The following is a 229,351-nucleotide window of genomic DNA, read 5'->3' as shown; positions in this document are numbered from 1 at the left end:
ATGGCTTCCATTTTTCTCCTACCTTACTTTGTACCCAGATAGCTGATCTGGGCTACCCAGATCTGGAGCATCTGGATTGGGAGGCCTCCCAGTGGACCAGATGATACAAGTTGCTTGGGTTAATTCTCTCCTACCCAAGAAGCTTGTGCCATGAGAATTGGCTCTACTTCTACTTATAAATGTAATAACAACAACAACAACCTTCAGCCATTGTGGCTGGGGATGATGGGCACCATAGTTCAAAAAAACATCTGGAGGCCTAAAGTTGGGAACCTCCTGGACTAGAGATTTCATTCATCAGGCTACAGTTCTCACGCTTCTTTGGAGTAAAGCATAACAGCTAAACTGGTATAAGCCCCAAATAAGATCTTTTTGATACTAATGATCAATTAATTATAAATATTTATAATTTCTATTTACTGAAATGCCCAAGGTGGCTAACAACATGTAAACAACAAGAAAGTGGGGGGGGGGATGATTAAATGCATTTTATGCAGAAATAAAGAAGGCACAAAAGGGCAGCTAAAACAGAAAGATCATAGCTGTAATCTACAGACAAATCAAAAGACTGATGAAACAAGGAAGCCTTTGCGTGGCAACATGTATATCCCAATAGTTGTGTGGAAAAGTAATTTCAGCAGATGCCATGCAGCAGTTGAAAAGCCAGACTCACTGAAATGCCCTCATCAGCACAACTGTAATAGGAAAAGAAATCCTGTCACCCACTGCATCTGATAATCTTGTTTGTTTATTGGGGTGGCCCTTTCATGGGGCAAGGTGAGACAGTCACCTCAGGTGGCAGATTATTGGGGCACCAGCGGGGAGGCAAAGTGCCCCTCCCCCCACTACTGGAGCAGCTCTTCAAGACTTACAAGAAGTCGAAGAGGAGGCTGTTGGCAAACTTCCCTCCTCTCCTGTACCACTTTAAAAGTCTGCAAGGGCCTGTTTTGCAAGGGGGCTGGTTCCCACAAGGGCCATGGTGCAATGCAGCATTTGGTGCCTCATCTCAGGCACCACAGTAACTTGGGCCTCTCCTGTTACAGGATGTATCTCGCCCTTTGTTCAAGGAGCAGGCCTGGCATCAGTAGTCAGCCAATGCGGGCAGTGGATGGCCTCCCATGGAGGCCCACAACCAAGCACTAAGACCCTGCCCAGTGAAGCACTCTGAGCCACTGCTGCTGCCATCACAAAAATAGACCTCCCAAACCCTTCTGGGGGTTTACCTTGGCAGAGAGGATGGCAGTGTGTACACACACACACACACCCCTAGCCCACCATCTGAGTGTCTGTGTACTTGCATTATTGGGGTGGAGAGCAGTCTTGTGGTAGCGAGCAAGAATTCCTCCTTTATTAAGCAGGGTCTACCTTGGTTTGCATTTGGATGGGAGACTATGTTACTAGCTGAGCTGATTCTGCCTGGCTCTCAGAAGCCTCCCTGTTTACAGCTGCATCTTCAGGCTTGGAGATTGCACTTTTGCTATGCTCAGGAGCTACACCGCAATGTGAAATCCCTGTTTATGTTATTCATGGGGACAAGTCACTTAGTTGGCAGTGGACTGCTCAGCCCTAGATTTGAACAAAGGAACAGCCCTGCTGGATCAGGCACAAGGCCCATCTAGTCCAGCATCCTGTTTCACACAGTGGCCCACTAGATGCCTCTGGGGGAGCCCAGAGGCAAGAGTTATGTGCATGCCCTCTCTCCTGCTGTTGCTCCCCTTCAACTCGTATAGAGAGGCATTGTACCTCTGAGGTTGGAGATGGCCCACAGCCACCAGACAAGTAGCCATTGATAGACCTATCCACCATTAATCTGTCTAAACCTCTTTTAAAGCCATCCAAGATGGTGGCCATCACCACATCCCATGGCAAAGAATTCCACAGATTAATTATGAGCTGTGTGAAAAAGTACTTCCGCTTGTTGGTCCTAAGTTTCCCAACCTTCAGTTTCATGGGGTGACCCCTGGTTCTAGTGTTGTGAGAGAGGGAGAAAAATTTCTCTCTGTCCACCCTCTCCACTCCATGCATCATTTTATACACTTCAATCATGTCTCCTCTTAGTCTCCTCTTTTCCAAGGTAAAGCCCCAGATGCTTTAGCCTTGCCTCATAAGGAAGGTGCTCCAGGCCCCTGATCATTTTGATTGCCCTCTTCTGCACCTTTCCCAGTTCTACAATATCCTTAAGATACGTTGGCCAAAGCTGCACTCAGTACTCCAGATGTGGACACACCATAGATTTGTATAAGGGCATTATAATATTAGCATTTTTATTTTCAATCCCCTTCCTAATTATTCTTAGCATGGAATTAACCTTTTTCACAGCTGCCGTGCATTGATATGACACTTTCAAGGAGCCGTCCACCATGACCCCAAGATCTTTCCCCTGGTCAGTTACCGACAGCTCATATCTCTTCAGCATATATGTGAAGTTAGTGCTTTTTGCCCCAATGTGAATCATTTTATGCTTGCTTACATTAAACTATATTTTCCATTTTGTCACCCACTCCCCCAGTTTGGAGAGATCTTTTTGGAGTTCCTCACAATCTGTTGTGGATTTCACTACCCTAAATAGTTTGGTGTCATCTGCAACTTTGGCCACTTTGCTGGTCACCCCAACTTCTAGATAATTTATAAAGACCACTGGTCCCACTACTGATCTCTGGGGGACCCCACTTCCTACCTACCTCCATTGTGAAAACTGTCCATTTATTCCTACTCTCCGTTTCCTGCCCTTCAACCAGTTACCGATCCACACATGAACCTGTCCCCTTATCCCATGGCTGCTAAGTTTATGCAAGGGTTTTGGTGGGGAATTTCATCAAAAGCTTGTTGGAAGTCCAAGTATACTATGTCAACTGGATCACCTTTATCCACATGCCTGTTGGCACTCTCAAAAAACTACAAAAGGTTAACGAGGCAAGACTTTCATTTGCAGAAGCCATGCTGGTTCTCCTTCAACAAGGCCTATATGCCTAACAATTTTGTCCTTAATTAGGCTTTCCATCAATTTACCCAGAACTGAAGTTAAGCTGACCGGCCTGTAATTTCCCGGATCCCCCCTGGATCCCTTCTTGAAAACTGGAGTTACATTTGCTATTTTCCCATCCTTTGGTACATCCTGATTGTAGGGACAAGATATATATTTTTGCTAGGAGATTGGCAATTTCACATTTGAGTCCTTTCAGAACTCTTGGGTGGATACCATCTGGCCCTGGCAATTTGTTAATTTTTAGTTTTTCAAGACAGTTTAGAACATCTTCCCTTGTCACCTCAAATTGGCCAAGTTCCTCAGCCACTAAACCTGAAAAGCTTAATTCTGGTGAGGGTATATGGTCAGTATCCTCTGCTGTGAAGACAGAAGCAAAGAACTCATTCAGCTTTCATGCAATCTCCTTATCCTCCTTAATAATCACTTTCATACCCTCATCATCTAAGGGGCCAACTGCCTCCCTGGCAGGTTTTCTACTTCTGATATATTTAAAGAAGTTTTTATTATTCCCCATGGCACTTCTAGCTATATGCTCCTCAAACTCTCTCTTTGCATCCCTTATTGTCTCTCTGCATTTCCTTTGCCAGAGTTTATGTTCCTTCTTGTTCTCTTCATTTGGGCAGGACTTCCATTTCCTGAAGGAAGTCTTCTTCCCTTTTAAGGGGAAGAAGTTATCTGGGCAGCAAGTAACCTGAACTGCAAAGGGGATTAGCTTCACACCTTATGTGGGGGCCCAGCTAAACAGACTCCAGACTAGCTGTTGCGAGTTATCTGGCATCCAGGTCATTTGGGAGTTAAGATGAACTCTAAAACTCCCCTCATACCCCCCCCCCCCCGAGAGATAACACCTGGCTAATGAAGCAATTCAGACAGGAATGGAAGACAGATAAGACAAGTGCAGCAGTCAGATTCCCTCACAATAGGGATGAGTCAGTGGCGTAACTTTGAAAAGGCCTCCATTGACACTTTTGATAGAATTACTGGGAGTGTCAGTCCCAGCACAGGATACTCTTTTGACGCATCTGCATAGTCTAGTTTTCATTACACTCAGCCTTCCACACAATAGGTGATTCACACACCTTCCTACTCAGGAAGGACGACCATCAGACCCACTACATTCACTGTTCTCTCTAGGGCGCCGGCGCGCACACCCTCACCCAGGTCCCCCTGCAGCAGTTTTGTCCTGCCGCCCAACCCCTCTCCCAGTCCGCGGCCAGGAAGCATTGCCTCATTTCCCCCCCTCTCCCTGGCCGGGTTGCGCAGGGCCTTCTCCGTCTCCTGTTCTGGCTGGGGGAGAGGGAGCCAGGGAGGCGGCACCTTGCAGTCTCTCAGAGGAGGACGGGCGGCGGCGGCGGCGGCGGCAGGAGGAGGAGAAGTCAGGCCGGCGTCCCTCCAGGAAGGATGGAAAGCCGTGGCTGGGGAGGAACTTCGGCGGGGAGTTCTCTGCCCTCCTCAGCCAATCCCTGCCCTCCTCCCCAGCCGCCTGGCTGCTGACCATTTCAGTGCTTTTTAACTGATCAAGTTTTTGTAAGTAAACCTGCTTGTTACATTTTCTTAGAGAGCAAGAAACGCTTTTATTCTGACCCTTGCAGATCGTTTACAGCTTTCCATCCCGGAAGCAAGCCGGGCCGCAGCTATTTGTATGCTAATGCCTGATAAGCGTTGTGCGAGGCGATCCTCCACTCCAGCAGGCAGCTCGTTACTTCCTGGTTGTGTCCAGCCCTTAGTTCTGTGTGGGGGACAAAGTTTCTCGTCGCTCCTTATGGAGGGAGGTGGGATATGTGTGTGGGACTGTCTGCAAGTAAAGTAAGCTTTGCTCTCCCAAAGGGCAAGAATGGGCATATTAAACAGTGGAATTTCCAGAACTGCTGTGTTCATTTTTCATATTTTGCTTTGGTAAATTCAAACCTAAATTCAGTGGGGAATAGATGATTGAGTGTGTGCAAATTGTTTCTGCCTTGTGTTTAAAACCTGAAAGGAGACAGACTGACAGAAGTGGAGGTCATGGGAGTACTGAGGAAGGGGGGAAAGACACTCTGTGTGTGCCCCCCCCCGCAATGTTGCCCCTGCTAACTTGGCAAAGAGGCACCTTTTAACGTGGTGATTCTCTTCATTTAGCAGGGGGAGAGTAACTGGCCCTCTCCACCCCCAGCACAGTACCTCCAGTGACTGTTGCTGGTGTCTATCTTATGTTATGTTGCTTCTTCAAGGTGGCAGGCAGGAATCTCTGCGAGATCTTCCCGGGAGGGAGGAGGAGGGAGAGTGATGGGATAGCTGAACCACCTGTCCACTCAGAACCACATTCTGAGTTTAGGGTAAAATTTGTAGCTCATACCGATGATGTTACATTACTGTTATCGAATGAAAATGAAATCTCTGTAATACTAGACCTCTTCTGGAAATATGGCAAGATCTCGGGCTCAGAATTAAATGCTGACAAAAGTGTATTTGTTAAAATGGACCCCGGACGCCAGCAACTCTCGTGCCTACCCATCTCTGAATGTAAAAGCGAAGGGGCCCCAGAGTCCAAACTGAGGTGGGTAGATACAGTAAACATTTGGGGGACTGAATATGGGATTAAGGAAAAAGTCTGGGGGGAAAATTGGACAGATTGGGAAGAAAAAGTAATGCTTCAAATCACCATGTGGAAAAAATGGAGCCTTGCCATGTACCAGAAAGCGGTTTACATCCGGACGTACCTGATACCCCCCCCCGCCCCGGTGCATAACCTGGCGGTAGTCTATCCTCCCCCGCTCGATCTCCTTTGGAGAGTTGAAAGCCAGATCTTCTGTCTAGTATGGCACACAGTGTCCTTCCCTTTGGCCCGTGCGGTAGCATTTAAGGGGGTTGAGCGGGGAGGCCTAGCCTTACCTGCCCTGCAACCCTATTTTGTAACTGAATTCATTTCCTACAATTTTGGAAACTGGATTTTCGTGAATGTCCATGATATGTCCAACCTCCTGCAAAAAAACTGAGTCTCACTTTTCGCTCTGCGTTGGTGTAAGTCAGCATGGGGCATAGCATGGTGGGGGAAAGGATCTTTCAATGGTAACATCACACAAGTATTAAAAAGAGAACACCCGGACTACTTGAGAGATTTGTTATTCACACTTTAAAAATGGAAGGTTGAACCCGATCTATTTAAAGGATCCTCCTCAGTTAAGCAGCTAAGGAAAACAATTTATGGAGAGATTCTTGAAGTGGGTTTTTAAAAACCTGATTTAGAACGTAAACGCTACAAACACCGCACTTCACAGTACTTGTTTCAACCCGATCACCCTATCGCTCTCTTTAAGGAGAAAAAAGTCCCTTTCCATTTATGGGAAACAAGGTGGCGCTTATACCACCAAGTACTACCACTTAATGCGGCTAAGCCATGGCTCCCAGAGGACCAGCAAGAGTGTCCTAAAATCACCTGCAAACAGAAAGTTAGTGAGCTAGGCAAAACATTCAGGGAAACCCATTCACATTTCTTAAAAGAGTGTGTGGTAGCCAAAAGAGTGTGGCAGGGAGTAAGCAAGCTGTAAGAGTGGCCTGATTTGGAAAAACAGACTTGGGAAGAACTAACCTCAGGTTTGAGTGATAGAACCTCTTTTCGAGGTCCCAGAAAGAAACCTTCAAGGAAACGGGACGGAATGGGTGCCCTCATACTAGGGAATTGGAACGTTCCCCTTCTCGTAATCAGATTAGTAAACCTGTATGTCATTTATGCAATGCTCCTGCATAGGAATAGGGAGGGAAGACGCGACCAAGAGGTTCACGCAGATGAGACAGTAAATCTCTTCTGGAAAAGTTTGTATGGTTATGTGCAAAAAGACAAGAGTATCTCTTCTAAACAGCAATGGGACAAATTATGGAAATGGAAGTTGGACGTAAACCCCCCCCCCCGCCCTCCGATTACCTGATGTGCCTTGTAATCCCCCATCCCCGAGTTACAGTACTACCTGCATATACTTCATAACCTTGTGGGTTTCCAAATCCTTGTGTGTAAATCTTTGTAGATATATGATGTACAAACAACCACTTTGTATATAATTGTGCTTTGGCAACGTACTGTATGCTTTGGTAGTTTGTTGGTTCAATAAAAAAATCTTGTCCTATTAAAAAATAAATAAAAATATTGTCCTGTCTTGGAGAAGCCAGGGAGGGAACTTGAAACCTTCTGCTCTTCCCAGAGCGGCTCCATCCCCTGAGGGGAATATCTTACAGTGCTCATACTTCTAGTCTCCCATTCATAGGCAACCAGGGCAGACGCTGCTTAGCTAAGGGGACAAGTCATGCTTGCTTCCACAAGACCAGCTCTCCTCTCCTCCTACATGCAGAAGGTTCCAAGTTCTCTCCCTGGCAGCATCTTTAAGATAGGGCTGAGAAAGACTCCTGCCTGCAACCTTGGAGAAACCGCTGCCAGTCAGTGTAGACCAGGGCTACACAACTCAAATGCCCTGGTGGGCTGGAACCATCCACAACTTGGTGTGCAGAGGCAGAGTCCATTTTAGCACATTATTTCATTATAATTAAAATTAGTATTAGTTACCTATGGATCTATTCCCCCTGTCAATGGACCCGTAGTTTCAACCAAGGATAGTGGCCAGAGAACAGGTCCTGTCCCTGCTCAATCAGTGGGGCCCCTAGAGTGCATGCCAGCCCCAAACAAATGTCAAGTCCTCTTGTCTCCCTAAATTGTTGTTGCTTTCAGGCTGCAATGCTAGGCATGCTTACATGGGAGTAAGCCTCACTGGGCACACCATGGAGCATATTTAAGCACTGGAAGATATTCCCCTTAGGGGATGGGGCTACTCTGGGAAGAGCAACTGCCTACTTGCATGCAGAAGGTTCCAGGTTCCCTCCCTGGCAGCATCTCCAAGATAGGGCTGAAAGAGTTTCCTGCCTACAACCTTGGAGAAGCCGCTGCCAGTCTGTGTAGACAATACTGAGCTAGATGGACCAGTGGTCTGGCTCTGTCTAAGGCTTGTTCCTATGTTCCTAAGGTAGGTTGGGCTGAAAGATATTGGCTGGTCCCAAGTGAGTGGGGATTTGAATCAGAGTCTTCCTATTCCTAATCTGACACTCTACCCACTACATCACACTGTCTCTTGTAAATTCTATTCTACAATACCTTTTGTTAAGGTGCCATTTACTTCACTAAAAATCATAGTGTTCTGTCTTTTCCCAGATGACCCAATTATTCTGTTAAATATAGCCACCTTATATGTTATTTATACTAGTAATTATGATGGTGTTTTAATATATCCAGGGAATCTCATTACTACATCCCATTGCATCTGGCGATGTTTTGAATCCATTTCCATGGTAGCATCTTTTATGTTAGTTGCAAGGAGGCACGCAATTCAGCCAAGCAATTACCACAGTGCTCGGTATTATGTTAAAAGGGAGGCTTAAGTTCCCTTTACTGTAAATACTGTAAAACCTTAGGTGAGGGGAATAAGCTGAGTCATGCTTACCCTAATAAGCAAGATAAAAGCGCACATTCAGGAGATGCAAATGCGAGGATGGATGAAATAAGATACTCCAGACTGCTGACCACTTAATTCAGAACTGCAGATGGTGCATTAGCACTGTATCTATAACCGTGTGGAATTCATATCCAAAAGTATGTGAATATGAACATGCCTAAATTGAAAGGAGCCAGTTATTTACACATTGTAGGCATGTATGTACGTTCCTATCTATTACATTTATATCCTGCTTTTCCTCCAAGGGACCCAGAGCAATGTACATGGTTATGTTTATCCTCACAACAATCCTGTGAGGTAGGTTACACTGAGAGATAAGTGATTGGCCCAGAGTCACCCATTGAGTTTCATGGCTGAATGGGGATTTAAACTCAGGTCTCCCGATCCTAGTCCAACATTCTAACCACTATACCACACTGGCTGTTTTTCCTGTTCTGCAGGAAGGATTCAACTGATTTGCTTTAGCTGTGAAGTGTGCCCGGAGGAGGCAGGGCTTGTAAAAAGAAACCCAGCAGAATATGAGCCCTGTTGAATCATACTAAGGTTGGCATCTTGTTTCCAACTGTGGTCAGCCACATTCCTCCCAGAAGTCCATGAGCAAGGTTCAAAGGCAACGATCTGCCCCTACTGCTTGTTGTTAGCATTTGATATCCAACATGGAGGTTTTATTTGGCTATCATGATTTTCAAAGGTCATTTGTTCCCTCCAGAGAAAAATACATCTCCCTAATCTGGTCTCCAGTGCATCCCACATACAGTTTAATGCAATTAAAACATTGCCGTAGCCTAGAAATATTTTATTTCTCCCAGTCCTAAGCTGTGTCCTATGGGATGGTGTAAAAGCTGGAATGGAACAGGTTGGAACAGACCCTTTCTGATTATAAATGAGGCAAAAAACATCGTGATGTGTAAGAGACACCTGAGAACAACATTTTAGACTCAAAACCTTTCAAATATTATAATTTCATTAGCATCTTCCCAACCTGAACCCATCTGGAACAGAATGGTACAGGCCAAAATGGACATTATACATTATCATGATTGTGCAACACAGTGGGGTATGTTAGATACACATGGGAACAATATTTTGCAAATTAAACCCATGCATTATTAAAATTTTATTAAGCCCTTCCCAGACAAAACCAATTTTTAATATTTAAAAAAAGAAAGAGACTAAACAACTGGTACTAAGCATCAAACACAGTCAGGTTCACATGTCACACAGGGCTAGGTAGGATGCAGAATTTAGTCACAAAACTTCTACAAAAACCACATTTTGATACCTGTTCTGGGTGATAAACAGTGTTCTGGAAAAAGAACTAGGAATGCCAGCTTCCAAACTAGATGGACCATCCAAAACTACAAGTCCCATAGGTCTAGATGGGAGAGATGCAGTAACAGAGTCAGCATGGTGTAGTGATTAGTGTTGGACTATGACCCAAGTTAAAATCCCCATTCAGCCATGAAGTTCACTGGGTGACTCTGGGCCAGTCACTTATCTCTCCTCCTAACTTACCTTGCAGGGTTGTTGTGAGGATAAACATGTACACCACTCTGGGCTTCTTGGAGGAAGAGTGGGATATAAATGTAGTAAAATGCACAAGCCAGAAATCTCGCACAAAATCTAGTTCTTCACACTTGTTTCAGGCAATAAACCTTATTCCAGAAAAAAAAGTGCAGAACTCCAGCTTCTTTTATCCAGACCCATCATGTTTCATTGGACTAGGTGGGATGCTGTTTCTGGGATGCTGTTTATTGCCTGGAATGAGTGGCAGAACATGGATTAAAAATCCTGTTGCCTCCTGAGGCGGTGCCAAGATGCCACTGACTATGCTAGCCCCCCAGCATTGGCTGAGGCCCCTGACACTGACACCCTAGGGGAAGAATGGCAGTTCAGTCCCCAAATAGCAAAGCAAAACCAGCTTGGTGAGAAAGCAGCAAAGCATGAGGTCTTGAGACAGTTAGAATGTAAGAACATCCCTGCTGGATCAGGCCCAAGGCCTATCCAGTCTAGCATCCTGTTTCACACAGTGGCCCACCTGATGCTGCTGGAAGCCTACAGGCAGGAGTTGAGGGCATGCCCTTTCTTCTGCTTTTACTCCCCTGCAACTGGTACTCAGAGGCATCCTGCCTCAGAGGCTGGAGGTGGCCCATAGTTCTTTAGTATTGAAGAACTACAAAGATTTGTTTAAAGAAAAGGTTACAAACAAATGTGAAAAAACCTGCAGCTTCATTTCAGCTATAGTTCGTGGCTGAGGAGAGAGACCAACACAAACAGCCATCTCTGGAGACAAAACTAATACTGGAAGACCAACGAGGGGAGGAGTCCAGCACTTTTATCCACACCCCTAACCCCCCTCCCCCAGTGGTCACTATGAGACATTGCAGCTGAGAGTTGATGCTGCCAGGGTCCTAGCTCCAACAGACACCAGCACTAGGAGGCTGTGCCAGCTCCACCTCCCTTCTGTCCATCTTTCAAATGCATTACTTTCTGGGCACATGGGGTTTTTAAAGTGCAGATTAGTGGTGAGGTAGTGAGGTGTTGGCTGGTAAAGCAAGTGCTTTTATTTATGAACATAGGAAGCTGCCTTCTACCAGGTTAGACCATCGGTCCATCTAGCTCAGCCCTGGAGTGGCCCCATCCCCTGAGGGGAATATCTTACAATGCTTACACATCCCCCATTCAAATGCAAGCCAGGGTGGACCCTGTTTAGCCAAGGGGACAATTCATGATTGCTACCACAAGCATTTTTATCCCACTCTTCCTCCAAGGAGCCCAGATCAGTATACATAATTAGGTTTATCCTCTCCATCACCCTGTGAGATTGATCAGGCTGAGAGATACGTGATTGGTCCAGAGTCACCCAGTGAGTTTTATGGCTGAACTATTTTATTGGTCCGAGTGCAGAGCATCTACAGCCCTAGTTTGGCCACCTCCTCCTCCAGCCTCCTCCCACTGGCCTGTTTCCTCCCACTCGCCCGCCTCCTCCTCCAGTCAGCTGGTGAGGCTCTGCTGCCGCCTCTGCCCATTGGCACGGCTCCACCCACTGCCTCCGCCCGCTGGCCACCTCCACCAGCCGCCACTGCTATTTTCTGTCCTGCTAGCCCCACCCAAATTACTTGCTGCTGGCAGGAACTCCCGTGAGTGGTGCCACCACTCTTGCGAGATTTCCACCACACATCCCCAGCAGCACATCTTGGAGAATTAAAGATATAGAAGACAGATGAGAATTTGAACTTGGGTCTCCCTAGTCCCAGTCCAACACTCTAACCACAGCACCCTCTAGAATGGCAGCTTCAGTTACTGCTGACTCACTAGCAGGACGGCTTTCTTTCTCAGTCTCTTTCCCCTCCTCCCACTGAGCAAGCCTGTTGGTGGAAGGCCAGTAGGAGAGGGGGATAGAAAGGGAGGGTGTGGAGGACCAGCTACCCCACCAGGCTACCATGTGAAGAGGAATAGCCCTCTATTCCTCCTACCCTTTTAACTGCTGCCACCAAGTGGCCTTTTGGTATGGCTGAGTCCACTGCAACAGCCCTTCCAAAACTGCAAAAACCCCAGACTGATCCTCAGTAGAGTGGAAAGGCCTATAGGCATGGGATGGAGACAATCAACAAGCTTCTACTATGTTTAGCAAGAAAGTTTTCGTTTTAGGGGGGGGGAACAAAATTTCTCAATTAAAACATTTCTTTCACAGAAAAATCCAACACAAAGCAGTACTTACAGAGCAGGGCAGGATAACGAAAAATCTGTAGCAACGTAATCACTGCCTGGTTCTATACAAGTCCTTATTCAGAGCCCTTTCTTTTCAGCTTCTGGCTGGCTGGGCAGACTTCTTTGTTCAGATAGCACAGGTCTGGGGCTCAGTCCAGCCTGGCTCCCTTTCTCTTCCAGTGATTCTGGCTCGCAGTCTTTTCTACTTCTTGCTGGCTGGGCAAACTCTAGCAGACTTCAGCTCTCTGGGCTGCCTTTCTTCAACTCTCCTTTCTACTTCCACTGCAGCCACTGCTCTCAAGGCTCTTGCTGCTCTCACCTGCAGGACTCTCCTCCAAGACTCAGTTGACTTCCCAAGACACTCCCAATATATGCAGTTTCTCTGCCCATTAGCTCTTCAGCCCAGCCAATAGGAACCAAAAAACCCCATTCCCTCTCTTTTAAAAAATCTCCTTTCCCTCCAAAAACCTACTGTCGCAATGCTAAACCAAATGTGAAACTATAGAAAAACAAGATTGAACTTTTGACCCAGTACAGAGACCAGCTAACATACAGGGGCGTAACTATAATAGGGCAAGGGGAGACAGTTGTCTGGGGGCTCACTGCCTTGGGGGCCCCCCAGAGGCAAGTCACATGACTGACTCCCCCAGCCGCGCACCCGCCCGGGCTTCCTTCAGTTGTATTCGTCCTCTGAAATGGATGTGAGCCTTAAGACCTGGAGCATGTCTTTCTCTAGTACCATTAACTGACTTGCATCGTCCACAATTTACAAAATCTTTTAAAAAACAATTTAGGATGATGTTATATTTACAACGGAGAAGGGGTTTGTGTCTCATTCCTTCACAGAGGGCAACAGGGCAGCATGGAGAGTAGCAGCAGCAGGCAGGTGAGGTGACACCTGTGGGCAGTGGGGGCGGGGCGGGACACCTGTACTGGGCACCCCATGGCACAGGTGCCTCTTTAGGCCATCACCTCACCTCACAGCCACCTGTGGGAGTTTTGTGGCTGACTGCATTGCTTCTAGAGCAACTTGTGACTTTGGTTATTTATTTATTATTTTTATTTTTGCATTTTTATACCGCCTTTCGTTAAAAGATAGCCCCAAGGCGGTTTACAAAAGTTAAAAACATACAATAAAAACACAATAAAAACATCATGCTACAAGTATAAAAACATATAAAAACAGGCATAAAACAATACAACAGATAAAAACACCCAGAAGCAGCAGTAAAAACGATTATGTAAAAGCCTGGGTAAAAAGCCAAGTCTTTACAAGCTTTCTAAAAGCCGTGATGGAGTCCGAGGAACGAATGGCCACTGGGAGAGCATTCCAGAGTCTGGGGGCAGCAACAGAGAAGGCCCTGTCCCGAGTGCACGACAGCCGGGCCTCTCTCATTGTTGGCACCCGGAGCAGGGCCCCCTCAGATGTCCTCGTCAAGTGGGCAGCAACCCTTGGGAGCAGGCGGTCCCTCAAATACCCCTGCATAGCTTGAGTGGTTGGTCTGCATAGCTCGAATGTTTTCCAGAATAAGGTTTCCAAACCTTATTCTGTGCTCCAGAATGTGTATTTTGTAGATGTTTTGCCATTTACCCACCTAGTACTGTGTGGTATGTGAATCTTTTTTGCTGCCTTAGAATCGGTTGTTCCAAACTCTCTTTTGTTAAGAATGGGGTTTGGCTGGGAAAGGACTCATAAGATTTAATAATGCATGGACTACTGTATTTCCTAATATTTATTTATCTATCATATTTTTATACCGTCTGATATATACATCCTTAGGCGGTGTACAAAATTTAAAACAATATTTAAAAATCAGCACAGATTAAACTACACGAAACAAAACAGTAGCATAAAACAGAAATAAAAACAGTAGCATGAAACAATTATTAAAACAAATTATTAAAATTAATTCTAATTAAAAGCCTGTGAGAAGTGAGAAGTGAGGGTCTTCCTGAAAACAAACAGAGAAGGAGATGCTCTTATTTCAGCAGGGAGCATATTCCAAAGTCCTGGGGCAGCCACGGAGAAAGCCTGGTCCTGGGTTGCCACCAAATGAGCCTGTGGCAACTGTAACCACACCTCTCCAGAAGATTGTAAGGCAGCAGGGTTCATGACAAAGGAGGCACTCTCTTAAATACCCTGGACCCAAGCTGTTAAGGGCTTTATAGGTAATATAAACTTTGTATTTCAGCACTTTGCATTTCACCCAGAAACATATCAGCAGCCAGTGCAGTTCCCTTAAAACCAGTGTTATGTGGTCCCTTCGTGTTGTCCCAGAGACCAATTTGGTTGCCACATTCTGTATCAATTGTAGTCTCTGGACTACGTACAAAGGCGGCCCCATATAGAGTGCATTATAGTAGTCAGGCCTGGAAGTTACCAGCATATGTTGTACCACTGTTTTAAGGTCATTTACCTCCAGAAATGGATGTAGCTGTTGTATCAGCCAAACCTGATAAAAAGTGCTCCTGGTCACTGCCTCAACCTGACAAACCAGGGAGAGCTTTGGGTCCAGGAGCATTCCCAAGCTACGTACCTGATCTTTCAGGGGGAGTGTAACCCTGCCCAGAACAGGCAGATCTAAACCATCTCTTGGGTCCCACTCCACACAGTCAGTACCTCTGTCTTATTTGGATTCAACTTCAGTTTGTTATCCCTCATCCAGCCCATTACCACCTCCAAGCAGGCATTTAGAGAAGATATGCCATTTCCTGATGAGGTTGACATGGAGAAATAGATTTGGGTGTCATCGGCATATTGATAACACCCAGCACCAAACCTCCTGATAATCTCTCCCAGCGGTTTCATGTATAAGTTAAAAAGCATTGCAGACAGTATGGAGCCTTGTGGAACTCCACACTTTAGTTCTCGCTTTGCAGCACAGCAGTCTAGAAATGACATCATCTGGAATCTACTAGAGAGGTAAGAACGGAACCACTGTATAACAGTGCTACCCAACTGCACTTCCTTCAGGAGGTCCAGAAGGATACCATGGTCAATGGTATCAAATGCTGCTGAGAGATCCAAAAGGATCAGCAGAGTCACACTCCCTCTGTCGATAGCCAGTTGGAGATCATCGATCAGGCCGACCATGGCAGTTTCAACCCCATAGCCCACACGGAAGCCAGTTTAAAATGGGTCTAGATAATCTGCATCATCCAAAACTGCCTGGAGCTGAGAGGCCACCACCCACTCAGTCTCCTTGCCCCACCATGGAAGACTGGAAACAGGTCTGTAATTTGTTAACTATGAGGGATCCAATGTGGGTTTCCTCAAAAGTGGTCTAAGTGGTCTACTTGGAGAAGTTGGACCTGACCTCAGTCACTCATGCATTGGTAAGATCCAGATTGAACTACTGCAATGCACTCTATGTGGGGCTGCCCTTGAAGATTGTTCAGAAGCTTCAGCTGGTTCAGAATGCTGCCGCAAGGATGCTCGTGGGTGCGAGTTGCTTCACGAGTTAATACTGCGTCAGCTTCACGCATCCTGCGTCAGCTTCATTGGCTACCGGTCCGCTTCCTGGCTAGATTCAAGGTGCTGGTATTGACCTTTAAAGCCCTACACGGCTTGGGGATGGGGTACCTGTTGGACTGCATTTGCCCATATGAATCTGCCAGGGCCCTCCGCTCATCATCTCAGGCCCTGCTCATGGCCCGCCACTAACTGAGATCTGGTTGGCGGGGACTAGAGACAGGGCCTTTTTGGTTGTGGCCCCTCAGCTTTGGAACACCCTCCCTGAAGAGCTTCGCCATGCTCCCTCCGTGTTAAAAAAAAATCTATAAAAATACACCTTTTTAAGGGGGCTTTTTAACACTCAATTTTTGTGTGTTATCTGATAGGTAGCTTTTCATAATTTTCAGTTTTTAGCTTATAAAATAACCTTTAATTTGAACCTAATAATGATTGTGGTTTTTAATCTGACAACTTTTTTGTTTAATTTAATTACTTTTATTGTATCTTGTATCTATCTTATTGTTGTGAGCTGCCCCAAGCAGTAGTGCACTGGAGGGCCAGGGTATAAATATTTTCAATCAATCAATCAATCAATCAAAATAGCTTAAGACAAAGAGGCATCCTGTCCTCTCTCAGAGAAGCATTTATATTTACCAGACCCTCTCTGATAATATAATTACCAGATGTGGTAAGCCAAGTTGGACAGGGGTCTACAAGGGTAGACTAATCTAAGGAGTAGTGCTGGTCTTGTGGTGGGAAGCATGAATGTCCCCTTTGCTAAGCAGGGTCCACCCTGGTTTGAATTTGGATGGGATACTACATGTAAATGCTCCCCTTAGATGGAGCCGCTCTGGGAAGAACAGGAGGTTCCAAGTTCCCTCCCTGGCATCTTCAAGTTAGGTCTGGGAGGGACTCTTGCCTGCAACCTTGGGGAAGATGCTGCCAGTCTGTGTAGACAATACTGAGCTAGATGGTCCAATGGTCTGACTCGGTAGAAGGCAGCTTCCTATGTACTACTTTTTATTGCAGAAACATTATTTATAAACGTCCGTTCCGTTCCGGATGAGTTCTGGTTGGGAAAGAGGTTAATAAAAGTATACTATTGGAAGAGTTTCTTTGCGCTCTAGCTCTGTTCTGAAGCATCTCTATCACATTCCGCGGTGTTTTTTTTCTTTTCTTATTGCCTCCGTTATATTTAGAAAGACCCGATCTGGCCTGTTCCGTCCCAGCCGTTACACCGCCCCCTCCTCTCTCCCACCTCAGGGATGCCCACCCTGATGAAGCGCCAAGCCCCGTCCTCCTTTCCCATAGAGCCCCGTGTTAGTCGACCCTCCAGGGCCTGAAGTTTTGGCACATTCGCTGTGACTCACGAGCGTTTCTCACACCTTCCTGGCTCAGCGGTAGGAGCGTGAGAGTGGGGTGAGGTGGGGCGAGATTGTGACGCATATCCCGGGTAGGGGGAGAGCGGAGAGATACTGGCGAGAGCAGAGTGGCGTGAGCTCCCCCAAAACAGTGCCCAGAAGAGGCGCCCCCCGGCTGGTGCCACGGCTTGTATGAGAGGGCGATGGAGAGAACCTAGCACCGAAATCATTCCGCTGCGGGCAGAAAACCATGTCCAGCCTCTAAGTGTTTTTCTTTTTCTTTTTCCATATCTCCCATGCATAGAAAACTGCTGTGGAGGGGGCCAAATTGCCCCTCCTCCCTGGAGGCTTTCTGGTCCTACTGATGGTGCATTTTTAGTCTGGGATGGTCAGGGTGAATTTTGCAGCATTGGCGTCTCCAGGACAACGCCTAGGTGGGTCACGCTCTTGCTTGTGGGGAGGAGAAACTGCGCCGGAAGCAGAGGCGGGAGGGGGAAATCCGGGGTTTTTCAGGCCCTCCCCCGCCTCCGCCTCCTCCTCCTTCGCGAGCCGCGGCGTGTGTCACTGGCTCTGACGACAGCATCCTCCCCCGCATCTCGTCGCCATGGCAACTCTTTGTTACCTCCAACGCTCGAGTGGTCCAGCAAGGGAGGGGGCTGGCAGGGGTGGTATATAGGCAACTCTGGGGGGGAGCCAGGGAAGGAAACTCCAGATCCCCACCCAGCAGGAAGGAGCAAAGAGAGAGAAGCTGGGAGTGAAGGAAAGAAGCAGAGCCAGGAGGGCAGAATAATATATTTATATATTATTATTTATATATAATAAATTATATATGCACTTAGAAAGAGCTCTGTTCCGAAGGAGAGAAGGAAGGAAGGGAATAACATCATCGAATCAGAAATAGGCAATTCAGACTCTTTCCCACTCTCAGCCTTCTTCCCCAAAGGCATTTTAGGTGGGCCAAAGGGGAGAGTTGTGAGAGCCAAAGCCTCCCCTGAAAGACAGCAAGAAACTCACTGGTAATTTATTTATTTGCTTATTAAATGTGGAGTTGTCTGGAATAGAAGGAGGGGTTGATTTTGGCATTGCTATTTATATGTGCACAGGGGATCTTGATTTCTGAGGTGGGGCAGAGATGAGGCCTTGGAATGGGAGGAAATGGGGGCGGGGGGAATCTGGGAAGGGTGAGGATTTGGGTAATTGGGAGTGGTTTGGAGTTCCAGGTTCAGGAACATCTGATATGTTAATTGCAAGTGGCAATTGTGTTTTTGGGGCATTTGAGTGGAATAAATTGGGGTGATGAGGAGAGGGGGGAATGTAAAATATGTTGGATCAGATTTTGTTAACTATATGGTAGACAGATTTGAGGTATACATATACAAGATCAACAGCACACCTTTCCCCCCAAAGTAGTTAGCACACAATAACTACCACACCCTTCTTCTCTGTCCATAGAAACTAACGTGGCTCAGAGTCATGAATACATACACACACACACACACACACACACACACACACACACACAAACAGGGAGACAAATCCACCCAACTGCCATTCTTTTACTACCATAACTGTACAGCAGAATTGTTACATCTTGAGAACGTGAGATTTCAGGGGGAACGGATTTGAGGTTTAACAGTTTTTCGGGTTGGTTAAGAGACAGAGGGCTCAGAAATGACATGGGAAATGAAAATGTGGGAGAAGGGGGAGAAAGGTGACTCTGTTTCTGGACAGATTTGGGGTTTTATGGGGAAGGAATGGTTGCTTGACGTTTGGGTTAAAGGGAAGAGTTTGGGGGGCCTTGTTTGTCAGGTGAGGCTGAGTTTTCAAGGCTCAAATCTGGAACATGGGGCTGAATTAAGGACTAACATTTGGAATGTCCAAGTAAACAGAAAGTGTTAAACATTGGACTAAGGTTTAGATAAGTGCATGAAAATTATGCATCTTTCTGGGGTGCTGCTGAGCTTAGGGACCAGAGAGGTGTGTATCTTTAGGCAACAGACAATTAGGAGATGCGTGCTTGGATATTTGTGTATTTTGAAGTTTGTAAAGAATATTATTCAAAACATCATAGGCATATCTGAAGTCAAAGGTGTTTGAGGGTGAGATATTTTGAAGGGAACATACAGGATGAAGAGATTGTAGGCAGAAGCTAGAAGAAAGGGTTCAGAATTTCTAGAAAGTCAACCTCCTGGACCTGACAGACTCCTTGAGTCAGGAGATGTTATGTCAAAACTGGTGAAAGGTGGGGTGGGGTGTAGGGGGATATCCATTTTCAGTTAGGGGTTTTTGAATAGCAGTTATAAGACATGTATCCAGTATCATCCTTCAAAAATTATATATTCTGGGTTCATTCATCTGGAATACCTAACTCTTTCTTCCTTACTCATGTTAGAATGATTATACCAGATATAAGCATACATGGAAAAAGCAGAGAAATGCTTTGTCAGAAGTCAGAAATTACCTTGACTGTGGCCGTAGAAAAGTGGCAAAGGCATGTTAAGGAGTAACTAATTTGTTCTTTTAGATTCTGCCTGTCTTCCATCATAGAGCTCAGGACAGCTTGCATGGGAGTTCCCAGGCACTGATCAAATCCAAACCTCCTTATCTTCAGTGGGGTTGCTGCATTCTCTGCCTTCAGACCACAGCACTGGTCCAGGGTGCTCAGTGCCTTTTAAGTATTAGCTCCATGTTGTCCTCACCCAATTTTCAAGCATGGTTGCTTTTTGACAGCACTACATTTTAGAAAGGTGTCAAGAACGGTTATTTGAAGTGTCAAAGTAAAGAAAGTAAGGAAATGAGGTAGAACGAGTTGTGGAGTGTGTGTGTAGTTTAAGGTAAGGTTTAAAGTAAGTTTAAGGCTTAAGGACCAGTTATTGTTGCACAGGATGGCATAACTGAGGGAGTCTCTTGCAACCAGTGTGGTATGTCAGGATGTGGTATATCCCAGTGAGCAGCGGCACATCCCAGCAGGAATGATCCCTGATTCCTACAGGATGCATTAATAAATCCTAGTATACCCATGTTCTAAAACATCCTTGTTAGATATCAATTATATATTGACAGCACACCTCAGATTCCAAGACAACCCAGTATGTCCCATTTAGAACCAGAACAGACTGGTATTTATTAATGGAAGGGTCTTTATTTGCATTTCAGTGATGTTCTTGTGGGTGTTTATTGTGGAGGGGTTAGGGAGTTGGATAGTCGAATGTGGGGATGCAGTGTTGGAGGGAACGGGAGAGCAAAAGCTGTGGGGAGCAATGTATAGAAATGTGCTTCCCCTCCTTGTATAGGGGAGGGGGAAACCTCTGATGCAAAACCACCTCCCTCCCAAAGCATTAATAATCACAAAATATGAGTCATGAATTAACCTTGAAAGCTTCCCCACCCCATTTTGAGTTCATGACTGTATGAGCGGGTGAAGGCTGCAAACAGAAAAGGGGCATTGACAAGAGGAGGTGGAGAGCACTCAGGGGTTAGTAAAGAGTCCACTGTCCCTTTAAGAGGCTGTCCACTCTCTCCTATGCCTCCATTTTCCCGTCTTTTCCATCATCCCTCTTCTGCGCATCATTCCTGCAGCATCATAGTTTCTAGCTCTTTCCCTCCCCCACCCCAGCGTCTAGCCCTTGAAAGCAGGGGTCCTCACGGGATGGTGGGGGCAGCCGAGAGCAGCTGCTAGGGGGCTCCGAGGGAATGACTGAGGTAGGATTATTGGGAGATGTTTGACTTGGAACAGAAGTAGAACTTGTGGCGTATCTCCTTCCCTCCATCTTTCATGCCTTCTTTTACTTACTTTGCTCTGTCTGCCTATCTATCCATCTGCCATTTCCCCATATTTCAGTTCACTCAGCCTATCCATCCCTTCTGTCTACTCTAAAAAAATAATTTCCAGCTCCTGCCCCAAATTCACCTCATCACCTTTAAGAGGATTTTACTTTGATTCTACATTTGTTAAGATAGGGAGATATCAGGAAAGGGGTCAGAATGAGGGCATGGGGGAGCTTTTGATCAGTGGAGCCTGGCTAGCCTAATCAAGTGCTCACAGCATAAGTGAAAGAATTAAAACAATGGGATTGGGCCCCTTTTACTAGAGAATATAAATGCTTAAGATGTTTGCCTCTCTCCTTTCCCCACAGCTGTTATGTACGCTGAACCATCCACTATGAATTTCCGGAACCACGGCTTCTTCCGCCGTTCTCCACCCCCTTCTGTGGCCAAACCACCCCCAACTGCTGGGAATGCTTTATCTGTCTTAGGAGGCATTGCTCAAATCTCCCCCTGCCTCTACCTCTGCTCTGGCAACGCAGCATCCAACAGACATATGGTCTACTCTAGGGCAGTGACTTGTGTAGTGAATGCCACCATGGAAATCCCCAATGCCAACTGGCCAGATATTGACTACGTCAAGGTGCCTGTGCCCGACCTTCCTCATGCTCCGCTGTCCTTGTACTTTGACTCTGTGGCAGATAGGATACACCAGACAGGGAAGAAGAATGGAAGAACCCTTGTCCATTGTGTGGCAGGTGTAAGCAGGTCAGCCTCCCTCTGTATTGCCTATTTAATGAAATACCACCGATTGAGTCTCTTGGATGCCCATGAGTGGGTGAAGAGCAGGCGGCCCGTTGTAAGGCCTAACGTGGGCTTCTGGAGGCAACTGATTGAATATGAACGCAAACTATTTGGCAAGAACACCGTCAAGATGGTGCCCTCACCCATCGGCTTGGTTCCAGATGTCTATGAAAAGGAGACCCGTGGGCTTGTCCCCTTGTGGAACTTAAGATAGACACTGAGTGACTTTGGGAAGGTGATTGGGTGGTGGGCTGGTTGGATATATGATGAAAGTGTTTCACCATAGTAGGACCTTAGTATGACCTTCCAACATGATGGACCTTGGTAAGAAATTGTTATTGTAGTCTTTTGTAAGACCTTGCAATATGATTAGATCATGAAAATACCTGAGTTGCTTGGACTGTCCAGTATGGTAGATTCTGATCTTTGGTCAGAATCGGTGACAAACATCACTAAGAACTTATATCTTATAGGAAGTAAGATTTCTATTTAGAGCAGGGGCTCCAAGATCTGAATATATTTCTCTTCTCTTAGCAAGGAGGGGAGAAAAATTTAATCTGTTGGAGACAGAGCATCATAACCGCTTCCCAGCAATAGGGCCTGGGCTTGCTTAATTTTTAATAAACACAATACACTTCCCCCCTCAGGGACAAACATTAATGTTGACATAGCTCCAAAGGCACAATATTCAAACATTGCTCCACCAATAAGAGGGCAAAATAATAATAATTAAAAAACCCTGAAGAGAACAGAACTTCCAACAGCAGATGAAACACTTCAACTCCAGAAAGAAGAGGGAGACTTTAATGCAGTGGTGTTCATTGTGCAGGCTACAACTTTGCCTGCGGGTGTTGTGAATACTATTGTTTTAGAATACTGTTCCAACCTAGGGAGAGAAGGAAATTCAAACTCACCCGGGCGAGGGAAAAATATTTAATATTACCTCTGTACAGGGTCCAGTCGAAACCGGAGAGTAAATGCCAGCAAGGAGGATGGGTTTTAACTGGAATGGGGTAGAAGCTGAAATCTCTCTAGTGATTGTGCAGATTACAGTTCAATATCAAAAGTCTCCCTCCCTCAGGAACTAAGTGACTTCTGAAGGGGATTTGGTGGTACGTATAGAAAAGGGAATGAGCAGTTTTCTAATATCTTAACACGGGAGCAAATGTTCCAAAGACAAGCTTCTGTAATTGAAACTATAGAAATAAAAAAGGTATAAAACACCAAAAGCTTTAATGCTACAAAGAAAAGTTAATCCCAGTGGATGGTAGTGTGGCACGATTCTTGGGGACGAATGTAATGTCTGAGGAAATAGGCTTTTGGTCTGAATATTTGTGCGAGGGACAAATTTCAAGCAAAAAGTTTCAGTCCAAGCTGGTGGTGGCTTCCATTTGAAGAAGAGTTCTGAAAACACTGTGGTGTGGAACATGGAGACGTTTCCAAAGTTGAGCAAATCTGTTAAAATGTACCCAGTTTGCTCAGTGCAAACAGTTTACTATCTACAAAACCTGGACTTATACTGCACTAAAAAATTCACGTACTCTGTGCAGACCAGGTTTTGGAAACTAGAAATGCTATTTTTCCACATAAATTGCTCTCTAAATGCAGATTACAGAGTGCTTTGAAGAGGCTGTTGAAGGGCTCAGATTTTGCATTTTAAATCCTCATTCCTTAAAGAATCTATGGACTCATAGTCTTTGCTGTGAAGAAATGCGTTGTGAAGTAATTGCATGTTCCCTCCACATCGGATATACTCTGCTATCAGCATTCACCAGCCCCGTGTATTAAAAACAGAAAAGCCATCTTTCTAGAACTCTAAACATTAATTCAGGATTCTGTCATTGTAAAAACAGCCATTTAGTAGTGGTTTCACAACAATTGTTACTTTCAAGAACAAGACGTACATCTCATCCTCACATTTTGAGAAGTTTCAGTTTTCACTTACTGTTCAGAGCAATTTCCTGCCAAAACTCTGCTAGGAAGGCCAAGTTAGAAAATTCTAGAAGCACAGTTAAAGAAGCTGTTAGTTCAGATGTTGTAGCTGCAAAAAGGGTTGTTGTTTCTTGGCAGAATATTTCAAAAGTATTCCACCTTGTGTATGTATGTGTGGGAGATTTTGAATGCTTCCCCTTGCACAAAACCTCCACTCTATAAACACAGAGAAGTATTAAAAAAATATTTCCAGAAGAATAGTTAGCTAAGCTAGATATATACACCAGACAAAGTTTGTCTCTGTATAACCAAGCAATTTGGGAAGGCATCATGTACTGGAAGGTAGGTTGTTAATTCCCTCAGCGAGGGGCAACATTAGGGATTGGGCATGGGCCCAGACTTATCGAAAGGCCCACTTGGCCAACTCCTGAAGTCCTAGTCCTTAGGAGGACACCTGCTGCTGCCCACCATGCGCACGCCCCTCACCCTCCATGGTATGTGGCTGGAAAAGCCCACTGGGCAGCCAACGGATACAGGCCACGAAGAAGCTGCAATATGGAGAACCACCCAACAGCCAGTCAGGGGTGCGAGGTCCAGCACACAACGGGGTATCCCGGTGCAGGGCCTTTGCCTCAGGGTCCTCCTGCAACCTGGCACTGACCATGCCTCCACATTTATCATGAAGAAACTAAAGTGCCTATATGTCAGCTAGGGGTGAAATTGGCATGTGAATATAGACAATATTGGATCTTTGGAAACGTGGATCATGCAACATTCAGACAGACAATATTCTTTCTCTTCTTCCCAATGGCTGACATGAGGAGCATTACTCAAAGTAGTCCTGTTGGAATTGAAAGGACAAGTTAGGCGATGCCTTTTAATTAAAAGTGTCCTTTTAATTTCAACGGGCCTACTCAGAGAGTGATTTTCCTCATGTCATAGTATATATTTGTAGCTTTGCATTATTTCAGAGGGTTCAACTTGCATTGTTATGTAAATATAGGTGTCATTTTTCTGACAGGAAAAAGCCCCTCTTAACATCTGAGACAATTTTTGGTTTTTCTTCTGCAAACTTTGTCCAGAGCTTCCCTTGGTCAAACTTACTAGCAGTTGAAAGCTTGCTTAAGAAAGGTACCACCAGCTGGAAAAATTATGTAGATTTTGAACCCACACCACAAATGTCCCTCTTGATATCTATTCTTGAAAATATACAACACCAGAAGTATATTAGTGGTGAGCAAAGAAAGGTTAGTTAACTCTTCTGCAATATGGTGATGTGGGAACTTTCCAAAAAACCAAACTTTTTAAAAAACTTATTTTTTGCTTTCCACATTCCCAGGATTCTCCCTATCTTCCAAATCTGTTTTTCAGCTATTCAAACAGTATTGTTAGAGAAAGTATTTGAAGCTGAAAGTGGAAGTGTGTGTGTGTGTGTGCTCTTCCTTGTATCCCCAAGACAATTCTGAAGAGTAGGCACAGAGCCCTGGGAAGTATAGAAGGGTCCTTAAGTCTTACAAAATTGCTGGCATTTTAATGGATAGCTATACACAACAGAGACAAATCAATGTAGCCTTGGCCACCAGACACCTCTCTCTGTATTGGGCCCACAAACAGAATTTCAGCTATCTAGGGAAGGAGCTTGTTACAGGGCTGGAGCATATGTTGGTCTTCCTTTTGAGTGGTAAATCTATATACATGTATCTAAAGTCTCTGCAGTTCTGTATACTTTGTACATACTAGAGGACTAAAAGAAAAATTTCTAAAGTAATGTTAGGGTTTCTTATAGTTTCAGCTCAATGAAAAAAATCTTAATAAAAATTTAAACAAGCTGTTTCATGCAGTGTAAAGGTCTGTGGATTGTTAAGGTTTCATGAATTTTTGGATCTCTGAGTGGCAAGAGAAAAGTGAAGCAACTATGAGGGAGGGAACAAGTATGGAGTCTGTACTGGGTTAAATGGCTCTGTGTGAGGCAACTCTTTATACAGCACACTGAAAAAAAGCCAGCCGCTGCACCAAGAAATCCTTAAAATTGCCCTCTACAAATGTGGATTTTTTTACATCGTCAGAGACCTACATGCTTTATTTGGACCCCAGGATTTGAGTTTTTGCAGCAAAAACCAAAAGGGCTTTTGATTGTTGTGGGAAAGATAGTGACAGGATGACATGTGAAAGCAAATTAAGGGATCTGGGCTGGAGAGCACAAGGAATGAAGGAGGAACACATACACAGGGAGGGTCTTCTTCATATGACCATGACTACAGGAGTGCAGTGCTAAGTGGATGGAGGGGACCCACGTAGTCATTCTCACACACTGCCCTCACACACTTCTCTCTCAGCCTAACCTACTTCACAGGGTTGTCGTGAGGAGAAACTTAAGTATGTAGTACACCGCTCGGGGCTCCTTGGAGGAAGAGCAGGATATAAATGTAAAAATAAATAAATATGCAGGGAAGTACCTGTAGCCATGCAGGCCACAGAATCCCCACTACATATTTACTGGAGCCTTTTTTTCATGAGATCTAGAAACTTGCCTTTTAAAGATAAAACTACAAGTAGCTTGAGGTTTCCAGGAATCTGGATTCCGTACCAGTTACCAGATTGTGGCAGGTTACTTTATGAACGGTAAGGGAGGTTAAGTGCTCAGGAGGAATAGGGTAGGTGGGCACTATAAAATTATTTTACACAGAAGTCCAAAAGATATTTTATTTAACAAAATAGAACGTTTGGTTCTCAGCCATAAAATCTCCAACACACACATTTACAACAATGGTTAAATGTGCTCCATATTACAAAAGCATATCCAAACCTTTCCATTTCATTAGGGTCTAATCCAGAACTAGATTCATTCTCCTTGAAGTTACAACAAAGGGAAAAAAGAAAAAAGATCAAAGGGAAAACAGGAAGAAAGTCATCCCAGAACACAGGTGGAATGAAAATGAATACACACCTTCTCCTCCTCCTCTCCCTCACACACACTCACACTCAGGAATGTTCACTCTTGGGAAGAGTAATTATGGGAATCTTTATATACCCCGCCCCCCCCCAACCAGCAGTTTCCCTATGTGAGGGTGGCTTCTTTTGTTCTACTGAAGTTTTAATCAGGCAATAGGTGTAGGAGCTTTGTGGTTTGGACATCTGAAGGAACGGATCATCTGTGCCTTTGTCCAGGAGGCGACAGATCTTTATCCTCAGAGGCATTTGTAACCTTTGCCCTCTTCAACAACAGAAGTTGGCAGTAAAAAGTGTTATAGCTTTTTAAAAGACTTTTTCTCTTATAAGCGGAGGGAAAGAAGAGGTGGGCTGGAAACAACCAGAAGTCCCTTCCTGGTCACTGGATTTGTAAGTTGTTAGCCCAGCTTATGCTTCCCTTTATAATAAGGATAACGGACCCATAAATTCTTTCCCTCCTTCCCTCCCTCCCAAAGTCAACTGCTTTCCCCATCTGAACTGATGACTCCTCGAAGGCGGGACCAGTCGGTGGAAGGACGGCGGATGGGCGACTCTTCTGGGGAAGTGGGCGGCTCCTGGGGCTTGCTGTAGAGACTCCAGACATTGTTACGTCTTGGACGACGGCCTGTGGGGAGTTGAAGGAAGGGAGGTGGCAGAAAGAGGAGGGCTGTGTAAACAAGGTGCTGCAAGAAGATGGATTTACCTCCAGGACATCTGCAGGCCTCTCTGGGCTAGGCCTGCTTGTTTGGTCCCCACCCACAAGCTCACATGCCTTCAAAGCAAACCTCTCTTAGCTCCCTTAGCTACTTGAGGTCACACCTACTCTATTGCTCCCAGTTTACTAACATTCCGTGCCCTCCCATAGGAAGCGGTCTTATATCAAGTCAAACCATTGATCCATCTAGCTTGGCATGGTTTACACTGATTGGCAGCATCTTCTCCCAGGTTCCAGGCAGGGGTCTTCCCAGCCCTACCTGGAGATGCTGCCAGGGAGTGAACCTGGGACCTTCTGAATGCAAAGCAAGTGTGCGACAGCCCTGTCGTTCCTCCCTTGCCCATTTTTTTGTCCATTTCTGTGTGTATGTATAAAATGGGAAACTGAGGACTGAGATGGCATAGAGTTGAAGGGGGTCTTGCAGGCCCTATACTCAAGATGCTGGGACTACAACTCCCATCACCTCCAGCCACATGGCTGGAGATGATGGGAGTTGTAGTCCAAAATAATCTAGGGACTCAAGGTTGGGAACCTCTGCTCTAGTCCAGGTTCCTGCTCAATGCAGGAAATCCAGAGCTGCAGGGGAGAACATCTGTAGTATTTACTTAATCTTCAGTGGCCCAGTTTGGGCAATACTTTGTCTGCCAATCCTAAAACACAGAATGATGTGTATGTGTTAAGAATTCACACACCTCTCTCCTCCTGGCACACACCTTTCTCCTCTCCTGATGCACTGAACTTTCCCCCAGTCACTTGTGGGGAAAGACATGCACGCTCACAGGACCACATAAAGTACAGGACGACCTCGATATCCATGTACCTATGGCCGGGCAACAGACAACTGACCTCAGCATACGTAGTGGGGGGGCGGGGGGGGGAGAAAAAACTCAGGTCAATCTCATGTATCTGCGGGTCAGGGGTGACCGGAAATGATCATGGAGGTCATTTTTGACCACCATTTTGTGTTTTGGAGCCTCAAAATTGCTCTGTTTAAAAAGAAAGAAATGGCAATTTCTGGTCAATTTGGGGGCATTCTGGGGCACAGCACAACTCAGGGAGCAGTTAGGTACTGTAGGCAGCTTCCCGATGCATCCCTCCCTCCCCACCAAAAATCGATGTTTTGGCAATATTTCCACCTGACCAGAAACCTAACCCCCAATTCCCCATTGCCGCAATGCTTCGATATTCATGGTTTCCATATCTGCATTTGTACCATGGAATGGAACCTCTGCAAATATCGAGATCCTCCTGTATTGTCCAAACTGGGTCAACATGAATGGCTTATTATATCCTTTAGGCCTTGGAAGATAAGACAGACCTGCCTTCATATCAGGATGCAAATAAAGAACACATTCTTGAAAGTTGTCAGAACATTAGTGTGTTGTGCTCTTGTGTTTATGTTCTTAATTTCCCAGGTTTTCATACTAGATAATGGGAAAGACCATCCCCAATAATCACAAAACAGACAATTGCTTCTGAATGTTTAGAGGTTTCCCTGCTATACGGAGCCATACAGCACTAGCCCCACCCTTCTCTTTGGCCCCTCCCACCACACCTCGTCTACCTTCTGTGGTGATGATGTTGCTGAGATCAAGTGAAGCCACTTCAGCTGCTTCTTCCCGCTTGTGCTTCAGAGCTTTGCACTTGGCTAGAGTTGGTGTCCCTGAGAAAAGGGGAGAGAAAATATAAGCCAGGAGTGAGTTGCATGAACAAGTCAGAAGTGGCACCAGGGAAGGGGGGCAGGCGGAATTACACACACACACACACCCCAGAAGGCACAAAATGCAATGGCGGGGGAGTGGGGGAGTTTTTTGCACATGTTAGATTTCTGAAATATGGATTATCTTGGCACAGAAGTTTGGATTCTGGGGAGAGGAGTACTAAATAGCTCTAGGAAGGGCTGCCTTTGGAGGAGAGCTGGTCTTGTGGTAGCAAGCATGACTTACTCCCTTAGCTAAGCAGGGTCTGCACTGGTTGCATATGAAAGGGAGACTAGAAGTGTGAGCACTGCAAGATATTCCCCTCAGGTGATGGAACCGCTCTGGGAAGAGCAGAAGGTTCCAAGTTCCCTCCCTGGTTTCTCCAAGATAGGGCTGAGAGAGATTCCTGCCTGAAACCTTGGAGAAGCCGCTGCCAGTCTGTGAAGACAATACTGAGCTAGACAGACCAATGGTCTGACTCAGTATATGGCAGCTTCCTATGTTCCTTTGTACATACTCCAGAAACTGCAATTCGTACAAAATGCAGCAGCTAGGTTGGTTTGTGGAATAACCCAGAGACTATATTACTCCTATTGTAAAAGCATTACCCTGGCTGCCCATATGTATGTTTCTGGGCAAAATATAAAGGGCTAGTGATTACCTATAAAGCCCTAATCAGCTTGGGCCCAGGGTATTTAAGAGAGCACCTTCTCCTTCAGGACCCCCACCTTTTCTGGAAAGGTCTGCCTGCAGCTGTTTCTAGCCCATTGGGTGGCGACTCAGGGCTGGGCCTTTTCTATAGCCACCATGAAGCTCCAGGACTCCCTGTTGTTGCAAGAGCTTCCCCATCTCTAGGTTTTAAAAAAGCACTCAAGACATATTTATTTCACCAAGCTTTTGAATAAGCTGTAAATTATTTTTTATTGTTGTTTTGTTGTTTTAAATTGGTTTTTTAAAAAATAAATGTTTTAATTTTGTTCTAATGCTGTCTTTATTGTTTGTTTTGTAAACCATCACAAGACGTTGGTAAGTGGCAGTATAGAAATGTAATAAATAAATAAGACAAGATACATGCAATGCTGCCAACTGTTAGCCTTCTCGACTTCAACCCCTCTTCCATGTCTCTCTGCCACGCTACCCCCCCATTTTAATTTCTTCACAATTTCTCAGGAATAAAGTTACCCTTCAGGCCAAGGTTTTCCAGCTCCTTTTTGAGTGCCTCCACTTTGGCTTTACGGGAACGGCAACCTGCAAGCAGCTTCTTGTAATTCCTGCGCACCCCACACTCCCAGATGTAGCGCTTTAGCCGCCGGATTGCGGGGTGCTCCTCACTCTTGCCAGAATGTTCTCTGTCCTGCAGCAGTTGGGGTGGAGAGAGGAGGATTCATTTTATTTATATATTTATAGCCTGCTTTTCTCCTAACAAGGAACTCAAGGCAGCATATGTGGGGATTCCCCAGTGGTTGCTCAACCAGCCATGGATCAGACCCAGACCTGGTTAACTTCAGCAAGTTCCGCACTTCATGTTCTTTCAGACCATAGTCTGACACCTCCTGATCCTGGATTAGGGAATTTACCTCCACAATATGCAGCACAGAGGTGCTAACGTGCCCTGCTCTTTATTGTCACACATCTTCACTCGCTGTGACAAACTGTCAACATCTCCAACTTATCTACTATATATTTTGAAGTGTTTGTGCAAAATAAAGTTATGCTTCACAATTATTCACAGATACAAAATTTTGCAAAAACATCATGCCCAAGAGAAGCAGATCTTTCTCAGATTCTAAATTTTACAAGTTTAAAACTGTTTTTAGTTTCCTTTTACAAGCACATTAATAAAAAACTAGCATAACCCACGCAGAGCTAGTACTTGATTGCTCCCCTCACCCCCCCAGCCCCCTCACTTCAGACCTCTCTCCACCCACACCTGAGCAGTGCTCCTGCTCCTCCATTCCGTCGCTCCATCCCCCTCACCCTTCTTGATTGCTGCTGACGCCTTACCGGCACCAACTGGCCAAGCTGCAGCCCCCTAACCCAAGAGACCTCCTCACCCTGTCCTTAGCTCCACTTCTGCTCCTCCCTGCGAGAGAGGCAGCAGTGGTTGACCGGACCCTTCCTCTCTGCCGTGGCTGCTCATTCCCCTCAGGACACTGAGAGGCCTGGGTCTGTCCCCTACTTGCCTGCCTCCCACAATGGCCTTGGTAGCCCCCGAGCAGCAGCAGTGGCTGACTGGGCCCTTCCTTGCTGCCGCCGCCATGGCCGCTCATTCCCTTCAGGTAACTGCAGGCTTGGCACTGGCCCTCACACTTCCTTCCTTTTCTCTTCCCCTCCCCTCCCCTCTCTCTCTCAGTTAACAGATCTTGTTCATCTTGTTTCCTCACTGCTGCACAGTGTCAGCCTCCTTCTCCTGAAGGGGCTCTTTCCTCCCTCACAACCCCTCTCTTCGCAGACCCCTGCCCACTCACTCTATCTATCCATCTTTCTCTCTTCTACAGTCAAGCACATCTTCCGACCAGTTAACAGTTGCATTCCAACTGACCTTAACTATCACAGGCTCCTCCCCCCTATCTGCATATGGCATCCCCACTGCCCAATCACCATGGTGCTTCTGCTCTGTTACCTCCGACTGGTAAAGCACTGTGTGGGTGGGGCTTGCCACATGTGTCCTTAGCCTTTTATATACAGTCATCCCTCACCAACTGCTAGGGTTCCCTTCTGGCAAAACCTCACCGTTGGCAAATGTGCGGTTGGTGAGGCATTAAAGTCTATGGGAAACAGGGGGTTGGGGGAACCATGACTGCAAAAAGGCCTAAAAAATAAGTAAAGGGCGCAGTTGGCAAACCAGCCAAAGCTGATAGAAAGCACTCCTCACCACCACCTTCACCTGAGGTATCAGAGAGGGTTAGGTACAGAAGAACTCCCAAACTGCAAACCTCTTCCTTCTGAGGGAGTGTAACCCCATCCAGAACAGGCAGATCTATCCCATTTCCTGAACTGCGGCTTCCTACAGTGAGCACTCCCGTCTTGTTCGGATCATTCTCAGTTTGTTATCCCTCATCCAGCCCATTACCGCCTCAAGGCAGGCATATAGGGAAGTTATGCCATTGCCTGATGAAGCTGACATGGAGAAGTAGGTTTCTACTTCTGCACCATATCCTTGTGGTTTCATGCAGATGTTAAAAAGCACTGGAGACAAAAATGGAGCCCTGAGGGACACCATACAAAAGTTCTCGCTTTGTAAAGCAGCAGTCTCCAAGTAACATCTTCTGAAATCTGCCCAAGAGGTCTGTGCGGAACCACTGCAAAGCAGTGCCCCCTATAACCCGTCCCCGCAGGCGATCCAGAAGGATGCCATGGTTGATGGTATCAAAAGCTGCCGAGAGATCAAAAAGTACCGAGTCACACTCCCTCCATCAATTCCCCTTTGGAGATCATCCATCAGGCCGACCAAAGCAGTCTCTACTCCATAACCTGCCCGGATGCCAGTCTGAAATGGGTCTAGATAATCTGTTTTATCCAAGACTGCGTGGAGTTGTTGACGGAGAACCAGCATGGCTTCTGCAAGGGAAGGTCTTCCCTCACTAACCTTTTGGAGTTCTTTGAGAGTGTCAAAAAGCATGTGGATAAAGGTGGTCCGGTTGACATAGTATACTTGGACTTCCAAAAAGCTTTGGATAAAGTTCCCTACCAAAGGCTCTTGATTAAACATAGCAGTCATGGAATAAGGGGACAGGTTCATGTGTGGATCGGTAACTAGTTGAAGGAAAAAGAGAGCAGGAGTAAATGGACAGTTTTCACAATGGAGATAGATAGGTAGGAAGTGGAGTCTCTCAGGGATCGGTACTGGGACCAGTGCTCTTTAACTTGTTTATAAATGATCTAGAAGTTGGGGTGAGCAGCGAAGTGGCCAAGTTTGCAGATGACACTAAACTATTTAGGGTAGTGAAAACCACAACGGATTGTGAGAAACTCCAAAAAGATCTCCGCAAACTGGGGGACTGGGTGACAAAGTGGCAAATTTGGTTCAATGTAAGCAAGTGTAAAGTGATTCACATTGGGGCAAAACACACCAACTTCACATATACGCTGATAGGGTATGAGCTGTCAGTGACTGACCAGGAGAGAGAGCTTGGAGTCGTGGTGGACAGCTCATTGAAAGTGTGATCTCCGTGCGTGGCAGCTGTGAAAAAGGCTAATTCCATGCTAGGAATCATTAGGAAGAGGATTGAAAATAAAAATGCCCTTGTACAAATCTATGGTGCAGCCACATATAGAGTACTGTGTACAGTTTTGGTTAATGTATCTTAAGGAGGATATTGTATAACTAAAAAAGGTGCAGAAGAGGGCAACCAAGATGATCAGGGGCCTGGAGCACCTTCCTTATGAGGCTAGGCTACAGTATCTGGGGCTATTTACCTTGGAAAAGAGGCACCTAAGGGGAGATATGTTCGAAGTGTATAAAATTATGCATGGAGTGGAGAGGGTAGACAGAGATAAATTTTTCTCCCTCTCTCACAACACTAGAACTAGGGGTCACTCCATGAAACTGAAGGTTGGGAAATTTAGGACCGACAAGCGGAAGTACTTTTTCACACAGCACATCATCTATAGAATTCCTTGCCATGGGATGTGACTTGGATGGCTTTAAAAGGGGTTTAGACAGATTCACGGAGGACAGGTCTATCAATGGCTAAATAGCAAACTATAGCCAGTGGCTATGTTGAAATTATGCCACGATATTGCTGTTCAGAAATTACTGCCTTAAATGTGAAGGCTTGAGTAAGCTTGCCAAGAATCTTTATGCATGGTGAGGAGGACCAAACAACAAACAGATTAAGCTATCAGCAAGCTCACACCGCCTTACCTTTCCTTGATGCTGCCCCTTGAAAGAACTGGGGTTATCTTCTGAGCTGGAGCTCTTTTCTTCTTCCGATTCATTCCTAGATTCTTCTTTGCTATTACTTCTTTTTGGCTTTTGCGTTCCTTTCTTCTGATGGCCTTCATTTTTTTTCTTTCCCAATTCACTCCCAGAGTCCCCAGAATCATTCTCCAATTCAATTTCACTGACACTCTTTCTCTGGGATTTCTCTGTTCCTTTCTTCTTCAGCTTCCCTTCCTCCTGGCTAGATTCACTCCCAGACACATCTCCGCTCCTCTTTTTTAGCATTCTTCTCTTTTTCCAGCTCCCAGCTTCAGCTTCCTTTGATTCGCTCTCAGATTCACCACTGCTCACAGTCACTGGCTGGGACTTGCTTCCCCCTTTCCTCCCATTCTCTGCTTCACTCTGAGATCCATCACTACCACCAATTCCCTTCTTTTTTTGTCTTGAGCCCTTATGCTGATCCTCCTCACTGTTCGATTCACTGCTGCTCACACTTTTCTTGGGCGTGCATTTTCTTTGCTTCTTTTCTGGATTATTGCTTTTCTCATTCTCTTTTCGCTCTTTCCCCGGACCCCTTCTTTCCCCCACATTCCTCATTTGTGCCTTCTTCATTCTGCCTTTTTTAATTTGCCTCTTAGGTTCTTCGCTTTCTTCTGAATCACTCTCTGACATACGGTTCCATTTCTCTCCACTCACCCGCCTTGTTTTCGTCCTGGGCATTTCTTTCTTTATCTGGCGTTTGCCTTCAGTCTCATCCGAATCGCTCTCTGATTCCTTGGCACATACATTTTTCCTTCCAAGTTTATTACTTGCCATGGTTTTCGGGATCCTGTCCTCCTCCTCCGAATCGCTTCCCGATTCATCCTCACTTTCACTCTCATCTTGAGCCTTCCGAGTTCTTTGCCCTGCACTGACCTCAGCCTTTCGTCTGGTGCCACCCACCTTCTCCTCTCCCTCTTCCTCGTTTTCACTCCAATCAACAACTTTCTTTTCAAGCATTTTCCCCACTGGAAGAGGCTCACTTTCTTCTTCAGACTCACTCTTCATCCTTCTGTTCTTTCCTTTGCCCTTCCCATCTGTCCATTTCTGTTCTTTGTCAAATCCCATTTTTCTCTGGAACTTCCTGCCTTTCAGCTCCTGATTTGATTCATTCTCATACCTTGTTCTTTGGACCTTTGTTGCATTCTTACATCTGCTGATCTCTTCCTCAAGATCACTTGAAGAAGAGATCCCCGATCTGTTTCTCTGTTTCCTACCCCACAGCTTCTTTGTTGATGTTTGGCCTGATGTCTCTCTGTTTGCCTTCTGGGATGGTGTCATCCTTTCATTCTTTGCATTTTGCTCATTACTCTCAGATCCATCAGGATGACCTTCTTTTCCAGAGTCCCCTTGATCAGAGGACTCTGCGAATTCCCCAGCAGGCTTATGTATCTTCTTAGAATCAATTCCAGAATCCTCTTCATCTAAGCTGACCTCTGCAAAATAAAATAAAAAATTTAAAACATGGCAGATACTGGGATGGGGCAGCTCCTCCTCTTCTACAGTAGCTCTGCAACAGAGCTACTGTATATTATGTTTTATTGTTAGTTTTGGTATTGTGTGAACTGCTTTGTATCTGTGTTTTTTTTTAAAGTAGAGAAATACTTTACATTAAAACATCTTTATTTATGCAAAGTGTTCCCCCCATTTCGATTTTTTAAAAATATCCTAACACAGTAAAATCAACATTAACAACTTAGGAAAAAAAAATCTGTAAGTGCAAAAAAAAAAATGCAATCAGTGTGAGAGAGCCAGTGTGGTGTAGTGGTTAGAGTGCTGGACTAGGACCGGGGAGACCCGAGTTCAAATCCCCATTCAGCCATGATACTAGCTGGGTGACTCTGGGCCAGTCACTTCTCTCTCAGCCTAACCTACTTCACAGGGTTGTTGTGAGAAGAAACTCAAGTATGTAGTACACCGCTCTGGGCTCCTTGGAGAAAGAGCAGGATAGAAATGTAATAATAATAATAATAATAATAATAATAATAATAATAATAATAATAATATGCACTTAAAATGGTCAATAACGCGAAACTATTCAACACCAATGAAACAAAGCAGGCCTACAAGAAAGAACAAGTCAAGAACCGAGCAGAAAAATGGAAAAATAAGCCCTTGCATGGTCAATATTTGCACAACATAAGTGGAAAATCAGACATCACCAAGACCTGGCAATGGCTTAAGAATGGTTACTTGAAGAAAGAAACAGAGGATTTAATACTGACTGCGCAAGAACAGGCACTAAGAACAAATGCAATAAGAGCCAAAGTTGAAAAATCCACAACAGCAAGTGCCGCCTTTGTAAAGAAGCAGATGAAACAATGGACCACCTAATCAGCTGTTGTAAAAAGATCGCACAGACTGACTACAAACAAAGGCATGACAAGGTAGCAGGGATGATACACTGGAACATTCTACAAAAAATACAAGCTACCTGTAGCCAAAAATTGGTGGGACCATCAATTTCCCACCAATTTCCCAAAAAGTGGTGGGAAAAAGTGGTAGAAAATGAAGATGTAAAAATATTATGGGACTTCCGACTACAAACAGACAAACATCTGCCACACAATACACCAGATATAACTGTAGTCGAGAAGAAAGAAAAACAAGTTAAAATAATAGACATAGCAATACCAGGGGATAGCAGAATAGAAGAAAAAGAAATAGAAAAAAATCACCAAATACAAAGATCTACAAATTGAAATTGAAAGGCTGTGGCAGAAAAAGACCAAAATAATCCCAGTGGTAATTGGTGCCCTGGGTGCAGTTCCAAAAGACCTTGAAGAGCACCTCAACACCATAGGGGCCACAAAAATCACCATCAGCCAATTACAAAAAGCAGCTTTACTGGGAACAGCCTATATTCTGCGACGATATCTATAACAATTGACAATAAAATTCAGCCATCCCAGGTCCTTGGGAAGGACTCGATGTCTGGATAAAACAAACCAGTCAATAACACCTGTCTGACTGTGTAAACAAGATAAAAATCATAAAATATTATCAATAAAAGAAGAGAGATGCTTGCTCATGAAAAGCTTGGGTCCATAAGATGGGCTGACAAGATGAAAAAAAGTATTCAAAGTAGTCCCATCCAGTTTCAATGGGACTACTTTGAGTAACTTATATCAGTCTTCGTTTTTAAGGTGATGGCTAGAATTCAGTAATGTGGGATGGTCTCTCTAGGGAGGGGATTTCACAATCAGCAGTCACCATCCCAACTTCTAGTGGAAATTTTTCCTCCTGGTGTCCATCTCCACTGCTGGACTCAAGCCAGGTTAGGCATCTACTTGTGGAAGATGGAAGCTGGCAGTGCTGGCAGAAGTGCGTGGTGGTGGCGGCGGCGGCTCTGCAGAATGCAGGTGGAAGATTGGAGTGTTTGAATGGTTCCCCTGCATCAAATACTGCCCACTTGTAGAAAACCGGCATCTCAAGGAGAAGGCAAGCCAGTACTTTTCTCCCTCATATACTAGCTTTCCAAGACCAGGGAGGCGTTCATGTTGAAGAGTATTTAAACATTACTACTGTTATTATTTATATGCTACCTTTCTGGCAACCCACTCAAAGCAATATACAAAACTAACCACACATTGTTAAGTGTACCAGTCCCTGCAAGGGCTGTATGGCTGCATTTTTTTTGGCGAAAGTATAGATAAGCGTTTATCCAAATGTTTACTTAAGACTAGGTCTTCAGTGGATTTTTAAAAGTGTATTGAATTTTCCGACTTTTAACTGATTCTCAATGAACGCATGGTTTAGGCATCCATCTAACAAGGTTTCTTAAGGGGACCCTGAAGGAAGGGATTTTTCTCAGGCCCCAATTAACTGAGCAAAGATACACCTATTAAAGTGTTTTTTTTAATATTTAGCAGGGGGAGAGCAACTGGTCCTATCCAACCCCAACACAGCATCCCTCCAATGGCTGTTGCTGGTATCTGCCTTATGTTTCTTTTTCAGATTGTGAGCGCTTTGGGGACAGGGGACCACTGTTCCCTCTAACAGGGATTCCCAGATGTTGTTCACTACAACTCGCAACATTCCTAGCTGCAATGACCTTGGTTGGGGATTATGAGAGTTGTAGTCAACATCTGGGAATCCCTGATAGAGGGATTTATTTTTCTATGTATACCGTTTTGAGAACTTTGGTTGAAGAGCAGTATATAAATATTCGTAGTAGTAGATTAAGAGGGAGATAACTTTCAAAAGTTTCCTGATTATTGTCCAAAGAAAGAATATCATTTATCTCCACTTTTAAGTTGGCAATACATCAGATTATAAACCTCAAAACAAATTGATCCACAATCCTTCACATGGGTCATCTACCATTTCCTTATCCAATATCTCAGGGGAGCTGGAATGATATAGTGGTTAGAGAATGTTGGACTAGGACCAGGGAGATCAGAGTTCAAATCCCCATTCATCCATGAAGCTCACTGAGTGACTCTGGGCCAGTCACGTATCTCTCAGCCTAACCTACCTCACAGGGTTGTCGTGAAGAAAAACAAAATCATATACACTGCTCTAGGCTTATTGGAGGAAGAGTGGGATATAAATATAAATAAAAAATACACACACACCCTTTCAAAAAGGTCTTCTTCAAAATAGATAAGGAAGAGAAGGGTGATATTTTAAAAGACTTTTAAAATTTAAAAGTCATATTTTAACTGTTTCCCCCCACCAAATGTTGGAATTTAATCATGTCAGGGATAAACTGGCTTTCTTTTAAAAACAGTGCTGTGTTCTTCTAGTCTCAGCAAGCATAACCTGAGTTATTTATTCTTGGTTATGGTGGGAAAGGAAATCTTTTCCCCTATTTGCAAATAATGTTGAAAACCCAACTTATGAAAGCTCTCTCTCTCTCTCGGCCCAGCTACAAAACACCTTAGAGATTATTTGCACACCAGATAGCCTGTGCTAATTTACAGCCCCATTCCTTACCTGACTCTATTCCTGCTCGTTGCTTTTTCTGCTCCTGTCTGCTTTTGGCCTCATCATTAGAGATATCAGAAGAACGTTGTCTCTTTTGGCCTCCAGATTTGATAGAAGAATGCAATTTGGAAAACAATTCTACATTGCTGGAGGAATCATCAACCTGTGAAACAAACAAACAACCAACAAAAGGTGTTCAACTGTAACAATTTCAATCCCCAGAGGCCCTTCCCCTCCTCCTAGAGGCCTCCTGAGGGAAAGCAGCACCCCACTGAGTACTGCTCACACCTGCATTTTAACCAACTCCTCCTCCACCAGCTGTTTGAATTTTTCCTTCTCCTCTTTAGTTAGACTCTCTTGTTGAATATGGGCGAGATATTTCTTCCGGACAATGGCATGGGTGAGGACGCTGCAAGAGAGAGTGAGGGTGAAGCAGGTGACTCTTAATAGATTACACCAGGGTTTCTTAACCTTGGGCCCCCAGATGTCGCTGGACTACAACTCCCATCATCCCCAGACATGGCCTTTGTGGCTGAGAATGATGGGAGTTGTAGTCCAAAAACATCTTGGGGCCCAAGGTTAAGAAACCCTGCATTATGCCATCAAACTGCATGTGCCAAAATGCGCCTGGAAGCCAAGACAGGTTCTGTAGGAGAATCACCAGTGTGGGTTAAAACAAGCCCAGGATTCTTCTACACCCCTCTGTAAAATCGCTCAGGCCCCCTCTTCTAGAGGCTGTCCTTAATTTCTAAAAAGCAAGGTGCAGGAATTAAAGCTTGCCTTGGAAGTCACACCCTCTGATCTAAAGCTCGTAATAATAATAATAATTCTGTGACGATATCTAAAACAATTGACAATAAAATTCTGGCATCCCAGGTCCTTGGGAAGGACTCGATGTCTGGATAAAACAAACCAGTCAATAACACCTATCTGACTGTGTAAACAAGAGATAATAGTAACAACCCAGCATAATCACTGAATTGTGTCTTTCAGTGGAGAGGCAGAAGCACTCTGCACATACCCAGGGGTGTTTCAACGTTATTTACCACCCACATCCCAGGGCCAAGCCTGACATTGCAAATAGGTGGTGAGGGGAGACACACACCACCATGACCCCCCATCCCGTTCAAATTAAGCCCTGCAGACTAGGACCCTGGCTCACAGCACTCCTCAGCCCCACCAAGCCCACGGGGAGGAGCCAGGCGTCCGGACTCCTGCCCCGCACCTAAGATCAGGGCTCCCCTGAAAGACACTCCTGACGAAGGCTTGCATATCTTCCTCCCTTCCTCCAGAAGCCACTGCCATCTTTTCCCGCCAACTGACTCCTCTGAGCCAACGTAGCCCAGCTCTCTGCTCTAGGCCTCCTAGGAAATGTAGTCCAGAGCAGCCGTTGCTTAGCACAGTGCATGATGGGAACTGTAGTTCCGCTCTAAGACGGCGGGCGTGTTATCGAACAGCCTCCTGGGACATGTAGTCCTTCAAGGCTCGGAAGAGAGGCGTTCCACGGCCGAACTGCCTCATGGGAAATGTAGTCCCTATTTTGGCGGATCTGCCGAGGAACTAATTGCTTTGCCAAAAGGAGAAGAGCAGGGATTGATCTGGGGAATTGGACGGCCTTTCACCTGCTTTAAAACTGAAACCGATCTGCAGGTAAAGGTAAACTGGAGTGAACAGCATGATCTGCATTTCGTTTTTTTACATATAGAGCACGTAGCCTGAGAAAGTGTACTGTGTAACTTCACATACAACTGCACTTTGAACGCTGAGTCAGGTCCAAATTAAAGTTATTGTTTCACTACATTATTTTTTTTTAATTATGCAATTAACAAGACAGAATCACGGATTTATTTATTTTTTAAGAGTTATTTTGCTAGATCAGGCCTTCAGAATATGAGGGCTCATCTAGGCACATATTGTCTATTTGCGTGTATTCTGACTTGCCAGGAGGTACTTGGCTGCCAGGTACTTATCAGCTTCCTTGGCTCCCCGCGCAAATGCCCAGGAAATCAGGAGAAACAGATTTATTGATTGCCCTCCATGACTGATGGGCTAAATTCAGCTTAGTGGGTCAAATATTGTGCTAAGCAAGGCAACTGCTACGAACCGATAACGTTGATGGTAATTTTATTTATACAGGAGGACACGTGGTACGTTACATAATTCAATAGACGAGTCCTGCCCCGAACACCTTACAATCTAGAATAGACAATGAGGGGGCGGGGGATAGAGGAAGAAACAAAAAAACAGAAAGCATATGGGCCAGTGAGGTTGTACGTACTTAAAACTCGGCTTCAATTTCGGAAATGAAGATTAAGAAAACAAACTAAAAGCCACCTGGAAAAGGATTTTGGAAAGTGATCTTGAGGAAGGGAGAGAGGGAGCGCCACCTATAGGAAACTGGGAACTGCAGTTCTGCCTGACACCCGATGAAGTGGGCTGTAACCTATGGAAGTTTATGCTACAATAATTTTTCAATAAGCCTTTATTGCTTTTGCTGTAAAACTGCTCTTGCTTTGTTGCTTTTGCTGCAAGAGACTCACCTGCCAAGTTCCATCACCCTCAGCGCTCTCCCGTGGCATGCTGGGAATCGTAGTTTCCGTCATTCCATCCCCCTTCTTTCCGGGGTATGCTGGGATATGTAGTTCACCCGCACTCGCTTGCCTCCTCCTTGTGTCTTAGTTCCTCTCCCACTCCCAAGTTACTCCCCCAGCTGGGCATGAACGGGGCAGGAGAACCTGACCCCGGTGGTGGAGGCTATAAGAGGCGCTACAGGGCCCTGAAGAGGAGGCTCAAATTCCTGATCTATGTAAGGGACGGGAAAGTGCGGTGGGGGTGGTCGGCGGTCAGTAGAGCTGGGAGTCGAGATTTGGGTAGACGGGGTGGGAGAGAGAGAACAGCTGGAGACCAAGAGCTGCTTTAAAAGGAGATGAAATTGCGGGGGGAGTTAAATTTGTGGGGGAGGGGAATAAGGGGGACACTGAAGTAAATGGGGGACGGGGAGACGGAGTAGGGCAGAGTAAAGGAGAAGGGGATCCATGCGGGGTTAACATGTTTTCAGTTCCATATGTCCGAAAAATACTCTGATATGGTGGGAGATCTGCTTTATAGGATGCTATGGAGCACGTGGGCTGTCTGGAATGGGGCACATTTGTCAACCCACGTTGTACGTGTCTGTTGTGGGGCGAGGAAGGGATTTAGAGACGCTGAGTCCTCCAGAGAGAGTTTTCAAAAACGTTATGAATTTGGCTATGTGGATTCCTCCAGCAGTACAACCCTATGCTGCTTTACTTGAAAAGAACTCCCAGTGTGCTCAGTGGGGCTGAGTCCCGAGTGAGTGGGCACAGCATTTAGCTTAAGGGTGTTCGTACAATCAGATTTGGCTGCAGATTAGTACTGGTTTTAAAATCCTGATTGGGATGGTTTTGAAACTAGACCGTCAGGTGACCCGAGATTTTCAGAAGCTGGCTTCAACATAACTTGCTCCTTAAAGAGTATACAGGTGAAACTCGGGAAATTAGAATATCGTGCAAAAGTCCATTAATTTTAGTAATGCAAATTAAAAGGTGAAACTGATATATGAGACAGACGCCTTACATGCAAAGCGAGATAAGTCAAGCCTTAATTTGTTATAATTGTGATGATCATGGCGTACAGCTCATGAAAACCCCAAATCCACAATCTCAGAAAATTAGAATCTTACATGGAACCAAGAAGACAAGGATTGTAGAATAGAACAATATCGGACCTCTGAAAAGTATACAGTGTACTGTGCTTGATTGGCCAGCAAACTCGCCTGACCTGACCCCATAGAGAATCTATGGGGCATTGCCAAGAGAAGGATGAGAGACATGAGACCAAACAATGCAGAAGAGCTGAAGGCCGCTAATGAAGCATCCTGATCTTCCATAACACCTCATCAGTGCCAGAGGCTGATAGCATCCATGCCACGCCGCATTGAGGCAGTAATTGCTGCAAAAGGGGCCCAAACCAAGTACTGAATACATATGCATGCTTATACTTTTCAGAGGTCCGATATTGTTCTATTCTACAATCCTTGTCTTCTTGGTTCCATGTAATATTCTAATTTTCTGAGATTGTGGATTTGGGGTTTTCATGAGCTGTACGCCATGATCATCACAATTATAACAAATTAAGGCTTGACTTATCTCGCTTTGCATGTAATGCGTCTGTCTCATATATCAGTTTCACCTTTTAATTTGCATTACTGAAATTAATGGACTTTTGCATGATATTCTAATTTTCCGAGTTTCACCTGTATGTAGGATGGGCAACCTGCTTCTTCTGAAGCAAGTCCCTGCTGAGTAAAGAGGTGCTCTTGAAAGTGTTAATTCTTTTATTTAGCCGCTGTTTCTGTCCAACTCCAGGGCAGCATGTCTCCAGTGGATGTTGCTGGTGTTTTTATTTTTATTTTTTAAAGACTGGGGGCTCTCTAGGGATGGGGAACCATCTTTACATATGTATTTATTTTTCCATGTAAACTGCTTTGAGAGCTTGCTGGGAAATGGTGTATAAGTATCAGTACTACTATTAGTAGTTAGTCCTATTGAGCTTAGTGGGAGTAGTAAGCACACTTAGGATTGCAACTTTAGTAGCTAGGACAAGAAGCCTGGATTACAACTTTAGTAGCCAGACCGATACATATTAGGTTTTGGAGAATCTGATGAGGAAATGGGGAACAGGTATCTGGGTGTCCTGGTTAGAGGCTGACAGCTATGACTCGGGAAGTCACCAGGTCCAAACTTACCTCTGCAAGTTGCTACGTACCTTAGGCAAGCTACTTTCTCTCCCTCTTAGACTTCCTTCTGCAGTGTGGGAGTAATTATATCGATCTATTTTACAAGGTAGTTGTAAGGATTAAAAAATTGTTTTTTTTAATTAAAGGCTTTCTATACCACCTTTCTGCTTTCAAAAAGGCAACCAAAGCTCTGCACAATGTAACATAACACAAATGATATCTGTTAAAAGCAGCAATAACAACACATGAGAAATACATTTCTCATGTATTTGTATTTCTCTTATAATGTATTCTCATATAATATTTTTTCTCATATACATTTGTATTTCTCATATACAAATGTATGTGATAAAGTCTGGATGGTATAAATTACTATTACTGACTGACATGCAGAGGAAAATTACTCAGAGTAGTCCCATTAATATTAAAGGCACAAGTTAGGCAATTTCAATGGAACTACTTTGAGTAATTTTGCTCATGTCAGCCACTGACATGAGGAGAGGAGATCTGGTCTTGTGTTAACAAGCATGACTTGTCTCCTTAGCTAAGCAGGGTCCACCCTGATTGCATATGAAAGGGAGACTAGAAGTATGAGCACTGTAAGATATTACCCTCAGGGGACGGAGCCTCTCTGGGAAGAGCAGAAGGTTCCAAGTTCCCTCCCTGGCTTCTCCAAGATAGGGCTGAGAGAGATTCCTGCCTGCAACCTTGGAGAAGCCGCTGCCAGTCTGTGAAGACAGTACTGTGCTAGATAGACCAATGGTCTGACTCAGTAAGTATATGGCAGCTTCCTATGTTCCTGTGTTCACTATTTATTATTATGGGAAGAGGGGAGCAGGGCTGAACCAAGGTGTTTGCCAACTTAGGTAGGAATCCAAGTGGCTTCTTCCTTCCCACCCTGGTAAAGAAATAATAATCAAAACACAAAGTGATGATTCAGTGTTTTTAAATGTCACTCAAAATCTGCTCCCTGAGGCAGCCACTTCATTGAGCCTGCTGTGTGATGGTCTTGCTGTGTGGTGGGGAGTCCTATTTCAGCGGCCTCTTTTCACTTTTCAGGAACAAGAATGTTTCCAAGAAGAGCTGAGAAAAGCGCAAAGAAAACTCTTGAAAGTTTCACGGGATAAAAGGTGAATTGGTGGGATGAGGAAGGCTGTGGGTGGAAACAGTTGTGGGGTCTGAAGGTGGGAGAGCTGAGATATTAGGGGAGAAGTGTCACTTTTTTCTGTCTGGGTTTCACTGTCCTTAACAGCTGCCTGGTAGGGAGATATTCATTGGGGTGGCTTTCTCCTTATTATTGCATATCATGCTGGGGAACACTGTATCAGTTCATTTCCTGCCTGAAATGCTGCTATTGACATCACAGGAGCCCTGCCAGAAAGAATATGTGTGTGTGTTTGTGTGTGGGGGGATGTAGTGGAGAACTGAGATTATTATTATTTTATTCGATTTCTATACCACCCTTCCAAAAATGGCTCAGGGCAGTTTACACAGAGAAATAATAAATAAATAAGATGGATCCCTGTCCCCAGAGGGCTCACAATCTAAAAAGAAACATAAGATATACACCAGCAACAGTCATTGCAGGTACTGTGGGGGTGGATAGGGCCAGTTACTCTCCCCCTGCTAAATAAAGAGAATCACCACGTTAAAAGGTGCCTCTTTGCCAAGTTAGTAGGGGTTAGTTAGTATGAAAGTGCCTCAGCAGTTAGTTGCTGCCTCAGGGTAGCAGTTAGTATGAAAGTGCCTCAGATAATCCACAGAGTGCCTCTCCCTGGCCACTGAATAACCTCAGCTTGATGCTCACGTTTAGGATTAAGAAGTGAATGACATCACTTGTAGGCAGACTGGAGCCCTTGAACATTCTTTTTAAAGACTAGTTTGGTGTTGTATTTTCCCTTGACTTGTGCCCATTTCCTCTCCCCAGCTTTCTACTTGATCGCCTGCTCCAATATGAGAATGTGGATGAAGAATCATCAGGTAATTGGGGGTCTGCAAATTTATTCAGATGGTGTTTAGAGATGGGGCAGCAGGATGTCCCCACAGTTGTGTATACACGAGAAGTAATAGACACCCAACCTCAGCATACACGAGGGGGAAATGGTTTAAAAAGGGTTATATGTGCAGGTTGGGGGTGGCTGGAAATGACCTCCGCGATCCCATTGCCCCAATAACCCAGTATTTGCAGTTTCCGTATCTACAGTAGTAGCGGAGAACAGAACCCCCGTGAATACTGAGGTTCTCTTGTACAGAGATGAAGTGTAAGGTAGCTGTTTTAGATACTGGCCAAAACAACAATTTATATAAGACAGTAAGAACATCATAAGATGTATGTTTAGTCAAAACAGTACAGATTAATAATCTTAGCATCTGCATTCAAAGCTCTTCACATTGCTGAATATTTGAACCTTTTCAGCAATGTGAATATGTTAACATTGTTGCTGTGAACATATTCACTTATGTTTATAACTGTGAACACATGTTCACATATAATACTGTCTTGTGATTTTTGCAACAGCCCTGTAAGGTAAGTCAGGAGTTCTCAGCCTTGGGTCCTCTGATGTTGTTGTTAGACTACAGCTCAGTGACTGAAAGCCATTGTGGCTGGGGATGGTGGCAGTTGTCATCCAACCAGTATTCCCTTTAAGGCATGCACACGAGTTTTTTGATGTCCGCTCAGTTAAATTTAGATCCCGCTCGGAATGAATCGGGAAGGCCCCACTCTGAATGCATGTGCGCACACACTGCCTTGATACTGCCACCCAGAACAAAACTCATTCTGTGCACAGATGAGAGAAGTTGGCGAGATCACCGAATCCAACATCATCTGGGGACCCAAGGTTGATATTCCCTGTAGTAGTTTTAAAGGGACATGATGACCTCATCCTAAGGTTACTTGTACAAGGTTCAAGGGCTCTTGCACTAATACAAAGATATAGATTCCAATTCCTGCTCAGCCTTGATAGTCTCGTGATAACCTTGGCCAAGTCACTGTTTCTCAACCTAACCTCACTCACAGGCATATGAGAATAAAAGAACAGCCATATATATGCCATCCTGAAGCTTTTGGCAGTAGAGTTGGATGCAAATCTGATGAATAACAACTTCCTTTTTCAGACTCTGAGGCAACAGCCTCCTCGGACAATAGTGATGGGGAGATACCCAAAGGGGCAGAGCCACAGTCCCTAAAGAGGTGAGTGTAAGCGCCCTGGGCTCCAAGATGGTGGGGTATGTGCCATTCTACAAAATGGCCACCACTGGTGTCGCGTTTAAATGTCTGTTCCATTTGGTTGACTTTGCTTACAGGACAGAATCCTTCTGACTGATCTGTTTGAGCCTGCTTTCAAAATGAGCTTCCTGTCAGTTAGGAGGCAAAAAAGACCTTGTGCTATTTTTCTATGAGGCCTAGTATAATCATTTCAGATGTGGGCCATGGAGTGATCTGTTCCTAAAGCAAGCATGGCTGCTTTGCTTGTCCTGCATTATAAATTATATCCAACATGACTTTGGTGGCTAAATCTGTATAAGTGGTTCCAGAGCATGTTCTGAGGGCACACAATATAGCCACTTTGCTAAAGCTAAGCAGGTTTTGTTATGTTCAGTGCCTGGATTGGAGACCCATATGTGCCACCTTTTTGGGGTGGGCCGTAGCTTAGTGGTAGCACAGGGGTTCCCAACCTGTAGTATTCCGGATGTTGCCGAACTAAAGTGTGCTCGAGTCAGTGTCGACTTCTGGCGACCACAGAGCTCTGTGGTTGTCTTTGGTAGAATACAGGAGGGGTTTACCATTGCCTCCTCCTGCAGAGTATGGGATGATGCCTTTCAGCATCTTCTTGTATTGCTGCTGCCCGATATAGGAGTTTCTCATAGTCTGGGAAACATACCAGTGGGGATTCGAAACGGCAACCTCTGGCTTGCTAATCAAGTTACTTCCCTGCTGCACCAACTACAACTCTCATAATCCCCAGCCACAATAAATTGTACTTGAGGGGTGATGGGAGTTGTAGTTCAGCAAATCTGGAGTATTACCAGTTGAGAACCCCTGTGGTAAAGCATCTGCTTTGTAAGCAGAAGATCCCAGGTTCAGTGCCTGGCAGCATCTCCAGATAGGGCTGGGATGGATTCCTGCCTGAAACCTTACATAGGAACATAGGAAACTGCCATATACTGAGTCAGACCATTGGTCTATCTAGCTCAGTATTGTCTTCACAGACTGGCAGCGGCTTCTCCAAGGTTGCAGGCAGGAATCTCTCTCAGCCCTATCTTGGAGAAGCCAGGGAGGGAACTTGAAACCTTCTGCTCTTCCCAGAGCGGCTTCACCCCCTGAGGGGAATATCTCGCAGTGCTCACACATCAAGTCTCCCATTCAGATGCCACCAGGGCAGACCCTGCTTAGCTATGGGGACAAGTCATGCCTGCTACCACAAGACCAGCTCTCCTCTCCATGAAGAGCCACTGCCAGGCAGTGTAGACCAGGCCTGTTCAACTTTGGTCCCCCAGCTGTTTTTGGACTACAGTTCCCATAATCCCAAGACACAGTGGTCAATAGCCAGGGATTATGGGAATTGTAGGCCTACATCTGCAGGAGGGCCGAAGTTGAGCAGCCTTGGTGTAGACAATACCAAGCTAGATGGACCAATGGAGTGGTCCATCTCTACAAGGCAGCTTCCTACGTTGTGCCTGTGGTTGCGCTGGCTTTGTGGTGTGTGCTCATGTCCAGTTTTCATCCACAAATCTCTCTTTGCTCACAGAAAAAGAAGTCCCCAGCTTGGTAGTGCCTCGTCACCTTCATCTTCAGGCCTTTCCCTCCAGCCAACTTCTGGCTTTGGGCTGCCAGCTTCAGGGACACCATCGCCTTACCTAACATCTGTGAGTAACTCCATTTTTGTAAAAGTAAGAAAACTGGGTAGAATAGGTTGCCCCATTCAAACTTTGGGACCAATGGCAGTGCAGATACCTTTGCCATAAGCTCAGTCTGTAGCTAACTGTGGCTAAGGTTCTCTGCCAGCATTCAAAATGGTCGTACCAGTGTGTAGCGCTTTCATGCTTGATAGGAGAAAAACAAAGCTACACCGCTTGGCCAATAGGAGTATTCAGGTCCTGCTGGCGTGTCTGTGGGCACATGTCTATGCCTTTATCCAAAATGGTTGACCTGATTTCAGACAGGCTACCCTGGCCTGCCCTCCATCCTCTCCCCTCGAGCCCCTACCAGATCACCTCCATTTCGCCTCATTACTTTCTATTCCAGCACTTAGTTGCGGTTTGTAATACACTGTGCAGACATGAAACAGAGTGTCTGACTTGATTGTTACGTTTGTATATTAGGGCTTATTTTTAGATGATGCCTAAACGAATGCTTGTGTGTTGGCTGTGTGTGCTGGGGGTCTGATGTGTGGGTTTGTGAAATCATTCTGGTTTTTGTAGGCATGTAGATGCATGCACACCACTGGCTTCTCAAAGAGAGGACAAATCTGGGACCCATTTCAGCAAAGGCCTGTCCTTTGGGGATGGGGCTAAAGCTCAGTGGTAGAGCATCTTGGATTCAATTCCCGGCATTTCCTATTTCTGGACACTCCTGCCTGAAACCCTGGAGACTGACCAGTTGTCTGTTTCAGTGGAAGGCAGTTCTGTATGTTCATCTATGTTCAACATTATCAAGGTGTTGGAGCACCTTCCCTGCAACAAAAGGTTAAACAACTTGGAATATTTTAGTTTAGAAAATGAGGAAGCATGAAAGAGTCATATGAAGTTATGCATGGTGTGGAGAAAGTAGCTAGAAGGACATCTATTTCGCCCTGTACCTTAATAGTAGAATGTGGAATCACCCTATAATATTGATTGACAGTGCGTTCAGGAGAGAGACAGGGCAGCACGTCTTCACTCAGCGCGTAAAGAATTCACTGCCGTAGGATGTGGTGGTTGCCAGTAGTTTAGATTCTTGGTCCAGTGTCCAGTCCATGACCAATTCAGCCAATGGCTGTTATTCATTATGACTATAAGGGCCCTCCAGATTCAGAAGTGGTGTGTAAGCAAATGGGAGAAAAGCTTCTGCCTTCATGTTCTGCTTGGGGACGTCCCGATGGCATCTGGTTGGCTGATGTGGAGAAACAGGATGCTGGGCTAGGTGGATTTCTGGTATGATCCAGCAGGGCTCTTCGTATTTTCTAAAGATGGTAGGTGATAGTCTTCTGTGTTGGAATGCTCAGTTCCAGCAAATATGTTCATCCCACCCCACAATGTCGCACGGAGGTGGCCGCTCCCAGCAGGCCAGGGTGCACACAAGACTTGGTAGGTCATCTGCCATGGGAGCCTCTTCCATGGAACTGGAGCCAATGGGGATGCTGTGCAGGGACAACTGGGATGTGTAGTTCCTCCCAACATTTTCCTCCTAGGAAAGCGCTATGAGGAACTATACTTCCCAGATGTCCCTGCCAGTGTTCCTTCTAATTGTTTTCATCTGTGGGTGGAATGAATTTTGTTCTGGGTGGCAGTATCAAGGCAGTGTATGCACGTGCATGCATTCAGAGAGGGTTCCTGATTCAACCTGAGTGGGATCTAAAATTAACTGAGTGGAAATAAAATTGCTCACACCTTGAAGGGAACACTGGTCCCTGCATGCCCTCCTGGCATCTCCATGGGCTCTGGTTCCATAGAAGAGACTCCCCCAGCACCAGACAAGGCAGGTACTGCACAGAACTGGCCGTGTCGGGGGCTCCTGTCTCTGCACAGCACTAGAGGGGTGGGACACATTTGTCGGAATAAGACCTTCTGACTCCTGGGCCTCGTAGGCGATGTCTGAGCACAGATAGCTTGTGCTTGAGATTACAGGGACAGATCTCAGATATATGTGGGTTGATACCTGTGTGGCTTTTTGATTTTAATTCAGACCTCTTGTGCTCATCACTCATAGTTTGATTTCTTATTCCATCTTTTCCCTCCCACCTCTCCCATCCCACCCAGCTGGCCTCGCCCTCTTATGCTCCCTTCCCCTCTGACTACCTGGCACTGGGGCCTGAGCCTGGGGCCCCCCAACCTGACACCAACGCTACCCGCTCTGCCCGGCGGCCCCCAAGGCCCCGCAAGCTCAAGGTACCATCAGGATGGGGAGGGGAAGGAGGAGGGGTATCTGCACTGGTTGATGAATACTTGCCTTTCAGAAAAGTGGGTAGCGAGTAAAGGTTTGTGGAGGTGTTGAAATCTGAATCTATGGGGCTGAATTACATTTGGGAGCATGTTTAAATAGTCAAATATAGCACTATGTTACAATGGTGGTGGTGAAAGACACATAATTTGGGATGTGTTGAACCCTATAGATTTAATTTGTATGCATGGTGATGCTTGTGCCCTGTAAATTACTTAATCTAGTTGAATTCAAGGGAGATATGGTACCACAGAAGAATGAGGATGCAACAGCTATGCACTGTAAACTGGAGTCTGGACCTCTGTGATCTAATGGCTTCTCCCCAAGGATCTCTGGGAGGTGTAGTTTTATGAGTCTGTGCTAGATAATCCTCCCTCATACAATGAAACCACTCTCTTATTATTCTAAGGGATTATTTGACCCCATGAACAAGATGCCATTTCATCAAGAAGAGATAAAGAAGAGAAGGTGACACAGTTTTCAGAGAAAAATTATTATGGAGTGAGGGAGAAGGACGGGGAACTCCTTAGGGGGGCCGAGTGCTCTGTATGACTTTCAGATCCAGCCCATAAATTACTGGAAAGGCTCCTCGTCCTGACTTGGATATATCCTCGGCTTTCCACTGCAACCATTGGAAACTGTAGAAGAGAATTTAATTGAATAGTTACAGTAGGATATTATAGACTTTAGTCGTGGGCCTAGAGAAGCCATCTCAGAGGTGGGTACCTAGAAATTGTGGTGTTTCGTGTGGGGAAGCTATTAATGACACACAGTACATCTTTACATGTGGGAAGAGAGAATGTAGGCAGGGGGAGGAGGAGGAGGTGGAGGTGGCTTCGTGCAGCCTGGTTCTCTGCCCCACCCACAATGTGTTTCTTTTTTTCTTCCTCTTCCCACCTGCAGCTCCCACTGCCCCCCACCTCCCACTCTGACTGTTCCTCTGTCGTAGTGGGGCTGCCCTTTCCTTCGCCCCGTGGAGCCCCCAAGCTGCCGCCGCCCACCATCCTCAGCACAGTCCCCCATCAGATGTTCAGCGATACTGGGGAGGGGAGTGGTGAAGACCCCCTGGATGGTGACGATGAGTTGGTAATCGACATTCCTGAGTGACGGTGGTGCATCCCGCTCAAAGGACAGAGGCCGCTCGGTGGTGTGCGTGGGGGTCACGCCCAACATTTTATTTTTTGTTTACAGACTCCAAAAATACATGCAAATCCATCAGTAAATGGGATATTTTTTTTTTGTATAAAAAATTCCACGTTGCCATTTCTGTACCCCTCCCCAGATCTTCCACCCCTCAGGCTTCTCTCTTTTCCTAAACCCCATGAGCCCTTAGAAGAATTGCCCCATAATGAGGCCAGAGGTTTTTTTAAACTCTTATCTGTCAGATACCCTCCTTTATAAGTTGTGTTTTAAGAAATCAAAATCTATGTGAAAAAACGATGCCCCTTTACAAGGCAGGCTGACCCCTTTTAAACTGCGGAGGAAAACATCCATTAAAAGGCAGGAAAGTCTGAAAAAGTGCTTGCAAACTCCTCAAGGATGAACTTCTTTAAGACAAAATGTTCAAGGAGTTTTGCACTGCATATGTAAACATTTGAAGGGAATCAGCTTACAAGAAATTGTGCAGAGAACCACATGGGGATTCTTTTATACAAAATTGAAACATTCCCAGCATCTTGGATATTGATTGTACTAGATGGCTTCTAGTAGGCACCCAAATGTTGCTACTTGCTGCATTTTATTTTTTTGCTACAGGTATTTTTAAGTGGTGGTGGGATGCCTACAAGAAACCATCCTGTAACTACAGATGTAAGGAGGAGTAACCAACCCTCTAAAAACTGGGAGGGGAAAGAACGTTGTATTAATATCTGGGCGATTTGAAACCCAGTTGTTTTAAGAGAAACCAAATGCCATTTGTTGGCCTGGCTAGAAATAATTGATCATAAACATAAATGGAAGACTGCACCCCTTTTTAAGAGCTGGTTCATATTTTGCACAGCAGGCGAATTTTGTCTTTTGGTGAGCAAACATAATGTATGGAGAGGAAATGGGTGTGTCTGACACTGAATCCCTATGAGATTGGCAGACGGGACAATGTTCTCCTGACTAATGTTGTGCATGCACAGGGCTGTTGTGCTAGCTAGTTGCTCCACGTCTTGGGCTTGTGTTCCAGATTAGTCACATAAAGATGTTTGCACTTGTGCCACCTGCGGTATGCCTCACTATGTTTTGTAGGGCACTTTGTGCAGTGGTGCAAGAATGCAGTTTCAAGCATTCCCAATCTTAGCTCAACGTGGTTCGTTGTGCAAGCATCGCATTAGTCAAGATGTTGGCCAGGATGGAATAAATGTATAAAGCTTATTGTGGCAGAGAGATCGACGTGAATATGTTGCGAAAGAATAGCTTGTGCTGCTTGTGTTAAGATTTACAGCCTACCTTAATAGATTGTGTTTTAATATTATTAAAACCATACAAACAAGATGGCCCAAGATGTTCTGGGTCCTGGGTAAGGCGATTGTAATGGTGTCTCCCAGAGTGGTGAAATAATAACAAATGAACACTGCAGCTCTATGATTGCTTACTCAGAAGTAAGCCCCATTATGTTCACACCCTAGAATGTGTGTTTAGGGTTTTAGCCTAAATATCTGACAACTTGCTGTCCTTTTTAATGCAACAATTGTGGCTGAGGGTCAGGGGAGTTGTAGGACAGCAACATCTGGGGACCAGTGTTTGAGAACCCTTGCTTTAATTGTGTTGCGTTGGGCCTGATGGTATAGCCAGCCCTAGTTTGTAAAAATGTGGTGGATGTGCTTTGGCAACCATAGCATATCACAGGACCACAACCCAAGCCCACTGCCTTTTATCGTGTGCTTAGACATGTTTGCCCTTCAGACACCATTTCCCCCCCAGCAGAATGAAAGCCAATTTCAAATCCTTCTGCTGTGAAGAGTGTGAATTGACCCTCAGACTTCTAATAACTGGAAGCGTCTGTTTCTGACTCAAAGGCTAGATAGTGTGTTTTGATAGGCAAAACATGGGCAGCTTGGTAATAGCAGGGTATTTTCTGGTGGCCCCACTTTTTAAAAAGTGCCTTACTTGCCTGCCAGAAACTAGCAGGGTGGGAGACTTGCAGAGGGCTTCTTTTCCTTTAAAGCTTAAAGGGATAAACATGCTTCTTAACACCAGGTTAATAGGAAGTGTGCCAAATGGAAGCCTCTTGAACCCATGCAAGAAGTGGAGAGATCAGACAATTTTTAAATGGTCCATGAGAATGAATTGCATATGCCACTGTAAAATAACATGAGAAGGGACAGGAGCTGGTGTGGAAAGGAGAAAAAAATAGTCATTTTAAACAGCAGAAAGAAATTCCATAAGGGAGGTGGGTTTTTAAGGGCTTTTGAAATGATTTTTGTTTTAAAAGAAACTTATGTTAGAAATTTCTGACTATGGACTAGCAAATAGCTTCTGGTCCTCTTAAAATCCAAGCCAGACCTTGGTAGAAAAGAAACAAATAGTGACATTTAAGATCCGTGGTCAGCTTGGAAAGGCAGAAATGCTGGTAATTTAGGGAGAGGATTAATTGAAGAATAGTATATTTTTTGTGACTTTACATAAATAGTCTTTTTCTTGTACAAGTGGCAATCACAGTCTGCTTATTGGGCTCCTCCTGCTCTTTCTTAGCTCTGCCATACCCCCCGCCAACATTGCCTCATCACATCAAGCCAGAAGAAGGGACAGCCTCCACTTAAAGCCCTTCCCCAGAGCGTAATATAAATGGACACCAACAACAAGTAACGTTGAAAACGTGCAAACGTCCTCGTGCAAAGGAGGGGGGGTCTCTGGTGCTGTGCCCCTCCCTTTTTTTTGGCAGGCAGGGTGGGAGGATGCAGTTCTGTGGACATTCAAGATGGCACCTCAGGGGCCGAAAGTGGAGGATTCTGGGAGCTCATTGGTGAGCGTGTGCCAGTGCTCAAGGCGGCGGTCAGTGGTCTGAAGGCAGGAGAGCCAGTGTTGTCGGCATTCTCCAGGGGCCCCCGGACCAAGGGTCACCCCACCTGGAAGAAAAGAAGAAGTTCTTGTGGTATCCATACCATGCCCTCTGTTGAGTTACCTGCTCCTTCCCTGAAGCAAGAGATGGCTTTCCTGTGAAACAGCCGGCACATGCACCTCACATCGGTTTTATACTGGCTCAAGTGCCGTGGCTTCCTCCAAAGAATCATGGGAACTGAAATTTGGTGAGGCTGCTGTGGAGTCTAAGAGGCTCCACCCTGCCCTCACAGAATTACAGTTCATTTTAATTCTTTATGTATAAATGCATGCCCCACTCTTCCTTCCAAACATGGAGATACCAAAGGCAGCTAACAACCAGATTAAAAAACATAAAAACAGCAAAAATAATAAAACCAGTGGTGGTCCAAGACATTTTGCTGCCTGATGCGAAGTACGATAGGATGCCTCTCCCTCCCCACCGATCGGCAGACATGCTCAGCTGCCTGCACAGTGGCAATGACACATGAGCATGCTGAGACGATGCCACTAAGCCTGGCAGGGGCATTCTTAGGTCAAGAACAAAGAAAGCTGCCTTATACCAAGTCAGACCATTGGTCTGCCCAGCTCGGTATTGTCTGCACTGACACGTAGCGGCTCTCCAAGGTTTCTTGGAGAGTCTTTCCCCCCAAGATTTCTGGGAGTCTTTCCCAGCCTCCCCTGCAGATGCTGCCAGGGATTGAACCTGAGATCTGTGCGTAGAGCAGAAGCCCTGCCACTCAGCTATGGCTCCAACCCAGTTCACCCCAATGTGGAGGGGAAGTGAAAATGAGCAGCATGGCCCAGTGGGGCAAGGAAGGGTGGCAGTAAGGTGTGGTCTGTGGTGGCAGGGGGGCTAGGCACTTGGCATCTCTCCCCACACCCATGCCTGAGGTGTCCGCCTCACCCTGCCTCATGGAAGGGCTGCCCCCAAGTAAAGCCAACAAAACAAAAAGGAACAGCAGTAAACAGCACCGGGGCAGCCCTTGAGTGCGGTGAGGCAGCTGCCTCGGGCCGCAGTTTATTGGGGAGCCAGCAAAATGCCCCTCTTCCACCCTCAGAGCAGTTCTTCAGGACGGATCGGACCCTTTCAAGCTTTGCAAGAAGCGCTTCTCTTCGCACGACTTGAGAAGCATGTAGGAAGCACAAGGAGAGAAGAGGAGACTGGGTGCTTTCCACACAGGGCTTTTGAAGCCCTTTAGCTCACATCCAGTGTTCTCTCTGATTTTTTCCATCTGTGTGCGGAATGAATTTTGTTCTGAGCAGCAGTATCAAGACAGTGTGTGCACGTGCGTTCAGCATGGGGCCTTCCTGATTCAACCTGAGTGGGATCTAAAATGAACTGAGCGGACATCAAAAAACGTGTGAGCGTGCACTCACCTTATAGGGAACACTGCTCACATCTCCGGAATGGAGGGGGTGTGTTCACAATGTCAGGCAGATTTACCCTAAAGTCCCTGCGAGCTATTGGGGAGCACTTCACACACGATTCGGGTTTTTCACTGCGTGTTAGAGTGTAGCCCGATTTCTATCTGGGGTAAAAATCCACTATTTGCATCCGGTTTTGAGGACAAATTTGAACTTGCAGTAAAGCCTGGCACTAAACCTGTGGTAAAGCCTGCTGTCTGGGAAAACTCCTGGCAACCTCCCCTCCTCCCTGTGCCACTTTCACAGCTCACAAGGGTCCATTTTGAAAGGGGATTGGTTCCCACAAGGGCTGTGGGGCACTTGGTGTCTCACCACAATACCTTGGGCCATCCCTCTAAAGCATAAAGTGATGATAAACCTTTAAAATAAAACACAGTTCCCTGGAGCAGAGAAAGTGACTATTAAATCGGTTTACATCTGTGGTAAAAATCTATATGCTCAGTGTTCTAGGTCCCTCAGCTATGCCCTGGTTAGCCCAGTTGCTTCTCACCAATAAAGTCGTTAGATTTCCCAATGTCGTAATCCCAAACTGTTATCTCCAGAGATTTCTGAGCAAGTTCTGACTGTTCAATCTCGTAGAAAAAGTCCTGTGGTGGGGCATGGAAGAGGAAAGGTTAGAACCCAGGAATCCTGGTCCCTCCCCTGCCCTGCCACTCAAGAATAATGCACTTTATTATTTGTTAGCCACCCTGTAACAAATTGTTCTTTGGGTGGCTCACAGCAGAGGATGACAACATAAAATAACACATAACACTAAATCATAACAGATAAAAAAGAAGAAAACATACAAAATGCAATACAAGACAGCTTAAAATCTCATTTTAAAATTAGTTAAAAATCGGATCAAATCTGATCAAACCCTGGCCTTGCCTCCCAGAAAGTCCAGTTATGTTTCTTGTTCTCCTGCACCCACCTCATTATATTCTGGGTTCAGTGTCTTCTTCTTCACAGTGGTTTTGTGCTTTGACTTCTTCTCTACGTCTGGCTTCAGATACCTGGCAAGAAACGGAGCAAGTCTGTCTAGACCATCTGTTGTCTTCCTGTCTCCTTCCCAAAACGATATTCAAGGCAGTTAATGACCCTTAGAGTTCTACATATGCATACTTAAGTGCCACCATAAAACTCAACAGTATATCACAAATACCTAAAAATACGCAGTATAAAACATCCTTGACTAATTTGTAAAAGAGTCACACAATTTAAATAGATCTTAGCTGAATAACTGAATTTTAGCTGATTATTGGAGACATCTATGTACTATTTCTGAAAGTGTAGATATTTGAGATCCTTATGGATGGATAACTGGAGTACTTGTGGGCAAATGGGAGGTACCGGCAGACTTGGGGTGACCCACAGATATGTTGGTCTTAAAAAAAAAAAATCTGGGGAAACAAAAATCCCTAAGGAAGTCAACCCCCGCCCCCAACTGTTCCCATGTTAGTGGGGTGGAATGTTCATGGGCTCAGAGCACAGCAGGCAGGTGGAGGTAATGGAACTCCGCAGCAAGCAGGGGAGGGAGGAGGCCTTGAACAAAAAAGAGTGAGACATATATCGGCTTGAAGAACACTCCCTCAAGACAGTCACAAGCCCTCTGATGTGGGAAGATGTGTTTTCATTTTTGCTTAGAAAATTATGATGATGATTTCGATTCCTATACCGCCCTTCCAAAAATGGCTCAGGGCGGTTTACACAGAGAAATAACAAATAAATAAGATGGCTCCCTGTCCCCAAAGGGCTCACATTCTAAAACGAAACATAAGATAGACACCAGCAACAGTCACTGGAAGTACTGTGCTGGGGGTGGATAGGGCCAGTTACTCTCCCCCTGCTAAATAAAGAGAATCACCATGTTAAAAGGTGCCTCTTTGCCCAGTTAGCAGGGGTTAGATTCCTGCTAACTGAGTAAAGAGACACCTTTTTAAAGTGACGATTCCTTTATATTTGGCAGGGGGAGAGCAACTGGCCCTATCTAACCCCAGCACAGCATCCCTCCAGTGGCTGTTGCTTGTATCTACCTCATGTTTCTTTTTAGATGGTGAGCCCTTTGGGGACAGGGGACCATCTTATTTATGTATTTTTCTGTGTGAACCACTTTGAGAACTTTGGTTGAAGAGCAGTAGTAGTAGTTTTCTCATGAGCCATTTCACAGCTTTATGTTTTTCAGGGGCATTGGACAGGAGCTGAGACTGAGCACCAGCCCTTCCTCCTGCAAAGCGCCTGTAAAACAGGAAAAAATAGAAGTTGCATATAAAGCAAAGCCCAAGTTAGAGCAGACACTCGGGTCTGTTTTTCCAACATGCTCCGCTTCAGGTTCAGGTAACACTCGCATGCCAGGAATAAACGACAACATTTTGTTGCAGGTCCATTATTGCTTATTTAAAACTACATATGTCCAAATGTAATCCACTCTTATGCATTTCAAAAGTACAGTATTCATCTTACAAGAGGCATTCCTTTTTGTAAGAGAATTGGGAACTAGGAGGGAATTCCTTTTCCTAAGATGATTCTTGGCACCTGTCTAACCCTAACTTGTCATATTTGAAGTACTTGCATTTAACATGTTTTTAAAGATCTGCTGCCAGATCATTCAGGTACATTTCCTTTTATTCAATCAAGATGCTTCCTAATTAATTGTTTAACGAAATGTTTGTCCTACTAACTGGATATCTTCAGAAAATTAATTCCAGGGTTACATACTAAGAGCATTCTTAAATAGGGATGTTTTATGCTGTCTTTTGAATGCCCACAGTCTTAGAGGCAAAGATGGGCATCTTTACGCCTAAAGCAATCCCTAACAGGTGGGGCTGAGGTTATAACCCCTCTCTTCTCCAGCCCCAGTTCTCTCTGTTAAGAATGCCTCCGGCCCCTTCCCACACTGGTCATAACCATGGTTAATGTCAGCCAAGGTTGGCTGGGACTCAACAGCAGGAGTCTCCCAGCATTCCTTGTCTACCCTCTGTGGGTGCATTCCTCACGTTTTTACATAGGGATCCGAGTAGCCACACACATCCATGGCAGCTAAATGGGCACAGCGAAGAATAGACACCAGCAGTCCACGGCGCTCAGAGATGTACATGAGGGCAATCAGGATGCGACCCCTTTCCTCCAGGGCCCAGCCAGCCGGGTGTTCTAGCTATGTGACAAGCGAAAGAAAGAACATCAGAGGCGTCAATGGAAATTCCCTCCGTCTAGTCTTCCAAAACAACCACTGAGCTGGCCTTGGCCATTTTTGGCATCCCAGGTGAAATGTTAAGAAGGCCTCTTACTTTGCTTCAGTTCCTCTAGCAAGTTCTCCTCATCTCTCAGGTTGGGCCTTGTAGGTTGACAAGCTCCAGAGGGGCCCCCTTTACCCACTCATGTTCCCACTACCCTGCCAGACAGCCAACTTGGGCAGCTATCTCCTGGCTTCTCTGGCTGTTCCTTGTCCCTGTGTACAGTTGGGCCCTCTATCAACTTCACTCCCTGAAGATTCAGCCCTGGAACCGCCCCCTGATGCTAGAATTTAACTCTAGGTGAAGTTAAACATATTAATTGCATTTCTATCCTGCCTTTTCCTCAGGAGAGGATATAAGGCAGGGGCATAGCAAAGTTGGAATGGGCCCTGGGGCAAGAAGTGAAGATGGGCCCCTGTTGTCTTCTCCTTGCCCTGTGTCTTTGCTGCAGAAGCACTGTGAAAAACCTCGTGAAAAACAAAACGTTCTCATCAGCATGCCTTTTTCTCGTTCCTATGCAAATCATATCACACAGTCCCCGAGCACATAAACACTTTCACACATGCACACTTATGGACATGCACTGGCTCAGAAACGTTTTTAAAAGCAACATACTGTACCTACTACAATCACCTCATACATTCATACATCGACAGTGAAAAGTTGGCAGGCCCCTCTCCATCAGGGGCTCAGGGAGATCCGCCGCCCCCCCCCCCAACCACCTTGTTCAATTATAGCTCTGCCCCTGATATAAGGGCCTCCCCTTCCCCTTTGTTCTCACTCTGCGAAGGAGGCTGAGAGACAGCAAAGTTCCCTCAGTGAGCTGCTTCATGGCAATAGAGAAGCGATATGGGACTCAGATCTGGGGCTCTCTGTTTCTAGTCTGGTACTCCCACGACAATACTGCACTGGCACTCTGATCATAGACTTGGTTCAAGGGTTTCCAACCTTAGGCCTCCAGCTGTTGCTGGGCTACAACCACCAAGGCTGTTGTGGCAGGGGATGATGGGAGTTGTAGTCCAACCACACTTGGGGCCAACCCCTAACTCAATTCATGGCCTTCCCTACTGAGTAGTGTCTGGGATACGCTCCAACACCTGAAGCCAGTCTCAAGTCTCCAACAAGACCAGCCTCGAGCCTAGTCTGAAACCTGGTAATATGAACTTTTCCTGGAAAACTTCAGTTCCATTCCCTCCTCTAACCCAAATCTCTCTACCTCTCCCCACCGCTTTCCTTTCCCTTTTTCTTATAAGGTTAAGATATTCTTAGTAGTTTCTATGCATTAGTTATTGCTACTCATTAAAGCAACACATATACACACCACCTGCCAGTTGTTCTTTCTCTGTAAAAGCTTCTATTAGTTAAGTAAACATTTAAAAGACTGTTTGGTGTCAGTGTCTGTCTCATGTCTCTGCCAAGAAATTGCTATATATCGCTAGAGGACCAGAGAGTTCCCAGGTGGTAGTATTCAGTTCCTTTGGCTCTGAGGTGCTCTAGAGCATATGCAGAGCATAAAGTGACTGAGAACACAGCATCGGAGAGGTACTTTGTCTCAGAACAATGTATGGATTCAAAGTTGAAGACCTTGGATTACATTCACTGGAATTGAACAGATCTTTGGAATAAGGATTTAAATTGTGACACTGGAAATTGGGCCGGTCTGTCTTTGCTCTGACAGAGAGAGCTCTCAAATCGGTCTTTGGAATCTTGATCAAGTATCTGGCTTTTTGGGTTAGATATTCCAAATTCACCTTGATATATATATATAAGAGATCAATTGGACAAGACTTTCAATGAAGGTTTTTAAAATGATAGGCACATTATTAACACTCAGAAACAAGGTCTTCTGAGTCCAAACTACCCCTGTGGGCCACAACATTAGTTTAAGCCTTGGACATCTTTTCATATTTGCACCTAATTGATACTGCTCAGAGAGAGAATTAATTTATCTGGGGTCTAACTTGTTCTTAGTGTGCATTCCCATGATGTAATGGGCCTTTCTTGTTCTAACTGGTCTGTATCAGTTCATATTGGTAGGTCATAATGTGAACTGGATATAATTTATCTCTTTTCCTATGGACATTTAGGTTAACTCAAGTCCTTCCCTTGGGAATGGGGAAAAGCGAATGGTTCAATAAATATATATATATTTTAGTGAGGAATAAGAATGGGGGAAAATGCTATTACCTCTCTCAGGTAGCAGGAAATTCCACGCAGAGCTGCTGTCATGGATGAGGGGGAAGCCAGCTGTTGGGGGAAACAAGAATTTAGCAAAATCTGGTTCCTGGTTCCTCTGAACACAAACACTAGCAGATTTGGAGGAGTTAAGGGACAAGGTGTGTGTGATGGAGATGGAGATGGAGATGGAGATGGAAGGAGGAGCTACATTTGGAAGAGACTTTTCCCTTGAGATCTGCAAGTACAAAATGTGCCTAAAGTAAAGGTAAAGTGTGCCATCAAGTTAATTTTAACTCCTGGTGCCCATAGAGCCCTGTAGTTTTCTTGGGTAGAATATAGGAAAGGTGTACCATTGCCATCTCCCGCACAGTATGAGATGATGCCTTTCATCATCTTCCTATATCGCTGCTGCCCAATATAGGTGTTTCCCATAGTCTGGGAAACATACCAGCGGGGATTCAAGCCAGCAACCTTCTGCTTGTTGTGCTAAAATGGATCTGCACCAAGAAAAGCTGAATTCTGAGACTACTAGTATAAATTATTGTTATTACAAATATTAATATGCCAAAAAAAATTCTCAAAGCAGTGTACATAGCAAAAGAATAAGAAGCTGGGCTCCCTGTCCCAAAGTCTACAAAGAAACACAGGACAGCCACCAGCAACAGCCACTGGAGAGATGCTGCACTGGGGTTGGATAGGGAATTGTGTAAACTCATTACACATTTGCTCATATGTTTGCTTAATTTGCATAGTTGTATTATGGTTCTATTTCCTGTATGTGTATATGTGTTTATATAGGGATTTTAACCTTGCCGTTTGGTCATCAAAAGGGCCCCCAAGGCAGCTCACAAAAAGTCAATATCAGCCTAATACCATCAAATCACAAATTAAAACACTTAAAACAGAGGTTCTCAAACCTGGGTCCCCAGATGTCAGAGTAGAATTCCCTTCATCCCCAGCCATAATAACCACCCTTTTTCATTACTGTAAAGTAAATAATGTGTGCCATTGAGTCAGTGTTGACTCCTGGCGCCCACAGAGCCCTGTGGTTGTCTTTGGTAGAATACAGGCGGGGTTGACCATTGCCTCCTCCCGCGCAGTATGAGATGAGGCCTTTCAGCATCTTCTCATATCGCTGCTGCCCGATAGAGGAGTTTCCCATAGTCTGAGAAACATACCAGCGGGGATTCAAACCTGCAACCTTCTGCTTGTTGGTCAAGCATTTCCCTGCTGCGCCACTTAAAGTGGTACTTTTCATTACTACAGTAGTGCAATTGGAGAAAAGGGTGGGTTCTTCTTGGAGGTGGCCAGCGGTTAGCGCTGTTAGCATGCAGAGTCCCTGCTCGGTGTGTGTACAGAGGATGAGATTGCACTAGGAAGTAGTGCAGAAGCTTGCAGCAGCATGTGTGTGGAGAATAAGATTGTACTTAGAACATGTGTGAAAGCTCTGAACATCTTGCAGTTTAATGCTGTCTGGAAATGCCCTAGGAAAGCAATCGGAGGTCGGTGAAGGTTGCACACCTCACACCATATATATGTGTGTGTGTGTGAGTGAGAGAGAGATTGTATGTGTATGTTACGGGTATTCACATGCGTAGCCTAACCCAGGCTAGGGCAGCCCAGCCTGGGTTAGCCTGTGTGTGTGAAGAGCCGGGATCTGCGTGGATCTCGGTGCTGTCCACCTGCCTGCCTGACTCAGCTTTTTACCTCAGTCTTTAGCTGAGGTTAAACACCCTTAACTCCAGCGCCAGGATCATGTGTATGCTTGGGCGGCTTGCAGCCCGAGCGCGCACAGAGACAGGCACCTAGAGTACCCGTCGCATGAGGGTATCCCCCAATGCACCATGCTCATCATGCGCTGTACTGTGAGATACATGGAGGCTGGGAGAATGAGTCCCGGCCCTCACTGAGCAGCGCTGCACGAAGCATCTGGGTGTGCGGCAGTGAGATCGTCTGGGTGGAAGGTAGGTGGAACCCTGCTTCCCCCCAGCCCCAGCACCATGCTCAGTGTGTGAGAAAGAAAGACTGTCTGTCTACTCGGGGGTGGGGGGGGGGGTAGACACAGAAAGAGAGTTTGGAACACCAGAGAAAAAGAGTCCAGAGAGAGAGAGATGAAAGAATAACTTTGGGGTGCAGGAGTATCTCTCCTTCTGGCGATCTAATGTGGAATAGTGAATCTGCTTTAGGGATGGCCATGCTTCTTGCTTCCACATATACTTGGCTTGTATATTTGTAAGTAAAACAAACATTACAAAAACACCGTTAAGTCTCCTGTGTGCTGCCCTCCAAAGGAAACCACAGTTTAGGTCATGCTCCGTCTGGCACGCCTCACTGCTCAGGGAAGTGCAGAGGCGTGATGACTGTTACAGCATCACTTCTTTACTCATGAAATTTCAGTCCTAGAGACTCTGGGAAGGGAGCTGAACCCTGGGGAATGACAGTTCCAGTAGTTCACACAAACAAATGTTTGACAAGGCATCTCCCAAAAGGCAAAAAATGGGCAGAGCAGTAGCAGGGCCTAATAAATAGGGTCCGTCCCTGGTAAGCAGGGACAGCTGACGCATATGGGGAAACCTTAAACCTTACACAGGGCCTATGGTGAGGAGGGGCCATATATTGTTATCATGAAGAGCCAAGCAGCTAGAGGGGCTATTGAGGTAGGGCCTGAATTTGGCTGCAGCTACACAGAAAGGCAGTTCACACGACTGGTAGGAGAAGCATCCTCTCCAGCTATGGGAGTGGTGCACGGCACACTCCGATTTTCGATCATCTGTTAGCAAACAAGTAGATAGGAGGTGGGAGGAATGATTGTTTGTGAGTCAGGAGCTGTGTTGGACGGTGCCATCCGACCCAGCACTTGTAATAGTGCTGAGCCAGTTTTGGGAGGGTGGTATATAAATCAAATAAATAAATAAAAACAGCCCTACCCAGCTCCTACTTCACAGATGGCCACTCACTCCGCTCTTCTCCTATCTAGTTGTTTGCTAGCGGATTATAGGAAATGGGGAGCATGCACAGCTCCCAAAGCTGACTAGGACATTTGTAATAAATAAAATGGACTAATAGCTCCTGGCTGATGTTGGGCTTTGAAGTACACAGCCCTTTTAGGCTTGACTCTCACCGGTTGTTGTCGTTCCAAGCACAGATTGAAGTGTCTTTTCTGCCCGGGCCGGAGGCGTCTCAGGGGCACCCGGGTCTCTCCGATGAACTCGTTGTGCGTCAGTTTATCCTCGTCACAGACAGAGATTCTGGAGGTGAGAAAGAGGGAGCAGGGATGGAGGAGGTGTATTGTGATGAAGAGAGAATGGGAATCAAGAGGGTGTGCTGTAGGTTGGGATTTTAGGCGGGTGGGTCACATCTTACCGCAGGGTTTTCCGTGCCATATCCTCAGCCGTTATCCCGTTGTATGTGAGGGCCTCGTTCCACACTGGGTTGAGGGTGTTGTGTTGGGTTCGTGTTTTCAGTTTGTTTGCCTGGAGGGGAAAAAGGGGGTGGAGGGGAAGTGGAATGGAACACAGTCTATTATATTATATTATATTATATTATATTATATTATATTATATTATATTATATTATATTATATTATATTATATTATATTATATATTAGATTTCTATACCGCCCTTCCAAAAATGGCGCAGGGTGGTTTACACAGAGAAATAAATAAATAAGAATGATCCCTGTCCCCAAAGGGCTCACAATCTAAAAAGAAACTTAAGACAGAAACCAGCAACAGTCACGGGAGGTACTGTGCTGGGGGTGGATAGGGCCAGTTACTCTCCCCCTGCTAAATAAAAGAGAATCACCACGTTAGAAGATGACTCTTTGCCAAGTTAGCAGGGCTGATTATATCCCAGGGAGACCATGGATTTGAGCTAGGGCCCAGCCTGTATCTGGTTCTCATGACCAGAGATGGGAACTGGGAAGCAGTATCAAGGCAGTATGTGCGCACACACATTCAAAATGGGGCCTTCCTGATTCAACCTGAGTGGGATCTAAAATGAACTGAGCAGACATCCAAAAACATGTGAGCGCGTGCACGCCTTAGAGGGAACAGTGCCTCAGATGATGAATTGAGGTTGTACTAGTCTGGCTGGTACACTTTTTCGGCTAGTTTGTGCAGCCACAACCCATCCATCTCCATGGCCAATTTCTCCTTCTCCTTCTCCTCCTTCTATTTCAAAACATCTTTAAACTAAGCAGCCACAAGGGGCTCTAGTTCTTATCCAGTGGTGTAGCCACTGTGGAGTGGGGCAGGGGGACAGATTTCCCTGGGTCGCTGGGGTCCACCTCCCACCATCGCACCCACCCAGCCAGCCAGCCAGCCAGCCAGCCAGCCAGTGAATGAACCACTTGCTGGCTGGAAGAGGGGCGGGCAACAGATGGAAGCCTGGAAACACTGCCCGCCACCTTCCCCAACAGGTAGGCGGTGGGAAGATGGTGCAAAGGCAGTGATGCCAGGAGCTGCTTCCAACACTGGCAGAGGTCACAAGGCCGTGGCAGGGGAGGGACCACTCCAAATCTTCTAAGGCCTTGTTTTTATGAGAACAGTGCCATAATCTGGAGGAGGAGGCAACCTGAGACCCTCCAGCTGTTGTTGGACTACAACTCCCATCATTCCCAGCCACAATGTGTTGTGGCTGCGAGTGATGCCAGTTGTAGCCCACCAACAGCTGGAGAACCTAAGGGGGCCATTCCTGCTATAGAGATATGGACTAAAATAGACTGATTCCTCCTTGTGCCTAGCTTTCCTGAGAGTGCCCTGTTGGGGCGTATATTGTCTGCGTATATTGGATTCTGCTAGGCCCAATAACCGAGGCCCAATGACGGGGAGCAAATCGGAAACTGTGTTTACCTTGCAAGCTCCTGGCAGAAGGTGCAGTTTGACATAGGGGTCAGCCAAGCCATTAAAATCCATTGGTTTCAACCCCTGAGAACAGAAAGACAGAGAGATCAATTTGCCTTCCCTTCAGACTTAATATCTCCTCCAAATGCTATTCTTTAAAATCTTGATCATGTTCCTTATTTGGACATTTTGTTGGAAGGCCACACATTAACAAAATCCCTGCAAGTAAGAATCGGCTTGAAAAACCTACACAAATAGTTACATTTTTATTACCTTGCAAGTTTTTCACTGTGTGTATGAGAGATAATTTACATTTGAGTTTCATGCTAATGTTCACACCTTCTGTGTGGGAATGATGTAATGCACAAGCCATCCTGAATATTTCCCCCACGATTCTTCACAGAATCAAGGATCAGCAGTTATTCTGGGTGGATTAATCCAAAGTTAGAGGTTGTGACCTTATTTACGTATTCATTACATTTATATTCTGCCCAACCCAAATGGTTCTAGGTGGTTTCCATCAATATAAAAACAATTAATTTTTTTAAAAAAACACCATTTAAAAACCACTAATGCCAGAATGAAGAAATTGTTTTGGGGACTCTTTTGAAGGTCACTGAAGATGTTAGGCCTTGGGTTTCTGTATGGAGCATCATGGATGTGGGTACAGAGAAACACTCTGGACATATTGTTCATTATAGAGTTTCTCTATATAGCAACATTTCCTACATCCCCCTCATAGAGAACATGCAGGGTGAAAATCCAGCATGATGCAGTGGTAGAGTGTTGGACTACAGTGGAGAAAGCCCAGGTTCAAATCCCTTCTTGGCCACAGAGGTTACTGAGTCACATTGAGCCAACCACTGGCTTTCCTGCCTATCCTGTTCCAGGACAAGCCAGGGCCTCTGCTGAGGTGGAGATCTGGGAGGGACACAGACTTCAGACAGCTCCAAGGAAAACACTTCAGGAAATTTGGTCAGTACCTTGAAGAGCTCTGAGTAAGAGAGCTGGATACAACAGCGTGCAATGAATGTTGCTCCAGTGGGTGCTTGGAGCTGACGGTGCTGGTTTTTATAGCGGCTACCCAGGTAGCACAGACTCGACTCACAGCTTCCCTGGGAAGACTCTGTTGTTTAAAGTGGGGGGTGTCTGATTTTTCTAAGCACTGACTCTCTGGTGGTAAAGGAGGCCCTCTATTTGGGCTGACAGGTCTTTGAGGGACTCTTCCAAGTCAGAGAATTAAGGCAGAAATATTGTCTCTGTGTGTGCTGGTAGTGTGTGCATGTGGGTTCTGGATCTGGCTCCCTAGTTCTCTTGGTGTGGGGGGTTCCAGTGCATGGAGTCACAGGGGCTCTGGGTCATAGAGTCTTCCCATCCTATCTCATCCCCTAAACCATCAGTCTCATCTCCCAATTGGGAAGGAGGCTTCCTTCAGGAAATGGAAGTCCTGCCCAAATGAAGAGAACAGGAAGGAACATAAACTCTGGCAAAGGAAATGCAAGGAGACAATAAGGGAAGCAAAAAAAAAAAGAGAGAGCTTGAGGAGCATATAGCTAGAAGTGTCAAGGGGAATAACAAAAACTTCTTTAAATATATCAGAAGCAGAAAACCTGCCAGGGAGGCAGTTGGCCCCTTAGATGATGAGGGTGTGAAAGGGGTTATTAAGGAGGATAAGGATATTGCAGATAAGCTGAATGAGTTCTTTGCATCTGTCTTCATGGCGGAGGATACTGACCGTATACCCTCTCTGAAACTGAGCTTTTCAGGTTTAGCTACTGAAGAACTGGGCCAATCTGAGGTGACAAGGGAAGATGTTCTAAACTGTCTTGAAAAATTAAAAATTAACAAATTGCGAGGGCCAGATAGCATCCACCCAAAAGTTCTGAAGGAACTCAAATGTGAAATTGCCAATCTCCTAGCAAAAATATGTAACTTGTTCCTACAATCAGGCTCTGTACCAGATGACTGGAAAGTAGCCAATGTGACACCGATTTTCAAAAAAGGGATCCAGGAAATTATAGGCCAGTCAGCTTAACTAAATTAATGGAAAACATACATAAGGACAAAATTGTTAAACATATCAAAGAGAAGGCCTTGCTGAAGGAGAAACAGCAAGGCTTCTGCAAGGGCAAGTCGTGCCACACTAACCTTTTGGAGTTCTTTGAAAGAGTCATGTGGATAAAGGTGATATGGTTGACATAATATACTTGGACTTCCAAAAAGCTTTTGACTAAACTTGTTCCAGTACTAATCCCCACCAAAGGCTCTTGAGTAAACTTAGCAGTCATGGGATAAGGGGACAGGTTCATGTGTGGATTGGTAACTGGTTGAAGGACAGAAACAGAGGGAAGGAATAAATGGACAGTTTTCACAATGGAGGGAAGTAGGAAGTGGGGTCCCCCAGGGATCGGTACTGGGACCAGTGCTCCTTAACTTGTTCATAAATGATCTAGAAGTTGGGGTAAGCAGTAAAGTGGCCAAATTTGCAGATGACACTAAACTATTTCGGGTAGTGAAATCCAAAACAGATTTAGAGGAGCTGAAAAAAGATCTCTCCAAATTGGGGGAGTGGGCAACCAAATGGCAAATGCGGTTCAGTGTAAAACAAGTGTAAAATGATGCACATTGGGACGAAAAACTCCAACTTCAAGTATACACTGATACAATCTGAGCTGTCGGTGACTGACCAGGAGAGGGATCTTGGGGTCGTGGTGGACAGCTCATTGAAAGCGTCGACTCAGTGTGCGGTAGCTGTGAAAAAGGCTAATTCCATGCTAGGAGTCATTAGGAAGGGGATTGAAAATAAAAATGCTAATATTATAATGCCCTTATACAAATCTATGGTGTGGCTACATCTGGAGTACTGCATACAACTTAGGTCACTGTATCTTAAGAAGGATATTGTGGAACTGGAAAAGGTGCAGAAGAGGGCAACCAAGATGATCAGGGCTTGGAGCACCTTCCTTCTGAGGCTATACTACAGCATCTGAGGCTCTTTACCTTGGAAAAGAGGCAATTAAGGGGAGACATGATCAAAGTGTATAAAATTATGCATGGAGTGGAGAGGGTGGACAGAGAGAAATTTCTCTTTCACACACACACAGCACTAGAACCAGGGGTCATCCCATAAAACAAAAGGTTGGTAAATTTAGGACTGACAAGAGGAAGTACTTTTTCACCCAGTGCATAATTCATCTATGAAATTCTTTGTCATAGGATGTGGTGATGACCATAGGATTATAGGAGGCTGCCTTATATTAGGTTAGACAGTTATTATTATTATTTTTTATTATTTACATTTTATATCCCGCTCTTCCTCCAAGGAGCCCAGAGTGGTGTACTACATACTTAAGTTTCTCCTCACAACAACCCTGTGAAGTAGGTTAGGCTGAGAGGGAAGTGACTGGCCCAGAGTCACTCAGCTAGCCTCATGGCTGAATGGGGATTTGAACTCGGGTCTCCCTGGTCCTAGTCTAGCACTTTAACCACTAGACCACGCTGGCTCTCTGGTCCATCTAGCTCAGTATTGTCTGTACTGACTGGCAGTGGCTCTCTAGTGTTTCAGGCAGGAGTCTTTCCCGGCCCTACCTGGAGATGTCGCCAGGGATTGGACCTTGGACCACCTGCATGCAAAGCAGATGCTCTATCACTGAGCTATGGCTTCATTCCCTATGGGGAATATCTTCAGCAGACCACGCTCACATGTTTGTTTGTTTGTTTGTTTGTTTATTAATTAAATATACCACCCATCCTAGAACAACTTAGGGCAGTTTACATCACAAATTTCAACCTGTTTAAAATTCAGCATAAAACACAAAATAAAAACAGTTTAAATATTTAGACATCTTAAAAACCGTTTAAAACCAATTATTATTAAAAGCCAGGCTGAAAAATGGGTCTTTATGGCTCTCTTGAAGGCCTCCAAAGAAGATAAACCTCTTATAACCACGGGCAGCACGTTCCATTCAGTGTTCCCTCTAACAGGGATTCCCAGATGTTGACTACAGTGCCCAGAATCCCCAGCTGCAATGGCTTTTGCTTGAGGATTCTGGGAGTTGTAGTCAACATCTGGGAATCCTTGTTAAAGGGAACACTGTTTCCATAACCTAGGGGTGACAACTGACAAGGCCCGATTCCAGATTGGCACAAGTCACAGATGAACTGGTGCCACTCGAACCGGTGGCACTCCTGATTATCTTAATGCACGGTGGGGATCTTGCAGGGAAAGGCGTTCTCTCAGGTAACCCAGGCCTAAGCTGTTTACGGTTTTAAAGGTGATAACCAGCACTTTATATTTCGCCTAGAAACATCTGGCAGCCAGTGCAACTGTTTAAGAACAGGATGATATGGTCTCTCTGAGTTACCCCAGAGACCAATCTGGCTGCTGCTTTTGGACTAACTGAAGTTTCCAAAATATGTACAAAGGTTACCAGCTGATGTGCCACTGTTTTGAGGTTGCTTTCTTCGTGTAGTCACCTATCCAAATGCAAAGGTGAACGCTGCTTAGCAAAGGGGACAATTCATGCTCGCTACCGCAAGACCAATTCTCTACCAGTCATGACACTAGATTGGGGATCATGACATCTCCTGACCTACCTCACAAGATTGTTGTGAAGAAGTGCCATATACATCCCCTTGAGCTCTTTGGAAAGAGAGCCTAATAAAAATGCGTAGTAATTAATGGAGTTTGGAGAGATGCCCTCTTGAGCAACCTTTTTGGAATTGCCTGTTTGCCTTTGTTAATGGGAACATGTTCTGATGTCAGCTTGTGTGCCCCCCCCCCCAAGAAATTCTGTATCCTGGCACCGTGCGTGCCATGCTTTTTAATGCTGCTTCTCTTGGGATGTTCCAAACCGCTGGCAAAACATCCAGCTAAATTGGCTTCATTGAAGAATTGCCGTAGGGGAAATGGCACTTCCAGCCAGAGAACAGAAAAGAAAAGCGAATGTAAACACACACGAAACAGTTTGTGTAGAAGCCCCAGGATGGGAGAGTGAGGAGGAAGCAGGGAGGTCTATGAGCTGGCCTTAATGGCCACCTGCAGGGCTGGGGAAGGGAGTATGAAGTGTAGATAACCGATGGAGGGCTAGCGGGCTGGTGTTACTTTGACTGTGGTTCCGAACTGCACTGCCGCATTGTTTCTTGTGCTCCCTTCTCCCTCCTCTGTTGCCACGGCAACCCCAGATGCCTGCGGATACCCGGTTGCCTGGCGCGTCACCGTGCTTGAAGATGCTGCAGGCCCACCAGCTGGGAAGGAGGAGGGCAGTCTGTGTTTGTTGGTGTGTGTGCCAGGGTAGGGGTTGCGCAAACATTGCCAGCTGAAGGCCTTTGGGGTTTGGGTGAGGGAGGGCCTTTGAGCAAGCATGTCTGTCTTCCAGGGGCTCGAAAGGGGGAAAAAAAGAAAGGATGGGGAAACAATGGGCTGAATGCAGACGAGAGAGAAAGAAGAAGCAGACTGAAATGAGCAGTGCTAGTTCCGTAATGAGATTTCCCGTCCCTGTGTGGCCTCTTTTATTAAATCATGTCCCTTTGTTGTGGAAGCCACACATGCAATGCAGAAGGTCTGCGGGTCTGGATCAAAAGGCATCAAACATGCTTGGATAGCATGAGGGTGCTCATGTTCAGGGCACTCTTCAGGAATAATTACCTTGGCCCGTAGGACGGTGCAGTCAAGGGTGCAGCTCTCCGGATCATAAAGAACATCAAATTCAAGAGTCCCAAGTGAGGCTAGAAAAAGGGCAGGTGTCAAGCAGAATGGAAAAAAAGGCATCAATCATTCAATTACATCCATATGTTTCTCTTTCTAGTCATACCTGCTTGCATTTCTCTCTCCATCCATCTGCCTGCATACCTGTCTGTACCACACCTCATCCCTCTATATATCTTTCCTCTGCTCCTCTGCATAGACATTATCTGTCCACTAACTGGCATCTACTCAGGGCTGTATACTCTTGAGCTTAGAAACAAACACCAAAACTGCCCCTCACAAGGATCAACCCAGTGTTGGCACCAATAAAACTGGATTCTGTGACAGACATAAATCTTGCAAATTAGGCAGATTTGCTTATAAATACTTCTCAGAGCATAATTTATTGTGCTTCTGCACATTATGGGGTGGGGCAAAGAGCTGAACACAGTGGCTGGCACAATGAGGGACATTACTCAGAGTAGCCTCACTGAAATTAAAAGGACAGCTTAGGCAATGCCTAACTTATCTGTTTAATTTCAATGGGACTACTTTGTGTAATTTTCTTCATCGTGTCAGCCAGTGCCCCAAATGCTGGCTGCTGGCGATCTTACTGATTTCTAGTTTCCAGGAGTAAATAGCAGCAGCAGCAGCAGCAGCAGCAGCAGCAGCGGGGTGGGGAGGGGGGACCGAAATCAGTACCATGGTAAAGACAAAGGATTAAAACTCCCTCCCCACATGTCTCAGTCCAAATGCAGGTAAGGTTTTCCCCTTCAGCTGTATTTACTGAGTTAAAAATGAAGCCCATTTGTCCTACTAATGGGCTTAACATAACGTGTAGTTTGACTCTTCATCAAGCATCACCTATACACTTCTGTGATCCTTATGGCCATGAGGACAAGAATCTTGTTGGTTTTTGTTGGAGCTCAGGTTCCCAACCAAATATTGAATTTTGTATCTAGACTATTGTGTGTGTGTGTAGGTGTGTTGGTGTGGGTGGTCCGACACCTGCACAGAATTGCAGAACGCATATAGCTCTGCATCTCTCTATTGCTGGAGGACCAGATAGTTTCAGAAAGTCTTTCATTCCCAAAGAGTGAATCCTCCAGTGATCAATCCCCCCCGCATCCATATTAAGTCTATTAACCTTTACCCTCAATCAAGATTAGCTGTCTGTCTCAGGGTACAATTGGTTTAAAACAAAGAGCCCCCAGAGTTGAAGCCGGGTTGGAAGTGGCATCCTTTAGCCTGTTGCCAGCCCAGCCCTCTAATCTCAGATGTGTAGGTGCTCCGAGGAACTCACAGTACTGAGGAGAAGGGATTCTGTGCTCTGCACATGCTCAAAGGCACTGTTCCTTATCATTACTTTACATTTTCCAGGGCAGAGCCCTGCATCTTGTCTGCATTCAGTGGCATACATAACTCTTTTCATGGGGTTTTCTGACTGTGTCAGCTGAATACATGGAGGGGCCATATAGCTTGTGTCTGTACATACTGTGCACACCTCTGCTTTCTCCACACAATCAGGAAAAGCAGGATCTCTCCCCAATCTCGTGGACCAAGCCTGCACATTCTGCTCGTCTACAAGCGTATAAAGTGTATACATGTGCTTTGTGAACACAGACACAGCAATGCAAGGAGGCCAGGGGCAAAGGAAATAGGGCAGCCCCATCCTCCCTCCGCGTGTTCAGCCTGCATGGTTAAAAAGCCGTGTGAAAGGGGTTTTATATTGTCTATTTCTATTTGTCTATGCCTCTTTCCATCTGGACACACTTATTGCTTTCTAAATTGCTTTCTCTCCATCTGCATTCAGCTGTCCACCTGAGCGATATCGCCTATCTGTCCGTCTGCCTCTATCCATCCATCCATCCATCCTCTCCTCTGCCTCTATCCTTCTCTATCTCCCTCCCCCTCCCTCCCTTTCTCCACCCATCCATTCATCCATCTCTCCGTCTTTCTGCCCTCCTTTCCTCTTGTGGGGCTAGGCATCTATGAATTGGTGTGCGAACAAAAGTGTGTAGGAGAGAGGATGAATCTGTGGTTTTTGTGACAGGCTGTTGTGTCAGTGAGGTGTGAGTTTGTGTGGGTTTGTTTTTGTTAGAGAAGGTGGCTGAATGAGCACTTGTATGTGTATACTTGTCCCCAGAAGTGTGTGTTCTGTTATGCATGTGTGCGTATGTGTGTTTCATTCTCTGTTTCTCTATGAATTGGCTTCATATGTGAGTGAAAGCTTGTGTTAACTTTTCAGCACCAAGGTTTTTCAGTGTTGACGTGCATGTAACTTGCTGCCTCTGTTTGCATTGAGCGGTGTGTGTGTGTGTGTGTGTGTGTGTGTGTGTGTGTTTTGTCATTGTATTCTTGTGTGGGGAAATCCAGGAGAAATGGGTTGACTTCCCTAGATTTGCTGTCATTCCATCTACAGAATGTTGCTTCGGCTTTGCTTTGTTGTGCATCCATCAGACAGATTGTCAATTGTATGTAATGGGTTTGCTGTGAGTAAGGGTTGTTACAGGGCTTGTGGAACTGCAGTTGTGTTTTGCCTGTGCCTGTGTGGGTGGTTTGTTATGTGTCTTTGCTTTGGTGTCTTCGCTTCTGTGAAGAGAGCTACTCTTGTGGTAGCAAGCATGACTTGTCTCCTTAACTTACACGATCTGAAGAGAAACCAGAGTATGCCCCCTTAACTAAGCAGGTTCCACCCCGGTTGCATATGAATGGGAGACTAGAAGTGTGAGCACTGCAAGATATTCCCCTCAGGGGAAGGAGCCGCTCTGGGAAGAGTGGAAGGTTCCAAGTGGAAGGTTCCAAGTCCCTTCCCTGGCAGCATCTCCAAGATAGGGCTGAGAGAGATTCCTGCCTGCCACCTTGGAGAAGCCGCTGCCAGTCTGTGAAGACAATCCTGAGCTAGATAGACCAATGGTCTGACTCAGTATATGGCAGCTTCCTATGTCTGTGTGTGTCCCTTCTGGGTTGTCAGGGCTATGGGTAGATGGCAATGGTGGGGAAGTCTGCTGTGACAGGAGTTGTGGCCGAGGGGCTGCTTCCCAATCACATAGCAAGGTTTCTCTCTTCAAAGTCTTTGAACCAAAGAAGAATGGTTTGTAAGAAACAGCTGGGATGTTTATTTAGGGGACAGGGTCCAGGCTCTGTGGTAGAGCATCTGCTTTGCATGCAGAAGGTCCCTGGCAGCATCTCCAGGTAGGGCTGGGAGAGCCTCCTGCCTGAAACCTTGAAGAGCTGCTGCCAGTCAGTGAAGACAATACTGAGCTAGATGGGCCAAGGGTCTGACTCGGTATAAGGCCGCTTCCCATGCTCCCTTGTGCATGCATATAAGAGAGCGGAAGACTGTGTGTGAGAAGGGTGAGCAGGTGGCCAAAAAAAGGCCATCTTCATACTAATACCCTATATATACCCTCAGAAGTATCAGAATGTCTTACATTGTGAAACTAGACAAGTCCTCCTGGTTAACTTGGGACTTACTTTCAGGGAAGTATATTTAAGACTAAAGCCTTCGTGAGCAGCTGAGAGAGTTGGTATGTGTGTAGAGGAAGGGGAGGGAGGGAAATAGAAGGTCTGTTCCTGCGTAAGGAGTATGTGTGATTGTGTGTGTGTGTGTGTGTGTGTGTGTGTGTGTGGGAGAGAGAGAGGGAGAGAGAGAGAGAGAGAGACAGACAGACAGACAGAGACAGAGTTTTCATGTAGGACAATCCAGTTATGTGGACTGCATAGCCATATTAAGGACATAAGAACAGACCTGCTGGATCAAGCCCAAGGCCCATCTACTGCTGCTACTACTACAACAAATATTTATATACCACTTTTCAACGTTTCCAAAGTGGTTCACATAGAGAAATAATAAACAAACAGATAAGATGGCTCTCTGTCCCCAAAGGGCTCACAGTCAAAAATGAAACATTAGACACCAGCAACAGTCACTGAAGGGATGCTGTGCTGGGGATGGATAGGGCCAGTTACTCTCCCCCTGCCCAATAAAGAGAATCACCACTTTTCAAAGGTGCCTCTTTGCCCAGTTAGCAGGGATTAAGTCCAGGGGATTAAGAGGGATTAAGTCCAGCCGCTGTGTTCACAACCATTACTAGGGTAGAAGAAGCCTCCTATCCGAGTTCAAGAGCTAGGCACCCTCCCAAGATTTGATTTTTATGTATGTATTCAATTTCTATACTGCCCTTCCAAAAATGGCTCAGGGCAGTTTACACAGAGAAATAATAAATAAATAAGATGGCTCCCTGTCCCCAAAGGGCTCACATTCTAAAAAACAAACAAACAAACACAAGATAGACACCAGCAACAGTCACTGGAGGTATTGTGCTGGGGGTGGATAGGGCCAGTTACTCTCCCCCTGCGCAAGAAAGAGAATCACCATGTTCAAAAGGTGCCTCTTTGCCAAGTTAGCAGGGAAAACCAAGGCCAGAGGCTAGTTCTATGCCTGTGTGCCAAGTAGCAGCTGGGCTGGAGGACTTTTCTTCTTACCCCATTCAGCAGGTGGGTACAGTTGCTGGGAAGGAGGGAGCCCTCCAAACCAGCTGCTACTCAGTCCATGAGCAGGGAAGGAGCCTCCAACCTTGGTTTTAATTGACAGACTATGAAAAAGAGCATATGTGGCTCCCAATCTAGAGTAGGAGGTGTCTTAGGAACATAGGAAGCTGCCATATACTGAGTCAGACCATTGGTCCATCTAGCTCAGTATTGTCTTCACAGACTGGCAGCAGCTTCTCCAAGGTTTCAGGCAGGAAGCTCTCTCAGCCCTGTCTTGGAGATGCTGCCAGGGAGGGAACTTGGAACTTCTACCCTATATCTGTCTGTCTGTCTGTCATATTTTTATACCACCTGATATGTAAATCTCTAGACGGTGTACAAATCCCAATGTCCATCATCCTGATGTATATCATGTGAATGGCCCTATCAAGATTCTCTTTATTTAGCAGAGGGAGAGTAACTGGCCCTATCCACCCCTAGCACAGTACCTCCAGTGACTGTTACTGGTGTCTATCTTGTGTTTCTTTTTAGCTTGTGAGCCCTTTGGGGACAGGGATCCATCTTATTTATTTATTACTTATCTATGCAAACCACTGTGGAAACGTTTTTTGAAAAGTGATATATAAATATTTGTTGTTGCTTGTTGTACCTTCATTCAGATGTTCAGACCCTCGTACACGTGTTTGTGTAAATGACTGTACATAGAAACATAGGAAGCTGCTTTCTACTAAGTCAGACCATTAGTCCATCTAGCTCAGTATTATCTACACAGACTGGCAGCAGCTTCTCCAAAGTTTCAGGCAGGAGTCTCTCTCAGCCCTATCTTGGAGATGTTAGGGAGGGAATTTGGAACCTCAGATGCTCTTCCCAGAGTGGCCCCATCCCCTAAGGGGAATATCTTACAGTGCTCACATGTAGTCTCCCATTCAAATGCAAACAAGGGCAGACTCTGCTTAGTAAAGGGGACAATGCATGCTTGCTACAACAAGACCAGACCTCCTCCCATGGATGTAGCTGCATCCATATTAAAAGTGAACCTGGATACAGGCCCCTCAAATGCATGGTACAGATAGGAAGTGTACAGCTGTGCCAGTGTTCAACATAATGTGTGAATCACTGTACTTGCATACAAGTCTGTACCTGTGTTCATTGTGAACAGGGCTCTTGTGTGACCAAAATTTGCACATGTCTTCACATGACTGAAAGAGTTTGAGTGAGAGTGCATATGTAAAACACATGTGAACAAGTGTTTGTGTGAGAGAGAGCTAGCAAGTTTGCCTGTAAGACTCTGTCAATATTTTGGAGAACAGCTATGTAAAACATGCAAAATTATTGTATGCACAAATGTGTGAGAAGGTGCTTGAGGAGTGTATATATATGGTGTGAGCTGTTGTGAGACAATAGATGAAAAGTCTGTATGCGTTTGTATTTGTGTGAGAGGCAAAATGTCTGAGAGTGTGGATGATTTGGTGTGTGTGTGTGTGTGTGTGTACATGAGTGTGTGGTGAAATACTGCGTATGAGAAACACAGCTTCTGTTTTGTGCATCTGTCTGTGGATATTCTGCGCATGTGTGACAACAGGGGAATGTGCAAATAAAGAGGATCTGTGTGTAAAATGACAATCAATGAGAGAGAGTCTGCATGTGTAAACATGTATGCATGAAATGAGGGGTGTGGGCTACCAAATGTTCTGTATGCTAGATAGATGGTTTGATCCAGAACACCGGATCCCTCTGCAAGGTGTGCATGTCTGTGAGGGGTGGATGGCAGAGATCACACTCACTGTTCTCGTCGGAATCGTAGCCATCTGCTGCTTCCCCTTCTCCACTTCCGGGGGGAACGTTAGTTGCCCCTTGACCCCGCATCTTATCCCGAGTTGCCAGCACCCCCTCCAGCCCAGGGTGTGGAAAATAAGCAGAGATTTGGGCAATGGGTCGGATTGGGCCTGGAGACACATCAATGGCCATGTGTTCCCGGATTGGGACCGGAGCACGGTCTCCACGGCGGACTGTCATTGGGCTTGCAGGAGACGCAACTTCAACTGGCGGGGGGGAAGAGAAATTGATCTTAATTTTTATGTTGATTCATTCTTTTGCAAGCTGTTTTAATGTTTTTGGTTGTGAAATTTGAACCTTTGACAATCTCCATTCCTGCATTTTAACAAAAAGAAATCCAAGCTAGTTTGGAGGTTGAATTTTATTAGTTTCTAGAAGAAATTTCTTTCACGGAGAATTTGACAAAGTTGAGAAGAAACAGTCCTGTCTTTTAACAAATTTTTAAAAAGAAAAACCTTCTGCATAAAACAGAATGTATGGCTATTTCCACTGATAAAACACAACCTTTATTATTTAAGAGAAATCATTTTTGGGGATGGGAAATAAGAAATGTTATCCTTTCAACTGAAAGTTTCATTATTTTCTTGGCAGAAAACCACATCCAGATTTCATGAAGAATTTTGTCATTGCTTTGGCAGGAAAGTTCATCTGTACTTGGCAGGAAATATTCCCTACTTGAGCACAACCATCTTGATCTAGTAATAGCTTGGTGAGACAGGATGTGGAGTGGTGTCCAATTTAGACACTATACTTCACAAGGATATTGGCCACTTCGGGTGTGATCTGCCTGCTTTCAAAACCACGCACATAGAAAATGGCTGCCAAGATGCGTTGTCACAGTATCAACTGGCAAGAAGCACATCTGGGAGTTCACACTTTACAATCTGGCTTTGTGGGAGGACCCATAGCTTAGTAGTAAAGTACATGGTTTGCATGCCAAAGGCCCCAGGTTGAATCTCAGACAGCAGGAATGGGAAAGAACCACGGCTCAGTGGTAGAACATCTGCTTTGAGTGCAGAAGGACCCAGGTTAGGAACATAGGAAGCTGCCTTATGCCACAGATTGGAATATGTGAAACTGCTTTACACTCACTGAGTCTGACCATTGGTTCACCAAAGCTAGTGTTACTGGCTCTGACTGACTGCAGCTGTCATACATAGGAAGCTGCTTTATACTGAGTCAGACCCTTGGTCCGTCTAGCTCAGTATTGTCTTCACAGACTGGCAGCAGCTTTTCCAAGGTTGCAGGCAGGAATCTCTCTCAGCCCTATCTTGGAGATGCTGCCAGGGAGGGAACCTGGAACCTTCGGCATGCTGCAGTCCCTGGCAGCATCTCCAAGATAAAGCTGAAAGAGACTCCTGCCTGCAGCCTTGGAGAAGCCGCTGCCAGTCTGTGAAGACAATACTGAGCTTGATAGATCAATGGTCTGACTCAGCATAAGGCAGCTTCCTATGTATGACAGCCACAGCCAGTCAGAGCAAGTAATACCGGCTTAGTTGGACCAATGGTCAGACTCAGTGTAAAGCAGCTTCACATATTCCAGTCTGTGGCATACAACATTTCCACTTGTGAATGGGAAACCTGCCTGTGAACACACAGGAATGCGCTGATGCTAGCTCCATGAATTTGGTGCAGCACCCTCAGTGGGGACCCTTAAAGAAGCAGCACATGCATTTCCTTCCTTTCCTAGGGGCTCCATGCAAAGTCAGCATGACACAGTGCTGTTTGAGGCTGCGGATGATACTCTTGCTGACCTTGGTCTTTTCATAGTAAAGAACATAAGAAGAACATAAGAAGAGTCCAGTCTATAGGAAGCTGCCTTATACTGAGTCAGACCATTGGTCTATCTAGCTCAGTATTGTCTTCACAGACTGGCAGCAGCTCACCAGGAGTCTTTCCCAGCCCTACCTGGAGATGCCAGGAACCTGGGACCTTCTGCATGCAAGCAGATGCTCTGTCACTGAGCTACAGTCCCATCCCCAAAGTTTATTTTGTGGCCAGGATTTGAACCTGGGTCTCCTGATTGCCAGGCGAGAATTCTACCATTGAACCACCAATGCAGTCCAACGTCTTGTTTCCCACAGTGGCCAGCCAGATGCTCTTGGAAAGCCCACAAGCAAGGCAAGAAGGTAACATCCCTCTGCCACTGTTTGCCCCCAGTAAATGAGTATTTAGTGATATACTGCTTCTGAACCTGGAGGTTCCATTTAGCCATCATCGCTAATAGCCCTGGGGCCATGAATATGTCTAAACCCGTTTTAAAGGAATGAAGAGAGCAGACCTTAGAGGTGTGCAGAGAATGATTTATTACTCAGTGTTTCAAGTCTTATTACTGTTCCACAGGTGCAACTGATTTCATTCCGAGATGGGGGAAAATTTAGTTCTTTAAAAGGGTAACCAAAGCTTTCTCCCCCATCTCAGAACGAAATCAGCTGCATCTGCAGAACAGTCTTAAGATTCAAAGCACTAATAAGATATTCTCTATGCACCCCTGAGTTGTCTTTTTGTTCTTATTCCTTTTAGCCAGGAGCCATCACCACATCTTGTGGCAGGGAGTTCCATACATTAATTAGGTGTCCTGTGATGTCATTTCTTTTGTCTATCCTGTATCTACTGTCAATTAATTTCATTGAGTGGCCCCAAGTTCTAGAACATGAGATGGAGGGGAAAAAAAGATCTCTATTCCACTTTCTTCAAAAGTCCTCAAATGTTATAACCTTTCTTTATAGGGAAGGTGCTCAAAAGCTTGTTGATAATTTGAGTTATCATGTGTTGAAGAGTTAAATGGGTGGTTTGCAGCCCTTCAGTTCAATGTGTTTATGGACATTACACATTCACACATTACAGATGTTCACATGAGCCAGCTCTGAGGCATACAAACATTGGGCCAGGGGCTGTTTTCAGTTCACTTCCCAATGCACTTAAGAAAGGAAACTTTCCTCATTGAACCAAATTAAAATCAAGTAGCTTGATTTTATAGTGAATTTTCTCTGAAATTCTGCTTGTAGAAAATCTCAGAAAAGACCCTTCAATTGCATGCAGACAAATTCCCTAGGATTGCTTTTTTTTTTTTCTGTTTTGGAGACAAATTCTATCCATATTTAAAATTGTAATCTCTGTCAATTTATTGCAGATCAAGAGTTATGGACTTAGGGTGCAGTTTATAAAACTGATAGATCCTTTTTCTTCTACACATCAGAAGTGCTTAGTGCACAGAGTGGATTACATTTTTTAAAATTGTGTTCATTATTACCGGTAGTAGTGAAGCTGCATTAAACAAAGCATTAACAAATTGATTTAATATTCTTAATGGAACATCTGTGGGCTGAATAGCAAGATTTCTAACTCTAAACACAGGCAGAACATGTAGGATTCTTTGACTGCGCTGCCTTTTTGGAGGGAGACAATTATAACTGAATCAGGGAATTCATTGCCGGGAGCTTAATGACATTTTGATTTGACAGTGTCTTTAATGCCCCACATTCCTGAGAGGGCTATTTTTAATTAATTATTATTGGATTATTAACAGATATTAATAGAATGAGTTTGCTAAATTGAGTTGGTTTCCCTCCTGCTTTTTCTTTCCCCATATATATATATATATATATATATATATATATATATATATATATAAACTTCATTCCATTCTTGATCAATTTTGCCCCCTCCCAGAATCACCCCCCCCATTCTAGATGTTGTTCTTTCCTCTGCCCAGCTTCTACCTCCGCACCACATATTAATATATGCAAATAACCTGCTACAGTTCTTTAACACCTGTCTCCCCCACCTAATCCCCCATTTCTCTCCCCTGGATACCCCATCTCTCAGAAATTCCCCCATCCCATGCAGTACACTCCCCAAATCCTTTTAGCCCCCTTCATTCCAAGAGATAGATCTGAATTGCCCCTTTCCCTCTTTTTACCCCATATTTGCTTTCATCAGCCCCACGTTCCAGCAACTACCTCCAAAAACTGTCTTCCCCCCTCCCCAGTAATTTCCCCCAGATGGCTCCAGCCTTCTCCCCTAATAATCCCTCCCAAACAACTCATCCAACTCCCCCTTTTCTTCTGAAACTCTGCCAGAAACTGGCCCCACATTTTTTAAAATCTCTCTCTCTCTCCCCCAAACTTGCTGCCCAGAACTGCCTTTATATATTCCCAAGCTCCCCAAGTGTTGCCTCCACCTGTCTCCCCCTCATGCTCATCCCACCCCCACCCCCACCCCAGGACCCCAACCCTCCTTCCCCATCCTACCTGGGCGCTGTTCCTGTCAACAGGTAATGATAGGTGGGGGGATGGCGCAGCGAATGAGAGGCGGTCGATTGGGGGATCCCACAGACTTAGAGAGAGAGAGAGAGAGAGAGCAGAGGGAGGGAGGGAGGGAGGGAGAAGGAGAAGGGGGGGGGTTGCAGCCAGGGAGGTGGAGACAATAGAGGAAGGGAAAAGGGAGGTGGAGGGTGCAGAGATCTGATATGCAACCCATAGATTCATTTAGATATAGATGGTAAAGGAGGGCATTTGACAACTATATTAAGTGCATGTTTGCATGCATATGCACACACACACGGCGAAAAGTGATCCCATGCTGTAACTAATAAAAATTGGGGATAGAATCTATCTATCTATCTATCTGGATAAGAGAAGTTTTATCTGCAATATGTAATTGGGTAGTGAAGGACTGGATAGAGCATAGATCTATATGCAAAATCCGTATCTCTCGATGCACAAAATGAAAGTGGAAGGCGGGTGGGGGGGGGGGAGAGACGAGGAAGTGACAAGTTCTGATTTTTTTAAAAAACCCATAAAACTTTGATCCCTTCCTATCTCTTGGGCTCCGGGTGGATGGCGATGGTTTTGTGAACTGCAAGAAATGTGAAAACACTTGCAAAAAGGCAGACAAAAATAGAAAGCTACAAATGCAGCGGATTCGTGGCGGGGTGGGGGGAGGGCTATAGAGAAGAAAAGCGGATTGATGTGGTGACAGGTTAGATAGGAATAGAGGGGATAAGTGCGTGTGTGTGTGGATGGGGGGGGGGAAAGCGGAGGATTTTCAGAAGGGTTTGGAGACTGGATGAAGACGAAAGAGACCCCAAGAAGGACTGTATGGGGGGAACAAGAGGGAAAGAGGTGTGCTGTGTAGACGTGAGGAAGTTGAGAAAATGTACAGAGCAGCGGGGTGGAGAGAGGGATGAGAATGGATGAGAATGAGAAGCCAATGGATGAGAAAGCATTATTTAATTTGCGGAAAAAAGAGATCCTTGGGCTCAAGTTTGGCTGGAAACACCAGCTTCCCATCTCAGAGGTGCACTCTGCAGCCCCCATCCCCCAAGCATTTGAGGAGTTGCCCTCCTCATTTTACTGAACTTCCCCCACCAAACCTTCTCCCATATCTCCCCCTAAAAGGGTCCCCCCCAACCAAACCTAATAACCCATATTCCACCAAAGTCTTTCTCCCCCCCAACCTCATAATCCATGTCTCCCCACAAAGTGTCTCCCCCCAAAAAGTGAGGAATTGCCCCTCAAGCTTTCCCTCTGCACCCCTGCCTGGTCCAGGGGTTCCCCCCACCGATCCTTGGCATCTTGGAGTCTCTGTGGTCACCCAGTAGCAAGGGAGTTCATACAGTCCAGGGTTGGAACCTGGGCATTGGCACAAATTGAACTCCAGTCAAAAAACAAAGGGGCAGAAAGGCTGTTTGGACAGAGTGACTGCAGAATGCAGAGTCTAAATCAATTCACCTCAAAGTTGAATAATCAAGGGTGAGCATTTTCAAAAGGTGTTAACAGCACAGACTCTCTAGCCACGGCCCGCTCTGCAGTCAGGACAGGGGTCCACAACACTAGAAGGCCTTCACTCCACCCCTCCTACCTCCATTTAACTGCATACTGTTTTTTTGAGGTTCGAAATGTGGCCCCAGGTCAGTTAAAATAAGATTTGATGCTGCAAGGCAATATTCCATCCCTTGAGTTTGGGGGATTGAAGTTTTTCGCTCTTCCCCCCTCCACCAGTTACTATGGCAACCCTGTCCTGGACCTGCTCCAGACCAGGAAATATTTGTGATGCTGCATATGCTGTTGAATGACATTTTAAGTGTTAGTCAAATAGATAAACCTGGGTTTGGACCAGGCAGGGGAACCAGGAGCCAAGAAATCTTCAATTCCTTGGTAAGTGGGGCTTAATCCCATTCATGGCTCACAAGGATTTTTAATCTGGGATCTGTCTTGGGTGTCAGCTCTGGAATATGTGAAATGTATAGTGAGGAAAGCTCTGTGCATGGGCAGAGTGCCTTCTGGTCGATGTGGAGTAGTCACAAACAGTCCACACGGCATGGGGGCAGAAAGACAGGCTTCAAAATAGTCTGACTTCCTGCACTGAGGTCTCACTTTGGAAATTATGCAATATAGTAGTCTGCAGAGAGATTAGGCACAACATTTCCTGGGTTTTCTAGAATATGAGTGAGGTGCAGGGGCGTAGCAAGGTTGTCATGGGCTCAGATGTTAAAATGGGCCCCCCCTCACTGAAGCTCCGCTCATGAAGTAAATCTTAAATGAGGCTGAATAGTGGTAACAAAAAGCATAGTAGAATTTTATCTATCTATCTATCTATCTATCTATCTATCTATCTATCTATCTATCTATCTATCTATCTCCTATGTGCCACAATAGAACATCATCCTAAATTATTTTTTAAAAGGTTTTGTAAATTGTGGACGATGCAAGTCATTTAATGGTACTAGAGAAAGACATGCTGTTCTGGTAGCTCCAGGTCTTAACACTCACATCAATTTTGGAGGATGAATACAACTGAAGGAAGCCTGGGCGGGTGCGCGGCTGGGGGAGTCAGTCATGTGACTTGCCTCTGGGGGCCCCCCCAAGGCAGTGAGCCCCCAGACAACTGTCTCCCCTTGCCCTATTATAGTTATGCCCCTGGTGAGGTGAGTGAGAAAAGGAGTCAGAATTTCTGGATCTAGTAGGTTTAGAATTGCGGAGCACAGAAAAATAGGGAGCCCGAATGTCTGGGTTCTCTGGGAGGGCATAGGTGTCTATCAGAACTGTTGATGTGATATATGTTACAATATAAGAGCCAAAATCTGTGCCGGGTAGGGGTGCACGCAATCAATTAACCAGGGGAATTAATCAACTGAAACTTTAATCACAGATTGGAAGAGCATCCTGATTAACCAAATGAACTAACCTTGGAGGACAAACAAACACCCCTTATTGTGCCTCAGGGACTACCTTGGTATGGGCAAATTGATGTGACTGCACAGGCAGAGAAAGTTCTGTGGATCACAAAGCCATCAGTGCCTTGTGTTGAGCAAAGCTGACATTGTGGACAAGAATGATACCTTTTCTCTTGATCCTGAAGTGTTTAAACATCACAGCTGAAAACCTTCAACTGATTGGGGAGAATATAGCAGCATCAGCTTTTGTGATATTGGAACTCACCAGTAAAATGTATATCCCGAAGAAAGGTCAGTGTGGCACTGGTATCTGCCTTTGCACATCTGTCAAAAGTAATAAAGATGGCTTTCTGTTATCTGGAAGTGAGTGTATATTCGATTTCCATACTGCCCTTCCAAAAATGGCTCAGGGTTTACACAGGGTTTACACAGAGAAATAATAAATAAATAAGATGGATCCCTGTCCCCAAAGGGCTCACAATATAAAAGAAACATAAGACAGACACCAGCAACAGTCACTGGAGGTACTGTGCTGGGGGTGGATAGGGCCAGTTACTCTCCCCCTGCTAAATAAAGAGAATCACTACATTAAAAGGTGCCTCTTTGCCAAGTTAGCAGGGGCAACATACATACATATATATGTATACACACACACACACACACACAAAAATAAAACACACACACACACACACACACACACATACCTACACCCTCACATAAACATACACACACACTGTCATCTTCCTACAGGATGCTCTTTTAGCAAGCTGTTGTGATTTGTGAATGTATGTAGATTAAATGGATTTTGTAGTTTAATCAATCAGTTTCAGTGAGCCTGTAATTACTCCATGAATTCAATCAGTACTAAACAGGTAATTGTCCAAAGATCTTAACCAAAAACTAGGGTCACGTTGTTTTCACATTTTGTTTGCCTTTTAATTTTTTTAAAGTCACCACATGGTGGTTATTATAACAAGTCATTGGTTGTTTTTATATTCTCTGCCTCTTTCATATGAATGTCAAAAGTGCATTGGTTAAAATCTGATATCTCTCTTCCGCCTTGCTTCCTGCATCCACTATAATCACATATGCACATCAATAGGTAGAAAAAGTGCACAGGACATATGTGAAAATGCCATTAGAAACTAGGATTTGGGGTCTTCCCCCTCTAGGGGGCACTGGATCTTATTCTTGGACTTTGTTTGCTGGGTGGGAATATAACCCTTTGTGTATTGGAACCATGTGCGTGTGTGTGTGTGTGTGTACACACACACACACACACACACACACAATTTTTCTGTTCGTGGAGGTGGTGGAGTTAACATCACAAGGCACTCGGGTCTGGCCTCTTTGGGTTTATTTTTCTCCGAGCCGCAGAGAGAAGAGGGATCAATTTAATTCCCTTTCCAGCCATTAATTTTCTCCGCTATCTGTCAAGTTCTGAAGCAAGAGGGGGTGAGAGCTGGGGAAAGAGAGAGTTTAATTAAGCAGATAAACAGCAGGGGGATGGGATACACCAGTGTTGCCTATCACCCTAGACCCCAACTTCTCATCTCATCACCACCTATGGAAGACTCCCCACTGTGAATCGTGGGTGGGGAAGGGAAAGGAATTCTAATAGTTTTGTCACATCTATCTTTCCCCCTTATTAATTGGCTGATTAGAATGCAGTTGCTGCCCAAGTGGCGGCTGACATTTTGTTCTGTCCCAGCCATTGTACATGACATTCCTGGCATTTGGAAAAAAGCAGTGATGTGTGTGTGTGATTGTGACCTCTCAAAACTGCTGATTCCACTCCTACCCCCCCCCCGCCCCCCGCACTCCATCCTGCTCCCCCTCACTCCAAGCCCCCTGATAATCCTGGCACAGCCTGTCCAGATTTTATTTGGCACGTTTTGGTCTTCAGCTGCTATTCCTGGGAGCCTTTTCGCACCCGCCTCCAGGGCTGTTTATTTCTGGGGGGAGGAATGGTGGTGGGGGGAGCATCTTGTACAGAAGCTTGTGTTTGTGTGTGTGTGATATTTTGGTTTGAGGATCTGGGCACTGACACCTGTCTCTGGAGGCGTTGAGGGAACTGAGCAAAGGCAAGAGTTTGAAGCTTTCGTCTCCGCCAACACCTCGTTTCAAATCCCCCAACTCTGATCTGCAGCACCTGATCCTCCCAGCAAATCAGGAGGACAGCGAATGAGACACAGATGTGAGGTTTCCTTAGCTCTGGTTAGGATTATTATTCCTGACTCTTTGATCCTGTTTTCAAACCCTGGCATTGTGGCTGGAGTGACCAGATTGATCTCGATTCAAGTTCTCATTCAGCCACAAAACTTACTGGGTGACTTTGAGCTGCTCACCATCACAGCCCTAGCCTACTTCACAAGGGTGTTGTGAGGAGAAAGCTGGGAGAGAATCATATGCACTGCCTGTGCTCACTGGAGGACTGGGAGAATAAACATGTGATCAATAATAATCTGTGGGCTTTGATGTTTCTGTGTTGCCTAGATTGATTATAAATTGACCTGTGAGTGAAGCCAGGGAATGGATGTGATATGCCCCTGTTAGCGCCAGGGGTTCAGTCGTGTGGCCCCCTCCATCTCTAGGCAGTGGAGACTCAAGGCCCCTTTACACCTGAGGTGCCAAATCCTGCCCCTCTTCTGCTCCCCTTTAAAAAGCAGGGGGCAAAAGGGCATCCTGCCACTTTGCTGGTGACCATCTGCTGCCTGAGGCTACTGCCTCACTTGGCCTCATGTGAGGGTTGCCCTGTCTCTGGGATTCCTATTCAATGGGCCCAGAATAACAATTGTGCTAAGGAAGCAGCAGGGACAGCACTACAACCCTGTGTACAAGTACTGGCAAGCCTCGGCTAATCATGCTTTTCAGCTGATACACTCTTTGCAGAAAAACCCACCCAGTAGAATCATCCCACCTAATCTCCATGAGGTGCTCCCATTCCTTCCTTCATGAAGGTGTCTTCTGTGTATGAGGTGGGGGGACATGTGATATGGCTGAGCAGGGAATCTGGCTCTCACATGTCCGAACTTCACACGCTCCTCTGCAGCTTACTGCGTCTCGCCACTGGGTGCTTGATGGCCGCATTCCCAGCGGAAGGAAAATATAAGAAGCTGCCTAATTTGGAGTCAGTCCAGTGGTCTGTCTAGCCAGAGTCTGCCAACCCTGAGCAGCAGTGGCTGTCCAGGGTCTCTCGGGCACTCCTGCGACTTGCACTTTTAAAAAATTGATCACTGCAGAATATGTGTATCTGGGTATCTATATCTGTTTCTATGTCCACACGCATATCTAGCTGCCTTATAGCTGGGCTATAAATGCAAATAAATAAATAAATAAATAAATAAATAAATAAATAAATAAATAAATAAATCCTTTCAGTAGTTCAGGCAGAAGAAGACCTGAACATGCTCCTCATCCATTTCAAAGATGAAAACGGGGCAATATTTCTAACACCCCGTCCTCTGTTTTTTATGGTGGCTCAAAAAAACCCCTTTGCACCTGAGGCAGGATGCCAAATGCTGTCCCCCATTGTGTGTACCCTCATCCCCCCCTTCCCTTTTTAAGGGGGACACAGAGGGGCATATTGTCACCTTGCTGGTGCTTCAATAATAGGCTGCCTGAGGCAAGTGCCTCAACTCACCTCATGGATGATGAACAGGCCACCTCTGCTTGTTGGCATACCAAAGATCACTGCCTGAGCCTTAAGCACTCTGTCTCTCTCTGTCTCTCTGTCTCTCTCTGTGTGTGTGTGTGTATGTGACAGAGAGAGGGGGAGCAGTAAGCTCCATATTTCCTCTCCAGTAACCTGTCCTCCACTGATTTATAGGTCAAGATAAGCCCCTATTCACAAATTATGTTCAGCACACATACAGCCTGTATAACAGTGTGTACACAGACATACAGATCTGTATACACAGAATGTGATTTAGGTTATGTTTAAGGGCATTTGAGTGGGGACTGTATCCAGGTTCACTTTTTAAATGAATGCATGTACCGTCTTTCACACAAAAACACACACATGTGTACACATGTGAGCCATTTCGGAAGGGCGGTATAAAAATTAAATAAATAAATAAATAAAACACTTTTACATACGTAGAGCGTAATGACTGAACAGGGCTTTGGTGTTTATTCTTATGGTTAAAGCAGGGGTTCTCAAACTTGGGTCCCTAGATGTTGTTGGACTACAACTTCCATCGTCCCCAGCCAAAATGGCCAAGGCCATTGTGGGGAAGATGGGGATTATATTATCTTCAAATTTCAAGATTAAAAAGGTGTCCTCTAAAGCCAAAATAGGGGCAAAGTAGAGACTGTAATTTACTTAGGTCAGGTGAGAAAAATAGGGCCTGATGCTGATGAATAGGGACAGAAGGACATATGGACCTGAAGCGTCTATCCACCTGTCAGTCTGCATTTGACTGGTCTAGCTTAAGTGTTTGAATGCAGGCAGAAGATAAATTATGATTAATGGGTCACAGGTAAAGGGTCCCCTAGAACAAGATTTGCTCCATAACTCCCATATCCTTAATCTGGTCTCACTGTTCATCCACCGCCTTATCTGAAAGGCAGCTTCAGTTTTAGGGGTTGATTTATAGTGGGATGAGGCAGCTTTTATGACAGGACGAGTTATTAACAGAAGGGTAGATATGTGTGTTGGTAATGGAAAAGGCCAGACCCTTTTTCTTCTAGTGGTTTAGAAAATATATCCTTGGCACTGTGAAGTGTCTTGTCATCTAGGATGCAATTTAAGCTGTAGGAGACAGGAAGGGAGCCAATGTGGTGAAAATGTGAGGAATAATGTTTGGGATAAGGCAGATACACATCTGAAATGTGGTTTGAGAAGGAGCTGGAACTTGGTTTTGGATGGAATCTAGGACTGTATCTAAAGAGAATTTAGACATTGCTTCAAAAGAGTTGGTAGCATTTTTAATGTAAACCCAGGAAACCCTGCTGCCTGTTCCCCATACCCAGCAGAGGAGCAAGACCACCCACCAGCAAGAGGCACAGGCTGAGAGCCTGTGCTGGGTGTGGCTCCTCTGCTGTTTGCCATCAGCTGCTGCCTCTGTTGTCTGTGGGACTTCTGGTTGTTTGGTGGGTGGGTGGATATTTTGGGTTAAGTATTGTTTTTATTGCCCTGAGTTTTGCCAGGCCTAGTTGACAAGATGTGTTTGGGCTCTCCTGGGGGGGATAATGCAGGGGGTGCACCTGGCAGCCTTGGGGCAGCCATTGCTGTAGTGGTGGGGAATAGAAGAATTGGTGCTGGCAGAACAGCTGGCTATTACAGGGGAAGAGAAACTAGTAATTTAGTAACTATTTCTACTTCCAACTGTTCTGTCAACTCTCAGGCCTTGGGGAGCAGCACCAACTACCCACAGAGCCTGACCTTGCTCCTTTGTAATGCCAGGTCAGTTCAAAACAAGACCGAAATTGTTCATGATTTGATCATGGATGAGGGAGCTGACCTGGCATGTATAACTGAGACCTGGTTGGGGGAAGCGAGTGGCCCAGTATGGGCTCAGCTTCTCCCTCCAGGTTACTCTGTTGTGGAGCGGCTATGGGGAAGTGGGCGGGGTGTGTGTGGAGTGACTGTGGTCCATAAAAATACTATCTCCCTTATCAGGGCCCCTGTGAGACAGTTGACCTATATTGAGTGTGTATTCTTGAGGCTGGGAACTAGGGGTAGATTGGGGATTCTGTTGGTGTACCGTTCACCCCGCTGCCCAACTGACTCCCTAACTGAGCTGACGGAGCTGGTCGCGGAGTTGGTGTTGGAGTCCCCCAGGCTCTTGGTGCTGGGGGACTTCAATATCCACTTTGGGACTGGCTTGTCTGGTGCGGCTCAGGAGTTCATAGCGGCCATGACAACTATGGGCCTATCCCAATTAATTTTTGAACCAACTCATGTTGCCGGCCACACACTGGATTTGGTCTTCTGTTCGGATCAGGGGGGTGTTCCGTGGGTGGGGAATCCAGTGGTTACCCCATTGTCATGGACGGATCACTACCTGGTTAAGGTTGGTATCACGGTCACAATCCACCCCTGCAGGGGTGATGGACCTATTAGGATGGTCCGCCCAAAAAGGCTGCTGGACCCAGCAGGTTTCCAAAAGGCCTTGGAGGGTTTTGATGTTGGTGCGGCTGGTGATTCTGTCGATGCCCTGGTGGGAACATGGAACAGAGAACTCACCAGGGCAGTAGATGTTATCGCTCCTAAGCGTCCCTCCAGGCCTGCTTCTAAGATGGCCCCCTGGTACATAGAGGAGTTGCGGGCGATGAAGCGGCTTGGTAGGCGACTGGAACGCAAGCGGAGGAGAATTCGGCTCGAATCTGACGGGATGCAGCATAGAACCCATTTGAAAACCTATGCAATGGCAGTGCGCACAGCAAAAAAGCGTTTTTGGTCAGCGCACATTGCGTCTGCAGGTTCACGTTCGGCAGAGTTGTCCCGGGTGGTGAGGAGTATAATCTCTGCTCCTTCTGCCTCAAATCAGCTCCCAGAGACACTCTGCTGTGATGCCTTTAGTGGGTTCTTTGCGAATAAAATCTCCTGTATTCGGGCCGACATGGACTCTACTATTTCTGCAGGGTCTGTGAGGGAGGTATCCAGCAATCCCTCTTGCAGTGTTAGGTTGGATCAGTTTCAATCTGTGACTCCTGATGACGTGGACAAGCTGCTTGGAGCGGTACGGCCTACCACTTGTTCTCTGGATCCTTGCCTGACCTGGCTGCTTCGATCTAGTGGAGAGATTGTTGGAGATGGCCTAGTTAATATCATAAATGCATCGCTGGGGTAGGGTAGGGTGCCTCCTTGTCTGAAGGAGGCAATAGTTAGACCTCTTCTTAAGAAGCCTACCCTGGATCCCTCAGCGATGGATAGTTATAGGCCAATCTCCAATCTCCCCTGGCTGGGCAAGGTAATCGAGAGGGTGGTGGCTAACCAGCTCCAGGCGGTTTTGGAGGAAACTGATTATCTAGACCCATTTCAAACTGGCTTTAGAGCTGGTTATGGGGTTGAGACAGCCTTGGTCGGCCTGATGGATGACCTTTACTGGGGAATCGACAGAGGGAGTGTGACCCTGTTGGTCCTCTTGGATCTCTCGGCGGCGTTCGATACCATCGACCATGGTATCCTTCTGGGTCGCCTGGAGGGGCTGGGAATAGGGGGCACTGCTTTGCAGTGGTTCCGTTCCTATCTCTCAGGTAGATCCCAGATGGTGGAGCTTGGTGACAGTCGCTCCTCAAAGCAGGAGCTATTATATGGAGTCCCTCAGGGCTCCATTCGGTCACCAATGCTTTTTAATATCTACATGAAACCGCTGGGTGAGGTCATCAGGAGATTTGGTGCTGGGTGTTATCAGTATGCTGATGACACCCAAATCTATTTCTCCTTTTCATCTTCAGGAAATGGCACTCACTCTTTAAATGCCTGCCTACAGGCAGTAATGGGCTGGATGAGGGAGAACAAATTGAAGCTGAATCCAAGCAAGACGGAGGTGCTCATTGTGGGGGCTCAGAATCTGAGGAGTGAGTTAGATCTCCCTGTAGTGGATGGGGTCACACTCCCCCAGAAGGAGCAGGTGCGCAGCTTGGGAGTACTCCTGGACCCAGGCCTCACCCTGGTATCTCAGGTGGAGGCCATGGCCAGGAGTGCTTTCTATCAGCTTCAGCTGATTCGACAGTTGCGTCCATTCCTTGAGGAGGATGACCTCAAAACATTGGTGCACCAGCTGGTAACCTCCCGGCTTGACTATTGCAATGCGCTCTATGTGGGGCTGCCTTTGTATGTAGTTCGGAAACTTCAATTAGTTCAGAATGTGGCAGCCAGATTGGTCTCTCGGGTAACCCGGAGAGACCTTATTACACCTATTTTGAAACAATTGCACTGGCTGCCGATATGTTTCCGGGCAAAATACAAAGTGCTGGTGATTACCTTTAAAGCCCTGAACGGCTTAGGCCCGAGTTACCTTAGAGAGCGCCTTCTTCTGCGTGATCCCCACCGCACATTAAGGTCATCTGAGGAGGTCCGCCTCCAGTTACCACCAGCTCGTCTGGTGGCGACTCGGAGGCGGGTCTTCTCTATGGCTGCTCCGGGGCTGTGGAATGCGCTCCCTGCGGAAATCCGTAATTTGAATTCTCTGTTAGCCTTCAGGAGAGCCCTTAAAACGTATTTGTTTGGCCTGGCTTTCCAGGGTTTTTAAATTTTAACCCGATTTTGGGGCTTTTAATTACTGTAAACTGTTCAATCCTATTTTAAAATGTTTTTATATTGTTAATTGCTATATTGTTTTTAATTTGTTTTAGTTTTTATTGTTTTAGTGGCTTGTTTTAATTGTAAACCTCCCTGAGCCATTTTGGAAGGGCGGTATATAAATCAAATAAACAAACAAACAAATAAACAAACAAACAAATAAACAAAAAACAGCCAAGCATGGCCACAATTTGTCCAGAACACATTAAGTATGTTTCTAACTTGTACTGAGAAAGTAGTCTAGAAAAGCTTCTGTTTGGAGAGCTCCAGAAGTGGTGCTCTCCAGCATGCTTGGAAGATATCTACAAGAGAGGCTACCTAGAGAATGCAGCTGGTAGTTTCAGATTAGGTCCAGAACAGCCAGAGAACAGCTCACAATATTCATTCTCACAGAGGCTTTGTGAAAGATCTCATTAGCATAACGTTTTGAGTGATGGAAATGAGTGAAGCTGAGAGACAGGAACTCCACCAAGGATGATCCTGTGAGTTTGTGGTGGCTCAGCAATGAATCGGATCTCTGAGAGGGACCCAAGTTTTGCCCATCAGGTTGTAAACACTCACCAAATATACACCCAGCTCCTAGTGCCCTCAATTTCTAGCCACATTTCCCCTAGAAAGCTCAGGAATCTTTGCTCTTTTCTTGCTGAGTCCCATTAGACCCTACTCTCCTCCCACAAAACCCAGGAGTTCTGTCATAAAGCGAAGATGGGAAAGTAATGAGTGACGCATCTGGTTGTCTCTGTCCCAGTGGAGAGCTAATTAAGTGGCAGGTTCCGTGGTGAGACAGCAAGTCACACTGTGCTAATGAGATCCTAAAACATCTCCTTGTTAACCTTCCCTCCTCCTCCGAGGCTGACGCATTTCCCTTTGTCCCCACCTCCCTGCCCCTTCCCAATCTTTTCTGGATTGGCACCCAAGTCCTAAAGCAGGAGAGACCCTCCCCAGTCCCTGCTGCTCTTGTTCCTTTTCAAAAAAGATTCCCCCCACTTCCTTCCTTTTCTTTTCTTTTTTCTTTTCTTTTTTGGCTAGCCAATTCTCTTAAACCTTTTCCACCAGAGGTCTCCTTTTCTGGAGTGACACCTGTCATTTCATCTCACCTCACCAGCTGGTCCCCATTTCTTAATTATATCCCAATGGGGGCGGCCATTTGACAGGCAGTGGAGGAATTTTATTGGGAGCTCAGGAGATGCTCTAACCTTTAAATCCATAGTCTCGTTTGCTGGCTTCATGCTGGCCCAATTAGTCTTTCTATCCCGCTCACTCCTCTCTCGCCTTTTGTTTCCTGCCTTGTCTCGATCTATTCTTCAATCAATGACCGCTTGGCCTAAACCTCTACTTCCCAAACCCTTTGTTATAACAATTGCCAGCCTGCCGATAAAACCTTCAGCTCTATGACAGGAGGTGCAGAAGTCTGTATCTGTTAAAAAAGTTATACATCTTGGGATAAAATACAGCATGGATATGTAGGAACTTATTCCACCACCTGCATTTTGAATACTCATGTTGATTGATGAGTAGTGCTGTGAAGCCTGAAAGCTTGTATCATCCTTAAAATACTGGCTGACCCAGTAAAGGGGATTTTGCTCACTAGTTCTCTAGTATAAAGTAACCCAGTATCTGTTTATTATACAATGGTGATGATGATGATTCAGAATATTTATAAATCACGTTTTCAACCTAAAGAGCTTCAGAGAGCAGTTTGCATGGCAGAATTAGAACATAGTTCCATGTCCCTAAGGGGCTTGCAGCCTAAAAAGAAAGACTAGAAGTTTGTTCTCACAACCATTGCAGAACAGCAGGGAGGGTGCGGGGCAGGGGTGGGGGAAAGGCAAGATCAAGCATGCTTTCCCCTAGACAATTTTCTTGTTGTCCCGACCGTCTCCTGGCCCTGCAGCTTAGGCGTTCACATGAGCGGCTCTCCCGGGAGCCGCATGGCCATCTGGAGCCCGGGAAAATGCATCCCGGCCTCCAGAGATCCCTAAATGCGCTCCGCAATGAGCTCAGTGCATGGAGGGATTTCCCCCTCAAGCCAGGCGCATTAGGCACCTGGCTTTGTGTCTGCAGCCTGAGCAGTCACAAGACCCTGGAGCTGATTAAAAAAGTGGGTTAAAGACTGGTTACAAATCCCAGGCCACCTGGGATTGCAGCACCAGGATCAGCCTCGCTCCCCGGCACTTCACACAAGCAGCCCTACCCAGTAAGGGCTGCCCAGGCTTGGCTAGGGCTGCTTGTGTGAACAGCCCCTAGGAAGACACCAGCGACAGACCCTGGGAGGGACACTATGCTAGCTTGAAAAGGGACAGTGACACTCCCCCGGCCACATACAAGAGAGCCTCCACTTTAGAAGATGCCTCTTGGTCCAGTAGGTAGGAATTATAAATATGACCAGTCATGAAAACATCGGTGGGTTTTGAAGATCTTCCCTCCACCCCCTGCAACAGACTTAACACAGCTGCCCTTATGAACACGAGTTCCATAGAAATCCTCCTAGACAGCTTGATGGTGCAGATGTGCCTCCGCAGTTTGCCTCTGAAATGGTGTGTGTGTCTGTGTGTCTGTCTGTGTGTGTGTAGGTAGGGATTTCCTCCCTGCAGGCTGTGACACTTCTGGACTATGATGGCTGCATAGACACTAACTCCTCACCTGGAGCTGAGGGCGCGGCAGCCAACCATGGGCCTGGGGGTGGGGGCAGTGATGAGAATGGAGATTCCTCACCTGGTGCAGCAAATGCAGCCCCAGCTGGAGGTGGGGGAGGTGTTTAGTACAGGGATCCCTCAGTCAGCTCGGAGATGCTGACACCTCCTTCTCTAACCTTTCCCAGCTCTTTGTCTGGCTGCCGCAGTCTACCTGAGACGCCTTTTATCCCTCTGACTTTAATTATAAGCCATCTCGCTCTGTGTCTCCCCCGCGGCCTTCAAACCCCCACATCCAGTCAGCCTTTTTTACTTGCTTATTAATCAGCTATCTATCTATCTATCTATCTATCTATCTATCTATCTATCTATCTATCTATCTATTTAATTTATTCCTCCTCCTTCCCCCCTCTCCCCCACTCTCCCTCCCTCCATCTCCCTCCCTCTTTCTCCCTTTCTCTGCATCCTTATTTGCATCTCGGTGTGAGAATACCTAAGTGTATATGAAGTTTGTATGCGGTTATGACTGAGTGTTCATGCATCATTTGGGGATATTATCTTTTGCTGTAGGGACTGTTTCCTCATTCCAAGTTTTCTTTATGTGCTATGACAGTCGCTGAAAAATGTACGCATCTGTAACAATTGTGTGTGTGTTGATGATGGTGATTTATGAGGTGCAATGATTGTTATATAATTCCTTCCTCTCTTTTTGTGTCTTATCCGTGGTCACACATGCTACCTGTCTACTCCCTTTTTGTCTGGCTGTGAAAATGTTGATCTATGAGTGCAATTAATTATTGCTCACACCTTTGATGATGATTTCCAAATGTGTATGTGTGAGTCAGTCATTAGCATTACAGGTGCTATATAATTGCTTGTGGTGTGTGTGTGTGTAGATAGATAGATAGATAGATAGATAATGTGTGTGTGGAGTAGGCAGGCTGTGTGGTGACTGTTTCTGCTCTAGGATGTGTAAATGTTAACAGAGGAGAGGAGAACAGAGAACAGAGGAGAGGAGAGCTGGTCTTGTGGTACCAAGCATGACTTGTCCCCTTAGCTAAGCAGGGTCCACCCTGGTTGCATATGAATGGAGACTAGAAGTGTGAGCACTGCAAGATATTCCCCTTAGGGGATGGAGCCACTCTGGGAAGAGCAGAAGGTTTCAAGCTCCCTCTTGCATCTCCAAGATAGGGCTGAGAGAGATTCCTGCCTGCAACCTTGGAGAAGCCGCTGCCAGTCTGTGAAGACAATACTGAGCTAGATAGACTGATGGTCTGACTCAGTATATGGTAGCTTCCTATGTTTCCTAGCCGCATCTTTGTTGTGTTAGTGTGTATGTGGTGACAAATGTTATTTGAAGAGAGTGCTCTTCTTTGTGCGGGGATGATTTCACAGTGTGCCTGTGAATATATTGCAATTATTTTTCTATGCATGAGTATGACTTTCCTCTCTAGAGAACTGAGGGATCTGTGTGCATGTGGTAATAAGCTGCTGTGCTCAGATTTAAGTAAGAATGGAATTTCTTGGTGAGGTTTTTTGTTTTTTTTAAAAACCATTTTGCCGCTTTTCTTACAGAATGACAGTTACCAGTGCCCAAAACAGTCCTTTGAAGAAAGTTGCCATTGTACAGATTTAAAAATTGAGGTCAAGCCACTGGCTTGCCCTGGGCCGTCCTGTTAATTGGTTGCACCCTTTATTACCCTCCAACATTTTGTAGATGAAAATAGGGATACACTTCTAAAAAACAGACAAAGCATTCATGCCACTCGCCCCCCCCCCCGTCCCATTATTCATTGCTGAAGTCTGGAGTCCACCCACTATATTCTGTGCACTGCACCATGTCTTAGTATTGTACATGCACTGATGCGCAGGTCAAGGGCACAGGCACTGTGAAATGGAGGGAGACACAATTGTCCCTGGCCGCCACTGTCTAGGGGCCTCCTGGTAGCCCCCTTGCTTCCCCAGCACTCCCCCCCCTCCAGCACCCAGCCAGTAAATGAAGTGCTCACTGGCTGGGAGAGGTGGGTGGGCACATCCATGCCCCAATGCCAGCCATGCCCCTTGACACCAGCAGGCTGGCATGCTTCTGACTTCAGCACAAGGGGCATGGCTGGCATTGGGCAGGGACATGGTGCCTGGTGGCCGCTCCCAGCTGGTGAGCTTCTTTCTCTTCCTTGCTCTCCAGGGTGGGAAAGGAAACACCCAGTCAGCAAGTGAGGCATTTACTGGCTGAGAGAGGCAGGCAGGTGACAGCCATAGCAGATGCTGGCCATGCCTCTTGTGCTGGCATCAAGTGGTGTGGCTGGCATTGGGATGTGGATGCGCCACACACTGGCCACTCCCAAGCATGACTTGTCCCCATAGCTAAGCAGGATCTGCCCTGGTTGCATCTGAATGGGAGACTTGATGTGTGTGAGCACTGCAAGATATTCCCCTCAGGGGATGGAGCCTCTCTGGGAAGAGCAGAAGGTTCCAAGTTCCCTCCCTGGCTTCTCCAAGATAGGGCTGAGAGAGATTCCTGCCTGCAACCTTGGAGAAGCTGCTGCCAGTCTGTGATGACAATACTAAGCTAGATAGACCAGTGGTCTGACTGAGTATATGGCAGTTTCCTATGTTCCTAAGTGCTTCATTCGTGGTTTACCAGGGACAGATTCCAGAAAACAGGGAGCATCCCTGGTAAATGTTTGAGCCTATGCCCATTCATGAACCCATGTCCAAACACTTCCATGCAGGGCTTAACCTTAGAACTAACTTGAAGTGCCTGGACTCAGCCCTGGAGTCTGTGAAATAATAAGAAAGATGAAAGTGCCTCTGAGCATGTGCAGAACACCATTTCCTGGCATTCCTAACCACAAAATGTCCCCACACATCAAGGATTAGAGTGAAAGAGTTTCCAGTTCAGAGTATGGGGACTTTTCCAAATAAGACATATTCTTCCCTAGGACCACACTGTAGCCCTATTAACATATTGGCCGAATTCAGATGTAACACAAAACCAGAGTTAAAACCGGGCAGAGGTTGGAATTCTAGTATGTCCGAATTCATGAAACCGCAGTTTCGAGTCAAAAGCAACCTGCAGTTTGCCTCACCAAACTCCAGCTTGAACTTTCTGTTTGCACAAAGGTTCGCTGCTGAGACCTCCGGTTTGGCTGCCGAAGTGTTACGACAACACCATGAGCATGGTTTTGAGCCAATTTTCAAACCGCAATCATAGAGACGGCGGCATAGAGCCAGCTGAGAGTGTGGCCGCTCTATGGCTGTGGCGCTTCTCGCTGCCCACCTCTCTGAGCACCAGCCCCACCCACCCTGTCACCTATCCAGTTATGGAGTTGCCCGGCAATAGGGATGCTGCCCCTTCCCATCCCAAGCTTGTCAGCTTGTTAAGCGGCATGGTCACAGAGGGGCATTCCCTCTTCCCACTCTTTCCCTTGCTCCCCACACTTGGCAAGGAGGAGGGAAAGGGGGTGGGATGACAGGATGGGCACTAAGTCCTTTGCTCTGCATAAATGAAGCGAAAATGATGTGTGTGTACAAGCACAAAAATAAGCAAGGCACCCCATTATAGTGCCGGGAGAGGAACAAAAAGCAGGGGGCAGGGAGAATGTACCCAGGTTTGGGTGTAAAGGGAAGTCCCAACCAGGGATTTCTGAGCAGTCAAATTCTCTTTTTCCCCCACAGAAAGGTTGGGCCCTTTCCCTTTGCGGGTTTGCAGTCCCTAGGCTTACTCATAAGCAGGGCGGGCCACCAGGGTCAGCATTGCTCCAGACATAGGAACATAGGAAGCTGCCATAAACTGAGTCAGACCATTGGTCTGTCTAGCTCAGTATTGTCTTCACAGACTGGCAGCAGCTTCTCCAAGGTTTCAGGCAGGAATCTCTCTCAGCCCTATCTTGGAGAAGCCAGGGAGGGAACTTGGAACCTTCTGCTCTTCCCAGAGTGACTGCATCCCCTGAGGGGAATATCTTACAGTGCTCACACTTCTAGTCTCCCTTTCATATGCAACTAGGGCAGACCCTGCTTAGCTAAGGGGTCAAGTCATGCTTGCTACCACAAGACCAGCTCTCCTCTCCAAAGCCTACAGCACCCGGTATTCCCAGGCGGTCTCCTATCCAAGTACTAACCAGGCCTGACCCTGCTTAGCTTCCAAGATCAAAGGAATGATCCTTTGTCTTGGTGACTGCCGTCAAGTAGCTGTCAAGGCTTGGCTCCTGCCTGCCATCCTGCCCATGTGGGCATATGTACGCTTGCTTGTGCTCCCAAATGGTGACCCAGCTCTCTGGGGGCCACTGGAAACTGGGGCTCCCCTCTCCTGCAATTTCCCGCCCCAGCAGATCTGCATATGGCTCAATGGCAGCCTGAACCCGGGTATTTTGAATGGGTTTAAAGATACACCCACACAGCCGGTGTTCCCCCCATCTGCACATGCAGCCACGCTCTGACACATGGAGCGTCAAAATCTCCTTTGGGTGTCTGCAGGGCTTCACAGGGAAGGGGTGGGTGGGTTGCAGCACTTCTGTTCTATCTTCTACCATGGAGAGTTGGGGGCCCCACACAAGCAGGGCTCCAGTTGTTGGGTTAGCTCAACTCGTGAGCGTGCCGTCCAATGGGAGACCTAGGGCTTACCGCCCCATGGTCCTCCCCAGTAGACTGGCCCTCTCATGAGAGGGCTAGCCCACTGACAGCAAGCGGCCAATGAAGCAGGAGTGTAGTTAGGTCTGCATGGACTGCTTTGATGGGGTGATCCCTCACAACACCATCCCAGGTCACAGACCCCCAGGATCCTTTGCCCTCCCTCATATACTTATTCCCTCCTAGGAAGTCTTCATGTTCCCTTCCCTTTCCTGAGTAATAGGGAAATAGAACCGCCAATACCCCCCACCCAACCAGAAATTGTGCTTGTGTGGGACTATTTAGGTGCAGGGCTCTTAGGAGGGCATCAGTGCCATTGCTATCTGAATAAATGCTGGCATGGCATGGCATTTAAATGCCCTTTCCATGCTGAGAGCAGGCGGGCAGCTCAGAAAATGCACGATTGCACTCGGCCTGCCACCTTCAAGAGCGTGTCCAATCGCAGCTGCTCCGCTGACGTGCTGACGCTTTGCCCACAGTCTGGCCACGGAGCTTGCTGCAATTGGCCTGGGTGGCCGAGCAGCAGGGAGGGGTTCCCCTCTCCTGGAACTGGCAGTTGGCGGACCGTGGTTGGACAAATGTCTGTGGTGCAATTTACAGTTTAGGTTTGAAATCGCGGGTTCACCAACCCCCAGTTTCGTGTTACGTCTGAATTCGGCCAATATGTTCAACACCCATACCATGATTTTACAGTGTGGGCACGTGCACATCTGTACACAGATACAGTTATTCACATGTTTTGTTGAACACAGGTACAGCAGTACACTTCCTATCTGTACCATAGATTTGAGGGGGCTGTATCCAGGTCCACTTTTAAAATGAATCATTCACATAAAGTACCCAGAATGTTGGGGGGCAATATGCTAAATCATTGTAAACCACTTAGAGAGCTTCCAGCTATAGAGCGGTATATAAATGTAAGTGCTATTGCTATTGCTATAAAAACAAGTATGAGTGTACAGACATCTGTACTCTTGTACAACATAATGTCTGAATAGGGCTTGTTTTGTGATAAAGTAGCTGGCGTGTGTTTGTGTGTGAGAGAGAGGGAGGGAGGGAGAGAAGGAGAGAGAGAGAGAGAGACTGTGTGTAATCAAAAGGTTCCTTTTTCAATTGCTGTGTGCCATGGTGTATCTGTAATGTGGAATGTTTGCACTAATACAGTGCCTGACATCCAGACTAACACTGCACTAGTGGAAACATGTTGCACGATTGCAGGGATGTCACACCAGCTAGTTCCACCAAGTCAGGAGCTTGCATCCAGACTGAAGTTGCAGTGGCACAACAGAGTGCAGGTTGCACAATCTGTGGCATTCCTCCTGCCACAAAACCACAAAACCTCTTCCCTATATGTTGCAGGGAACGTTGCAGAGCTATCCGCTATCCTGGTTGCGTAAGCAGAGCACAAAAGATTGCGCAGCTTTGAGCATCTGCTCAGCTATGTGACCTTAGGTGGGTGTATCTTTTGCACGTTGCACTAGCACACTGCTAGTCTGGCTGTCACCCAGTGAATATACTGCAATTCCTTTTTGTTTTGACACCACACTGAGGTATGTGGAGGGGGGGCGGAAAGAGAAACATAGGAAGTTGCCTTATCCTGAGTCAGACCATTGGTCCATCCAGCTCAGTATTGTTTACACTGACTGGCAATGGCTCTCCAAGGTTTCAGGCAGGTCTCTCTCCTAGCCCTACCTAGACATGCTGCCAGGGATTGATCCTGGGACCTTCTGCATGCAGGCAGATGCTCTACCACTGAGCTATTCCCTAAGGCTGTGTTTCTCAGCCAGTGGTTCACCAGATGTTGCTGAACTACAACTCCTAATCATCCCGAGCTACATTAAATTGTAGCTGGGGATGATGGGAGCTGTAGTTCAGCAATGTCAGGAGTACTACTGGTTGACAAATGCTGCCCTAATCCCCTGTCTTACGACATACAGTGTTTATTATCTATCTATCTATCTATCTATCTATCTATCTATCTATCTATCTATCTATCTATCTATTATGCCATATGCCACCTGATTGATTGATTAAGTGCTGTCAAGTCGGTGTTGACTCTTAGAGACCACATAGATAGATTCTCTCCAGGATGATCTGTCTTCAACTTGGCCTTTAAGGTCTCTCAGTGGTGCATTCATTGCTGTCGTAATTGAGTCCATCCACCTTTCTGCTGGTCGTCCTCTTCTTCTCTTTCCTTCCACTTTCACCAGCATTATGGATTTCTCAAAGGAGCTGGGTCTTCACATAATGTGTCCGAAGTATGATACTTTGAGCCTGGTCACATTTGTGCCTCGAGTGAAAATTCTGGATTGATTTGTTCTATGATCCATTTGTTTGTTTTCCTGGTTGTCCATGGTATCCTCAAAAGTCTTCTCCAGCACCAAAGTTCAAAAGCGTCAATACTTTTTCTGTCTTGCTTCTTCAGAGTCCAGCTTTCGCATCCAAAGAATGTCACGGGGAAAACCATTGTCTGAAAGATTCTAATCTTTGTAGGTGTAAACACGTTGGCATCTAAATATCCTTTCCAAGGCCTTCATTGCAGCCCTACCAAGTGCTAGTCTGTGGCATATTTCTTGACTGCTGAATCCTTTACTGTCGATAGTCGATCCTAAAAGGCAAAAGCTATCCACCACTTCAATGTCTTCATTATCAATTCTGAGGCTGATTGCTGTACCCATTGTCATTAGTTTAGTCTTCTTTATGTTTAGTTATAGTCCCATTTTTTCACTGTGCCCCTTAATTTTCATACTAGAGCTTGCAGATCATCCGCATTCTCAGCTATCAGAGTGGTGTCGTCAGTGTAGCGCAGGTTATTGATGTGTTCAGCATATAAATTGAATAAAGAAGGAGAAAGTATACAGCCTTGTCTTACTCCTTTGCCAATCTGCAACCAGTCTGTTTCACCATGTTCCGTCTGCACTGTAGCTTCCTGTCCTGTGTATAGGTTTCTCATGAGAACAATAAGGTGTTCTGGGACGCCCATTTTCCTAAGGATATTCCACAATTTGACATGGTTGATGCAACCGAAGGCTTTTCTGTAATTAATAAAGCACGTATTGACTTCTTTCTGGTATTCTTTGGCTTTCTCAGTTATCCAGTGTGCATCAGCAATGATGTCTCTTGTTCCTCGGCCTTTTCTGAAACCAGCTTGAACATCCGGCATGCCCCTTTCCAGGTAGGGCTCTAATCTGCATTGGATGATCCTGAGCATTATTTTGCTAGCATGTGAAATTAAGGATATTGTGCGTTTGATCTTCTCTGAATCAGTTACTATCTGTCCTTTGGCATCCCTTAACACACCAATTTGAGGCTGGAACCTCCCTCTGAGTTCAGAGACCTTTTGGAAAACCTGCCTTGTTTTTCCATGTCTATTTCCATCCTCAAGATCTTTACAGATGTCATTGTAGTACTGCTCCTTGTCTCTTCTAACAGCTTTCTGAAATTCCCTATTAAGTTCCTTCCTGAGGTCTTTATCTTTCTTGACTTTGGCTTCTCTCCTCTTCTTGGCAATTTCCATCATCTGTTCTGACATCCATTTTGCTTTCTTCTGTTTCTTGGTCTTTGGCAGTCTCTTTTCACATTTGTCCTTAACAACTTCTTTGATTTCATTCTACAGTTCCCAGGTGCGGGCCGTGAACGCGCCTCCGGAGAGGGGGCAGCGGGCGGCTTCTTTAAGGTAAAAGGAGCCGGTGCTCCATGCCACCCAGCAGCCCCTGCGGTGGGGAATCGTCTTCGCCACTCACCTGGCTGCCGGCGGGGGCTCACCTCCATGGGAGCCAGGTGAGTGGCGGAGGCAATTCCCCACCGCGGGGGCTGCTGGGCGGCATGGAGCACCGGCTCTGTTTATACTTAAAGAAGCCGCCTGCCCCACCCCTCTGGAGGCACGTTCATGGCCTGTACCTGTCAGTTCCTCTGGTTCCCTATCAATGAGGTTCAGAACTTCAAAGCAGTTCCTGATGTTCTCCATGAAAATGGTGGGTACGTTCTCAAGATCATATTGTGGGAGCTGGATAGCTTTGTTTTTCCGCTTTAGCTTGACTTGGAACTTGCACATGAGCAGTTCGTGATCTGTTCCACAATCGGCCCCCAGCCATGTCTTTGCTGTTATAACTGAGCTCTTCCACCTCGTTGCACCAATAATGTCATCCATATGTATAGGCATTGCTTTGGTTGTTTGAAGAATGTGTTAGCAATGAAGAAATAATTGGCTTGGCAGAAACTAATAAGTCATTCTTACGAAGTCACTGCTTCGTTTCTGTTTCCTAGGCCATATAGTCCGACTGTGTTTTCCTCCTTACCTTTTCCAGTTTTGGCATTCCAGTCTCCTACCACCAGCATCACATCTTGCTTGCATGTTCTGTCAATTTCAGACTGGACTTGAGCATAAAACTCATCAACTTCCTCTTCTTCTGCATCAGTTGTTGAGGCATAGACTTGAAGAACTGTCATGTTAAATGGTGTCCACAAAATCTAATTGATATTAGTCAGTCACTGACCACATGGTACCCAAGTACTGTCATTGCTATTATCCTTCCCGATCCCGACTATGAAAGCAACACCATTCCCTCTTTGGTTTTCGTGTCCTGAGTAGTAAACGGTATGATTTCCTGACTGAAAGTGTCCCATTCCAGTCCATTTTAATTCACTGATGCCCAAGATGTCAATCTGTAGTCGATTCATTTCATTTTCCACTGTGTTGAGCTTTCCCATATTCATGCTTCTTATGCTCCACATTCCCATTGTAATTCTGTCTCTGCAGCTTCGGATTTCCTTTTCCCGCACGGCAACATCATCTGCTAGATGTCCAAAAAGCTTTAGTCTAACCGTGTCATAAACACCATTGGTACTCTGAGAGATCCTCAGCTTTTCCTCAGTAGCATGTTGAGTACCATCTGCCCTGAGGTCATCTGGTACTACAGGTGAAACTCGGAAAATTGGAATATCGTGCAAAAGTCCATTAATTTCAGTAATGCAAATTAAAAGGTGAAACTGATATATGAGACAGACGCATTACATGCAAAGCGAGATAAGTCAAGCCTTAATTTGTTATAATTGTGATGATCATGGCATACAGCTCATGAAAACCCCAAATCCACAATCCCAGAAAATTAGAATATTACATGGAACCAAGAAGACAAGGATTGTAGAATAGAACAATATCGGACCTCTGAAAAGTATAAGCATGCATATGTATTCAGTACTTGCTTTGGGCCCCTTTTGCAGCAATTACTGCCTCAGTGCGGCGTGGCATGGATGCTATCAGCCTGTGGCACTGATGAGGTGTTATGGAAGACCAGGATGCTTCATTAGCGGCCTTCAGCAATTCTGCAGTGTTTGGTCTCATGTCTCTCATCCTTCTCTTGGCAATGCCCCATAGATTCTCTATGGGGTCAGGTCAGGCGAGTTTGCTGGCCAATCAAGCACAGTACACTGTATACTTTTCAGAGGTCCGATATTGTTCTATTCTACAATCCTTGTCTTCTTGGTTCCATGTAATATTCTAATTTTCTGAGATTGTGGATTTGGGGTTTTCATGAGCTGTACGCCATGATCATCACAATTATAACAAATTAAGGCTTGACTTATCTCGCTTTGCATGTAATGCGTCTGTCTCATATATCAGTTTCACCTTTTAATTTGCATTACTGAAATTAATGGACTTTTGCACGATATTCTAATTTTCCGAGTTTCACCTGTACATCCTGAGATCTGACCTGAGATCATCCAGTACTACATCCACAATCATTCCATTTTGTCTATCCATGTGGTTTTCTTGGTAAAATACAGGAGTGGTTTACCATTGCCTTTTCCTGCGCAGTATGAAATGATGCCTTTGTCATTGTCGCTAAAGTGATTGTCCACCTCCAGCACCTTCCTGTATTGCTGCTGCCCAATTTGGTGCCTGCTTGCTTTAGCTGGGCAGCTGGGATGACCTTCATGCTTTGGATGACCTCGCTCATCCCTCCCAGTAACACCCCCCTGCCATGATGAGGCAGCATAGTAGGACTTGGGGGGGAATATGCCAACTACATATATATGTAGTCACCCATCCAAATGCAAACCAGGGCAGACCCTGATTATAAAGGGACAATTCAAGGCCATGGCTATCACACAATTTCTTGTATCGAGTATGGAAATTGCTTTGAAAAGCATCTTCCATTACACTCCACAAAAGATTACACTCCCCAATCTCTGTGAGAGATCATATCTCACTAACCAACTTTTTCTGCCCTGGAGGTGTGAGGGAGTTATACTCTCCTCCACAGTTATCTACATGGTCGCGCTCAGTTACCTTCAGGGGAACAATAGCAAACTGTTATTGCTGGATCTACCAGCAGTAATGTAATGCCAAGCTACCATTGATCAAATGAATGAACTCGACAGCAATACAAGCTCGTTGAGAGCTACTTTCAGCAATAAATCAGTGGTAAACTCCTACAGGAGGAGACAAATTCACAGATCCAAAAATATCTCTACTAGATCAATTAAAAGTCGATCTAGTCCAGGACTGCACAACTTTGAACCTCCAGTTGTAATTGGACTACAATCACCATCATTTCCAGCCACAGTGGCTAGTAGCCAGGGATGATAGGAGTTGTAGTCCAAATACAGTTGGAGGTTCAAAGTTGTACAGCCCTGGACTAGGCCTTTTCCACACAATCATCTGAATAAGTTTAATGTGGGTTACCAACATCAGCATGATTTTGTGAACCCATGCCAAGGTAATTTATGGCACAGATGAATAGTAACTACCCATACCATTGTTTGCATCCATGAAGCAAAGCCCACAAGCAGGACACGAAGCCCTACCTTGCTTTTGCTTCCCAGCAGATGGTATTCAGTGGTAGACTGCTTCTGAGCCTGGAGGTTTCATATGGCCATCATGACCAGTGGTCCCTCTAATTTTTTTCATCTCTGTGAGGAATGAGTTTTGTTCAGTGTCAGGCAGTGTGTGCGCACCTGTATTCAGAATGGGGCCTCCCAGATTCAACCTGGGCGGGATCTAAAATGAACTAAGCGGACATCCAAAAACTTGTGAGTGCGCACACGTGCACACACCTTAGACAGAACAGTGATCATGATCAATAGTCATTGGTAAAACTATGCTCCATAAATTGTCTTCTGCTTTATGTTACGGAGCCTTGTCATAAAGTGTGTGTGCTTGCGTAACTTTTGTGTGTGTTTGTATAACTTTTTCTCACTTTTTCTTCTCTTTGTTCATCTCAGCAACAGAATATTGATCTCAGATGAGGGACACTTATAAACAGGCGGGTTACCTTAGAGGCAAAAGAATATTGGTAGATGTTGGAAAAAACAAAGGTCTCTGCAGATGGTTTTTTTCTTAGACAATGAAAACTCTTAAGCAATAAAGGCTGCAAAATAATATCTTTAACTCCCTTCAAAGACAGAGTGCTGGCACCTGGGATTCCTACATGTTTGAGTTGTTGTTGGTGCTGCAGTAAAGAGGGTTATTTTTTAATTTATTTGGATTATGATGCCCAAGACAGCTTATGACAATAAAATATTAAAGTACCTAAAAACAAAAAACAGCACCTGAAAGGCTGCACTACAGCATGATGAAAACACAACAGCACCTAGAGATTAGAAGCTTAATAAAGTTGTTTTCACTGCCAGGCGGAAAGCTAGCAAGAACGGGGCTAGGGGTACCTTTCTAGGGAAGGAGGCCCAGAGACTGGGTGTGATGGCAGAGAAGGCTTTCTCCTACGTCTCAGCTAAATGAGCATCTGATATTGATGGGACACACAGGAGCCTCCCCTGCTGATCTTAAATGCAGGTTCATATGGAGGAAGGTGGAAGAAGGTACTATGGCACACGAGGCAAGGCATAAAATGCTGCTTTGCCCCATAGCCTTGCTGGGTATACCCAGCCCGCTTTCAAAACCAACACATGCATGGGGGACAGGGAGGAGGGAAGGTTGCTAGCAGCCTTAAACAAACAAACAAACAAACAAACAGACAAGACTAGCCCTGCTGGATCAGGTCAAGGCCTATCTAGTCCAGCCTCCCTGTTCCCCACAGTAGCCCACCAGATGCCTCTGAGAAGCCCACAGGCAAGAGGTGAGGACATCCCCTCTCTAGGGGTGTGCAAATAGATTCGAATTCCAACTGGCTCAACACCAAACATGCCCCAGTTCATGACCTGGTCACGCAGAGGCCCATTGCGCATGCGTGGCAGCCCCCCAAATGGCCTCCGCTACTGCACAAAGGCCCGGAACGGGCAGAAAATCACCCGAACTGGGCTGTAAATGACACCAGGGAGACTGGTGTGGGGAGGGGGGACCTCTGAAGACCCCTCCGGAGGCCCTTGGAGGCCCCTGGAGGCGGTGAGGTTTAGTTAAAAAAACATTTTTTTTTAAGTAAACCCCCCGAACTCGAACCAAACCAGGGGTTGTTCAGGGGTGTTCAGATGTGCACAAAAACAAACATGCCTGGTCCAGTTCGAGTCCAGTACAGACTTGAACTGACTGGGCATACCAGTTTTCCTCTCTCCTGCTGTTGCTGCCCTGCAACTGGTATTTAGAAGCTTCTTGCCTCTGAAGCTGGAAGTGGCCTAGAGCCACCAGATTATTTTATTTATTTATTTATTTTAATTTTTTTACATTTATATCCCGCTTTTCCTCCAAGGAGCCCAGAGCTGTGTACTACATACTTGAGTTTCTCTTTCACAACAACCCTGTGAAGTAGGTTAGGCTGAGAGAGAAGAGACTGGCCCAGAGTCACCCATTCTTAGACCAGTCCTCTGTGAATTTGTCTAAGCCCCTTTTAAAGCCATCCAAGCTAGTGGCCATCACCATATCCCGTGGCAGAGAGTTCCATATATTAATTATGTGCTGTGTAAAAAAAGAAAAGCTTCCTTTTCTTGGTCCTAAATTTCTCAGCCTCCAGTTTCATGGGATGACCCCCGGTTCTAGTGTTGTGGGAGAGGGGAAAAAAATTATCTCTGTCCACTCTCTCTACTCCATGCATGCTTTTATATACCTCTATCATGTCTCCCCATAGCTGCCTCTTTTCCAAACGAAAACGCTCCAGATGTTGTAGCCTTGCCTCATAAGGAAGGTGCTCAAGGCCCCTGATTATCTTGGTTGCCCTTGCTCATATTTCTTGTAAGCTTTGGAAGGAGGGTGAGGAGAAGTGGGCCATGCAAAGGTTTGCAAAGGTTGGAATGGCCCCAAAGAGCTGCTCCAACTGCAGTAAAAGGTAAAGTCTGCTGTCAAGTTGATTTTGACTCCTGGCGCCCACAGAGCCAAGTGGTTGTCTTTGGTAGAACAGAGGAGGGGTTTGCCATTGCCTCCTCCCGTGCAGTATGAGATGATGCCTTTCAGCATCTTCCTATATCGCTGCTGCCCGATATAGTACCAGCAGGGATTCAAACCGGCAACCTTCTGCTTGTTAGTCAAGCATTTCTCCACTGCACCACTTAAGGTGACTTCCAATGGCAGTAGCAGGGGGCATCTTGCTCTTCTGCTGCCACCGCAATAATCTGCCCCCTGGGGCAACTGCCCATGATCCTTTGGATCTCCTGATTCCAAGCCATTTAGGGCTTTACAGGTCTAAACCAACACTATAAAAGGTGCTCAGAAGCCTACTGATAACCAGCCAAGAAGTTGCAGCCACAGCGTCGCATGATCCCAATAGCTATTCCACTACTTAGGTGCACTAATTCTGGAGCTTGCGTTCCAAACTAGTGAGGCACCTGCTAGCACAACCTGCATCATGCCTCATATACTTTGCAGTAAACCTTGGCACAAGAACGCAGTCCTGAAATTCTTGTGATATAGCACAGTTACACAATCTTCTTCCACCAGCACAACTTTGTTCATTGCACAAGTGCTTCGTCTGGATGCAGGCCTTTTTAATTAGCATTCTACGTCCCTTTCTTTTGAGCCCCCCTCCCTCATTTTAAAGTGTGTGATCAGTTTTAGAGCATCATGTAGCCTCCAAGTCAAATAGAATATATGTCCTCTAACTTCATGCACTGTCTAAGAGCAGACACACCTGGAACATAGTTAGTCTTGACTGTCTTCTGTGGTCATACACAACCTCCTCCCAACATGTCCAATCCTAAACCAATCCAAAAACCACAGATCAATTGAGAGAGGATATGTACAGGTTTGGTTTGGTTTCGATTCTTTTGTTGTGATTAATTTAGGATTGGCGGGATGACCAATCCTAAATTAATCACAACAAATGGATGCCTAATTGCATCATTAGGTGCATGAAGGAGCCAAGCCCTACAAGCCCATGCCCCTAAAATGCGCCTCTGCAAGAGGAGCATTTGGGGGGCATGGGCTTGGGGGCATGGGAGATTAGAATGAGGGGAGGTATAAAGTTGCAGGGTTGGTCATGACACAGTCTGCAGTTCTGAATTCAGATGCAACGCAGACTGCGTCAAGCCGTGGGCTGTGGCGAAGAAACTCTCTACAACCCAAGGGTTCAGATTGGTGTTTAAAAAACAGAACCGTGGGTCAGTTGCCATGTAGAACTGGAGTTGCACACATTCACACATAAGGGTAAGAAGAAAACTTCTGCCCTGTGAAAATCCAGTTCCATGTTAAGTGTGAATGCGGCCAGCATCTGCATTCCCAGTCTGACTGGGAAAGGTCAGGAAAGATTGCTGTTTTTCTCCAATGAGCGTTCTGTTTGTGTCACTTCGGGCGAGGGTCACAGCACCAAACTCAGTACTATGCGGGAATTCTGTGATTGGAACTCTGGATATGTTTCCTTTCTTATAAAGCAATCATGATGGGGAGGATGGGCCTAGTTCTGATTTCAATTGGAGTATAGCATGTAGTAGGGGAGAGGAGTCTTTTTCATCCCTTGTGCCAATCCACATTGTTCCCCTGAATCTACCAAGCACAGAGTGGAAAATTTACAGGCACAAAAATGTCATCTGTGAGTTTCCGCTCTGTTCAGCCCTGCTATAGTACAAGGATCCCAGTCTTGGCTCTCTAGATGTTATTGGGAACTCCACTCCCATCATCCCACTGGACCCTGGAAAGTGTGGTTAGCCTGGTATAGGGCCTCTGTGGAAGATCTTAGAGCAGGGGGCTCCCAGCCTAGGGCTCCCAGATGTTGCTGGGAACATCTCCTCCCACCACAGTGCCCAGGGGTTATGGGAGTTGTAGTCCAGCAACATCTGGGGACCCAAGTTGTGAAGGGAACCCCCTGTAATAGTACACCATACTGGCCACATGAAAGTCCAAGAGGAAGTCTGTAGCACTGAGGCTGATCATTCTCCTCTCATGTGGATGCTGAGGGGACAGAGAAGGACCCTTGGGGATGATGCTATGGAACTAAGAGTCACAGCAATGCTGCTGCTGGCACACTGAGCTCATCCTTAATCAGTGGAGGATGGCAGAAGGCAAAGGATCTATGCGTAAACTTCAAAGACCTGATAAATCTCTGCCAGAAATGTTAGTCTTTGTCAAGTCAGATTCCTTTGGAGGACTGAGAGATCACTGGAGCCTCGTGCTGATTGAGGAGGTCAGGGATGGCCTCGTTTCCCACGGTTTTCCTTTTTGATATTCATAAGTCTTCTAAGTGTGTGCTCTAACTCTGCACTTTAACACAGTGGTTTTTTTAAAAAAAATGTTATTGAATAAAGACCTCGAAAGGTTGCAAAAGTATTTTAGAGTTGAGCTACCTGGAGCTTCTTTTCAACACCAAGATGCAAAGTGTTATTAAAGGAGGGAATGCTTCCAAGCATATATAGAATGTCTTTTCCACACAGGGAAGCACAGCCGTAAAAGAGGTACCAGGGGCCAAGTGTGTGTGGAACCCCTGCCATCTGCCATGAAACGAAGCCATGCTCCTTAATTCTCAGCCTGCCGTGATGGGCTACATTTTTTCATTGACAAGGGTAAGGCACTCTGCACATGTTCAGAGGTCCTTTATGGTTAGGTTATTTCATATCTATTTCTTTAAAAAAACTAAAAGAAGCATTAGTAAGTGTGGAAGGGGATGAAGCTAAATAAGTGATGTGGGCTACAAAAGTTCAAAAACATAAAAGTGCATTTTTATATGATGTCTCCCAGAGCTTTATACTGCTCTTTAACATTTACATGAAACCACTGGGAGAAATCATCAGGCGATTTGGTGCCCATCACTGCCACCAGGCAGGCATTTAGGGATGTTATGCCTTTTCTTGATGGCTCTGACATGATTTTGGTGTCAAGAAAAGGCATAGCATCCCTAAATGCCTGCCTAAATATGTTTCTGGGGAAAATACAAGGTGCTGGTTATCTATATATATAATTCTCTAAGGCATACTTGTGGCTAATCCCGTGTGTGAAAGCTCTCATGAGAGTTCGCGAGTGAGCTGCCGGGAGGGGGAGAGGAAAGCGACAGCTGCATCGGGAAAGAAAAGGCAAATGGGCAGGTGGACAGGCAGGCAGGCAGAGGGGAAGAGAAAGTGGCAGGGCAGGGTGGGGGGAGAGAAAGCAGTGGCGGCGGCGGGGGGGAGAAAAAGCAGCAGCCCGGGTGGGGGGGAGAAAACGGTGGCCGGAAAAAAAGATGATTGGGTGGGTGGGGGTGGGGAGAGGAAGCGGCGGGCAGTGGCAGTGGCTGGCCAGGCAGCCGGCCAGAGAGAGAAAATGGCGGGCGGGCAGGGGGGAGAATAAGCAGTGGCTGGGGGGTGGGTGGTCCAGCAGAAGCACATGCCACCTCCAGCTTGTGGTCTCCACTGTGACCCGGTGGGAGAGTGCACGTTGCCTCCAACCCGCCTACTCATAATGTTGTTTTCTCTCTGTGTGTGCGTGCGTGTCTTTAAAACATGTAAACCACTCAGTATTGTTATTGCTGAAAAAGAGTACATACATTTTTCAAATAAATAAATCAAATCCAGTCTATAGTGCCAGACTGATATCACCTTGGTTGCTGGGCGAGCATTTCTTGGGTGAGGGCTTCCAAATACGGGGTGCCACAACCCAAAAACATGATTGACAGCACCTGCTGGAGTAGGGTTGGGCATCAGATAGCTCAGGAGCTTGCGGGTAGTAAGTGTGTTGGGTCTGCTTCTCCCTCCCTTTATTCCTGGCTCTGTCGCCCCAGCTGCCATTTTGTGCTGGTATCTCTCAAGGCTCTGTGCTAGGATATAATTTTTTAGTTCTGTGGTTTTTAAGCCATGTATTTCTTCATTATTGATAGTGTTATTCCATCAAACAGATTGGAAAAATTACATGATTCTCTTTTTATCACATTTTATCCTCACAACTCTGTGATGTAGGCTAGGCTGAGAGAATGGCCTAACGTCAGCTTTGTGGTGGAGTGGAGATTTGAACCCAGTTCTGCCTGGATCTATGGACAACACCCAAACCACTATACTACAGTAGCTCTAGCGTTGCCATGCCCCCAGGAATTCCAGGTATCACCTGGATTTTAAGCATCTCATTCGGATTGCTTAGCCTATCTGGATTCACCCGAAATTCAGCTTTCTTTTTCTTTTTTTTAAGCTAAGCTCTAGCCATTGTAGAAGCGGAGTTATTTAGCAAAATGTGCAGTCACTATTCTGCTCAACTGCTGGACTTGGATTAAGAAATAAAGAGCACAGGAGGCTCGCTAGGAGGGTTTCACTTTCGCAAATACAGTAATCCCCTGAGGAATGTTGCCTTGGTTGTTATCAGCAGGGGATCTCTATCAGGCAGTTGAGAGGATAGCTTGCTTTCGATGCAAATCACTGCCTGCCTACCAGGCTGTGTACTGTAATGTTTAAGGACTTTCTTGGCTTTACATTCAATGCATGCCTGCTTAGAAGTAAGCACTGTTGGTTTCAATCAGATCTTCTTTCAAATATAGAATTGCAGCCTTAATTAAAAAGCCGTGCATTTTAATTTTGTTTTGTTGCTTCTGTTAATATGTCAAGGAAAATGGTCAGGCAATGATATCTCCCGCAACTATTGTTGGTAGATATCTAGAACAAATACAAGTCAACTGGAAAGTCCAATTGCTAATTTGCAAATGCAAATTATTTGCAAGCCAATTTACATAGTATGCAAATTAGGCTCCTGGATTTGGAAAGCCAGAATGTGGCAACCCTAATTAGCTCTCAAACTAAAATGTAGCCACAACTGACTTCAGGTGGGGCTGCGAGCTGTTTAACCCTTTTCTATACTCTTCTTCTCAAAATTACTCCCCATGACGTTGCTAACTTCTCCAAGGGAGAAAAGATACAGACACTTCCTTATGTAGAACATTGGTGTCCAGCTAGTGTATAGGGACTCTCAAGTGGGTCACAACAGCAGCATTGCCACCATTTTGGACCTTGGCAGGGAATTTTTGAAGTGTAGAAAGACACTCACACATATAGAAAGCAAGTGTAGGAGAAAAAGAGAAAAGCCATAACACATGCTTTCAACAAGGTAGGCCAGGCATACTAAAGGGGCCACTCTGTGGTTGCTTCCCTGGGAGTAAGTAATACCAACTAAACACAGTGGCTGACATCCTGACCAAAAGCTGCACTTGTGCAAGGACTTTGCACTAGCTACTTGTGCTAAGTCTGGAGCTGGTGTTCTGGACTAGTGTACTAGTGCAAACATGTTGCACACTTGCTTGCTTACTTTCTTACTTACTTACTGTTAAATTTATATACCGCCTTCCATTAAAACAATCCCAAGGCGGTTCACAGAAAAATTAAAACAAGACAATAAAAATGCACAATTAAAATATTAAGCTAAAAAAATAAAAACATGAATCTGACTAAAGATTTAAAATGCAAGCATAAAATAACCATACAAAGAAGCAGCAGTAGAGACAATCATAGCCTGTGTAAAAAGCCAAGATGTAACTCACGTTCTAAAAACGGTGATGGAATTACCTGCAAAACACATACATTTTGCAGGCAATTTTTGCACAAGAGCACCATTTCAAAAAACCCTGTAACTTCACCAGAGGCGTAACTAGGGAAAATGGCGCCCGGGGCAAGCACTGAAATGGCACCCCGCCCCCCCGCGCCCCCCCAACATACTACATTATACTTAGGTTTTTCCTCACAAGTGCCCGCTGCTGCCGCCAAGCCAGGCCACTGACTGGCCGCCAGGCGCCAGCAAAGCAATGGGGGGGGCCGCAGGCGGCGCGGAAGGGACCGCTCATGGGGAAGGGGGCACCAACGCGCTCCCTTGACTGCTGCAGCGCTGCTGCACTGAGCAGGAAACATTTGTATTAACAAAAAATTTTTTAATTTTTTTTAAAAAAATTGGTCATGGCGGCGCCCCCCCACGTGACCAGAAAAGATGGCGCCCGGGGCACGTGCCCCCCCGCCCCCCCCCTATAGTTACGCCTCTGAACTTCACACAGCTATGCCGCCTTCTTGCACTAGCACAACTTTGCTCATGGCTGGGAGAAGCACAACATTAGTCCGAATGCTGGCCAGTAAGTGGGACTTACTTCCAAGTGTTGTAAGTCAGCAAGCAAGCCCTGGACTTCCAAACAAGCACTGGGGGCCTCCCGTGTTCCAGGTCTGAGTGTGAAGCTGATGGGTCCCTCCCAAGTCTGAAAAGGCTGAGGACTCTGCTCTGGTCTTGAGTCAAAAGTGATGGGGCTTTCCCCCCGTCTCTGGCTGGCTTCTTTTCCTCCAGAGGGTAGCCAAGGACATGCGTTTGGCACAGACTGTGTGTGTGTGGCTCATAACTCACAGCCAGTTTAATGCCCTGCAGCAAGGCACTGTGGGTGGGAGCAGAGGAGCTCAGCCTCTGTATGTCACGAAATGCAAAGCATAACACAGCTGGGGATGCACAGGCATCAGTGTTTTCACTGGTGACAGATGGCGGAGGGCATCAACAGGTGGCAGAGAGGAGGCGTAGGAAGAGACAGATACCTTCACGGCTCCTTAGTTTACACAGTTATGTACGGCTGGAGAGGCAGGGCTGTAGTATTCTATGACTTGTTACAAGTGCCAGCCAAGTTCACAATTCAGCAGCCTGAGAATCTCTGCGTTTAGTCTTGCTACTCCCTTTAAAAACAAGTTTCTAGTCCCTAAGACTACAAAGATAGGTTTCCAAGTGTATGTTGATGTCTAATTATGTCTCCCATACTGGAGCAATTTTTAGAGGTTGGGCAGGGCTTGCATCTGAGAAGAGCATCTGCATGTTTGCATGCAGAAGGTTCCAAGTTCCCTCCCTGGCAGCATCTCCAAGATAGGGCTGAGAGAGAGTCCTGCCTGCAACCTTGAAGAAGCCGCTGCCAGTCTGTATAGACAGTGTTGAGCTAGATGGACCAATGGTCTGACTCTGTGTAAAGCAGCTTCCTATGTTCCTAAGTGTTAATAATGATGCGAATACTTCTGAGCATGTGCGGAGTACTTAGGATTGCTATGATGAGCTCTAAAAGTTTTCTTTAACAAAAAAAACAACACAGTTCTCATTGTGTTTTCTCAGAAGGTTGCCAAAGGAGGTGAGGGTTGAACCCAGGTTCAAATGTCCACTCAGCCACAAAGTTTACTGGGTGACTCTGGGCCAATTTCTTTATCTCAACCTCTTTTGCCTCCCAGGGTTGTTGTAAGAATTAGGGGCGGGGGGGGATGTGTACTACTCTGAGCTCCTTGGTGGAAGCGTTCGATAAACCTGTAATCAATAGTTTACTTTTTTACAGGCAGAATAAATTAGAAAAAAATCTACCCGCTCACTCACTCACCCCCTATCCGCTCCTCTTCGCTATCTGCATATGGGATCCCACTGCCCAATCATCACTGTGCTTCTGTTCTGTTACCTCCAATTGGTAAAGCAATGTGTGGGTGGGGCTTGCCACATACGACCTTAGTGTATTAGATAGATAGATAGACAGACAGATAGATAGGTAGATAGATAGATTCTTCTCTCCTCTATGATCTTCCCAATATCTTCGGAAGATCTTGGGAGGATGTAACAGATTGGGAGGGTGTTACTATGATCTTGCAGTAACAGCTGCATTCCAATTGACCTTAACCAGCACAGGCTCCTCTTCCCTTTCTGCATATGGAATTCCCACTGCCCAATCACCACGATGCTCCTGCTCTGTTACCTCCAATTGGTAAAGCACTGTGTGGGTGGGGCTTGCCATGCACCATTTGCCACGGACTACCTAAGCCTTTTATATATATAGAAACTGAATTCACATGATCCAGACCACAGTTCGGCAGAACCAGAAACAAGCAAGGTATGCAGGCCGTATCAAAGTGCCTGTGGAACAAATTACTTCAGATTAGCCAAACCACATAAAGAAAGAAAGAAAGAAAGAAAGAAAACAAAAAGGAATTTATTGTAGAAAGGAGCATGACATAGGGACAGGGAGATGAGAGGGGGAGGGAGAAACAAAGAGGGATGAGGAGAGTGAGGAGGGGTATAGAGTCAAGCACAGGAGCGAATTCAGAGTTAGTTCTCCCATGCTGCATGTATGGTCATCCCTTGATGACTGTGCAACCCCTCAAGCAATGATTCATATGTGTGAATCAGCAATCGCATGTAGAACATGTTAGAGTTCTAAAGCATCGCTCTTAGCACCATAGTAACCTCTTCTGGCCGCTAGAGGCATGAGGAGTTATGCTAATATGTCTCTCTTGGTCAGTTAAGAGCCGGTCAGAATGGTTCAGTTGTTGAAGGCTTGTACCTGTTCGGGTCTGCTGTTCTATGTCTCTCTCAGTATGTGATGTTTTAGTTTCTTAATAAATCTTTATTTGTTTCTTGAACTCAACCCAATGTCTCCAGATTATCTCTTGGGCTATACTCTGTTGTGTGAGGACTTTAGTGTTTCTCCTCACATGCCTCATCACAGGCAGAGCTTTCTTGCCACCTGACATCACCTCTAACACAATACTTTTAAAGGTATTCAGCTACATTCTTTGGTAAGAAGTCATTGAGGCTATTCTCAAGATCAAAAGCAGGCTAAGGGAGCCTAGCCCACTTTCGGGCGATCATGTGCAGAAATGGGAGCCGTGCAGCTCCCGGCAGCAAACCTCGCTAAGTACCCCTCCCCTTAGACAAGGTTAACGGAGTGAGCACTCTGTTAACCTCATCTTTTTGCTTGTGTGTCGCTGCGGCATGCAGCGACACATGAGTAGACCCCCGACCGGGAGTCTGCTTGCCCTGAGCGCTGCGCGGGGCATACTGGAATTTCCGGGGGCCACGTAGCCCCCGATCCCCGCAGCCCCCACTAGTTCTGTGATGGAGCCAGCAGTCATGTGGGCAGCCGATTCGGCTGCCCAGGGCTGCCTTCTGATCATCTTTGGGGAGAGGGGGCTAAGCCCGCAATCCCTGCAGACCCGGAAGAAGCTCTTCTCACTGATCGTGAGAAGAGCTTCATTCTTATTTATGTAAGGATGGTGTGAGACATTTTACATAAATCTTATGTTTGTAAAGAAAGGTGTGAGGAGAAACATTAAAATCTCTGTTGATAAAGAAGTTCAGCCCAAGAGATTATTTGGAGACAGTCGGTTGAGTTCAAAAAACAAATAAGGATGTATTAAGAAACGAAAAGATCACATAATGAGAGAGACATAGAACAACATGCCTTAACAGGCATTAGCCTTCAACAACTTTACAGACTCTAGCTGCCTTTTGAGACCTATTAACAAAACTCCTCATGCCTCTAGTGGCCAGAAGAGGTTAATGTGGTACTAAGAGTCAGTGCTGTAGAATTCTAACAAACCTACCCATACTCTATATTAGGGATGTGCTCGAAATGCAATTTGGAAGCCGAATTGTGGCACAATCCCTTTAAAATCTACAGCTTTCCTAGCCCATCCCTGCCCCTCTTTTGCTTGCCACCATTGCCGTACTGGCGGCGCTCCCCCCAGCTATCTGTGCCTGCTGGCGGTGCTCTCCCCCATCTGCCCTCGTGCAGTGTCGGCATGCAAACGGCCTCCGTGCATGCAGAGGCCATTTGCATGGCCTCTGGTGAGCAGCAACCATGGTGACCACGCAAATGTCCTCCACGCAGATGTAAAAGCCACTTGCATGCCGACACCACACGGGAGCAGCTGCGGGAGAACGCTGCCGGTGTACGTGGATAGTTGGGGGGAGCGCCACCAGTACAGCAATCGTGGCGAGCGAGGAGGAGCAGGGAAGGATCTGCTCTCCACATTAAAGGGGCTAGGAAAGCCCTCGATTTTAAAGGGATTGTGCCACGATTCGGCTTCTGCATCGCATTTCAGCACATCCCTACTCTAAATCAGGAGTTCCCAGCCTTGGGTTCCTAGATGTTGTTGGACTACAACTCCTATTATCCCTAGCCACAATGGCCAATGCTGCTGGGGATGATGGAGTTGTAGTCCAAAAACATATGGGGACCCATATCTCAAAACATATGAGATCCCCTCCTCTAAGATCTTCCTTAGATGCCCCGCACCAGGCTTACCCCCGTGTTCAAGGTACAGTGTCTGGTGACCCTGGACAGGGTCTTTTCATTAGTGGCACCAAAGCTTTAGAACACTTCCTAGGATGGGCTGTTTTTCTGAGGGCATTTTTTGTGGCCTCTGATTATTTCTGATTGCAAAGAAAATCAGTATCTGTAGCTTCTGTTAGCCTTCTGCTGCTAATTTTTTTTAAGGTATTCGGCTACACTGTTGTGTAAGAAGTCATTCTTATTCATTTAATACTCATTTCCATTTTTTAAAATTAGTTTTGCTGTTTTGATTTTTAATTTTTTTTTTAAAAAATTGTTAGACACTTTGCGGATCTTTTTACAACAAAGGTCCAGGAACATATGTGTTAAATTCTAGTTCAGCCTGCTGCCCAAAAGGCAGACCAGCTCATCCACCCACTCATCGCAGATCTGTGTGCATAATCCTGATCACAGGGTGCTGCAAGTAGAAAGCCAGGCAAGCTGCAAAAGGATACCTAGTGAACAGGTACTGCCAGATGCCTCATTTGAGCATGCCAAATCCTCCAGGAAAACATGGCACCACAGGAATCCCAGATGTTAAGCTACAGCATTTACATTTACAGATGGTAAAATGTGTGTTAGATGATGCTACTGTTAGGTGGATTCACAGCTGGTTGAACAACTGTTCCCAACTGAGGTTCTTTAACGTCTCCACATCAACCTCTGCCCCGGGCCTTGTGCTGTTCAACATTTTTGTACCATACTTGGATGAGGGGACAGAAGAGATGCTTACCAAATCTGCAGCCAACAAAAAACTGGGAGGATACCTAACACCCTAGAAGGCAGAATCAAGATTCGTAACTATCTGGATGGGCTAAAACATCAGGCCTGACCCATAAAACATCAGGCCAAAACCCATAAGCATCAGGCCAAAAACCAACAATTCAACAAGCACAAATGTAAAATCCTGCATTTAGGTAAGAAAAATAAAATGCACAGGCATAGAATGGGGGAGAATCTGGCTTGGCAGCAATACATGAAAAGGATCTAGTTATCTAAGTATACCACAAGTTAAACATGAGGCAGCACTGTGATGCAACAAAAAAAATTGCAAATGCAGTCGTAGGCTGCATTAATAGAAGTGGGTGAGCTCAGACATGGCCCAGAACCTCTGTTAATGACGCGCTCTGCAGGACACCCCTCAGCCTCAGGAGTGCATGCTTCCCGCTCTCATCCCCACGTGAGTTACTACTTCCTTTCTAAATTAGGATAAGCTGAGATTGGTTGTGATGTCTGAACCTTCTAATCTTTGCTTATTCTACCCTACTTGCTTCAGAGAACCCGAGATCTGAACTTGAGGGCTGGAGTGAGTTTCAGATCTCAGGTTCTCTGAAGCAACTGAGTAAGAATAAGGTAAGATGGGCGATTTCAGATATCACAACAATTTTGATTTATCCTCACCTAGAAAGGAAGTTGACGCTTGTGCCAAGATGGGTGGGGGAGTGTGTGAGCGTCAACCTCCTTCGTTCTAGGTTAGGATAAGCTGAGACTGATTGTGACCTCCAGAGCTTTAAGCTACCGAGGGATGTCGGGTGGAGCTCAGTGTCAACAGAGCTTCTTGAAGTTTTAACCTGTCCATATATTGTCGAGATAATGAGTAGTAATTGTTCACTCTATTCTGTGTTCGTCAGACCTCACTTGGAACATGGTGTCCAATGCTGGGCAGAGCATTTTAAGAAGAACATGATTAAATGGAAATAGATTCAGAGGAGGGCAGCCAAGGTAATGAAGGGGCTGGAAACCAAGTCCTATGAGAAATGGTGGAAAGAGTTGGGTACATTTAGCATAAAGAAAAGCAAACTAGGGGGAGACATGATAGCTGAAGGGCTGTCACACAGAAGAAGGAATGAATTTGTTCTCTGTTGCTCCTGAGGGAGCAGGACTAGAATTAATGGGTTGGAATTACAAGGAAGCAGATTTAAACTAGACACTAGGAGGAATCTCCTGATGGCTAGAGCTGTTCAACACTGGAACAGTCTGCCTTATGCAGTGGGAGGCAAACCTTCACTGAGGCTTTGAAGCAGATGCTGGATGGCCATTTGTCACTTAAGAATGCTGTAGCAGTTTTCTGCACTGCTTGGGGGCTCAGCTAGGAGGCCTCCAAGTCACCTTTCTCCAACCCTAAAATTCTTTGATTCCATGACTCAGACCCCCAAAAGGCAGATTTGAGGGCAAGCCCACCATCTGTGTATGAATAAGCTTCTTTCTTTGCTTACCCCCCAATAGAGCAATAAACAAGAGGTGTTAATCTTAGTCAGCCAGGTCTGGACCAAGGAGAACTTGAAAGTGGGGCAAAGCCTGAGATAGGACAGGGAGCCTTCATAGACTTCTGGGCGTAGGGTTGCCATATTCTGGCTCTCCAATTCCAGATGTCTAATTTGCATATCATGTAAATTGGCTTGAAAATAATTTTGCATATGCAGATTAGCAGCTGCACTTTCCAGTTGACTTGTATTTGCTCTGGATATCTACCAACAATAGTTGGGGAAGATATTTTTGCCTGACCATTTTCCTTGACATATTAAAAGCAGCAATACAACAACAACAATGACAATTAAGGCTGCAATTCTGTACACACTTATTTGAGAGAAGATCTGATTGAAACCAAGGGTGCTTACTTCTAAGTAGGCAAGAACGTAAAATGAAGAAAGCCCTTAAACATTACAATACACAGCCTGTTAGGCAGGCAGTAATTTACATAAAAAGCAAACTATCCTCTCAACTGCCTGATAGAGATCCCCTGCTGATAAAAAACAAATGCAACATTCCTCAGGGTCTGTGCTACCTCTCTTAATCCAAGTCCAATGGTTAAGCAGAATAGTGACAGCACGGTTTGCTCCATAGCTCCACTTCTACAAGGGCTAGAGCTTAGCTTCTTCTTTTTTAAAATGAAAGCTAAAATCCGGGCGAATCTGGGTGGGCTAAGAAATCTGGGTGAGATGCTTAAAATCTGGGTGAAACCCAGAATTCCAGGGGGCATGGCAGCTCTACCTGGGTGGTGTCAGTCCAGCCCTGAGAACTCCATGAGCTTTCCCAGACAGTAGGCTTTACCATGGGTTTACTGAGAGACTTTACTGCAAGTTTGAAATTGCCCCTCCAACTTTACTGCGAGTTTGAAATTGCCCCCCAAAACTGACGCAAAAAGTGGATTTTTTAATCCCGGATATAAATTGGGCTACACCCTAATGTGCAATGAAAAACTTGAATTATGTGTGAAGTGCTCCCAGATAGCTCACAGGGACTTTGGGGTAAATTTGGTTGATATATGAATGCACACCTCCATTCTGGACGAGTTGTGAATTAAAAGCTGGGTGTGGAAAACGTCCTTGCTCTGGCAAGGTGGGTGCAGTTCAGTCAGCTGCCCCATGGGGCAGCAGTGTGCAGAATCTTCCGTTCTCAGCCTTAAGAGGTAGGTGAGTTCATGGCACTGTACTAACCTCTGTGTACACAAGCAGTAAGAATGTAAGAGTTCTGTTGGATCAGACCAAAGGTCCATATAATCCAGCATCCTGATTCCCACAGTATCCCACCAGATGCCTGCAGGAAGTCCACAAGCAGGGCTTGAAGGCAATAGCCTTCTCCTGCTGCTGTTCCTCAGCAACTGGTATTCAGAGTCAGATGGCATCTGAACCTGCAGGTTCCATCCTCTCTAATAAAACACTTGGTGTCCGTCCGTGCCTGGCCTGTTCTGGGCATGCGCGAAGCGCATGCCCAGAACAGAGCAAGGCAGCCGTGAACGCCGGCACCCGGCGGCCATGTTGGGCGGCCAGAAGCGGCCGCCCCGAAGAAGCCGGGTAAGCGGCGGCGGGGGACACTGGCCGAGGCGGTGGCGAAGCCGACGCCTCGGCCAGAAGACGCTGCGCGGCGGAGCCATGGCCGAGGCCTGGAGGCGCCGCCGCATACCCGGCTTCTTCGGGGCGGCCGCTTCTGGCCGCCCAACATGGCCGCCAGACGAGGCGGTGGGGGAAGGTCAATGCGGCAGTGGGCCCGGGCACCGGTGGGCCCGGCGAGAGCCGCAGGCGGCGGTAAGTGGCGGGCCCGGCTGGAGCCGCGGGCGGTGGTGGGTGGCAGACCCAGCCGGAGCCGCAGGCAGCGGTGGATGGCAGGCCCGGCCGGAGCCGCGGGTGGCGGTGGATGGCGGGAGGGGGAATGGCGGCGGGGGTCCGGAGCGCACAGCTCCACTAGCGCCCGTTATCCAACGGGCTTACAAACACTAGTATAGCCATAATTTACGATTAGTAGATATTGATTAACTGATCCTCCATGGATTTGATGTAATCCCCTTTTAAAGCTATCTCTGTCCATGGCCGTCACTACATCTTGGACCAACACATTCCACAAATTTAATTACAAGCAATATATTTTCAACTGCCAGACGCTGGGGGAAACTGCAAGGAAGCAGTCATTTCCTTGATGCCTTGCTTCTGAGTATCCAGAGAGCTCTGACTGGCAGCTGTGGAAACAGAAGGCTGGGCTAGATGGAGCTTGGATCAACTCCGCACGGCCATCTCCCATCCATAATAATGCTTTAAGCCAGGGGTTCGCAAAACTTGTCTCCCCAGATGTTGTTGGACTACAACTCCCATCATCCTCAGACACAATGCCATTATGGCTGGGGAAGATGGGAGCTCTAGTCCAACAACATCTGGGGCTCAAGTTTGAGAACCCCTGCTTTAATATGCCCCTGTCCTAATTGTCCTGAATGGAGGCCAGGTAAGCTTACCTGTGAATGTTCCATTTCTCTCTGGTTTCAGCAGGTGGGCCTTCTCTTATGCATTCTGTAATCTGCTCTCTTTTTCATCTGCATAATGGCTTGTGCAGAGAAGTCACCAGAAAATCACAGTTCTCTTTTCTGCTCATTGGAATCCTGGAGGGCATCCTGTCTGTATTTTTTTTATTTTTCTGAATGAGTGTAACCAACCGGCGTGTGTTTATTTAGTGATATACAATGGGCACGGAAATAATTGTGGGAAATTAAAGTCCAGCTGCAAGGCAAGGCTAGAATTTGACTCCTGCCCTTCTCTCTTTGTCAACCTGTAGCAAGGAAACTGGCCAAATGTCAGGACAATTATATTTATTTGGGAATATGTTCTGGTCACATTGTACATGCTCTAGGAAGCAGCTTGTCTGTTGAAAGGGGAGTTGCCTCAAGGCGAGGATATGGCCCATATCCCAGGATTCAGAGCCTTTAAAACAGTAGAGTGAAGACACATCAACATCCGGGGCAGCCCTTACATGAGGCGAGGTGAGGCAATCTCCTCAGGTGGTGGATTATTGGGGTGTCAGCAGACCCCCTGCTGCTACCATGGGAACAGCTTTTGGGGAGCAATCTTGGCCTTTTCCAGTACTGCAAGCAGCAGCTCTCCTCACACCAGTTGCGGGGCCAGACCAGCCGTGGCCCGTGTCCAGCTGCCACCATGGCCTCGCTTGCCCCGCCCCTATGTCTGGCGTCAGGCACGGGGTTAGCCACGCCCCCACATCAGACATAAGACGCGGGGCGTGTGGTCTGGCTCCCGAACAGGGCTGTGCGGCCCTATTCGGAAGTTAGATTCAGGCCAGCGCTGTGTTCGCAGCTCAGCCAGTAGCATCTCTTCTCTCCCTTAAAGGCAGGGAGAGCCTCCCCTGGCCACGTTGCAAATGCACGGCCAGAATCAGCTCATTCTGCCTTTAAGGCATGGAAAATCTGCTCCTGGCCATGTTGCTAACGCTGCGATGGCAATTTAACTCTTGCATGGGGCCTCACGGTCCCGCTTGGGAGCTAAACCAGCCCCTCCCCCCATGTCAGATGTCAGACACGGGGGGGCATGTTGGGGCTGCGAGGTGTGGCCCCTGAGGGGTGGCAGCCGGGGTTCTTTGAACCCGGTCACCCAATGGTGACTACGCCCCTGCCTCACACTCCTTGCAAAGCTTGCCAGAGCATGAGGAGAGAAGAGGAAGCAGCTGGCAACCATCCCTGCCCTCTGTTCGAAAACCTGCAAGGGTCCATTTTGAGACAGAGCTGGGCCCCACCAGGATAGGGCTGTCATATGGAGAAGGGGACAGGGCTCGTATACCTTGGAGGGATGCACAGAAGAAAAAGCGCATTTCAACAGGTTCAGCTGGTCATGCAGACAGAAAACAAGCTGCACCCACTTCAATTCCCTCTTCTGTGCATGTATTCATGGTACGGGAGCCCGGTCCTCTTCTCTATATGACAGCCCTTCGCCAGAGCCATGATGAGGCAAGACAACATTTGGGGCCTGTATTCCGGTGCTGCATTACTTTGGGCTGCCCCACCAGCATTAGATTTGCCAGATGCCACCAGAGGCTAGGTGGCCACCTCCCTCCCCCCAACTCCATCTTTGGCTTCCTGTGCTCTTGACTGCAAGCCAGGCTCTAACCCTTCATCCCGCCTGAAAAAGAGGCATCTTTCATTCACATTTTGCTTTCAAAGGGCTGAGAGCAAAATACTTATTCAGTTCTGGTTCTGAGGATGATACAGCAACAGATGAGCTTTCCAGCTTGTTTATGTCTTTTGAAATTCTCTCGCTCCTTATACACACACATGACCCTGAGGATTTTTTAAAAAATCTTTCCTCTTTGTCACCATGATGACATTTTTAATTGCACAGCTCTCAGTTCTTGGCTCCTTAGTCCTTGGTGTGTTCTTGTGTGCATGTGTGTGTGTGTGTGTGTGTGTGTGAGAGAGAGAGAGAGAGAGAGAGTACCGCAGGGGGTGGGGGTTGTTGTGTTTCTATTTCTTCAGTAACACAGATGACTGAGAGGAGAGGGAGAACCCTGGATAAACTGCCCCCCTTTCAGCTGGATAAATTGCCCTCACTCACCCCGAGGGGGTCTGGACCTCTCAGAGGTATTCCCGGCCACCTCCCTGTTACAAAACCAGGGAGGTTCCTGGTTACAAAAACAGGGAGGGTAGATTCTGATCTCTTTTCCTTGTTGAGAAATAAAGAAAAGAAAAGAGGCAGCATTCTTCTCATTAAGAAGCTATAAAATTCAGTATCTGTATATACTTTTGGCTACCTGTATTGTATCTCCTGGCTGTTTTGCAATTATTCCCCTGCCTCAGAATGTCCCCTTTGGTCCCTTGAGTCTTAGCCAACACCTCCTTAGGTCCTTCCCTACCACACCTCTAGCTATGGGCCTACCCATTCTGATTCCTCCCCCCACCCCTGCAGACTTGTCTTTAGGCTTCAGCTGTCCCTGTTCACCACAGACGTTCTCTATTTTCTGGCATCTGTCCTGGTAAATCCCTGTCCCTGTTTTCACCTCTTGGGGTTGCTTTGTTCAATCCCCACCCCCATCCTCCAGTTGAATTCTTCAGGATTGTTATTCTTCAGGATTCAGGGCCAGGCTGCTCCCCAGAGCCCCTAGAAAGTCAGTCTCCAAGGGGCTGAGTGGAAGCAGCCTGTCTTGGGGTGCACAACACTGAGGCATCACGCCGTGGTGCACAGCATACAGCAGGTGGGATCCCAGCTTCAGCAGTGGGTCAGAGTGGATGAGGGGCTGGGGCAGTAAACCTTGGTAGCAGAATTGTTTGCTCTCAAGTGAATCCCGGTTTTCTTCTGCAAAATGTTGGTTCGAGGTTTGGGGTTGGTTCATCTGCTTTCCTAATCTGGAATCATGAACTCTGCATGCACAAAAAAACTTGTCCCATTAATTTCAGTGGAAGTTTTCATGAGTCGCTTATCTTTTACCTATACATTTTAAGTTATGTGTGTTTGTGTAGATATAGATATAGACACACACACACACACACACACACACACACAATCTCTATGTCAGGGGTTGTCTGACTTGGGTCCTCAGATGTTGGAATACAGCTCCTATCATCCGCAGTCACAATACATTGTGACTGGGGATGATGACACACAAGTCTGAGAACCCCTGCTCTATGGGGTACCTGAGATAAAAGTTTGCAACAGAAGGGGTATGCTTGTTAAAAAAGGTTGGGGACCCCTCCTCTAAAGGAAAGAATGCTCTCCCTTCAAAGAATGGGCACACAGTAATCATAGTAGAGGCTATTCTCACGATTGGCTAAAATGGGCTGGCGAGCCTAGGCCAATTTTAGCAGACCTTGAGAAGCACCGGGCCCGCAGGTGAGCCCAGTTGCCACAAAGCAGGTACCCCGCTTGCGAAGCCCTCACCTAAGCCCAGGTTAGCAGAGTGAGTGCTCTGCTAACCTGGGCTCTATGACCGTGTGTTGCCACAGTGCGGCTCCGCGCCACCACAACTCACGAGGAGACCCCGACCGGGAGGCTAAAAAGTAGCCTCCCGGCTCGGGGGTCTCTCCAGCATGCTCTGTGCGCTTGCGCAGAGCATGCTGGAACTCCCAAGCCCCCGCCAGCTCCGTAACGGAGCCGGCAGTTGTGTGGCCGGCTGATCCGGCTGCCCAGGGCAGACTGGACGATTGTCTGTGGGGAGAGCGGGCTAAGCCCACTCTCCCTGCTAACCCTGTTATGGCGAGTCTCACTGATCGTGAGACCTGCCTCATAGTCTAAGCAAAATATGAAGCAATGTATTTGGAGTGAAGGCTTATGAAACTTAACTCATAATTTAGAACAAAGGTTCATTGTGTTGTGTGCTTGATTAGTTTATTGCTTAAGAATGGATAGTATTTGCTGTGGGGTGTACCTACTGGCCAGTGGAACTAATCAACCTCTGATATACTGACAGTTGCCCTCAAACAACTTGGCCATGTGCCAGTGAAAGCCAATCCCTGTGATAGCGTTACTATCTGTGTGGCCAATAAGGAACAGCAGGATGTTGCCTTGGTACATGGGGTAGGCATTGAAGCTATATCCTGAGGGTTGACCAAAGAAGAAGATGCGTTTCATAGAGGTCACAAAGATCAGCTGGTAGATGTAGGTGTTCTCTTTGCCAGAGACCTGAGTGATATGCTCCCCAGGAAAGAGGATAACCTCATGCAGCTTTGACTTGTCTATGCCATAAGTTTTGCTCCAGGTGTTATTGAACTCCAGTTGGATCCTAGGAAAAGGAGGGAGAGTAAAAAGGCTTGATTGATTTGAGTGTGATATCTGGGCTGGAAAATCAAATTGCTGGACTGTTTTTTGCTACTTGTTTAGATACTCTGAAAGTTCTAGTCATTGTCAGGGATGCAGGGCTTGAACCAGAATTCTCTTGTTCTGAGGATGGAACCTAGTTCAGGGAGCACTCAGGCCTTGAAAACATCTTCAGACACCAAAGGGGATATTGTGGGTGTAACATCGGTGGCCCTAGCCGAGGCTGGCTGGCAGGATAGTCTCTGAGGTAGCCAGGCCTCGTATCAGTAATGGGAGCCTCCTCTTCTATCCAGGACTTCCTGCCTGCGATATTTCAGGTTCTTCCTGCCTGCGATATTTCAGGTTCTACTCTATCCACTGGCAAGCGGCATAGGAAGCCCTGGAGCAGTCCATATTCTGGACTGACATGAGAGCTCCACAGCACTGAAGCCCCCTGCTGCTCAGCCAACCCCTAACCACTCGCCTCCATTATCATGTGGGGGTGGCACGTGCCAGCCCCTTTGCACTGCTCCCAGCCTTACCGCCACTGGTGCTGGCTCCTCCCTCCTCCTGCTGCCTCCTCTGCTCACCACCTCCAGCCACCTCTGCCCACCACCTTCACTGCTGCTGCTGTCCAGCATGTTGTGTCCGGCTCTTGCAGGTGACCAGGTAGATGGGCTGCTTCCGGAGGTGGTGGATGTGGGTGGAGGAGGCTCACCGAGGTTCACCTGTCATGCTATGCAACTGTCACTGACGTCCAACTGGGGTCTAAATTTGGGTACAGCTGCCCAAGTCTGGCCTGGCTTCAACATAACCCTTCTATGACCAAACAGTTCAGGAGTCTGACCTTCTGTTAGAGGACAGGTTCTACTCCCTTCTCACTTTAACTTCCTTTCAAGGGCTGATCTACAGATCCGGTGGGGGAAAAGTCTGATATAGTCCTTTCTGAACTGTGCTATTTAAGACAGCAGGAGGGGAAAGGTTTTGAAAGCTCCCACATTGAAAGCTCTCTGCCCATGGAAATATAGCATACTGTGGAGAAGAATTCCAACTTAGCCTTCTCCATGGTACCCTAGTTTTGTACAGGTAGAAAGGTTATGTGTGGAAATATTCAAATTGTCATTCTCCTATCTACACTTTGAAGTCTGTTACATTGATGAATATTCTCTTGCAAATACTCACCCAGTGATGTAGGATGAAGAAACCTCCCAGATCCGGAATCCAGTGATAAGGCTACATAGATAGTCAGTGGAATAAGAGAAAGATTTTCCAGATACAGCACCATATTCTCCCGAATAGGAATAGACACTTCGGTATCGTACTGGAGATCAGAGATGTGAGAGCAAAATTAGACACTGGAGTGCCAATGTGATCTAATTTATTTATTTAATTTCAGAAATTAAATTTATTTTGGGCGGTATAAAAATATGTAAAATAAATAAATAAATAAATGGATCGATCTTGAGGTGTCTTGCAATGCATAAAAGTACAGGCATCCTCTATAATAAAGTCCCTGGGTGTGCGCCCGTGTCCTCCGGGGTCTGCGCCTGTGTCTCCCTCGGCCGCAGGCACCAGGCGGCCATGTTGGGAGTGTTGGAAGCGGCGGCGAAGCAGCAGCAGGAGGCGGCGGCGACTGGGCCCGATGCCGGCTGTGGCGGGCCGACAGGGCCCGATGGCGGCTGCGGCGGGGTGATGGCGGGGGCGATTGGGGCCCATGGTGGCGGTGGCCGCGGCGGGGCGGCGGGTGGTGGTTGCGGGGCCGGTCCGGCAGCGGACGGGCAGCCTGCAGTGGGCCCCGATACCGGGTCAAAAGGTGGGAATGGGGGGAGCGGTGGCTGTTCTGCAGCTGGCCGCAACGACTGACAAGCGGCGGCAGCGGCCACGGCAGGATGCGTGGCGTGGCTGGCCCGCCGGCGGAACAGGCCGTGGAGGCCAGGAGAAGCCCGTGGGAGACTGGGGTACGACGGAACCAGGCGGCGGAACTTAACTGTTTGCCGCCCGGGAGGAGGAGTGGCGGGCCGGTAAGAAGAAATTTTAAAAATGCAGGGAGAGGGGGAGGGCAAGGGGAGGGGGGCAGTGGGGAGGGGGAAGGGCAAGAGGGAGTGGGCCAAGAGGGAGTGGGGCAGGGGGGAGAGGGAAGGGCAAGAGGGAGTGGGGCAGGAGGAGGGGAAAGGGTGAGAGGGGGAGGGGGAGGAGGAAGGGCAAGAGGGAGTGGGTGGACAGAAGGGACTGGGGCAGGAGGCTGACAGGAAGGGGAGGGTGAGAGAGAGGGGAGGGGGAGGGAGGGCAAGAGAGTGGGGTGGGAGGGAGGGGAAGAGAGGCAAGAGTGTGGGGCAGAAGGGAGGGAGGGAGAGTGGGGCAGTACTCCCAGAAAAGGGCCCCCACTCTTGGCCAGAGGAGGCGGTGGGCCCGGCCAGGTGGAGGAGGACGCGGTGCGGCCGAGGCGGAGATAGCTGGCCCCAAAGGTCTACTAGCGCCCGTTATTTTAACGGGCTTAAAAATACTAGTTGTACATAAAAGGCTAAACCATAGTCAATTGCCATGAGCCCATCCCTATCTATAGCTTAAGCTGTTGTGATGTCATGGAATGTTTGTGAACATAAATACTGCTCAGGCTGTGTCAAGACTCAATTTGAACTAACGCTTTGCTTCAGATTTGTTTTTAGTGATGTGCCTTAGCCATGGAGCAGGTAAAGTAAACTGAAAGGCATGGACATTTTAGCTTGTTCAGAATGGCTTTGTTCCACTGACCATGTACATGTCAGTCCTCCTGATAACATGTCTGTGGGTGGCAGTGGATGTGAAAGCAATTGACCGAATTTTTAAAAGGTTTGTCATTTTAACCAGACCAACTCCAGCCTAAGAAATCCTATTTCCCAGCTGCCTGTGTTTGATTGAAGCTGTACAATGTAATTTAATGAACAGGTATGTCACCCAACAGTTTTGCCTCCCCCTTGTTACCAGTTTGTCATTGAGATGTATGTATGCGCATTCATGCATGTGCTTTCTCCGATACAAGGTGACCAGATGTGCATTTAGAAGGTCCCATAGACACATGAGGTAATCACCTTCTATAAGATAACATGGCCCCTATACTTGCATAATATTAATTCTCCTGGGTGTGCCTTGGAATGTGCGTCCCAGTGCCCAGCTGATTGGCTGGGCGGCGGACGGGCCTGATTGGCTGAGGCGCACCCAGGAGGATTGGTCGCCGCGGCAGCGGCAGGCCTGGCTGCAGAGGCCGAAGGCGGCGGGGGGCCCAGCCCAGCCATGGAGGCAAGGCCTGGGGCAGGAGAAAGTGGGGGGGGGGAAGAAGTGGCAGTGGGGAGGAGAGGTGACTGGGCCCGGAAGCGGAGACTGGGGCAGAAGATGAGGGGGAAGAGGTAACCGCTGGCCCCAAAGAGCGCACCGATGCTCTGTGTGGGGTCAGCTAGTTTGCATACCGTTCTTTGATGGGTTAGTACAAGCCTGGCCCACTTCCCTGTAACCAGCCTGGACTGGCCCATCAAACGCTGGTTTGGTGGTCATCCCTTCTCTCTCTGAGATTGCTTCTATCTGTATTGAGAAAAAAGGGGGCCCAGGAAGTTCAGAGAGACTGCTTGTTTGCATTTAAATGTCGTGTGAATCCTGATGTCTTTAAATAACATTTTTCTTTTAATTAGAAGCATGTGGCTGGGGTAATTTCACACTCAGCCCACCCATGCTTCTGTTTTGGCTAATGCTACCAGCTAATATCAGGGGGTTCTCTTTTTTGTCCTTTTTATAAGAGAAGCAGAAACAGGCATTTCTGAGCCCAAAATACCCAGAGTGGTGACAGCAGTTCTGCCATGGACTTTATATGTCTTTGGGCTCTGTGGCAGCCTACAAAGAACTCAAGAACAGGATAGGAGGTCCAGGAACAATTTTGCACCCCTGGTTCTTCACAAAACGTTTTTATGTTAGCAAGGGTAATGAGGTGGAGAGCTGGCAGCAAGAATGATTTCTGGTATCATTCTTGTGGTAGCAAGAATGATTTGTCCCACTTTGCTAAACAAGGCCTGCCCTGGTTTGCATTTGGATGGGAAGCTACATATGGGGCCACAGCACTGTGGAAAAGCATCTGCTTGCATGCAGAAGGTCCCAGGTTCATTACCTGGCATCTCCAGGTAGCCTGAGAGAGACCTTGGAGAGCTCCTACCAGTCAATGTAGTAGACAATACTGAGTAAGGATTGAAAATAAAATGGCTAATATTATAATGCCCTTATTCAAAACCTGGAGTACTGCATACAGTTCTGGTCACCACATCTAAAAAAGGACATTGTAGAACTGGAAAAGGTGCAGAAGAGGGCAACCAAGATGATCAGGGGCCTAGAGCACCTTCCTTATGAGGCAAGGCTACAACACCTGGGGCTTTTTAGTTTAGAAAAAAGATGACTGAGGGGAGACATGAGAGAGGTCTATAAAATCATGCATGGTGTGGAGAAAGTGGATAGAGAGAAATTCTTCTGCCTCTCACATAACACTAGAACCAGGGGTCATCCCAAGAAACTGATTGCCAGGAAATCTAGGACCCACAAACGGAAGTACTTTTTCGCACAACGCATAATCAACTTGTGGAATTATCTGCCACAAAATGTGGTGACAGCCAACAACCTGGATGGCTTTAAGAGGGGTTTGGATAACTTTATGGAGGAGAGGTCTATCATCGGCTACTAGTTGGAGGGCTAAAGGCCACCTCCAGCCTCAAAGGCAGGATGCCTCTGAGTACCAGTTTGAGGGGAATAAGAGCAGGAGAGAGGGTATGCCCTCAACTCCTGCCTGTAGGCTTCCAGTGGCATCTGGTGGGCCACTGTGCGAAACAGGATGCTGGACTAGATGGGCCTTGGGCCTGATCCAGCAAGGCTGTTCTTAAGTTCTTATGTTCTTAAGATGGACCAATGGTCGGATTCTGTATATGGCAGCTTCCTATGTATGTTCCTAGGTGTCGTATTCTCTCTCTCTCTCTGTCTCTCTCTGTGTCTCTCTCTCTCTCTCTCTGATAGACACACACACATATACACACAGAGTTGTGACAGGAATTTACCTGGATTATCAGAAACTGTATTTTCGAAAAGAGCAATGACAAGTACTATGATCTGGAGAAACATCCTAAAGGGAATAAAAACAACATCTGAAAGAAGCTCTCCAACAGATCGCATATTTTGCTGTGCCCTCTGGACCAGCCAATCTCTAGGGCTGCATAATGCCTAATGTTTTAAGGAGTATATGTTACCTCCCTTCTCCCCACCTGCTGAAAATCCATGAAGTAGCCCAAAGAGATGCCCTGTTATATACATAAAAAGAAAAGAACCTGTGGTCTTGTCTCTTACTCTTAGTGTTGGTTAGAACATCATTCCTTCATTCCTTCGTTTGATTTATATACTGCCCTTCCTAGAGTGGCTCAGGGCAGCTCATAAAGAGAGCCAGCATAGAGTAGTGGTTAGAGTATTGGACTAGGACTGGGAAGATCCGAATTCGAATCCTCATTCAACCATGAAACTCACTGGGTGACTCTGGGCCAGTCTTGTATCTCTCAGCCTAACCTACCTCACAGGGTAGTTGTGAGGATAAAAATAACCACGTTTTGGTTCCTCCTCCTCGGAAGAGCGGAATATAAATGAATGAATGAATGACGGAAGGAAGGAATAATCCTTCTATAACCAAACATAACCCTTCTATGCCCACCTGATGGGTCCCCTCTATGTTTCAAGCATTATTGATCTTTATGACGGAATGTCTTCAAAGACATACATACATATATACCTTGCATATTATAAATTTCTAAAAAACCAATTTGTATCTTGGAAGCACAGTTTTATAGTCCTGGCTGCTCCTGCAAATCCCCACAAAAGCTAGCCCAAGCAAGTGAAAGAGCAGCAGAACTTCTACCGTCCAACTTTCCATTCCATTTGTTGTTCGTTTTCCTCTGTGCCAGACTTCTGCCCTCTGTTCTGAGGTAAAGATTAATTACCTGCTAGATGCACAAATGTCCCATCTTGGACTTCCTACTCATTAAGGTTTCTTGGACTACACATGCAACACATTTCAGCTTTCTTAGTGGAAGGGGGCGGGGGTTGTGCTAAATTTCTCCTGTTTTGAGGGAGAGTTGAATAAATACCACCCTTTTTGCCAGTGGTTTTTTTTTTTTTTTAGTAATCTCTGTGTCTTGGACTACACATATACTAAATGCCAGTTCTCTTTAGATCCTGTGAAGGTTCCTAAATAATACTGCATGTGCTATAATACAAGGCCCCCAGGTGCCTGAGGCAGCACAGCAAGGCACAAATCCCTATTCCTCCCTGTGGCATAGTACCGAGCACACTCAGCCCCACTCTCCATACCGCCACCCGGCAGCACACGGAGCACTCCACTGGCCGCTCTTCCCCCACCCCACTTGATTCCTCTCTAGCCCATACTCTACTTTCCTCCACGCTTCATTCCACTGCAGCCCAGCAGGAGGAAGAGCAGCGGTGGTGGCCGGCCCCTGGCCACCACCAGGGAGGCACCATCATGGGGGTGGATGGGGAAGGGGCCTCCACCATCTTTGCAGGTGTACTGTCGGAGGTAGCCACCTCACCACACCTCATTAGTGGGCCAGTCCTGTTTAATCCTTCAAGAGTGTGCTATCTTCATATACCAGACGTAGGGGAGCAACAGCAGGAAAGCGGGGTATGTCTTTATCTACTGCTTGTGGGCTTCCCAGAAGCATCTGGTGGAGATAAGCCTTGGGTCTGATCCAGCAAGGCTCTTCTTATGGGAGCTACAAATAAATAGAAGAGTTCAGATATCTAGACAATCCACCTCTCCAATCTTGCACAAAGACATAAAGTACAGGTATAAAAAGGTAATACATTCACTTCATTTATTATAGGAAGTCTCATATTACCTATCAAATCTTATCAGTTTCTTGGTAAATCACTAGGAAGGCTGACTTATAGGAAATGGAATATGTGACTGGCAAATCATATTGATCCAATCAAGGGATTTAGCTCAGGAACTTGGCATAAATTGGGACTGGAGCAATGAGATTTGCAGATAGTTCCTTCTGCTTACACAGCAAGTTTCCAAAATGCTAAGGTTGTCTAAATTTTTACTCTTAGAAATGATTCACCTTCCATTTTCACAACATCAGCGCACAGTGAGCTGACTTAAGTCCTACGTAGCCTCTGTGAAGTTTAAGTGTATCCTTCTGTTTCTTGTTGGTAGGCCTGCCACTGACAATGGAAGTGTTAGTGTTGGCAGCTGTGAAACGGATGTTCTTCAGTCTGCACAGTGTTCTGTGATTTATTTTATTTTATTCCTGACCAAAGCAAGACATAGTATGTCTGCCCAATGAATAGACAAAGTAAAGGAAAAATTATTGATTAAAAATTCACCCTGTTAGGAAACAAAATACCTCAAGGTATCTGTCTATTCCTTGTGGTGAGTTGGCTGGTCCCTTAACCAGATGAATCCACACAATACTGACATTGCAGACTACTGAAGGTTTTCAGATTTTAAGAACAGCTTTTATATTACTTTGCTGCAAGAAGTGAACATCTATCAGCTATTTCAGTTATACTGGGTTCATCTGGACATCCAGAGACTTTTAAGGCAAGAAGGATGGGTGTACCCAGAAATGACTGACATCCGGCTTCTTCACATAAGTCACCAGAGGCCAGCCCAAAAATTCTCACTTCCCTGGGCTTCAGCTGTGAAACTGATGACACCACAGAACATTCGAAGGGCTCTTGCTAGAAGACTGGTGCCTTTGTTTGAGAGGGATATGTCTGCCTGCTTCCTTAGGGTGGAAGCAGACAATACTTTAAACACACCTTTGGAGCTAGTGTGCTTGTTTTTTGTTCAGCAGTCAACATTAGCCAGACTGCTCCCTCTCCATTGTGGCTCAGGACTATGGCATAGGAGGAAGGGCTGTATTTGTGGAATAAAATACCATTTACCAATCTGGCTGCAAACTACAATATAAGAGAGAGAACAAACGGGGGAAATGCTTTCTCAAAGTGCCACTGTTTTATTGTACTCCGCGACGTATCTACGGCCATGCATCCTGCATGTGGCCCGCCAGGGGAGGGAATCCATTGCACTCACCTGCCCCTTCCCTCCGCCACAGCCCCGCCCACCACCCACTCTGGCCTCTGCAGCCTACAGTGGCTGCCTTGCTTCCCTTTGCTGGCCTCACTGCAATATCATGACATCACCACGCAGCACCTGTTAGCGCTTGGATGGGCTGGTGCTGTGGCAGGGACGTCGTTCTACCACGCTGTGGCCGGCAAAGTGAAGGAAGCGGACTGTAATGGCGGCCGTGAGTGGGTGCCTCAGAAACCGGTGGCGATGACAGCAGGCGAGTGGAGGCCACAGAGGCCAGCAGCGGGTGGCTGCAGTGAAGGTGGTGGGCCACTAAGCCATTTAGGCATGGGCCAACACCATTGCCGCCACACCGCTGGCTGAATTTTGAAAAATTCTTCTGAGGAGAAAAACATTAAACTGCCACTTGAGGGTTTTCCTCCTCAGAAGAAAGCAATGAAATTCTAGTAAATGACCTATTCAGAAAGCCTCCGACAAAGGCATTTATCCCAAACACTCAGAGCACAATAAAACAGTGGTACTTTGAGAAAGCCTTTTCAGACTTGTGCTGTTTTGGAGTACTATAAAATAAAATGCTATTTACCAGCTCAGGATCACTGTTGCAACAACACATCATCATTAGTGTGAAACTAACCTCTCACACGATGGTCTGATCCCAGCTCAGGTAGTGGGTGGAGACTCCAATGCTCGGTGAATTCTGCTTCTCAATGATAGGAAGTGCCAATATCAAAGGATCAAAAAGCAATGTTGCTAGGAACACTTGACCGCTACAAGCCAACTTTTATAGCCCCACCTCATAGGTATCCAAGACCATATTCAGTAATGTGTTTTATTCTGCTTTATGATTGGCTTATCCCAACCAAGTTGTTCTTTTTTCTGCTCACCCACCTCTTTTGCTTGGCCCACCTCTTGTCTGGTTCTGATCAATCTGACTTCTTCTCATAACTCCCTCCTCTCCTTCACTGCACAAGTCTTTGGTCAGATCGTTTGCTCTTACCTCATCCTGAATCTTATCTCTGCCCTAACAACAGCCATCTGGCAGATTTCAGCTATGTTTTGCTAAACCTTATTATCTGTGGTCAGCTAGCTTGAACCCACCCAGTTATGTGGCAAGTGTCACAGCTAGGGCAACCACAAGCCAAACGCCTAACTGCACGTTATATGTTGCTCCTTGTTAACAAGGAGCAACATATAAAGTGCAGTTAGGCGTTTATATATTTGGAAGAACTTTTTAAATTGTGTGTAATAAATTCATACTTCCCGAAGACCATCAGATATCAAATTTTGCATACACAATTCTGCCACTTAAATTAGCGGGATACACTACCTTTTGCACTTGAATATACATGGTGAAAATTTTAAATTTTGGAGTAGTTTTTTGAAGAAATTATTAATATCATGCTTCCCTGTTACCTACAGATACCAGCTTTTACATGTCGTAATTAAAAATCAGTCTTCTTGAAGTAGCTGAATGCACTACCTTTTACACCAGAATATGCTTGGGGAGACATTTAAATAATTTTGGTTGTTTTTTTAAACCAGAAATTCTGGATAATCATGTTTATTATATGTTATTGTTCTCAACAAATTTTTAATACTCAGTAATCAGATCAGTAATTCCAAAACAACATACAGTAATCCCCAAGAAAAGCAGAAGATCTTTCTCAGTTTAAAATTTACTATGATTCAAATTTACCATATATGGTCATTATAAAATAAAATGAATAATGTTTCATGTTGAAATCCTACAAATTTCAAACTGTTTCCTTTTGCAAGCAAATTAATTTTAATAATCCCCACCCCCACACCATTGGCTAGAAGGAAAACACTTGAGGAAATTAGGCTCTCTATTTTGGTTACCTTATGCATGTTTAATTTTACCATCTATTTTGTGTCTAAGTGATTAATAAATATTACTGATTTCACTTTTAGTTTGGTTTGTGCAGCGGGAAACCCACTGCGGGGGGAAACCTGGAAAGAGTTGTCGTTGCAGCTAGGTGGTGGCCAACATCCAGACTGGAGGGAAATTTAGGGACTTTATTCTTCTTTCTGCTTCCTTATGGTCAAAATAGGCATTACTTTAATACAGAACTGGGGCTAGCACGTTGTTGTTGTTCAGTAAAAAAAATAAAATCCAGATTGCTTCCTTCTCCATCACAGCTCAGGACTGTGGCACAGGAGGAAAGGCTGCTATTTATTGCATAAAATGCTATTTACCAATCTGGCTGATAATTAGGAAATACAAACAAGAACAAAAGGGAGAAAATGCTTTCTCAAAATGCCATGGTTTAGTTACGCCCAATGTGTCCCGAAAACATTTTCTGAGGAAAAAAACCTTAAATTGCCACGAGGGTTTTTCAGAAATCAACGAATTCCCAGTAGAGTAGATGAGCTAGTCAGAAAGCCCCTAATGCAGCACCAGTGCTAACACCCAGGGGTGAAGCCACTATTGGGCGACTGGGTTCAAAGAACCTGGGCCACTACCCCTCGGGGCCGCACCACGCGGCCCTGACACGCCCCCCGTGTCTGACCTCAGACTTGGCGGGGGGGGCTGGTTTAGCTCCTAAGAGGGCCATGCAGCCCATTTGGGAGTTAAATGTCCAGCGCTGCATTTGCAGCACAGCCAGGAGTAGCTCTCCCTCAGGGAGAGCCGCTTCTGACTGCGCTGCAAACACAGCACTGGCCCCGATCTAGCTCCCGAACGGGGCTGCATGGCCCTGTTTGGGAGCCAGACCACGCCACCCAGTGTCTGATGGCAGATGCGGGGGCGTGGCTAACCCCCATGTCTGACATTAGATTTAGGGGGCGGGGTGAGTGGGGCTGCTGTGGCAGCCGGACACGGGCTGTTGGTGGCCTGGCTCCACTACTGCTAACATCCAAACATATGTCCCTGAGGGCTGCATGACCTTAGGGTGGCACAGAATGCTTCCTGTGGAAGGAGAGGTTGCTGACATTTGCCCCACCACTGAGCCAGTAGTGGAGCTGTTAGCTGAACTTTTCTGACGCATGGGCACTTCATTAGTCAGGAGGCCAACCAGTAACTCCAATCACATATTTAAAGAAACATCTGATTTGGCCCATAGTGAGGCCTTTTTCTGGTAGCATACATGTTTTATTATTCATTTCATTTCATTTCACTGTTATACAGTAGTGTCGAGCTGCAGGCAGAAGCAGGGATGTAGTCCCGATACTCCCCCCCTCTTCAGAGTTTCAGCAGGGAAGCAAAGCCCTTGGCTTTCTACATGGAAATAATGTGATGCTCTTACTATCCAAGCCATTTATTACCATGCTTCTTGTCTTAGGAACATGGGAAGCTGCTTTATACTGAGTCAGACCCTTGGTCCAGCGAGCTCAATATTGCCTACACTCACTGGCAGTGGCTCTCCATGGTTTCAGGCTGGAGTCTTTCCCAGCCCTATCTGGAGATGTTGCCTGGGATTGAACCTGGGACCATCAGCATGCAGTTTCCATGGTGGATTAGAGTCAGGGCATCCTGAAACAAATGATAGGGGATGCCCACTGAAATACACTGCTTCCTTGCAAATGGCCATTGAATGTCCATGCATTCCTATGGCCATTTTGAAGGAGCCAGTGCATTTCAGTGGGCATTTCCTGTCATTCATTCTAGTACATTCCCTAGAGTCTACATGATCCTTGACTTTTAACAGAACCCCCAAAATTATTGCATCTATCTAAGTGAGGAGGGTAGCCATTGGGATGGCCATGGGGTGTGACTGTCAGGGTGGGTATGGCTATGGGGGCTGTCATGGAGAGCACCTGCACTCCTGAATTTGCGACAGCATCACTGCTGTTACACCGGCCAACCCAAATGGCCTGGGGCAGTTCACAATCCATCAGTAAAAGGTTTTAGTTAATGGCTGGGTGTAGCTATAATTGAGTGGATGGGTTCAGAGAACCTGGGCCTCCCATTTCCGGAGGGCCCCCCTTCTCCACCCCTTCCTATTTTCTTCATTATCTCTCTCACTCTGAGGGGCCGCCGGGAAGAGGGGTGAACACAGGCCTCCTCTCCCCTAGCGACGCCCCTGCCTGACAGGGAAACCAAACTCAAGAGAAACAGTTTCAGGATGGTGCCGAATGTGTTTGCTCTGGTTGCTATTTATTGAGTCACCTGCTAGGGAACATTCAGATTCAGCTTTATGGGGAGAATTCTCGGGCTACATTATAGTTTATGATCATGTAGTTCCTCTCTTCTGCATTGGCTTCCTCTTTCATCTTGTATTCTATTTCAACTTCTATTGGCTTTCAAAGGTCCTCATTCACTTCCTCCCACTTCTTTTCGATCAGTTCTCCCTCTCCCCGTGTCTGCTCATACTCTCTTGGCTTCTCAGGTAACCTTGTTTTTCATAAACCTCAAACTGCAACTTCCATTTGCCGGTTGGGCCATTTCCCCTTTGCATCTCCCTCTGACTGGATCTGTTTTCCTCCTGGTACCTGCTAGGCTCCTTGTCTTAGTGTGTTCCTTTCCTTTCTCCCACTGCTTCCCTTCCTTTGTGTATTTTACCACTTATGGCCAAACTAGATGAGATAACAGGGGCATTCACACAACCGACCGGACAGGCTGTGAGAGGAAGGCTTCCCAAACCTTGCCTTCCTCCAAGATGATTGTTGTTTTGTTGGTGGGAGTGTGTAGTGCACTCCCACATGATCAGCCGTGCACCATGCAGCACGGAGCAGGGCGGATAGATCTAAGGTGCACTCCCACATGATCAGCCCTGGTCTGTGCAGCGCAGCACAGCGCAGAGCAGAGCAGATAGATCTGAGGCCGGGACTCATTGTCCTGTCCGCTGTGAATCCCACAATGAACCCCACGGCACACACGATGCAATGGGGAATTCCCCCAGGAGACGGGCGCTCTAGACACCCGTCTCTGTGCGTGGCCAGGTTGGAAGCAGCTCATGCTTGCACATGAGCAAAGAGCTCTGGGGGTAAAGGAGCACTCACTCCCTTAACCTCGGCTAACAGCCAGGGTAAATAGCAGGGCTAGGCGGAATTGGGCCCAATCCCGAAGGTTTTCACATGCAGTCTAACCCAGGCTGGGTGTCCCTTTCCCAGGTTAGGCTATGCGTGAGAACAGCCTCAACATCTTTTTTAAAGCCAGGGGCAGGAGGGCATCTTGCTACCTTCCTGGCGCCCCAATAATCTGCTGCCTGCGGCAACCGCTTTATCTTGCCTCATGAAAGAGTCGGCCCTGGGAGAGACCAAACTGGATCAAAACCATAGCACTGGGGAGATATATATATTTTAAAAATATCTCCCCACATGTTGTCTTCTTCATGAAAATGTCTCTCTCCACACCAAGCTGCTATTTAAAAGTTAACATTCAGCTGCCTTAGCTTCCAGGTGCCTTAGCCTCTAGCATAGCTTTAGCCCTAGGTGGAGACATTTGTCCACAAGAAGCCAACTGCATTGCAGGGGATCAATTATTAATATGAACCTTATTTATTTATTCTTTTAAAGTCAACCAAGGATTTTTCACTTGGGAGCAAGGATTCCTGGAGTATCTGGAAGGTGTGAATGTTTTGGTGGAAAAAGAGCAGGAAGAACTGAGAGCCACAATTGTTGGATTCTTTGAAAGCCAATGAGAGCCCATTGGGTAGATAGGAGAGAAAGATCCAGAACTCCTAGATGTGGAATCTCCAATAAGAAAGATTTCTTGGACTCGTGGAGGGCGGGGGTGGGGGGAGGTTGGTTGGCAGAACTTTGGGCTTCTAGGAAGGGAGTAAGGTCTAGTGGTTGGAGAGGAAGGCTTAGAAGCCAACATGCCTGAAATCTGGGTGAAGGCTGGACTCCCTGTATGTAAGACTAAAGCTGAAAGGGTAGCCAACAAAGCCCATATTACTGCCTTTGCAGCTGAGTAATTTGGCTGAAGGGCTCAGAACATAGAAAAAGGAGTTGTATGCACACTAGAATCAAGTCCTGAGCATGAAAGCATGGTCTCTGCTTTACACTTAAGAGCTACTGACCAATGGAACCCCCTGCTGATATTGCGTGCGGCAACCAACCCAGTGGAACCTAATATGCATGAAGTCCATCTGTTGAGAGCCCATTCTGGAAGCACTTGTCTGCAGAAAGATAAGCACAGACAGGACAGCAGATCTGATCCCAGATCTCTCTGGTCCAATAGTATAGATGCCCACAGCCTGAACCATCCCATGTCCAACACATATCCGTGTCATTTTGGAGCAGAAAGAAGTCAGATGGAGCACCAAGTCATGCATGTACAGTATTTGAAGGAAAGCTGGATAGTTCTAGGGGCTTGTGTTGTATCATAGGTTGTATCACAGGTTGTATTGTATCATAGGTTGTGTTGTATCATCGGTTATTGGAAGAGTGCCAGAACAGAAAGCATTTCTCTTAAGAATAGTGGATGTAAGCGAATTGCTCTGTTGTTGTGTTTTGTTCTCTCCAAGATGTCTGGGCTGGTCACTAATGGAGACAGAGTAGTGGATCAGTTGGCCCTTTGGTTTTATTCAAAGCAGTTCTTAGGTGTCCTTTGTTGCTGAGAAGTTTGCTCTGGTTTATTTTTAATCATGTGTGCAGAACTCTTTGTTTCTGCCAATATTCCTGCCACTGAGCAGCACAATCCTTCATAAAAGGCAGCCCTTAGCAAAAATCAATGCTCTTGTTGAGGATGGAGAGGTGAGGGGCAGCTGCTTGTTTGTTTGCTTGGCACTGAAAGGGGAAAGGGATTTAGAGAGAAAACGTGCTTTTGTGAAGTCCCCTCTCAGGCAATATTTGGGGCAAGACAAGGCCACACCCACAATCCCAGGTGGTCTCTTCTTTTTGTGGCAGAAAGAGGGCAGAGATGAAGGACCAAAGGACGTGACTGAGGAGGTAAGCAGAAGAGTTTCATGGAACTAACTATATTGCATTGTGGAAGAGAGCTGAAGGGGAAAAGGTTTCTTGTATCTCACTAGAAACAGGGGGTTTAGATTTTTAAAAAATTACAAACATGTTACTGATATGCCCTGACTCCTGCAGAGATTTGGGCAAAATACAAGTGAGGGGCAGGGAACCAAGGCATGAGCAGTGAGTGCCCACATACTTGTCCATACATGAATAATTTTGGAGCCAGTTGAGTTAAGATGAATGCCAGCGAGCACACGTGAGCAGGACGCGATTGCGTTGAGAGCTTGTCTGTCCTGACATTTCTGTACAGCAGGATGTCCTGACGTGCTGTTGGGCTGTCCTTTAATAAGTTCCAACTCAGACCTTAAGATTTTCTTCGGAGGCCCTGTTGTGAATGCCCTTGCCAAACGAGGTGAGGCAGGTGGCTACTAGGGAAGAGGGCCCTTTTGGTGGTTGCACCCTGTTTATGGAATAGCCTCCCCAGTGAGGTTCGCCTGGCTTTATCACTTTGTTCTTTTAGACAGCAGGGAGTTTTACACACAGCAGGCTTCACTGCAAGTTTACTGGGAGGCCTTACTGCAAACTTGAAGTTGTCCCCCCAAAACGGATGCAAATAGTGGATTTTTTTTACCCGGGATAACACTCTAATGTGCAGTGAAAACCCTGAATGTGTGTAAACTGCTCCTCAATAACTTGCAAGGATTTCGGGGTAAATCTGGCCGATATGTATCCATTCTGGAGGAGATGTGAGTTAGACTTTAAAAGCCCCGTGTGAAACACTTCCAGGTAAAGACCTTATTGTTCATTCAGGCCTTTGAAATTTTGATTTTTAAATTTGATTGTTAAAACTGAATTAAAACAAAAGTTTTAAAATTGTTTTGTATTGTATTTTGTTTTTCTCTTTCCTTGTATTGTGATTTCATGTGTTCTGTGTTTTTATTTGATGTTTTAATGCTATGTTGTTAGCTGCCCAAAGAACAATTTGTTATGGGGCAGCTAATAAATAAAGTTCATTATTGATTGATTGAGAGGTGTGAGAGAGGTGTTAATCCAAATTGTCCCTTAAACATGCTTCGAAATCCTATGTGGAATGCACATAGGGGCAATTTGGATGAACACCCCTTGTGTGATTAAAGGATGCCCTTTAATCATTCTGCAGTGACGTCAGAATATCTTGGCACGATAGTGTTCTGCTCATGTGTGCAACAAATGATCGTCCGAACCAGCCCATGGGCTGACAAACATTAGTTTGGCACCTGAGCTTCTGAATAATTCTAGACAAATGCAGTGCCCAGTCGTGTGTGTGTGTGTGTGTGTGTAAATAATATTACAAATTTCTTTCGATCAAGGATCAGATACATCAGATACTATTATTTAGAAATATAGTCAATGACCAGACAATATTAACAGCAATAGATGTCAAACAATCATCTAAAACTTTAAGAAAGCTTAAAATAACGATAATCCAGCTAACTCAGGTTGTAGCTTGCAGAAAGCAAAACAATATTTTGCAACATTTAAAGAAATGTTATTTCTTTGACAATTTATTATCAGACAATAAAATTTGCAAAGAGAAAGCATCCAAGTGCCCTGGATATTTTGACAGCAAAGGTGAGATTAATCAAGCCCAAGCATCTCTGTAATATGGGCAGTACAATAGAACATGAACAGAAGATTCAACAACCCCAGCTCCACACAGGCAAACCCTGGCCCCATAAGGAACCTTCTTGAATTTGCCTTTAAGAATAGCTATAGGTACAATATTAAATCTAACTAATGTCAAGGCTCTTCTTAGCTTGGGGACCGTGATGGAATATAAATATCTAGCAGGTCTCAGCAGAGGAGAACCACTGCTAAGAAAAACGTGTGTGTGTGTGTGTGTGTGTGTGTGAGAGAGAGAGAGAGAGAGAGAGAGAGAGAGAGAGAGAGAGAGAGAGAGAGAGAGATGAGCTCCCCTTCCAGGGGCGGAGCCACCATTAGGCCAATGGGTTCAAAGAACCCGGGCCGCACCCAATCAGGGGCCGCGCCTCGTGGACCCAACATACCTCCTGCGTCTGACATCAGTCGTAGGGGTGCTGGTTTAGCTCCCGAGCAGGGGCCGCGCGGCCCCTTCGGGAGTTAAAAGCCACTGCGTTCGCAGTGCCAGTCTTAGTTTAGCCTCAAGGCTCTATTTGGGAGCCAGACTACGCCCCCCACGTCTGATGTCAGACACAGGGGGCGGGGTCAGCAGGGCCGCAGCCACACATGGGCCGCCAGCAGTCAGGCTCCGCCCTGTCCCCTTCCCCTGGAAGCCCTCTGGGTCACCTGAGGGCTGCGTGATCCTTGAGATGCATTTTCAGGTGGCATAGAGTGCTTCCTGAGGAAGGGGATCCTGTGTCGAGCCAGCAGGTGGAGCTGAGTTAGTTGAAATTTCCAGAAGCACCAGTGCTTCTCCCCGTTGTAAGGGTACTTTGTTAGTTGGGATGTCATCTGTTATTTCTACAGTCCCTGCTGTACATAAAACTAAAAAATGCAGGCCGTGCCCTCAGGGTTACAGTCTAAGAGCCAGACAAGGTGAGACAGCTGTGAATCATCTCTTTCAATGTTGATCATAAGCAACCATAGGCCCATAAGCTGGTTTGGATTGGGATATTGGGGGAGCATTATTTTCTTTAAACTATTTTCATTGGTCTCATATTGTTCATTAGGGTGTACACATAGGTTTCCCCTAACAGGTTAAATAGGATTACTCAGCTGAAAATGCTACCACCCCAGTCTGTCATTTTCTCCACTTTATGTGCCAGTTTATTATTACTGAGAGAGTACAGCAATTTGTGATACAGGATGGGGATCTGACCTGTGCACTAAAGGAAACAGTAATAATATTGTGCATCCTCATGAGAGGCTCTTGCTGAAATTAAAAATGAGTTTGCGTCATAAGATATGCATCTTTTTGCATTAGTGTTACATTCAGGGAGTGTAACTTTCACCAAAATATCAGGAGTGTTGGCTTCCAATCCCTCCCTCCAACTGCTAGACCTTCCCCACTTCCTAGAAGTCCAAAATACTGCTATCTAGACCCTTTCAAGACCAAGAAAATTTTCTTATTCCACCTCTAGGAGTAGCATAGCATACCTGCTTCTACTCAGGGGGCTACCCATTCCTCTAAAAGAATTCAAGAATCACTGCTCTCACAGTCCTTCCAGCTTGATTTCCACCAACACCTCCACACGTTCCAGATACTCCAGGAGTCCCTGCTTCCATCCAATTTTGCCTCCCTTTGAAAAATAAATAAATAAATGAAGTTGATATTAATAATGTATTCCCTGCAATGCAGTTGGCATTTTGTGGCCAAATGTCTCCCCCAGGAGGCTGTGTGTGTGCATTGCAGCTGAATGTTAACTTAAACCATGTAGATTTTTTCATAGACCTTATACAAGAGAGAATAGAAAGGGTTTCCAGAGTTCTTTTTAAAACCACACATTCTTAGGAAACTACTGAAGCCTCTTTATTTGCATTTCCCATTAGGGATGTGCACGGAACCGCGGAGGTGTGGTCTGGCACCGGCGGGGGTCTTCCTTTAAGGGTGGGGTTATTTTTTTGCCCTTATCCCCTTCCACCGCTTTCCCCCCCCCGCCGGTGCTCTGTTTTTTGGAAATGATTTTGGGGCAGCAGCGTTCCTCCCAGCGTTGTTTCCAGTGTTGTTAGCCGGAAATTCTGGAAGTAAAAAGTGCGCGTGTGTCTGCTGCCGCAAGTGTGACGCGCATGTTGCGTGCGCACGCCACGCACACAATGTATGCACGCAATGTGCAATGTGGTGGGGCATGCGCGGGGCGGTGGGTGCATGCGCGCTTGTTACTTTCCGTATTTCCGGCTAACAACAGGGGCGGGGGGGGCAGGGAGGAATGCTGCCACCCCAAAATTGTTTTCATAAAACGGAGCACCGGTGGGAGAAAAGTGGTGGGAGGGGGAAGTGCAACCCCCCCGCCCTTAAAGAACCACCACCCCCGCAGGCGCCGGACCGCTGGACCTGGCCACGTTCGAACCAGTTTGGAGGCCTCTATCATGGCCTCCGGACCGGTTCGTGCACATCCCTATTCCCCATTCCCCTTTTTATCCCTCCTGCCAGGCTATCCTCTATGCCTTGAACCACCTTTGTTAAGGTTCGGAACACAGGAAGCTGCCATCTACTGAGTCAGACCATTGGTCCATCTAGCTCAGTATTGTCACCATTGATTGGCAGCAGCTCTGTCTCCAGGGTTTCAGAGAGGGCCTTTCCCCTGTCTGAACTGAGGTCCTGCTCCATGCAAAGCACCTGCTCTGTCACTGAGCTACAGCTTCTCCCTTAAGGGCAGAAAACAGAGCCAGCCTTAGGGGTGGGCCAGGTGAGCAGCTGGCCGTTACAGGGGAAGGGAAATTCGTAACTAAGTGACTGTTTCCACTTCCACCTGCGCTGTCAACTCTCAGGCCTCAGGGAGCAGCCCCAACGACCCGCAGAGTCTGGCCTTGCTCCTCTGTAATGCCAGGTCAGTTCAGAATAAGACCGAAATTGCCCACGATTTGATCGTGGATGAGGGAGCTGACCTGGCATGTATAACTGAGACCTGGTTGGGGGAGGCTAGTGGTCCTGTGTGGGCTCAGCATCTCCCACCAGGTTATTCTGTTGTGGAGCAGGTCAGGGGATGTGGGTGGGGTGGGTGGAGTGGCCGTGGTCCATAAGAATACCATTTCCCTTACCAGGGCCCCTGTGAGACAGCTGGCTTATATCGAGTGCGTATTTTTGTGGCTGGGAACTAGGGATAGATTGGGGATTCTGTTGGTGTACCGTCCACCCTGCTGCCCAACTGACTCCCTAACTGAGCTGACGGAGCTGGTCGCAGAGTTGGTGTTGGAGTCTCCTAGACTTTTAGTGCTGGGGGACTTCAATATCCACTTTGGGACTGGCTTGTCTGGTGCGGCTCATAGCGGCCATGACAACTATGGGCTTATCCCAATTTGTTTCTGAACCAACTCACATTGCTGGCCACACACTCAATTTGGTCTTTTGTTCGGATCAGGGGGGTGTTCCGTGGGTGGGGGATCCGGTGGTTTCCCCATTGTCATGGACGGACCACTACCTGGTTAAGATTGGTCTCACAGCCGCAATCCACCCCTGTAGGGGTAGTGGACCTATTAGAATGGTCCGTCTGAAAAGGTTGCTGGACCCTGTGGGATTTCAAAAGGCCTTGGAGGATTTTGACGTTGGTGCGGCCGGTGATTCTGTCGATGCCCTGGTGGGAACCTGGAACAAGGAACTCATCAGGGCAGTAGACATGATTGCTCCTAAGCGTCCCTTCCGACCTGCTGCAAAAATGGCCCCTTGGTATACTGAGGAGTTGCGGGGGCTGAAGCGGTTGGGTAGGCAACTAGAGCGCAAGTGGAGGAGAACTCAGTTTGAATCTGACAGGATATAGCATGTCAACCATTTGAAGAGTTATGCGGTCGCGGTGCGTGCGGCAAAAAAGAGCTTTTGGTCTGCGTGCATTGCAGCTGCAGGTTCACACTCAGCAGAGCTATCCCGGGTTGAGAGGAGTTTGATTTCTGTTCCTTCTACTTCAAATCAGTCCCTGGGGTCGTTCTGCTGTGATGCCTTTAATGTTTTTTTTGCTAACAAGATCTCCTGTATTCGGGCCAACTTAGACTCCACTGTTTTTGCAGGGTCTATGGAGAAGGTGTCCAGCAATCCCTCCTGCAGTATTAGATTGGATCAGTTTCAATCTGTGACTCCTGAGGATGTGGACAAGCTGCTTGGGGCGGTGAGGCCTACTACCTGTTCTCTAGATCCTTGCCCAACTTGGCTGCTTCTATCTAGCAGGGAGATTGTTGGAGATGGCCTAGTTAATATCATAAACACATCATTGAGGGAGGGTAGGGTGCCCCCTTGTTTGAGGGAGGGATTGATTAGACCACTCCTAAAGAAGCCTTCTTTAGATCCCTTAGTGACGGACAGTTACAGGCCAATCTCCAATCTCCCTTGGTTGGGCAAGGTGATTGAGACGGTGGTGGCCGACCAGCTCCAGGCAGTCTTGGAGGAAACTGATTATCTCGATCCATTTCAAACTGGCTTTAGGGCTGGCTATGGGGTTGAGACAGCCTTGGTCGGCCTGATGGATGACATTTACCGGGGAATTGACAGAGGGAGTGTGACTCTGCTGGTTCTTCTGCATCTCTCGGCAGCATTCGATACCATCGACCATGGTATCCTTCTGGACCACCTGGGGGAGTTGGGGATAGGGGGCATTACTTTGCAGTGGTTCTGCTCCTATCTCTCGGGTAGATTCCAGATGGTGGAGCTTGGTGACAGTTGCTCCTCAAAACGGGAGCTGTTATATGGGCTCCATTCTGTCACCGATGCTTTTTAATATCTACATGAAACTGCTGGGTGAGGTCATCAGGAAATTTGGTGCTGGGTGCTATCAATATGCGGATGACACCCAAATCTACTTCTCCTTTTCATCTTCAGGAAATAGCACCCATTCTCTAAATGCCTGCCTACAGGCCGTAATGGGCTGGATGAGGGAGAACAAATTGAAGCTGAATCCAAGCAAGACGGAGGTGCTCATTGTGGGGGCTCAGAATTTGAGGGATGAGTTAGATCTCCTTGTGCTGGATGGGGTTACACTCCCCCAGAAGGAGCAGGTGCGCAGCTTGGGAGTACTCCTGGACCCAGGCCTCACCCTGGTATCTCAGGTGGAGGCCATGGCCTGGAGCGCTTTCTATCAGCTTCAGCTGATTTGACAGCTGCATCCATTCCTCAGAGAGGATGACCTCAAAACAGTGGTGCATCAGCTGGTAACCTCCTGGCTTGACTACTGCAATGCGCTCTATGTGGGGCTGCCTTTGTATGTAGTCCTGAAACCATATTATAGCACTTACACTTACATTTATATACCGCTCTATAGCTGGAAGCTCTCTAAGCGGTTTACAATAATTTAGCATATTGCCCCCCAACATTCTGGGTACTCATTTTACCGACCTCGGAAGGATGGAAGGCTGAGTCAACCTTGAGCCCCTGGTCAGGATCGAACTTGTAACCTTCTGGTTACAGGGCGGCAGTTTTACCACTGCGCCGCCAGGGGCTCCTGGTGGCGCAGTGGTAACATATTATGCCTGTTTTGAAACAGCTACACTGGCTGCCGATATGTTTCCGGGCAAAATACAAAATGCTGGTTATTACCTTTAAAGCCCTGAACGGCTTAGGTCCGAGTTATCTAAGAGAGTGCCTTCTTTTACATGATCCTCACCGCACGTTAAGATCATCTGAGGAGGTCCGTCTCCAGTTGCCACCAGTTCGTCTGGTGGTGACGCAGAGGCGGGCCTTCTCTGTAGCTGCTCCTGGGCTATGGAATGCACTCCTGGCAGAAATTCGTAATTTGAGATCATTGCTGTCCTTCAAGAGAGCCCTTAAAACGTACTTATTTGGCCTGGCCTTCCAGAGTTTTAAATGATTAATTGTTTTAAATTGTTTTAAACTGTTGCCCTGATTTTCAGGGCTTTTCGCTGTTTTATTGGTTTTATTGTGTTTTAATAGTTTGATTTTAATTGTTAATTTGTTTTAATTGTTTTTATCATGTTGTGAACCGCCCTGAGCCATTTTGGAATGGCGGTATATAAATCTAATAATAAACAAACAAACAAACAAACAAACTGCCACAGTCCACGTCTATGCTTTGCTTAAAGTGGGGGAAATTAGCACCAAATGGATGCAGACCCATGAGCAGCAAGAAAATCGGGCACATGGCTACCATTCAGTTTGGGAGGATGAGGTCCCCCAGCTGCCGCAGCCCCGAATACTTCAGGGGGCTGCCAAAGCCTCTCCCCCGCTTTCCCTCACACCTTTGGGGGCTGCAGGAATTGCTCATGTGTCCTCGCTTGACTGTCCCTTGCACCACGTGTGCTGCATTGGTCTTCATTTACACACCATTGGAGTTCGGTCAGGCAGAGAAAGAGCACATGCACCCTGACTGCAACAGTACGCGAAGGAGGCACCGAGTGCAGCAGTCAGATGAGCACCTCTTGCATATTTCTCTTTGTGGCCATGCCCCCTTGCATATGATGTCGCATGCAGGGGTGTGGCCAGTACATGCTAACACATGCACACATTACCCAGGGGCAGGGGGCTACCAGTCGAGCTCGTCCCACCAAGGCCACCAGCAAACTCCCTATGCCCCTGAGGAAAATATTCAAAATCTTGCAGGATTGTGGTCACGGCGTTGTTGCACTGCAAGGGGAATAAAGAGAAATGGAGGCGGGTCTCTGAAAAAGAGTTATTTTACTGAGGGATAATGAGGGTACAGGAAATGAAAAAGTGGGTGGTTAATCTTGCAGCACATTTACCAAGTTACAGTACTGGGAAGGGTGATAGAGGTTTGAGGGTGAAAGAAGAGAGAAAGAGAAAAAGCATTTGTCACAGCTACCTGAATTCAAAGGTGCACCTAGGTAATTTTGGAGCCTGGACCCAAAGGCCTTTTGGGGCCCACCCACTCCCATTGCCGCCCTCAGCAGCATAATCGCGTGCTCGGCTGATCGCCTCCAGGCACAGTGTGTGCGGGAAATGGCGTGGCCATCCCTGGCCCCCAGAAAATTCTCAGGAGAATGTGGGGGCCCCCAGGGAGTGTGGGGGTCTAGACTTCCTCCCGGTAGTCCAGGGGAAAGGGCATGCCTTCCTGAATCTAGCTGAGGAATCCTTCTCTCTGTGGAGCTCAAGCATAAAGCGAGCTCATTTGGTGTACTCAGATGACATGGGGTGCATAGTCTGATGGTGAGGTGTAAATGCAAGGGCACCCCATGCCCTTGCAAGAAAGCTGGATAGCAAAAGTGTGATGGCAGCTGCAGGTGGCAAAAACTCCAGCAAAAGCGTGATCCCATGTTTGAGGGGATGTTTTATAGGCAAAAACATACCCTGAGGCAATGAATGAAGGCTAGAGGAGACGAGTAGATGATCTCCTTCAGGAATTTCCTAGAGACCTCAGGAGTTCTTGCTCCTGATAAGGTGTGAATATTAGCTATTGAGTTGGTTAAGTCATGTGGCTCCCCTGTATGCTCCTTTAGACAAAGGAAGTTTCATGAAAGAGTGATTACCTTTCATGTGATCATGTTCAATCACCTGCATAGATGTTTGGAGAAGGGCACATCATGCATTCTGGCATATACTTGCTTAATTTTGATAACAGGAGGCAAGAAACGAGGTAGGAAGGTTCACGTAATCTTGAGCTTATCAAAGTGATGAAGAGTGCTTCCATTCCTTTTCCTTTTTTCAACTCTAACTGGGTCTGTCCTATAGGGGGAAAATGGCAGTTCAGTCCCCAAATAGCAAAACAAAACCAGTTTGGTGAGAAGGGAGCAAAGCAAGAGGTCTTGAGACAGTTCTTTAGTATTGAAGAACTACAAGGATTTGTATTTAAGGATAAGGTTACGAACAAATGTGAAAAGGCCTGCAGCTTAATTTCAGCTATAGCTCATGGCTGAGGAGAGAGACCAAAAGAAACAGTCATCTCTGGAGAGACAAAGTGGAGACAAACACTGGAAGAACAAAGAGGGAGGAGTCAGCACTTTTGTTCATGATGCTAAAACCCCCCAGTGGTCACTATGAGACATTGCAGCAGAGAGCTGATGCTGCCAGGGTCCTAGGTCCAACATATCCTCCATCTATCCTCTATTTTGTGTTCTGTTACAATTACAGTGTGAGGTTAAAATAAATTAAGGGGAAATTAGACCTGCACACAGCATAATCAATACAATAACCCATATAATATTATGGGTTAAAAATTGTGTATGCAAAATTTGATATCTGATGGTCTTCGGGAAGTATGAATTTATTACACACAATTTAAAAAGTTCTTCCAAATATATAAACGCCTAACTGCACTTTATATGTTGCTCCTTGTTAACAAGGAGCAACATATAACGTGCAGTTAGGCGTTTGGCTTGTGGTTGCCCTAGCTGTGACACTTGCCACATAACTGGGTGGGTTCAAGCTAGCTGACCACAGATAATAAGGTTTAGCAAAACATAGCTGAAATCTGCCAGATGGCTGTTGTTAGGGCAGAGATAAGATTCAGGATGAGGTAAGAGCAAACGATCTGACCAAAGACTTGTGCAGTGAAGGAGAGGAGGGAGTTATGAGAAGAAGTCAGATTGATCAGAACCAGACAAGAGGTGGGCCAAGCAAAAGAGGTGGGTGGGCAGAAGGAAGGACGACTTGGTTGGGATAAGCCAATCATAAAGGAGTATAAAACACATTACTGAATATGGTCTTGGATACCTATGAGGTGGGGCTATAAAAGTTGGCTTGTAGCGGTCAAGTGTTCCTAGCAACATTGCTTTTTGATCCTTTGATATTGGCACTTCCTATCATTGAGAAGCAGAATTCACCAAGCATTGGAGTCTCCACCCACTACTAGGGAACCTGAGCTGGGATCAGACCATCGTGAGACAGGTTAGTTTCACACTAATGATGATGTGTTGTTGCAACAGTGATCCTGAGCTGGTAAATAGCATTTTATTTTATAGTACTCCAAAATAGCACAAGTCTAAAAAGGCTTTCTCAAAGTACCACTGTTTTATTGTGCTCTGAGTGTTTGGGATAAATGCCTTTGTCGGAGGCTTTCTGAATAGGTCATTTACTAGAATTTCATTGCTTTCTTCTGAGGAGGAAAACCCTCAAGTGGCCGTTTAATGTTTTTCTCCTCAGAAGAATTTTTCAAAATTCAGCCAGCGGTGTGGCGGCAATGGTGTTGGCCCATGCCTAAATGGTTTAGTGGCCCACCACCTTCACTGCAGCCACCCGCTGCTGGCCTCTGTGGCCTCCACTCGCCTGCTGTCATCGCCACCGGTTTCTGAGGCACCCATTCACAGCCGCCATTACAGTCTGCTTCCTTCACTCTGCCGGCCACAGCGTGGTAGAACGACGTCCCTGCCACAGCACCAGCCCATCCAAGCGCTAACAGGTGCTGCGTGGTGATGTCATGATATTGCAGTGAGGCCAGCAAAGGGAAGCAAGGCAGCCACTGTAGGCTGCAGAGGCCAGAGTGGGTGGTGGGCGGGGCTGTGGCGGAGGGAAGGGGCAGGTGAGTGCAATGGATTCCCTCCCCTGGCGGGCCACGTGCAGGATGCAAGGCCGTAGATACGTCGCGGAGTACAATAAAACAGTGGCACTTTGAGAAAGCATTTCCCCCGTTTGTTCTCTCTCTTATATTGTAGTTTGCAGCCAGATTGGTAAATGGTATTTTATTCCACAAATACAGCCCTTCCTCCTATGCCATAGTCCTGAGCCACAATGGAGAGGGAGCAGTCTGGCTAGTGTTGACTGCTGGACATAAAACAAGCACACTAGCTCCAGAGGTGTGTTTAAAGTATTGACTGCTTCGACCCTAAGGAAGCAGGCAGACATATCCCTCTCAAACAAAGGCACCAGTCTTCTAGCAAGAGCCCTTCAAATGTTCTGTGGTGTCATCTGTTTCACAGCTGAAGCCCAGGGAAGTGAGAATTATTGGGCTGGCCTCTGGTGACTTATATGAAGAAGCCGGATGTCAGTCATTTCTGGTTACACCCATCCTTCTTGCCTTAAAGTCTCCGGATATCCAGATGAACCCCAGTATAGCTGAAATAGCTTTTAGATAACAGCCAGTAGATTTTTGCTTCTTGCAGCAAAGTAGTATAAAACCTGTTCTTAAAATCTGAAAAACTTCGGCAGTCTGCAATGCCAGTATTGTGTGGATTCATCTGGATAAGTGACCAGCCAACACAGAAACACAACTTTAGTTCCAAAAGCTTCCGCAAGGGGTAGACAAAAATACCTTGAGGATGAGGTACTTTATTTTCTAACAGGGTACTATTGAATAAATAATCGTTCATTTGATTTAGTTATCGATTTGCTTTGGTTATTTGGTGCATCTAGTAATAAAAACTTGAGGTCATAATCTTTACCTCAGAACAGAGAGCACGCATAGAGGAAACCAATGGAATGGCAAGTTGGACTCTAGAAGTTCTGCTGCTCTTTCACTTGCTTGGGCTAGTGTTATGGGGATGTTCAGGAGCAGCCAGGACTATAAAACTGTGCTTCCAAGATGCAAATTGGTTTTTTAGAAATTTATCATATGGAAGATATATTATTTATTTATTTATTTATTCATTCATTCATTCATTCGATTTCTATACCACCCTTCCAAAAATGGCTCAGGGCGGTTTACACAGAGAAATAATAAATAAGATGGATCCCTGTCCCCAAAGGGCTCACAATCTAAAAAATATATATGTCTCTTTATGAGGAAACTTCCTCATAAGGATTGATAAAATATATCCAGGACCCATTAGGTTATAATGAAGGCAATTTCTGACCTACACTAAGGGTAAGAGATAAGATCACATTAAGCCATCTACTGTATGTGGGCTGGTTCAGAGGGCACAGCAGAATATGGGATCTGCTGGAGAGCTTATTTCAGATGTTGTTTTTATTCCCTTTAGGATGTTTCCCCAAATCGTGGTGCTTGTCATTGCTCTTTTGGGAAATACAGTTTCTGCAAATGCAGGTAAATGCCTATTACAATGCTCCTCTTGAGTGCTTGAGAGAGAGAGAGAGAGAGAGAGAGAGAGAGAGAGTTTCATGCAGCACCGTCCTCTTGCACAATACTTCAGATTCACAGAACTATTTGAAGATTGATTATACTCTTTTTGTTTATTCGTGGAATGGTTCTACAACTAGTACAACTTCTGCACACTCTTCTTTCTACATCTTCTGAACTATTCATTCCACCCCTTCACTTACTCATCTCACTCCACCCCTGTTCCTCCTCTAAACTCCACCTTCCTGTTGCTGCTTCTGATATAACATATTGCTATAGAAAGATGCCAATACGCATCACCCTCAATAACATGAAGATGTTTAGTGAGCCACCAGGGATGCAAAATTCTTCCTAGGCCTCCTATCCCATTCCTCAGTCCTTTATGGGCTGCCACAGAGCCCCAAAGTAAGTAACGTCCATGGTAGAGCTGCTGCCACTCTGGATATTTTGGGCTCAGAAATGCCAGTTTCCGCTTCTCTTATAAAAAAGACAAAAAGAGAACCCCCCTGATATTAGCTGGTAGCATTAGCCAAAACAGCAGCATTGGCGGGCTGAGTGTGAAATGGTCCCAGCCACATGCTTCTAATTAAAAAGGAAAATGTTATTTAAAGACATCAGAATTCACATGACATTTAACTGTAAACAAGCAGTCTCTCTGAATTTCTTGGCCCCCCCTTTTTCTCAATACAGATAGAAGCAATCTCAGAGAGAGAAGGGATGACCACCAAACCAGCGTTTGATGGGCCAGTCCAGGTTGGTTACAGGGAGGTGGGCCAGGCTTGTACCAACCCATCAAAGAATAGTATGCAAATATGGGGCCATGTTATGTTATAGAAGTAGAAGGTGATTACCTTGTGTATATGGGACCTTCTAAATCCACATCTGGTCACCTTGTAATGAGACAGAGCACACGTATGTATGCACATACATACATCTCAGTGACAAACCAGTAACAAGGGGGAGGAACAAACTGTTGGGTGATAGAACAATTCATAAAGTAATTACATGCTGGTACAGTGTCAATCAAACACAGTTAGTTGGGAAATGGGATTTCTCGTGCTTTAGTAATATGGTGTTAGTCTGGTTAAGATGACAATTTTCTTTACAAAATCAGCCAATTGCCTTCACATCCACTGCCATCCCTAGACATGTTCTTAGGAGGGCTGACAGTTACATGGTCAGTGGGGCAAGTCCATTCTGAACATGCTAATATGTCCATGACTTTCAGGTTACTTTACCTGCTCCATGGCTGAGGCCCATCACTAAAGAACAATCTGATTTGAATTGTTTCAAACTGAGTCTGGATGCAGCCTGAGCAGTATTTATGTTTGCCAACATTCCATGACATCACAGCAGCTCAGGCAAGGGATAGGGATGGGCTCCAGTGTTCCCTGTAAGAGGGAATACCAGATGTTGTTGATTACAGCTCCCAGAATCCCTAGTTGCAGTGGGCTTTGGCTGAGGATGCTGGGACTTGTAGTCAAGAACATCTGGGATTTTCTGTTAGAAGGAATCCTGGTGGGCTCATGGGAGTTGACTATGGTTTAATCTTCTTTTAACTATTCCTGAAGGCTTCAAGATAGAGCTATTTCTGACTTTTAAAAAATACATCATAGACACTCTTGCGTGTAATTTTGTTCTCTCATCCCTGATCTCCAGTACTATCCCGGAATTACCATCCCTATTCCGGGGAATACGGCACTCCAGCAGGAACGGCTTTCTCTTCTTCTGGTGAGCATCTATGTGGCCCTATCACTGGATTCCGGGTCTGGGAGGGTTCTTCATCCTACATCACTGGGTGAGTATATACAAGACAGTATTCATAAATGTAACAAGAGGAGGGATGTGAGATTGTACCGCTTCCAAATATAGATAGCAAAATGGCAATTTGAATATCATCACACATAACCTTTCTACCTGTACAAAAAAACTGGGATATCATGGAGAAAGCTAAGTTGGAATGCATCTCCACAGTATGCTAGATTTCCATGGGCAGGGAGCTTTCTATATAAAGGGACATTCAAAACATGCCCCCTCCTGCTGTCTTAAGTAGCACAGAATAAAAAGCACTGTATCAGACTTTCCCCTCTCTGGATCTGTAGATCAGCCCTTGAAAGGAAATTGAAGTGAGAAGAGAGCAGAACTTGTCGTCTAAAGAGAAGGACAAGTCACGCTCCTGAATGGTTTGGTCATAGAAGGGTTACATCAAGGACAGGCCAGAGCCATGGAGAAAGCTAAGTTGGAATTCTTCTCCATAGTATGCTAGAGTTCCATGGTTATGGAGCTTTCAGTGTAAAAGGACATTCAAATCATCCCCCCTCTTAAGTAGCACAGTTTAGAAAGGACTGTATAATACTCCCCCCACCCACTGGATCTGTAGATCAGCCCTTGGAAGGAAGTTAAAGTTGGAAGAGAGCAGAAATTGTCATCTAAACAGAAGGTCACACTCCTGAACTGTTTGGTCATAGAAGGGTTATATCAAGGACAGGCAGCCCACAGCCTTCGGTAAAGGTAAAGTGTGCCATCAAGTCAAGCTGTACGCAAATTTAGACCCCAGTTAAGACTTGGACGTCAGTAGTTAGAGAAGCTGGAACCTGAAATATCACATGCAGGAAGTCCTTCTCTGTTGACCCAGCACAGATGGAGGAGGAGGCTTCCAGTACTGCTACGAGGCCTGACTACTTCAGTGACTTTATCCTGCCAGCCAGCCTCAGCTAGGGTCGCCGATGTTACACCCACAATATCCCCTTTAGTGCCTGAAGATGTTTTCAAGGCCTGAGTGCTCCCTAAGTTAGGTCCCACCCTCAGACCAAGAGATTTCTGGTTCAAGCCTTGCATCCCTGACAATGACTAGAACTTTCAGAGTATCTAAACCAGGGCTGCTCAACTTCAGCCTTTCTGCAGATGTAGACCTAGTACTCCCATGACCTCTGACTATTGGCCACTGTTGTTGGGGATTATGGGAGTTGTGGTCCAAAAACATCTGGAGGGCTGAAGTTGAGCAGCCCTGATCTAAACAAGTAGCAAAACAGCCCAGCAATTTAATTTTCCAGCCCAAAGAGCACACCCCAAAAACCATCAAGCCTTTTTTTTGCTCTCCCTCCTTTTCCTAGAATCCAACTGGAGTTCAGTAACACCTGGAGCAATAAGCATGGCATAGACACGTCAAAGATGCATGAAGTTCTCCTCTTTCCTGAAGAGTATATCACTCAGGTCTCTGGCAAAGACGACACCTACATCTACCAGCTGATCTTTGTGACCTCTCTGGGACGCATCTTCTTCTTTGGTCAGCCCTCAGGATACAGCTTCAATGCCTTCCCCGGGCAGAAGAGCAATGTCCTGCTGTTCATTAGCGGCCACTCAGATGCTTACGCTCTCAGAGGGATTGGCTTTCACTGGGATGTACCTGTTTCGCCTGTGAGAGACTGTCGGTCTGTTAGAGGCTGATTAGTTTCACTGGTCAGTATGTACACCCCACAGCAAATAACTGTCCATTCTCAAAGAATAAACTAACCCAGCAGGAAACACCATGTATCTTTGTTTTCAATTACTAGCTGGGCTTCATTACCCTTCCTACTCCAAGTCCATTTTGCTCAAGCTGTAATTACTGAGGTGCTTCACACAACACGTGTGAAGCACCTGACTGGGTTCTGCGGGGAGAGTGGGCTTAGCTGGGGAGAGCTGGCTTAGATGAGCAGCCTCTTGTCACTGGGTGGCCGGATCGGCTGCCCACACAGCTGCACGGCTCCATCATGGAGTTGGCGGGGGCTGTGGGGATCGTGGGCCATGTGGCCCCCAGGAGTTCCAGGATACCCTGTGTGAGTGCACGGGGCATCCTGGAGAGACCCCCGACCCTGGGAGGCTGCTTGCAGTCTCCTGGTTGGGGGTCTACTCATGTGTCACTGCGTGCTGCAGCGACACACGAGCAACCGAATAAGGTTAACGGAGCACTCGCTCCGTTAGCCTCATTTAAGGGGAGGGGGAATTAGGCGGGCTAGCCACCTTGGGAGCACCGGGCTTGCCTGCGAGCCCAGTGGTCTCCACGATCCCTGGAAAGCGGGTTAAACTCCCTTGGGCCGCTTTCCAGGAATCGTGGGAAAAGCCTCACTGTGTGCGCATTCTTTGAAGGGAGAGCATTCTACCCTTTAAAGCAGGTTCCTAACTGGTGTGTGTGTGTGTGTACTAGTACCTCTAGATGTACTTGAAGGGCTTCCAGTGGGTACTCAATGTTGGAAGTTAAAGGACTTTGCGCTGTCTCTTGTCTCAGACAGTGGAGGACAGACTAGTAAGTCAGAGGGCTAGAGGGTCAAGACATTGGTCATCCCTTCTCTACTGCTCTGACATTATCCCTTTGGATATGTAGATTGCTAATCTCAGGGATTAACTTCCTTCCTCTCTCTCTCCTTTACCTGTCCTTCTACCTTGCAACATGGCAAGCCTCTCTCACTGCACCATGTGTGCAGAGAAGATGCAGAATCCATCTGCATCCAGCTAGATAGATAGATTAGAGATCCTAACTCCTCACTTTCCTATCTAGAATGGAGTTCCTTAATAAATGCCTTATATATTGATTTGAAACTACAAATTGGCTCCAAGTTACTTTACTCTCAGCATACACGCATGCCTAACTAAATATCTGCTGTGTTGTGCCTCTGTGCACTCTGCTATAATGAGAAAGGGATTCTTTCACCACAGAGAATTTCCAACACTCAGAACCCTCCTGTCTCTCCACACTGCAGCCACACTGCTCATTAGCAGTCTTATTGGAATGAATGGGTTAAAATTTACTTCAAACGGGAGTAAGTTCAAATAATGTATTTCAGTGGGAATAATCATGAGTAACTTAGTCTGGATATAAGCCCATGCCTGGAGTAGCCGGTCTCAGATTTGTAACATTTAAATTTATGCCTGCACTCACACACGTTAAAACGCTCTATGGAGTAGCTGAGCTGAAGGTTTGCAACAGAAGGGGTACATTCGTTTTTAAAAAGTTGGGATCCCCGTCCTTAGATTAATCACTTATTCCATATCACAGAGCACAAGGAGTGCATGTGTCCCCTTCTCTCAGTCTGTAGCTCCAAAACAGTTTCTTATTTTTCAAACTCGAATGTCATGCAACAGCGTTCTGGGTAGGCGCCCAGTGGTCAATAGCTAGGCACAGGGTCAAGATCCCAGGAACAAACAGGAAAAAGTTACTCAAGAACAGAGAACTGGAACTTCATACCCAAGCAATCAGTTGAAACCAGTGTGGTGCAGAGTAAGCGAACTTCCAACCAGGGTTGATTATAGGCCGAGGCCGCACTGTTGCATCAGATTCAAAGCTTTATTGATCATGGTACCAGGTCTCCACCAATCACCAGGGTGAGAGAAGAAGAACCCCACAAAATGGTGGTTACAGATGATATACCAAAGCTTTATCAGTTATGCAAATACATTTGGCCAGAATGATACCCGTACATTCTACATCAGCAGACCAGCATCAACCGGTCATGGTACTCTAGGCTAGATACATTTTTATAACTACTGCACATGTCCAGCCTTCAAGCCACAGAGAGGCTATTGTTTATTGTTTTGCACTCACAACATCTTTCCCAAATACCACAGACAGGGAGTAAAACTTTGGTTGCTTGTGATTACTTGGCTCCACTGTTGTGAGCCAAGCCTGATTTGTACACTAGAAAAGCTCCAGGGATTAAATAAATAAATAAATAAATAAATAAATTATTATTATTCAATTTCTATACCGCCCTTCCAAAAATGGCTCAGGGTGGTTTACAAAAAGAAATAACAAATAAGATGGCTCCCTGTCCCCAAAGGGCTCACATTCTAAAAAGAAACATAAGACACACACCAGCAACAGTCACTGGAAGTACTGTGCTGGGGGTGGATAGGGCCAGTTACTCTCCCCCTGCTAAATAAAGAGAATCACCATGGTAAAAGGTGCCTCTTTGCCCAGTTAGCAGGGAGATAAATAAATTAGGCTTATTTCACCAGTGTCACAAAGTGACCAGTTCTTTATACGGTGACCATGTGTAGTCTGGGCTCAAAGGTAAAAAGAAACCAAACACTCTTCCATAATTCAGTGGGCTTTATGGAGTATAAAAGACTGTCAGAGCAGCAGCATCAGTCTAACTGAGCAGACAACAAAACAATCAATTATAGCTACTAGTAACGGCAAAGCAGTGTTCCTAACAATCATATGTGTGCAGATGTGTGTCATCTCAGTAATTACTTCTAACTAGCAAGAGATAGAGAGTCTGGAACGGAGAAGGGGGAGGGAGTTGCTTGTAAGGGGGATTGGCAGAGCGCCAAGGTTTAGTGAGCGGGAGGGAGGATGAAGGCAAAGGCTGGTTCTTGAGAGAGGCACAGTACTGGATCTCGTTGTGGGCCAGCAAGTGTGCATAACCTGGGCCTGATGCTGGAGAGCGGTGCAAACAGGGCTTCCAGTGCATTGCTGGTGCTGGGGTTCACAGACACAGTTAGCCCTTGATTCTTCGCCCCACGGCAAGAATCACTGAGCAGTCTCTTGTCTGCTGGTCCCAGGCCTCTGCTAGCTCTGCAGCTAGACAGCAGGCACTTGGGGTGTGCATACGTGCAAGTATTGCTTGTTAGGCAAAGATTGCTGAAGCCGTGTCCGGAGAGCTGACTTATTATAGCTGTTTGATCATTTGAACTCAACATAGAGTCTGTTCAAAATATCAGCATCCTTCCTGAATCTCAAAAGGTGTCAATTGCTGTTATCCTCTGGATCCTGTCTCCTGACAATTATTGATCAGATCAGTAGTGATGTGCACAGAGCGGTCCGGAGGACATTCTACAGGCCTCTGGACCAGTCCGACATGGGGCGGTTCGGCGATTCGACACCGCGGGGTGGGGGGTCCTTTAAGGGCGGGGGGAGGGTGTACTTACCCCTCCCACCGCTTTCCCCCCGCTGGCGCGCGTATTTTAGAAAGCATTTGGGACGGCAGGGTATCTCCCTGCCGCCCCTTCCCCCTCTCAGCAGCAAAAGGCTTGAGAAAGCCTTTTGCACATGCTGCTATTCCAACCCCGCCCCCAAAGAGGCCCTCGACCAATAGGAGTTCTTCCAGGGCTCGTGCTAAGGTGGGGCTGGGACAAACTACCCTCCCTGCAGCACGAGGCCTTGGGAGGGGCATTCTACATACATATATACATTTGTAATGATATTTACCTTTTAGGTTCCTTTTATTTGTTCAGGATTGTATATTTGATCAAAGATCACCATAACATTGTACTGAACCCATGTAATTGTTCCGGGGTTGCCCAGTCCTGCACTGTTAACGTTTGGGGGCAGAAATGGCAGCACTGGTTGGAAAAGGAAGGGAGAAGAGGAACAGGGTAAGGAGGAAGTCAGCAGAGCGGGTTCAGGAAAGTAGAGATGGAGCAGGTGCTGCCCAATCCTGAAGAGGGGGGGAGGGGCCCCAGGGGCATAGCTAGGAGAGAGGGGGCCCGTATTCACCCCTCTCCTCAGCAGCCCCTCAGAGTGAGGGAGAGAATGAAGAAGACAGGGAGGGAGGGCATTGGGGGCCCCGGGGTTTTCGAACCCATCCGCTCAATCATAGCGATACCCCTGGGTGGGCCGAAAGAGACGGAGCTGAGCCCCAGCCTTGACAATGACTAGCCACTCTTTTGAAGCACTGAAGCATAGCCCCCCACAGCCCTCCAACACAGCCAGAGACGCTCTACCCCGGACTTCCAGGCCGAAGTCCAAGGCCTCCACAGTTCCTGCCCCCCCCCATCGCCTTTAGTCTGTCCCAGGTGGTGTGGTCGCCCAGCTGAGCATGACAATGCTTAATTTGCAGTGGGGGTGGGCGCCAAAGGTCTTTAGGTCCAGGCTCCAAAATTACATAGGTGCACCTCTGAACACAGCCCTCCAGTGTTTCATTGACGGAAACAGGGGCATGCCTGAGAATGTGAGGGGTGTGCGGCCAAGTGACCTGGGATGTGTGCTATACAGTTCTGAACACAGACGGAAAGTAGGTAATAACATGCATGCAGAGCTCATGATTTCAGATTAGGAAAGCCGATAAACCAACCCCAAACCTAGAAGCAACGTTTTGCAGAAGAAAACCGGGATACACTTGTGAGCAAACAATTCTCCTACCAAGGTTTACTGCCCCAGCCCCTCATCCACTCTGACCCACTGCTGAAGCTGGGATCCCACCTGCTGTATGCTGTGCACCACGGTGTGATGCCTCAGTGTTGTGCATCCCAAGACAGGCTGCTTCCACTCAGCCCCTTGGAGACTGACTTCCTAGAGGCTCCGAGGAGGAGCCTGAATTTTGAGGAATGACAAATTGAACCAAGCATCCCCAAGAGGTGAAAATAGGGACAGGGATTTACCAGGACAGATGCCAGAAAATAGAGACCGTCTGTGGTGAACAGGGACAGCTGAAGCCTAAAGACAAGTCTGCAGGGGTGGGGGAGGAATCAGAATGGGGCAGGCCCATAGCTAGAGGTGTGGTAGGGAAGGACCTAAGGAGGTGTTGGCTAAAACTCAAGGGACCAAAGGGGACCTTCTGAGGCAGGGGAATAATTGCAGAACAGCCAGAAGATACAATACAGGTAGCCAAAAGTATATACAGATACTGAATTTTATTGCTGCTTAATGAGTAGAATACTGCCTCTTTCCTTTCCTTTATTTCTCAACAAGGAAAGGAGCTCGGAATTTACCCTCCCTGTTTTTGTAACCTTCAGGGAGGTGGCCGGGAATACCTCTGAGAGGTCCAGACCCCCTCGGGGTGAGTGAGGGCAATTTATCCAGCTGAAAGGGGGGCAGTTTATCCAGGGTTCTCCCTCTCCTCTCAGTCATCTGTGTTACTGAAGAAATAGAAACACAACCCCCACCCCCTGCGGTACTCTCTCTCTCTCTCTCTCTCTCACACACACACGCACACAAGAACACACCAAGGACTAAGGAGCCAAGAACTGAGAGCTGTGCAATTAAAAATGTCATCATGGTGACAAAGAGGAAAGATTTTTAAAAAAATCCTCAGCGTCTGTGTGTATAAGGAGCGAGAGAATTTCAAAAGACATAAACAAGCTGGAAGGCTCATCTGTTGCTGCATCAATCTCAGAACCAGAACTGAATATGTATTTTGCTCTCAGCCCTTTGAAAGCAAAATGTGAATGAAAGATGCCTCTTTTTCAGGCGGGATGAAGGGTTAGAGCCTGGCTTGCAGTCAAGAGCACAGGAAGCCAAAGATGGAGTTGGGGGGAGGGAGGTGGCCACCTAGCCTCTGGTGGCATCTGGCAAATCTAATGCTGGTGGGGCAGCCCAAAGTAATGCAGCACCGGAATACAGGCCCCAAATGTTGTCTTGCCTCATCATGGCTCTGGCGAAGGGCTGTCATATAGAGAAGAGGACCGGGCTCCCGTACCATGAATAGATGCACAGAAGAGGGAATTGAAGTGGGTGCAGCTTTTTTTCTGTCTGCATGACCAGCTGCACCTGTTGAAATGCGCTTTTTCTTCTGTGCTTCCCTTCAAGGTATACGAGCCCTGTCCTCTTCTCCATATGACAGCCCTATCCTGGTGGGGCCCAGCTCTGTCTCAAAATGGACCCTTGCAGGTTTTCGAACAGAGGGCAGGGATGGTTGCCAGCTGCTTCCTCTTCTCTCCTCATGCTCTGGCAAGCTTTGCAAGGAGTGTGAGGAGAGGTGCTGCTTGCAGAACTGGAAAAGGCCCAGATTGCTCCCAAAAAGGGGCTCCCAGGGGGTCTGCAGGCACCCCAATAATCCACCACCTGAGGAGATTGCCTCACCTCACCTCATGTAAGGGCTGCCCCGGATGTTGATGTGTCTTCACTCTACTGTTTTAAAGGCTCTGAATCCTGGGATATGGGCCATATCCTCGCCTTGAGGCAACTCCCCTTTCAACAGACAAGCTGCTTCCTAGAGCATGTACAATGTGACCAGAACATATTCCCAAATAAATATAATTGTCCTGACATTTGGCCAGTTTCCTTCCTACAGGTTGACAAAGAGAGAAGGGCAGGAGTCAAATTCCAGCCTTGCCTTGCAGCTGGACTTTAATTTCCCACAATTATTTCCGTGCCCATTGTATATCACTAAATAAACACACGCCGGTTGGTTACACTCATTCAGAAAAATAAAAAAATACAGACAGGATCCCTTCCAGGATTCCTATGAGCAGAAAAGAGAACTGTGATTTTCTGGTGACTTCTCTGCACAAGCCATTATGCAGATGAAAAAGAGAGCAGATTACAGAATGCATAAGAGAAGGCCCACCTGCTGAAACCAGGGAGAAATGGAACATTCACAGGTAAGCTTACCTGGCCTCCATTTAGGACAATTAGGACAGGGGCATATTAAAGCAGGGGTTCTCAAACTTGAGCCCCAGATGTTGTTGGACTAGAGCTCTCATCTTCCCCAGCCATAATGGCATTGTGGCTGAAGATGATGGGAGTTGTAGTCCAACAACATCTGGGGAGCCAAGTTTTCCGAACCCCTGGCTGAAAGCATTATTATGGGTGGGAGATGGCCGTGCGGCGTTGATCCAAGCTCCATCTAGCCCAGCCTTCTGTTTCCACAGCTGCCAGTCAGAGCTCTCTGGATACTCAGAAGCAAGGCATCAAGGAAATGACCGCCTCCTTGCAGTTTCCCCCAGCGTCTGGCAGTTGAAAATATATTGCTTGTAATTGAATGTGTGGAATGTAGTGCAGTGGTCCAGGATGTAGTGATGGTCATGGTCTGAGATGGCTTTAAAAAGTGAATTCAGTCAAATTCATGGATTAATAGCAATTAATAGCAATTAACAGCTGTTAATAGCAAATGATGATGATGATATGGAACCTCTATAGAGGCAGTCTATCTCTGAATACCAGTTGCTGAGGAACAGCAGCAGAAGAGCGCATTTGAGGAGCTGTGAATGTATCAGTCTCTTCCCACTCCAGTAAACTTTGTGACTGAGTGGAGATTTGAACCCGGGTTGTGCCCTCAACTCCTTTAGCAACATTTAGAGAGAATACAGTGAAGGGTGTTTTTTCAAAAAAGAAAACTTTTAGTGCTTATCGTAGCATTCCGAAGTACTCTGCATATGCTCAGAGGTAGTCCCATCATTATTAACACTTGGGAACATAGGAAGCTGCTTTACAAAGAGTCAGACCATTGGTCCATCTAGCTCAACATTGTCTACACAGACTGGCAGCGGCTTCTCCAAGGTTGCATGCAGGAATCTCTCTCAGCCCACTCTTGGAGTGGGCTCTGTTGCCAGATTTGGCTTTTTTAAAGCCAAATTTTGGGTTATGGCCCATTTGACTCATGAGTATACCCCTTAGGTTCTGGCCACTGCTGCCAGGGAGGGAACTTCGAATCTTCTGCATGCAAACATGCAGATGCTCTTCTCAGAAAACAAGCCCTGACCAACCTCTAAAAATAGCTCCAGTATGGGAGACATAATCAGACATCAACGTACACTTGGAAATCTATCTTTGTAGTCTTAGGGACTAGAAACTTGTTTTTAAAGCGGGAGAAACAAGACTAAACACAGAGATTCTTAGGCTGCTGAATTGTGAACTTGGCTGGCACTTGTAACAAGTCATAGAATACTACAGCCCTGCCTCTCCAGCCGTACATAACTGTGTAAACTAAGGAGCCGTGAAGGTATCTGTCTCTTCCTACGCCTCCTCTCTCTGCCACCTGTTGATGCCCTCCGCCATCTGTCACCAGTGAAAACACTGATGCCTGTGCATCCCCAGCTGTGTTATGCTTTGCATTTCGTGACATACAGAGGCTGAGCTCCTCTGCTCCCACCCACAGCGCCTTGCCGCAGGGCATTAAACTGGCTGTGAGTTATAAGCCACACACACACAGTCTGTGCCAAATGCATGTCCTTGGCTACCCTCTGGAGGAAAAGAAGCCAGCCAGAGAAGGGGAAAAGCCCCATCACTTTTGACTCAAGACCAGAGCAGAGTCCTCAGACTTGGGAGGGACCCATCAGCTTCAAGTTCAGACCTGGGAGCCTCCCACCCCCACTCCCTGTGCTTGTTTGGAAGTCCAGGCTAGCTTACTTGGAATTAAGTCCCACTCACTGGCCGGCATTGGGATTAATGCTGTGCTTGTCCCATGAGCAAAGTTGTGCTAGTGCAAGAAGACAGCATAGCTGCCTGAAGTCACAGGGTTTTTTGAAACGGTGCTCTTGTGCAAAAATTGCCTGTAAAATGTATGTGTGCCAATGGTTGCACACCTTGTAATAATAATAATAATAATAATAATAATAATAATAATAATAATAATGATGATGACGACAACACCAGCAACATACAAGCTACCTGTAGCCAAAAATTGGTGGGACCATAAAATTGAAAAAGTTGTCGAAAATGAAGATGTAAAAATATTATGGGACTTCCGACTACAAACAGACAAACATCTGCCACATAATACACCAGATATCACTGTAGTCGAGAAGAAAGAAAAACAAGTCAAAATAATCGACATAGCAATACCAGGGGATAGCAGAATAGAAGAAAAAGAAATAGAAAAAAATCACCAAATACAAAGATCTACAAATTGAAATTGAAAGGCTGTGGCAGAAAAAGACCAAAATAATCCCAGTGGTAATTGGCGCCCTGGGTGCAGTTCCAAAAGACCTTGAAGAGCACCTCAACACCATAGGGGCCACAGAAATCACCATCAGCCAATTACAAAAAGCAGCTTTACTGGGAACAGCCTATATTCTGCGACGATATCTATAACAACTGACAATAAAATTCAGCCATCCCAGGTCCTTGGGAAGGACTCGATGTCTGGATAAAACAAACCAGTCAATAACACCTGTCTGACTGTGTAAACAAGAAATAATAATAATAATCCGATTTCTATACCGCCCTTCCAAAAATGGCTCAGGGCGGTTTACAAAGAGAAATAACAAATAAGATGGCTCCCTGTCCCCAAAGGGCTCACATTCTAAAAAGAAACATAAGACACACACCAGCAACAGTCACTGGAAGTACTGTGCTGGGGGTGGATAGGGCCAGTTACTCTCCCCCTGCAAAATAAAGAGCATCACCACGGTAAAAGGTGCCTCTTTGCCCAGTTAGCAGGGGTAAATTATTATTATTATTATTACATTTATATCCTGCTCTTCCTCCAAGGAGCCCAGAGTGGTGTACTACATACTTGAGTTTCTCTTTCACAACAACCCTGCGAAGTAGGTTAGGCTGAGAGAGAAGTGACTGGCCCAGAGTCACCCGGCTAGTTTCATGGTTGAATGGGGATTTGAACTCGGGTCTCCCCGGTCCTGGTCCAGCACTCTAACCACCACACCATGCTGTCTCTCTCTGTTTGTTGTGCAAACACAGACATGTTTGCATTAGTGCAACACTAGTCTGGAACATGCACATTCCACTCTTAGTGCAACTAGCAGCGCAACAGCTTTGCACAAGCACAACGTGAGTCAGGATGTCAGCCACTGTGCTTGGTACACAGGACTGCAGCTTTAGTATGCCTGACCTTCTGTGCTGGAAGAATCTGTGTGTGCTGGAAGAATCTGTGTGCCTTTTTGTGTGCCATACGCGTGCTTTTCTTAACTTTAAACAAACATCTTTCCCAGCCCCAGAATGGTGGCAATGCTACTGGTGTGACCCACTTGAAGGTCCCTATCCACCAGCTGAACACCAGTGCTCTACAAAAGGAAGTCTTCAACACAGTTTCTTTCTTTCTTTCTTTCTTTCTTTCTTTCTTTCTTTCTTTCTTTCTGCTATTGAATGGAAACTTTACAAGTCTGCAGAAATATATTTGAACTCCTCAGGGCTCGTTTTCATCACCAAGGTGAATGGGAGAAGATCTGTTCTTGTGTGCGAACACTGTAAGATATTCCCCTTATTTTTATTTTACATTTTATATTCCTCTCTTCCTCCAAGGAGCCCAGAGCAGTGTACTACATACTTAGGTCTCTCCTCACAACAACCCTGTGAAGTAGGCTAGGCTGAGAGAGAAGTGACTGGCCCAGAGTCACCCAGCAAGTGTCATGGATGGGGCTGTTCTGGAAAGGTCACGGGTTCCCTCCCTGGCAGCTCCAAGGCAGGGCTGAGAGAGACTCCTGCCCACAACCTTGGACAAGCCGCTGCCAGTCTGCGTAGACCAGGGATTCTCAATGTTGGGTCCTCAGATGTTATTGGACTTCAACTCCCATAATCCCCAGCCCCAGTGGTCTTTGGCTGGGGATTATGGAAGCTGAAGTCTAATAACATCTGGGGACCCAACGTTGAGAATTCCTGGTATAGACAACACTGAGCTAGATGGATCAATGGTCTGACTCAGTATATGGCAGTTTCCTATGTTCCTAAGGTGCAAAGTGTGATTAAAGGAGGGGATGCTTCTGAGCATATGTAGAACATCCTTTCCACACATAGCATAGGAGTAAACCATAAAAGAGAGGTGTCAGGGCTCATGCCTGTGTGCAAACTCTGCCGTCTGCCATGAAAGGAAGTCATGCTCCTTAATCCAAAGTCTACACCACAAGGCTGCAGTTTCTCAGTGGAGAGGGAAAAGCACTCTGCACATGTTCAGAAGTACTTCATGACACGTAATTTCATATCTATTTCTCCCTTTAAAAAACAAACAAACAAAAAAGTAGAATGAGTAAGTGTGGAGCTCAATGAGTGGCGGGGGCTACAGCTATTTAATAGTTTGAAAATGTACTAGTTGCCCTTCAGCACAGAGGTTCCAGGCACCGTAAACCGAAAGAGAAATATAAATCAGTGTAATAAAACCACACAGTCCATAACCATCATAAAAACTGCCAAAGCAGCAGCCATCTGCAGGTGATTAAAATACAGCAGAACACACGTATACTGGCACACACTTAAAAGCCTGCCATTAGACCTGCTAGAAGTCAAACGGGAACACCTTTTTGTGACTTTTAAGGATGGCTTTAATTTTCTTCTCTCTCTCTCTCTCTCTGTGTCAGGCAGTGACCTCTCTGGGGATCAGCCACTCAGTACATGGTGATCGGGACCCAGAGAGCCTGGCGGCAGGAAGTGAAGGGGTTCTTTGTGTTGGGAATTCTCTCTGGTAAGAGAAACCATTTTTCATTATAGCAGAGTGCACAGAGGCACAACACAACGGAATTTAGTCAGGCATGCGTGTATGCTGAGAGTAAGGTAACTTGGAGCCAGTTCATAGTTTTAAATCAATATAAGTGGTATTTATTTGAGAACTCCATTCTAGATAGGAAAGTGAGGAGATGGGATCTCTAATCTATCTATCTAGATGGATGCAGATGGATTCTGCATCTCTGCACACATGGTGCAGGGAGAGAGGAGCTGGCATGTTGCAAGGTAGAAGGGACAAGAAGAGAAGAAGGGAGAGAGGAAGTGACAAGGCAGGAAAGAAGGAAGTTTCCCTGAGAGTAGCAATCTACATTTCAAAGGGATAGTGTCAGAGCAGTAGAGAAGAGATTACCAGTGTCTTGACCCTCTAGCCCTCTGACTTACTAGTTTGTCCTCCCATGTCATTGAGACAAGAGACAGAGTATAGTCTTTCACTTCCAACACTTTGTTCTCAGAAGGAACCAGGAGACTGCTGAGAGAAGATGGGGAGCAGGTCACATTTGCTCTTCACGTGTAGACTGCATGTGGAAGGTTTTCTGTATTTTTCCATTGGTAAATGAAGGAGAGTTTCCCTGGAATTTCGTCCACACCAGGGAGGGATTAAACTCTGTTAAAAGTGGGAGTGGTGGCAGCGATTACCAAGAAGCGGTTAAGTTTTAAAGGAATAGCCTTTGTTGAGCAAACATGGAGGGAATGAATCAGCATTTTTCTTTCCCCCATGTGGGCTTGCCTTGAGACAAAGGCTGGGCTTAAATCTGCTATTCGCTAGGGATGTGCGAAATGGTTCGAATTCAAACCGGTTCAAATTCAAACCGGGGTGGTTCAAAGGTTCAAATTCAAACCGAACCAGCCTGCAGGTTCGAGCTGCAGGTTTGAATTTGAACCGAACCAGGGGGTGGTTCGATTCAAACCAGTTTGAACCAGTATGAACTGGTTCAGACCTCCAAAAGTGGGTGGGGTGGTAGCTGGCACCCAGGGGTACCTACAACCCGAACCCCAAAGCAATCGGACACTCGTACGATTTTTAAAATGAATTTTTGAATATTATTATTATTATTATTTTCTCATAGGGTATAATGGGAATTGAACCAGCCCATTATTCCTTATTGTGGAGCACCCATGGGTGCCAACAACCACCCAAACCCTGAAGCAATCAGACACTCCTACGATTTTTTATGAATATTTGAAATATTTTCAATTATTTTTCTCATAGAGTATAATGGGACCCAAACCAGCGGATATCCCCTATTGTGGAGCACCTAGGGGCACAAAAGTAGGGTGGGTGGTAGAAAGACAGGGGTGCCTACCACCCACAAAACCCCAAGGCAATAGGACACTCCTCTGATTATTGGTGAATTTTAAAATTATTTTTGAATTCCTCATAGGGAATAATTAGGATTGCAGCAAATGTATAGCTTCACGTCGGGTGGGAAGGGGTGTCCTAGAGCAGAGTGTGGTGGGTGGTAGTTCCCAGGGTGGGCAAGGAAGCTATCAGAATTATTTGAAAGGAATTGGGCAAAGGGCTGATTGTTAAGTGATTTTTGAAGTTTATGCATCTTTAAGGTTTTTCTCCATAAAGAAGCATGGAGGTGTCAGCAAATGTAAGTGATTGCAACCCATGGGGGTGGTTGGCACCCTCTTTGCACTAGACCACCACTCACTCTGGGCCACCCCAGCACACCACAAGTGGCTTTAAGGTTTTTCTTCATAGGGAAGAATGGAGGTTTCAGCAGCCCCATAACTGCACTTGGTGGGTGCTGGGGTGGCCCAGAGCAAGGGTGCCAACCACCCCCATGGGTTGCTAACCCATGGGGTACTGGGTTTTGTTGTTTCTGAAGTGTTCTGAGTGTAGATTCTTTGGTAGCATATAAGATTTTCAATGACAAACCATGAATCCACTCTCATCTGCTAACCTTAAAGACACATAAACTTCAAAAATCACTTAAAAATCAGCCTTTTGCCCATTTCCTTTCAAATAATTATTTTAGCTTCCTTGCCCACCTTGGGAACTACCACCCACCACACTCCACTCTAGGACACCCCTTTCTCCCCGGCATGAAGCTATACATTTGCTGCAATCCTTATTATTCTTTATGAGGAATTCCAAAATAATTTTAAAATTCACCAATAATCAGAGAAGTATCTGATTGCCTTGGAACTTTGTGGGTGGTAGTAACCCCTGAGTGTCTACCACCCACCCCACCTTTGTACCCCTAGGTGCTCCACAATAGGGGATATGGGCTGGTTCAGGTCCCATTATAGCCTATGAGAAAAATAATTTAAATATTTCAAATATTCATTAAAAATCATAGGAGTGTCCGATTGCTTCGGGGTTTGCATGGTTGTTGGCACGCATGGGTGCTCCACAATGGGGAATAATGGGCTGGTTTGAGTCCCATTATACCCTATGAGAAAAATATATATTCAAAAATTCATAAAAAATCGTACGAGTGTCCGATTACTTTGGGGTTTGGGTGGTAGGTACCCCTGGGTACCAGATATCACCATACCCATTTTTGGATTCCAAACCAGTTCGAACCAGTTTGAACTGGTTTGAATTCAAACTGAACCAGGGGGAGGTTCGAGCAAAACCAATTCAAATTCAAACTGGTTTTGTGCACATCCCTACTATTTGCTACAGACACTAATGGAGGCCAGTGAGGGGGATGGGTAACCTCTGGAGACTCCCTCACAAGGCCTCAGAGAAGCCCCCCTGGAGGGAGGGAGTAATTTTTTAAAAAAATATTATTATTTTTAAAAAATGCAAACACCCCCCGCCCCGGACCGAACCAAACCGGGGGGTTCGGGGGGGGTGGCAAAACCAAACATGCCTGATCTAGTTAGTACTCAGGTGAATATATCCAAGACTAGCTTTTTTCCAAGTTCTTTAAGATCAGAAATTGGTGGTGATGCATGTCAAATTCAGAGTCCTCTTCCTTTTGGGTATGTATAACTCGCATTTAATCTGTATTTTGTGAGGGGGTCATCTTAAATTCAGTGTTGTCTTCTATTTGGGTAAATATGGATATTTTATTGTATTTTATTATAATAAAATGTATAATCGCAGCAAAAGAAATAATAAAATAGTTCCCTGTCTCAAATCACATGATCTTTAAAAAGAAGGCACTGGGGATTACATGAAAGCAGCCATCAGAAAAGATGCTGTGCAGCAGGGGTATTTATATAAGACAGCCACCACTTTAGAATGTGCCTCTTTGTCCAGTTAGAGGGGGTGCGTGCATATATACATACAATCTTATCAGTACATATAACCATACCAGTACATACAGAACCACTTCTAAGATGCCACAGAAGATGAGTGTGTTGCATCTGAGAATTTCATTAACAAAACTGAACCAAATTACAGCAAGAAACCAAGAAGAATGTAGATGGTCCTTCTATGCAGATGAGTGAGTGACTTACTTATGAATAAGAGCTCATGACTGCACATGTAGTTTTAGTATCAACCGCATAAAAATATTGAATTTTATGCTGTTTTGACTATTTTGTGTGCTGCTGTTTTGATATATTGTAAGCCTCTGAGTGGTTGTGTGTGAATAGAATAGCAGGGTATAAGTTCTTTAAACAAACAACTTCATATACAGTTTGTCTGGCCAATTTTAATTTGTGTTCAAATCAAGTCAACTGATGGAGTAACAAAACAATTTTAATGTTTACTATGGTGCCTTCAGTGTATTGCCCCTTGGACCTCACCTGGCACCCACTGGAAATTACACCCCACCCCCCATTTTAAATTCCATGGAAATTACTGCTTTCCACCTTTCAGTTATGCTTTTATAACTCCACCTCACAAGATTCAACGACCATTTTCTGCAATGTGTTTTATTCTCCTTTATAATCTCCCTGGCTTATCTCAGCCAGGGAGGAGAGCTGGTCTTGTGCTAGCAAGCATGAATTGTCCCCTTTGCTAAGCAGAGTCTGCCCTGGTTTGCCTTTAAATGGAAGACTACTAGTCTGAGCACTGTAAGATATTCCCATTATGGGATGGGCCCGCACTTGAAACGTCGCAGGTTCCCTCCCTGGCATCTCCAGATAGGGCTGAGAGAGACTCCTGCCTGCAACCTTGGAGAAGCCGCTGCCAGTCTGTGTAGACAATGCTGAGCTAGATGGACCAAGGGTCTGACTCAGTATATGGCAGCTTCCTATGTTGCTAGGTAGTTCTTCGTTGTGTCTACTCTTTTCTTGTGATTGGCCCACCTCTTGTCTGTTTTTGGTAGATTCAACCTCTTCTCAAGTTGTGTGTTAGCTCAGCCTGAGGCTTACATAAGAACAGCCCTGCTGGATCAGGCCCAAGGCTTATCTAGTCCTATTTCACACAGTGGCCCACCACATAGTACTGTAGCTTATCTCCTAAAAACAATCATCTGGCAGATGAGAGTGGCTTTTAAAGTAATAGCTGCAAAACCATTTCCTAATTTTGATTACACACAGCTTAACTTCAAATTATGGTCCAATTACGGGTCACACTTCCTTGCTGTTGGGGCTGATATCCATGGTTGACAAAAATTTCATATTGCTTGTTTCGATCACTGCTAGGTGTGGTCTTGATGAACAATAAAGTGAAATGGTTTGAACAAATTGTATGGGCTGGAGTGAATGGGTGAGCTCAAAGCTTATCTGGTACACCAGGAAGACCTTCCAGGTGGGGAGATGATAATTCTTTTGATACCAACAACTGTTCCTCCTGGTCCGTGCCACGCCATCAGTGCAGCAATAGTGGGGTGGGATTTCTCAGCCTTATCTAAGTTCCTGTGAAGAGGGTTAGTGAAACTAATCCTTTATGCCAAAAAAGGGAGTTTTACTGTTCCCTTGAGAAATAGTATCTTTAACTCTCGTCTGCTCAGCCAGCTTCCTCTGAATAGAGAGGGGCCACAGGGTTATATCCTGCAGTCACATGTTATACAGTTATACAGTCGTCCCTCGCCAACTGCGATGGTTCCGTTCTGGGAAACCCTCGCTGTTGGGGGAATCCACGGTTGGGAAACAATAGGGAATAATTGAAAACAGGGGGTTAGGGGAATCGTGGTCACAAAATGATAAAAAACCAAGGTAAAAAACAAAATCCCCCTGACCCCCCAAAAACACCCCCTGACCCTCGGAAATGACCCCCTGGACCCCAGAAATGACCCCCTGACCTCTGGAAATGACCCCAAACCCCAGAAATCACCCTGAAGCCCAAACAATCACCTTCTGATCCCCAGAAATGATTCCCTGTCCCCCCAAATTGCTCCCAAAAACATTTTTAAAAAACCTCATCAAACTGTGGATACTCGGGTCATGGTTGGTGAGGGCGGTCACAATTTCCCAGTTATGGATACTCAAATCCGCAATTGGTAAAACCGCGATTGACAAGGGATAACTTTTCTTGAGTAATAGTTGCCCCATATTTGCTTGTGCTAAGCGACCAACTTGAGAGGTTTTCCAAATATGGGCATGTGCAGAGTTCATGGTCCTGTGAGCTCATAGCCAAGATGGAGACTGCAAGCCTGCACTTCCAAATCACATAGTGGGGTACAGTTTGTAGCCCCCCAACAGGCTGTTTTAGCAATGTATTTTCAATGGAAATTTTCTTTGGTAATACTAATAATTGTTGTTGTTATTATTGTGTGTTGTTACCTGGATCTGCTGGATCCTGTGTCTATGCTTTGCTTAAAGTGGGGGAAATTAGCATCAAATGGGTGCACTGCAGACCCGTGAACAGCAAGAAAATCAGGCACATGGCTACCATTGAATATGGGAGGATGAGTGTACCCCGGTCACCCGAGCACTTCCAGCAGCTGTCAAATCCTCTCCTCTGCTTGTCCTCAAACCTTTGGTGGGCTTCTGGAGTTGCTCGTCTGTCCTCCACACAAGGGCTGCACTGGGCTTCATTCACATGCCATTGGAATTCAGTCAGGCAGAGAAAGAGCACATCCACCCCAACTGCAACAGCGTACGAACAAGGCGCCAAGTGCAACAGGCAGACGGGCACCTCTCCCATCTTTCTGCTCATGACCACACACCCTTGCATATGACAGCATATGCAGGGGTTTGGCTGGTGCACGCTAACACGTGCTCACATTACCATAGGGGCAGGGGGGAGCTGGTTGAACCCGACCCAAGGCCAACAGCAAACTTCCTATGCCCCTGAGGAAAATACTCAAAGTCCTGCAGGACTTTGGCTGCAGCACTGGCACACTGCAAGGGGAATAAAGAGAACAGATGTAAGCGTGACCTTGAAAACAACTAGTTATTTTACTGAGAGATAATGAGGCTACTGGAAATGAAAAAATGGGTGGTTAATCTCACAGCATGTTTACCAAGTTACAGTATTGGGAATGGGGAGAGAGGCTTGAGGGTGAAAGAAGAAAGAGGAAAAGCGTTTGTCACAGCTATCCGAATCTAGCGGAGGAATCCTTCTTTCCAGGGAGCTCAAACATAAAGGAAGCTCATTGGGTGCGCCTGGACGACATGGGGTGTAGAGTCCGATGGTGAGGTGTAAATGCAAAGGCACTCTGGGCAGAGTGTGGACTTGCAAGAAGGCTGGATGGCAAAAGTGTGATGCCAGTCGCAGGGGGCAAAAGTGTGATCTTGTATTTGAGGGGATGTTTTACAGGTTAAAAATACCCTGAGGCAGGTTAAAAATACCCTGAGGCAGGAAGCTCTGTGTGCTCCCAACCTTTGGTTGTGTGGAATCAAGCTAAGAGGAAAACTTGGGTAGAAGTGGTTGTGTGGAAGCAAGGCAGGAGGAAAAGCTACCCAGGTTATCCTCCTACTTTGCTTCCATACAATCATTTCTTCCCATAATTGGGATTGTTTGGGGCTTTTTAAGTAAAGACATAACTTTGTTCAAGATCTTGTTGGTCTCTGGGTTTTGTTCCCCACCCCATGCTTACTTGCCATCTCATTCCACCTGAGTGATTGTTGGAGCCTTGGATATGGTGGAATGTTTGATGAAGGCAGCCAGGGAAAGACTTCTGCTTGGTGGCAGCAGTAACTCCAAATTGGGGGGAGAAGCATGAGGTTCATTGGCTTGTCCCCTCCGCCGCGCCCCTTGGCCCCCTTGCTCACAGGGCTGGTAACCCGTGTTCCCTCTAATTTTTTCCATGTGTGGAATGAATTTTATTCCGGGTGGCAGGATCAAGGCAGTGTGTGTGCACATGCATTCAGAGTGGGGCCTTGCTGGTTCAAACTGAGCAGCAACTAAAATTAACTGAGTGACATCAAAATACTTGTGCGCATGTGTACGCCGTAGAGCAAACACTGCTGGTGACTACCAGGCTGTTACTCACCACTTTTGTAGTTAAATTTAAAAGGAGGAGAAATCTAGAATACTGGTGGGATGACCACTGTGTTTCGCCAAGGACTCTCGTTCCAGTATCTCTCAGTGGTTAGAAGAGCTATGAAAAGGCATCTACTGTTCTATGTAGCTAAACTTTTGTAGGTGTGTAATAGGTTTTCCAGGAGTCTTCCAGGCCTTTTCATCTGTAGAGCAAGATCCTGCCTACTGGACATTACAGGTGAAACTCGGAAAATTAGAATATCGTGCAAAAGTCCATTAATTTCAGTAATGCAAATTAAAAGGTGAAACTGATATATGAGACAGACGCATTACATGCAAAGCGAGATAAGTCAAGCCTTAATTTGTTATAATTGTGATGATCATGGCGTACAGCTCATGAAAACCCCAAATCCACAATCCCAGAAAATTAGAATCTTACATGGAACCAAGAAGACAAGGATTGTAGAATAGAACAATCTCGGACCTCTGAAAAGTATACAGTGTACTGTGCTTGATTGGCCAGCAAACTCGCCTGACCTGACCCCATAGAGAATCTATGGGGCATTGCCAAGAGAAGGATGAGAGACATGAGACCAAACAATGCAGAAGAGCTGAAGGCCGCTAATGAAGCATCCTGGTCTTCCATAACACCTCATCAGTGCCACAGGCTGATAACATCCATGCCACGCCGCATTGAGGCAGTAATTGCTGCAAAAGGGGCCCAAACCAAGTACTGAATACATATGCATGCTTATACTTTTCAGAGGTCCGATATTGTTCTATTCTACAATCCTTGTCTTATTGGTTCCATGTAATATTCTAATTTTCTGAGATTGTGGATTTGGGGTTTTCATGAGCTGTACGCCATGATCATCACAATTATAACAAATTAAGGCTTGACTTATCTCGCTTTGCATGTAATGCGTCTGTCTCATATATCAGTTTCACCTTTTAATTTGCATTACTGAAATTAATGGACTTTTGCACGATATTCTAATTTTCCGAGTTTCACCTGTACTCTAGAATACACTCTTAGGCTAACCAGTCTTCCCACCTGGTTGGACATATGTATTTTGCAGATAGAAATTAAAATATTTCTATCTGAAACATTGATATGTAAATGCATCTATGAAATATATACAGGTGAAACTCGGAAAATTAGAATATTGTGCAAAAGTCCATTAATTTCAGTAATGCAAATTAAAAGGTGAAACTGATATATGAGACAGACGCATTACATGCAAAGCGAGATAAGTCAAGACTTAATTTGTTATAATTGCGATGATCATGGCGTACAGCTCATGAGAATCCCAAATCCACAATCCCAGAAAATTAGAATATTACATGAAACCAATAAAACAAGGATTGTAAATAGAACAATATCGGACCTCTGAAAAGTATAAGCATGCATATGTATTCAGTACTTGGTTTGGGCCCCTTTTGCAGCAATTACTGCCTCAATGCGGCGTGGCATGGATGCTATCAGCCTGTGGCACTGATGAGGTATTATGGAAGACCAGGATGCTTCATTAGCGGCCTTCAGCTCTTCTGCATTGTTTGGTCTCATGTCTCTCATCCTTCTCTCGGTAATGCTAATGATAATGTGTTCTTGCAGAGTGATCTTGAGCTGGTAAATAGCATTTTATTTTATTGTAATCCAAAATAACAGAAAACAGAAAATATTTTATTTTGGATAAATTCATTTACTAGAGTTTCATTGCGTTCTTCTGAGGAAAAAAACTCTCAAGTGGCAGTTTAATGTTTTTCTCCTCAGAATAATTTTTCAAAATTCAATCAGTGGTGTGGCAACATTGGTGTTGGCCCATGCCTAAATTCTTTAGGGGCCCACCACTTTCACTGCAACCACCCACTGTTGGCCTCTGTAGCCCCCAATCACCCACTGTCATTGCCACTGGTTGCCTGCTGCCCATCTCCGAGGCACCCACTCATTGCTGCCATAATCTGCATTGGATCACTCGGAGTTAGCTAATTACAGACGTGTTTCCAATCTTCCATGGTTGGGCATGGTGATTGAGTGGGTTGTGGCTTCTCAGCTCCAGGCAGTTTTTCATGACGCAGGTTATCTAGACCCATTTCAAACTGGCTTCTGTGTGGGTTATGGGGTTGAGACTGCTTTGGTCGGCCTGATGGATGATCTCCAACAGGCTATCGACAGAGGGAGTGTGACTCTGCTGATCCTTTTGGATCTCTTGGCGGTGTTTGATACCATCAACCATGGGATTCTTCTGGACCAACTGAGGGAGGTGGGATTGGGTGGCACTGTTTTACAGTGGTTCCGTTCCTACTTCTCTCGTAGATTCCTGATGGTATTGCTTGGAGACTGTTCTGCAAAGTGAGAACTGAAGTGTCGAGTTACACACGGCTCCATACTATCTCCAGTGCTTTTTAACTTATACATGAAACCGCTGGGAGAGATTATCAGGAGGTTTGGTGCTGGGTGTTATCAATATGCCGATGACACCCAGATCTATTTCTCCATGACAGCCTCATCAGGAAATGGCATATCTTCTCTAAATGCCTGCTTGGAGGTGGTAATGGGCTGGATAAGGGATAATAAACTGAATCCAAATAAGACGGAGGTACTGACTGTGGGGGGCCGGAACCCGAGAGATGGTTTAGATCTGCCTGTTCTGGATGGGGTTACACTCCCCCTGAAAGATCAAATATGTAGCTTGGGAGTACTCCTGGACCCCAAGCTCTCCCTGGTTTCTCAAGTTGAGGCAGTGGCCAGGAGCACTTTGTATCAGCTTCAGCTGATACGTCACCTACGTCCATTTCTGGAGGTAAATGACCTTAAAACAGTGGTACATATGCTGGTAACCTCCAGGCTCGACTACTGTAATGCACTCTACACAGGGTTGGCTTTGTACATAGTCCGGAAATTACAACTGGTACAGAATGCGGCAGCCAGATTGGTCTCTGGGACAACATGAAGGGACCACATTACTGTTGGCATTTATGATTATTTAGCAAAGCACCAAGGAAGCTACCACTCCAGTTACAGAGTGCAGAGTTTAGTTGTTGCAGATATTTAAGTAACACGCATGGAGATTGCTATAGAGTCTAAGTTACTTAACTAGTTTATTGGTGAAATACATTAGGGATAGGAAAGACCTATCCTATCTATCAGCTACATAATGAATAGGTAGGGAGAGAGAGAGAGGTTTCCATCTTCTCTCTAGGAGGAAAGGAAGAGAACTGACTCACTACATGAAGTACCTGAAGAGTCAAAGCAGGAGTCATAAAGCAGAGGAAAGCAGGGACAGGAAAGGAGACCCTCACTAGCTACATCTGTTCCCAATGCCCCTAGTGGTAATTAGGATAGTTGGTGCAAAATGTTGATGCAATGGAACTCCATTTCCAACAATAACACCAGTTTTAAAAGAACTGCACTGGCTGCCAATATGTTTCCAGGTGAAATACAAAGTGCTGGTTATTACATATAAAGCCCTTAACGGCTTGGGTCCAGGGTATTTAAGAGAGTGCTTCCTTTGTTATGAACCTAGCCACCTGTTACGATCTTCTGGAGAGGTCCGGTTACGGTTGCCACTGGCTTGTTTGGTGACAACTCGGAACCAGGCTTTCTCTGTGGCTGCCCCAGGACTTTGGAATATGCTCCCTGCTGAAATAAGAGCATCTCCTTCTCTGTTTGTTTTCAGGAAGACCCTCAATTCTCACTTCTCCTCACAGGCTTTTAATTAGAATTAATTTTAATAATTTGCTTTAATTGTTGTTTTATGCTGCTGTTTTTATTGCATACCTATTTTATGCTACTGTTTTTATTGTTTCATGTATTTTAATCTGTGTTGATTTTTAAATATTGTTTTAAATATTGTACACAGACTAGAGATGTATGTATCAGGTGGTATTAAAATAAAATAAAATAAAATAAAATAAAATAAAACAAACGCTTCCTTCACTTTGCAGACCTCAGCTTCCTTCACTCTGCCGGCCACAGCATGGTAGAACGACGTCCCTGCCACAGCACCAGCCCATCCAAGCGCTAACAGGTGCTGCGTGGTGATGCCATGATATTGCAGTGAGGCCAGCAAAGGGAAGCAAGGCAGCCACTGTAGGCTGCAGAGGCCAGAGTGGGTGGTGGGAGGGGCTGTGGCGGAGGGAAGGGGCAGGTGAGTGCAATGGATTCCCTCCCCTGGCGGGCCACGTGCAGGATGCATGGCCGTAGATACCTCGCGGAGTACAATAAAACAGTGGCTCTTTGAGAAAGCATTTCCCCCGTTTGTTCTCTCTCTTATATTGTAGTTTGCAGCCAGATTGGTAAATGGTATTTTATTCCACAAATACAGCCCTTCCTCCTATGCCATAGTCCTGAGCCACAATGGAGAGGGAGCAGTCTGGCTAGTGTTGACTGCTGAACAAAAAACAAGCACACTAGCTCCAGAGGTGTGTTTAAAGTATTGTCTACTTTGACCCTAAGGAAGCAGGCAGACATATCCCTCTCAAACAAAGGCACCAGTCTTCTAGCAAGAGCCCTTCAAATGTTCTGTGGTGTCATCAGTTTCACAGCTGAAGCCCAGGGAAGTGAGTATTATTGGGCTGGCCTCTGGTGACTTATATGAAGAAGCCGGATGTCAGTCATTTCTGGTTACACCCATCCTTCTTGCCTTAAAGTCTCCGGATGTCCAGATGAACCCCAATACTGAAATAGGTTTTAGAGAATAGCCAGTAGATGTTAGCTTCTTGCAGTAAAGTAATATAAAAGTTGTTTCTTAAAATCTGAAAACTTTCGGTAGTCTGCAATGTCAGTACTGTGTGGATCCATCTGGATAAGGGACCAGCCAACCCAGAAACACAACTTCAGTTCCAAATGCTACCACAAGACAAAAATACCTTGAGGACAAGGTACTTATTAAATCAATAATTGTTTATTTGCTTTAGTTATTCATTTGCTTTGATTATTCTGTGAATCTAGCAATAAAAACTTAAGGTCTTAATCTTTACCTCAGAACAGAGCAGGTGTCTGGTATGGAGGAAACAAACCACAAATAGAATGGAAAGTTGGTCTGTAGAAGTTCTGCTGCTCTTTCACTTGCTTGGGCTAGCATTTGTGAGGATTTGCAGGAGCAGCCAGAACGATAAAACTGTGCTTCCAAATGCAAACTGAATTTTTAGATATTGTATAACATGGAAGATATATGTCTGTCTTTGAGGAAGTTTCCTCATAAGGATCAATAATGCCTAAAATATATACAGGACCCATTAGGTTGTAATAAAGGCAATTTCTGACTTATACTAAGGGTAAGATACCAGAACACAGCTGCTGCTTCTTTCTTTTATTATAAGGCCTCAATGTGGGCTGGTTCAGAGGGCGCAGCAGAATATGGGATCTGCTGGAGAGCTTATTTCAGATGTTGTTTTTATTCCCTTTAGGATGTTTCCCCAAATCGTGGTGCTTGTCATTGCTCTTTGGGGAAATACAGTTTCTGCAAATGCAGGTAAATGCCTATTGCAATGCTCCTCTTGAGTGCTTGAGAGAGAGAGAGAGAGAGAGAGAGAGAGAGAGAGAGAGCATTTCATGCAGCACTGTCCTCTTGCACATTATTTCAGACTCACAGAACTAACTGAAGATTGATTAAACTCTTTCTGTTTATTCATGGAAGTTTTCTACAACTAATACAACTTCTGCATACTCTTCTTTCTACTTCTTTCTCTTCTTTCTACATCTTCTCATCCCTTATCTTATCTCCAGTATTATCCCGGAATTACCATCCCTATTCCGGGGAATATGGCACTCCAGCAGGAACGGCTTTCTCTTCTTCTGGTGAGCATCTGTGTGGCCCTATCACTGGATTCCGGGTCTGGGAGGGTTCTTCATCCTACATCACTGGGTGAGTATATACAAGACAGTATTCATAAACATAACAACAGAGGAGGGTTGTGAGATTGTACTGCTTCCAAGTATAGAAAGCAGAACGGCAATTTGAATATCATCACGTATAAACTTTCTACCTGTACAAAACTGGGATATCATGGAGAAAGCTAAGCTGGAATTCTTCTCCACAGTATGCTAGATTTCCATGGGCAGGGAGCTTTCAATGTAAAGGGACATTCAAAACATGCCCCCTCCTGCTGTCTTAAGTAGCACAATTTAGAAAGACTTTCCCCTCTCTGGATCTGTAGATCAGCCCTTGACAGGAAATTGAAGTGAGAAGAGAGCAGAACCTGTCCTCTAAAGAGAAGGGCAAGTCACACTCCTGAACGGTTTGGTCATAGAAGGGTTACATCAAGGCCAGGCCAGAGCCTTCGGTAGCTGTACCCAAATTTAGACTCCATTTAAAAGACTTGGACGCCGGTAGTTAGAGAAGCTGGAACCTGAAATATCACACAGGCAGGAAGTCCTTCTCTGTTGACCCAGCACAGATGGAAGAGGAGGCTCCCCAGTAATGATACTAGACCTGACTACCTCAGAGACTTTATCCTGCCAGCAAGCCTTAGCTAAGGCTGCCAGTATTACACCCACAATATCCCCTTTAGTGCCTGAAGATGTTTTCAAGGGCTGAGTGCTCCCTAAGCTAGATCCCATCCTCAGAGCAAGAGATTTCTGGTTCAAGCCCTGCATCCCTGACAATGACTAGAACTTTTGGAGTATCTAAACAACTGAACAAGTAGCAAAAAGGCTCAGCAATTTAATTTTCCAGCCCAAAGAGCACACTCAAATCCATCAAGCCTTTCCCACCCCCTTCCTTTTCCTAGAATCTAGCTGGAGTTCAGTAACACCTGGAGCAATAAGCATGGCATAGACAAGCAAAAGATGCATGAAGTACTCCTCTTTCCTGAAGAGTATATCACTCAGTTCTCTGGCAAAGACAGCACCTACATCTACCAGCTGATCTTTGTGACCTCTCTGGGACGCATCTTCTTCTTTGGTCAGCCCTCAGGATACAGCTTCAATGCCTTCCCCGGGCAGAAGAGCAATGTCCTGCTGTTCATTAGCGGCCACTCAGATTCTTACGGTCTCAAAGGGATTGGCTTTCACTGGGATGCACCTGTTTTGCCCGTGAGTAACTGTCGGTATTATAGAGGTTGATTAGTTTTAATCAATACCCCACAGCAGATAACTGTCCATTCTCAAACAATAAACTAACCCAGCAGGAAACATCAGGTATCTTTATTCTAAGTTTCATTACCCTTCCCACTCCAAATCCATTTTGCTCAAGCTGTAATTACTGTGCCTATTCTTTGAAGGGAGAGCATTCTACCCTTTAGAGCAGGTTCCCAACCGGAATGTGTGTGTGTGTGGTGTGTGTGTGTGTACTAGTACCTCTAGATATACTTGAAGGGCTTCCAGTGGGTACTCAGGGCCCTCCTATCTCTCCACACTGCAGCCACACGACTCGTTAGCAGTCTTAGTGGAATGAATGAGTTCAAATTTACTTCAAATGGGAGTAACTTCAAATAACTTATTTCAGTGGGAATACTCATGAGTAACTTAGTCTGGCTGTAAGCCCATGCCTGGAGTAGCCTGTCTCAGATTTGTAACATTTAAATTTATGCGTGCACTCACACACGTTAAAACGCTCTATGGAATACCTGAGCTGAAGGTTTGCAACAGAAGGGGTACATTCAGGGATGGAGCTAGCATTAAGCCGTAGGGTTCAAAGAACCCAGGCCGCCAATAGAAAGGGCCGCGCGAGACACCCCAAGTGCGTGATGTCATGTGCAAAGGGGGTGTGGCCCAGGATCCGGGGAGCCTGGGTGGGCTCTTCCAAGCTCATTTCCTGCCAGTGCTTGCTGGCTGCCTCCATTAATTTTGCTTCTTCTTCCTCCTGCGAGGGAGGAAGTGAAATAAATACATCCAGCCAACAAACGCTGGATGGGAATGCATTTGGGAGCTCTGGGTCAGGCCCTCTGGAGATCAGGACACATCCATGTGTGCATGACGTCACGTGCATGGGGCGTCATTGATGGGGCCGCCAGTGGGTAAATTCGTTTAAAAATGTTGGGATCCACTGCCATAGAGTAAACACTCATTCCGTATCACAGTCCTGCAGAGCACAAGGGGTGCATGTTCCCCCCTTCTCTCAGTCTGTAGCTCCAAAACAGTTCCTTATTTTTCAAAGTCGAAAGTCATGTAATTGGTCCAGGGTTGCCTAGCCCTGCGCTGCTAACGTTTTAGGGCAGAAATGGCAGCACTGGTTGGAAAAGGAAGGGAGAAGAGGAATGGGGTAAGGAGGAAGTCAGCAGAGCGGGTTCAGGAAAGTAGAGATGGAGCAGGTGCTGCCCAATCCTGAAGGGGGGGGAGGGGGCCCAGGGGCATAGCTAGGAGAGAGGGGGCCCGTGTTCACCCCTCTCCTCAGCAGCCCCTCAGAGTGAGGGAGAGAATGAAGAAGACAGGGAGGGAGGGCATTGGGGGCCCCGGGGCCTTCGAACCCATCCGCTCAATCATAGCGATACCCCTGGGTGGGCCGAAAGGGACGGAGCTGAGCCTGAGCCTTGACAATGACTAGCCACTCTTTTGAAGCACTGAAGCATAGCCCTCCACAGCCCTCCAACACAGCCAGAGACGCTCTACCCCAGACTTCCAGGCCGAAGTCCAAGGCCTCCACAGTTCCTGGCTCCCCCCCCCCCCCATCGCCTTTAGTCTGTCCCAGGTGTGTGGTCGCCCAGCCGAGCATGACAATGCTTAATTTGCAGAGGGGGTGCTCCAAAGGTCTTTAGGTCCAGGCTCCAAAATTACCTAGGTGCACCTCTGAACACAGCCCTCCAACGTTTCACTGATGGAAACAGGGGCATGCCTGAGAATGTGAGGGGTGTGCGGCCAAGTGACCTGGGATGTGTGCTATATAGTACTGAACGCAGACTGAAAGTAGGTAATAACATGCATGCAGAGCTCATGATTTCAGATTAGGAAAGCCGATGAACCAACCCCAAACCTTGAACCAACGTTTTGCAGAAGAAAACCGGGATTCACTTGTGAGCAAACAATTCTCCTACCAAGGTTTACTGCCCCAGCCCCTCATCCACTCTGACCCACTGCTGAAGCTGGGATCCCACCTGCTGTATGCTGTGCACCACGGCGTGATGCCTCAATGTTGTGCATCCCAAGACAGGCTGCTTCCACTCAGCCCCTTGGAGACTGACTTCCTAGAGGCTCCGAGGAGGAGCCTGAATCCTGAGGAATGACAAATTGAACCAAGCATCCCCAAGAGGTGAAAATAGGGACAGGGATTTACCAGGACAGATGCCAGAAAATAGAGACCATCTGTGGTGAACAGGGACAGCTTAAGTCTAAAGACAAGTCTGCAGGTGTGGCGGTGGAGGGAAGGAATCATGTGTGGGGGGGGAGAAGGCTGCCCACCACCGCCACGGGGTGGCCTGCTCCCCTCAGCGGTGAAGATTATGGGCAGTATGAGCAGTGGGGCTGCAGCAGGACAGTGGCGGGCACGGCAGGCAGTGGCAGCATGGAGTGCAGTGGCAGACAACAGGGTAGCGGCAGGCAGGGGTGGGGGCCCTTGGGGGCCCCCTGACCAGTCCAGGCCCAGGGACAGTTGCACCTCTTGTTGAATGGATGCTACGCCTATGCAGACAGACCTGGGTTCAAATCTCCACTCCACCACAAAGCTGACCTTAGGCCAGTCACCATATCTCAGTTTAACCTACCTCACAGGGTTATTGTGAGGATAAATGTGTGTGTGTGTGGGGGGGGGGGGTTGGGGAATCATATAAACTTCCTAAGCTGTTTGATGGAAGGACACTAAAATAATAATAATAATAATAATAATAATAATAATAATAATAATAATAATATAATATAAACACCTATCACAGAACTAAAGTAATATACAGTACTCGAGCACGGCTGTGGGCAGACCTCAGGCTTCCAAGAGCTACTTGTTTTAATGTTGCCAGAGTCTTGGGAGCTACCAGCACAAATTGGTATCTTGAGGAGGTGGAGCCTGGAGTAAAATGGCATCTTGCACAAATTTTTACAGGGACTGTAATATCCAAACCCTTGAATTTTTGGAGAATGTTGCCACAGGACAGGAGGGAAGGAAGGGAATCTGCTTTGTAGGGGAAGAAGCTGAAGAGAAATTAATGGGAAACTGGTGATAAATTAAAGGGAAATGGGAAATTAATGGGAAATCTCTCTGACTAATGAGAGCGAGAGAGCGAGAGATTAAAAATGGTGAGGCCATGCCCCCACTCAGCTAGCCAATCAGATTCACAGGGAGGGAGACGAAGGCCCAGACACCTGGGTGCTTTCCAGACTAGACCCTACAATGGGGTCAGGACATATCTCGGAAAGGTCCTTCCACACTTCCTGCGTCGTGACACTGCAGTCCCTACGCGGACAGCAGGGAGCCGTTCACATTTCCAATGCCTTATTGCAAATTTAATCGCTGTTATATAGAGCAAGGACGTTGTATATCTGGTGTGAAAAAGCTGCTGTTTTTCCAGGTTGTTAGTTGCTGCAAGACTGCTCCCCCTATTGTTCACATTCTGAATGCGACTTGCCTGAACGGAGGCATTTTGCTGCTGATGAGCAGCTAGCCTGGAAAGTGCCCTGGAGAGTTACTATGGTTCCTGAGCTATCTGATGCCCATCCCTGGTCCTCTAGCAGGTTTTTGGCAGTGGCACCCCATATCTGAAAGGCCCTCCCAAGAAACACTTGCTTGGCAACCAACATGATATTAGTTCGGCACTATATGAAGACTTGATTTAATTTATTTTAAAAAGTTATATACTGCTATTTAGCAATAGGTTTACTTGAATGATTTACGTGTGTGTGTGGGGGGGGGAACACATAAAAGCCATCCTTAAAAGTCACAAAAAGATGTTCCTGTTTGTTTTCTACCAGAGCGCTTTCCAGATTAAACCCTGCAACGGGGTCACGGCATATCTCCAAAGTGTGCTTCCACACTTCCTGTGTGGTGACATCACAGTCCCTATGCTGACAGCAGGGTGCCATTCACATTTCCAATGCCTTGTTTCAAATTTAATCACTTTGATATAGTGCTATGACATAAAAAAGGTTGTTGGTTTTCGTGAGACTGCTCCACCTGCTGGGTACTTTTCTATTTACATTTTGAATGCGATTTGCCTAAATGGAAGCATTTTGCCGCTGTTGAGCGACTGTATCTGGAAAGTGCCTAGGTCTAGTGCCAGGCTTTTTAGTGAGTGTGAGTTCATATGTGTGTTCTGATGGATTTTAATCACCTGCAAATGTCTGTTGCAAATGGCAGTTGTTATGATAGTTATGAAGTGTGTGGTTTTATTATACTGATTTATATTTCTCTTTCAGTTTACAGCGCCTTGGAGCCTCTGAGTAGAATGGTAGCTAACACATTTTCAAAATATTAGCTAGCTGTAACCTCCGCCACTCCTTTAGCTCCTGCTGGGGGTAATGACTTATATAGTGGAGTATTTCAGGAGTTAACTCACTCCCATGACAGCAGAAGTTAACAAGGTCTCAAGGGCAACAGCTTGTAAATGATAAGCATGGGGACTCATGTAAGATTAAACTAATCTACTTTATTTAGAAACTAGTATCTTTCAGCCCGTTAAAATAACGGGCGCTAGTCTCTCGAAAATTGATGCCCATTGCTGTGTTTGCCGGCCGTGCCGCCGCCGCCTTTTCCCTCCCCGCGGTCGGGCCGGACCTGCCGCCACCGGCTCTGTCCTTCCTGCGGCCGGGCTGGACCTGCCGCCGCCACCTTTCCCCTCCTGGCAGTCGGGCCGGACCCGCCGTTGCCGTCTTCCCCCTCCCCGCGGTCGGACCGGACCTGCCACCGCCGCCTCTGTCCTTCTCGCGGTCGGGCCGGACCCGCCACCGCCTTTGCCCTCCCTGCAGCCTGGCCGGTCCCATCACCGCCGCCTCTGGCCTCCTCGGGGCTGGGCCGGACCCGCCGCCGCCGCCTCTGGCCTCCCCGCGGCTGGGCCGGACCCGCCGCCGCCTCTGGCCTCCCCGCGGCCAGGCCGACCAACCGGCCAACATGGCGGCCGGCGCCTGCGTCCTTGTCTCCCTTGGCTCTTCTGCGCATGCACACCACGCATGCCCAGATCAGCCGAGGGAGACACGGACGTAGACACCATCCTTTGTCCGAGACACGGACGCACGCCAGGGATCTTATTATATAGGATACATGATAGGAAAAGACCTATATCTAGCTCCTGGCTACATGTTGGTCAGAGAGAGAGACCTATAGAAGCATGGTGCTCAGAGAGAGAGCTAGAAGCATTCTGGGTAGAAGGAGAAGGAAGTCACTCCCAGGAAGTTCCTGAGTACATTCTATCCATAGAAGGGTCATAGAGGCAGAGATAAACAAGAGACCTAACTATCTATCTCTACTCCCAATGCCCCTAGTGGTCATTAGGGTTACTGGTGCAAAAAGTCGATGCCATCTGGAGCTGGATCTCCAACAGCATCATCCCCTTCCACACTTACTCATTCTTCTTTTTTCATTTGTTTTAAAGGGAGAAATAGATATAAAATTATGTGTGATGAAGTACCTCTACACATGTGCAGAGTGCTTTCCCCACTCTTCTGAGAAACTGCAGCTTGGGAGTTTTTTGCACATGGCTTCATGCTTCGGGGTAAATGTCGAGTGAAGCCACTTCAAACTACACTCGCGGCATTGAGGGGAACAGCCCCTCCCCTCTGCTCTCGGGTTTGCTTTTGATGCAAGTTCACATGGCAGGCATCCGTGTTTTGCTTCTAGCCAGTGGGTGTGTGTGGAGAGAGAGAGCTTCCTAAAGAGTGATATCTGTATTTCTAAAGAGAGCATCCCTCTTATCATGCTAATGATTCTACTCAGTGCCTCTCCCTATTTGCTCCGGGCGCTTTCAGAAAAAGTAGCTTGAAACCAGCATCTTAAAAATCCAGAAATATGTTGAGATAAGCGACAATTCGCATCACAAAGCCCGATTTGTGTGTGGAGTGGGATCAAGAATCTCAAAGGGACTTTGGGGTAAGTTTGGCTGGTGTGTGAACACATACACTCTCTTCTGAAGGAGATTCAGGGTAGAAGCCCTTGTATAAAGCCTCCTGGTGATGTAGACTTTGGATTAAGGAACATGGCTTCCTTTTATGGCAGATGGCAGAGTTTGCACACAGGCATAAGCCATGATACCTATCTTTTATGGTTTACTCCTATGCGTGGAACGGATGTTCTACATATGCTCAGAAGCATCCCCTCCTTTAATCACACTTTGCACCTTGGTGATGAAACCAAGCTCTGGGGAGCTCAAATATACTTTTGCAGACTTTCAAAGTTTCCATTCAATAGCATTAAAAAAAGAAAAGAAATAACAGTGTTAAAGAGCTGAGTTAGAGCACACAGAAGAGTATGAACATCAAAACAGGAAAACCATGGGAATCTGGGCCACCACTGACCTCTGCAGGAAGCATAAGGATCCAGTGATCTCTCAGTCCTCCAAAAGAAACTGACTTGACAGAGACTAAACTTTCTGGCAGAGGTTTACCAGAAGGCCTTTGAAGATCTTTTGCTTTCTGCCATCTTCCATAGATTCAGGATGAGCTCAGTGTGCCACCAGCAGCATTGCTGTGACTCTTCCATAACATCCCCAAGGACCTTTCTCTGTTCCCTCAGCATCCACTTGAGAGGGGAGAGATCTGCCTCTGTGCTACGGACTTCCACTTGGACTCTCATGCAGCCAGTATGGTGTTCTATAACCAGACATGGCTTCGTGCTGTGGGGTATCCAAAGAGCAGATCGGCTACACAGTAGATTCACAGCTGTTTAGTCTGGGTGATTAGATGGGCTGTTCACATAGGGTCAGTTCTTGTCCACATTCCCTGCGGATCTTGTTCCCACAGCTTGCTCCGCGTTTCCCCTCCAATCAATCACATTCCAGGAGGAGGAGAGAGAGAGATGCCTCTCTTCATTGTCACTTTGTGGTTGTTTTTAAGTTTGACAGTTGGTAGCGTTCTACAAGATTGACTAGTCAAAACAACGCTTAACCCAAACCTGCGGGATCTGACCCAAATCTTTGCTGATTTTTATGAGCTTGCCTTTGTGACTGCCTTCATCACTTCGTGTCCCCCACCCCACCCCACCATGGCGCCTTGGAAGTTTAAAGTAGGAATCATTGCTTTCTCTCTGTGATGAAGAAAAATGCATCCTCCTGGAATCAGCTCAAACACAAAGGGCTCAAGTTACATCAAACCTGTAGACTCCATTGTTAAGCTTCCAGGCATCCTCCAACAACATCTGCATATGTAAAGCCTGCCTATCTGCCTGATTTGCAGCGTCTATGTTCCTATGGTGACCAGGCTTCAATAAGATGAAGCCAGAGACTCATATATGAATATTTTGGGCTAAGCTGGAATGCGCAGCAGTACTTCGAGGAAAAGCAGAATCGTGTGTGAACTGGTCCCTGATAGCCCGCTGCAACTTCAGGGTAAATCCAGCTGATATGTGGACTCACACCCTTGATTCCAGAGGAGATGCAAACTAAAAGTCATGTGTGTAAAAGTCCCAGATGTTGCTGGACTGCAGCTCCCATCATCCCCAGCCACCAGGCCAAAGGAGGGGATGATGGGAATTGTAGTCCAACAACATCAAGCAACCCAAGGCTGAGAATCCTTGCTCTAAGTTCTTCCTCAGAGACCCTGTGCAAGGCTCTCCTCACTGCTCAGTGAGATCATGGGAGTTGGGTCCCAGGTGCTACCCAAATTCAGAAGTTAGAATACAAGGGGTTGTTCCCAGCCTTGGGTCCCAGGTGCTGTTGGGATCAAGGCTGGGAACAATCCCTTGTATTCTAACATCTGAATTTGGGACGGTACAGAAACCCGGAGCAGAACAGTTTGCTTTGCTTGCCCTCATGGGTAATGCCAAACATGACCACCAGAGGTAGCACAAACACCTCTGACCTCACATTCCCAGCCCAACAGACTACACCTGCACAAACTTGTTAGATAAACTTTTCCACTCTGGACGTCTTTATGTTTGGGCCCGATCTGATCTCCCAATCCAGCCCCCAAAACTGTTTCACAGGTTTCTGGAGAAACTCACCTCATGCACGGCTCCATTCGTGATATTGATGATGTCAGCCAGGATCTCTGGACTGAGATGACCAAGACCAGGTCAACACTGGCATCAGATGAGGAACAGAGCAAAACACCCCTGAGGCCAAACTAAACTAGATGTTATGAGGAGTTCTGTTTTCCTCTTCCCCCCACCCCATGCCATGTTCCAGTTCAGATCAGAACAACCACCATCCCACCATGGCTGCATGATAAGAAAGGAAAGACATAAAGAATGGAGAGCATCTAAGAGCAAGTCTTGAAATCCTTCACTTTCTGCTGGTCCCACAACTCTACTTGGTCCACACATGCAACAGAATGAGCTGGTAGGGCTCTGAGGTAGCAAAATGGAGGCCAGGGCTATTTGGGGAGACCCGGAATAAATTGGATCACTTCAGGTTGCAGGTGGTGGAAAATAACATTTTTAATGCTCTCTTGCTTTACAAAGCTTGCCTGTAATTAGAAAAGGAGCATAACCATAACAAAGAGCAGGCTGCACTTGAATCTTTCTCCTCAATGTGCTAGTTTGTTTCTTTGTTTATTGTGAGATTTTTTGTTTGTTTGTTTAAAATTTGGAGGAACATTCAAAAATGGCATCCCTCACCTGCATTCTGTCGATCTACTACCTCATTTCTGCTGCATCTGTAGACCTGATCTTTCCTGCTTTTTTCTCTTCCAGTTAAACTTTTCCTCCACTGCCACTTCCTGCAATATCTTTTTCCTGCTTGCTTTTTTTCATTCTTGCCAAAATATGAATCAGCATTTGTAGGGTTTGGAGCACTTCAGGTGCATTTTCTTGGCAATCCTTTTAACAGCCTGGTAAGCTATTATTGCCTCTGTGTTGCAGAAGGGAGTATATGAGATCATGCTGGCAGAAGGCCACATAGTGAGTCTATGGTTGTGGAAAAATCTGAGCCCCAGTTCATAGCTTATGCTTTCAACCACTACTCCAACTCTTTGAGAAGGGACAGTCCGAGACATTTTATTGCCTGAGGCAAAGGACAATATAATGCCCCCCACCCATTTGTAGGCAGGTGTTCAGCTTTCTTCGGCCACACAAGCACCCTCAGACTATGCCTCTAAGACTGGCAGTGGTGGAAGAGGCATTCCTCGTGGTGGAAGAGGCATTCCGACCACAACATTCCCATGTTGTGGTCGGCGGGGTGGAGTAGGGGAGTGGAGAACAAAAAGGGATGCCCCAGAGCAGCAAGGAGGGGGGAAAGAACAGCATGATCCAGTGGGGTGAAGAAGAGCAGTGTTGGGGGGTGACAGAGAGGCCTGAGTCGTGGCCATTGCTGTCTCCTACAGTCCTTGTGTCTGCACCTCATCCTGCCTCATGAAAGGAGCACTCTAGGGGCGTAGCTATAATTGAGCGGATGGGCTCAAAGAACCTGGGCCCCCCCAACTCCTGAGGGACCTCCAGCTCTTCCCCTCCATATTTTCTTCATTATCTCCCTCACTCTGAGGGGCTGCTGGGGAGAGGGGCAAACACAGCCCTCCTCTTCCCTAGCTATACCCCTGGGGCACCCTGTCTTTGATCAAGCCAATTCAGTATTGCTCCAGTATGCAGCGGGCCCTAAAATAAACTTCAAAACTGTCCATATTTTCATACCCCAGACTAGGAGGACCCTTGTATGCATCTCTGCTGACATCATTGTGATTTTTTTTCCTGGTAGGTAGGTGGACAAAAGAAGAAACAGATACTTGGCAACTTGTTTCAAACTTGCTTTTTATTGGTCAGCACAAATTGTTAGTGATGCTGGTTGCTTGACAGGAGAGAAAGCTCTGAAGATATGGGCCAGGGTTGTGGCAGATGTTGGTTGAACTGTTTAAGAAAAGAGGAACCGGAAAATGTCCGGGAAGAACTGAAGGATGCTGGGTGGATGGTTGAGAGTGGGGATAAGGCATCCATGTGCGGATGGATGAAAGGAAGGAGGAGTAGGTGACTGTACGAAAGAGGGAGAGCCATGGAAATGGTAAAACAGGTGATAGAAAAGCCATTCACAGGAATCAATCTTGGATACTGAGATGGCTTAAAGAACCATTCAGCCCACAAATAAGTGGGTGGATAAAACCCAGAGAGACAGGTACAAAGATAGCTCATCCCTTCCCTGATTAGCCCTCTTCCCCCACCCTTCTCCCCACATTCAACAGCTTGTCTCTCTCTGCGCTGCCCTTTCACTTTCCACAACTGGGGCAATTAGTGGGATAGTTGTCCCAGTGGAAACTAATGGCATCGATGACAGAACCAGAGCTGCCACTGATGTAACGCAGGACGGTGCCCGGATAGAGCGGAGCCGCGTTGAAGCTGGTGCCTGAGTCTCTCCCGAAAGGGAAGAAGCGCCCCTTGTCAGTGACTAACATGAGTTTGTTGAGGTAGCTCTTGTACTTTCCAGAGACCTGGGTGATAGATTCGCCGGGGTGCAGGAAGATTTCCTCCAGATCACCGGATGAGCCTCCTACATAGTTGCTCCATTCCTTGCCGTAACGGACCTGGAGACTGAAAAAAGGAAGGCTGTTGAAGTCAGGGTAGGCCACAGCCCTGCCATCTTTTATCTGCCTTAATAGGTCATGATCCAATTTAGAGTTAGGCCCTCCCCATTGAAATCAGTGGGTTTAAGTGTGCCTGGCTTGGATGGCGACCTGCACAGCCTTCAGTCCCAACACGTCTAGAAACTGCTGGTTCATTGTCTTTTGCAAGGGTTCCTCCCAATGCTCAGTTCCAACACATCTAGAAACTGACAGTTCATTGTCTTTTGCAAGGGTTCCTCCCAATGCTACCTTGAACCAAACTGCAAAAATTCAAATAGATTCATCAAACCAGCTAGCCATGACAAATTGGTCTGATGAATTGAATTGGAAATTGGCAAAGAAATTGCGATTCGCCCATAGGGAACACTGGGGAACGTGAATCACCCCATAGTTCAACATAGATATGTCCTAGGGAGGGACACCAAAGTGGGCTGGGTGGTAGAGCATGTTACCTAACACCCAACCCCAAAAAGAAATGGGCAAGTGGCTGATTAAATTTTTTTTTAACTTCTCCCAAAATCCCCATAGGATCCTATCGGTAGGTAGCACCCATCACACCATACCACCCAACCCACTTTGGTGTCCCTAGACAATTGTTGTTCCATGGGGAACAATGGGGTGATTCGAGTTTCCCATTGTTCCCTATGGGCAAAACAAGCAGAGTGCAGTGCACAAATTTTGCAACCCTGCCTTAAAAACCACTGCAGAACAGAAGCAGCGCACACAGTCCCTCCCAACACAGAATAGCACATCATCATCATCATCATCATCATCTAATTTTATTTATTTCTCAAATTTGTGGACTGCCCCAAACTTCTGTCTCTGGAGGGTTTTATGATTTTGCCAAGCACACAATCCAAAAATGGCCAAAAAATAATCACTGACCCAGAATTCACTGCCAGCCACAGTGCCTGTGCTACAATAACATCAGTGGCACAAGTTGCTCTCTCTCACACAATTATGACTCCATCCTTACTCGCAACAGCTGCCATAGCACAGCAGCACCCCTAGAGGCCAGCAAGCATAGCCATAAGTTCAACTAAAGCAATATCTTCAGCCACATTTTGACTGAGTGAGTACACATTGCAATGCAGATTGCAAAGCAGACCAGAGTAGTGAGTGAAGCACAAGTTACTCTCAAGGCCATACATGGACTTCATCTCACAGCAATCACCAAGAAAATATCACACACACACACACACACCTGGGCTGCCACTGTCTATTTCCCACCACAACACAATCTCACAAACAGACCAAACCACAACCACCACTCAAGGAAACCAGGCAGGCACCCAAGTTCTGCCTTTGTCAATCTGAGATCCAGGAAAACCACGTAGTTATAGCAGCAGTAGGTTGCACAGCATTATACTAAGAGGCTCTTCTCACAATCGGTGAGAAGAGCCATGAGGGAGTTTGCGAGGAGAGCAGACTAAGCCCGATTCAGTGCAAATTGCATAACACATCCCTGTTACCAAAACAGCTTGTCTCAGGGTTCCCAGCTGTACCCCTCTATGTAATTTGGAGTTGCAGGCTTGCAACCTCCATCTTGGATACTTGAGCTCATGGGATCGTGAATTCTGCACACGCTCAGATATACTATTTGGCCACTTGGCACAAGCGAACATGGGGCTATACTGCCCAAGGTCAGAAGACCAAACGACTGTAGGGAGGGCCTCTTTTGTAAGAAGAGAGGAAGCTAGCAAGCAGACCCAGGTCAAAAAGACCTTCAGAAGCAAAATAATGAACTCCCTGCTTTGGCAACAGGATTACCTTCACTAATCGCTCCTACAGCAACTCAGATAAGCATGGTACACCCCCCAGCCTCCTATCACTACGTTAATGAGCTGGCAAGGACTGGTAGGATCGTTAGCAGGAAAAGAAACCTATCTCTCTCAGGAAGAGATGCCCCAATCTCAGATAAAGCCTTTGAGTTCACCCATTCAATATTCCACGCACACCTACCAACCAGTCATTCCACCTTTTGTTTCTTAAAGAGCAAACCTACTTGATTGGTTCATGTAAGCATGAACTACTTTGTTACATGTGGGTCCAGCCCCTGCAGTCAGGGCCTGTGACTTTTGCATTGCCCCAGGGCATGATTTTGCCTATTTGTACTCCTGAGCCAAGTGTATGGTCAGGAGAAGCAGAAGGAGGAAGAGCCAAAGCAGAAGGAATGGAAACGCCACAGAGAAGCCAGAGATGGACCCTGGACCTATCTTTGAACCAAATGCTATACTGGTTCCCTAGCTTGCAAGTAGCATCTCTGTGCTGCTTGACCTTTCTTTATCCTGCCTTTCCGCTTTGTCCCTGCGAGGAGACCTATGTGCTCACCCCAATCTACAAGTGCAACCAATGCACCTCCAGATCGGGACCGGTAATACTAACTGCCTATCCCTTTGAAACTTCCCGCTCCCCTTTTCTCCCCTCTCCGAGTCTGCATTTTGGGTCCTCTCTCCAGTAAGCCTTAGCTGATTTATTGACAATTTGGACCTTAAGCTAAAACATCTCTATGTGAGACTCTAGTTAATAATGTTAGTTAGGATTTTATTGCCTCCTCACCTTGCCTAATCAATCTTTTTATTTTCCTGTACCCCTATTATCCCTAAATAAATTTGATTGTACCATATTTCTGTCTCTTCATCATTTCCAGACCAAAACTTTGCACAAATCAATAGTGGAATAGACTATTCACCATAGTCTCGCTAATTTCCCACACCAGCCCAAAAGTAGCAACAGGGTGTTTTGCCAGTGCTCCAGAACAGTTCTATTAACATCTCTAAAGTGCAGTCCATTGCTTCACCCCCAGGGGCCTTCATAAACTTACCCCACTATGTACCACCGGTTCACTCGGATCCTAAGGGCAGTTATAGGTCCATCCAGTTGGTTTCCGGAGTGGGAGAAACGTTTTCCTCCACCCCCACCGTACTCTCCAGAAGAGGATGAAGAACGTGGCTGAATGGCCTCTGAAATAAAGAGTTATGAGACTGACTGATTGATTGGTTGGTTGGTTTTTATAAACCACCTAATATAAAACATCTCCAGGTGGTTTTTAAATTAAAACAATTAAAACAAACAGTTCAAAACAATTAAAACAGCACAAAAATGTTAAGAACTGATGAGCCGCCAAGAGAAGAGTTGATAAACTATGGCACGGCAGACTACTCTGGCACCCCAACACACTCCCTGTGGAATAGCGACCTGGTGCTGGTGTTTACCTGCATTGATGATGATGCCGCAGCAGAGTAAAGCAAGGAAAGTGAAACAGGACATTCTAGAGAGAGAGAGTTTTGGAGAGAGAGAGAGAAAGGAAAGAGTTAATGTAGACATTTAAATACATTTTTATCCCACCTCTCCTCCCACATTGTACCCAACAACACTATGAGGCAGGTGAGGGTGAGAGATGGTGACAGGTCCCAAGTCCCCCACTGAATGTGAAGGGTAGGTGGGGATTTAATCAGAGAGGAGAGCTGGTCTGGTGGTAGCCAGCATGACTTGTCCCCTTAGCTAAGCAGGGTCCGCCCTGGTTGCATATGAAAGGGAGACTAGAAGTGTTTGCACTGTAAGATATTCCCCTCAGGTGATGGAGCCGCTCTGGGAAGAGCAGAAGGTTTCAAGTTCCCTCCCTGGCATCTCCAGGATAGGGCTGAGAGAGATTCCTGCCTGCCACCTTGGAGAAGCCGCTGCCAGTCTGTGAAGACAATACTGAGCTAGATAGACCAATGGTCTGACTCAGTATATGACTCAGTATATGGCAGCTTCCTATGTTCCTAATCCAGGCCCCCAAGATGAAAGCCCAGCACACTATCCACAATATCACACCTACTCTCTGTGGGCACCTTGAGCTTCCACATACTACCAGCAAAAACAAAATAACAGTTCAAGTGAAGAAAACCCAGAACAGACCTGACAGCTGTGTTGCCTCATAACAATGCCAAGGTACTTCCCTGGATCTGGCTGCATTTCTTTCTTTCTTTCTTTTTTAAAGGGAGTCTCCAGGGTTCTCAATTTTGGATGCCCAGGTGTTGTTGGACTACAACACCCATCATCCCTAGGCATAATGGCCTTTGGCTGCTATTGTGGCTTGGGATAATGGGAGTTGTAATCCAACTACCCCCCCACCCCCTGCACTAAGGACTCCTAAAAGTACCTTCCATGAGGCATACACAGGTTTGGAAAGTTAAGATTTTATTTGGAAATCTTATCAGAGCATAATTTGAGCCAGGTTTCACCAAAACATAACCCTGGGACTGCTTCAGTGCCAGGTCAGCCTTGCCATTCATGCCAATGATAAAGAAGAGAATGCTCCTGAGTACGTACAGAGGGGTTTTTTTTTGCCGTCACTGCTGTATAAACACAATGAAGCTTGTAATCAGTGGTAATGTCTTCAGAGGCAAAAGGGCTGGGTTTCAACACAGAGCTTTCATCTCTGTATCTGGCTCAGAAATTCTGGTATATGGTGGTTGATTGTAGTTATGTAAGGGGTATGCTTTCTGCATGTGCTCAGAGGCACTTGATTACTACATTTATTTTCATTTTTATTTATTTAAACATATTTGTATACCACCTAAAATGCAAGTCTCTGGGCAGTTTACAACACAATTTAAGAAAGCAAGTAAAAAGGTTAAAACATTACAACAGTCTGATATTTAAAACAATATTAAAACTATTATTACATCTCAAATTCCACAACTGAGCTGTGGTTTTGAAAATATTCCCTAGCATAATCCTGATGCTAATGACCTATTCCTTTGAGGGGTTTTTTTGAAATCTGGACTCTCTTTATGTCCGGAATCCAGAATTCCTTCCTCCCTGGACTCTGGCCAGAATGCAAGGGGATGAAAACCCACTCAGAATCCAGGGGGAGAAGGGACAACACAACTCCTTGCAATCAGAAAGATAGCAGATTAGAAGACATGTTCTAATCCAGCTCACTCTTTTCTGCTTGCAAGGAGATAATTTTTAATGCAGAGAGAATTTGAAAAAAATAACTTCTGAATGGAGGGTCAAGGTTCATTAATTAAAAGAGAATGGCTCCAGCTTTCAGGGAGCCTTCTATGGGCCCCGCCTATCTAGGTGGACCACAAGAGGGTGATTCTTCCACCACCCCAAGAAGGCTATGGGCACAAGGGTCATCTCAGGAGTCAGCCACGGGTCCGAGCAATGCCAGCCCCTACAGCCCTGAGGGTCAACTCTCTTCTAGTCTAGAGATTCCTCCCAGTTCTTCAGAGCTCCCCCAGACACACAATGTATCTAGCAAACATCTCCAAGCAGCCCTAAAGAAACCCCCCAAAGCCCTATTGAAACAGAGCTTCATACCACTCCTCAGAGCCACCCCAACCCAGCTGCAGAGAGACCCATACAACACAACAGGGGCACTACTATGGACAGGGACAGTCCCCCCCCATCCCAACACCCCAGAAAGGGGGGGGACCATTTCCCTTCTGCTTGAGCCATTCCTGCGAAAGGTTCCAGATCACCCCAGACTTACATTGCAGCCTGAGCAGTCCTGGGGGCGGTCTGTGCCTGGATGTTGCAGAATTCACTAAAGGGAAGGCTCACGTTTTATACTGTCCGCAAGATAATATTTGGCAACCCCTTATCTTGGGAACCTGCCTGCTGGACAAACATCATTAATCTGTTATAAAACTCTGTAATTGGCATCTTCCTGGGAGTCATCCAAACAAACTCCCAGCAGTCCATGGCAGCCACCTGGTGAGGGAATTTTAGCTCAGGAGAATCCTGTCTCCTGATCCACAATGACCTTTGGCAATCAATCAAGCCTTTGACCATGGTGGCAGGGGATGATGGGAATTGTAGGCCAACAAGACCTGAGGACCCAAGTTTGAGAACCCCTGCAGTTTGAGAATCCCTGCCCTAGGACCAGACAGTGGTTGACATCCAGACCAACGTTGCAGTAGTTCAAGGCTGCACAACCTTGGCCCTCCAGGCCAGCTGTTCTTGGACTACAGGTCCTATCACCCCCAGCCACAGTCAGTCAGGGATGATGGGAACTGTAGTCCAAATTCTGCAGGAGGGCCCAAGCTGTGTCGTCCTGCACTAGTGTGGACATGTTATACTAGAGCGAGGATGTATTTTTGACTAGCCAGTTCTGCTAAGTAAAAACCTTGCGTTCCAGACCAGTGTTGCGTCCATGCGACAGAGTGCTCTTATGCAACTGATGGCGTGCCTCCTGCTGTGAAACCTTCCACAATCACCCACTATTCTTGTGCAAGTGCAACACTAGTGCACACAGACCAAGTCTGTAAGAGATCACACCAAGCTGAACATTCGCTCAGCTACACAATCTTTTTGCATCTTTTTTCGTGGCACTAGTGCAGTGTTAGTCTGGATATCAACCACTATCTCTTACCTAACCTGCCTCACAGGGTGGTTTATTTTATTCTCTCTCTCTCTCTCTCTCTCTCTCTCTCTCTCTCTCTCTCTCTCTCTCTCCCACTCTTCCTCCAAGGAGCCCAGAGCACTGTACATGGTTATGTCTATCCTCACAACCACCTTGTGAGGTAAGTTAGGCTGAGAGAGAGACTGGCCCAGAGTCACCCAGTGAGTTTCATGGCTGAACAGGGATTTGGACTCGGGTCTCCCCAGTCCTGGTCCAACACTCTAACCATTACACCACATGGGGGGGGGCAAAGTGAGTTAAAACATGTACACTGTCCTGATCTCCTTGGAGAAAGAATGGTATATAAATGCAATCAATCAATCAATCAATCAATCAATCAATCAGGGGGAAACACCTTGCAAATAGAAGATTAGCATGGAGCGAGGTCTGGACTAGCCCTTTCTGCCTGATGTGGTATTTTCTACTCACAGGGAATGTTTTTCTACTTGACAGAGTGAATGGACATTTCCAAGGCAGTGCGCATTGATCTGCAACCTCAGGATCCTCTTCCCTTGGTTTTGGAGACTCTCCTTTCTGCTCCCATGACTGCTGGATGCAAGCAAGCAAGCAAGCAAGCAAGCAAAAGCAAGCAAGGAAACTGAAAAACAAAACCAAGAAAAAATATATTTACAGCACAAAAACTAAAATAAAATCAGAGTATTTCTTTGCATGAAGGAGTGAGACTGGAGGTAACATCTAGGACTGAAATCTTAACATTTTGCTAATGTTCTGAATTTCATTTTTCTGACTCATGATGCAACCACACAACGCTCATGGGCAGGCTTTGGGCAGTTCCCAGTCTCTGTGAGTTTGGGTTGAGCCTGGGAAGACACACGGCGCCCATGACGAAGAAGGACTGTAGAGGTTGCGTGCTAGTAAGGAGGGCTATCAGATGGCCCAAGAATGAGCATAGTGGGAATGACTAGAAACATCTGGTGAGCAAGGCAGCCTCCCCCTGCAAACAGGACACACCTCAGCCCAGAGGGTGACGCCAGCCACACAGCCATGCCCAACCCAGCCATATGGTGTGCCAAGAAGATCCAGAGAGAAGGTCAAGGGTGTCTTGGAGATATCCCTTCGAGCAGGAGGGCCTCTCCGTTCTGCCTCGCCCTGTCCTCCTTTTACAACTATGGATGCATTATGATTGTTTACAGCATTTCCTTTCTAAATACCAGCTGCTGGGGAGCAGCAGCAGGGTGGGGAGGGCCTCCATGGCCTTCTTGTGGGTTTCCTAGAGGCATCTCATGGGCCATTGTGGGAAACAGGATGTTGGCCTTCGGGCTGATCCAGCAGGATTTTGCTTCCATTCTGATCCGAAAGGCTGGCAATTTGGTGGGAGGATGAGGAAGGTGGGGGCAGAGCTAGAATTGAACAGGGGGAGAGAAAATGTCCTTGGGCCCTTGAGGGAGAGGGAGCCCACCAGCTGAGCACCAGCTTGCTTTTCACTTCCCCCCTCCTGCATGGGGGTGGGGTGGGGTAGGGGCCCATCTTCACCTTTTGTCTCAGGACTCACTCCAGTTTTGCTACACCTCCCAGGAAGTTTCCCACACCCTGCTTTTAGTTCACTTCTCCTCCGGAATGAAAGGTGCATATTCACATATCGGCCAAAAGTACCCAGAAGCCCCTGCAGGCTATCAGGGAGCACTTCTCACACAATTCGGGGCTTTCCTCGTGCATTAGAGTATAGCCTGATTTATATTTGGGGTTAAAAAAACCACCCACTTTTTGCATCAGTTTTTTGGGGCAACTTCAAACTCGCAGTAAAGCCTCGCAGAGAAGTTGTGGCAAAGCCTGTTATCTGTCCAGGAAAGCCCCAGAGGAAGGGTTGTGTACTGGTTGACACTAAAGTTCATCACACATTAGAGCAGGGCTGCTCAACTTCAGCCCTCCTGCAGATGATGGCCTACAACTCCCATGGCTATTGGCTACTATGGCTGGGGATTATGGGAGTTGTAGTCCAAAAACAGCTGGAGGGCCAAAGTTGAGCAGGCCTGTATTAGAGCTAGGACTCCCAACCTTGGGCCCCAGATGTTGTTAGACTACGACTCCCATCATCCTGGCCACAATGGCCTTTGTGGCTGAGGATGATGGGAGTTGTAGTGCAACATCAACTGGGGACCCAAAGTTGGGAACCCTTGAATTAGAGGGTGGCAAGCATAACATCCCCACTGTTTGTACAATCCTGGCTCCCTGCCATATGTGTACCTGAGTGCTACATTTGGTTGGAAACACAGGCTTGATGCATGTTATTTTTCAGGTGTACATGTAACATGTATGTTGTTTCATGAGTTCTATTGAGACATTATGTTGTACATGTGTACAGATGTCCATACACATGTACATGTGTCTGTGTGAACGACACACAGGCATTCATTGTAAAAGTAGACACAGCTCCCCCACCGCCCCCCACTGCCACATAGGGTAAAGATAGCAGTGTCCTTCTCTCAGAAGGCTCAGGCAATACTTCCTGAAGGAAGGCTCTTCCTTCAAGGAGCCCAGAGTGGTGTGTATGGTTTTGCTTATTCTCACGACAACCCTGTTAAGCTGTCTCTCAGACAGCATGAGAGATAAGTGACTGGCACAGTCACCCTCTGAATTTTATGGCTGAATAGGGATTTGAACTCTGGTCTGCCCGGTCCTAGTCCAATTCTTTCACCCAGGGCTGCACAGCTTTCCTGCAGATGTTGGACTACAACTTGTAACCCAACATCTGCAGGAGAGCTACAATGCCCATCACCCCTTACTATTGGCCACTATGGCTGGGGATGATGGGAGTTGTAGTCCAGTCACCGCTGGAGGGCCAAAGTTGTGCCGCCCTGTTTTAACCACTATACCATGTGGGGGCGGGGCGGGGGGGAGAATGAGGAAATAAAAAGGAAAGCGAGTAAATGAATAAATCTCCTCACAGTGCTGCTTGGGGTTTCATGGTAGGGCTCTCTCCTCCCTCCACTGGCGGCTGCTGGGGTGGGGGCTAAGCTGTTGTGCTGTTGTCTCCAAGCCAAGCTGCATCCTGCAGGTCACACGTGCAGTCACAGGACAGTCACACATTTTGTAGGTCCCTTGGTGCATGCAGACGGATGTGCAGCGGCACATCCGCCATCTGACTTGAATATAAACATATGCTTTATCTGATCGTTTTCTTCTGGGGTCACATATCACCTAATCGTCATAGTTTGAATGCTTGTTATATTCTGTCTTGCAGCCTTTTATGTTTTGTTAAATTAGAAGTCTCTCCTGGTGGGGATCCAGCGTAGAGAGTGTGTGGTGGGAGGGAGAGGAGGAGAAAAATGGAGTTGTTTCTGAATAAAGCTTAGTTAAACAAACATAAGATGGCTTTATGTTTATGAGGGAAGCAGCTATAAAACAATGCTCTTAAATCTGATATGACATTGGCAAGATAAAGGTATGGGGGGAAACCTAGACAGTATCTGACCCTAGCCATTAAAACAGGATCCTCAAAAGACAAGAGTGGGGAAAGTAAGGTGTGTGTGAGAATTGGTTGGGTTAAACATTGTTGGAATGTTTCTGCTAATTAGGTCACCATACCTAAAGAAGGACATTGTAGAACTGGAAAAGGTGCAGAAGAGGGCAACCAAGATGATCAGGGGCCTAGAGCACCTTCCTTATGAGGCAAGGCTACAACACCTGGGGCTTTTTAGTTTAGAAAAAAGACAACTGTGGGGAGACATGATAGAGGTATATAAAATCATGCATGGTGTGGAGAAAGTGGATAGAGAGAAATTCTTCTCCCTCTCGCATAACACTAGAACCAGGGGTCATCCCATGAAATTGATTGCCAGGAAATTTAGGACCAACAAACAGAAGTACTTTCTCACACGATGTATAATCAACATGTGGAATTCTCTGCCACAAGATGCGATGACAGCCAACAACCTGGAGGGCTTTACGAGGGGTTTGGATAACTTCATGGAGGAGAAGTCTATCAATGGCTACTAGTCTGAGGGTTTGACCACCTCCAGCCTCAGAGGCAGGATGCCTCTGAGTGCCAGTTGCAGGGGAGTAACAGCAGGAGGGAGGACATGCCCTCAACTCCTGCCTGTGGCTTCCAGCGGCATCTGGTGGGCCACTGTGTGAAACAGGATGCTGGACTAGATGGGCCTTGGGCCTGATCCAGCAGAGCTGTTCTTCTTATGTTCTTAATGTAAATCTGCATAAGTATATATACGTAATTTGTTTAACATCTTAAAGTTCTTGCAAATTCAATTTTTTGGGGGGCCCTTCATAACTCATGTTACACATACAGATTTGTACATGCATATACTGTTCACAGACTGTATGAAGTCACTCACACAATCGAAAACTCTGTTCTACCAAGGTTTGGGAGCTGTGTGTGCTCCCAATTTTAGTTGTATGGAAGCAAGGTAAGAGGAAAAGCTGAGCAGAAGCGGTTGTGTGGAAGCAAGGTAAGAGGAAAAGCTGAGCAGAAGCGGTTGTGTGGAAGCAAGGTAAGAGGAAAAGCTACCCAGGTTTTCCTCCTGCCTTGTTTCCACACAACTGAACCCTGGCAGCACACTCGGCTCCCAAACCTGGGTAGAACACAGTTTTTGATTATGTGAATGACCTCTATGAGGGTATTCTCAGCCTGCTATCCAGTCATCGTGAGAACCAGTGGGCTCGCAGGTTTAAATCCTTCCTTTCCCTACATCTCTTTTGTCTCTCTTTCTGATCCCTTTCATTTGCCATCTAATTCCAGTTTTCCTTTTCTCCCACCTAATACTTTCTCTCCCAAACAAATTCTTCTCCTTATCCTCTGTTTCAGTTTCCCCCTTATCCATCCATCCAGATATATCCTTCCACTCCTTTCTGCAGTATTCTTTCGAAAGAAAGGAAAGGATAAGGAAAGGGATGGGAGAGAAAGCTCTCCCCCACTAGGTTCTTCCCCCGTCCCCCTCTTCTTTTCCCTGTTATCCCTCCCTCCCTCTCCCCCCATTCCTCTTTTTCTCCCCCCCCCCCGCCTGCCTCTCTCCCTGCGGCCGGTAGATGGGGTCCTCCGTCGCCGGCTCCCCTCGGCCAGCCTCTCTCCCTCCCTCCCTCCCTCGCTCTCCGCTGCCTGCCTTTTCCTCCCACCCTCCCGCTCTCCTTCCTTCCTTCCTTCCTCTTCCCTTTAAAGATGGACCCGCAGCAGCGCTTCTAACAAAGGCTCTGCCGCCAGGCGCCCACCCGCCCAGAAGCCGCCTCCGCCTGCCGCCTCCGCCGCGCCGTTTCGTCCGGGTTTGGCCCCTTAGAAGCTGCGGGGAGGCCGGGCGGGCGGGGGGCTCTCTCGCGTCCTCCTTTCCGGGGAGCCCCTTTTGTCTCCGGCCGCAGGCCGCCCCCCCGCCCTCCGCATGCCTTGCTGAGACGCTGCGAAGCCCACCCGGGGGGGCGGGTGGGGGAAGGACCCCCCTCCGCACGATGGGCGCCCCCACCTTCCCCCCCACCGCTGCTGGGGAGGGGGCTGCTGCCGGCCGGTAGGGTCGCCTTTGCACACCGATTGGCGCAGAGAAAGCTCTTTCCCACCCCCACCCCGGGGAGAAAGAAATCCACCCTCTCTGAGCACTCCCAAGATTTACTTTATTCCATTTTAGGAATATCGCTCTGTTTCTTTTTCAGCTGGGAAGCCCCCTCCCCCAAACCTGCATCCTGAGCAACCTTTACCTCTGCAGAATCGCCCTCCTCCAGTTCATCACCACCTCTTTTAGGATTTCAGTTCTGAGATATCCCTAGAATTTATTGCATCTCCATAAATCCCCAAAGGAGGCCGAATAACAGAGATACATCACCCCCCCACATCCCACATTTAATTTTTCTTCCTTAAGTCCTTATACGTCTGAAAACGGTGTCTGAGTCCCCCCACTACACTCTTAAGAAACTTCCCCCAAAGTGATTTCACCGGGCAATATAAAAGGCCCTCTCTTAAGCTTGTGGGTTATATCCATAGCTCAGAGTGGCCACTTTCATAATTGCAGACATCCTCACAATATACTTATTTAAAGTTCTTCTGTATTTTCAGACGTCATCTGAAAATATCACAGCTCTTGGGGTTTCATCTTGCTAGACGCCACTAATTCTTCCTGTGACGTGCCCTTAAATTTCCCCACTTTATTAGAAAGGCAATAGACTCCTTCCTCCAGTACTCTAAAGTGCACTTCTGAAATTACTCTGGCTTCCCTGAGGGGGAATCTCACTTACATTTGTTCCTTCCATAGTAATAGTTCATATCACCCATTTATGTCCATAGGGTTCCCCAAAACTTCCAGCCCTCTAGCAGTGGAGAGGCTAAATCCCCTACACATTTCAGTAGGTGCCAGAATTTATATTAACATAAAATAATTATAGATTCCCCAAACCTCAATTATATGCTGAGATAAAATTTTTACTGCACTTCTGTTAAATACTGCTAAAATAATCCCTTATTTAAAAGCCTCCCAACTTCACAAACAAACCCCCTTCCAATATTTTCACTTCTTGTAGAGTTCCTTTGCACCCAGATCTGCTTTGAAATCAACCGCATATTAATGATTCCTTTTTGTTTTGTTCAAGCACTCACAGGACATCCTAAAAGGAAAGGCTTAGGCATCCCTAGATTATTGCCTCGCACCCGCCATATCAGAGCGGGTGGACTGGCTAACTAGTGTTTCCAGCTACTGAAATATTCCACTTTCAACTAGGAGTGTACCCAAAGTCTTGGCTCAAAAGAGCTGTAGGCGTTTGAGACCCTCCAAACTGCTTGTATAACATCCCAGAATCCAAGAACAGCCTCCCGCCTTGTTTCTGGCAACCATATAGAGCTTTCCACATTCCAGGTACCTCAAAATATCTCCTTTCCTTCTCTGATGCTGGAGCCTCAGATACATACAACTGCAAGTCTGTAGAGCGATTGAGAATCCTCTACCTTATAAAACAATCCCTGATAGGCCCTAAAGCCCTGAACACCTGCTTTTCCAGATTTCTTTAGCCCTTACAACTGCACTCAACAAGTCCTCCTCTAGGCACCCATATAAATTCTTATAGCTGAAAGGGCCACTTGAAGTCAGGCGTACATCCCATGTTCAGTTCCTGAAGCAACTGTCCGTAGTCCTCTGCTGGATCCAAGACCTGTATTCCTTTCGCCTCAGATTTGTCCCATGGCTTTTCAGGACCCCAATCACCCCCTGCAAGCCCAGCTTTGTAGCAATGTTTTTGGGGCACTGACGGGGTTAATCCAACCCCCTTTAGCAGCTGGGCTGGCCGGGGGGCAGAAATATTATTGCAATAATGGAGTACAGATAGCCTCTCCCCAGCAGCCACAGACAGCGCCCAGCAATGTGGTGATGGTGGAGCCAGAACCGGATCGGCCTATCGGTTATGGAGCTTTCGGCGTGGTCTGGTGAGTGGGGAGAGGCGTTTCCTTTTGGTGGGAGGAACAATAAATAGGACTTGCCCTATTCAGACCTGTTCACATACTCATTTGAATCTACGGTTAATGTGGGTTACCAGCATTCGCGTGATTGTATGCCACCTAATGGTGCAACGGGGAAGTAACTTGCCTAGGGAGCAAGAGGTTGCCGGTTCGAATCCCCACTGGTGTGTTTTCCCAGACTGTGGGAAACACCTATATCGGGCAGCAGCGATATTGGAAGATGCTGAAAGGCATAATCTCATACTGCATGGGAGATGGCAATGGTAAACCCCACCTGTATTCTACCAAAGAAAACCACATGGGTCTGTGGTTGCCAGGAGTCGACACTGACTCGACAGCACAACTTTACCTTTATGAACCCATGCCGAGGTGGGGATCTTGGGCCATAAACCACCTTGGAATGGATTCGCACAATCACTTCAGTGTTGGTGATCCACATTAAATCTGGATTCAAACAACTGTGTGAACAAGTCTACCATGATGGTTGGAATATGACTGCGGAGACCTGAGTTCAGATCCCCATTCAGTCATGAGATTCACAGGATGGCTCTGAGCCTGTCACTTAGCTCTCAGCCTGACCTACCACACAGGGTTGTTGTGAGGATAAACATAACCATGTACACCGCTCTGGGCTCCATGGAGGAAGTTAAAGGTAAAGTGTGCCATTGAGTCGATTTCAACTCCTGGTGCTCACAGAGCCCTGTGGTTTTTCTTTGGTGGAGGGGTTTACCATTGCCTCCTCCCACACAGTATGAGATGATGCCTTTCAGCATCTTCCTATATTGCTGCTGCCCGATATAGTACCAGCGGGGATTCGAAACAACAGCCTTCTGCTTGTTAGTCAAGCATTTCCCTGCTGAAGAGTGAGATATAAATGTAGAAGTAAAATAAATAAAATTAAAATGACTGTACATGGTTCATTTTATAAGTAAATTTGGCTACAGGTTCCTCAAATGCAGGCTATAGATAGGAAGTGTACTGCTGGACCTGTGTTCAACGTAACGAGTGAATATCTGTACCTGTGTACACTGTACACATGTTATATGAGTGTTGAATATAATGTATGAATGGGGCTCACGTGCGGAAGGGACTGAAAGATCAAGGGAGGAGCAATTAATTGTAATATGGAAGGCCTAATGTCCATTTGTCCTCCAGGTCAGTGACTGATCCACGAGATGGGTCACGAGTTGCACTCAAAAAGATGCCCAACGTTTTCCAGAATCTGGTCTCTTGCAAACGGGTTTTCAGAGAGCTGAAAATGCTCTGCTACTTCAAGCACGACAACGTGAGTATCTGTACAGAGGGTGGCGGGCAGGGGGCTGTGTTCAAGTGGTTTGTGCAGGGGAGAGATGGATTTGTGATATTTAGGGCAGGAAGAAGCATGGCGGTTACCACAGTTATAGTTTCTGGACCCAGTTAATGTGGGATTACCTCACGTTCCTATCAACGTCCATTCACAGGGGCTAGGGCCAGGTGAGGCCTACTCTTAGAGTGAGGTGGCTATCTGGGATAGCTGATTTTAGATGCCGTTAAGGGCAGAAAACAATAATTTAATGTATTATTTTTAATAAATACTATTATTTGTTAAGCCACCTAATGGCACAGCGGGGAAATGGCTTGAATAGCAAGCTACAGGTTGCTGGTTCGAATCCCCACTGGTATGTTTCCCAGACTATGGGAAACACCTATGTCAGGCAGCAGCAATATAGGAAGATGCTGGAAGGCATCCTCTCATACTGCGCGGGAGGGGGCAATGGCAAATCCTTCCTGTATTCTACCAAAGACAACCAGAGGGCTCTGTGGTTACCAGGAGTCGACACCGACCCGACCGCACACTTCACTTTACTATTTGTTAAAGGGGAGGGGTGCTTTGGGAATTTCGGCCTCAGGTGCCAACATACGTTGAACTGGCCTTGGTGCTTAAAATGAGGCAGTATTGCAATGCAGACACACAAATCTCTTGTCCCACCTATCTATGACTGGAAATTTTGAAACTGTTTTGTGTTTTTTTTCTTGTATGTGTTTTTTCTTTCCTCAGGTCCTCTCAGCATTGGACATCCTCCAGCCTCCGCAAATTGACTGTTTTGAGGAGATGTATCCTTCATCCCAGTTAAAGGCCGGTGGGGCCTGTAGCTTTGCTTTCTCCCAATTATCCTTCTTTTATTAATTCCCCCCTCTGTTTTGCTAACTTCTTTTCATTGTATCTGTTCCTACTGTGTGTCATGTTTTTAAAAGCATTTTTTCGTAGCACTTGTTTAATTTTGGGGGGTGTTCCCCCCCATTCCTTCTGCTATGCTTGTTTTGTATTTCTTTTTATCCCCATGTGTTATTTAATTACCTTTACTTACAGTTTCTGTCAAGTTTTCTTCTTCCCTTTCCCCCTCCTCCTCACACATTGCTTTCCCAGATTCTTGAAACAATATTAGTTCTATCTCTCTAACTTCTTGGCTTTTCTTTGCTAATCGTCTTCTTTCTTTTACCATATTTTTGTGCCGAGCATGTATATCCACATTCTTTCACTTCCATTTTCCTTTTTACTTTATTTCTATTAGCATTTGGCATTTCTCTGTCCTCTCCAATTCAGATTTGCTTTAATTCTTTTTCTTTATTTCTTTGTCTTGGCGTTTATTCTTGGTCTCTTCTTCCTAGCCTACAGGTGAAACTCGGAAAATTAGAATATCATGCAAAAGTCCATTAATTTCAGTAATGCAAATTAAAGGTGAAACTGATATATGAGACAGACGCATTACATGCAAAGTGAGATAAGTCAAGCCTTAATTTGTTATAATTGTGATGATCATGGCGTACAGCTCATGAAAACCCCAAATCCACAATCCCAGAAAATTAGAATATTACATGGAACCAAGAAGACAAGGATTGTAGAATAGAACAATATCGGACCTCTGAAAAGTATACAGTGTACTGTGCTTGATTGGCCAGCAAACTCGCCTGACCTGACCCCATAGAGAATCTATGGGGCATTGCCAAGAGAAGGATGAGAGACATGAGACCAAACAATGCAGAAGAGTTGAAGGCCGCTAATGAAGCATCCTGGTCTTCCATAACACCTCATCAGTGCCACAGGCTGATAGCATCCATGCCACGCCGCATTGAGGCAGTAATTGCTGCAAAAGGGGCCCAAACCAAGTACTGAATACATATGCATGCTTATACTTTTCAGAGGTCCGATATTGTTCTATTCTACAATCCTTGTCTTCTTGGTTCCATGTAATATTCTAATTTTCTGGGATTGTAGATTTGGGGTTTTCATGAGCTGTACGCCATGATCATCACAATTATAACAAATTAAGGCTTGACTTATCTCGCTTTGCATGTAATGCGTCTGTCTCATATATCAGTTTCACCTTTTAATTTGCATTACTGAAATTAATGGACTTTTGCATGATATTCTAATTTTCCGAGTTTCACCTGTATACTAGCTTCTTGCATTGTCCTTGTTGACTTTCACAATATTTCTTTTTTTGCAAGCTCCTTTCCTATTCTTCATCCCTGTTTGATCTGTACCATGTTCCATCCATGTTTTCACATTCTCTTTATCCTGTCTTTTTACTTGTCCTCATTTCAGTGTGTTTTATATTTCTGCCTCTTAATTTTGTTGGAAGTAGTAGTTGGCTCAGATTATGGAAAACGCTTTCTTCTTCTTGCTTGCTTGCTTATGGTGTGAGGCTTGGGAGCTGAGATACCTGCCTTCTCTGGTCCATCTCCGTCTACTCTCCTTGACATTGTCCACCAGTTATGTCATCACAGAGTTGATGCAAAGTGACCTTCACAAAGTCATAGTGTCTCCACAACCACTCAGCGCAGATCACATCAAGGTCTTTCTGTATCAGATCCTCAGGGGTGAGTGGGATCTGGAAATGGTGTGTCCTCTGATAGTTGGGGAGTGGAATCCAATCCAGAATGAGATATTGCTCTGAAGTTTCCATCTGTACAATATTTATTTCATCCTTCCTTCTAATTTTTCTTTCTCTCCTTCACTCCCCTCTTTTCTTTAAATGTATTTTCTTTTATCCCTCTACCGGACCTTACATTCTCCTTTTATCATCTGTTTGCTTCAGTCAAGGCTTTACTATTTCCCCCTCATCTCTGTTCTCTAGGGCTGAAATATTTGCACTCTGCCGGTGTTCTCCACCGGGACATCAAGCCTGGAAACTTGCTAGTCAACAGCAACTGTGTCCTCAAGGTAATTCAACCTTGCAGTCATCAGGGGAAACTTTTGGGGTGCAGTTCTTTCTGTCACCACTAGATGAAGACATTGAGAGCAACTTATACTGGAATGGAATGATTGTGTTTTTTCAGCCAATGTAACACCAGGGTGGTGGTTTGAGGGAAGAATACTACTAGTCTGAGGGCTACAGGCCACCTCCAGCCTCAGAGGCAGGATGCCTCTGAATACCAGTTGCAGGGGAGTAACAGCAGGAGAGAGGGCATGCCCTCAGTTCCTGCTTGTGGGCTTCTCAAGCACCTGGTGGGCCACTGTGAAACAGGACGCTGGACTAGATGGGCTTTGGGCCTGATCCAGCAGGGGGGTTGTTAAGTTTTTAAGAGTCCCCCTAAAACTTATTGAACATATTATTTATTTTACCACTTGGGGATGTTTACTATGCATTATGCACCAGTGTTCTCTCTCACAGGGATTCCCAGATGTTATTGACTACATCTCCCATAATCCCCAGCCAAAGGCCATTACAGCTGGGGATGCTGGGAGTTGTAGTGAACAACATCTGGGAATCCCTTTTAGAGGGTACACTGTTGTGCACCCTCTTTCCTCCTGCTTTTCTGCTTCTGACAAGCCATAATTTTATTGATGTGGTATGAGAGTGGTCAAGTTGCTAGAGATACGGGAGACCTTGATTCAAGTCCAGCCTGTACAGCGGACTCCAGGCATCTACAAATCCACTTGCCAGCTCGCCAGTGGCAAGTGCCCCTGGCCCTCTGGTGAGTAGGACACCCAGCACCACACAGATCTCTTCCCCAGAGGTCTCTGTGATTTTCTCCCATGGGGGAATTCAAGGCAGCATACAGGAGTCCCCTGTGAGTCTCCTAACCAGGCAAGGGCCATTCCCTGACCTGCTTAGCTTCAGCAAAGCTTTGGTTGCCTCATGGACTTCAGAGCACAGCTCATTGGATGGCCTCTAGCAAATTATTTACCTAGCCCATAGCCCTCCCCACCCCTGCTGTAAAATGAAAATATAATTACCAGCATCTTGGGCTTGTCAGGAGGACAACGGAGGTAAAGATTATAAAGCCCTTTGCAACTCTGTAAATAATGAGTAATGCTGCAGGGTTGGACTCTCCAAATTATGTGCAGCCATCTAAAGCCAGGCAGAGTGCAGATTTTCCCTGGTACAAAGCTAGGTGGCCAGATTTGGCTTACGGCCCATTTGACCCACGAGTAGACCCCTTAGGTTCTGGCAACTCTGGAAAGTTTAGTTGGGAGATTGTTCTTTTGTGTTGGTGCAAAATATGACAAGCAGAGCAATTGGAGCTGGAGCTCATCAGCAGCAGGTCTCAGACCTGGAACATCTGAAGCCACAGTAAAGATGAGGAGCTTTTAAGCCTGCCCAACTTCTCTCTTTATCTTCTTTCAATGAATAACTACAGTATATCTCCTGCCGACCCACAGACATACATACAGACATATATATCTGGGATCAGGAAGAGAAACAAAGACCATGCTTCAGTCCAAGGCTGCACAACTTCGGCCCTCCTGTAGATGTTGGACTACAACTCCTATCATTCCTGACCGTTCTCACCACTGTGATGGGATGATGGGAGTTGTAATCCAACAGAGAGCTGAAGTTGTGCAGCCTTGTTCCAGTCCACTTCCAGGTTAGGTTTCTATCAGGCTCTCTACGTGGGGACTGCTTTAGACATTTCCAGTTTAGCCAGTTCACAAGCCAGTTTAGACATTTCAGTTTGGTCCAGAATGTGCCTGTCAGGGTTTTAACTGAAGCTTGCAGGTCAGATTGTATCACTCCAGTCCTTTACCATCTATATCAGAACTGCACAACTTTGGCCCTCCAACGACTGTTGGGCTACAACTCCCATCATCCCCAGTTACAATGGTCAATAGGAATGATGGGAATTGTCATTCAGCAATAGCTGGAGGGCTGAAGTTGTACAGCCCTGATTTGAGGTTGAATTCAGTGAGTCAGTCTTGACATTTAAAGTCCTAACGTATCTTAAGAATTGCCCCCACTCATTAGGGATGTGGACGAATATTTTGGCAGGCAGGGAATGGTACCTTTAAGCAGCAAGTCCTTATTTGCTGCTCTGCTACCCTGCTGCTTTTCCAGGCCGTGCATGGCCGCAGGACGCACATGGCCACCGCGCATGTGCGTGGCCATGTGCATGGTCAGCATGGTGTTCCTGACCACACACATGGCCATTGTGATTGTACGGCCATGTATGTCCCGCTGCCGTGCGCAGCTGCCGCGTGAAGCCCTGTGGCTGTGTGCGACTTCTGAGTGGCGCAGTGGCGTGCCTGGAAAAGCTGTGGGGTGGCAGAGGAGCAGGTGGTGACCTGTTTTACTCATGCTTAAAGGAACTGCTTCACGCCCTGCCGAACCGATTCGGCAGGCTTTGCCGAACCAGTTCATGCACCTCTGTACCATACAAAGCTGCATGAGCACGGAGATCCTCTCCTGGGTTCTCCTGCTGTCAGATGTGCAACAGGTGGGTATGAGAGACGTGCAGTTTTTGTGTTGTGCCTGCTTGAATTTGGAACATCCTTCTGAAGGAAATTCACCTGACCATAACTGCTCACCTTTTGATGGGTAGCCATGGCCTTTTAGCAATAGCAATAGCAATAGCACTTACATTTATATACCGCTCTATAGCCGGAGCTCTCTAAGCGGTTTACAATGATTTAGCATATGAAATGATTTTTCATTTCAGTGGGCTTTTTGGATTTTACCTCTTAAATGATAAATAAGAATTATATTTGCCATTGCTTTCCCGCTGCTTCTGTTCTTAGGATTACTAGTAAACAAATAAAATACTTCCAGGTCAAAGGTTGGGACTTCCAGGTTGACTTCACCCCACCCAAGCAGACCTTTTCTAAGTGAAACTGTGTGAATGTGTAGCATCAAAACAACTTGTTCATTCCAGCAAGGGGCAGAATGAAGCTGGAGATTATATTATTACTCTTATTATTTTATTTATTTATATCCCAGCTCTGTGCACCTTGGTGGCTAACTACGTTTTCCTAAAAAATAGTAATACTGTGAAGCAAAAAGATAATGCAGAGCTAAAAGCAAAGAAACCAATTGCAATTAAAATACAAAACAATAAAAACGGGTTGGTTGAGTAATAAAATGTCAGGTGGAAGAGATGTTTTTTTACTGCCTGCCTAAAAGACAATAGCAGGAAAGCCAACCAGGCCTCACTGGGCAGGGAGTTCCACAGTCTAGGTGCCGCTACTGAAAAGGCCCTGTGTCTCCACCAGACTTCCAAAGGTAATGGAATGTGGTAGTTAAGTCTCTGATGACAAATGTGGTGGACAAGCAGGTTTATGTGGAAGAAGGAAGCTTTTTCAGGTATCCAGGTTCCAAACCATGTAGGGTTTTTTAGGTAGTAGCCAGCACCTTGAATGGTACTTGGAAACACACTGGTAACGTGTGGAGGTCAAAAAGCACCAGAGTAATATGTTCCAACCAGTGAACTCGAGGTGTTGCATTTCGTACCAGTCTTCAAGGGCAGCCCCACATGGAGTACATTACAGTAATCCAGACATAATATGACTGAAGCTTGAATCATGGTGGCCAGATCTACCTTGTCCAGGAAAGGAGGCAGCTGGCATGCCGGGCATAGCTAGCCAAATGAACTTCTGACCACAGCTGCTACCTGATTCTCCAGACGCAAAGCCAGGTCCAGTAGAACTCCGAAACTACGGAGCTGGACCTTCAAGGATTGTACCAGGTCTCTCTGATCTTCATCCATCTAGATTGTCCCAGCAACTGACACATCCTTTGTCTTTCCTTCAGATCTGTGACTTTGGTTTGGCCCGGGTAGAGGAGCCAGACGAGTCCCAGCACATGACTCAAGAAGTGGTAACTCAATATTACCGGGCCCCTGAGATCCTGATGGGCACCAGGCACTATGGACGTCCAATTGACATTTGGTCCGTGGGCTGCATCTTCGCTGAGCTCCTGGGCAGGCGTATCCTGTTCCAGGCTCAGAGCCCCATTCAGCAGGTACCTATAGGGAAAGAGGCGACTATGGTGAGACATGGTAGAGGTTTATAAAATTATATGCATGGAGTAGAGAGAGTGCACAGAGAGACATTTCTCTCCCTCTCTCACAACACTAGAACCGGGGGCCATCCCATGAAACGGATTGCCGGGAAATTTAGGACCAACAAAAGGAAGTTCTTTTTCACACTGTGCGTAATTAATCTGTGGAATTCTCTGCCACAGGATGTGGCAATGGCCAATAAGGAGCTTAGACAGATTTATGGAGGGCAGGTATATCAATGGCTACTAGTCCTGATGGCTATAGTCCAGCTCCAGCCTCAGAGGCAAGATGCCTCTCAATACTAGTTGCGGGGGTGCAACAGCAGGAGAGAGGGCACGCCTTCATTTCTTGCCTGTTTGCTTCCCAGAGGCATCTGGTGCACCACTGTGGGAAACAGGATGCTGGACTAGAAGGGCCTTTGAGCCTGATCCAGCCCGGCTGTTCTTATGACTAATGTAATGTGTATAAATCTAATAAATAAATAATATTGGGGGGAGGGTGGGTGTTTGCACAATCCTGCATGTAAACATACCCATGTCTAGGCTTGGCAATGGAAGGAGGGTCTCTGCTAGGCAGCTGGGCTGGGTAGGAAGCTCAGGCTGGAGGCAAAGCTGGCGGGCCAAGTTGGGAGCAGCAGGTGAAGCCAGGGACGAAGAGGGAGCCAAGAGCAAAGATTTGAGGCAGTGACTGCAACAGGGACGGGAGCAAAGATTGTGGGAGCTGGCCCTGAGAAGAGCTCCTGCTGTGGAACTGTTGCACCAGCAGAAGTCTGGAGTATAGGAGTCGGGAGTCCTGCCTTTTCCTGGACCTCAGGCTGGCCCCAATTTGAGTGCCTGACCTGGCCTCTTCCTCCCCTCAAGTAGGCTCATTGGGACAGCCAGGGGACATTAATAATGGTCGTCATCATCATCATCATCATCATCATCATCATCATCATCATCTTTGCTAGCCGCCCCATAACAAATTGTTCTTTGGACGGCTCACAACACAGCATTAAAACATAAAATAAAAATACATAACACATTAAAATCATTACTTGACACTTCGCTGTCAGTGATAGATCTTGGCCGTAGCGTTGCTTCTACTGCTGGGGTCCCAGGGCTTATGGAGGAGGTCCCAATCTGCTGGGGGGTACTTGATACTTAGTATTTCTCGGTTCTTCCCAAAGGCGGACTCCAGCTCTGCTGTTGAGAGGCTGTGAGTCCTGGGGAACCCCCCTCTTGGTGCTAATGGTCCCAGCTGGGGTTTGCCCCTCCTTCTCCCCCAAGAAGGTCTTCTCAGGGTTTCAATTTGGGTGGCTCCTGACAAGCCTTCAGATGGTGCAAAGAGCATTTAACCATTACCATTTTGTGTAGTTCTACAAAATGCCCACCAGTTGCTGCTAAAGAGCAGTTCATCCAACCATCTATTTGTGTGAAATAAAACTTCAAATTTTTCTGAAAGGCCACTAGGGGGCATCAGAGTGCCACCACTTATTAGGCTTCTAGCAATCTTGATTACCCCCAAGTCCACAGGATGGCATATAAGTGTTGACATCACCAATTAGAGGTTGTTTTTCACAGAAGGGGTGAGCATCAAATGCAGTCACAAGAGCAGTTTTCCTTCTGGGGAGGCACCATGGATGTCTAAATCTCCCTTGTGGTCAGCAGATGATGTCAAAGACAAGACATTTTCCCACGGATGAGACTTGGGTACCTTAGCGCCATCTGCTGGTAATGGAGTTGAAATTCTGATAGCTTTTCTCTGCTGTTTGAGTACTCCAGGATGTAACTTCTACTATATGGAAGTTTTTTTCCTCTCTGTCTCTTCCTCTTCTCTCTCGTAGGAAACTAGGAAGCATATGGAACAAGTTGGTGCACGTTTACTCAGAAATAAATCCAGTTGTGTTCAAGGGGCCTGTTCTCTGGTTGGGTCAATATCCCGACTTATGTTTCTCACCCGTAGCAGAGGAAGGGTGATTTCCACCAATTCCTCCTTCCCTTTGCAGCCCTTTGTGCCTCCTGAAAATATGTCCCTGAGGGTCCTGCAACCCTCAGGGGCAGATGTTCGTGAGGCGCAGGCAGCTGCAGAGGAAAAGGGGTGCGGGGATTGGTAACATCGTCCCCCATTCTGTTGTGCACACCTTCCACCTTCTCTGTATGCACTGGTAGTCTGGATGTCAACCCGTGTGGAGCACAACCATAATATTCATAGGAACATGGGAGGCTGCCTTATCCTGAGTCAAACTATTGGTCCATCTAGCTCAGGATTGTCTACACTGACTGGCAGTGGCTGTTGGAGGTTTCAGGCAAGAGTCTCTCCCAGCCCTAACAGGAGATGCTGTGGACTGAACCTGGGACCTTCTGCATGTAAGCAGATGCTCGAACACTGAGCTACAGCCCCATCCCGCAAGGGGAATTTCTGATAAAGCCCCCAGATGCCAGCAAACAGTAGCTAGCCTTTTTTGGGGGGGGGGAGACCGTGGCTGACAACATACACCCGGTCAGGAAACATCCATGTGAGAAGCCTATGCTGGGGTTGAGGTAAGTGGGGAAACCTCCTCTAAAATGGTGGTGTAAAGCCTGTCAGTCAGGGATGGGCAAACTGGGCCTTCTGGCTCTTTTTGGACTACAGCTCCCAGCATCCTGAGCCACAGTTTATTGTGGCTGGGGAAGATGAGGGTCGTAGTCCAACAACATCTGGATGGCCAGGTTTGCCCAACCCTATTCTAAGTTGTAAGATGAGTTGTAAGAATTGGCCTTGAGTTCGGGAAGAAATGAGAGAGAAATAACCTCCTTTCCTCTGCCTCTTCTCCCTTCTTCTCTCCCCCCCCCCCCCGGTTGGCAGCTGGACCTCATTACGGACCTCCTGGGAACGCCTCCTGTTGCTGCCCTGCATTCGGCCTGTGAGGGAGCCCGTGCTCACATTCTGCGTGGCAATCACAAGCCGGTAAGTGCAGCGGAGACTGGGTTGGGGTGTGTGGGTGTGCATAGCAGTCAGGGGGGAAGAGGGAAGCGACAGCCCCTCCATCCCTTCAACTGTCTCTGCCCTCTTTTTTTCCAGCCGTCGCTGTCTGTCCTGTACATGCTTTCAGGGGAAGCCACTCACGAAGCCGTCCATCTCCTCTGTCGGATGTTGGTTTTTGACCCGGTGAGTTGGTGATGGAGCCAAGATGTTTGGCTGTGGCTCCTGAAGGAAGAGGCTGGTCCAACCAGCTATTTGGAAAAGCTGGCGGAGTACCCACAAAGATGTATTCGGCAAATCTGCAGCCACGCAATGTGCTTGGCCAGTGGACGGAGGTTCTAGGCAGACTCAAGTCTTGAAATCCTCAGTTGATCAGTGATTGGTCCAGAGCAGTGTTCTTTCTAACAGGGATTCCCAGATGTTGACTACAATGCCCAGAATCCCTAGCTGCAATGGCTTTTGCTTGGGGATTCTGGGAGTTGTAGTCAACACTGGTCCAGAGTACCCATTTGTAGGGTTTAAAATTTTGTTTTTTAAAGGCTGGGTTAACCCAGGGGTTCTCAAACTCGGGTCCCCGGATGCGGTTGGACTACAACTCCCATCATCCCCAGCCACAATGGCCTTGGTGGCCCCAGCCATAATTAGATTAAACTAATGAGCGTAGCTAGTTCTGAGTCAAGAAAAATAGTTTTAAGGAATAGTTTTAATATAATTTTGGAATGAGGCTCACCTTGGATACGAATAGAAAGCAGAGCTTAAATGAGTTTTGGCAAAGAGCACGTGGCTTTTGATTCACAGGCTTGAAAGCATCTGCTTTGAATGCTGGAAGTCCCGGGTTTAATTCCTGGCTTCTCCAGCTAGAGCTGGGAGAGAGAGTACGGAACTAGATGAGCCAATGATCTGACTCAGTACAAGGCAGCTTCAAAGACATGACATACGTGTTTTATAAATTTGCATACAACGTTTTGGTTTCAGAGCATGAATTCTGATTTGACTATTCAGCTTTGCTTGATCAGATTCTGGTCACAAGATTTGGTTTCATATTAGAGCCAAGCAGGTGCCTTTTGTAATGCAGTGGACTGGGCTTCTAGGCAGACTGGAGTCTTGAAATCCTCAGCTGACCAGTGCTTGATCCAGAGGACCTATTTATAGTCTTTTTTTTTTTTTAAAGGATGGGTTAACCAAGGGGTTCTGACTCGGGCCCCCAAATTTTGTTGGACTACAACTCCCATCATCCACCACCACAACGGCCTTTGGCCATGATGGGAGTTGTAGTCCAGCAACATCACGGCCTAAAAAATTGATTGCTACTGTTTTATTCCTGTGTAGACATATAATGGGTCATTTGAATAAACTAAAAGACTTATGATTAACCAACTAAGAGTTCTTTAATTGAGTGACAACATTACCTGCAACGCATCTGCTGATGCGGAATGAGTCTTCTCACCAGGAACGATTCTGAATCTCCTCCTTTTCCTTTCAGGCCAAACGGATTTCCGCCAAGGATGCCCTTTCCCATCCCTACCTGGACGAAGGGCGGCTGCGCTACCACACGTGCATGTGCACCTGCTGCTTTTCTGTCTCCTCGGGCCGCGTCTACACTAGTGACTTTGAGCCCCGGGCTGACCCCAAGTTTGATGGCTCTTACGAGAAGAACCTCACCTCCGTCTGGCAAGTCAAAGGTAGCTAGTCCTGTCCTCTCTGGGGCTCTTCACAGGACCTCGGGAGCGCTGACAATTCATTCTCAAAGATGGCCTTATACTAGCCCTGTGCACGACATGATCACTCAGGGCCGCTGTTGGATACCCCAGCCCTGTCTGCTGGCCTGGGGTATTTTGCAGAAAAGATCATCCAAACTGGCCCCTTCAAAAACAGATCATAGAAGTGAAAGTCAGGAGAGCAAAAGACAGGACACTTTGCTCTTAGATGCTCTGGTGGCAGCCATGGCCCGTATCGGCTGTGCCCTTTCCGGGAGGCAGGAGATCTGGTCATTGTCACCCATGCCTTGGTCACATCAAGACTTGACTACTGTAGCGCTCTCGATGTGTGGGGCTGCCCTTGAAATGTGTTTGGAAATGCAGCTGATTAAGATGGCAGCTGCAAGGTTGCTCTCAGGATCATGTGAATCTTTTCTGTCTGTATTACCTCCCGACTAGCTTCTGGGCTCAGTTCAAGGAGTTGGTTGTTTCCCTGGTCCCAAGCTGTTTAGAGCTGTATAGCTACCTTAAGAACTGAGCCTTCCTGCACAAACCTGCCTCAGTGTTAAGATCTACAGTTGCTTCATGTCCCATCTTTCAAATAAGTCTGGTTGGTGGTGATATGCGGAAGGGTCTTTTTGGTGGTGACACCCAGACTGCAGAACTACTGCTCCTGGAAGTTCACATGGCCCTCTTAACTGTGGGTCCTTCCAGAAGGTGAGGTACTCTTGGCGCCATCTGCTGACAATCTGTGAAACAACAACCATGAAAGAACAATGCCTGGCATGTTGAGCAGTGTAATGTGGGCAGTTTGCAATTGCCCTCACCTCTGTGGCATCTTTAGAAAATGTCGGTGGTTTTGCGCAAGAGTGCAGATACTCAAACGGACGTGATGGCACTTCCATAGTGCTATTAAATTGGAAATTTTATTTATTGTTAGAGTTATATACCACCTTTCATAAAATTATCCAATGGTAGTTGGGATAAAAAATGAAGTAGCATCGCAGAAGTGCACCCGCATGAAGCTTTTGGACACCTGCAGTGTCTAAAGCTGCAGGTCTTTTTAGACATCTCAGTGGCCTAGGCCCTATCTGATATGGAGAGCAGGTAAGGACCTGCTTTACTTTTTCTTAAAGCTCCTGGTCCCCACTTCTAAACTATGCTTGAACCACAGTTCGAACCATGGTTTGTGCACTTCCCTAATGACTTGTGTCTTCTCTGTGTGGATTCCCCTGTCTGAACAAGCCTGTCTGGCCTGGCTACCTGGCAGGGCTTTGGGGTATGGACCTCAGAAGTCCCAAGGGGAGGGGACTGTTCAGCACCCAGGTTCTCCTCCTCGGTGTTCAAGCTCTTTGCTACAGCCCCTCTCCGGAGGCCTGTAGCTCGCTCCCTGCCGACCTCATCACTGGCCCAGGCCCTCCTTAGAAGTCCCTGCACAGGCAGCACACATCCAGCCCCCTCCCAACGAGCCCCCAACCCACTTCATTAGGGCCCCTAAGTGGTGATCGGCCCCTGCTAACTGGTGCTGTCCCACATCCTCTCCCGGTCCGCTCTCTGTGATGGCCCCCTCTCTTCAGAACGAGGTGCATCCTTGTCATCAGCACGGCGCACCTCCTCTTCTCCCCTCTGGCCAGGCTTCCCCACCGCCTCTCTCCCTCCTCCCAGCTCTCTTGGCCAGCTGGGGAGCACGGCTGCCACTCCGCCCTGGGGCTCGAGGCCCTTCGTCAGCCCCACGTGTTGCTGCAGCGGCCCCGAATATGCTGGTAAGGTTGGCGGGTGATCCCGCCGGACATCCCCATTTTTACTTCCATGGCAGTTTACGTTGATGGTAGAATATAGCAGTGTCTAGAAGGATCCTTTCACGATTTGATGAAGAATGTTTGGTTCAGACAGACATCTTTCTGCTGAGTGTGTTCTCTGTTTATAAGTATAATTTTAAAAATACTACAGAGTGTGTAACAGAAAAGCGGAACGTATTAAAGAGAACCCTTCCTTCTTTTTCAGAACTGGTGCACAGGTTTATCTTGGACCAGCAGCGGGGGAAACGCGTCCCACTCTGCATTAACCCCCAGTCAGCTGCCTTCAAAACCTTCATTCGGTGAGTGGAAGGTGGTGCCTCCAAGGGGTCAAATTGGGTTCCACCGCACACCAAGAGTGTCCACCATCTTACCTGCTGGGCTTCCGACTGTGTGTGAGGAGGCACCATTTAAAAAATAAATAATCCTTTATTTTCTGCTTGACAGCTCCACAGCGTGGCACTCCTCTAAAGTATCCAAAAAGGAGGAGAGATGAAGTTGTCTTGTCTAGATGGGGTGGATAAAAAGGGAAGGAAAAATCAATCCAAGAGAAGAAGCACGGAATGAGACAGCCTTCCCACTGGAGAGAGAGAGAGAGAGAGAGAGATGAGAAGAAAAAGAGAGAAAACCACTTTTCTTAATCCTGCACTCTTGAATATTTTGACTCATGGACAAACGTTTGGGGTTGGGGGAAATGTCTGTGTCTTTTTAAAAAAATTAATATTAATATTATTTGGGGCGGGGGGAGTTGGGAAGGGGTTATTTTTGCATTGATTGATGTCTCTCCCCCCCACCCCACCTATTACTATTCTGCACTGGAAAAAAAAAATTAGGTTGTAGGATATCCCTTGTGCAACCTTCTCCCCCCACCCAAATCTGCACTGTTCCGTGATATGCCTGTATTTCCCCAGTCCTTGCTGAGTTCTCCTTCCCTCTATAGTCCTATGGCAGCGAGTGGGGTGGGGGTGGGGGTGGAGTCTGCATATTGCCAGCCCTTCAAGGGGTTGCAGTGTTGCAGTGAGGTGAGTTGGCTTTCCTGAATATAATTGGGCCATTTATGTTTGCTCCAGACCTCACAGTCTCTCCCCACCCACTCTTTTTAAGCCTTAGGTTCACTGTCCCTCTTCCTCCCCTGGCTGTGTCATGTCTCCTCTCCCCAAGTCCCCTGCTCCACCTGGCCCCACGTATAAATGGGGACGTAATTAGTTCCTCTTGATATGCCAAAAGAAAGCTTGGAGGGTGAGGAGAAAAGCCCCAATTTCCTGCCCTATGTGGCCCAAATCACTGTTTTGTTGTCCTTCCCGTCACCCATCCCCAGCTGTCTATATGGAATCTTCTGCCACTCCTTATAAGAGAGACTTGGGGCTAACTAGATGTCCCATGGCCTTTTCAAAAATAAAAAGGAAAGCCACTTGAGGGAGCAATTTGAAGTGGGTAAGTTGTGGGGGGTAGGGTGGGGTAGATGCGTAACCCTTTTCCTGCCCATGATTTTAGTGCCCCCAAGGGCCTCTCAGCCACGTCCCCCCTGCAACCCCCCCAGGGGAAAAGAGGGGGCGGCCTTTCCATGAGGCGAGGTAAGGCATTCGCCTCAGGCAGCAGATTACTGGGACACCACTGAGGTGGCAGGATGCCCTTCTGCCCCCTTCTTTTAAAAGCGGGGGGGGGCATGAGAAAGGGAGGAGGGTCACACAAGGGGGTAGCTTTTGGCACCCTTCCTCAGGCACACAGAGGCCTTGAGCCTCCACTGGGAAAAGAAGCTGTGAGGAGGAGTCCATTTGGATAAAGGAGTCCATTTGGATAACGAAGCAACACATGGGGGTCCTCTGCCCCCGCAGTGCCACTTCACTGCCCGTCTTCCCATCTCCCAAAGTGGCCTTTGAAATAAAAAGGGCAATTGGAGTTTCATTTGAAGTTTTCCGTTAAGAGTCTCCTTCTGCCAGTGGAGGACCTGGTAATTTCCTGCCCCACCCTTCCCCTGCAGCCAGATGAACTGCAGGGACCCAGCACTCCTTTTAAAATTTATTATTTTCACACTCCTTCAGAAATCTACCTCTTTTTTCTCTTCATGATTTGTGTACACTCTAGTTATTTGTCTGTGTTTTGTTTCCTCGGTGTTTGGTTTTGTTTTAATTCTGCTGGTAGGTGTTTCATTTTGTCGGTTTCCTTTTTTTAAGTTATGATTCCAGCAACTTTTATCTACTCGTTTGAATCCTGAGTGTGTGATTTGTGTATAAATATATATTTCCCCCTGTTCCTTAAAAAGAAAGGGGGGGGGGAAAGAACCCGAATAACCTGAAAACTTGAACTGACTTGGCTGTAATATGTCCCCCCTGTAATTTAATCGTTCTCCATGGTAGCTGAATTAAACTTATGCTGTGTATTTTTCTCCTGTGATGGTTTATTTTAAAATGCTTTCTTTTTCGAAACGGGGCGCTTTCTAGCTGTCGCACAGTGGTTTGGTATGCTGGGAACCCTCGGCTTGGGCTGAGGTGGCTCTCGCCTTGAGGTAGGGTGGGGTACTTTGGTTGCAATGAGGTCAAGAGCCGGAAGTACCCTTCGGTGGGCCCCGGCCCACAGCCTCGTAGGGCGTGCTCAGGAAGTGATGCGACCTGGCAGGCTCCACCACATCCTTTTTTCCACTGTTGTCAAAAACAGACAACCTTTGCTTTGTCATGGAGCCTGTCTGAGGAAGCACAGCACACAATGCATGGTGGGAACCAGAGGCCCAGGAATCCAGTGCTGATAAGCTATCAGAGGTGAGACTTTCAAATCCTCCTCTTTTTCGTTCCTCGGCCAGAACCAGCCCGTACGGCGTGTGAGCCAGTTTGCTGTAATAAACCTGGATGGGCCTGTCTTATTCCTTTGAACTAGCCTGTTTCTGAACAAAGAAGGCACTCTGGGATGAGAGGGAGCAGGGCAGGGGGGAGTGGGAACCAACCAGAGCACAGAGAGAAGCTCTTCGCTCCCTCCCCGCCTGGTTTTTATCACTCTTACTTATTAATGGCTAGAGATCCTTTGCTGATATAATGCCATCTGTGTTTGTAGTGCTTCATGAAGTATGAGACTAATGGCCTCTGCCCTGAGGGGCTTCCACTCCGTACATTGACACAAGGGAGACGATAAAGGAATGGGAGGCAGGGGTAATCCTATTTTATTGTATCTTGTATTTTACCAAAGACAACCACAGGGCTCTGCGGTCGCCAGGAGTCGACACCGACTCAACAGCACAACTTTATCTATTGTTGGTTAACTGAGCAAAGAGGTCCCTTTCAGAGTGGTGGTTCTCTTTATTAAGCTAGAGGAGAGCAACTGGCCCTATCCATCCTCAGCACAACATCCCTCCAGTGGCTGTTGCTGGTGTCTCCTTGCGTTTCCTTTCAGATTATGAAAACTCTGGGCAGGGAACCACTGTATTTATTATTTGTTTTTTTCTGTGTAAACCACTTTGAGCACTTTTGTTAGTGGTATAGAAATAGTTGTTGTTGTAGTAGCCGCCTTGTGCTGCATTTGTGTAAAAGGTGGAATGAAAATCCATTAAATGCATGAATGGGACAAAGGCACGGTTATTTCAGTTATGTTAAAGTTGGGCTTCATAGGGTGTTGCGCCAATTTCCCCCCCACCCCACATTTTGTTATTTTTTAAATCCTATCTTCCTCCAAGGAGTTCAGTGCTGTGTTGGTGTCTCCCTCCCTCCCTTGCTTTATCCTCACGAAGCCTGGGAGAGGCAGGGGTGTAGCAAGGCAGAAGAGGGCCCTGGGACAAGCAGTGAAGATGGGCCTTGTGTACCCCGGCCTCTTCCTTCCCCCATACTGTGTCTTTGCTACAGAAGAATTATAGGAACAAGGTGAAAAACAAAACATTCTCCGCATGCTCCTATGCAAATGGTATCACACACTTGGATCAGGATCCAGCAGCATGCCACTGTGTCAGGGAGGCATAAGGGGAAAAGCAAGGAGCGGGTTGTTTCCCAGTTAGGGGGTCTCCCTCCCTCATGGGCCTA

At 46.4% G+C, this 229,351-nt stretch overlaps 8 protein-coding genes across 33 annotated transcripts; 4 read left to right on the top strand and 4 right to left on the bottom strand.

Moving 5' to 3' along the window:
- Positions 1 to 4,305: 4,305 nt before the first annotated feature.
- Positions 4,306 to 25,316, top strand: LOC128331667 (dual specificity protein phosphatase 14-like). Of its 4 annotated transcripts, none has more exons than XM_053265355.1 (2): positions 4,306 to 4,513; positions 21,123 to 25,316. In XM_053265355.1, exon 2 carries the CDS (start codon positions 21,128 to 21,130, stop codon positions 21,767 to 21,769), a length of 642 nt encoding a protein of 213 aa, XP_053121330.1. In that variant the 5' UTR covers positions 4,306 to 4,513; positions 21,123 to 21,127; the 3' UTR covers positions 21,770 to 25,316. The 4 variants fall into 4 exon arrangements, with proteins under 4 accessions (XP_053121330.1, XP_053121326.1, XP_053121327.1 ...); XM_053265351.1 differs by lacking the exon at positions 4,306 to 4,513 and adding an exon at positions 17,069 to 17,420; XM_053265352.1 differs by lacking the exon at positions 4,306 to 4,513 and adding an exon at positions 17,454 to 18,002.
- An 860-nt stretch (positions 25,317 to 26,176) lies between these two features.
- Positions 26,177 to 40,089, bottom strand: HIRIP3 (HIRA interacting protein 3). The gene is made up of 7 exons (XM_053265345.1): positions 39,930 to 40,089; positions 38,993 to 39,113; positions 38,714 to 38,867; positions 33,719 to 35,211; positions 30,034 to 30,205; positions 28,716 to 28,814; positions 26,177 to 27,061 (listed from the first exon to the last, which is right to left on the bottom strand). The coding sequence occupies exons 1-7, from the start codon at positions 40,007 to 40,009 to the stop codon at positions 26,913 to 26,915; spliced, it is 2,268 nt and encodes a 755-aa protein (XP_053121320.1). The 5' UTR covers positions 40,010 to 40,089; the 3' UTR covers positions 26,177 to 26,912.
- A 1,026-nt stretch (positions 40,090 to 41,115) lies between these two features.
- INO80E (INO80 complex subunit E) lies at positions 41,116 to 54,236 on the top strand. 4 transcript variants are annotated; one of them, XM_053265348.1, is made up of 8 exons: positions 41,116 to 41,328; positions 44,520 to 44,590; positions 45,388 to 45,440; positions 46,578 to 46,653; positions 48,212 to 48,329; positions 50,421 to 50,549; positions 51,011 to 51,069; positions 51,505 to 51,698. In XM_053265348.1, exons 1-8 carry the CDS (start codon positions 41,131 to 41,133, stop codon positions 51,548 to 51,550), a joined length of 750 nt encoding a protein of 249 aa, XP_053121323.1. In that variant the 5' UTR covers positions 41,116 to 41,130; the 3' UTR covers positions 51,551 to 51,698. The 4 variants fall into 4 exon arrangements, with proteins under 4 accessions (XP_053121323.1, XP_053121322.1, XP_053121325.1 ...); XM_053265347.1 differs by lacking the exon at positions 51,011 to 51,069 and having other exon boundaries at positions 51,505 to 54,236; XM_053265349.1 differs by lacking the exons at positions 41,116 to 41,328; positions 51,011 to 51,069 and adding an exon at positions 41,337 to 41,510 and having other exon boundaries at positions 51,505 to 54,236.
- DOC2A (double C2 domain alpha) lies at positions 51,745 to 82,705 on the bottom strand. Its single transcript, XM_053265346.1, has 11 exons — positions 82,560 to 82,705; positions 78,255 to 78,512; positions 71,938 to 72,017; positions 66,300 to 66,374; positions 64,809 to 64,918; positions 64,567 to 64,693; positions 61,455 to 61,514; positions 59,031 to 59,188; positions 56,969 to 57,050; positions 56,546 to 56,642; positions 51,745 to 54,656 (listed from the first exon to the last, which is right to left on the bottom strand). Exons 2-11 carry the CDS (start codon positions 78,484 to 78,486, stop codon positions 54,517 to 54,519), a joined length of 1,161 nt encoding a protein of 386 aa, XP_053121321.1. The 5' UTR covers positions 78,487 to 78,512; positions 82,560 to 82,705; the 3' UTR covers positions 51,745 to 54,516.
- LOC128331669 (zymogen granule membrane protein 16-like) lies at positions 67,200 to 160,451 on the top strand. Of its 13 annotated transcripts, none has more exons than XM_053265368.1 (5): positions 67,200 to 67,265; positions 85,462 to 85,777; positions 156,826 to 156,890; positions 158,583 to 158,721; positions 160,037 to 160,451. In XM_053265368.1, the coding sequence occupies exons 3-5, from the start codon at positions 156,827 to 156,829 to the stop codon at positions 160,368 to 160,370; spliced, it is 537 nt and encodes a 178-aa protein (XP_053121343.1). In that variant the 5' UTR covers positions 67,200 to 67,265; positions 85,462 to 85,777; position 156,826; the 3' UTR covers positions 160,371 to 160,451. The 13 variants fall into 13 exon arrangements, with proteins under 13 accessions (XP_053121343.1, XP_053121345.1, XP_053121342.1 ...); XM_053265367.1 differs by lacking the exon at positions 67,200 to 67,265 and adding an exon at positions 70,442 to 70,530; XM_053265364.1 differs by lacking the exon at positions 67,200 to 67,265 and adding an exon at positions 80,391 to 80,435.
- On the bottom strand, positions 128,955 to 138,347 carry LOC128331668 (zymogen granule membrane protein 16-like). 5 transcript variants are annotated; one of them, XM_053265356.1, is made up of 5 exons: positions 138,107 to 138,347; positions 134,432 to 134,496; positions 132,812 to 132,923; positions 130,551 to 130,689; positions 128,955 to 129,354 (listed from the first exon to the last, which is right to left on the bottom strand). In XM_053265356.1, the coding sequence occupies exons 3-5, from the start codon at positions 132,894 to 132,896 to the stop codon at positions 129,021 to 129,023; spliced, it is 558 nt and encodes a 185-aa protein (XP_053121331.1). In that variant the 5' UTR covers positions 132,897 to 132,923; positions 134,432 to 134,496; positions 138,107 to 138,347; the 3' UTR covers positions 128,955 to 129,020. The 5 variants fall into 5 exon arrangements, 2 of the variants coding, with proteins under 2 accessions (XP_053121331.1, XP_053121332.1); XM_053265357.1 differs by lacking the exon at positions 132,812 to 132,923 and having other exon boundaries at positions 138,107 to 138,342; XR_008310390.1 differs by lacking the exons at positions 132,812 to 132,923; positions 134,432 to 134,496; positions 138,107 to 138,347 and adding an exon at positions 132,437 to 132,505.
- Positions 160,452 to 196,046: 35,595 nt separating the features above from the next.
- ZG16 (zymogen granule protein 16) lies at positions 196,047 to 208,580 on the bottom strand. Of its 4 annotated transcripts, XM_053263733.1 has the most exons (6): positions 208,438 to 208,488; positions 206,163 to 206,490; positions 203,686 to 203,854; positions 200,072 to 200,127; positions 199,681 to 199,819; positions 196,047 to 196,824 (listed from the first exon to the last, which is right to left on the bottom strand). In XM_053263733.1, the coding sequence occupies exons 4-6, from the start codon at positions 200,124 to 200,126 to the stop codon at positions 196,503 to 196,505; spliced, it is 516 nt and encodes a 171-aa protein (XP_053119708.1). In that variant the 5' UTR covers position 200,127; positions 203,686 to 203,854; positions 206,163 to 206,490; positions 208,438 to 208,488; the 3' UTR covers positions 196,047 to 196,502. The 4 variants fall into 4 exon arrangements, with proteins under 4 accessions (XP_053119708.1, XP_053119707.1, XP_053119709.1 ...); XM_053263732.1 differs by lacking the exon at positions 206,163 to 206,490 and having other exon boundaries at positions 208,438 to 208,580; XM_053263734.1 differs by lacking the exons at positions 206,163 to 206,490; positions 208,438 to 208,488 and adding an exon at positions 204,751 to 204,811.
- Positions 208,310 to 227,735, top strand: LOC128330614 (serine/threonine-protein kinase NLK2-like). Its single transcript, XM_053263731.1, has 11 exons — positions 208,310 to 210,622; positions 211,811 to 211,940; positions 212,694 to 212,749; positions 214,410 to 214,516; positions 214,774 to 214,859; positions 218,665 to 218,874; positions 221,741 to 221,842; positions 221,957 to 222,043; positions 223,341 to 223,539; positions 225,559 to 225,652; positions 225,798 to 227,735. Exons 1-11 carry the CDS (start codon positions 210,381 to 210,383, stop codon positions 225,844 to 225,846), a joined length of 1,362 nt encoding a protein of 453 aa, XP_053119706.1. The 5' UTR covers positions 208,310 to 210,380; the 3' UTR covers positions 225,847 to 227,735.
- The last annotated feature ends 1,616 nt before the right edge of the window (positions 227,736 to 229,351 follow it).

This window comes from Hemicordylus capensis, chromosome 6 (assembly GCF_027244095.1).
Source record: "Hemicordylus capensis ecotype Gifberg chromosome 6, rHemCap1.1.pri, whole genome shotgun sequence".
NCBI classification, from domain to species: Eukaryota; Metazoa; Chordata; class Lepidosauria; order Squamata; family Cordylidae; genus Hemicordylus; species Hemicordylus capensis.
Note: the sequence above shows the minus strand (reverse complement) of the source record. Positions and strands in the feature narration are given on the sequence as shown.

Bases quoted from the DNA above. Each gene is read 5' to 3' on its own strand.
- LOC128331667 (XM_053265351.1), top strand. From the start codon at position 17,372: ATGGTCAGGGTGAATTTTGCAGCATTGGCGTCTCCAGGACAACGCCTA. The intron at 17,421-21,122 runs GTGGGTCACGCT...CTTTCCCCACAG, and splicing joins GTCTCCAGGACAACGCCTAG to CTGTTATGTACGCTGAACCA.
- LOC128331668 (XM_053265356.1), bottom strand. From the start codon at position 132,896: ATGACCACCAAACCAGCGTTTGATGGGCCAGTCCAGGCTGGTTACAGG. The intron at 130,690-132,811 runs GTATGCAAACTA...TCTGATCTCCAG, and splicing joins TACTAACCCATCAAAGAACG to TACGATACCGAAGTGTCTAT. The intron at 129,355-130,550 runs GTGAGTATTTGC...TCCTTTTCCTAG, and splicing joins TCTTCATCCTACATCACTGG to GATCCAACTGGAGTTCAATA.
- LOC128330614 (XM_053263731.1), top strand. From the start codon at position 210,381: ATGGCTTTTCAGGACCCCAATCACCCCCTGCAAGCCCAGCTTTGTAGC. The intron at 211,941-212,693 runs GTGAGTATCTGT...TTCTTTCCTCAG, and splicing joins GCTACTTCAAGCACGACAAC to GTCCTCTCAGCATTGGACAT. The intron at 212,750-214,409 runs GTATCCTTCATC...ATTGTCCACCAG, and splicing joins ATTGACTGTTTTGAGGAGAT to TTATGTCATCACAGAGTTGA.
- INO80E (XM_053265347.1), top strand. From the start codon at position 41,131: ATGAAGTGGGCTGTAACCTATGGAAGTTTATGCTACAATAATTTTTCA. The intron at 44,591-45,387 runs GTGAATTGGTGG...TCCTCTCCCCAG, and splicing joins AAAGTTTCACGGGATAAAAG to CTTTCTACTTGATCGCCTGC. The intron at 50,550-51,504 runs GTACCATCAGGA...TCCCACCTGCAG, and splicing joins CAAGGCCCCGCAAGCTCAAG to CTCCCACTGCCCCCCACCTC.
- HIRIP3 (XM_053265345.1), bottom strand. From the start codon at position 40,009: ATGGCAGTGGCTTCTGGAGGAAGGGAGGAAGATATGCAAGCCTTCGTC. The intron at 35,212-38,713 runs GTAAGGAATGGG...TTTATTTTGCAG, and splicing joins ACGAGCAGGAATAGAGTCAG to AGGTCAGCTTAGATGAAGAG. The intron at 27,062-28,715 runs GTAGACGAGGTG...AACTCCCCACAG, and splicing joins CAACATCATCACCACAGAAG to GCCGTCGTCCAAGACGTAAC.
- LOC128331669 (XM_053265358.1), top strand. The intron at 156,891-158,582 runs GTAAATGCCTAT...CCTGATCTCCAG, and splicing joins TACAGTTTCTGCAAATGCAG to TACTATCCCGGAATTACCAT. The intron at 158,722-160,036 runs GTGAGTATATAC...TCCTTTTCCTAG, and splicing joins TCTTCATCCTACATCACTGG to AATCCAACTGGAGTTCAGTA.
- DOC2A (XM_053265346.1), bottom strand. From the start codon at position 78,486: ATGACAGTCCGCCGTGGAGACCGTGCTCCGGTCCCAATCCGGGAACAC. The intron at 66,375-71,937 runs GTAATTATTCCT...TTCTGTTCTCAG, and splicing joins GCACCGTCCTACGGGCCAAG to GGGTTGAAACCAATGGATTT. The intron at 57,051-59,030 runs GTGAGGAATGCA...GTTTCTTGCCAG, and splicing joins TCGGATCCCTATGTAAAAAC to GTATCTGAAGCCAGACGTAG.
- ZG16 (XM_053263732.1), bottom strand. From the start codon at position 200,126: ATGTCCTGTTTCACTTTCCTTGCTTTACTCTGCTGCGGCATCATCATC. The intron at 199,820-200,071 runs GTAAACACCAGC...TCTTTATTTCAG, and splicing joins CGGCATCATCATCAATGCAG to AGGCCATTCAGCCACGTTCT. The intron at 196,825-199,680 runs GTAAGTTTATGA...TCCTTTTTTCAG, and splicing joins AACCGGTGGTACATAGTGGG to TCTCCAGGTCCGTTACGGCA.